Source organism: Leucoraja erinacea, chromosome 11 (assembly GCF_028641065.1).
Source record: "Leucoraja erinacea ecotype New England chromosome 11, Leri_hhj_1, whole genome shotgun sequence".
NCBI lineage: Eukaryota > Metazoa > Chordata > Chondrichthyes > Rajiformes > Rajidae > Leucoraja > Leucoraja erinaceus.
This window is the reverse complement of record NC_073387.1, coordinates 14,643,139-14,931,496: the sequence shown is the minus strand read 5'-3', so window position 1 is coordinate 14,931,496 and position 288,358 is coordinate 14,643,139. Positions and strand designations below refer to the sequence as shown.

General features: G+C 42.9%; 1 protein-coding gene across 1 annotated transcript; it reads left to right on the top strand.

The window, feature by feature from the left end:
* The first annotated feature begins 112,261 nt into the window (after positions 1 to 112,261).
* On the top strand, positions 112,262 to 259,722 carry rad50 (RAD50 homolog, double strand break repair protein). The gene is made up of 26 exons (XM_055642696.1): positions 112,262 to 112,412; positions 128,625 to 128,796; positions 129,698 to 129,781; positions 130,852 to 131,003; positions 131,508 to 131,693; positions 135,827 to 136,031; positions 152,785 to 152,913; positions 159,178 to 159,343; positions 164,718 to 164,911; positions 166,137 to 166,343; positions 171,829 to 172,011; positions 174,747 to 174,904; positions 189,940 to 190,115; positions 205,751 to 205,988; positions 212,411 to 212,600; positions 219,745 to 219,871; positions 221,948 to 222,141; positions 222,932 to 223,042; positions 225,970 to 226,062; positions 227,385 to 227,498; positions 238,487 to 238,614; positions 240,190 to 240,414; positions 249,259 to 249,344; positions 252,219 to 252,361; positions 255,258 to 255,391; positions 258,981 to 259,722. The coding sequence occupies exons 2-26, from the start codon at positions 128,668 to 128,670 to the stop codon at positions 259,162 to 259,164; spliced, it is 3,936 nt and encodes a 1,311-aa protein (XP_055498671.1). The 5' UTR covers positions 112,262 to 112,412; positions 128,625 to 128,667; the 3' UTR covers positions 259,165 to 259,722.
* The last annotated feature ends 28,636 nt before the right edge of the window (positions 259,723 to 288,358 follow it).

The following is a 288,358-nucleotide window of genomic DNA, read 5'->3' as shown; positions in this document are numbered from 1 at the left end:
GCCCAGGACTTTATAAGAATTAAATTGTTTAAAGAATTAAATTAGTGCAAGCAAACAAATAACGTATTGAAAAACAAGAAACAAATTTTTAATGTGCAACACGTCAACAGAATACTGTTTAATTAGTGCAAATAAACAAATGGCGTATTGAAAAAGAACAAGAAATAAAACATTAATGTGCAACCCAAGTGAACAGAATAGTGAATGTTGGTTAGGGAGCACCATTCTTTATGGCCAATTTGCACTGGGCCATCCTCAATCAAATAGTCGGAGAGATTCAGGCTCAAGTTGGCACTTGTGTCGTGACTCTCCAATCGCGTCAGGAATTCTGTTGCTCCGAGTGTATCCATGCCGGATGCTGCATGATGTGACGTTGAGCTGGCTGCCCTGACGTTGGGCGGGCCTGCCATCCATGGGTGTGCCATTGGCCAGGATCTCATCATTGCCTGTGGGTAAAACACAAAAACGTATCAATATGTATGGGAGCCAAACAAATCATAAAATAAATCACAACCTTTCACAAGCTGTGTGTCACAGACAATCTTGTGTCAGACTAAAGACTCAGAAAGGTTTCACAGTGTAGCTGTAGAGCATGCTGTGGTGCCATCATCCCCATATGTTGGTGTGGCATCAACGGCATGGGCCTCATCGGACTCTGCAACACCAAGGAATTCGTAGTGAGTAATTCATAAAAAGCATTAAAGTCAAACGTTTTATAAATCCAATAAACTTTGATTAAAAGATTTTACTGGCTGAATAAATCTGTGCACCCTTGCCAAGACAAAGGCCTCCGAGGAATAGCTGGGCCAATGCGATTCAGGGATCTGCAATACCTCTTCCCTCAAGAACGTTGTGTAGGCGTAAAGGTTTCTTTCGTGCACCGTCCTTGGGTGCGACTAGACGGGTTGGTAGGATCATTGGCTTTGGTAAAACTTGTAAATTATCCCTAGTGTGTAGGATAGTGCTAGTGCATGGGTTTGTAGTTTGTTCGGCATGGGCTTGGTGGGCCGCTGGGCCTGTTTCCGCACTGTATCTCTAAAGTCTATAGTAAAAGTCTGAGATATCAAAACCCCTGAACATTGAGCTGGCAGTCCTGTCCCTCTCGCAACCAACTCTACAAACTAGTCACAATGCCATAGTTACAAGCAATGATCCAGGGTCTATCTTCATCAACTTTACCCATAATACTACCAATGTTGAACTAAACACACTTCATTCAGCCTTTCAGTTTCATTGTGTTCCCCAGCCTGTCTTCCTTTGAGTCTTATTGATCCTAACCTCCAACTTCCCCTCACTCCTTCCATTTACAGACATTCTTCTCTAATTCCCACCCACCTGCCATTCTGGTTTAAGCCCTCCTGCGTACCACTAGTGAACCTGCCTGCAAAGATACAAGGAGTCATTGCTCCAGAGACCATATCCCAATGGTTGACAAAATCTGAAACACTGCCCCTAGCACCAACCTCTCAGCCATATATTCATCCATCCTATTCTCGTACACTCCTATTGCTACCCTCACTAGCACATGACTCTGAGAGTAATCTGGAGATTACTATCCTTGAGGTCCTGATTTTTAACCTGTTGCCGAACTCCCTATATTCTCTCTGGAGGACATCATTCCTTTTAATACCTATGTCATTTTTGGTAAAGGTTTCCGTGACTTCTGGCTGCTCCCACTCCTCCTTGATAATGTTCTGCCATCACTCGAAGACCCTAACCCTGGCACCAGGGGGGCAACACACCATGCTGGTGTCCCAGTTGCAGCCACAGAATATCCTCTCAGCCCCACTAATCAACATATCTCCCATCACTATCGCTCAGCAAGCCTTCACACTTCCCCGCTGTGCCTCGGAGCCAGGCCTGGACCCATAGACCTGGAAACTGCCGTTGCTCTCCCCTGAATGGTAATTTCTCCCAACACCATCCAAACAACAAGAATACCAAGGAGCTCATTGTAGACTTCAGGAAGTCCAGAGGCGGCACGCACACCCCCATCCACATTAACGGGACGGAGGTGGAACGTGTTTCTAGCTTCAGGTTCCTGGGAGTCAACATCTCCGATGACCTCTCTTGGATCCACAATACCTCTACTCTGATCAAAAAGGCTCATCAGCGTCTCTTCTTCCTGAGGAGACTGAAGAAGGTCCATCTGTCTCCTCAGATCCTGGTGAACTTCTACCGCTGCACCATCGAGAGCATCCTTACCAACTGCATCACTGTATGGTATGGCAACTGCTCTGTCTCCGACCGGAAGGCATTGCAGAGGGTGGTGAAAATTGCCCAACGCATCACCGGTTCCTCGCTCCCCTCCATTGAGTCTGTCCAAAGCAAGCGCTGTCTGCGGAGGGCGCTCAGCATCGCAAAGGACTACTCTCACCCCAACCATGGACTGTTTACCCTCCTACCATCCGGGAGGTGCTACAGGTCTCTCCATTGCCGAACCAGCAGGTCGAGGAACAGCTTCTTTCCGACGGCTGTCACTCTACTCAACGTACCTCGGTGACTGCCAATCACCACCCCCCCCCCCCCCCCCCCCCCCGGACACTTATTATTATTTATTCAAATCGTTTGCTATATCGCTCTTCCAGGGAGATGCTAAATGCATTTCGTTGTCTCTGTACTGTACACTGACAATGACAATTAAAATTGAATCTGAACCTGAATCTGAATCTGAATCTGAATCAAAAGCTTTCGGGTAAGTGATTAGTGTGGAAGCAAACAGCAAACAGTAAATACACTTTAAAGATGTGCTCTTATATAAAGAATCAATCTGCCAAATGTCCAAACACACTTTACGTAAAAAAGATACAAAGTGCTGGAGTAACTCCACGGGTCAGGCAGCATCCCTGGAGAATGTGGATTGGGGATTTCTCAGGTCAGAACCTTTCTTCAGACTGAACGTTGCCTATCCATGTCCACTGAGGTAATATTGGTAAAGATCAACAATGAGAAATGTACAATTGCTCCAACGGGATGGGGCAGCACGGTGGTGCAACGGTAGACTTGTTATCTTACAGTGCCAGAGACCTAGGTTCGATCCTGACTACAGGGTGCAGTCTGTATGAAGTTTTTACTTTCTCCCTGTAACGTGTGGGTTTTTCCAGGTGATTTAGTTTCCTCCCACACTCCAAAGACATACTGGTTTGTAGGTGAATTGGCTTGGTAACATTGAAAATTGTCTCCAGTGTGTAGGATAGTTCTAGTGTACGGGGTGATCATTGATTGGCATGGACTGGTGGGATGAAGAAACCTGTTTCTGCACTATATCTCTAAAATCCAGTTGAAAGACAATTTATGTATTTTTTATTTGTAAATCAGCACTTGCAGTTCCTAAACTTTCTCAGAAACGGACTATTATTACTTATTGGGCAACTTCTTTTGTTTCATGAATGGACAAAATATCAGGTGTCCCTCTGGCCCTGTCTAGCAATCCTCTGTGTCTCACCACCCTTTCTTCTTGGCTAGTCAATGCAACCCAGGTTTAATGGAAGACCAACCAGATTCAGATCTCCAGTGAGTGGGCACCTCTGGGTCAGTTTACATCAAATGTGTGGCATTTAAAATGTACTTTCCATGTCCATCCAGGTCCTCCATGCTTCCAGAGAGGATAGGGAAATCCTGCTGACTGCACCCATTGTAGTGGAGCAAAGAACCACTCACACCATCTCAGATTCAGCAGAAGCATATTTATTTCTATAGCTGTGGGAAAGCTAGGGACCAGTTCACCTTAATATGGGTGAAGCATACACTATCTTTCACGGTATGAAGCAAGGCGTTCACATAAACATATTAAGATAAGGCACAAGATCCTCATCCAATGTATAGACTTATAGTTATCAGCAATGGGTCAAACACGTACAGTTTGCAATTAGTCATTTCTTTGCTTAACCCCACATGATAAGGAATTGCAAATCTTATTTGTTCCCACAGTCAAGTCTTATCTGTTAGGTAGGCTTCTGCTTTAAATAGGCCATAGGCTTCTCTGGCGTCATCCTTCGAAGCTTTCTGGAGCTATCTCTGGTTAATTCTTAACATATGGGCGAATACAAAGGCAATATGAGAACTCTCCTAACAAGATGTGCTGCTATCATTCAAGGTCACATTTTGTTATCTAGTTGCCCCTCTCCTTGCCCTATACCAGGAAGGCTGCTGCATTGTTCTGCCCAAGGCTACAAGAAATTGCAGAAAGTTGTGGCTGTATCCCAGTCTATCGCACAAACATGCCTCAAAGACCATTTTCACCCAGACATTCCCTCTTCTCCCTTCTCCCATCCAACAGAAGATATAAAAGCTTGACAGTAAGTACCACCAAGATTAGGATTTTTTCTTCCCTATTTATAACATACTACTGAATAGTCCTCCCACAAGCAAGGGCGTAGTCCCGATCTCCCAACATACCACATTATGAACTTGCACTTTTTTTTTCCAATTGCACTTTCTCTGTAACTGTAGTGCTATTAAGCTGTAACATTATATCCTGCACTCTAGTATTTCCCTCTTTGCACTCCCTGTTGTACTTGTGTATGGCTTGATCATATTACCATACAACCATAGAACAATTACAACACGGAAACAGGCCATCTCGACCCTTCTAGACCATGCCGAACACGTATTCTCCCCTAGTCCCATATACCTGCGCTCAGACCATAACCCTCCATTCCTTTCCCGTCCATATAACTATCCAATTTATTTTTAAATGATAAAAACGAACCTGCCTCCACCACCTTCACTGGAAGCTCATTCCACACAGCCACCACTCTCTGAGTAAAGAAGTTCCCCCTCATGTTACCCCTAAGCTTCTGTCCCTTAATTCTCAAGTCACGTCCCCTTCTTTGAATCTTCCGTACTCTCAGTGGGAAAAGCTTATCCACGTCAACTCTGTCTATCCCTCTCATCATTTTAAAGACCTCTATCAAGTCCCCCCTTAACCTTCTGCGCTCCAAAGAATAAAGCCCTAACTTGTTCAACCTTTCTCTGTAACTTAGTTGTTGATCGTACTCATGTATAGTACAATTTGACTAGATAGCATGCAAACAAAATGTTTTGCTGTGTCATGGTCCATGTGACAATTATAAACTAATACTAATACCAATGTCATTGAATTGTTACTGAACATTAATTCCAGTAACTGCAAGCATGTGTGCTCTACTACAACTGTTGTGTTTCTTTAAAAAAATCTTGCTATTGCAAATCTCTTTACAAAATTGTGCCAATACAAAAAGGGGTGTTAAAGATTTGAGAGTTTCAGACCTGCTATAACTAAGTTAACTGTCCTTCTTCTTCTTCTTACGTATGGCGTGCACAGCCTAAGGTTGTAAGACAACTTGTTCTGTTTGATCTTCTGTTTGTGCACGCCAGATTGATTGCATTCGTTGAAACAGGGTGGACCACGTGAAGGTTGCAATCTCACACCCCAGTTAACTTTCCTGAACAATTTTGAATGATAAAGATTTTTTTTAATAGACACAAGTTTATTTTATTGCAAGCTAAAATACTTAAGGCTCACTGCCACATTGTTTGGAGTGGAATCATTGCACAAGTGTCAATAGAAGTAGACACAAGGAACTGCAGATGCAGGTTTACAAAATAAAAGACACAATATGCTGGAGAAACTCAGCAGGTCAGGCAACATCTCTGGAGCACATGGATAAGTGATGTTTCAGATGAGGACCCTTCGTCAGACTGTGGCGGGGAGAAAACTGGAAAAGAGAAGGGGCGGGTCATGCCCCTATTATTCCTCCATAAACAAACTCCCCCTCCCCCCCCATCCCCCATTTCCCTTTTCTCTCTTCCCACCCCTCTCTTCCATGTGCCCTACCTGGATTCAAGTTCATTTCTCCCCTTGACCTCCCCCTACCAACCCCTCCCCGATATTCCTTCCTCTAGCTTCACAATTCTCTCCTCTTCAAACCACCTCACACCTTTTGTCCTTTAATCTCTTGCCTTTATCCAACTATCTGCCTGTCAAAGTAAACAGTGATCACTTGTGTCTACCAATCTTTCATCAAGCTTTGGAAGAAGGGTCTTGACCCAAAATGTCACCAATTCCTTGTCTTTAGAGATGCTGTCTGTCACGCTGAGTTACTCCAGCATTTTGTGCCTATCTTCGATTAGCCCCAACCTTCTGCTCTTCCAGCTTTCTCCCCCCCACCCCACCCTCTACCACAATCAGTCTGAAAAAAGCGCCCAACCAGAAATGTCACCCATCCATGTTCATTGTTGATGCTGCCTGACTTACTGAGTTACTCCAGCACTTTGCATCTTTTTTCTGTCGATACAAGTGACAGCTTGGCAATTTCACTTACCCCTCCCCATGGTGAACCATTGAGTGATGTCTTAAGAAACAATGGTGTTTGATTACTGTGGTGACCAAGATAGCTTTTTCCAAGAATGCTTGTCAATTTCCAAAGTAAACATTAAGTGCTTCTCTAGTTCCCTATCAAAATTGCATTATACGAATGGATCGACTGGGCTTATATTCACTGAAATTTAGGATGAGAGGGGAATCTTATGGACACACAAAAAATTCTTACGGGATTGGACAAACTAGATGCAGAAAAAATGTTCCCGATGTTGGGGGAGTCCAGAACCAGGGTTCACAGTTTAAAAATAAGGAGTAGGCCATTTAGGACAGTGCAGGCCTTAGGACATGCGGGGCCCAATTGGGAACAATTTTGGCGGGCCCCAGGTTCCCAGCCAAGGTCTGTAGAATCATTGAAATATAAATAAAGTCTAATATAGACTTTATATCTCTATGGTAGAATGGAAAGTAATCAAAATGTGCACTTAAAAAGTGCCTGCGAGTTAATGGACCAAACAGATCTAAACTAGATCTATATTACTAAAAGTCTGTTCTTGACCGGTTTTGGCCATCTGTGCTGCAATTTCCGAGAGAATGCCGCCACCCACGGCCGTCATTTTTGGCCACCTTGCTCAGAGCCACCCTCCGCCGCATGTGTGCCGAGGATATTTCCAGTCGATTACAAATGACAGAGATATTAATGTTTTTACAAACTTCCCCATTCTCTCTGCTGCCCCCCGCTGGCGGCAGGGTGGAGGGACTATAAAACCAGGAAGTGGTGTGCTACACAGTCTCTTCAAGATGGAGGAAGGCAGAGGGTCACGTTTCTCTGAGCTGTGAATAATACTGAACACATGTCAACTCAAATGTAAGTGCCCTTAGTGGTTCTAAAATGCTTGCAGAATGTGTATATTGGTTCTAAAGCTTGCAAAAAGTATCTCTATTGGTTCTAAAGCTTGCAAAAAAAAAGTCTATTGTTCTAAAATGGTTCATACTAGCTCTCCAGAAAGCACTACTTACTGCAAATGGTGGCGGTTGCTTTGGCTTGAAGTTGAAAGGCACTACTTAATGCAAATGGTGGCTTGGTTACTTTGGCTTGAAGTTGAAAGGCCCCACTTACTGCAAATGGTGGCTTGAAGTTGAAAGGCACTATTACTGCAAATGGTGGCATGAAGTTGCACTACTTACAGCAAATGGTGGATTGGTTGCTTTGGCTTGAAGTTGAAAGGCACTATTACTGCAAATGGTAGCTTGGGAGCTTTGACGAAGTTGAAAGGCACTACTTCCTGCAAATGATGGCTTGGGTGTGACGAAGTTGAAAGGCACTACTTACTGCAAATAGGGGGCACGGGTGCATTGGCTTGAAGTTGAAAGGCACTACTTACTGCAAATGGTGGCATGAAGTTGACAGGCACTACTTACTGCAAATGGTGGCTTGGGTACTTTGGCTTGCAGTTGAAAGGCAGTACTTACTGCAAATGGTGGCATGAAGTTGAAAGGCACTACTTACTGCAAATGGTGGCTTGGGAGCTTTGAAGTTGAAAGGCACTACTTACTGCAAATGATGGCTTGGGTGTGGCTTGGGTGTGGCTTGGGTGTGGCTTGGGTGTGGCCTGGGTGTGGCCTGGGTGTGGCTTGAAGTTGAAAGACACCACTTACTGCAAATGGTGGCATGAGGTTGAAAGGCACTACTTACTGCAAGTGGTGGCTTGGGATCTTTGGTTTGAAGTTGAAAGGCACTGCTTACTGCAAATGGTGGCTTGGGAGCTTTGACAAATTTGAAAGGCACCCCTTACTGCTGACACATTAAAAGGGGAAATTTTAAGAGTACAGAATCTTTATGTTCCTGTTCGGTTGAAAGGAAACAGTAAAAATTGGAAAGAGCCCTGGTTTTCAAGGAAAATTGGACATCTTGTTCGGAGAAAGAGGGAGATCTACAATAATTATTGGCAGCATGAAGTAAATGAGGTGCTTGTGGAGTATAAGGAATGTAAAAATAATCTTAAGAAAGAAATTAGAAAAGCTAAAAGAAGATATGAGGTTGCTTTGGCAAGTAAGGTGAAAGTAAATCCAAAGGGTTTCTACAGCTATATTAATAGCAAAAGGATAACGAGGGATAAAATTGGTCCATTGGAGAGACAGAGTGGGCAGCTATCTGCAGAGCCAAAAGAGATGGGGGAGATATTGAACAATTTATTTTCTTCGGTATTCACCAAGGAGAAGGATATTGAATTATGTGAGGTAAGAGAAACGAGTAGCGAAGCTATGGATACTATAAGTTTCAAAGTAAAAGAAGTACTGACACTTTTGAAAAATATTAAAGTGGATAAGTCTCCAGGTCCTGACAGGATATTCCCTAGGACATTGAGGGAAGTTAGTGTAGAAATAGCCGGGGCTATGACAGAAATATTTCAAATGTCATTAGAAAAGGGAATAGTCCCCGAGGATTGGCGTACTGCGCATGTTGTTCCATTGTTTAAAAAGGGTTCTAAGAGTAATCCTAGCAATTATAGACCTGTTAGTTTGACTTCAGTGGCGGGCAAATTAATGGAAAAGATACTTAGAGATAATATATATAAGCATCTGGATAAACAGGGTCTGATTAGGAACAGTCAACATGGATTTGTGCCTGGAAGATGTTAGACTAATCTTCTTGAATTTTTTGAAGAGGTTACTAGGGAAATTCACGAGGGTAAAGCAGTGGATGTTGTCTATATGGACTTTAGTAAGGCCTTTGACAAGGTTCCTCATGGAAGGTTGGTTAAGAAGGTTAAACAGTTGGGTATAAATGCAGGAATAGCAAGATGGATTCAACAGTGGCTGAATGGGAGAAGCCAGAGGGTAATGGTGGATGGCTGTTTGTCGGGTTGGAGGCAGGTGACTAGTGCGGTGCCTCAGGGATCTGTGTTGGGTCCTTTGTTGTTTGTCATGTACATCAATGATCTGGATGAAGGGGTGGTAAATTGGATTAGTAAGTATGCAGATGATACCAAGATAGGGGGTGTTGTGGATAATGAAGAGGATTTCCAAAGTCTACAGAGTGATTTAGGTCATTTGGAAAAATGGGCTGAAAGATGGCAGATGGAGTTTAATGCTGATAAATGTGAGGTGCTACACCTTGGCAGGACAAATCAAAATAGGACGTACATGGTAAATGGTAGGGAATTGAAGAATACAGTTCAACAGAGGGATCTGGGAATAACCGTGCATAGTTCCTTGAAGGTGGAATCTCATATAGATAGGGTGTAAAGAAAGCTTTTGGTATGCTAGCCTTTATAAATCAGAGCATTGAGTATAGAAGCTGGGATGTAATGTTGAAATTGTACAAGGCATTGGTGAGACCAAATCTGGAGTATGGTGTACAATTTTGGTCGCCCAATTATAGGTAGGATGTCAACAAAATAGAGAGAGTACAGAGGAGATTTACTAGAATGTTGCCTGGGTTTCAACAACTAAGTTACAGAGAAAGGTTGAATAAGTTAGGGCTTTATTCTCTGGAGCGCAGAAAGTTCAGGGGGGACTTGATAGAGGTCTTTAAAATGATGAGAGGGATAGACCGAGTTGATGTGGACAAGCTTTTCCCTTTGAGAATAGGGAAGATTCAAACAAGAGGACATGACTTCAGAATTAAGGGACAGAAGTTTAGTGGTAACATGAGGGGGAACTTCTTTACTCAGAGAGTGGTAGCGGTGTGGAATGAGCTTCCAGTGGAAGTGGTGGCGGCAGGTTCGTTGGTATCATTTAAAAATAAATTGGATAGGCACATGGATGAGAAGAGAATGGAGGGTTATGGTATGAGTGCAGGCAGGTGGGACTAAGGGGAAAAAAGTTGTTCGGCACGGACTTGTAGGGCCGAGATGGCCTGTTTCCGTGCTGTAATTGTTATATGGTTATATGGTTATATGGTGGCTTGGGATCTTTGGTTTGAAGTTGAAAGGCACTGCTTACTGCAAAAGGTGGCTTGGGAACTTTGACTTGAAGTTGAAAGGCACCTCTTACTGCTGATGGTGGCTTGGGTGTGGCTTGGGTGTGGTTTGAAGTTGAAAGCCACTACTTACTGCAAATGGTGGCTTGGATGCAATGGCATGAAGTTGAAAGGCACTACTTATTGCAAATGGCAGCTTGGGTGCTTTGGCTTGAAGTTAAAAGGCACTATTGTAAATGCACTTACTTCCTGTTTGCACTGTATATTGATTTTAGATAAAACGTTACCACTTACGGCTGTGATTTTTGGCCATCTTACTCAGTCCCCCTCCGCTGAGCAGGTGCAGAGAATTCTTCCCATCAATGAAAAATAAAAGTGTTATTAGTTTTTTTTTAAATGTTGAGAATCTCTCTCCTGTCAATCACTCCATGAAAGCCACACCTTTTCCGGTGTGGGGGGGGTGGAGGGGTTATAAAACCCGGAAATGTGGTTGTGGCTCAGACTCTGCAAGATGGAGGAGGGAGAGGCCACGACTCGCTGTCTTTAGTGGCTTTGCACCCTTCTTCAAATAGTATGAAACTGCACTTGAATTCGGTGGCCTTGCACCCTGCTAGAAGTGGTCAGAAACTGCACTTGAATTTGGTGGCCTTATACCCTGCTTGAAATAGAATTTCAAGGATTAGCCGTGAGTCAACTACCAGCCCACCAGCCGTGAGTGAGTGAGTTGCCAGCACAAAAGGCTTGATTGACTGAGACACCAGCCCAAGAATCCATTTGGCGAACAATTTGAATACTAGCCCTCTGGAAACTAGTCCCTTCAGCCCACAACAGCCATACTAGTGCTCCAGAAAGCCCCCCCCCCCCCCCCCCAACTGGCCACCAATATTAGAATTGGTGGAGAGGTGGAATATTCTTTAGAATTATGCACTTATCGATGCTTCATTATCCCAATTGGTGGACCAATATAATTCTAATGGAACCATGGGCAGCACGGTGATGCAGTTGGTAGAATTGCACCTTCACAATGCCAAAGACCTGGGTTGGATTTGCACATTTATCCCGTGACCATGTGGGTTTCCTCTGTTTTCCACCCACATCCCAATTACGTGGGTTGTAGTTTATTTGACTGCTGTATTTTGCCCCGCAGTGTGCAGGGAGTAGATGAGAAAGTGGGATAACATAGAACTAGTGTGAATGGGTGATCGCAGGTTGGCGTTGACACAGCAGGCTGGTTTCTTTTGCTGTATCTCTAAACTAAGAGTAGAGTTAGGAAACCATAGGACTGTATTGTTTGAAGAATTTTATTTAGCAGTTATGATCAAGCTTTAATTCATCAACAGAACAATTGTTAACAAGCTCTGAACCTCAACACATTCAACTGTGGTAAGAAATGGCTTATTTTTCTATTACAATAAATAGAAAAAAAATTCAGAACAGTGTAAAATAATAAATATGATATCAATATAGATATCAAAATTGATGTTATAATCATTAATTTGTGTATATTCTTGGATTGCTTTGCATTCCCAATAAAAGCATTTCTTACTTTTCATCTGAAGTGTTCAAATAAATTCTGATCAACACACTCGCAATGTATTTGACAACATATTCAGCACTATTTACCATTAATTCACTTTCATCAAATTCTGCCAATTTCTTTCTGAAATATTTTAATCCATGTTAAGCATTCCTAACAAAAAAACTGGGATTTAAAATTATGTTTTGATATTGGAAAATCTTACACTTTTAAATCTTGTCAAGCTCAATCTTGTCTTATTTTCAAATTTTTTTAAATGTAATATATTTAATTTTTTTAATTTTTTTTCAAAATTTAAATCAATATTCAATGTACTTCGGAGAAATAAATTACCATGTCCGTATTAACCAGGACAGGTCTGGCATCAACACCAACACTTGATGCACTTTGACAGTGAATTGTGTTGATTTCCTTAGTTTCCAGCGATTTATTGAACAGAACTTTCAGTTGAAAAGAGTAATGTTGGATCAAATATAATTAGTAGAATTCCAATTTGAAGCTACAACTGAATAAGAATTTATATATAAAACGACACAAAGTGCTGGAGTAACTCAGCGGATCAGGCAACCTCTCTGGAGAACATGGATACAAAATGTTTCAGGTCAGGCCACTTTCTAAGAAGTGTCCCAATCCGAAACATCATCTATCCATGTTCTCCAGAGATGCTACCCGACCCACTGAGTTACTCCAGCACATTGTATCTTTTTATGTAAACCAGCATCTTCAGTTTGGGAATTTACATGCGTTCAAAGCTACCAGATTCTGCCCCAATGTATACAATGTTGGCAGATTGCATCTGCTCACTTCTGACAGTGAATTCTAAACTGTCATCAATGTTACTGAATTCCTAAAGCTATTATTTGACAAGTAACTTTAATATAAGCAAAAATAGAAAATAGTATGTTCATCATAAATCATATACAATGCATGTTAACAGTTCGCTAAAGCAAATGCCCTTCAGATTTTTCTACATTTTTTTTTAATTTGCTGCGATCAGGTAAAATATTACATTAGTTTTAATCTGCCCGGAGTTTGGTGATGTGGTCAGGCTAGCTCAATCAGCGAATCCTTGTAGTTTCTGCTTTTTCTCTGAATCCCCAGGGACTGGTGTATTTCTCCAGTGGCATGGAAGAGCCATTTGCGAAGCGATGAATCGTTTAAAATGATTCATAAAATAAGTTACATCCGAAAGTTTTGTTTCAATGTTTAAACATTTAGTGCCCTGAAAACATAAAATCATAATGTACTTTAGCAAACTAGGAACTTTCCTAATTGTTGTGCCGATTAATATTTTTCCTGCATTAGTAGTGCTTAACTCTTATGGGCAACTCATCCAGCATCCACACACGTGCACTTCCTACTGAAATGTTGACAGGAATGAAGTCTGGGAGATTTTCCACCATAGGGATAAATCACAACCATAGACCTGGTTGCCTGCGAACCTCATCTGAGATATCTCATCTGACATTTTTAACTACTGGGTCAATGAAAATTCCACATGCATGTTAACCAGAAATTCTTCCTTGTATTGTATTGTATTTATCCCATGCTCGTGAGCACAAAGAATGACATATTTATAAAGTAGCTTTCGCCAGATGTGCTACGCAATCTGTGGCCAATTCATTTGTGATGGGGCATGAATTAGCCAATTGATTCAAACCGAGATCCCACAAGCAACAACATTAAAAAACATACCTTATATGATTCTTTCAGTTTGTCAAGGTCATCGATTAGCAGATTCACAGGTTGATTCACAGTTTGGTTAGCTAGAGTCTTCAAGCCATCGGAATACAAACTGATTTGGTGATGTTTACATGTTTTCTTCAAAAATTAAACAGAAAGTATTTTTAATTACATTATAAATTAGACCATGTATTGCAATATGAATTTAGGAATAAATTGCTGTACTTTTTTAAATTTGGCAATGATATATCCTGCAATTCATTTTCATGCCGTTTATTTCCATTATCTTGCTCTCTTTATGGTACGGTAGCATTTGAAAAAATAAAAGTTTGGGTTGCAAATTGGTTGTGGTTTGCAACCCTACATTGCACAGGCAGTGAATGAATTAATCTGGATAAATTGGATATGTAGGAAGGAACTGCGGATGCCGGTTTAAACCAAAGATAGACACAAAAAGCTGAGTAAAGGGACTGTCCCACTTGGGCAACCTAATCTGCGAGTTAAGAAGAGTGTCTTCAACCTGCAAGCTCAAGGGCACTCGCCTGGAAAGCCTTGAGCTGGATCGACTGTCCACGTTGAAACCTCGAGCTGGATTAACTGACCGCACAGCCACACAAACACATCGCAAAGGCAGGGGCCAGGGAAAGCGGGGGTGCGCTGTCTGAAATTCACTCCCACAATGAAGAGGAAGGTAAAACAGCTGCACAGTGATGGTAAGTCCTTTAGCGAGCACTGAGGGGGGGGGGGGGGGGGGGGGGGGGGGGGGAGGGCAGAGAGGGGGAGAGAGAAGGAGGGAGAAGCAAGGGGGGGAGAAGGGGGGGGGAGAGAAGGGGGTAGAAGGGGGGAGAAGGAGTGGAGACACTTTTAGGAAGTATAATAAAGTTTAGCGGGCATTTTACCTACCGGTCGGTTTTCTTTGGTCCTAAAAACTCCAATGAACCAATCAAAATGTCCGGTTGGCGAAGGAGATTGCCTACGGCTGCCCTCGACTGCCTGCAACTAAATAGCAACCCCACTACACTGCACTAGAAGTTAAAAATAACCATGCCGACCAAATCTTACTTGCGGAAACATTTTCAATATGCTGAAAATATTTCCGCGACCTAGCTGAGGCCACGAGTATTCGGGAACTTCCCTCGAGCATGAACGAGAGTTCCAGCGACCTCATAGGACCTCCTAGGACCATGTGTTGACCATGCTGCGAGTTTGAAGGTAGAAGACATTCTTCTAAACTCGCAGGTTAGCTCACTCAAGTGGGACAGACCCTTTAGTCAGCGGGTCAGGCAGAAACTCTGGAGAAAAGGAACAGGTGACAATTCGGGTTGACACCCTTCAGACTGAGAGGGTGAGGCAGCATCATTGGAGAGAAGGAATGGGCGACATTTCAGGTTGAGAACCTTCTTCAGCTGGATTGGGAACTGGGGGGGTTATTGAAATTGGAGAGCCTGGATAAGACGGGAGATGGGTAATAGGTTAGAGAATCATTATGTTATACAAACGTGACCAAAAGCCAGGAGAACCAAACTCACAAGCAGGATGCAAAGGCAAAGGACTGATAATGCCTACCACTTACATAAATTGACAAATGTAACTAATGAAATATCTACCGCAAGAACATCTTGAAATAAAGATCTTTACCATAACATTTAAAATTGATATAACATTATTTCACAATAACTTGGAAAATATCATTTCAGAAATTGCATTGGAGACTTCTGAAAATATTTAAAACTACATTTTGGTTTTAGTAGGATAATATAGAGAAGAAGAGTGAAAATACATACCGTGATATATTCTGGAGTTGTTAGTTTTCCCAAATACTATAAAGAAATGAATGAGAATTAGTAAATTGACGATGAATTGCAAATTCTACTCATTCATAGCACGGCAGCATTGTGTACAGCTTTCATATGTTCTATACAGGTGTGTTTACTCACTTACTACAACACGCATATTATAAATATATGCATGCATGCACAATGTAAATAATGTAAACATAATATGACATATTAATTGAATTGATAAAAAGATCCTGCATGGAAACTGGCTTTTTGGTGCATGTCCCCACCAACCATTGCTCTCCCATTCACACTAATTCTATGTTATCCCAATGTTGCCCCCACTCCCTACACAAGAGCAATTTATAGAGGCCAATTAACTTACAAAACATCCATAAGACTTTGTACCAAAATTATATAAATGTTATATATGCATATATAGTCATGATAGTAGTGATGCAAAATAACAGCCACATAAAACATTATACTTTATACATCTGTATAAAGTGCATTAAATTTAACTTACAGTTACATCATCCAGTTTAGGAATTTGGTCATGAATTTCCTTCAGTAACATTGAAGGACATGCTTCAAGTACCGTCATGTAGCAGCTGAACAAGATCAGGTAAATTATCAGCATTTTGCTTTCACTTTCTGGAGAACCTTCTATTGCTGTTTCTTGACCTGCTCTGTGTCTTTCTCAACCATTCCAATTTCTTTATATACACTCCCCTGCAAATAAACTAAATGGCCCCGATGATAAAATAATGGGAAATACCAAATTATGATCTAATTAATGAAGTAACAGAAATTATTTTACCACAAATTTCCATTAGTTCTAAAAACACAAATTGGAAGAATGTGTAAAATCTGCAATCAAGATACTACGAATAATTACCAGTATTCAATCTCCAGATACTATCTGCATTTAATCATTTTCTTGGTACGATCATCGCTGAGGTTTTATTCTCACTTATTTTCCCAGTATGCATTAGACTGTTTTTCTAAAAATGCAAATTTGTTGTATTTCTTTCCTTGAGATACCGTCATAATGAAATTGTTAACTTACGGAATTGTTGCAAGCCTGCAAGAGGGTATTTAACACACTGAATGCAAGAATGTATTTCCAAAGAGGAAGAAAGATTCCAAGGGGAGTAAGGGGCGACTGTGACTGACAAGGGACGTCAGGGACAGTGTTAAAATAAAATAGAAGAAGTAAAACGTAACAATGAGCAGGAAGCAAGAGGATTGGGTAATGTTTAAGGAGCAACAAAAGATGAATAAAAAGGCCATACGGGGAGAAAAGATGAGGTACAAAGGTAAGCTAGCCAAGAATAAAAGGAGCATAGTAAAGCTTGTTTAGGTATGTGAAGAGTAAAAAAAATAATTAAGACCAAAGTTGGTCCCTTGAAGACTGAAAAAGGTGAATTTATTATGAGGAACAAGAAAATGGCAGATGAGTTGAACAGGTACTTTGAATCATCTTCACTAAGGAGGGCACAAACAAGCTATCATATATATTAGTGGCCAGAGGATCTGGGTTGACAGAGGAACTGAAGGAAATCCACATTAGGCAGGAAATGGTGCTTGGTAGACTGATGAGACTGAAAGCTGATAAATTCCCAGGGCCTGATGCTGGAGTCAATCATAAAAGATGAAATAGCAGCACATTTGGGTAGCAGTAACAGGATTGGTAATTGTAATTTGTAATTGTGATTTTATTTATTTAGGGGACTTCAAAGTGACATCGGCAAATTTGCAAATGACACAAAGCTGGGTTGCAATGTGAACTGTGAGGAGGATGCTATGAGAATGCAGGGTGACTTGGACAGGTTTGGTGAGCGGGCAGATGCAGTTTAATGTGGATACATGTGAGGTTATCCACTTTGGTAGCAAAAACAGGAAGGCAGATTATTATCTAAATGGTGTCAAGTTGGGAAAAGGGGAAGTGCAACGGCATCAAGAGGTTCTTGTTCATCAGTCAATTAAAGTAAGCATGCAGGTACAGCAGGCAGTGAAGAAAGTGAATGGCATGTTGGCCTTCATAACAAGAGGAGTTGAGTGTAGGAGCAAAGAGGTCCTCCTGCAGTTGTATAGGGACCTAGTGAGACCACACCTGGAGTATTGCGTGCAGTTTTGGTCCCCTAATTTGAGGAAGGACATTCTTGCTATTGAGGGAGTGCAGCGTAGGTTTACAAGGTTAATTCCCAGGATGGCGGGACTGTCATATGCTTAGAGAATGGAGCGGCTGGGCTTATATACTCTGGAGTTTAGAAGGATGAGAGGGGATCTTATTGATACATATAAGATTACTAGACTAAGTGGGACCGTTTGGGTCCCATGTTCACATGGGAGGGCTAGCCCCCAACGTAATATTCCACCTCTCCACCAATACCAATATTGGTGGCCAGTGGGGGTGGGGGTGGTTTTTGGAGCGCTGGAATGTTGTGGGCTGAAGGGACCAAAGGGCTAGTATGGACATTGTGGGACAAATGGATTCTTCGGGTGACAGCTCAATCCATCGTGCTGGCAGCTCATTCATGGCTGTTGGGCTGGCAGTTGACTCATGGCTATTCCTTGAAATTCCATTTCAAGCAGGGTGCAAGGCCATCAAATTCAAGTGCAGTTTCTTACCACATCAAGCAGGGTGCAAAGTCACCAAATTCGAGTTCAGTTTCATACCACTTCAAGCAGGATGCAAGGCCACCAAATTCAGGTGCAGTTTCTAACCATTTGCAGTGTTTTTACTTCAACCCAAACCTCCACCACCCATTTGCAGTGCTTTTAGTTCAAACCAACCACATTAAGGGCACTCAAGGTCAGGTCACTCACAGTTTAGTAAACACGTTTACTGTTATTCATAGCTCAGACTGAGAGACGTTGTCCTCTCACTTCCCCCATCTTGCTGAGACTGACTGAGGCACAATACTTCCGGGTTTTAAATATTCCCTCCCCCCTCCCATCAGCAGGGGCAGCAGGAAGAATCTCAATATTTTTTAAATAACTCTTATATTTTTAATCGATGGGAAAAATCCTCTTGTCCTGCGCAGTGGAGGGGGACTCTGAGTAAGATGGACAAAAATCACAGCCGTAAATGGTAAAGTTATTTCTAAAATCATGAAACAGAAAAACAGGAAGTGGTCAAGATCAAACTATTGTAATATAGATTGAGGGTTTGGACACGATAGAGGCAGGAAACATGGTCCCGATGTTGGGGGAGTCCAGAATCAGGGGCCACATTTTAAGAATAAGGGGTAGGCCATTTAGAACGTAGACGAGGAAACACTTCTTCACACAGAGAGTTATGAGTCTGGAATTCTCTGCCTCGGAGGGAAGTGGAGGCCAGTTTTCTGGATACTTTCAAGAGAGAGCTCGATAGGGCTCTTAAAGATGGCGGAGTCAGGGGATATGGGAACAAGGCAGGAATGGGGTACTGATTAGGAATGATCAGCCATGATCACAATGAATGGCAGTGCTGGCTCAAAGGGCCGAATGTCCTACTCCTGCACCTATTGTCTATTGTCTATTGAATGGAAATAATGGGATCGTCCTACCATGAATACGCAAGTCTTTTTGGCTTATGGTTTGCCAAAGTCCATTATTTACATTCCTGAACTCTTTTTGAAGTTGTCGGTTCAATATACCTCATGCTTGAATGCTGCTTTTCTAACATATTAAGTTAGTCTTTCATCACAGAAGATGGGATGTAAGTTAATCGCCTTGTTTCAAATTCATTTTTTTTAGTTTAGTTTAGATAACAGTGCAGGAACAGGCCCTTCAGCTCACCGAGTCTGCGCCAACGAACGATCCCCGCACACTAACACTATCCTACACACATTAAGGACAATTTACAATTTTACCAAGCCAATTAGTCTACAAACCTGTACGTCTTTGGAGTATGGAGGAAACTGGAGCACCCGAAAAAAAAACCCATGCAGGTCACTGGGAGAAAGTACAAACTCCATACAGACAGCACCCGGAGCACGAAGGATCGAACCCAGGTCTCTGGTACAGTAAGGCAGCAACTCTACCACGGCGCCACTGTGCCGTCCTTCGTCAGTTTCCTCTATGAGAATATACCGCATATACCGCATAGTGCAATATGTGAGTAACTTTAAAAATTAGCACATAGGTTATATTAATGCATGCCATATATTGAATAGGCATAGCACATGTTAGACTAACAAGGTTTAATATGGTTTCACGGTCAAACTAGAAATCAATCAGGAACAGAGTATTAATATAACCACTTAATGCCACTTGGAACAGGTGAGGTAAATTCTCAAATACTTCACAAAGTAATGATGGAAAGATATTGTCATTTCCGATTAACTGGACTCTGACAACTTCCATTGATTTTCCATACACAATGTATTTACTTGTGCACAAGGAGAGCAGTAGAATCCCAGTTACTGTAATATTCCAAAATTCCACTCAGAGAGGTCAACCTTTTATACGGATTTTGACCCATGAAATTGTGTGCCCTTTCTAATACCTTATCATCAATAACAATACGTTCTCAAAACATTAATATACAAATGCAATAACATGAATACAAGTAAACCTACATGCTATTTAATCCATTATTTTCAATAATTTTCAATATCAATAGTGTGCATCAAGGAATACCCATCCCAAATCAATGGGATATATATGTCAATGAATACCTATCAGGAACATTGATGTGCATCTGTGAATGCCTAGAGTTTGTTGCACAGCTATCCTAACCTTTGTCATGTTGCAGCTTCCACAATATCAAGGTAGAAACATTGGTTGCAGTTTGAAGGTTCAAATTGTTTTAGAAATCTGTTTTGTGGAATGAGAAATTAACGTTATTATAATCAACGTTAAACTACTGGATATAGGAACCCCCCCCCCCCCCCCACCCCTCCCCCTCTCCTCAACACTTCCTCAACACCGGTGTCCTGCAATGATGCATTCTCAGTCCCTACAATACTCCCTATACACTTAAAACTCTACTTCCATCTACATGTTGTCAGATGACACCACTGTGGTGGACTGAATCACAAACAATAATGAGAGAGAGCACAGAAAGGAGATAGATAACTTAATTGCATGGTGTCAGGACATTAACCTCTCTCTCAATGTCAGCAAGATGAATGAGCTAGTTATTGACTTCAGGAAGCATGGTGGAGTACATGCCTCAAACAATATCAATGGTGCAGAGTGGAAATGGCTGAGAATTTCATATACCTTGGTTTGCTGTTAATATTACAAATGATCTGTCATGGACCAACCATGTTATTACAACAACTAATGCTTCTACCTTCTGAGGCGACTGAGAATATTTGTCATGTCTGCATATGCACATAGAACGCATACTGTTGAGTTCCATCATGTAAGGAATAGCTCTGCAGAAGACAGCAAGAAATTGCAGAAATTTGTAGATGTAGCCCAGTTCATCACATCGAGTAGACTTCCCACCTTTGGCTCCATCTACACTTCACATTGCCATGGAAAAGCAGCCAACATAATCAAAGACGTTCCACCCCAGTTATTCCCTCTTCTCCCTGCTACCCTCCAGCAGAAGATACAGAAGCTTGAAGGCAGGACCACCAGAATCAGGAACAGCTTCTTCTGCTCAGTTATCAGGCTTCTGAACTGTCCTTCCATAACCATATAACCATATAACAACTACAGCACGGAAACAGGCCATCTCGGCCTTCTAGTACGTGCCGAACACTTATTCTCCCCTAGTCCCATTTACCTGCACTCAGACCATAAACCTCCATTCCTTTCCCGTCCATATACCTATCCAATTTATTTTTAAATTTATTGCCTCCACCAATTCCACTGGAAGCTCATTCCACACAGCCACCACTCTCTGAGTAAAGAGGTTCCCCCTCATGTTACACCTAAACTTCTGTCCCTTAATTCTCAAATCATGTCCTCTTGTTTGAATCTTCCCTACTCTCAATGGGAAAACCTTATCCACATCAACTCTGCCTATCCCTCTCATCATTTTAAAGACCGCTATCAAGTCCCCCCCTTAACCTTCTGTGCTCCAAAGAATAAAGACCTAACTTGTTCAACCTTTCTCTGTAACTTAGTTGCTGAAACCCAGGCAACATTCTAGTAAATCTCCTCTGTACTCTCTCTATTTTGTTGACATCCTTCCTATAATTAGGCGACCAAAATTGTACACCAAACTCCAGAATTGGCCTCACCAATGCCTTGTACAATTTTAACATTCCAACTTCTGTACTCAATGCTCTGATTTATAAAGGCCAGCACACCAAAAGCTTTCTTTACCACCCTATCTACATGAGATTCCACCTTCAGGGAACTGTGCACAGTTATTCCTAGATCCCTCTGTTCAACTGCATTCCTCAACTCACTACCATTTACCATGTACGTCCTATTTTGATTTGTCCTGCCAAGATGTAGCACCTCACAGTTATCAGCATTAAACTCCATCTGCCATTTTTCAGCCCACGCTTCGAAATGGCATAAAACTCTCTGTAGACTTTGAAAATCTACTTCATTATCCACCACCTATCTTAGTATCATCTGCATACTTACTAATCCAATTTACCACACCATCATCCAGATCATTGATGTTCATGACAAACAACAGTGGACCCAACACAGATTCCTGTGACACCCCCTAGCCACCGGCCTCCAACCTGACAAACAGCCATCCACCATTACTCTCTGGCATCTCCCATTCAGCCACTGTTGAATCCATCTTGCTACTCCTGCATTAATACCCAACAATTGAACCTTTTTAAACAACCTTCCATGAGGAACCTTGTCAAAGGCCTTACTAAAGGCCATATAGACAACATCCACTGTTTTACCCTCATCAATTTCCCAAGTAACCTCTTAACAAAATCAAGAAGATTAGTCAAACATGACCTTCAAGGCACAAATCCATGTTGACTGTTCCTAATCAGACCCTGTTTATCCAGATGCTTATATATATTATATCTAAGTATCCTTTCCATTAATTTGCCCACCACTGACATCAAACTTACAGGTCTAAAATTGCTAGGTTTACTCTTAGAGCCGTTTTTAAACAATGGAACAACATGCGCAGTACGCCAATCTGTCGGCACTATTCCCGTTTCTAATGACAATTGAAATAATTCTGTCATAGCCCCGGCTATTTATACACCAACTGCCCTCAATGTCCTAGGGAATATCCTGTCAGGACCTGGAGACGTATCCACTTTTATATTTTTCAAATGTGTCAGTACTTCCTCTTCTTTGAATCTCATAGTTTCCATAGCTACTCTAGTTGTTTCCCTTACCTCACATAATTCAATATCCTTCTCCTTGGTGAATACCGAAGAAAATAAATTGTTCAATATCTCCCCCGTCTCTTTTGGCTCTGCAGATAGCTGTCCACTCTGACTCTCTAATGGACCAATTTTATCCCTCGTTATCCTTTTGCTATTAATATAGCTGTAGAAACCCTTTGGATTTACTTTCACCTTACTTGCCAAAGCAACCTCATATCTTCTTTTAGCTTTTCTAATTTATTTCTTAAGATTCTTTTTACATTCTTTATACTCCTCAAGCACCTCATTTACTCCATGCTGCCTATAATTATTGTAGATCTCTCTTTTTCCGAACCAAGTGTCCAATTTCCCTTGAAAACCCGTGGCTCTTTCCAATTTTAACTATTCCCTTTCAACCGAACAGGGACATAAAGATTCTGTACTCTTAAAATGTCATCTTTAAATGTCTTCCATTTCTCCTCCACATCCTTCCCATAAAATAAAATGTCCCAATTCACTCCTTTTAAATCCTTTCGCATCTCTTCAAAGTTAGCCTTTCTCCAATCAAAAATCTCAACCCTAGGTCCAGTTCTGACCCTCCCCAAAATTATATTGAAACTAATGGTATTGTGATCACTGGACCCGAAGTGTTCCCCAACACATACCTCCGCCACCTGACCTGTCTCATTTCCTAACAGGAGGTTCAGCCCTGCCCCTTCTCCAGTAGGTACCTCTATGTATTGCTGCAAAAAACTATCCTGCACACATTTTACAAACTCCAAACCATCCAGCCCATTTACAGATGTGTTTCCCAGTCTATGTGTGGAAAATTGAAATCTCCCACAATCACTACCTTGTGCTTACTACTAATATCTGCGATCTCCTTACATATTTGCTCTTCCAATTCTCGCTCCTCATTAGGCGGTCTATAATACCTATAATAATATAAATGTTGCTACACCTTTCCCAATTCTCAGTTCCACCCAAATAGCCTCCGTAGATGAGCCCTCTAATCTATCCTGCCAAAGCACTGCTGTAATATCTTCCCTGAAAAACAATGTAACACCTCCACCTCTTGCCCCTCCAATTCTATCACACCTGAAGTAACGAAATCCTGGAATATTTAGTTTCCAATCACAGCCCTCCTGCAATCATGTTTCACTGATCGCCACAACATCATACTTCCAGGTGTCAATCCAGGCTCTAAGCTCATCCACCTTTCTTATAATGCTCCTAGTATTAAAATATACACATTTAAGAAACCCACCCCCTCGTATTCTCTGTGTATTATCTTTTTCTTCTTTCTCCCCTACATTTTGTGTCCGAGTGCTACCCTTCTCTGCCACCTGCCTCACACACTGACTACTAGCTTTCCCCATTTGAGTCCCTCCCCCCAACCGTTCTAGTTTAAAGTCTCCGCAGTAGCCTTTGCAAATCTCCCCGCCAGGATATTGGTCCCCCTCGGGTTCAAGTGCAACTCATCCTTTTTGTACAGGTCGCACCTTCCACAAAAGAGGTCCACATAAGCTAGGGTACTGTGCGATTCACTTGTATCCCATTGTGGACATTGAACTTCATCACTAGAACTGATGTGCTACAATGCGCCACAATACTGAGAACTGTATTCCTACACTCCAGCCTCCTCTATTGTGCTTGACTTTGACTTGATTGTATTGGTGCATATAATTATATAATCTAAAGGTAGATAATCTGTTTGGATAGCATACAAAATAAAGCTTTTCACTACACCTCTGTACATATGACAGGAATAAACCTAAACCTAAAGCTAAACATTCTTTCTGTAGGAAGAAACAGCAGATACTGGTTTCAACTGAAGGTAGACAAAAAAAAGCTGGAGCAACTCAGCGGATCAGGCAGCATCTCTGAAGAAAAGGAATAGGTAACGTTTTGTGTTTAGAAACATTCTTTGAATTTTGTTGAACATATTAAATTTTAATTATTCATTTAAATTTATGTTGCAGTTCTAAACAACATATTTAAAAATTAATAGTTTAAACTTTTAGATTTAGCAACCCGCAAAGCTGGGGCAGGACTTTGCCAATGTCAAAGCTTTCATTGTGATTTCAATGGCAATGTTATCCTCTCTTCTGCTGCTATAAACCAGCATTATAAGACATTTATAAGACAGACTATAAGACTAGACACCAGGGCACCGACTACCTGCAAAATTCTATCCTTGCATCCGAAACATGTCGTACAGCTGCACAGACACCACAGAAAGAAATCCTGGGTGAGTGTTCAGTCCATTAATGGCTGGCCCAAACTGCTCAGGATAGAGATTATGATAGAAGGTAGAACATTGACCACTACAGCACAGGAACGGGCATTTAGCCCACAGTGTTTGCACTGAACATAATAGACTGCTGCATTAGGACTGAGAGTGTCGAGGAAGCTACAATAAAGAAGCGAGAGGAAGGGGTGAGGAAGGCTTTGGCCGGTGATGGGTGGAACCAGGTGCGGACTGGTTAACCGGAAGATGGAGTCAGATGGGGGAGGAGGTATGGAATTGGGAGAGAGCAACTAGCAAGACAGATAGAGAGAAAACATAAGCAGATGGAACCAGGTGGTGGTGAGGGGTGGAGGTGGAGACGGGACCTGAAAGATAATAAGGGAAGAAGCTGCAGATAATGGAATCTAAGGAAGGTGATAAGTGGAACCAGATGAGGAAGGAATGATGGGCCGCGGAACTTAGTTGGGAAAGGCAATAGGAGACAGAGTAAGTAAAGTGTATGGATGATAGGCAGGTGGAAGCAAGTGGGGAGGGGAACATAAGTGTGTGATGGTTTAATAAAAGTGGGTTGAGGGGTAGGTGTGTAAGGGATGAAATTATAAAATGTAATGTTTTTACTATTGGCTTTGTAGAACACTCAGGTGGAATAAGAAGTGCTGCTCCTAAAGTTTATATCTGGCCTCACCCTGACAGTAGAGAAGGGCAAGGACAGATAGGTCCGTGTGGGAATGGGAAGCAGTTGAAGTACCTAGAAATTGGGGGCTCAAGGTGGCGAGTGCAAAGGTGTGCCACAAAATGGTCATTTGGTCTCTCGCTGATGTAGTGGAGACCACATCATGAGCAATGAATTCAGTTGGCATGGTTGGAGGAGATGCATGGATGTCACGTCTGCCTGACCACAGAGAGAAAAAGGAAAATAAAAGGGAGAGAAATAATACAGTAGTTTAGGTTATAGAAACAGCTTGGAAACAGGCCCACCAAATCCACAACGATCATTGATGTTCTGTTGATAATTTAAAGTTTGATCATAACTCCAAAATAGAATTATTCATACAATACAATGCTATGGTTTCCTAGCTCTATGCTTAGTTTAGAGATAGAACATGTAAACTGGCCCACTGTGTCGACGCCAACCATCGATCACCCATTCACACTAGTTCTATGTTATCCCACTTTCTCATCCACTCCCTACACAATAGGGGCAATTTTATAGAAGCCAATTAACTTAAAAACCTCCACATTTTGGGATGTGGGAGGAAACCGGAACACCTGGAGGAATCCCATGCGGTCACAGGGAGGACGTGCAAACTCCATAAACACAGACAGCACCCGAGGTCACGATCAAACTTGGATCTCTGATGCTATGAGGCAGTAGGTCTACCAGTTGCGCCACTGAGCCACCTTACATAGAGTAGCTAAAATCTTCAGTAAGATTGTTATTTCTTGAGTCGCTGTGTCAATTTCTTGAGTCAATTGCTTGCTGCAGAACAAGCAATTGAGCAAATGTTGAGAAATAATAGGGGAGGCACTGTGGCGCAACAATAGAGTTCGATCCGGGTTCGACCCTGACTACGGGCACTGTCTGTACGGAGCTTAAATGTTCTCCATGTGATCTCCTGTGTTATTTCCGGGTGTTTAGTTTAGAGATACAGCGCGGAAACACGTCCGTGCCGACCAGCGATCCTCGCACATTAACACCATCCTACACCCACTAGGGACAATTTTTACATTTACCAAGCCAATTAACGTGCAAAACTGTAAGTCTTTGGAATGTGGGAGGAAACTGAAGATCTCAGAGAAAACCCACGCAAGTCACGGGGAGAATGTACAAACTCCATACAGACAGCACCCGCAGTCGGGATCGAACCTCGGGATCGAACCCGGGTTTCCGGCGCTGCATCCGCTGTGAGGCAGCAACTCTACTGCTGCGCCACCATGACCGCCAGTGCTCCATTTCCTCCCACACTCCAAAGACATACAGGTTTGTAGGTTATTTGACATTGATAAATATCCTTAATGTATAGCATAGTGCTAGTGATCACCGGTCAGCATGGATCCGCTGGGCCGAAGGTCCTGTTTCCATGCTGTATTTCTAAAGTCTAAAGTAAAGTAAATTACTGTGAATTTAAAGGTGCGTTTAATAGTTTTCAGCTATATATATTAAAATAGCTTAGCACCATCTGAATTGGCTTGGAAATGCCATGTTAATTGCAAATCACCAGAATTCACTGAATGATTTGAGACACATAGCTTCTCAGAAAAACTCGCTATTGTTCATCCTAAAATACTCGTGAATTTCAGGTTGCATGCACTTTAAAAATGCACAGAAATGTATCTAGGTGCATGGAATCGATTTCTGTCTGATGATGCAGATTTAACCATTTTTACCATGCCGTAAGGTCACCCAAAACATGTAACCCACTCATCCCCTGCCACAGTAAAGAGATGGCATTTTGTGTTTTGCAGAATGGTGCAATTATACAGGAGTGGTTCAGAGAAAATCATGAAGTGAATTTGTAGATAAAAGATTTCAGAGTAAGTTTTTGAAAATATGATTTTAGATTAAAAGTTTCCAGAGGAGAGTTGCAACCACAACCTGGTTGTGGCACACCAAGTGGTTGCGATGCATGGTAGGGGAGGGTGGAGACAAGGAGGGCTGCAGTGACACAACACTCAGGAGTTGGGACAGACCAGGAGGGTCTGTGGTTGTGAACAAGACTCCAGGGTGGTGAGCTGCCATCTTGGCGACAGGATCAAAGAGATCTCAGAGCAGTTGTGGAAGGGGAATCAAGATTCAAGAGTGTTTTATTGCCGTATGTTCCAAACTGATCAATGAAATACTTACAACAGCAGGACAGAATATGTAAACAATACAATAAACAAATTAAATTAAATATATATATTATATATTTATATTTTTGGGATGTGGGATATATTATGAAAAAAACATATATATACACACACACAATTATATATATATACTGTGTGTGTATATATATCTCTCTCACACACACACACACACACACACACACACACACACACACACACACACACACACACACACACACACACACACACACACACACACACACACACACACACACACACACACACACACACACACACACGTATATAAATATATATATACTAGACCAAGTGCAGACCCATTGGGTCTGTTTCCCCCAACGTCTGGTTGCGGGGGAGGGGGAGGGGTGGGCCGCATGCGGCATCCTACATAACATAACTACCCCCCCCCGCACAAGCGCTAACTACCCCCCTTGATATTATATTAATATTATTAATTTGCTCCTTTTACCCCAGAGCCGCCCTACCCACTGACGCAGGCGCTTCTAGAGAAGGGAGGGAGGGGGGGGGGGGTAGAGAGTGAGGGCAGAGCGAGAATGGGGAGAGACAGAGAAAGGGGCAGAGACAGGAGGGCACGAGACAGAGGGAGAGGGGGTGGAAAGGAGGAGGAGAGGGAGGGTGGGTGAGGGGGGAGGTGGAGAAGGAGGGGAACAAGAGGTGGGAGGAGAGAGAGCGGGGAAAGGGCAGCTGAGAGGGGGGGAAGGGACGGGGGTGGGAAGGGAGGGGAAGGTGGAGGGAAGGGGGTAGGGGAGGGGAGAGGTAAAGAAGTAGGGAAGGGTGGAGGGGAGGGTGTGGAAGGGGGAAGTGTGTTTAGGGGAGGCAGGATGGGGGAGGGCAGGGGGTTGGGGAGAGGAAAGGGGGAGAGAGAGGGAGGGGGAGAAAAGAGAGGGAGGGGAGGAAGAGAGAGGGGAGAGCGAGAAAGGAGAGAGAGAAAGGAGAGAGAGAGAGAGAGAGAGAGAGGGAGAGAGTGAGGGGGGGGCAGAGAGAGGGGAGAGAGAGAGAGATGTGGGGAGACAGAGAGATGGGGAGAGATAGAGAGAGCGAAATGCAACAGTGCGTCACACGTTCAGAATGTTCCGGAAATGAAGCGTGCGCGACACATCAACCAAAGCTGGCAGCAGCTCTATGGAATTGAGGGGAGATGCCTGTGCCCCCCCCCCCCCCCCAATATTTCAAAAATAAACTGGCTTCTCACCCATAGAAGCAGCCCCAGCCCCTGGTGAACGTTCCATCGTGTGATGTCACAATGCCCAATGTTCACACATGTTCCAATCGGAACTGAAGAGGGAGTTAGATGTGGCCCTTGTGGCTAAAGGGATCAGGGGATATGGAGAGAAGGCAGGTACAGGATACTGAGTTGGATGATCAGCCATGATCATATTGAATGGTGGTGCAGGCTCAAAGGGCCGAATGGCCTACTCCTGCACTTAATTTCTATGTTTCTATGTTTCTCTCTCCTCACCCCTTTCCCTCTCCTCAGCCCTCTCCCTCTCCCACCCATCCCTCTTTCCCCTACCCCCCTTCCCTCTTTACCCCAACCCCTTCCCTCCCTCCCCCCGCCCCCTTCCCCTACCCCTCTGTCCCTCTTCCACCACTCCCCTTACCCCTCCCTCCCCACTCTTCCACTTCTCTCTCCCCTTACCCCACCCCTCTCCCTCCCCCACCCCTCTCTCTCTTTCCTCTCTCCCCCACCCCTTCCTCTTACCCCTCTGTTCCTCTTCCACCACTCCCCCGTCCCTCTTCCACCACTCCCGCTACCCCTCTACCCCTCCCACCCCTCTCTCCCCACTATTCCACTTCTCTCCCCCTTCTCTCCTCCCCCTCCCTCTCCTCACCCCTCTCCCTCACCCACCCCTCTCTCCCCCACCCCCTTCCCTCTCTCCCCCGCCCCCTTCCCCTATCCCTCTGTCCCCCGCCCCCTCCCCCTCCCCCATATCCCTCTGTGCTGTCTTCCATCATTCCCTCTACCCCTCTCCTCCTCCTCCCCTCCTTCCTCTTCCACTTCCCCCCCCCCCTCCCCCAGCCCCCACCCCTCCCTCTCCCCCCCCCCCTCACCCTCCCTCCACCCCCCCCTCTCCCCCCCCCTCTCCCCCCCCCCCCTCTCCCCCCTCCCTCCATCCTCCCCTCCCTCCCCATCCCCCCCTCCCCCACATCTCTCTCCCCATCCCCCTCTCTCACCCCATACCCCGCTCTCCTTTCCCTCCCAAATCTGTCCCGTTTCCTCCTCCTCCCCTCCCCTCCCTCCCCTCTTCTCACCTCCCCTCCCCCCACCTGTGTGTTTCGGGGGTGGTTAATGTGAGTGTGATGCCGCAGCCCCCCCCCCCCCGCAAACGCCATTAGGGAAACAGACCCAACGGGTCTGCACTTGGTCTAGTATCTCTCTCTCTCTCTCTCTCTCTCAGGCTGTGAGGCTGCTACACAGTCACTCCACCTGATTCTGCTGCTTTTTTAATGCTGACAATTTAATAACAACTCTGGCAGTGGCCACTTAAATCAGCTGCCCTGGAAAATTTATGACTTTTTTACTTGTATTTTAATGTTGCTGTTTTTTTTACCTGCAATTTTTAACTATTCGGATATCCAACAACATAGATACAGAAAGGAATTAAGCCGTGCTGAGTGAATTGATTAAAGATGTCATGTATGGAGAGTTGAGATCAACATAATCCCGTGCTGTGTATAAAGGACATGGGAGTACAAAAGTGGAAAAATTAGGAATGCAAAAAGAAGACATAAAATATATTTGGCAGGTAGCAGAGGAAGGAAAATATGGGTTGCCTATAGATCCTCAAAATGTGATCTCTCAATAGCTCAGAGCAGAAATGTCAGGTGTCCAATTAAAGAAAAATGCAACTGGCACACACTCTCCATCTCGCCTCTTTCCTAGTTCTCTGACCATCTAACTGTTCCCCTGATCAAATGTTATCTATGTATGCGACGTTGTTATCTTCTTCTAGCTAGAAATGGTGTGGAAGTTTGCAACCTTCACGTGGTCCGCCCTGTTTCGACTAATGCAATCAACTCATCATGCACAAACGGAAGATCAAATAGAACAAGTTGTCCAACAACTTTAGGCTGTGCACGCCACACGAAAGAAGAAGAAGAAGCTAACAATGATCTATGTGTCTCCCTCTCCCCTGACTCTCAGTTTGAAGAAGGGTCTTGACCCGAAACGTCACCCACTCTTTCTATCCAGAGATTCTACCAGTCCCGCAGAGTTACTCCAGCATTTTGTGTCTATCTTTGGTTAAGATTGTTTAATTCTTGATATGCATGGGCAGCATGCTATCATAATGAAATATGATTCTCATTGTCTCAGTTGTATGAACACTCCCAGTATAGATTGGAAGTAGAAGATAAAAGATCTCAAGTAGGAGCAGCTGCAAGGCTAACATAGAGGTGAAGCTGCAAGGCTAACATAGAGGTGTTCCTTTGAATAAAATTCACGCGGCGTCATTAATACTTGTTTAAAACACAATTTTACATTTACTGAGGATTGTAGATCGATGACACATTGAGAATTTCTTTAAACTCACCATCATGAGTGAGGACCCCGGACCGCGAGAAGGGGCATCTTCCTGGTGTGCAGGTTAGTCATTCACCTACCAACCCACGTTGTGTCTCTCTGTGTTTTTGCTCTCTCCCTCCCTCTCTCTCTCGCGCTCTCTCTCCCGCTCCCCATCTTGTCTCTCTCTAGCTCTCCCACTCCCTTTCTCTCCCAACCTGTTGCCTCGGCATTCCCAGAATCATTGACGTTTAGCGGTAGACAAAAATGCTGGAGAAACCCAGTTGAAGTTGAAGGTGGCTCAGCGGGAGAGGGATGCGTTTCTGGTTGAGACCCTTCTTCAGACAATCACAAGTACTCTCACCGACGATAGTTCAGTTCAGTCTGAAGAAGGGTCTTTTCTCCAGAGTCGCTGCACTGCCTGTCCTGCTGAGTTGCTCCAGCTTTATGTCTATCTTCAATTTCAGAGAAATCCAATTTTTCACAGGGGGCTTACAACGTCTCTGAACCCCTCTGGGACCCTCTGAACACATCAGAACACCTCTAACCCCCCTCTAAACCCCCCTATTCCCCTTCTGAACACTTCTGAACACATCTGAAGCCTCTAAACATCTCTAAACCGTTTAAACCCTTCTAAACTAGGAGGCTACAAGGTGACTTGGATAGGCTGGGTGAGAGGGCAAATGCATGGCAGATGCAGTATAATGTGGATAAATGTGAGGTTATCCACTTTGGTGGCAAAAACTGGAAAGTAGACTATTATCTGAATGGTGGCCGATTAGGAAAAGGGGAGATGCAACGAGACCTGGGTGCCATGGTACACCAGTCATTGAAAGTAGGCATGCTGTTGCAGCAGGCAGTGAAGAAAGCGAGTGGTATGTTAGCATTCATAGCAAAAGGATTTTAGTATAGGAACAGGGAGATTCTACTGCAGTTGTACAGCGTCATGGTGAGACCACACCTGGAGTATTGCTTACAGTTTTGGTCTCCTAATCTGAGGAATGACATTTTTGCCATAGAGGGAGTACAGAGAAGGTTCACCAGACTGATTCCTGGGATGTCAGAACTTTCATATGAAGAAAGACTGGATAGACTCGGCTTGCACTCGGCTTGCACTATGCTAGAATTTAGAAGATTAAGGGGGGATCTTATAGAAACTTACAAAATTCTTAAGGGGTTGGACAGGCTAGATGCAGGAAGATTGTTCCCGATGTTGGGGATGTCCAGAACAAAGGGTCACAGTTTAAGGATAAAGGGGAAATCTTTTAGGACTGAGATGATAAAAAAAAGTTTTTACACAGAGAGTGGTGAATCTCTGCAATTCTCTGCCACAGAATGTGGTTGAGGCCAGTTCATTGGCTATATTTAAGAGGGAGTTAGATGTGGCCCTTGTAGCTAAAGGGATCAGGGGGTATGGAGAGAAGGCAGGTACAGGATACTGAGTTGGATGATCAGCCATGATCATATTGAATGGCGGTGCAGGCTCGAAGGGCCGAATGGCCTACTCCTGCATCTATTTTCTATGTTTCTATGACTGCGTCCAACTGCTGTCTGGTTCGTTGATCGGTTTGCTAGATATGAACTGTTTTGGGAGAAAAAAATGCTCACGGCAGACCAAACGTGTTAAACAGAAATTGGTCAGATATTGAGCTTTACACAGTGAGAAATCATGTGAAATAATCACTGAATTTAATTTTAAATGAATGTACCTGCATGTTATACTGTTTAGTTTGGAGATACAACCAGATAGTCTACTGAGTTCGCACCGACCAGCGATTTTTGTTTTCCTATCTGACAATTTTATTTGGCGGCCAATCAATCGCTGTCTCTAAGGGGGTTGCATCCAATCACCAACCAGTTTGCCTTAAAATTCCCGTCCAATCAACAAATAGGTCTCCTCCCGTCCAATCAGCCGCTGTCTCCAAGGGCATTGTGTCCAATCACATAATGCAGTTTAATGGTAATTAGCTGCTACGGTAAATGTTGGAAGCCAGCGGAGCTAATGACAGTCAAACGGGAACAGAAGACATTCAGACAGTGTATAATCCATAGCACCCAGTGTACAATTTCATAATATATACTAAATAACTGGGCTGACACACCTTGGCTGGGAATCTGGGGTTCACCAAAATTGTTCCCAATTGAGCCCCGCACCTCCTAAGGCCGGCCCTGGCTGTCAGTGTGGAGTTTACATGTTTTCCCTGTGACCACATGGGTTTCCTCCAGGTGCTCCGGTTTCCTCCCCCATCCCAAAGACATGCAGGTTTGTAGGTTAATTGGATGCTGTAAAATTGCCCCTCGTGTGTAGGGAGTGAGGTAACAGAGAACTAGTGTGAACGGGAGATCGAGGATCAGTGTGGACTTGGTAGGCCGAAGGACCTGACTCCCGCTGTATCTCTAAACTAACCTAAAACTAAACTAGTCTCAATCTTGAAGGCAGGATGAAGGCATGTTTCATATCAAGTAAATTGCTCACAGCTTTGGGTAATGAACTAGCACAAAGAAGAAGTTGAAGAACATCATGAAAGATTATCCACAATGTCAAGGGTTTTGAAAGAATTCATCAGCAACTCCTCTCAGCCTCTGTCCGTGACCAAATAAACTATGCATGAGGATACACATAAACTTTATGGTTTCATTCATTCTTTTAGGGTGGCACGGTGGCACAGCTGTTGCCTTACAGTGCTTGCAGCGTCGGACTCCCGGGTTCGATCCCAACTACGGGTGCTGCCTGTACAGAGTTTCCCCGTGACCTCATGGGTTTTCTCCAAGATCTTCAGTTTCCTCTCACACTCCAAAGACGTACAGGTTCCTAAGTTAATTGGCTCAGTATAAATGTGAATTGTCCCTAATGTCTGTAAACTGTCCCGAGTGTGTGCAGGATAGTATTAATGTGCGGGGATCGCTGGTCGGTGCAGACCTGGTGGGCCGAAGGGCCTGTTTCCATGCTGTATCTCAAAACTAAACTAAACTAAAAAGTACCATGATCTAGTAAGTGCATATTTCAGATGAACAGAAGCAATTCCTATGGAATTTTTACTGCACAAAGCTTTCAAGAGTTATCTTTAGAAGTAATTTCACCTGTGCTCAATTATCCATATTAATAGAACATGTAATATCGAACAGCACAGCTCCACAGGAACATGACCATCGGCCCACATTGTCTATGCCGAATATGATGCCAAGATCAACACATCTGCCTCCATATCCCTCCATTCCCTGCATATCTATGTGCCGATCCAAAAGTCTCTTAGATGCCACTATCGGATCTGGCTTCACCAGCACATCTTGCAGCGTATTCCAAGCACACATCTGTACCTGTGTGGGAAAACTTGCCCCGCACCTCTCCTTTAAATTTTGCCCCTCTCGTCTTAAAGGTATGCCCACTAATATTCCTCAGCAGGAATGGAACCAATCAGAAATGCAATGCTTGTCCTTCTCATCCAGACGGATCGGTCAATCAGACTGAAAAGAGGCGCATTTGAGGCAGAAGTTGGTTGCAAGGAACTGTAGATGCAGGTTTACAAAAATTGACAAATTGCTGGAGTAACTCAGCGGGTCAGACAGCATCTGTCCGGACCCGGTACATCACATATCCTGACCCACTGAGTTACTCCGTCACTGTGTCTTTTTTTGACACCAAAGTTATTAATTTCTTCTGTCATGACACGAAGACACAGCATACAACTACGTACCAGAGGAGTTGCTGAAGGGCAGAGGTGGCACAAGGGTGGAATATGTGTTCCACACAAGTAAAGCAGAAGGGACATTGTTCCAGAGTTTGTGATTACCACCTCAATTATCCTGCACTGACATGATACATTGCAAGGATACATGCCCCGATGGCATCCCTGGCCGGGTGCTTAGGGCATGTGCTGGACAACTATCCCCAGTCCTCGCCGACATTTTCAATCTCTCATTGGCCCAGGGTGTTGTCCCCACTTGCTTCAAGACATCAACCATCGTGCCAGTGCCCAAACAGTCAGCTACAGGGAGTCTCAACGATTTCCGCCCAGTGGCACTCACCCCTGTCATTGCAAAGTGCTTTGAGCGGCTGATCTTGGCTCACCTCAAAGCCTGCCTCCCCCCCACACTGGACCCCCATCAGTTTACCTACCGGACCAACAGGTCTACAGAGGACGCCATATCGGCGGCCCTACACTCTGCCCTGACCCACCTGGACTACAACAACTCCTACATCAGGCTGCTGTTCATTGACTTCAGCTCTGCCTTGAACACCGTCATCCCCGCCAGCTTGATCACCAAACTCAGCGGACTTGGCATCTCCACCTCCCTCTGCAACTGGACACTGGACTTCCTCACTAACAGACCACAGTCTGTTAGGGTCAATAACCTCACCTCCTCCACTATAACACTGAACACCGGAGTGCCACAGGGCTGTGTGCTCAGCCCTCTCCTCTACTCCCTCTTCACCCACGACTGCATCCCAAAGTACGGATCCAACGCCATTATTAAGTTTGCTGACGATACCACGGTAGTAGGACTGATCAGCGACAATGATGAGTCAGCCTACAGGGAGGAGATCCAGCACCTGACAGCCTGGTGTGCCAACAATAACCTCGTCCTCAACTCCAAGAAGACGAAGGAGATTATTGTTGACTTCAGGCAGACCAGAGGAGGCAGTCATACCCCCATCCATATAAACGGGACTGAGGTGGAGCGCGTCTCCAGCTATAAATTCCTCGGAGTACATATCTCGGAGGATTTGTCCTGGTCCCTCAACACCTCCAAGCTGATCAAAAAGGCACAGCAGCGCCTTTACTTCCTGAGGAGGCTCAAGAAAGCCCACCTGTCCCCCCGGATCCTGACCAACTTTTACCGCTGTACCATAGAGAGTATCCTGACCACCTGCTTCACGGTATGGTACAGCAGCTGCACTGCTGCGGACAGGAAGGCACTACAACGGGTGGTGAAAACTGCGCAGCACATCATCGGTGCCCCGCTCCCTGCCATGGATGCCCTCCACCGAAAACGGTGTCTGAGACGGGCTGGGAAGATCATCAAAGACCCCTCACACCCCAACCATGGACTGTTTGCCCTCCTCCCATCAGGGAGGCGGTACAGGAGCCTCAGGTCACGTACTAGTAGGATGAGGAAAAGCTTCTACAACAATACAATCACATTGCTGAACTTGGAGTCCCGCCGATAGATTTCTCCGGTCCCTCCGTCCCCATTGTTTAATTATTCTGTATTTTTTGATTATTCTGTATCTTCTCTCTTTCTATTTTTTTTTTAAATTTCTTTATGTACAACTACTACGGACTGACGCAAAACTGCATTTTGTTGTACTCATACTTGTATTTGTGCGATGACATTAAAGTTGAATTGAATTGAAAAAGGGGAAGCTAGTTATTGAGATCCTCACCTCTCATTGCATATGGCATAGTAAAAGATAACATCCTTCACGATGAGATGCTACCATCTACTGGTGACGATTTGCACAAGACACACAAACAAAATGCAAATAAAACTAAAGTTTCCAAGATTCTCTCTTGTTCTCCCCACCTCCCCACCCTTGTCCAGTCCCTTTCAGATCTACATCCAAGACACGTCACACACTCTCCAACACTTAAACAACTTTCCATTCCAAGACCCCATTCCCTCATCTTTACCATTCCCTTATCATCTGCATTGCCCACTAGGAAGGTCTTAGGGCCCTCAGGTTCTTCCCAGTACAGAGACCCAATCAGTTTCCCTCAACTAACACTCTCCTCTGCCTAGCAGACCTTATCCTCGCCCTTAACAAGGAGTGAACTCCTCGCACATTCTTCAGTACGTAGACTTATCCTTCTACATTGCCTGAGTGAGGCCGCATGCAAACCAGAGGAACAACAGCTCATCCACCACACCCACTCCACTGTATTTCCATTACTCCCATCATCCGCCACCCTGTCACCCTGTTCCTTTCTTGCCCGTCATTCACTCATCCACCACCTCCAGTCACTCATTTTCATCTTTTCCCCATTCTTTCCCCTTCCCAAAGTCTCCTTCTGCCCTTGGCTTTACATTTCACTCCTCATTTTCTGTCCTAAACTGACACTTTTATGGCTTCAACTCTAGCCTTTGCTACTTGCTCCACACATCTGCTAAGCAAACGCCCTTCACATGTATCCACCTACCTTGCTATGCTTTGCCCTGTTCCCACCTCTTTTTTCAAACCTTTTCCCTCCTACTGCAATTAATCTGAATAAGCGTCCCATCCTGACCCATTCCCCCCACAGACCCTGCCTGACTCTCTGAGTTCCTCCAGCACTTTGTGCTTTGTTCAAGAAAATAACCCAGATAGGTTCAATTTATGAATCATAAATTCAATTTATGTATCATAATGAATAATTTATGATGGAGTGATAATGATTCATTGACCAGGATAGTCCACCCTGTACCTCCAGCTGCTGACTTAATAGTCACTTAATTACTTTTAAAAAATTTCCTCCCATGTATTTCCTACCACAATATATTAATATGGTAGGAAATACATGATGACCTCACAAATATAGGACTTTGTGTAGATTTTTGTTCTCACACTAAATATTTAATTATATTTGGAAACACTCCATATAGTGCACAGAGAATTTTGGATAAAGTGAAGAATTGTTCTGATAGGGATGTGTCATTAATTTATTGAAAAGGCTCAGATCCTTATGGGGCACTGTCCACTGTCCACACTAAATAGAGAGGACAGTTAGAACCGATTTGATGGTGGAAATATCAAAGACTGGAGGGCATAGGTTTAAGGTGGGGAAAAGTATAAAGGAAATGTGTGGGGCAAATATTTTTCACACAGAGGTTGTTGGATGCCTGGAACATGCTGCCAGGGTGGTGGCGGAGGCAGATACAATAGTGGTGTTTTAGAGGCAATAGGAAAGGCACATGGATATGCACGGAAAGGAGGGATACAAATCATGTGTATCTGGACTTCCAGAAGGCTTTCGACAAGGTCCCACATAAGAAATTAGTATACAAACTTAAAGCACAAGGCATTGGGGGTTCAGTATTGATGTGGATAGAGAACTGGCTGGCAAACAGGAAGCAAAGAGTAGGAGTAAACGGGTCCTTTTCACAATGGCAGGCAGTGACTAGTGGGGTACCCCAAGGCTCAGTACTGGGACCCCAGCTATTTACAATATATATTAATGATCTGGATGAGGGAATTGAAGGCAATATCTCCAAGTTTGCGGATGACACTAAGCTGGGGGCAGTGTTAGCTGTGAGGAGGATGCTAGGAGACTGCAGGGTGACTTGGATAGGCTGGGTGAGTGGGCAAATGTTTGGCAGATGCAGTATAATGTGGATAAATGTGAGGTTATCCATTTTGGTGGCAAAAACAGGAAAGCAGACTATTATCTAAATGGTGGCCGAATGGGAAAGGGGGAGATGCAGCGAGACCTGGGTGTCATGGTACACCAGTCATTGAAGGTAGGCATGCAGGTGCAGCAGGCAGTAAAGAAAGCGAATGGTATGTTAGCTTTCATTGCAAAAGGATTTGAGTATAGGAGCAGAGAGGTTCTACTGCAGTTGTACAGGGTCTTGGTGAGACCACACCTGGAGTATTGCGTACAGTTTTGGTCTCCAAATCTGAGGAAGGACATTATTGCCATAGAGGGAGTGCAGAGACGGTTCACCAGACTGATTCCTGGGATGTCAGGACTGTCTTATGAAGAAAGACTGGATAGACTTGGTTTATACTCTCTAGAATTTAGAAGATTGAGAGGGGATCTTATAGAAACTTACAAAATTCTTAAGGGGTTGGACAGGCTAGATGCAGGAAGATTGTTCCCGATGTTAGGGAAGTCCAGGACAAGGGGTCACAGCTTAAGGATAAAGGGGAAATCCTTTAAAACCGAGATGAGAAGAACTTTTTTCACGCAGAGAGTGGTGAACCTCTGGAACTCTCTGCCACAGAGGGTAGTTGAGGCCAGTTCATTGGCTATATTTAAGAGGGAGTTAGATGTGGCCCTTGTGGCTAAGGGGATCAGGGGGTATGGGGAGAGAAGGCAGGTACGGGATACTGAGTTGGATGATCAGCCATGATCATATTGAATGGCGGTGCAGGCTCGAAGGGCCGAATGGCCTACTCCTGCACCTAATTTCTATGTTTCTATGTACAGGCAAATGAGCTGCTCCTGATTGAGCAAAAGACTAAGCGGAAGCTCAGAGGGGACTGTGCCTTTGCTGTGTCGGCTCCGAGATTGTGGAATGAATTGCCTCTGCACGTTAAACAGGCCCCTTCTCTTGCTGTTTTTAAGTCGCTCCTGAAGACATATCTATTCTCCATGGCCTTTGTAGACCAGTGAGGTGTTGAATTGTTTATTTACTTTATTTGCTTGGTTTTGCTGCGTGGTTCGTATTCGTGTTTTATGTATTTTAATTTATTGTTTTGGATTTTCGTATGTAGTTTTTGCGCCTCGTGTTAGTTGTATGTTCTGTTGTTCTGCCTGTTTTATGATGTCTTGCTTGTTTTCTTTTTTCTGTACAGCACTTTGGTCAGCTTTGGGTGTTTTTTAAGGTGCTTAACAAATAAAGTTATGTTATGTTATTATTATTATATGAATTTGCCATGGCATCATGTTCAGCACAGACAAGTGGGCAGAAGGGCCTGTTCCTGTGTTTAACTGTTCTATGTTCTATGTAATTATGTTTTAGGAGGTGAATTTTGTCATCTCCCAATTAGTGGTTAATTACTTTCATTACAACTGTTTAAATTGAAGTTAATTTATAATCTACCTTCTAGTGGTGAATCATTATAATTACCACTGAATGGTAATGTCTGGATAAGACCCAATGCCACTTAGCGGCAGGTATAGGATCAGAAGAATAGTTCAGATGAAAGTATTGCTAAGGAGATGGTTAAAAACAGACTTTAGATTTCTGAATCATTGGGACTATTTCTGAAGGAGACAGGACGTGTACAAGCTGGAAAAAATGTGCAATGAATTGGACGGGTTCAAACTTTTGCCGAGATGTATTTTGGTGCCTTTGGGGTGGGCTTATATAATTTATCTGGGGAATGTGGTGCATAGTTTGATTACAGAAGGAGATAAGGGATAAGCTAATGTAGAATAACATCCATCCTATAGGTGGGTGAGCAAGACTGCACACAATACTCAAAGATCAGCAGATTGAAATTGCCCCCTTTGGCCGAAGCTCTGGAACTCCGGCCGGGCAGGGCTGACAGATCCGTTCCCATAGTCAACATCTGAGGCTGACTTTGCGGGCTGGTATCTCGACTCCTTTGCTACCTAGGCAGATTGTTCCGGTACCATTGGACTCCGCTCGGAGGCCGTGACCTCTGCTGGTCTGGTGAAACGGATATTCCAGAAAAGCTCTGAAACAAAGCTTGCCAGAAATTCAGAGGTTGACCTGTATCTTGCCTACATCCCCAGACTCCAAGCACAATTTCCCTCCTTCATCCTTGAGCAGTCTCCCTGTTACCCTCTTGTTTTTAATATAGGTAAAAAAGGATGGAGTTCTTTATATTCCTCAAAGACCCTGTGTGATTCCAACCTCTTGAACCTTGTATGCACTTCCTTTTTCTTTTTGATTAGATTTACAACTTCTCTGGTTATCCAAGGTCCCTTTACTTTGCCATCTTTATCCTCCTCCTCACTGCAACATGGCGGTACTTTTTTTGATATTTCTCTGACCATATTCATGTTCTCAGCAAACTTGACACTACTCAAAGTCAGAACAGCAATGTATAATGTATACTTAAGCATAAAACGGTGTGATCCTATTGAATAGCAGTCATGTGGTGCATCCGCTTCTCAAACGAGTTAGCAGCTTCATTAGCATTTAAGCTGCTAGCTAAAGGGCCTGTCCCACTTACGTGTCCTTGGCACGCAAATTACGCCACCTCGTGGTCGCGTTGAGCAGCGACGTCCTGCGAAGGTCGGGCGCGATTACATGCGTACGCACAGCCTTCTGCAGCGCGTGACGTCATTTGAAGATGGACACAAAGCTGGAGTAACTCAGCGGGACCGGCAGCATCTCTGGAGAGAAGCAATGGGTGATGTTTCGTGTCAAGGCTCTTCCTCAGTCTGAAAAGAAGGGTCTTGACCCGAAATGTCACCCAGTGCTTCTCTCCAGAGATGCTGCCGGTCCTGCTGAGTTACTCCTGCATTGTGTGTCTATCTTCAATTTTCTTGGCCCCGCTCTGGGTGTATAAGTGGGGGCGGATCCGGACCACAAGGGCAGTGAGCTCCAGGCCAAGTTTGGCGATCGTTTGCCTGCTTCTGCTGCTCTTGAAGGTGAGACGTTGCGTCGCGCCAGGATCTTGGGCCTGTCCCACTTTGGCCGTCAGTTACGTGACAGGCCGTTGGCGCACAAAGATTTTGTTCACTACAAAAATTTCGGAGCCCTGCACAACTACATACCCCTCCACGCTTCTAAGTGGGACCGGCCCCGCGCGGCCATACAATGCCCGTGCGCCTCAACGCGACCACGAGGTCCTGTAATTTGCGTGCCAAGGAGACGTAAGTGGGACAGGCCTTTAATGGTTTACAGCAATCTTTAAAATCTTGATATGTAAATGGTCAGTATGTTGTTAGATATTATTTCTCCATCTTTGCAGATATAAGTATGTCCATTTCTGTCTGAAGAAAGGTCTCGACCCAAAACGTCACCCATTCGTTCTGTCCAGAGATGCTGCTTGTCCCGCTGTCCTTTACCACCTCAGGCAATTGAGGAAATTCAGAGTGTTTCCAAGGATCCTCCAGTGCTTCTACTCAGCGGCTGTGGAAAGCATCTTGTCCGGAAATATTACAATCTGGTTTGGGAATTGCTCTGCCCAGGACAAGAAGGCTCTGCAGAGAGTAGTGCGTTCGACTGAACGCATTATGGGAACTTCACTCGCCCCCCTGCAGGAACTATACATCAGGAGGTGCAACTCCAGAGCCAATAAAATCATGGGTGAGCCCTTCCACCCCTGCAACGGACTGTTCTAGCTGCTACGGTCAGGCAAACGCCTCCGTTGCCATGCTGTGAGAACGGAGAGGTTGAGAAGAAGCTTCTTCCCAGAGGCCATTAGGACTGTAAACTCCTATCTCACCAGGGACTAACTTTTACTGTACCACTCTACTGCTTATTTTTTTAATTGCTGTTTTATTTCCCTTTTTCCTTCTGCCCACAATATTTAATATGAAAAAGAATATGTGATTCTGTTACATTCTGTTGGTAGTTTGTTTGGTTGTTTGTTTGTTTGTCTTTTTGCACAAAGTCCGCGAGCATTGCCACTTTTCATTTCACTGCACATCTCGTATGTGTATGTGACGAATAAACTTGGCTTGACTTGACTTGACTTGATTTGACTTGACTTGAGTGACTCCAGCATTTTGTGTCTACTGTCCATTTCTGTGTTTGCTGAAGACATTGTACAGAATTCACAGACATCACAGCCAGTAATACACATTGCTGGTGTATTAGAGATGGCATCTGATTAGAGCATATAGTTCTAATGACCATACCCAAAAGATGCAAGAGAATTATTTCAGGAGAAACATCAAGGTCATAAGGATCTAAAAAAATCTATGCATAACTAAAACTCTGATCTTGTTATCTTCCGGTTTGGCGGTCAATCTATTTGCGCAAAATGGGTTCGCGATAACGCTATGATTTTTCGCCAGTTCACCCACCGTTCTCCTGTGCTGCAAGTGCACCAAGTTTTGTTCCGATCCGTTCAATGTCGTGAAAGTTAACGAGGTTTAAAAATCTTAAAACTGCGCATGCACAGATCGATCTCTTATCCTGACTTCCAACGCCACGCAGATTAATCTCTTCCCCTGTCACTCCCCGGAACGGTCCGCCCCTTCCTGCGCCATCGTGGCTTTACTGGAGCTGAGGAAAGCTGGCAGTGATGGAAATGGGTTTTAGGAACTAGGGGTACTCTAAGGTCTACGAGGCTGAAGTTGGGAAGGAAGTGAGGAGGGATTTTTTATGTGCGGTCATACCCATGTAAGAGTTTAAGAATGGATAACTTGTTTATTGTGTATTTATAATATAGTTTATTGTGTATTATATGTCATAGCTGCTTTCTTGCATCTCTCTCTCTCGCGGTGTTAAAACACAATTACATTACGCAAGAAGGGAGAGGAGCGGCAACCTCAAGATTCTGGGAAAGAAGAGTGGGGGAGGAGAGGGGTTAGAGGGAGAGGAGGGGAGTAAGGAGGGGGCTAAGCAGTTATGGATGGATGGAGGGTGACAGAGGGTAGGGGAAAGGAGAGGGGGAGAGAGGTGAGGGTGGGAGTTGGGGAGGGAGTTGGGGAGGGATGAGCTGATTTTCGACTTCAGGAGGACACATAATGGGAAATACACCCCAATCTCCATCAGTGTGGACAGAGTGTCCAGCTTTAAGTTTCTGGGCACTCACATCTCAGAGGACCTCACATGGTCCACCAACACCGCTGCACTGGTCAAGAAGGCACAGCAACGACTGTTCTTCCTGAGAACATTGAAAAAGACTGGTCTTCCCCAACAGCTGCTGACGACCTTCTACCGCTGCACCACAGAGAGCATATTAATGTATGGCATCTCTGTGTGGTATCTCAGCTGCACGGAGGCGGAGAGGAGAGCTCTTCAGCGCGTCGTCCACGGAGCGCAGAAGATTATTGGGACACAGTTACCAGCCTTGGAGGGCATCTACCACACACGGTGCCTCAGGAAGGCCGTCAGCATTCATAAAGACTCCTCACACCCTTGTAATGGACTGTTCGAACTCCTACCTTCCGGCAGACGTTGAAAGGCCTTCTACGCCCGCACCTCCAGACTCAGAAACAGCTTCATTCTCAGGGCTATTGCTGCTCTGAACCGGCCCTGCTGACTGCCCCCCCACCCCCATGAACTGTCTCCCTCAGATGGTCACGTCACACAGACACATTTGCACTTTAGACTGTTTTGACTGTTTTACTGTTTTACTGTTCTTTTTATAAACCATGTTCTCGGGGTATCTAAATCTAATCTAAATTTTATTAATTGTTTAAGTTATGACATCGGATGGAAGCTGCATACCAAATCTCGTTGCACTTATGTGCAATGACAATAAAAGATATTATTATTATTATTATTATTATTATTGTGTCTATCATTTTCACAAAGCAATGCTCTGTGGTTTTTTTTTCTTCCTGTTCGACTTGTATTTAATTGCAGAACTCATCTTCAAGAGAATCATAATGTTTGCAGAACGATACGGATTCACTACTGAGAATCTGTCCTCACACTATCTGAGATTACACAATTTCCTCGAGAAATGTCTAAATAGTATATTGTACCTTTATTAGGTGCCGCGAGAGAAAGGAAAGCCCAAAGCGATTTTATCAGCATTCTGAGCTACATGTCTCAGTGACTGACATAAAATGAAATCCAGACTAGAAAGCTAGGTGGCAGAAAGTATCAAATATACCTATCGAGAAAGAATATTTGCTAAAGACCAAGCAAAAGATGACAGACTGATGCATACGTGCTAAGAACCCTACGGGGTGGGAGATTGCAACCTTCACGTGGTCCACCCTGTTTTGACTAATGCAATCAACGCAACGTGCACAATCAAATAGATGTAGGTGTACAACTTTAGGCTGTGCACACCATACGCAAGAAGAAGAAAGAACCCTTTATCAATCTTGTTAAACCTTTACTAGACGATAGACACAAAATCCTGGAGTAACTCAGCAGGACAGGCAGCATCTCTGGAGAGAAGTAATGGGTGACGTTTTGGGGCAAGACCCTTCTTCAGCATCCATGTTCGGTGTAAACCAGCATCTGCAGTTCCTTCCTGCATATGTGTTAACAGTTATACCATTAGCTGCATTGTTCAGATAGCTGGCCGTTTAGGCACAGTATCCAGTTATGAAAATCAGGAACCTCAATAAAATTATCAACTAAGTTGACACAAGATCCTTGAGATCCAAATGATCTGTGGATTAAATGGAACAGATCCTGCATCATAAATTACTTTAGTTCAGTTTAGTTTAGAGATGCATCATGGACACAGGCCCTTTGGCTCACTGAGTCCAAGCCGACCAGTGATCACCCGTGCACTAGTTCTATCCTGCACACTAGGGACAATTTACACAATCCAATTAACCTACAAACCTGCACATCTTTGGGATGTGGGAGGAAATCCGGAGAAAATCCATGCTGTCACAGGGAGAACGTGCTTATTCCGTACAGATGGCACCCATAGTTAGGATTAAACCCCTGGTGCTGTAAGGCAGCAACCACTGTGCCACCCTATTAAATATTGATCAGCTCCAAACAAAAAGGGTCCTGTGAAGCATAGCTATCAATGTTTTTTTTAAGTATTTTAAGTTTAGGTTTATTATTATCATGTGTAATGAGGTGTAGTGAAAAGCATTGTTTTGCATGCTAATCAATCAAATCGGATAATCTGTATAACTAAAAGTCTGATCTTGACCACTTCCTGGTGTTCTTTATATTGATTTTAGGAAAAACGCTGCCACTTACGGCGGTGATCTTTGGCCATCTTACTCAGAGTCCCCCTCCGCTGCGCAGGAGAAGAGGATTTTTCCCATCAATGAAAAATAAAAGAGTTTTTTGTGATTAAAAAATGTTGAGATTCTCTCTCCTGAACGCCACGCCCCTTCTGGAGGGACTATAAAACCCTGAAGCGTTGAGTGCCTCAGTCAGTCTCTGTAAGATGGGGGAAGTGAGAGGGTCACTTCGCTCAGTCTGAGCTATGAATAACACTGACCACATGTCGACTAAACTGTGAGTGTGGTTTTACTGACCTTGAGTGCCCTTAATGTGGTTTGAAAATGAAAATGTGGTTGGTTTGAAGCGAAGCACAGCAAATGGCTGTTGGTGGTGGTTGGTTTAGTGAAGCACAGCAACTGGCTGTTGGTGGTGGTTGGTTGGAAGCGAAGCACTGCAAATGGCTGTTGGTGGTGGTTGGTTTGAAGTGAAGCAATGCAAATGGCTGTTGGTGGCAGTTACTTGACAACTTCCTGTTTGCACTGTATATTAATTTTAGATAAAACGCTACCACTGTGATTTATGGCCATCTTATTCAGTCTCCCTCTGCTCATCATGTGCAGAGGATTCTTCCCATCAATGAAATATAAAAGTGTTATTAGTGTTTAAAAAATGTTGAGAATCTCTCTCCTGTCAATCGCGCCATGAAGGCCATGCCCCTTCCGGTGGGAAGGGGGAGGGATTATAAAACCCGGTAGTGTGTGTGTGTGGCTCAGTCCTTGCAAGATGGGGGAGGAAGTGGTCACGACTCTGTCTGAGCTGTGAATCCACTGAACACACTGAATGTGTACTAAACTATGAGTGTGTTGTTTTGTGATGTTTTGTGTGGTTTTATGGTGGTTTCACCCTGCTTGAAATGATATGAAACTGCATTTGAATGTGGTGGACTTGCATGAAATGATATGAAACTGCATTTGAATTAGGTGGCCTTGCACCCTGCATGAAATGGTATGAAACTGCATTTGAATTTGGTGGCCTTGCACCCTGCTTGAAGGGGTATGAAACTGCACTTGAATTCGGTGGCCTTGCACCCTGCTTGAAATGGTAGGAAACTGTTGAATTTGGTGGCCTTGCACCCTGCTTGAAATGGAATTTCAATGAATAGCTGTGAGTCAACTGCCAGCCCACCAGCTGTGAGTGAGTTGCCAGCACATCAGGCTTGAGTGACTGAGCTGCCACCCCAAGAATCCACAATGTCCACAATGACCCTCTGGAAACCAGTCCCTTCATCCCACAACACCCATACTAGCGCTCCAGAAAGCCCCCCCCCCCCCCCCCCCCCCACCCCCCCCACTGGCCACTAATATTGGAATTTTGGAATTGGTGGAGAGGTAGAATATTGCGTTGGGGGACCAGCCCTCCCGTGTGAACATGGGACCCAACGGGTCCCATTTTGTCTTGTACTATATTTAAGTACAATCAAGATAAACTAACATTATAATAGTTAGAGTGAGGTGAAAAATACACAGTGCAGAATCCAGTTCTCACATTTGTACATCTATTATAGTCAGAAACATTTATATATATTGAAATAGATTGATACCATTTTTAGAAAATGTATTTTAATTAAATTAAATTAAATTAAATTAAAAGTTCATTAAGGCATTAACATTTAGCAGCTAATCTATAACACAGAAATGAAAGCATGTTTGTTTCAGTGCCAATATCCTCAGGCTGTTTCTGGCATTGGCAATTGTGATGGGACTTAATGCCACAGATAAAAACAAACTTGCACAGGGAAGCTTTCTTACAGGATGCAAAAGATGAAATTGAGTGGAAAGGAAACTATTCTGAAGGATCACTTAATATCACGGTTCCTATCCAATCACTTCTGCTGTATCTGTGGTTACACATGAGTTATGCGGTGCAAGAGGATCAAGATGTTTTGACACCAGTTGCATCAGGATGGAAGCCAATGGCCAATCCCATGTCAAAAATAAGCCATCATTTAAATTCAGTGCAAATGTTTTGTCAATAAAAATACACCATTTGGTTTATTTATTAAATGTAAAATTTAATACAAAAACATAATCATTGTTACAATTCAAAGAAAAAATATATTTCTGCAATTTGGTTTGACATAAATATTTGGTGTAAATATTAATTATATTAATAAATGAACAAATGTATTATTATGCTTTACAGTTACAAAAATACAATTTATATTGCAGAGTTCCAAGATATGTAATTTTCTCTCATCTTTGAAACACTTTTACTGTTTTACTGTTCTTTTTATAAACCATGTTCTCGGGGTATCTAAATCTAATCTAAATTTTATTAATTGTTTAAGTTATGACATCGGATGGAAGCTGCATACCAAATCTCGTTGCACTTATGTGCAATGACAATAAAAGATATTATTATTATTATTATTATTATTATTATTATTATTATTATTATTATTATTGTGTCTATCATTTTCACAAAGCAATGCTCTGTGGTTTTTTTTCTTCCTGTTCGACTTGTATTTAATTGCAGAACTCATCTTCAAGAGAATCATAATGTTTGCAGAACGATACGGATTCACTACTGAGAATCTGTCCTCACACTATCTGAGATTACACAATTTCCTCGAGAAATGTCTAAATAGTATATTGTACCTTTATTAGGTGCCGCGAGAGAAAGGAAAGCCCAAAGCGATTTTATCAGCATTCTGAGCTACATGTCTCAGTGACTGACATAAAATGAAATCCAGACTAGAAAGCTAGGTGGCAGAAAGTATCAAATATACCTATCGAGAAAGAATATTTGCTAAAGACCAAGCAAAAGATGACAGACTGATGCATACGTGCTAAGAACCCTACGGGGTGGGAGATTGCAACCTTCACGTGGTCCACCCTGTTTTGACTAATGCAATCAACGCAACGTGCACAATCAAATAGATGTAGGTGTACAACTTTAGGCTGTGCACACCATACGCAAGAAGAAGAAAGAACCCTTTATCAATCTTGTTAAACCTTTACTAGACGATAGACACAAAATCCTGGAGTAACTCAGCAGGACAGGCAGCATCTCTGGAGAGAAGTAATGGGTGACGTTTTGGGGCAAGACCCTTCTTCAGCATCCATGTTCGGTGTAAACCAGCATCTGCAGTTCCTTCCTGCATATGTGTTAACAGTTATACCATTAGCTGCATTGTTCAGATAGCTGGCCGTTTAGGCACAGTATCCAGTTATGAAAATCAGGAACCTCAATAAAATTATCAACAAAGTTGACACAAGATCCTTGAGATCCAAATGATCTGTGGATTAAATGGAACAGATCCTGCATCATAAATTACTTTAGTTCAGTTTAGTTTAGAGATGCATCATGGACACAGGCCCTTTGGCTCACTGAGTCCAAGCCGACCAGTGATCACCCGTACACTAGTTCTATCCTGCACACTAGGGACAATTTACACAATCCAATTAACCTACAAACCTGCACATCTTTGGGATGTGGGAGGAAATCCGGAGAAAATCCATGCTGTCACAGGGAGAACGTGCTTATTCCGTACAGATGGCACCCATAGTTAGGATTAAACCCCTGGTGCTGTAAGGCAGCAACCACTGTGCCACCCTATTAAATATTGATCAGCTCCAAACAAAAAGGGTCCTGTGAAGCATAGCTATTATGGCCAATCCCATGTCAAAAATAAGCCATCATTTAAATTCAGTGCAAATATTTTGACAATAAAAATACACCATTTGGTTTATTTATTAAATGTAAAATTTAATACAAAAACATAATCATTGTTACAATTCAAAGAAAAAATATATTTCTGCAATTTGGTTTGACATAAATATTTGGTGTAAATATTAATTATATTAATAAATGAACAAATGTATTATTATGCTTTACAGTTACAAAAATACAATTTATATTGCAGAGTTCCAAGATATGTAATTTTCTCTCATCTTTGAAACACTCTGGCTGCATGAAAAGTTTAATTATTGCCATTTTCATGAGAAAATAACAGAAATGATAAACATTGTGATCTGCATCATGATTGAAGCAATCGCTATTTTCTTAACATCTGTTTATTCTGTCTAAAAAAATTCTGAATGACTTCAGAAAGGCACTGCTTGTTATTTCGATCTCCAGCCACCTGCAATTTTTCTCCTGTGGTACAATTGAAAAGAAAAGTTAGCAAAGTCATATAAGCTTATGTATGTGTGAGTGCAACCACACAGGAAGGTCATGACCTTGCTCACAAATATAATAGATCACCATTTTAACACTTTAAACTTAAACTGAGGCGTACATACTGTCAGGGATAGTATTTACTGCTAAGATAAACACAAAGTGCTGTAGCAAATTAGCAGGTCAGGCAACATCTCTGGAGAAAAGGAATAGGTGACCTTTCGGGTTGGAACCCTTCTTCATAGTCTGAAGAAGGGTCTGAAAAAGGGTCCTGACCCAAAACGTCACCTGTTCCTTTTCTCACCCGCTGAGATGCTCTAGCAATTTGTCCCTATCTTCAGAATATACCAGCACTTGCAGTTCCTCCCAAAACGCATAATATCTACTGTCCTAGACAGCACCCAATGTGTTGGAGAACTTGCCTAAAGTTAAACAATTCAACGTTCATACTACTGTGTTGAAAGTTACCCAAGCAAAATATGAGATTCTGTCTCTCCAATCAGGGGCGGAAAACCCGGGGGGGCCAGAGGGGACACGTTCCCCCCCCCATGTTTTGAGAGGGTGGGGGACATCCCCCCCAAGTTTTTGTGATCCCGATTTTAAAATCTCCGCTTTTAGCGCTGGATTGAGCCCCCGAAGCCTCGTGTGTGTGTGTGCGAGTGTGCACATGCGTGCGTGGCCGCCAAAAAATTGTGTCCCCCATCCTCTCCATGTTTTGATAGCGAGTTCTGCTCTTATCTCTAATTAGCTTGTGGCCTCACTGGCAACGGAGGAGGCCCAGGACAGAAAGGTCACTGTAGGAATGGGAGGGTAGTTAACATTTCTGCCAACCATGAGATCGGGAAGGTATTGGTGGACAAAGCGAACCGGCAATGGAATTTATCCTGATTCACTAATGTCTACTACCAGAAAATAATTCACTTTTCTTGCATATGATATTCATTCTGTTAAAATAAAATTAATTTTGAATGACCATTAAAAATAAAAAAATATTACCGGACAATTGGATATGATATTCTTCAATCTCCTCATGTTGCTAATGGAGAGCTCAATAAAAGCGGAAGAAGTTACTAAGTTTCCTAATTTTTCCAGTTCTCTGATAAAGACAGAGGTTGCTTTCCTTGGGCATCGTGCCACCTAAACCAAGAATTAAGCAAAAATCAAGCAATTTACAGTAAATCCTCATAAATGCAACATCATAACGACAATCAAAAGCTACCTGTAAAGAGAATGTAATGAGTAACATTCTGCAGTAAAACATGAAGTGCAGGAGTAACTCAGCGGGTCACGCAGCATCTGTGGAAGGAATGGATAGGCTTGCTCCATACACCCACCACCCTTCATGTGAACCCCTCAGGTTCCTACTAAATATTTCCCCCCTCACCTTAAACTTATGTCCTCTTGTTCTCGATTCCCCTACTCTAGGCAAGAGACTCTATGCGTCTACCCGATTTAATCCTCCCACGATTTTGATAAGATCACCCATCATTCTTCTATGCTCCAAGGAATAGAATCCTAGCCTGCTCAACCTCTCCCTATAGTTCAGTTCCTCAAGTCCTGGCAACATCTTTGAAAATCTTCTTTGTACCCTTCCCAGCTGGACATCAAATTCAGGTATGAGGTTTTCATGAGGTATTCAACAATCTGGGAGGTATTCAAAAATGTATTTAGAAACAAATATAATATAATCACAACACTGTTCCACTTCAGATTCAGATTCAATTTTCACACTAAAGCAGGGAGGTACTAACACACCTGCCACGCCTACAGAGCCATTCCTATATAATGTTTGGCCAACATACTCAGCGAAGTAGAACATGAAACCAAGATGGCAGATTTTAAAATCCTGGATCTTGCGCAGGCTAAATTTAAAAAAGTAGCTGGAATGCAAACCAATGTAGCCTTGCAGATGTGATGATCAGTTTCACACCAAATGTATTATTAATGACAAATATATCATTCCAAATTAGTAATGAAGACATTTTCTGACAAAGTAATTAAGCAAATGTGACTTACCATTGAATTACTTGGTGTGTAGATCCATGTCGGGAGAACCTTAAGTAAATGAGATTCATTATTGTGACAGCCAAATAGAAATGCAACAGAACTATAACATATATCAAAGAATATACAGATGCATACAGCAGAGAAAAAGGCCCATCGGCCCAACTAGTCCATATGATTAAAATCTCATCCAAACTAGTCACCCATGTCTGCCCCGGCCCATATCGCCCCAAACAATTCCTCTCCACCATCCACCAACACTTCAGTCACATGCCGTGCCCAATTCCCGAAGAGCAGGTCAAACTTTGCCCTCTTCCTGTAGAGTCCTCAGCAAGTTGCTTGTGAAAACCTCCCCGTGCACATTTGACCAATTCCACCCCAGCTAACCCTTGGCACAATGGCAGACACAATCTATATTGGGAATGTTAAAATGTAATTTGTGCCAATGAGCACAACAACATCTGGTTGCTCACCTTTCCCCTTGAGAGTGTTCTGCAATTACTCCAAGACATCCAGGATCTTGGCATCAGGGATGCAGCACACTATCCTGGAATTATACTTATGGCCACAGAATCTCCTTTCAGTTCGCCTTACTAATGAGTCTCCCAACACAAAATGCTGGAGTGACTTAGCTGGACAACTGTCTCCCAACACAATTGCTTTGACTGACTTCATCATTTCCCATTGAACCTCAGAGTTAGGCCAGGTGCTTAACCACCAGACTGCTGCTTCTGTTATCTGGATGGTCATCTCCCCTAATAGCATCCACCAGGTTTCTTCTTGATCTTGATTGAGCCAAATAAAAAAAATATTCTCCCAAAATTCAGATTTTACGAGGAAAGTGTTTCAGTTCTCTCACACAGCTAGTTTTTGTTCAGTAGTTCTGTTTGATGGAATGTTAAAGCCAAAGAATCACATGAGGGGAACTGTGTATGTAAACACATGCCTCACCTCACTTTCTCTGGAGTGGTTTCCAATTACAATGCAGGAAAAGCAAAGCAAAAGAGGAAGAGGTAAGTTAACAGTCACCCTCCCCATTAAATGGTGCGGATTCATCCTCCCTATTTTATACCCCACTCCCTCCCTCTTCAATATTAATAAAGCAGTGAAAAGAAAGTTTCACAAATTTATGGTCAACTACTTCAAAATCCCCAGGAGATTTCTACTGTGGCTGTCAAATCCAATGAATCAAAGAATGTTTCATGGTTCATGTTTACGCTTACATATGCATAAGATATCTGTCCAGAAGACAGTTATAAACATCATATTTCATTTTACTTTTTTCACCATTATTCTTAATATATAAAATATGCAGTTAGAAGTCATCAAGTAGTCTTTTCCAAATGTCTACCTGTGCCGTCGTGATTTACTTATCAAAATGTCATTTTATTCCTCTTAACTAAGTTTAAATCTTTAAATCTTTTCCCTGGAGTTTTATTAATGTTCAATTGTGGCGTGCATTAGGGTTGGGGTTCGAGTTTGTACGTTCTACCCGTGACCACTTGGGTTTTCTCCAAGATCTTCGGTTTCCTCCCACACTCCAAAGACGTACAGGTTTGTAGGTAAAATGGCTAAGTAGAAGTGTAAATTGTCCCTAATGCGTATAGGGTAGTGTTAATATGCACTGCATCTCCAGACTAAAATAAAACTAAACTAAATCGTGTATGACTGGTAGGTTGCATATTGTAGGTACTCCACGCTGAGGATTTATAATACTACTGCAAAGGATGAATAATATCATTGAGATTGTGGCACAGAAGAATTCTTGTGTTGTTGGTGTATAATTATATTATTGAAATTCTTTACCTAACTAAATTATGCTGTATATGTGACCAATTTTATACCCACACGTCACTTCCCAACTTTGTGGATTTTACTTTATCAACATGAACTTTCATTTTTTTCTCTTTCATATGTTTATTTAGCTTCTCCTGAAATATATTCATACAAGCCACTGTAGGAGACAAAATATCATATTCTAACCATGCTCCATGTTGCAAAGTCTTTCTTGAAAAGCCTATTCGATTTATATGTGGTTATCATTTATGGTCCATCTTTTTGATCTTCCATAGAAAAAGCTTTCCTATGCCTATCTATAGCGGCCATTGGGCTTATATTGTGTGTCGTTAATTATGGCCTTTAAATTTTTGACTGCCTGTAATTATGTGGGTGGGATTTATTACGTAGTGTTTGGTGCTGGATTTCTTGCGCAGAGGCTTAGTTTTAGTTTAGGTTTTGGAGCGACATGATAGAAGGAACATGCTTTGACCATGTAGAGTTTTGCCGAGACACGAGGATTTTTCTCACGTTTAAAAGCGATATGCTGGAGTTTGGCAAAGATTAAAGTGTACGAAAGAAGAAAGTCGGATGTGTATCTTACTTTTGTCCAACAATAAAGAAACTATTAATCAAAAGACTGTGTTATGAAGATTTATCTACGAGAAGCTCTGAAGGTCTCACAGAGAGCTCACATGCGTATTACGACATTCTCCTAAAGCCATGTAGTCTCTTAAGTGGCTAGAGGGAGTAATCTCTTGAATGATATAAAAAATTCCACTATACTATCTATTCAAACTCCTTGATAGATTCATGTGGTCAGAGAGAGAGAGTGCAAACTTCACACAAACCGCACATGAGATCAGGATTGAACCGGAGGCTGCAGTTCCCCACTGTGTCACAGGAAATGCTCTCTACATCAGTTAGAATTGTAATAAATCATTCTTCCCTGCCTCCAATCCACATTTTTGCTCGGTATTATGAGCACTGCTTAATTTTTCACCTCTTCCAGAGGTGATTTAAACCAAAAGATATTTCCCTGCCTCATCTCGACCTGAAACGCCACCCAATCCTTCTCTCTAGAGTCGCTGCCTCTTCCACTGACTTACTCCAGATTTTTTTGTCTACTACAAAAATTCTTCAGTAAAAAATTGCCTTGTGGTGTCTTGAGATATAGGTATTTTACAGTATATATGTCCTTTCTTCTTTTTACAAATTTGCATGCTTTTTTCATTTGATTTTTTGATTTATCTAATCTATTACTTTTATTGATATATGCATCTGTACTCAGTTCCATTTAAACAATTATGTTCCGCAATTTATGTAGATGGCTTGTTATAGTCATAGAGATGTAGTGAATGGAAAATGGCCCTTCTGCCCACCATGGTCATGCTGACCTTTTTGTCTATTTACATTAATTCCATTTTACCACATAGTTCTGCATCTTTCTATGTCTTGACCATTGAAGTGCCCATCGAAATGTCTTCAGATTAGGTCATTTTATCTAATTCCAGTACTTCCTCTAGCAGTGAGTTCCAGGTATCAACCACAATAACAAAAACATAGAACATCGAACAGTACAGCACAAGAACTGACCCTTCAGCCCACTATGTCTGTGCCGAATTTGATGTCAAGACTATCTCTTATCTACATCCACATAATCCATATCCCACCATTCCCTGCATTTCCATATCTATCCAAAAGCTTTTTAAATGCTACTGTCATATCTGATTCAACCACCAACCGTGGCAATGCATTCCAGTCCCACACCAACCTCTGTGTAAAATAGTTGCCCGGCACATCTCCTTTAAACTCTGCCCCTCCCACCTTAAATCTATGCCCTCTAGTTCCATCTTTTCAAAAATCATTTCTTCCATAAAATTCCTTCCTCTCACCTTAACCTTGCCCGTTTGATTTTAGTAACCCTACCATGGGAAAAAGATTCTGGCCATCTATCTTATTTCTTACAATTCTATATTCTGCTATCGTACATCTTCAGCCTCCTTGCTCAGGGTAAACAAAGCCTGATTATCCAATCGCTCCTCAAAAGTAAAATCAATATCAAGATTAAACCAAAAACTACTTATTGACTTCAGGAATGAGACAGTCTCCATGTCCCAGTCAGCATCAATGGGGCCTTAGTACAAATGGTCCATTTTCCAGGCAAAACTTCACTAACAATTTGTCCTGAAGCAAGCACTTTGAAGCTACAACCAAGGCAATGCCAAAACCAATGCCTCTCGTTCCTCAGAAGATTGAGAACGTTCAACATGAGTTCAAGACTCTTCCAACTACCATAGATACACTGTAGAAATAATTCAATTGGGATGCATTGCTGCTTAGTTTGATAACAGCACAGTCCAAGACTAAGAAATTTCACACAGAATTGCGGATGTAGCCTGGTTTGTTACACACGCCAACCCCCACCAACCGCTCCCCACCCCCTCCCCCTCCATCAACTCCATCTACACTTCACATTGTCTTGGGAAAGCAGCCAGTATAATTCAGGACCATTTTCATCCTATCATCACTTTGCCCTTTGCAGATACAAAAGAATGAACGTACATACTATTATATTCATGCACAGTGTGTTACCCACTGTTAGCAGACTGCTGAATGGTCCTCCCTTAAACTAGATTGTAGTCCCGATCTCCCAATCTACCTCATTGCACCCTTACACAATTTTTTAACTGCACTTTTTCTGTAGCAGTAATGCTATAATGCTGTGACACCATACTCTGCAGTCTGGCATGTTGCTTGTTGCACTAGCTGTTGCACTTGTGTATGACTTAATTGTACTCATATAACATGATTTAACGGGCAAGTACTCAAACATTGGTGTATCTCAGTACACATGCCAATAATAATCTGAATCAAATACTAAGTCACAAAGTGTTGAAGTAACTCAGTGGAACCGGAAACGCCCCCTATCCATGTTCTCCAGAGATGCTGCCTGACCCGTTGATTTACTCCAGCATGTTGTGTCCTTTTTTGTAAACCAGCCTCTTCAATTCCTGTGTCATGAATACTGAGTCCCTCAATCTTGGCACATCCTAGTAATTCCCATTTATTGACGGCATTGTTTATACTGTAGTACTGGTTGGCATATTATAGGAAGAATGTGGTTCTGATGGAAAGATTAAAGTTAATCTTTCCATCAGAACCACATTCTCCCTATAAAATGCCAACCGGTACTACTATATACACAATGCTGTCTATAAATGCTGAAGAACCAGTGTTTTGTGCAGTTACCACATAATGTCCCACCCTTAATATTCAGTATCCTGACTTTATATTCTATGCCCTGACCTACAGGCCTTTTGCCCTCTAGTCCCCCCCCCCCCCCCCCCCCCCATCCCCATCTATCCACTTTGCCTTTTTAAGGGAACTATGGGCTGGCACTCCACGATTCCTCTGTTCATCAACAAATTTGAATGCCCTGCCATTCACTTGATATATCCTACGACTGGATGACTACCCATAACATATCACCTAACATTTGAGAGGATAAATCCATCTGCCATCGCTCCGTCCCACTCTCTGTCGTTCCTATATCTGTCCTATATCCTGCTGTAGGCTTAGACCAAGTTTTTTTGCTATATACAATGCTACCAACTTCTGAGTCGAGTTATCCACAAACCTGGTCGTCATGCCTCCTACATTCACATCCAAGTCGTTGATATGTATCACAAACAACAAGGAACCCAGCACAATCTAACCAAGTTTCACTGTCCTCATGATTACTTTTACTGTTTGCATGCTTCATTGTCACCTTCCCCTCCACCATCAATAAAGTATTCTACATTTCCTTGATAATCGCCTGCTTTGATTCACACCTTACGTTCTCTTTGTACCCTACCATATCTCCAGTTTCCCTCTCCACTGACTCTCAGTCTGAAGAAGGGTCTCGACCCAAAACGTCACCCATTCCTTCTCTCCAGAGATGCTGCCTGTCCCGCTGAGTTACTCTGGCATTTTGTGTCTACCAATCCCTATAGTGCAGCAGAGGTCACAAGCTTCCAATGGGAATGGCATCCTTGTCCCTGTGACCACATGGGTTTCCTCCGGGTGCTTCAGTATACTTCCACATCCAAAAGACCTGCGGGTTTGTAGGTTAATTGGGCCTCTGTAAATTGCCTCTAATGTGTAGGTAGTGGATGAGAAAGCGGGATAACATAGAACTAGTGTGAATGGGTTACTGGAGATTGACGTGGACTCGATGGTCCAAAGAGCCTGTTTCCACGCTTTATTTCAAAACTGACCTAAACTGATCATCCACCACCCATTTATGCTACACCTGCAATAATCCCATTTTATTCACCCACATCTTATCAGTTTCCCCCAGATTCTACCACTCACCCATGCACTATGGGCAATTTACAGTGACTAATTAACCTACCAATCCACAATGGGAAACGGAGCACCCAAGGGAAACAAGTGATAACAGGAGAACGTACAAACTCCATCTAGACAGCACCCGAGGTCAGGATCGAACCCGGATCTCTGGCACTGTGAGACAACGTCTCCATCAGCTACACCACTGTCTCCATCCCCCATGCCATGGTGGATCGTTCAAGCTTATTTTGAATCTGATTAATAACAAAATCACATATTTGAAAACAAGTGTAGAATTTGTCGTTTCATCTGTAATAAATGTACGATCAAAAAGAAACATCCACCCCATCCCAGGTTTCTGTATATAAGTTTTGTACATAACCACGGCCACACATATATAAATGGTTGTTTGGCATTTTGAACAACTTATGAACCCTTCCACATTACAGTCAATCACATCGAACTTTGTATGTCCACAATGTATCAAATCTAGATGACTGTCTGTCTATATTTTAACAACAACCCTGAGGCAAGCTTTAACTTAATCCCTCACCTGAAGAATTTGAGTAGAATTCCCATCGATGTGACTCTGAATCTCTGCGCTAAGGATGTAACCAAGAGATTGCCTGCTAATGCAGCTTAGTAAGAGACAAAGGCAAAGTCTAAGCATTTTGATCTTCAAATTCGAGCCGCCTTTCTCACTGCACCAAGTAGTTGCTTGAATAAGTATGTGACCTTGTTGGTTTTTCTGTCCTCTTTATATATTTTCTAGAAATGAGAAATTAGATATGAGCAAATGGAGCTGCAGATTAGGAAATGTACCGTAAACCCTCATAGCCCATCACACTTGATTCACCTGTAAGATAATAACTTCACACCTACTAGCATTGTTCAGAACAATATGTCAAAGAGGAAAATCAGAATCTTTATTTTCATATAACACATATTACATAATTGCTTTGTATGCTGATGGGTATCACATTGACCGTGCTAATGTGTCTCTTGAATCAGCCTTTAAATGTATAGAATACATTTTCTATCTAGTGAACAACAAAGCTGGTAATATGAGTCTGAGGAGGGATCTTACTGCCTGTTTGTTTCCCTCCACAGATGCTCCCTGACCTGTTGAATTCCTCCATCACTTTATCTTTTGGTCAGAAGGTCATAAGTGATAGGAGCAGAATTAGGCTATTAGGTCAATCAAGTCTACTCCACTATCCAATCATGGCTAATCTATCTCTCTCTCCTAACCCCATTCTCCTGCCTTCCCCCCATAAGCCCTGAAACCCGTACTAATCAAGAATCTATCCATCTCTGCCTTAAAAATATCTATTGATGGCCTCCACAGCCTCCTGTGGCAAATAATTCCACAGATTCACCACCCTCGGACTAAAGAAATTCCTCCCCATCTCCTTCCTAAAGGAACTCTTTTAATTCTGAGGCCATGACCTCTGGGGCTAGACTCACCCTCTGGGAACATCCTCTCCACATCCACTCTATCCAAGCCTTTCACTATTTGGTAACTTTCAATGAGGTCCCCCCCTCATGACTCTAAACTCCAGCGAGTGCAGGCCCAGTGCCGCCAAATGCCGCAAGATTCCATCACTTGTGTCTCCATTTTACTATTCGACAACATCAACCCTGTTGTGGGAACTTAAACCTAAACATCTTATTCAGTGTTACAAATTACACAGCAGCTGATAGTGGTCCATGAGATAATGTGTGTTGTTCTACGTTGGATGTGTAAGCTGACAATTTTAGCCTGGATTTTCCTAAGGAATTTCCGCAGTTACTCTGGCAATAAGCCCATCGTACATTAAAAAATTCCAGAGTTTCACCATTCCCCTATGTCAATGTAGCATAACCTCTGTATTTATGTATTGCACTCCCCTCATAATAAACAATAGCATCCTGTTGACTTCAAGAGTCAAGAGAGAGTCAAAGAGTATTTCACTGTCATTTGTACCGCCAACGGAACAATAAATTTTGACTTGCAGCAGCTTTAAGGGCCTGTCCCACTGTATGAGTTTACCCAAGAACTCTCCCGAGTTTAAAAAAAAAATCAAATTCATGGTAAGTACGTAGAATGTACGTAGCGGGTACATCGGTGCTCGGGAAGTCTCTTAGCGGCTCGCAACGCTAACAGCAGGTACTCGGGAAATGCAGTAAGCTCGTGAAGTTTTTTCAACTGTGTGAAAAATGTCCACGAGAGCCCCAAGTACCTACGAGCGGCTATTACCGTAATTCTCCGAGTTCGAATCAGGGGAAACTCGGGAGAACTCTTGAATTAACTTGTACAGTGGGACAGGCCCTGAACAGGCATGTAAACACAATGCACACAGATAAATATAGCAATTTAATAAATCAATGAAGTAATTACCAATATACCAGAGCAAAAAAGACCAAAGTGCAATCAAAGTGCACTAAGTAAGTAACTAAGTAAGTTTATTGGCCAAGTATTCACATACAAGGAATTTGCCTTGGTGCTCCGCCCACATGTAACAACATGACATACAGTGACAGTTACGAATGACTCAGAAAACACTAAACATTAATAATAATAAAACATTAATGATAAAACACCATTGATCAAGCATGTGAGCCAACAAAATACCAGATCAAAGGGAAGCTACAGATTTTTGGCTGTTGAGTAGAGCAACTACTCGTGGATAAAAACTGTTTTTATGTCTGGCTGGGGCAGCTTTGACAATCTGGAGTCGCCTTCCAGAGGGAAGTGATTCAAAGAGTTTGTGGCCAGGGTGAGGGGGGGCAGAGATGATCTTGCCTGCTCGCTTTCTGGCCCTTGCAGTGTACAGTTCAACAATGGAGGGAAGGTTGCAGCCAATAACCTTCTCTGATGATTGGACGATTCGCTGCAGCCTCCAGGTGTCGTGCTTGGTGGCTGAGCCAAACCAGACCATGATGGAGAAGGTGAGAACAGGCTCTATGATGGCGGTGTAGAATTGGACCATCATTGTCTGTGGCAGATTGTGCTTCCTCAGCTGCCGTAGGAAGTACATCCTCTGTTGTGCCTTTTTGACTGTGGAGTTGATGGTAGCCCCCCACTTAAGGTCCTTGGAGATGATGGTTCCCAGGAACTTAAAAGACTCCACAGATGTGCCTGTGGTATGGTTGATGGTGAGTGGGGTGAGGGGAGGGGGGCTCTCCTAAAGTCTACAATCAATTCCACTGTCTTAAGAGCACTGAGCTCTAAGTTGTTGCTATGGCACCAGGACGCCAACTGTGACACTTCCTGTCTGTAGGCAGATTCCTCCCCATCCTGGATCAGTACAATCAGGGTTGTGTCGTCTGTAAACTTGAGAAGCTTGACAGAGTGTCTGTGGAGGTGCAGTCGTTGGTGTAGAGAGAGTAGAGGAGAAGAGGGAGTACACAGCCTTGCAGTGCTCCTATGCTGAACATTTGCGGGTCCAAAGTGCAATGAAGTCCAAAGTGCGAGAAAAGACACAGTCCATAGATAGAAGTAAATTGTTGCTGAGAATAGTGTTGTGCAGTGTTGTTGAGAAAAAGTTATTCTTGAACCTAGTGGTCACAGTTTTCAGACTCGTATATCTTCTTATGATGGTAGGTGTGAATTGAGACCAGGATAGTATAGGTCTTTGATGATATTAACTGTCTTTTTGAGACAGCATCTTGTATCGATGGGCAGGGCAGTCCCTTTGATGGTGCACTTTATATTGTTACTACTTACCAGCTGGACCTACACCAAGGACCAAGTCACCCAGCTCACTCACATCCAATGGCTCTGTGATTGATCATCATTTAGATAATATGCTTTTTAAAATCTTTCCTTACCAAAATGTGAAGGAATCACTTTTACTTGCTTTGTTCTCCATTTATCAAATCATGGCACTAACTTAATCTATCTGTCCTTTTATAGACCCAAATGTTTTTTTTCCCATGGTAGGAGTCTAAAACTAGGAACCATAGGTTAAAGGCGAGAAGGGAGAGATTTAAAAGGGGCTTGAGGAGAAACATTTCCACACAGAGGGTAGTGGGTAGAAGGATCATGCTGTTAGAGGATATGATGGAGGCAGTTCCACTTACAACATTGACAAGGCACATTCACAGGTACATGGAAAGGAAAGATTTATAGGAATATGGGCCAGATACAGGCAAGTGTGACAAGCTCAGTTAAGCAACTTGGTGAGTATGGCCACAGGGTCTGTTTCTGTGTTGTATTGTTCTATGACTGACTATGTCCATCTCACAATTTACTTTCCTGCCTTTGTACCTTGCAAATTAAGCAACAATCCATTTGACTTCTACATCCAATTCTTGTATAGAAATTATAAAAAGTTGAGAGCACCAATCTATTTGCCACCCAACTCATTATTACCTTACCGACCAAAAACAATCATTTATACCTATCTTCTGCTTCCTTGTAGCAGGCCAATCCTCAATCCATGCCAAATTCCTCATATGTTGCAATGCATACTTGGCTAATAAAGTATGTTTATGATAATGATTATGATTATGATTTTGCTTTCTACACGGAGTTTAATTTTCTTTTTTAACCTTTTCTGCAGCGCTTTATAAACCAGCTTTTGGCATTCTATTGTAAAGCATTGGCCAGTTCACTTTTATCCACAGCTTCATAGGACCACATGATAAGGCAGAAAGAAGCAGGAACTGCAGGAACTGCAGGGATCTGTAAACTGCACGTTGTAAAAAGGTCTCAGGATGTCAGAGCATAGTGAAAAGAAAAAAACGAAGTCAACACTATAGATAGATGACCTAAGAAAAGATTTGACTAATTCTGATACAAAGAATGTGAGTTACCTGAAACGGGTGAATTTGATATTGAGTCCAAAGGATGGAGCATGCCAAGATAGAAAATTAGGAATAAGACCATAGGACCATAAGACACGGGAGCAGAATTAGGCCATTCAGCCCATCGAGTCTATTCATTCTGCCATTCAATCATGACTGATCTATTTTTCCCTCTTAACCCCATTTTATAATTTAGCAAAGACCACATTAACTGTCTCTATTGCAACAGTGAGAAGACATTTAGAGAGTAGAATGGGACAACCAGAGAGCTCCAGGTTTGAGAGCAATAAAGCTGCAGAAGTGCCAGAGACCGGTTTATTCTGTACCTTGGGTGCTTTTTGTGTGGAGCTTGCGCAATCTCCCTGTGACCGCATGGGTCTCCCCAGAGTGCTCCAGTTTCCTGCCACATCCCAAAGTTTAGTTTATTACATTTTGTAAATTAAATTGCCCCTAAAATATTAGTGAAGAATCTGGGGGAATGTGATCAGTATTAGGAACTATTTTTAAAAGATGAATTAATGCAGCTTTATTATAAACTAGACTAAGTGGGACCCATTGGGTCCCAGCATCACACAGGAGGGCTGGTCATCCAACGCAATAGTCCACCTCTGCACCAATTCTAATATTGGTGGCCAGTTGGGGGGGGAGGGCTTTCTGGAGCGCTAGTATGGGTGTTGTGGGCTGAAGGGACTGGTTTCCAGAGGGCTAGTATGCAAATTGTGCGCCAAATGGATTCTTGGGCTGGCGTCTCAGACAATCAAGCCTGTTGTGCTGGCAACTCACTCACTCACGGCTGGTGGGCTGGTAGTTGACTCACGGCTAATCCTTGAAATTCTATTTCAAGCAGGGTATAAGGCCACCAAATTCAAGTGCAGTTTCTTACCACTTCTAGCAGGGTGCAAGGCCCACCAAATTCAAGTGCAGTTTCATACCATTTGAAGTAGGGTGCAAAGCCACTAAAGACAGCGAGTCGTGACCTCCCCCTCCTCCATCTTGCAAAGACTGAGCCACACCCACATTTCCGGGTTTTATAACCCCTCCCACCCCCCCCACTGGAAAAGGTGTGGCTTACATGGAGTGATTGACAGGAGAGAGATTCTCAACATTTTTTAAAATACTAATAACACTTTTACTTTTCATTGATGGGAAGAATTCTCTGCACCTGCTCAGCGGAGGGGGACTGAGTCAGATGGCCAAAAATCACAGCGGCAAGTGGTAGTGTTTTATCTAAAATCAATATACAGTGCAAACAGGAAGTAAGTGCATTTACAGTAGTGCCTTTTAACTTCAAGCCAAAGCACCCAAGCCACCATTTGCAGTAAGTAGTGCCTTTTTCAACTTCAAGCCAATGCACCCAAGCCACCATTTGCAGTAAGTAGTGGCTTTCAACTTCAAACCAAAGCTCCCAAGCCACACCCAAGCCACCATTAGCAGTAAGAGGTGCCTTTCAACTTCAAGTCAAAGCTCCCAAGCCACCATTTGCAGTAAGTAGTGCCTTTCAACTTCAAGCTAAAGCAACCAAGCCACCATTTGCAGTAATAATGCCTTTCAACTTCAATCCAAAGCTCCCAAGCCACCATTTGCAGTAAGTAGTGCCTTTTAACTTCATGCCACCATTTTGCAGTGCCTTTCAACTTAATGCCAAAGCACCCAAGCTACAATTTGCAGTAAGTAGTGCCTTTCAACAAAGCCAAAGCACCCAAGCCACAATTTGCAATAAGTAGTGCCTTTCAACTTCAAGCCAATGCACCCACGCCTCCAATTACAGTACGTAGTGCCTTTCACCTAGCAGCCAAATCACCCAAGTCACCATTTGCAGTAAGTAGTGCCTTTCAACTTCAAGCCAAAGTTCCCAAGCCTCCATTTGCAGTAAGTAGTGCCTTTCAACTTCAAGTCAAAGCTCCCAAGCCACCATTTGCAGTAATTAGTGCCTTTCAACTTCATGCCACCATTTGCAGTAAGTGGTGTCTTTCAACTTCAAGCCACACCCAAGCCACCATTTGCAGTAAGTAGTGCCTTTCAACTTCAAGCCAAAGCAACCAAGCCACCATTTGCAGTAAGTAGTGCCTTTCAACTTCATGCCACCATTTGCAGTAAGTGGTGTCTTTCAACTTCAAGCCACACCCAAGCCACACCCAAGCCACCATTTGCAGTAAGTAGTGTCTTTCAACTTCAAGCCAAAGCAACCAAGCCACTTCATGCCACCATTTGCAGTAAGTAGTGCCTTTCAACTTCAAGCCAAAGCAACTAAGCCACCATTTGCGGTAATAGTGCCTTTCAACTTCATGCCACCATTTGCAGTAATTAGTGCCTTTCAATTTAAAGACACACCCAAGCCAAGCCAACCAGGGGGAGGCAGGGGGTGTGGGGCGCTTTCTGGAGCGCTAGTATGAACCATTTTAGAACCAATTTTAGACATTTTTTGCAAATTTTAGAACCAATAGAGACACTTTTTGCCAGCTTTAGAACCAATAGACATTTTTTTTGCAAGCTTTAGAACCAATAGACATTTTTTTTTGCAAGCTTTAGAACCAATAGACGTTTTTTTGCAAGCTTTAGAACCAATAGACATTTTTTTGCAAGCTTTAGAACTAATAGATACATTCTGCAAGCATTTTAGAACCACTAAGGGCACTTCCATTTGAGTTTCCATGTGTTCAGTGTTATTCACAGCTCTGAAAAACGTGACCCTCTGCCTTCCTCCATCTTGAAGAGACTGTGTGGCACACCACTTCCTGGTTTTATAGTCCATCCCCCCTGCCGCCAGCGGGGGCAGCAGAGAGAATGGGGAATTTTGTAAAAACATTAATATCTCTGTTATTTTTAGACGACGGGAAAAATCCTCGGCACACATGCGGCGTAGGGGGGCCCTGAGCAAGGTGACCAAAAATGGCGGCCGTAGGTGGTGGCGTTCTCTCGGAAATCGCAGCACAGATGGCCAACACCGGTCAAGAACAGACTTTTAGTAATATAGATGGTTGGTTCTTGATTTATAGAGTTAATGGGATCAAGGGCCTCAAGAGCTCTCTGTGCCTCCAAGGCACTGGGCAAACATTTGTCAATAATTTTAGGAATTTCTGGAGGAAATGAATATGTTCAGGAGCAGAATTAGGTCATTCGGCCCACCAAGTCTACTATGCGACTCATTCATAGCTAATCTATCTTTCCCTCTCAACCCAATTTTCCTTCCTTCTCCCCATAACCCTTGACACACTTACTAATCAAGAATTCTCCACCTTAAAAATACCCAACAACTTGGCATCCCTAGTTCTCTGTGGCAATGAATTCCACAAATTCAGTGTACCTCAGCACATGTGACAATAAACTAAACTAAACTATGATTTACCACCCTCTGATTAAAGAAATCCCTCCTCATCTCCTTTCTAAAGGACCGCCCTTTTATTCTGAAGTGGGGCCCTCTGGTCCTAGACTCTCCCACTAGTGGAAACACCCTCTGCACATCCACTCTATCCAGGCCTTTCACTATTCAGTATGTTTCAATGAGGTCTCCCCTCAGAAGACTGGGCTCAACATCAGAAAAGTGCACTAGTAAGGTCTGTCTTTCTTGGCTCTGCCTGAACACCAGGAGAGACAAGTCCAGAGACAATAGTATGAATGCCTGGCTGAATGGATTTTTTAGCAATGAAGAGAAAGCAAACCACAAAGTATATGTAGTTCAACTATCTAAGGAAGTCAGGAGATTTTGTATAAACTAGATTAAATGTGTTCATCCTCTAGCAGATCTCAAAGATAGCAGGGCAGGATTTTGTTCTTAGTGAAATGAATTGTCATTTCCAAAGGGATGATGGAGAAGGAAAGGTCAACAGTGCCACGCATAAAACCACACCACTGTCCCTTTAGGTAGAGTGTGATCCAAAAGAAATAGAACACGACATAAAGCCACAGAGATTCATCAGCCTCAGTGTCCCACAGTGTGAATGATCATAAATGTATGAACTTCCATAGACAACAATGGTAGAAACCTGAATAGCAGGGTAAAGAAAATAAGTTCAGTATCAGCAACAACTTAAGTAAGGTAATAATTGAGTTCTGCTCATGCTCAGATAGGGAAATAAAAAGGAAATTGACTAACTGTATAGGTATGGGAATCATCTCTATTAATACTGTTACAATGGTAGCAACATTCATGAAGGATTGTAAGGATAGGAGTAAATTGCTACACATAGCAGAGTTTGATCTTCAAACAAATCTTTTTCAATGAAACCTCCATGAGTAAAACAAACGTGTAGAAGTGCCAAACACTTTAAATCCCCTTCCGATTCCCATACTGACCTTTCCGGCCTGGGCCTCTTCTACTGTCAAAATGTGGCCAAACGCAAATTAGAGGAACAGCACCTCACATTTCGCTTGGGCAGCTTACAACCCAGCGGTATGATTATTGATCTCTCTACTTTCAAGTAACCCTTGTGTCCCCTGTGTCTCTGTCACCCCTCCACCCTAGTTGTTGTACTAGTGTCACTGTCATACTTCCATTTTCACTGCTTGCATCATTCGTTATCACCTTCTCCACAACCAACAATTGACCATTGTGGGCTCCACCTTTCCTTAGACATTGTTGCTGGCTTTAATTTGTCCTTTTGCATAACTTTCATTAATTTGTTCTTTGTACCATTTCATATCTCTTGTTTCCCTCTCCCCTGGCCCTCAGTCTGAAGAAGGGTCTCGCCCCGAAACATCACTTATTCCTTTTCTCCAGAGATGCTGCCTGACCCGCTGAGTTACCCCAGCTCTTTGTGTCTATCTACAGTATAAACCAGCATCTGCAGTTCCTTCCTACACATGTAGAATGCAACAACAACCCAAAAGCAACCTGCTCCAAATATTCCACGTGCTGATAAGTGGATCGGTAGTAATCCCAGCTTTTAACCATATAACCATATAACCATATAACAATTACAGCACGGAAACAGGCCATCTCGGCCCTACAAGTCCGTGACAAACAACTTTTTTTCCCCTTAGTCCCACCTGCCTGCACTCATACCATAACCCTCCATTCCCTTCTCATCCATATGCCTATCCAATTTATTTATAAATGATACCAATGAACCTGCCTCCACCACTTCCACTGGAAGCTCATTCCACACCACTACCACTCTCTGAGTAAAGAAGTTCCCCTCATATTACCCCTAAACTTCTGTCCCTTAATTCTGAAGTCATGTCCTCTTGTTTGAATATTCCCTATTCTCAAAGGGAAAAGCTTGTCCACATCAACTCTGCCTATCCCTCTCATCATTTTAAAGACCTCTATCAAGTCCCCCCTTACCCTTCTGCGCTCCAGAGAATAAAGTCCTAACTTATTCAACCTTTTTTAACTTTTGTTAATCATTTAACTTTTGTTAACCATTATGCCATATCACAAAGTGCATCAGGAGTTGGTGTTTGTAGCAGTGAGCTTAACCAAGATGAGAGTGTTGTAAACCTGTGAGAAAATGGTTCTACAAGTGAACAAAACTGAAAATGGTTAACAGATTCTAAAAACATTCTTTGCAGAATCAGACCTTGATTTGTTGTACCATATGGATCCAGTAGAGGGCTACAAAGTCTATGATAACAACGTTCAATCTAATGTTAAAAATGGTTTAAGTTGCGGTTTATTATTGTCACGTGAAAAGCCTTTGTTTGTGTGATAATACTATTCATGAACACAATCAAATCAAACGCAAGTATAAAAGAGCAAAGAGAAAGATACTAGAATGAAGAATATAGTTCTCAGCACTGTAGCATAACAGTTCCAAATAAAAAAATCCAATGTCTGCAAGGAGGTAGGTTGGAGAGTTGGGACTGTACCTTAGCTTATGGAAGATCTGTTAAGGAGTTTGATAACAGATGGGAAGAAACTTTCCTTGAGTCTGGCGGTTCACACTGAAGTTTCTGTAAACTCCGTCTGAGCAAGGAGATGATGGAATAATTGGGGTGGGAAAAGTCCTTGATTATCATTACTTTCCTGGCACAGCATGAAGTGTAGATGGAATCAATGGTTGTGCGATTGGGAAATAGTGGATTGTGATATTAGAAGTCCACAGAGACCAAACAAATTATGGCACAAATTCCATAACCCAAGAATTTCTCTCATTTGCTGGCATGGCTCAGCTACTTTATATCAATTAGTGCAGCCCTGAAAACAGGTGCTGCTGCCTGCGGGTTCTCCATAATACCCGGGCTGTCAATAGCTAGATTCCATCCAGGGAAGCACCCAGTGGAACCTGGATGATTGCAGAAGTACTTATTTTCTGTTGTTTGTATGGAAGCTTATTATTCCTTTTATGTAAAGCATTTTGGTGTTGACTTAAACAGTGCAATATAAGTAAAACTTACTTACTTACTTCCTTTCTTCTGCTTGTCCCTGGGAAGGTTCCCCCCCCTCGTCTTTTGTACTCTGATTCAGAGTAGTTTCTTCCATATGTACTTCCCGCTCCAATGGGGAAGACGTTGGGCTGCCCCATGTGCGAGGCTCCCGGCACCGGCACTGCTGTAGGCCGGGCTGATACTGCTCCCTCCTTCGGAGCAGATCATTGTTGGAGCAACTTCTCCATAAGTTGCTCCATGTGGGAGATGTCGTCCTCAGACGCTCTCCGTTGAGGGAGGGTATACCTCTTCCCCGGACTCATCTGAGTCAACGGGTTTGTTAGACTTGCGGGTGGTATTACGTCCCGCAGGACAACCATGGAGCTCCTGCTCCCGCACAAAGTCTCCTGCCGATTCTGCTGTCGGCGCTAATGTCGGGAACAAGACCGTCGCCCGCTACTTGAAATGCTGCGGTCTTCGGCAGCCGACACCCCCGCGGGCCGTCTCCTCGATATCTGGGCTCTGAAACTACAAAAAAGCTTCAAGCCCGAAAGAACGCAGGTAAGTGATTCAACTTTCCTTACCTGCCCATCCCAACGGCTGGGGGGACACAGTGCCTGCCAGTCCGTCGTGCGTGTTGCGTTCAGACGTAATGACGCGCACGCAGACGGACGGCCCTTCTTCACGTAGTCATTCACGTGACTCCGAAGTAAAACAAATGATTTGGAAACTGGGAAATTAAAGGACAACCAAATTATGACAATCCATTTCCAGGTACATTCAATTATAAAGGAGACTTGGAATGACTCCACTGAGGCTACATTAAATGTTTTATGTAAAATGTATTAGTTAGTGGAACAGGTTCAGGAAAATCTTCAGAGCATTACTGAGGAGAAGCTTCCATTATGATTGTAGAAACAAAGATCTATAGATGCTAGTTTATACCAAAGGTAGACACAAAGTGCTGGAGTTACTTAGTGGGTCCGGCAGCATCTCTGGAGTAAAAGGATGGGTGACGTTTCGGGTCAGGACCATACTTCAGATTGAAAGTAGGCATTGAGCAGCTGGAGGCAAGAAAAGACCAATCAGGGCCATCTACAAATGATCTCAGGCAGGGCATTGCCTGGTACCTCCACATTTGGCTGGGGAAGGTGTGATCTCAAGAGAAACAATGTGGAGAACTGTGGAGCTGGTAAAAATGACTAGGGAGGAGGAAGGGGGCAAGGAGGGATGGGCAGGGGAGGGAGTATGAGATAAATTTAATAAATTGAGAAGAGTTTATACTGCTATGTTGTAAGCTGTTCAAACAAAATATGAGGTGCGCCTCCTCCAATTTGCATGTGGCTTCACTTTGGCAATGGAGGAGGCCCAGGACATAAAAATCAGTATGGGAAGGGGAAGGGGTGTTGAAATGGTTGGCAACCGGGAGATCCCATAGGCCCTGGCAGACTGTGCATAAGTGTTCAGCAAATATGTTTTGCCTTGCCGATGTACAGGAGCCCACATAGGGAATACCGGAAGCAGCAGTTGAGGTTAGAGGAGATACATGTGAAAGGACCTGAAAGGACTTGGATGGATGGAGTCAGGGGAGGAGATGTAAGGACAGGTGTTGCACCTCCAATGGTTGCAGGGAAAAGTAACTGGAGAGGTGGTGGTTTGGATGGGAAGGAGTTGCGGAGGAAGCGGTTCCTGTGGAAGGCAGAAAAGGGTTGAGATGATGTGTTTAGTGATGGGGTCCCTTAGAAAGTAATGGAAGTGTTGGAGGATAATGTGTTGGATGCGGAGGCTGGTGAGGTGTCAGGTTATTATTGACTGAATGGTAATCTGAAAGTAATGGATAGGAAAAAAGAAGGAAAAAGATGAAATATAAAAACAATGAAAAACAACATTCTCATTTAACAAACAGCATTTCTTTCAGAAATGTATTGAGCCATCAAAGTATAGTATCTGAGTTTCTTGAAAGGGATTTGAATCCATTTAACTTTAGAGGAATTGGGTCAAATTGGACTTTGTTAAAGTGGTAGAATAAGTTGAGAGATCAGCTAGTAAAATACGTGAGATTGTGGGCCACATAAATAGAAGCAGCAGTCTAAAAGGAAGGAGATTCTATCAAACTATTACAAAATATTGTTTGGACTACAAGTGGCCATTGTGTCCCCATATGGTCACCAGGGGTTCACGGGAGGTATTGATATCCTAGAGAGGGTTCATAATAAGATGGGTCACAGGTAACATGTGGAAAAACATTTTACTAGGGCTATGGTTAGGGTCTGGAATGCATTGTCTAGGACTGTAATGGAAGCAGATTCAAACATTCAAAAGTAAGCTGCATAGATATAGCGATGGAAAGAATATGCAGGGCTGTGATTTTGAGGTTAAATACCATCCTTCTACACCGTGTCTCCCTTTGATACTGTTTCCAACGATGAGAGATTTCAACTACAAGGTTGTACTGGAGAAGCTTGGAACAAAGTAGATATTTTAAAAAATATTCAAAGAGAAAAAAAGATATTTGACAAATAAAAAGAAAGAATGCTGTAGACATTCAGAAAATCCAACAACAAGTGCCACAGATGGAATTCATTGCCACACATGGTTATGTTTCAAGCAGAGATTGATGGATTCTTGATTCGTAAGGGTGCCAGGGATTATGGGGAGTAGACAGGAGAATGGGGTTGAGAGGGAAAAATAGATCAGCCATGGTTGAATCGCAGAGGAGATTTGATGGGACAAATGGCCTTATTCTGCTCCTAGAACATGAACTCATGAACTTTACAGCAAGTGTGGAAAGAGAAACAGCGTTAAATTTTCAGTTCTGAAACTTTTCATCAGAACAGAGAGAAAGAGAGAAAATAAGTTTTTAATGGCAAAGAAGACGAGGAAATATTAGTAGAGCAAACAGAATACTTCTGATTGGGTGATACCAACTGGCTCCCATACAAATATAGGATTCACAACCCAGTACTGTCACCTCTTCCTTTTCCAACATCTAGGGAGCCAGACACTTACACTTTTTCCATTCTGGTGGACTGCATTCAATGTTCTCAATTATGGATTCCTCCAGATTCTGGAAAACAATGGCCACGCCCTCATTCTGACCATGGTCTTGACCTTCTGCGCTGTGAGAAGGCCTGATGCAAGCTTCATGTACAACAACTCATCTTCCATGCAGGAAGATTGCAGCCTACATTGGAGATGGGAGGGCAAGCATTTATACACATGGACTGGATATAAACTGGATCTCATGGATTGTAAAGAAAGACAACAAATGCATTTGTGCTTTAAAAAAAAAAGCAACGCAGCATGAGGGAAAATAATTGGAGGGCTGTGATGAAAGAAATGAACAATGTATAGAGTCATTATGGAACGGGAAGAAACCATTCAGCCCATTGAGTCTATGCTGCTCTCAGATTCACAACCTTGTCAGTTCCATTTTGCAGATTTATCTTGTTTAAGTCACAGTCCTTTTAAAATCATTGATTATTTTAACATCCACCACCCTTTTTAAGATCTCCATCATTTGCTGCATCAAAAACCCTCTTCCTCATATCTTCACAGCAATTCTTGCCCCAAATCTGGGATTTTTGGTCCTAAATCTTGTCTAATGGGAACAGTTTTGTTTTGTCTGCCTTTTCTTACGACTTTCATCATCTAGTTTACTTTAGACATTAGGCTTTAGAGATACAGCGTGGAAACAGGCCCTTTGTCCCACTGAGTCCGCGCCGACCAGTAATCGCCCCATCCACTAACACTATCCTACACACTAAGTACAATTTACATTGTTACTGAAGCCAATTAACCTACAAACTTGCATGTCCATTGAGTGCGGGAGGAAACGCAGCAGCTTTACTGCTATGCCATTGTGCTGCCCACAACATACTGAGTCCATGCTGACCAATGATCACCCGTACACTAGTTCTATCTTAGACACTGCGGACAATTTACAGAAGCTACTTAACCGACAAACTTGCTCGCCTTTGGAATGTGGGTGAAAACTGGAGCACCCGGAGAAAATCCACACGATCACATGGAGAACGTACAAACTCAATACAGACAGCACCCATGGTCAGGATCGAACCCGGGTCTCAGGGACTGGAAGGCAGCAACTCTACCGCTGTGCAACTGTACCATGGTACAGTTTACCTTCAATGACTCTCCTCTCAGCCTCCCTTGTGCCAAGAAGAGTTGCCTCACTCTCACCAACCTAACCCCAGGAAAAACTTCTCACCACTAGACCATTTCTGGTCAGTGAGGATCCACTAGATCCTAGTGGATCTCCTCCAGGTCTATATCTATATCTCTCATTTCCCTTATCAATAACCACCCGAAAGGTCACCCATTCCTTCTTTCCAGAGATGCTGCCTGTCCTGCTATTCGTGTCTATCCCAGTTTAAACCAACATCTTCAGTTGCTTCCTACACAATTATACCCTTATCCTTCTTAAAGTGTGGTGGTTGGAACTGGATGAAATATTCCATTTATTGCTCAACAAAAAAAAATACATATACAGGTTCAGCATGACTCACATACCTTTGTATTCAATGCCTCTCATTAGGTCCAATATTAAGGCTGTATTAAGTCCAATATCTCATATATTTGCTAATTATTATCTGATTCTACTTCTACTTACAAATAACTTCTACTTACAAATAACTTCCCTTCTACTTACAAATAACTTTGCACACCCCTATCCCCACACACTCTAGAGTAGCAGCAATAGGTCTATATTGACTCTTCCCACCCCTTCCGTGAACATTTATGATATTTCAATTTGTGTATGAGGTTTCACCTGCCACTCATCAGCCCATTCTGCTAGTCTGGCTTGTTGCAGTCAATTGGTATTGTCTTTCCCGTTTGTCACCCATCTGAGCCTGGCATACAGGGCAAATTTTGCGGATTTACACTGCATCCCAACAAAATGTCACCTTTTCACTTTCTTCAGAGATGCTGCCTGACCCACTTGGTTACTCAAGCGTTTTGTCTCCATCTTCAGTAGTATGCAGTAATGCCTTTACTCGTTAGAAAGACTGTCATCTCACAATTAATGTAAAATCTCTTTCGCTAATGCTGCTTTCATCCAGAGAAGATATTACTTCACATTGAGAGCTACATGGTGCACCAAAGGTGTACGGAACTGGAATGCAACATAATCACCTGAGAATTTCCCACTCAATCGGAAAGATGTGGTTGACGCTTCAGAGGATAGGAAAGTCTACCATCATCGACTGAATGTTTGGGAGAAGTTAGAATGACAAAGCCTGAAAACAGCTTGTGGCAATAGGATTATCATCCATTCCACCCATTCATGCTGGTTGGAAATAGCTGCCTAAGGAAGGTAAAGGGTTAATTTACAAATGGCAGCAGTGAACAAGCCCATTCCCACGCAAAGGAAGAGGAGAAGATATTACATAAAAGGCAACTTTCCTGTTAGAGGCCGAAGGTTTGAAACATACAGAATAGTGAAAGGCTTCAATGGAGTGAATGTGGAGAGGATGTTTCCAATAGTGGGAGAGTCTAGAATTAGAGGTCATAGCCACAGAATTAGAGTTTAGAGATACAGCACGGAAACAGGTCCTTCAGCCCACCGAGCCCGCGCCGGCCAGCGCTCCCTGCATATTAAAAACACTATCCTCCACACACTAGGGACAATTTACCTACATACCTGTACATCTTTGGAGCTTGGGAGGAAACTGAGGATCTCGGCGAAAGCCCACGCTGTTCACAGGGAGAACCTACAAACTCCATACAGACAGCACCCATAGTCAGGATCAAACCCGGGTCTCCGGCGCTGCAGGCGTTGTAAGACATCAACTCTACCGCTGCGCCACCAGGCTGCCCTAAGTAAAGGATGTTCTTTTTGGAAGGAGGTGAGGAGAATGTTATTTAGTCAGAAGGTGGTGAATCTGTGGAATTCTATGCCACAGAAGACCGTGGAGGCCGTTAGTGGATATTTTTAAGTCAGAGATAGTTAGATTCTTGATTAGTACCAGTCAGAGGTTATGGGGAAAAAGGCAGGAGAATGGGGTTAGGAGGGAGAGATAGATCAGCCATGATTGAATGGCGGAGTAGACTTGATGGGCCAAATGACCTAATTCTACTCCTATTCCTTATTACCTTATGACTTTAAGATAGCTGATGTGTGTTGATAAGAAAGTAAATCAAAGATCTTTGATTTCTTCTCTCCTGAGATGCTGCCTGCCCCGTTGAGTTATTCCAGCATTTTGTGTTTACCTTCAGAGATATTTGATTTCTGTTTTAGAGAGGATGTCATGAGAATGGAAATGTAGGTGACAATCAGGATTTGAAACAATTTGCTTTGAGAAATTGAAAAACAATGGTGTGATGGAAGATCATTGCCCTGCTAACTCAGCTTTTAAATAGTTACTTTGTGGTAGTTGAATTATGAAATAAATTGAAAAAAAAACCAAATGAGAATCATTTATTTGGAAAATGAGTTTATTAAAATGCTTTGTTTTAAAATATTATAAATACCTTAAATATATCAAAATATATCAAAATGATATGTATGTTTTAATTTTGTATACATTCATACAAAATGTATTTTAATTTATTTCACACTTTTAATTTATGCTGCATATAAAAGGTAAATAGATAAATACCATTTACTGTTAAGATTTAGATTTCCAATATGCAATGTGCATAATTAAATAAGAACAATTAAATATTTTTAAATACATCATGTCATAATATAATATTGTTGCTTTACACATATATTGTATGGAAATAATCCAAACATAATTTTTGAAATTTAGCATTTCTACACACCATTTAAATTGTAAACTGAATATAAAATCTTGTCACAAACGTAACGAGGAACATTGTCTACAGCGTGGAAGTAGGAAAAGTAAATTAGAAGATGCTGACTCATTAACACCAAACTTAACTATTAAAAGCCCAAGAAATGGGTTTCACTATTTTGCAGTCAAGGGGAGAGTGAGTTGGCCTGAAGGTCTGCAATGTAAGTTGACTTTTAACAGTGGACGGCATAAACTACAGGGCTTGCATTAGGTATTTATAAGGAAAAATAGTATTGGTATTGGTATTTTTATTGGTGTATTATAAGGAAGCAGAAACAGAGAGGAAAATCATCTATTTTGGTGCAGGTGAGTGAAATGCTAGTCAGAACCATTACAATGGAGTCATGTGCTGAAAACAGGTAAGGGCAATACTACATGCTCTTACAAATTATCCTGTTAGAAATGGCAGAAGAAACATCCCAGGGATGAGTAGGTCAACTATCAGAGATTTGGAATGTTTTCTTACAAGAAAAGTATAAAAGTAAAATAAATTGTGGTTATCTTTGCTGTACTCATTGGGTATTGAAGTTTTAAAAACCACATGTAAACACATATTTTTCATGAAGGTAAAGCATCTGCACTTGCAGGCTGTGTGGATCATTTATAAAGCATGAGGAATTCCACTGTCCTGGGCTATATTTCTGATGTAGTACCCAATATTTAACACGTCTATCTAATAAATGAAAAATTACCCCTTTTGTCATGACTTTTTAAGTACGTTAGTTATATGGATTAATAAGCCTTTGTATATTATTAGATAATGGTAATAATGACTCACTTCACAATATCCAGCACTCCTTCATTGCATTAAGTTCAGAACTAAGTTCCCACCAACCTCAAATACTGTGGGCTATGTTCAAAGGACAAAGAGTTAATTGGTAAATCCTCACCAAATGCACCAATGCGACTGCATCTTCTGGTGAATCAGCACTTTCAAGAGGGAACAAAAGAATAAATTGAGAAAAGCAAAAGAAAATATTCGTAATTTGTGATGTTTCTGACACTTTCCCTTTCTGAACAGTCAATGAGCTTCCAATGAAAATTATGCCTGATGAGAAGATCCGTTGCTAAATCCATCATCGTGAATCTATTTTAGCATATTTTTTGCTTCAATACATTCAAAAAATCTATGAAATCCATTAAGAATGCGTGCATCTTTCGTTCCCTTGGGTATTTCTTTTTGCAGTCCTTATGAGACTAAGGGAAAAAAAAAGAATACATTTCATTCAAACCCAAAGACCCATGATTTTTAACATACATTAATATTAATCAATTGTTCTTTTGGTGGATTTCAAAGGAAAAGAAAACTTACCCAGCATTTGTGGACATGTTTTGACAAATTGGCAAGATTGATACGGGCCACCTCAAGATTCGTTTTAAAGTTAGTGGTGCAATTTTCACTCTAAATAAAGGACAGAGAGGAATAACTTTAAAAACATGCAAGCGTCTGAGGAAGGGTTTCGTTCCGAAACGTTGCCTATTTCCTTTGCTCCATAGATGCTGCCTCATCCGCTGAGTTTCTCCAGCATTTTTGTCTATCTTCGATTTTCCAGCATCTGCAGTTCCTTCTTAAACATTTTATGCACCTCATATTTTGCTTGGGTAGTTTGCACTCCAGCGGTATGAACATTGACTTCTCTAATTTCAGATAGTCCTTGTTTTCTCCTTCCTTCCCCTCCCCCTTCCCAGCACTCCCACAAGCCTACTGTCTCTGTCTCTTCCTTTCCCCCCCCCCCCCCCCCCCCCCCCCCCCCCCCCCCCCCCCCCCCCCCCCCCCCCCCCCCCCCCCCCCCCCCCCCCCCCCCCCCCCCCCCCCCCCCCCCCCCCCCCCCCCCCCCCCCCCCCCCCCCCCACCCCCCCCCCCCCCCCCCCCCCCCCCCCCCCCCCCCCCCCACCCTCGACATCAGTCTGAAGAAGGGTTTTGACCCGAAATGTCACCTATTCTTTCTCTCCATTGATGCTGCCTCACCCGCTGAGTTCTTCCAGCATTTTATGGCTTATTTGTTACTATAGCAGCAGCAATTTTATTGATGTCATTCACGTTTAACTTCATCTTGCCCATTAAGTTGAAATTAAGGAAGGAAATCAACATAGAAACATAGAGCTGTACAGCATGAAAGCAGTCCTTTCAGCCTACCTTGTCCATGCCAACTAATTTGGCATATTGAGCTAGTCTCTTTTGCCTGCATTTGGTCCATAGTTCTCTAAACACTTCCTATCCATGTATCTATCCAATTGTATATAAGTCACACAAAGTCAAAAAGTCTGCATCTGCAGCTTCTTCTGGTAGCTCATTCCAGATATGGACTACATTCTGAGTGAAAAAGTTGCCCCTGAATTTCCCTCACATTTTAAGCCCATGCCCTTTAGTTTTAGAATCCTCTGCCTTGGAAAAAATACTATGAGCGTTCAATGTATCCATGTCCCTCAAAGGTTAATAAATTCGTAAGGTCTAGGAACAGAATTTGGCCATCAGCCCATTAAGTCCACTTCGCCGTTCAATCATGGTCAATCTATCTTTCTTTCTCAACCCTATAATCCTGCCTTCGCTCCATAATCCCGAACACCCTTCCTTTTCGAGAATCTGTCAATCTCCGCCTTAAATATATCCATTGATGGCCTCCACAGCCAGCAATGGCAATGAATTCGACCACGCTCCTCATCTCTTTTCTAAAGGTATATCCTTTTATTTTGAAGCTATAGCCTCAGGTCCTAATCTCTCCCATTAATAGAAACATCCTCTCCACATCCACTCTATCCAGGCCTTTCACTATTCGGTAAGTTTCAATCATCCTTATAAACTCCAACGCGTAAAAGCCCAATGCCTTCAAATACTCATCATATGTTAGCCCAATCATTCCTGTGATCATTCTAGTAAACCTCCCCGGACCCTCTCCAATGCCAGCACATCCTTCCTCAGATACGTGGCCCAAAACTGCTCATAGTACTCAAAATGCGGTCTGACCACTGCCTTTTAAAGCCACAGCATTACATCCCTGTTTTTTTTTATTCTAGACCTCTTGAAATAAATGCAAGCTCTGCATTCGCCATCCATACCACTGATTCGATTTGCAAATTAACTTTTTCGGAATCCTGCACCAGCACTCCCAAGTCCCTTTGCACCACCAATTTCTGATTTATCTTATGATCTTTTACACCTCAATAACTTCATCTCTCAGCCTCCTACATTCCAAAGAAAAAAAGCCCAGCCTATCCAACCTCTCTCTATAACTCAAGGCTGCAAGCCCAGGCACCAGTTTTGTTTTCTCAGCAAATCTGCCATCAATGAACGGTGAACCAGCTACCACACTTGCAATGAAGGTGCCACTTCCTTTGCTTCACAATTTTCCTAAAGTAGAAATCAATAAAACTCACCTATATTACTGCCCTGCTGATCAGTCTTTTCCCATTACTATGTACATTATGGCTGGTAACGATGAGTAAATTATCTCCTGTTCTGCATGGGAGAAAACTTATTCGTTGCTACCTTTGCCGTATATAATATCACAACAGGTGACAACTTGCATATAGACAGTGTTTGAAAATAGCCAGAGGAATGTTTTCATGCCCAATCATCTACACCTGTAGACCAACATCCCATATATCCAACTGCATCTTTACTGATCCCCGTTTTTCTCTTCATCCATTCTGTAAGATTATTCTGGGACTTATTACTCTTTACAATTACACAGCCTAACTGAACATAGGACCTTGCCTCCAAATGCTGCATTAACTTTGAGCTATATCATCTTGAAGACGATAAAATAATCTGCTAAATAATCATCCATTTTTCTTATCAGGTGTAATAGCTCTGGTGGCGAAAGAGCTATGGCATGCCTGTTGCTAACTATGCACAGATCAAAAGCAAAATAAACTGTAACTTCGGGATACAAAAAGCAAATTAAGAATGCTGGAAGTAATGAGCATTCAATTAGTTTCCAAGGGGAAAAAAATTAGTTGGTCCTACAGAAAGAAGAAATAAAAGTAAACATGCAACTCAGTAGAAGCAAAAAGGAGAGGGTAATAAAACACAAATACTTGAAGCATCAAGAGGAAGTTCTGCAGAAAGTCTGGTAAAGAAACAGGGGCCTCTTAGATAATGTTAAAGATAATTTTTCTCAGTCACCATTATAGAGTTTCAAGGAAATAATTATTGATTGATGAGTCTGGAGGTGAAATCTGACGTTAAAATGATAATCATCTACAGATAAAATCACCAAGAGAAAACCATGCTTTCAACATAGACTATGTTGTTTGTACTAACACTGTGTTTCGATAAACTCTGCAACACAAAGATAACCTCCCTTACCATTAAGTTTTCTTATACCAAGAAGTTTTAAATCAGGTGGAGAGCAAACTGACTGGTTGCATCCCACCAGGTTAAAAAACAAAGGAAAATGCAGAAAGTGGTGGACATCACCTGGTACATCACTGATACTGACCTCACCATCTACAGAACGCATTGCAAGAAGGCAGCTCATGTCATCAAAGACACACATAGAAACATAGAAACATAAAAATTAGGTGCAGGAGTAGGCCATTCGGCCCTTCGAGCCTGCACCGCCATTCAATATGATCATGGCTGATCATCCAACTCAGTATCCCGTACCTGCCTTCTCTCCATACCCCCTGATCCCCTTAGCCACAAGGGCCACATCTAACTCCCTCTTAAATATAGCCAATGAACTGGCCTCAACTACCCTCTGTGGCAGAGAGTTCCAGAGATTCACCACTCTCTGTGTGAAAAAAGTTCTTCTCATCTCGGTTTTAAAAGATTTCCCCCTTATCCTTAAGCTGTGACCCCTTGTCCTGGACTTCCCTAACATCGGGAACAATCTTCCTGCATCTAGCCTGTCCAACCCCTTAAGAATTTTGTAAGTTTCTATAAGATCCCCTCTCAATCTTCTAAATTCTAGAGAGTATAAACCAAGTCTATCCAGTCTTTCCTCATAAGACAGTCATACACACCACCCTGACTACGGATTCTGACGGTGCAGATTCCATTCAGGGATAGCCATTGCTTGTGATGGATGTCAAAACCCGATGGTTTCATTGTGGGGTCTGTGATGAACGGAGAGATCATCACAGGCTCCACAGTGAACCCATTGGGTTTTGACCTCCATCGCAAGCAATGGCTAACCCTGACAAGAATCTGCACCCTCCATGCAAGAACAACCCATCACCTGCATGTGGGGGATGACAGACAGCCCTGCTTGTGACTGTGGACATCCAGACCAGACCATCCCACACATCGTGAATGGCTGCTCACTGAGGCTTTTCCCTGGTGGCATCAAAGCCATCCACCCAGTAACTGATGCTGTCCTGGCCTGGATGTCTACCCTTGATCTACAACCTTAGGCTGTGCACACCATATGCAAGAAGAAGAACCCTGCCTACACTCTCTTCTCGCTGCTACCATTGATAAGAAGGCACAGGAGCCTGAGATCTGTTGCCTCCAGGTTCAAGAACAGCTAATTCCCAATTGAACTGTCACTTGGCCATTTCTTAGAGTTAGAAAATATGATTAATTGGAAAACTTACCTCCATGCAGTAATTATTCACGCTGTTTAGTGATTTGGTATATATCTCAAGATTAAAAAAAACACATTTGACCTAAAATTTGAAAGGAAATTTTATATTTAGCAATGTGATTTTACATGGAATATCTTAAAAACCACGACAAACCAGCAGATTTTCAATGTCTGTGCAATAATGCCTTATTTATCTGTTACGATTAAATTAATAAAGTCAAAAAATGGAGTACTAAACAGATTTGCAGTGTGCAATTATCAACTTTCAAATCATTTTTGATTTTACTTTCCTAATGTTATCTTTAAGAGCCACTGCAGAGATCTCCATAACCCATAAATTTCCCAGCATAAACTTAACAGTTAGCCTTCATGGTCAGGTGCTTTCCTGGGGAGGGAACGAAGCTGTTCCTGTCAGTTGGGCCTTCAAGACTGTCAGTATGAAATTTTATCGAGCCTGCACCGCCATTTACTATCAAAATTTCCCACCTGCCTTCCCCCACCCCCTGATCCCCTTATCACACCATTAACATTTGCAATGTGTCCTAGCCTGTCATGGATCATGAGAAAGTGCTTTCTCATCTCGGGGAGAGAATCCTGAAGCTGTGACCCACTGTCAGTAACTGGGGGCATCTAGCCTGTCCAACAATCTCATGTAACCTCAATTGTGTTCACTAACTCTCCGCATTCGCATCCACTGTAGCTACCTGCCTTCAAGTTGCATCACCTTTCTCTGTAGATCTGTAGATCATCTAGGAGTCTGTAGGACTCACACGAGTTCTAATTCTGCTCAAGTTGACTGCTGTGCAGGCCGTCAGATTCAAGCTCGGAAAGGGCGGCAGTCTACAAATTATTCAGCCTCACCGCCTTTACAGTTTCCAGAACTGCATAAACAAATACATGTCCAATAGCAGTTACCTTCGGCAAACGTATTCGCTAATGACGTCAAGCCAAAGCTTCAGTAACATGTGGAACCTTAATATGTTCCGTGATACACATTAATATCTAAAGGAACTGAATAAGTCTCCACAAAAATCAGTTTTCATAGGACACTCATTACATCCTACCTGAATAAGTCTCGACACCTATTCCTTTTTTCCAGAGATGTTGCCTCACCCGCTGAGTTACTCCAACATTTTGTGTCTACATTCTATCCTCCAAAAGTTTCTGCAGTAAGTTGCAGTTTTTAAATTGCCAAGTATCCATTTCATTGCCCTGGCTAACCAAAGGTCCCAGCAACCTTACTAGTTCTTCATCTTGCAATGCGTGAGTCTACATGAAATTGTAACCAGTATTCAAATGAGAATACTCAGACAGGATGTAGTTGAAGTGTGAATAATTTTAAAAAATGCATTTGGTTTGTTAACCTGTTATGATATATCATTCTGATTAGCCTACTTTTCAGGTGAGGATTTGTCTGTGTGTTAGTGTTTGTGATTTTGTCTTTTTTTCGTGTAATATTTTGTAGTCGATTTACTGCTTTTGAGATTAGTTCTAGCCTCACGCAATATCACAGTATCACGCTGTGTGACACTTGATCTAATGTCTTGGTTTAGTTAAGTTTAGAGAGTCTACAAAACTGCTCGCCTTTGGAATGTGAAAGGAAAGCAGAGCACCTGAAAAAAACCTATGTGGTCACAGGGAGAACGTACAAACTCCATACAGACAGTATCCGTATTCAAAATCGAACGCGGATCTCTGGATCTGTAAGGCAGCAACTCTACCGTGTCCTGTGACTGGGACTTTTGCATGTTAGAGTTTATAGGCTTGTCTCTAGAGTTGCATTTTTCTGTCCATTTCTGACTAAAGTGTGAAAATGTATATTTATAGTCAACCACAGCTCAAAAATAATACTGTCTCTAAGCAGCTTGTGCCACTGAACTGCAAGTGTCAATAATAATGAAAGTTGTGAAATGTGTCGATTTTTCAAGGTAAACTAAAAAAACTCACACAATTGTCACTTTGCTTCCCACTTTCCCACTGGATTGTATTTACCTTGAATATAGATTTCTGCCATGTAAATTCAGTTACTGTAAACAATACAAAATAACACAAGAAAATCAATACTCACATTTGTTGAATAGTGTACTTTAAAGAATTCGTCTCCCTCCTTTGGTAAGAGAAAAGTAGGATTAGTTTTATTTATGCACATCATTTCTACAGGCATTTTAACCATATACGTATATAGGTATTTTTATGTTACGATGAAATAGGCTAAAGAATCTTACCGGATGTGATTGTTGTTTCATAGCCTTCAAAGCATTAATAATTTCATCTATTTGATTGTTAGCAAAAGTACCGAGTACACAACTGAGGAAAATCAGGCACAATCGCATCATTTTTCCTTCCTCTTTACGTTCTTATATCAACTGTTTATTACAGATGAAGAATGGACTGATTATAATTTGCCCTGACATGATGGGCCTTTTATATTCTTCAAAGTCTCACAGGAAGTCAACCAATCAGGTGGAAAGTCAGATGTAAGGCGAAAGGGGGAAAAATGACACCTCCAGAGTTTAAAGTGGAATCCACCTCAAAATTCAGACCTGAGTCACGACGCAATGATGACAGGATAGGCAAACATCATTACATAATGGCGTTTGCTCCTTTCAGCGTTTACGAATTGGAAATCATGTAAACCTGATACATGTCAGTGTGCCGTAATCTATCAGAATCAGTATCTGATAGAGGAAAAAAAAACTTGCTACACTTAAGAAAACCAAGTTGAGCATTGCGACTTATTTAAAGACCACATTTCTCACTTTGTCATTTGCAGCAATGACACAAGCGTAATTCCCTATTCCACGTAGTTTTCGGTGACTATTCGGAAATTATTCCAGTGAGGAAAACCAAAAAAAAAAATGCAAAGTTGCTTTTTCTGTCTCTCATGCAATCAATGGATAAAAGTTTGACAATAATGGATAATAATGGACAATAACTTTGACAATTTTGAATAATAATTTGGCATTAGAATCATCAAATGTAGCGGCATTTGATTTGTGCAATGCTTATCTTCACAAAAAATAGATGATCTGGTTTGTAGATACTTTCTGAGTGCAAACCAGTGATCTTTGCTGCTTTGTGGTGGACTCTGGTCTTAGTGGGCATTCTAACAAATGCGAGAGGATGCCAAATGAACAAACCTTTCTTTGATTTCTGTCTAAGACCTAGGAATGTAGAATTGGAAGGGTGGAACATGTTTGAATTCAAAGAAAGGATGAATATTGGAATGGACTAGCTGCTATAGGGTGGTATAAGTTGGAAGAGAAAAATGCCAGCATTTGGGAGTGGGGGGGGTCTTTGAATACAGAAATTCAATTTGATGCTAAATTCATTTCCCCTGTTTGTTAGTATTTCATGTTTCTCTATTCCCTGCAGCCACAGGTAGCATGTAATCCCGTGCTACCTGCTCCATGGTTGGATAGTCGGCGACTAAACCGTCTCGCCCACCTGGTTTGTCAGATGAGGAGGGGGCTGTGGACAGGAGCAAAATCAAGACCTGTCCAAGGGCAGATGAGCTCCTAGCGAGCCAACGGCCATCCACACTTCAGTAAAATTTGTGATCACCGTCGTACATAGCATTGTAAGGCACCGTGCCCGTTGATGTTTTCAACTATGATGACGATGATGATATTGCCTGCATGTGCATTTGTATATTAAAATGCCTCAATTTGGAAATTCACTCCTTGTTTTCAATACAAAACCTGAAAATGCTGGACACAATACCATTGTATTCAACTCCCTTGCCACAGTGTACAGTACAGCCCTCTGCCACTTAGGGTCATAGACTCATGCAGCAAGGAAACAGCCTTTCAGCCTAACTCGTCCATGCCAACCAAGATGCCCCATGGTGTGTCCCTTTGTTATCACTTCTTCCCCAGCCAACAATAGGCCATTATGGGTCCCACCCTGCCTTGGTCGCCTTTTGCTAGCCCCGATTTGTTCTGGCCTTTTCCTACCTCCAGTCTCCACCACCCCCTCTCTCCCTCTATAACTCCTTAAAATTTCTTGGCCTTTTGATAATTTCCATAGTAAATCTCTCCATCATTGGTTTGATTTCCATTATCTGACACGACCCCAAGTTCTGGATTACTCCCTCCAAACCTCATTACTTCTTTATCTCCTTTTCTCCTTTAAATCACGTTGGAACCCATCTCTCTAACAGAGTGTTTGTTTATTTGTCCTAATATGTGGCTTGTTTTGCTCTTTGTTTGGAAACACTCCTCTGAAGCACCTTAGAATGATTTGCTTCCTTAAAAGCACAATATACATGGAAATCGCTTTTGCTGCTATAGAAAAAGATTGAGCATCTCCCCAATTCTCCTTTATTTTGACATTTTCCCGTTAATCCTTACCGTGCCATTGAAAACTGAGGAACAAGATGGTCCATGGAATTTTGTGGTACCTATCAGTCCACTGTTTCGATCAAATCAAATCCATGCACAAATGTCATATCCGTTAGTAAGGTGAGGTACAGAGACAATGAAAATCTTGCTTGCAGCAGCATCTCAGTCATATAGACACAGACAAACCACTATAACTTATATTACACATAACTTCTACAAGACAAGCTAGGACCCTATTCCTTGGAGCACAGGAGGATGAGAGGTGATCTTCTGCAGGTGTACAAAATCATGCGAGGAATAGATTGAATAATCACACATAGTCTCTTGCCCAGAGTAGAGGATCGAAAGCCAGAAGAATGCAAAGGTTTACAAGGATATTGCCAGGACTTGAGGGTCTGTGCGATAGGGAGAGGTTGAGCGAACTGGGACTCTGTTCCCTGGAGTGCAGGGGGGTAAGGGAAGTGTATAAAATCGTGAGAGGAATAGATTGGGTGGATGCACAGTCTCTTGCCCAGATTGGGCTGAATACATGGATTGCTATATTTACAGGAGCTTCGGAGATTATTTGCAAACTGGATTGAACCTTCATCTGATCAAAATCTTCATAGTTGCTGTGAAGCCATGGTATCAAAGAGAATTATTTTTCAAACTATTACAACCTAATAGAAAAAAGACAAACTTCATGAAACTTGAAGTTTAAATGAATTTAAATGTACCTTTAGAAATTGAACTCATGAAGTTTACTGTTGGCTTGACCTTTCAAACAAAATAATATTCCTTCAAACTGAGTGGTGCAAATCGCTCATTCTTTTACTGTCTGGTTTTACTACTGAGTCACAAAAGATTAAATCATCTTAAACCACAATTGCTTTAAACCCTTACGTATTTAGGATTTATTCCAGTTGTTAACATATTTTGTGGATAACAATTTTGATTTATTGGATATTCTTTCCATATACATAATAATTCAAACATTTTGTTTTGTTTTATGTTTTCATTATTGTGAATGGCAATGCAAAATGCAATGCATTCATTGAAGCTTTTGCTTAAGGTTGTTTATGTGATCTAAAATATCTCCTGTGTAAACTGAAGGTCGCGTTACACTGAATCTGCTGGTGCATTCCAGGAGAGATCCTAACATTCAATATGGATATGAATATGGACAAATTCTGACAGATTCAGCTTTTGAAATAAAGCACATTGGTTTATTCGGTAAGTTGGTTGCTCATTATCAACAGTGGCTTCCGGCTTGGTTTCATTCTTGATAAAGGTAAATTGGTTTATCAATCACATTTTGGTCTCTTTCAATATAGAATCAGATCAGCCTGGCATTCCCTTCATTGAATCTTTATGGGAAGTCTCCTGGCATCTCCAAGTGGCATGAAAAAACCCCAAAGAATGTTTAAAAACAAAGCTAACCCAATCAAACAACCAGGAAACCACCCGAAATTCAGATCCCCTCTCCAGAGCTGCACGTCTTTCATTAATATTGACTGAGTTGCCAGATATCAGACATGTGAGAGGTAACTTACGAGGGACAAAAATCAAATCTATCCTTTTCCGTTAATTTGTGAAATGATGGTTACAAAAACCAATCAAAAAGTACTCCAACTGGGGAGGATGCGTAATCATTTGGCACCGCCAAGTGAGGGAGGAAATTCTGCAACGGTTTTGTAATCTATTCCTCCATGATGTACGGCAGTCAAGGTGAGAGCTGGTTTCGTGCCCCTCGATGTTATCTTGTCACTGAATCTGTTATATTTCACGAGCGTGACAGCAGTGAATTTTAACTTCCGTGAAATAACCTGGAATTTATTTTTGAAGTTGGCAAGAGGAACCATGACAATGGAAATAACAGATCAGCAGGAAAAAAGTATTTCATTCTCTCATGTCATTAATGCGAGGAAATCTACTTACTTACATAGTCTGGCCTGTCTGTAATTCTTCAACCACAGCTATGTGGTTGACACTTAGCCATCCTCTGATATGCTCTGACAAGCCAACAGTTGATTCACAGGCAGAGGATAAAACAGAAATGATCACTTGATATCAACCTTGATACATAATTCAGTCATGGAAAAGTCAACCCTAATTGATCTTTCCAAAATCTCCTCATAAATATTTGCGACAACTTGGAAGAGCTGTCCCTCAAATTAGCCAAGTGCACTAGCCACGTAAGGTTTCATACACATGATAATACTGTAGATAGTATGCACCAGCTCCAGATGTCACAGTGTGCCACTTTATTCCATCACAGTTCCTGGACGTCTTCTATCCCACTTTTAAACCCAAACCCATCAGAGGGCATGGTACAGTGTTATATAGAGAGGAGCGCAAAGCCTTAGAATCCTCAATATTAACTCCAGACTCCTTATGGAGTCTGAAGTTTACCTTCTCCCTTTATTTTAGTAGATACGAGCGTTGTGTATCATTGCTTTGAAAAATGTTTAGCTCTAACTTTAGATTATGCCATGACTCATAAACTTGCTTTCCAAGAAAATATTTTACGTACTCTGTAATTTCCTTAATTTCTTGCAAACTTCAATGAAATCATCATTTAACCATAAACATTCCAGATGTTCCAACCATGGTTGATATAATTTCACCTCACACTTATCACACCGTCTCTTCAACATGATTAAATCAGATTAATCTTTCATGACCTACCTTTTACATAACCATTATGTTTACTATTGTCATGTGTACCGAGGTACAGTGAGAAGCTTTGTTTTGCATGCTATCCTAATTATCGAGATGCATCACTTCATGGTTTAGGAACAGCTCCACCCAATACTGCAAAAATCACAGAGAATTGTAGATGCAGCACACAAACCATGTGCGAAATGCAAATTGGAGGAACAGCATCTCACATTTCACTTGGGCAGCTTACGACCCAGTGGTATGAATATGGATTTCTCTAACTTCAAATAACCCCTGCATTCCCTCTCTCTCCATCCCTCCCCCACCCAAGTCACACCAGCTTTTCGTTTTCACCCAACAAACATCTAACTATGGACTGTTTCCTTTATCACCATTACTTTTTTGCATATTTTTCATTCATTGTTCTATATCTCTACAAAGTCATCTATATCTCTCGTTTCCCTTTCACTCTGCAGAGGGGTCTTGACTCGAAACGTCACCCATTCTTTCTCTCCAGAGATGCTGCCTGTCCCGCTGAGTTACTCCAGCTTTTTGTGTCTGTCTCTCTTCCATTTACTCCATTTACACATGCTGCTGCGGCAAGGCTACCAGCTTAATCAAGGACAAGTCATACATCAGCCATTCTTTCTTTTCCCTTCTCCCATTGGGCAAAAGATATAAACGTGTGAAAATGCACACCTTTAGATTCAGGGACTGTTTCATCCCAGCTGTTCTCAGGCAACTGAACCATCCAACCAACAACTAGAAAACTAGTTGAGCTACTATCTACCTCATTGGAGACCGTCGGACTAATTTTGATCGGACCTTACTGAACTTTATCTTTCACTATTCGTGGATGTGGATGTGGATGACTCAATTGTAGTCATATATTGCGTTTCTGCTGACTGGTTGGCACGCAACAAAGGTTTTTCACTGTACCTCAGTACTTGTGACATTAAACTAAACTCAAAGTCAAACAGATAAGATATTATACATAAATACAATTTCAAATATAATTGATAGACCAAAAGGAAAGGTACAGAGTGCAAAATATAGATCTCAACATTGTAGCGCATCAGTTCCAGAGACAAAGACCAATGTCCACAATGATGTAGAGGTGAATTGGACAGTACCCTAGCTTATGGAACTGGTAAGAAACCTGATTACAAAGGGGAAGAAGCTGTTTCTGAGTCTGGTGGTGCATGCCTCCATGTCTCTGTACCTTCTGTAGGATAGGAGCTGGGTGAAGAAGGAATGAGCGAGGTGGAACTAGTCTTTGATTATATTGGTTTATTTTCTGAGACATCGTGAAGAGTAGATGTGGCAATGGTGGGAAATCTAGTCTAGCTCCGGTGCTACCCATCAGTGCGCTCTCTATGGTGCAAATGTAGAGGTTTGTTAGAGTCACTGGAAACATGTTAAATTTATTCATTCTCCTCAGGAAGTAGAGGTAACTGTGTGGTCTCTTGACTGTCACATCAATGTGCATGGTCTATGACAGATCATTGATAAGATTAATGCCAAAGAACTTGAAGCTCTCAACCATTTCCACTTCAGCGCCATTGATGTTGATTGGGGCATGTAGTACTCCATCATGCTTCCTGCAAATTGCTAGATGGGCTCGGTGTGTCAAGCAGCATCTGTGGAGGCAAATGACAGGAGTAGAGGGGAGATAAGTGCTAGAAAAGGAGAGGTGAAAGGGGTGAGGCACTGAGACAAAAAGCCGGCCATTGGTACATGTATCCAGGTAAAGCAGGCTGCCAATGGTATATGTATCCAGGTAAAGAAAGTTGATTAACAGCTAAATCTGGTGGAGAAGGGTGGAGATTGTCACAAATGTTGGAGGTGATAAGTGCAGATGGTGAAATCTAATAAAAAAGGAAAGTGATGAGTTAAATGTAGAACTAGATGGTGGATAGAGGGGTCAGGGAGTGGGGGAGAATGGTGGGAGTGGAATAGTGGACTCTGAGGAGGGAAGGATTGGTGATGAGCAGACGATAGAGGTGGATGAGGGGAAGGGAATTAGATGATGAGGGGAGGGTGGAGTGGAAACAAAGTACATGAGAAGATATGGATAAATCGATCAGAAGGAGAGAAGAGAGGTGTGTGTTATCTGAATTTGGAGAAGTGGGTGACACAGTGGCATAGCGATAGAGCTACTGCCTCACAGCACCAGAGACCTGGGTTTGATGCTGATTACAGGTGCATGCCTGTACGGAGTTTGTATGTTCTTCCCGTGACCCCCGTGAGTTTTCGCTGAGATCTTCGGTTTTCTCCCACACTACAAAAAGACATACAGATTTGTAGGTTAATTGGCTTTGTATAAACGTAAATTGTACCTAGTGTGTGTAGGATAGTGTTAGTATGTGGGGATCGCTGGTCAGTGAGGACTAGGTGGTCTGAAGGGCCTGTTTCCGTGCTGTATCTCTCAACCAAACTAAACTAAACTAAACTAAACTAAACTAAACTAACATTGAATTTTGAAACAGGCTCCCCAAATGGAATATGAGGTGTTGTTCCTCCAGTCTGCATGTGGTCTCTCGGCAGGTCAGTGTGGATGTGGGAAGAGGAATTGAAGTCGATTGCAACTGGATCCCCCAGTTGCCCCTGGTGGACAGAGCACAAGTGTTCAGTGAAGTGTGCACCTCGTCTACACGACTGATGTAGAGGACACCACATGAAGAGCACCAAATGCAATAGATAAGGTTAGAGGAAAGGTCTCGCTGTCGCTTTCCCCCCACAGATGCTGCCTGATACGCTTTTCCGCCAGCAGGTTGGTTTTTGCTTCACAAATCCATATTGGCTCCCGTACTAAGTTCTGAACTGCTCGTCAGCTCCTGACAGCAGTAGTTGAAATACAATATGGCACTAACAAACTTTCCCTGTACAAAGGAGTTGTTCCCAGCATTAAAGGTTTGGGTAGAGATGGAAATTGTATTGATCTCAACTTTGGCACTAGTTGGCAGTAGATGCATTGTTGCACTTTCTCGTGATTCCGTCTGTGTGCTGCGTCCAGGACAGATCATCAAAGATTATCAAAGATGTGCATACACACGATCTTGAAGCTGTACATCATTTCCATGGCCAGCCCCTTGATGAAAACAGATGCATGGTCCCTTGGCAATTGCCCTTGCTGCTTACAACTCCACAATTGGCTAGAATTGGTCTTGCTGTACATTGAGAGCAAAAATTGGTGTTCTGGCTCTAAAACTAACGATACATACAAGGTAAAATATTAAAAGATTATCCATCTCACGAAAATGCTGTATTCTGACACTTTGTAACACAGTCCCTGTTATTCCTACCAATGATGGTGGGTGGTGTCATCCAAATTTACTGACACTTTGTAACCTGTTATTCCTCCAATGATGGTGGTAGTGTCAACAAATTTACTGGGTCTAATGTTGGGTCAGATGGAAATGGACGGGTTTTGCAAAATTTATCCCTATGCCTATTTTCCTGCATTTTATGATATATGATATGATATTTCCTGCATATTATGAGATTAGATTTTACACCATGGAAACAGGCCTACCCATTCACACTAATTCTATGTTGTCCTACTCTCTCATCCACTCCCTGCACACTGAGGGCAAATTACAGAGGCTAATTAACCTGCAAACTCGCACGTCTTTGGGCAGCAGGAGGAAACCAGAATACCCTGAGGAGAAGCCAAGCTCCTGTACAGGGAGTACAAACTCCACACAGACAGCATCCACGGTCACAATCAAACCCAGGTCTCTGATGCTGTGAGGAAGCAGCTGTACTAGCTGTGTCAACATGCCGCCCATACCTAGAATAAATATCATGCAGTCTGAATATGGATTCCATCCCAAAATATCACCTATTTTGTTTCTTCGGAGATGTTGCCTGACCCGCTGACTTACTCCAAAATTTTGTGTCTCTTTTAAGTATGAACCAGCATCTGCAGTTCCTTCCTGCCCATTTTGCCCTGCCTTGAATATTTGATTTATCTTGCTGTTTTAGCAGGAGAGCCTCCCCATACATAGTATTCAAAGTATTGCTTATGATGTGTTGCTAGAGTGAAAAGATGCTGCAGAATTCATTTTGCCCCTCACCCAATAATCAAATTACAAGTTGATTTTCTATGTCATTCGAGAACATAATGGCTCCTCAATCATCTAATGGTAATAATGAAAATGCATCAAAGGATTGTTTTTGAAACTTTGTTTATTGTTTATTGTGCAGAGCATTCTGGAAATTCTGGTATCAATTTCAAGGAAGACATTTTCCACAGGTCAAAGCTTATATCACTTTTCCACTTTGTACAATGATGATGAGCATAAGCCACTCGTGATGAGGAGAGGTTGGTCACAAGTTCAGCATGTTTAACGACTACAAGCTAATGAAACTATGCCTTTTGTAAGGTGCAAAGTAATCTTGCAGTGCACTTGCTGTTACGTTGCTGATGCTAATTTGCAGCCGTCATGTTCTAAATCAAGTTGAGTTTGTTGCCATATGCACAAATAAGCTGAGGTACAGGTACAACGAAAAACATGCTCACATCATCTTCATAGGCACATAGACAGACAGCACACAGAGCATAAATTCTAAATAATTTATACAAAACAGTGAAGACAAAGATTGTGTGAAATAAGAGATGAATGCAAAAACACATTATTAATCTTATTTATTTATTGTTTATGTTATTATTATCTCTCATTTAAAGGAAGGAAAGCAAAGAAAACTTGCATTCTTAGTGCATCTTTCACACATCGAGGCATCCTTAAGCTAATGAGGAAATTGATTCTAATCCATCTGCAACATTAAGGCAGCATCCTATCCATCTGATCAGCTGATCTTAAACGATCATGAAGGACTATTTCAAAGTTTAATGGAGGATGTCCCCCCATTGTCCTGGAGGCATAACTTATTCTTCAACTAACCAACTGATGGACTTCTTACATGCAACAAGATCATGCAATGTTTAAATGGGCTGAAAATCCAGATATCAAAATCTCAGGTGCTCATTTGTTACAAACAGTAGCTCCAATGTCTCTTCGAGCATTCTGAGGTTGAGGAAGATCTTTAAATACAAGTCTTTTCTTCTTTGTTAAAAAATTACCATTATACAAAATTGATGCTTGATTATTAACTTGCAATGTTCATTTTGCTCAATGTGAAACTTGAATATAATTTATTATGGATTTTATCGGCAACAGATAAGTAAAAAGGAAAAGAACTGAACAAAATACAAATTACTATCTCAACCACCCAGTAACCCTGCTTCTTTCCCCTCCTTCATACACACATCTTCCATCCTCGATTCCCTCGTTTCCCTTTTATCCCCCCCACCACCTCTCCCCCTCTTTCCTCTTCCCCCTGTCCCTTTTCTCCTATATCTCACCCTCAGGATTATTTCATTTCCATTCTCTCATTTGCTGACACCATTTGTCTCTTTTTCTCCTCTAGTTTTGACACTTATTCCACCCACCCGCCAGGGAGAACCCCGTCACGTGTATTCACTACCATTTGCCAGGCTTCGTCCCACTCCCAACTCTTTTCCAGCTTTTTCTCCGCTGCTACCATCCATCTGAAGGGCCCTCACCCAAAATGTTGTTTCCTCCACACAGTTCCTCCAGCACTTTGTGTTTATGCTCAATATACAAATCTACATCTCTAACTTCCCTTGCTCTGTGATCCAAGCATTGGTACTTAATTATAACAACCTTCTAAATTATGATATGTAAGCTATTACTCTAATGGAAGAATGGTAAGGATCAGATTTGGATGAAAAGAAGCATTTCTAATCATTGAAAATACATTGTTTAAGAAGGAACTGCAGATGCTGGAGAATCGAAGGTACACAAAAAAGTTGGAGAAAAAGTCTGAAGAAGGGTTTCGGCCCGAAACGTTGCCTATTTCCTTCGCTCCATAGATGCTGCTGCACCCGCTGAGTTTCTCCAGCTTTTTTGTGTACCATTGAAAATACATTGTTTGATTATACCACACATTGTTTTGTCATAGTTAAAGTTACAGTATATAGGCATGTTTTATGATTAAGCTTGAGAATGTATATCAACAAGCTGTCTCAAAGCACATATTAAAAATTGTCCTTTCCATTTTGCTACCTGTATACGATTAATCTCAAAATAATATAAAAATAAAGAGCTGCAGATGCTTGTTAATACACAAAAGAACACAAAGTGTTGGAGTAACTCAGGAGGTCAGGCAGCATCACTGGAGAACATGGATAGGTGATGTTTCACTTGAGACCCTTATTCAAACTTTATTAACCTATAATGCCCCCTTTGCAGTGTTTATTGCAGTAATGCTACGCAGTAATACAACTGAAGAAAAGAGCTTTGGAGCAGAAAATGTCACAACTATTTTGTACCCATCAGCAATTTGGTGATAACAAGATAACTTTCTTAACTGTCTGCAACTGCGCCAATTTTGTTCTTGTTTGCAGACTTACTATCCAACCCATCTACATTTACGTCCAAGTTCGGAGTCCCTGCAGAACTCCATTGGTCACAGATCTCCAGCCAGAGTAACACCTTTCCCCACAATTCTTTGTCTTCTATGAGTAAATCAGTTCTAAATCCAAATGACTAGGACACCGTGGATCCCATGCATCTTAATCTTCTGGATCAGCCTACCATAGCATGGGGGGGGGGGCTGTCGGGAACAAAGGGGAACCTGTTGTGGGGGGTCTGTTGGGAACAAAAAGAGACCATTGGGAACTAAATGAATTTTGTGCAACTTTATCGGCACCTGATATATGGCGACTCTTTGCATACTTGTGTTTGCAACTCAAAGAATCTCAAAAGTTGACTTGATTAACTTTAACTAAGCATTTCCTCTACATTAAGGACAGATCATAAGTCAGTAATATTAAGATAATCAATGTGATTTACTAAGGGGCAGCAAGGATATTAATATGAACAATCATTTAAAACTATAAAATCAAGTCGGGGTGCCAAGTAAAACATCATTGTAGATAGTTTGTCATGACTTACGCATGAAAACTCTGATGATCTATGTACACATCTGATATGCACATTAAAAGCAACTGATGAGATCTGTGTAGTCATCATAGAGTATCTGAAATCACAGACCAGACCAAAAAAAGATGGGACATACAAAGGTCAGGCAGCAATTTCCGCGGACAAGGAAAAGAAACAAATCTATAGTCATTGCAATGAGTTATTATGTGAGCTATGCAACAAATAGGGTCACAGAGTGATAATCTGTATCAACCTAAAATAAAAGATGTTGGCTAAATTTCATACTGGATTTACAAAAAGAGTTAATGAGAATCAAATGCAATAACCTTTGTTAATTGGCTCAGTTTGGCCAGTGTCCTTGAATCAATGATGAGTAAAGATGGCATTTGCAACTGTTGGAGGAACAATCCAACAATAGCCACTTTGCAGTCAGGAGTAAAGATTATAGAGCAGTGCAAGATGCGCCACTCTGCGAAAAAAGCGTAGTATGACATGGGTATGACACAACGCCATTTTATTGAGCAGCAATTTACAATAATATTAATAAAATTTACAATAATATTAACTAAATATGTGTTGATCGATTATATATAACACACTTTTCCCTACAACACTGATTACACCAAAGATGATAGAGCGGATCAATCTTTGGAACGGATTACACCAAAGATACTAGAGGAGCATTGCCCGCTGCCTCCCTCGGGAGCGCCGACCGCGGGCAGACGCTTGAGGCTCTCCCGCCAGCCGCCTTCATCTGGTATCGGGGGACCGAGAATCAGTCCTGGATCAACTCAGGAGTGGAGTAAACATCTTCATCCCCCAAAGATACTAGAGGAGCCTCTAGTATATTTCCTTTTCCCTGCGATCTGATGTAAGAGCAGATTGTATAACTGTGGAGTCCGTCCCCGCTATCGAAGATGTTGCGTTTGGCATAAACAAATGGCGGCCGTGACGTTCCGTCACGTACTACACGTCAGCCCATTGGATTTCGGAGGAGTTGTCTATCTTGCTCTGCTCCATAATATTTGGTCATGAGCTTGATCAATTAAAAGATTTTTAAGGAAACCTTGTGTTTAGTTTATGTATACAGCGTGGAAAGAGGTCCTTCAACTCACTGAGTCCACTCCGACCATCAATCATTAGTTAACACTTGTTCTATATTACCGCACTCTCATATGTTCATAAGGTCACAAGGTATAGGAGTAGAATTAGGCCATTTCAGCCCATCAAGTCTACTCCTCCATTCAATCATGGCTGATGGAAACATAGAAACATAGAAATTAGGTGCAGGAGTAGGCCATTCGGCCCTTCGAGCCTGCACCGCAATTCAATATGATCATGGCTGATCATCCAACTCAGTATCCCGTACCTGCCTTCTCTCCATACCTCCTGATCCCCTTAGCCACAAGGGCCACATCTAACTCCCTCTTAAATATAGCCAATGAACTGGCCTCAACTACCCTCTGTGGCAGAGAGTTCCAGAGATTCACCACTCTCTGCGTGAAAAAAGTTCTTCTCATCTCGGTTTTAAAGGATTTCCCCTTTATCCTTAAGCTGTGACCCCTTGTCCTGGACTTCCCTAACATCGGGAACAATCTTCCTGCATCTAGCCTGTCCAACCCCTTAAGAATTTTGTAAGTTTCTATAAGTAGAAACTATCTCACCCTCTATCTCACCCTCCTAACCCCATTCTCCTGCCTTCTCCTCAAAATCTCTGACATCTATACTAATCAATAATCTATCTCTGCCTTAAAAATATCCACTGACTTGGCCTCCATAGCCTTCTGTGGCAAAGAATTTCACAGATTCACCATCCTCAGACTAAAGAAATTTGTCCTCATCTCTTTCCTAAACAAATGTCATTTAATTCTGAGGCTATGACCTCTGGTTCTAGACTCTACAACTAATGGAAACATCCTCCCCACATCCACTCTATCAAAGCCTTGCACTATTCTGTATGTTTCATTCTTGTAAACTCCAGCAGTACAGGCCCAGTGCTGACAAACACTTATCAAAGGGTAACCTACTCATTCCTGGGATCATTCTTGTAAACCTCCTCTGGACCGTCTCCAGAGCCAAAACATCCTTCCTCAGATATGGTGCCCAAAATTGCACACAATATTCCAAATGCGGACTTATCAGTGCCTTATAGAGCCTCAACATTACATACCTGTTTATATATACACAAGCCCTCTTGAAATAAATGCTAGCATTGAGTTTGCTTTCTTTACTACCGATTCGACTTGCAGATTAACATTTTGGGTTGTTGAGGCGTGAGTCGATGGCTGTAGGTTCAGGGGGGGGAGATTGGAGTGAGACAGGGGAGCGGAGAAGTTGATGCGGTTGATGTCCCACCGGCAGTTTTGAATAAAAAGGTCTAAAGCCGGAAGGCCATGAGGGGTTCCATGAGGAGACGGTCCATTGGAGACGGGAAAAGGGATCATCAATGGGGGGTGAGGACCCATTCCCATGGAAGAACGGTGTGAGGCGGAGGCAACGGTACAAGAGCTCCAAGTCGTGGTAGGTGCGCAAGTCATTGAGGTGGGGACGGGGGACAAAGGTAAGGCCTCTGCTGAGGACAGACCATTCAGTGTTGGAGAGGGGGAGGTCAGGGGGATGGGAGGTTACCAGGGTTAGGGGGACTGGCACTAGGACCCAGCGCAGTCAAACCCAGGGGAGTGGGAATCTGCAGCGTGGAAACTTCAGGCCTGGTGCTGAGTCCAGGCTGCAGGTAAGACTATGGCTGCGGGCTGCTGGAGGGCAGTGGAGTGGCGAGGGTCGGTGGAATCGATGGAAGGAGTCTGCGGGTAGTGGAGTCCGGGTCAACGGGCGATGCGTGGGAGGTCCCAGTGGGCGGATGGTCGGTGGGGCGACATGGTTCATCCAGCCCGGTGAGGCGATGAGGTAAGTAGGACGCAGTGCAGTGGCCATGTTCGGTGAGCCCCGGTCCGGTGGCGTGTTCGGTAGGTCCAGTGCCGCAGCAATGTTGGATGGGCCCGGTGCGGCGGCAAATTCGGATGGACCTAGTGTGGCAGTGAGGTTAGGCGGTCCTAGGGGGCGACGAGGTTCGGCAGTCACGTTATGGTGGCGATAGTCAGAGGAATCAGTGAGGGGGAGATATTCAGAGTTACCGGTGAGGAAGTGAGGCTGGGCTTAGTATTTTCTAATATAATCTCAATTGGATTTCTACATTCTGAAACAAATGGTACATGTTTGTTGGTTGATCACTAGGAGCACCCCTTATAGGTTTAAGGTGAGTGGGGAGAGATTTAATAGGAACCTCTTTACACAAAGGGTGGTGGATATATGGAACAAGCCTCTGGAGAAGGTAGTTTAGTTTAGTTTAGTTTAGTTTAGTTTAGTTTAGTTTAGTTTAGTTTAGTTTAGTTTAGTTTGGTTTAGTTTAGTTTAGTTTAGTTTATTGTCATGTCTACTGAGGTGCAGTGAAAAGCTTTTTTGGTGCATGCTAACCAGTCAGTGAAAAGACTATACATGATTATAATTGAGGCATCCACAGTGTGCAGATACATGGTGAATGTAAACGTTTAGTGCAAGATAAATTTGAGTACAATTAACAACAGTCCACAGGTTTTCAATGAGGTAGATAGTAGCTCAGGACATCTCTCTCATTGTTGGTAGCATGGTTCAGTTCAGGATAGTAATTGAGGCAGGTACTACTACAACATTTAAGAAACATTTAGACAGGTACACAGATAGGTTTAAAGAAATATGGGCTAAATGCAGGCAGGTAGGACTAGTGTAGATGGGGCATGTTGGTCGAAATGGGCAAGTTGGGGCGAAGGACCTGTTTCCACACTATAACTCTATGAGCAGAAATATCCAATTAGAATGTCAACCATCTATGATCACATGCTTCAGGAGTTAAATCGCAATAGCCGTTGGCTACAAATCCCAACAATTCCCAGTTCATCGTTTCACTATGCAAAAACTATACAAAAATCAAAGAAAAGTGAAGCTTTCACGTTTATCTGTTTTAATCTAATCCGTCACTGGTAATGTGGAAAACAAATGAAAGAGAAAGCTTATTTTAGTTCCACATTCAAATTTCTCTTTCATGCATGTTGCTTCTGTAGAAAGAGTGAAACTGCAATAGTTCAACTTCTTCAGGACTTTGTTCAGTGGCAGATTTTCCAGATTACTGAATCTTACTCTTATTAATAGATATAGTTTTAATTCACCTTTTTCTTTATATGATACAAACTTATATAACATATTTTCTACTGAACCTAGAGGGTTTAATAGGAAGCAAAGAACAGAGCCCCTGACAGTTTAATAAGTGTGGGAATGGGGTCCTAGTGTGTTTATAAGGAACATGGGAATGGGGCCGTTAGAGGAAAAGGGGAAAAGTTTAAAAGAGCTGTGCGGAGCAATTTTTCTTATGCAGAGGCCAGGGGGTGCCTGGAATACACTGCCAGTTGTGGTGGTAGAGGCGGATACGTTAGTGGCATTTAGGTTATAGAAGGAATGAAGGGATATGGATCTTTTGCAGGTAGATTGGATTTGTCTATCTGGCGTTATGTTCAGCACAGATATTGTGGGCCATAGGGCCTGTTTCGGTGCTATATGTTCAATTTCCTCAAAATGATATAAATGAAAATTATAAACTGAAATTGATGATTGTTGTAAAGCCAGGGTGTTATGGTTTAGGGAAATATTACAAGTAGTTAGAATGTTTAATCATGGTTTAATAGCTGAACAGCGTCAAATAGCTGTGGCACAATCATCGTGGGCTGAAGGGCCTATCCCTGTGCTATACTTATCTATATTCTATGTTCTAAAGAGGGTTTGGGAAAGGGGTCCTGGTACGTTTATAGGGATCATGGGAATGCGACCTAGTTACTCTAAAAGAGTGTATGGAAATACATCCTCTGTGTATTTAAAAGGAGGATAGAAAAACTGAAATGGAGGACCATCATACTTTTATTTCAAGAGAAACTGCAAGTATAAGAGAAGAACTGAAAAACTTTAAAGAAGAAATGAACTTTAAAGAAGAACTGAAAAATTGTATAGAAGAAATCTTAAATTTTAAAGAAGAAATCACTGCTTCTGTTTGTGAAGAAATGTCTACCTGGAAGGAAGAAATGTCTGAAAAATGTAATCAACAAATCGAAGAGGTAAATGCATCTGATGGAATTCAACTTTAACTCTAGGTTGGATCCCATTATCGATACAGTAAATCAACATACTGCAGCTATAACTGAGTTAGAATCAATTACCGATGCAAGTTCTGAAACTACAAAAAGAATTCTCTCCGAGACTAAGCGTTTAACAGACTTATTAAATAAAGTGACTGAAAAATGTATTGACTAGGAGGGACGTCAGAAACGCCAGAATTTAAGAATTGTTGGTGTTAACCAGGGAAAAGAGGGAAATAATGACCTCCGTGACTTTGCTGCAGACTTATTAAAAAAAGTTTTAAATTTAGATCAAAAGCCTCTACTAGGTTGGGCACACAGAGCACTGAGACTTCGCCCGAGTGCGAGCGCCCCCTCAAGACGACTGGTGCAATATGTTTTGGATGACATTATGAAAAAAATCGCTGGCAACAGGATGTTAATATGAAAATTGGGGGTGAAGGAATTACATTTTGTAGTTGGAACGTTAAGGGTATTAATGAACCAATCAAGAGAGGTAAAGTATTAGCACATTTAAAATCACTCAAAGCTGATATAATGTTTCTTCAAGAAACTCACCTTAAAAACGAAGCGAACATAGATTGAAAGCAAAATGGATTGCCAAAACGTATCACTCCTCATTCTCTCATAAGTCTAGAGGGGTTGCAATTCTAATCCATAAGGGTATACCTTTTAAACATATATCAACTATTGCGGATATCGATCGTAGATATATTATAATTATTCCATTTACTTATAATTCAGAATATCATAATATTATAATTTCAGATCATGCACCTTTAACATTCATGATTAAACTAAGTGGAATGACCGAGAAGCAGACATAATGGAGACTTAACCATCAAATTTTAAATAATAAAGCATGTCACGAATATCTTATTACACAGATTAATATGTTTTTCGAGTCAAATGACCGCCCTGAAACATCTGCCTCCCTTCTCTGGGAAACATTCAAAGCATTTGTACAAGGAGCGTTAATCTCCTCACAAGCCTTTCATAATAAAAAGAATCGTGCTAAACAACAGGTATTGGAAATGGATATAAGGCAATTAGATATAGAGAATGCGGCCGCCCCCTCTATGATAAAACATAATAAAATCGCTGCACTTAAATATGTTAAATCAAATATATTCAGATCAAATCATAAAACTTTATCAACATACTAAACAATTACAATTTGAATTTGGTGATAAACCACAAAAACTATTCGCTCATCAACTCCGAAAACTTGATGTGGAAAAAACAATTTATAAAATTAGATCAGATTTGGGAGAAATACTAACATTGCCAAAGGATATCAAAGACAGATTTTTACAATATTATCAAACACTTTATTCAACCAAAACGACAGAGTATTCTGCAAGAATGGAATCATTTTTACAGAAATGTAATCTTACAGGTTTAGATCTGAAAGAGAGGGAATTATTAGGTGCTGAAATATCAGTAAAATATATTGAAGAGTCCATTAGATCTTTTAAAAACGGAAAGGCCGCAGGCCCCGATGGCTTAAACTCTGAATTCTATAAAAAATGTAATGACCTGATTTCTCCACGTCTACAGACATTATATAATTACGCTTTTACTGAACAGAAACTGCCAGAAACTTTAAACAAATCAACAATAACACATACCAAAAATGGATGAGGACCTTGTGGATCCAGGTTCACATAGAGCAATTGCTCTTTTAAACACTGATCAGAAAATATTAATTAAAATTTTAGCCAATAGATTAAGTTTAGTGATTCATAAATTAATACATCCCAATCAAACATGCTTTATCCCAAAACATTATTCATTTTATAATCTGAGAAGCTTATTTAACTCATACGTTTGTAAATTGTATAAAAATTAAAAATTTCTGGACGGATATTTTTAAAATTATTTCTGAAGTTGTTAATATCCAATTGGATCCTGATCCAAAACTAATAATATTAGGAATATCAGAACAAAGCCTAAAACTTACAACAAGCCAAAGAAATGTCCTTGATTATAGTATAATAATTGGGAAAAATTAATATTAAAATTTAGGAAAAACCCAACATCCACAACATTAAAATGTGGATTATGGAGATGTCTGAGACCCTACACTTGGAAAAAATTAGACTTGTCTTAATTAACAAACCAGAATTATTTGCTAGAATATGGTCTCCATTTATTGATTTTCTGAAAGGGTAAATTGGTCCAGCATGGAAACTTGACTGAAACTTGAATCCAGGATTGGATGAATAGTTACACTTTATAATCTACGGACCTATCTCCAAAATTATGTTATTGGTAATTTATCTTATTTTCTCTTCTCTTCCTCTCCCCCTTCCTTTCTATCTATAAAAAAAATAAACAAATAGAAGCTGTGTAATTGATAAACGAGGACCTCAGCTATTTTGATTACGATATGTATATGTTTCTAATAAAAATATTATGAAACAAATTTTAAAATGATAGAAATGGAGTCCTAATAAATATAAAAGAAGCATGGGAACAAGCCTCAGTAAGTTTGAAAGTGTGGGATTGCAGTTCCAGTGATATTCTGAAATGTATATTTTGAAAGCAAGTTATTGAAGGTTATTGACATTTTATGGTAGAAACAAGGAACTGCAGATGCTGGTAAATACACAAAAGGACACAAAGTACTGGAGTAACTCATTAAGTTAGGCTGCATTTCTGGAGAACATCAATGGGTGACGTTTCGGATCAAGAGCTTTCTTCAGACCTTCTTCAGAAAACTTTTACTATTTTCTTATCTCTCCTACTTAATCTCATGTTATCAAATGTACATATAAAAATAGAGACATAAGGGACTGCAGGAACCCTGGAATCTTGCATAAAACTCCAAGTGCTGGAATAACCAAATTTCTTTTGAACCTCAATGAGGTTCAAATGACAACAAATAAATTGTATTGTATTGTATTGTATTGTATTGTATTGTATTGTATTGTATTGTATTGTAACTCAGAGGTCAGTCAGCATCTATAGAAGGAATGGATTAGTGACATTTCAGTTTGGGTGGAAAAGAGATGGGGATTGGACAAAGTCTAGCAAGCAATAGATGGATACAGGTGTGGGGAGTTAATTGCAAGATGGATGGACAAAGACTAGACACAAAAGAATGTCAGATAATATATAAAAATAGTTTGTCGGATCCCTAAATCTTGAGTGCAATAATTCTTTTTGTAAATTAATTTTATGACAACTGCTTTTTCCACTCCCTCCACAAATCTGATCCTCACACACATAACATAGTCCGTATGCTGCTCCCCGAAACAACTACAAAGTACATTTCCTTTCCAGCTTGCCTTAAATATATTTAAATCATTCAAAGTGCTATCATGTCAGTATTTAATTACTCCAGGATATGATTTACAATTAAGCTTGATAACAGAAAATACAAGGAATTAGTAGATGAGAGAGCATGATTGTTCTCCCAAGAGTCAAAGACCTTACAACAAATTTGACAGATCAGTTTAATACTTCAAAATGTTTTCAGATTCAACGGTTCTTTATTGAATCAAGTAAAATTGTTTTCAGGGAATCAGAGCTTAATAATCCAAGGCCATTGATTTAAGGGATTAGATAAAAGAACACTGAAAAAATAAAAATCTGAGAATACATGAAAGGAAACATATCTATGCATTGAATGGTCAGAATTTGGAATGTACTGCCTGAAAGGGTGATGGAGTTTGATCCAATTTGAGATTTCAAAAGTACCATAAATAAATAATCAAAGGAGAAGAATAACCTCATGGGTATTGGGAACGGAATGGATAAGTGGTTCTAAGTAAGTAGCTCTTCAAATGAACTAATACAGATGGACTCAACAGGTCGAAGGTCTCCTTCAGTGTGGTACTTGCCCATAATTCTTCATACCATCAACAAACGGTGATTCCCTCACATTGTTTGCTTCCCAAAAACATTAATATGACACTGCCTTCCTCCTCTTTTGAGTAATGACAATTAATGCTTCCATACGATACGAAATAACTTTATTTATCCTAGGAGGGAAATTGATCTGCCAATAACATAAAAACACTAAATACACAAAACACAAAAAATACATGAAATTAAAGTGAGGAGTCGAAATGCTTGGGAGATATGCAGATTGGGAGGGGGGGGGGGAACAAAAGCGGAGGGAGTTGTACAGTTTGATAGCCACAGGGAAAAAGGATTTCTCGCATTGGTGGAACCAGTCTGTTGCTGAAGGTACTCCATGTGGTATTATCCATGTGTGTATTGTGCTTACAGTTCCTGTTATTTTGCTACAAGTAAGAACTTCATTGTTCCATTGTTGGTACATATGATAATTAAACATGTGTAGGAAGGAACTGTTGATATTGGTTTAAACTGAAGGCAGACACAAAAAGCTGGAGTAACTCAGCGGTCAGACAGCATCTGGGGAGAAAAGGAATAGGTGACCCGAAACGTCTCCTTTTCCTTTTCCCGAAAGATGCTGTGTGACCCGTTGAGTTACTCCAGCATTTTGTGCCTATTGACAATTAACCATTCTTGACCCTCTTGATTCTGTTGACATTTGACAGAAGACCATGGTTGTGATAGTTCTTTGACAGAGCTAACCAAACATTCTTATCTCTGGCTTTTCTTTGTAAGCCAACAAGAGAAATTCGTAACTTTAGCTACTTTCCCTTCAAGAGCTGATATGAATTTGGTTTCCCATATTTCTTTGGTAAAGCAATTTTCATATTAAAAACTATCAATCTGGGAAATTTACTCAAATGAAGGATTTCTTGTGTCTGATTTGCTGATAAAAAATGTCATTTATCTTGAATTTCTTTATCAGAACCCTTCTTAATCTAGAATACCCTTTTCAGTTCTCCTGTTTAGATTTTTAATTTCTATTTGCCAGTCATGCCAATAAGGGTGGCATGGTGGTGCTGTGGAGTTGCTGCCTTACAGCACCAGAGACCCGGGTTCAATCCTGAATATGGGTGCTTTCTGAATAGAGTTTGTACGTCTCCCCCTGATCGCATGAATTTTCTCTGGGTGCTCCCGTATCCTCCCATATTCCAAAGGCATACAGATTTGCTGGTTAGTTGGCTTTGGTAAAAATTGTAAATTGCCTCTAGTGTGTGTAGGATAGTGTTTGTGTGCGGTGATCACTGGTCTGTGCAGACTTGGTGGGCTGAAGGGCTTGTTTCTGCGTTGCATCTTTAAATTAAACTAAACAAAACTAAACTGAACTAAACTGAGTTTACGAAATGTGTAGGAAGGAACTGCAGGTTCTGGTTTAAACCGAAGATAGACACAAAACACTGGAGTAGCTTAGCAGGACAGGTGGCATCTCTGGAAGAATGAAAGGGTGACATTTCAGGTCGAGACCGTTCTTCAGAGTTTAGAAGTATTTGCTGACATTTAATTTTCACACATTTTTCATTATTTTCCGGTGATGACAATTAAATTGAAAAGGTGTATGTGACTAAAGATTAGAAAGAATCATGAGAAAAATATAGCTAGACATAAAGTTAGTCATAAGTGTGATTATCACAGACTTTTGTCTGTATGTTATGAGGTGGCAAAGGAATTAGGAAAAAATAATGGAAATTCATAGATGGTTCAGTTTCGCTATACAAACACAATAAACCCAATAAAACAATTCAGAACAATAAAACTTGCAAGAGAACAATTTCCAAAATTATTCTTACTATAAGAAAATCCTTCAATTTTTATGGTACATTTTGAATTGTGAAATGATCGGAACGATTCTTCAACAAAAGCTTGTACTCCAACCAAATATAATCCAGGACAAGGTAAGGCAAAAACGCGTTTAATCCCCGCCCCCCCTCAAACGCGCCGAAATCGCGCACACGGCCAGTGGCAGAATTGCAGTGCCGCTGAAGGTAAGTATTGTAACATACCTACTTAATCAAAATTAGTTCTTGCTATGGATTTTCATCCCATGATCCTCTGTACTTCAATGATCCTAAGGGTTCTGTCTGCCTGTATACTTTCTACTGACATTTGATCACACTGTACCTCTAAACTAAACTAAACTAAACTGAGTACCTTTCCTACTTACTGCACTTATTCTTGTGCCTTCTGCTACCAAGATGCTCAGTTCCAGAATTCCTTCCTTAAAAATTTCCAATTTTCCATACACGTTCTTTTAAACTTCTCCCTAAACCCTTTATTATTGATCAGGCTTTTAGTCAACTGCTCTTTATTCTCTTTATGCAACATTTTTTGGGGTGAAATTACATATATCAAGCACCTTCTATTATATTGTTGGGAAAATAACTAACAGCATTAATGACGTTCAGGTCCCTTCATACCAAGTAATTATTATCCTCCAAATGATCATGTGGCAGCTCACTAACTGCATAATCTATAGCTCTGTCAGTAAGCAAGCAACTAACATGTGGTTCCTAACCACCATTCTAAAAATACAACAGGGACATTAGACAATGCAGGCCACAACAACACATAATTACAGTCATGAGGTCATAAGGTACAGAAGCAGAATTAGGCCATTCGGCCAGTCAAATCTACTCTGCCATTCAATCATGGCTGATCTATCCCTCCCTCCAAACCCCATTCTCCTGCCTTTTCTCCATAACCTCTGACACCAGTACTAATCAACAATCTATCTATCTCTGCGTTAAAAATAATCACTGACTTGGCCTCCACAGTCTTCGGTGGCAAAGAATTCCACAGATTCACCACCCTCTGACAAGATAAATTTCTCCTCATGAGAACACTTGCGTTCTATGCACCAAAGCCTGCCGGAGTTCCTGGTTGCTAACCATTTCAACTCGCCTTCCCATTCCCATACCAATCTTTCTGTCTTTGGCCTGCTCCATTGACAAAATAGGCCACATGCAACATTGGGGAACAGCATCTCATATTCCATTGAATTCTCCAATTTCAGGTAATATCCCTCTCCCATCTTCCCTGTCCGAAATAGGAGGTGTGCCAGGCATGGTGTTTGCATGGCATGCTTCTCCTTCAGTCACACCAGCATAATCAAGGACATGTCTCATCACGACATTCACTCTCTTCTCCCGTCAGGCAAGAGATAAAGAAGTGTGAAAATGCATACCTCCAGATTCAGGGACATTTTCTTCCCAGCTGTTATCAAGCCTTTGAACATTCCTATCAACAACTAGAGATCAGTCCTGACCTACCATCTAACTCATTGGAGACCCTCTGACTATCTTTAATCAGACTTTACTGGACTTTACTTTATCTTGCACTAAACGTTATTCCCTCAATCCTGTATCAGTACACTGTGGACAGCTCAAATGCAATCATGTATAGTCTTTTCACTGACTGGATAGCATGCAACAAAAAAGCCTTTCACTGTATCTCGTTAACCATGCCAATAAACTAAACTAACAAACTAATTTCCTGGTTAGCACTTCCTGTGATGGAGCTTGGCATAGAGCATCTGGTTTCGGGCTTGCCTGCATAGTCAACCAAGCCGAACAAACAATTTGTTAAAGGAAATTAGGAGCATGAGCAGAATCTGTGGGGGGAAAAGGAATTGTCGATGTTTTGGGTTGAAGGCTGCGTCAGGACCTGATCAGAGTCCCAATGCAGGGTTTCGAACTGCAACTTGGACATTTCTTTTCACCCACAACAAATGGCTTCTCAACCCATTGAGATCCTTCAGCAGATTGCTGGTTGCTCCAGATTCCAGCATCTGCAATCAATTGTATCTCCAAGCCCAATGAGTGGAAGTATAAGCTATCAGGAGACCAGCGGCTAATAACATTCATTTAATAATCAGTATTCTCTCAGCTGGCTATGACCTCTGTGAGATGAATATTTCAATCACTAGAGCTAAAATTAATGTTGCCTGTAATATTAATTTAAACAATATAATATGACCGGGGCATTAGTCTAATTGACATAAACTATGATTAGAACAACTATTTATCTCCAGGGTTTTCTGGAATTGCTTAAGTATTAAGTTCTTAAATATGTAGCTGCTAAGTACGTTTTGTGATACAATCTCTTGTTGTTTATGTACATTGTACATGCAAAATGAACTCCAACAAAGTTACCTGGATTCAAATCTCATATTCATTTTACCCAGAAGGCAAACATCTCAGATGTAAGAGTAACTAGTATAAACCAAAACTGCTCAACTGGTATCTGATAGGAGTGAGACACATGGATCGGAATCAAAATAAAAGTGACTCCAACCCAGCGATTTACGAACCAACATTTGAAGGGAGGATGGTCGACATCTTCGAGTTCCCAGGCATCCATATCACCGGCAACCTAGGAAGACAAAGAGTGCTGGAGTAGCTCAGCGGGTCAGGCAGCATTTCCGGAGAACCTGGATAAGCGACATTTCGGGTCTGGTACTCTTCTACAGACTACAAACCTAACCTGATCCCTTCACACAGGTGCAGTGATCAAGCAAGCACATCAACCTATTTACTTTATTTGGCGTCTGAGAAGATTGGGCATGTTCATGAGAATCTTCTCAAACGTCTATAGAATGCACTATAGAAAATATTCTGTCAAGATGCACCTCAGCCTAGTATGGCAACTGCTCTGTTCTTGACTGCCTGAACCTGCAAAAAGTGGTGAAGGCAGCCCATTCCATCACAAGCTTGATTTCCTTCTAGTCAGTACATCTTCATGGTGCGTTACATCAAGAAGGCTTGAAGTATCATCAAGGGCTGTCATGATGGACATTCCCTTTTCTCTATTTTACCTTCTGGAGAAGAAGTTGGAATGCTCAAATAGAACAGCTTTAAGAAATGACTTAAGAACAGCTTCTACTTCACTGCTGTCCGACTGCTGAACCAATCATCTCTTTCATCCTCCATCCTTGGAGGCACTGCCACGTACTCTTAACAATCTCATTCAGTTATCCTGCTATTGCACTTTAACGTACTTTTGCATTACTTTGATATTGCACTGTGATCTTGCACCATTCTGCTATTTTGTATCTTTTTCTTTATTGTGTAGGAAGGAACTGCAGATGCTGGGTTAAACCGAAGGTAGACACAAAGTGCTAGAGTAACTCAGCGGGACTGGCAGCATCTCTGGAGAGAAGGAATGGGTAACGTTTCGGGTCGAGACCATTCTTCAGAAACATCGTTCTCTTTATTGTTGCGTTTATCATTACTGTATTCTCTGTGAGCTCCATTGAAACATGGAATTTCATTGCATCCTTGTGTATATGACAATAAACCAAGCTAAATCTGAGTGAATAGCACCCAAATCCCTCTGATCCAATACCTATTTTGGAACAATATATTTTACTTTTTATGGTCGCTCCTCATGCTTCCCACCAAAATACATCAGCCGACAATTCTCCGCATTTAACATCATCTGCTATGTATTTTGCTTGGCTATATCCTGATCCAATATATCAATAATACCAATATTATTATCTTCACAATATAATGTGACCTGAACACAATCATAAGGATAACTTCCCTCACAATTTTGCAAAAAGTTTGGAAATTAAAGATCACATTGCCTAATCCAAGGAAATATTTCTTTGTTGCCTTTGATTTGAAAATGACGTTTTAATTTATATCAGATTTCTTGGTTGTGCTTTCCTGTTGGCCGTTGATTTCCTATATGTATGGTATTTTTTATCTTCACCACTATTAAACGACGACATGACTATTTGATTCACTTATATAATGTGGGCATGTTTGGCAAGGATGGCATATTTTATTCATCTCCAGACCCTTGAGATGATGGAGATGAGTTAATTTGTCGGGTGATTATATGTAATCTACACTGCTAAGCTTAGTCACATGTCATGTAAAGTGATAAAATCTTTCCCTAAAAGTTATGAAAATAATCTTCTTCACAACTGCTATATAACTGACAATACAGCAGCTTCATGTTCATCACTATAATACTAGCTTTAAGTTTCAAATGTATTCACTTTAATTTAAATTCTCCACTTGCCTCGCTGGGATGCGAATTCATGTCACTGGGACAAAAAGCTAAGATTGTCGATGTTAAAAAGTGGTAGAGTGGTATTAGAATGAAGCTTCAAGATTGTTGTGACTGGTGAACTAAGTCACCCAGAGACCCAGAAAAGTTGTAGAAGTTGTAGAACATAGAACATAGATTCTTAAGGGGTTGGACAGGCTAGATGCAGGAAGATTGTTCCCGATGTTAGGGAAGTCCAGGACAAGGGGTCACAGCTTAAGGATAAGGGGGAAATCGTTTAAAACCGAGATGAGAAGAACTTTTTTCACACAGAGAGTGGTGAATCTCTGGAACTCTCTGCCACAGAGGGTAGATGAAGCCAGTTCATTGGCTATATTTAAGAGGGAGTTAGATGTGGCCCTTGTGGCTATGGGGATCAGGGGGTATGGAGAGAAGGCAGGTACGGGATACTGAGTTGGATGATCAGCCATGATCATATTGAATGGCGGTGCAGGCTCGAAGGGCCGAATGGCCTACTCCTGCACCTAATTTCTATGTTTCTATGTTTCTAAAGCTATACTGGTCTTTGACATTTCCGCCCTGGGAGAAACATTTTGACTGTCTACCCTTATTAATGCATCTCAGGATTTTAGATAATTGGGTCATGTCTCCTCAGCCTCCGATACGCCAGAGAAAGCAATACAAATTTGTCCAACCTCTGCTTCTAGGCAGAATTCTGGTAAACCTCTTCTATACCATCTCCAATGGCACCACACCCTTCCTGTAATGGGCTGACCAGAACTGCACATTATACTCTAACTGTGGCTTAACCAAAGTCATATAAAGTACTGGATTCTTATGCCTAATGCCCTAATTGATGAAAGTAAGTATACCATGTTTTCTTGACCACTCAATTTGTGTTGCCACTTTCAGGAAGATATGGACCTGGACCCCAAGATCCATCTGTCATTAATCTACTCAAGTCTTAGAGAGACTCAGTGGGTTAGACAGCATCTCAGGAGAAATGGAATTGGTGACTTTTTGGGTCGAGAACCGAGTACATAGTCTGAAGAAGGTTCTCGACCCGAAAAGTCACCAATTCCATTGGTGCCTTCCATTGGAGCCTTCTTCAGACTACATAGTCTGAAGAAGGCTCTCAACGCGAAAGATCATCTATTTCACTTCTTTTGAGAAAATTATATGTATACATATGCATATATTATATATATATATATATATATATATATATATATATATATATATGTACAAGCTGTACCCGAAACATCACCTATCCATGTTTTCCAGAGATGCTGCCTGATCTGCTGAGTTACACCAGCATTTTGTATATTTTCCCTCATATATACACACATATATATATTGCATGTGTATATATGTGTATATAATAATATTTAAATATATTAAATATTAAATATTAAATAATGTAGCTAATACCAGACTAAAAACCTATTTTGAACTTCTTCACGCCATGATTAGATGATAAAATAAATGCCCTCAAAGTAAACTCGCCTGAGAACTGGAACAATCTCGGGCAACTTGAATTTGAAGGCATTTCTTAATGCATAATAGTTTTATGAGTTTAGTTTATTGTCACATGTACAATGAAAAGCTTTTATTGCGTGCTAACCAGTCAGCAGAAAGACAATCGAGCCAGTGTATAGATTAGATACATGATAAGGGAATAACGTTTAGTGCACGGTACAGCCAGACAGGTCCGATCAAGGATAGTCCGAGAGTCATCAACGAGGTAGATTGTATTTCAGCACTGAGCTCTGGTTGTGGAAGGATGATTCATTGGTCTGATAACAGCTGGGAAGAAACTGTCAGTGATGGTCATTTATATCCAAACCTGCATTTATATAAGATTTCTAAACCGATTAATTAACAAAAAATTATTGAAACAATAAAAGCTACTGAGCCACAGTGAAGTGTATGGGACAACGGCTGCAGCAACCTTGACGAGAAAAGACAAAGCTGGCGGGTCCCTGGATTACACTTTGATTGACAGATTGGAGGTCCCGCCCTCTTTCCCGGGTCTGTGGAGCCGACAGCGCATGCGCGGGGAGGACATGTGTATCAGTTGGGCGCCAGCGTTCCATCCCAGGAAGTGCTGATGTTTCAGGGCTGACGTTTGCGTCTCATTACCTGTGTAAGTTGGAGCCTTTCCTTTCCCCACCTCCTAATATATTTCACACAACGTATCGCCACTCCGTTTTATTATCCACCCTACCCCAGGTTCTGATTATATTCCTTTAACCGCTACCATTCCGCTTTTAGCAGGGAATGCACCATTTATACCCAGGGCCTCATGTTTCTCCAGTTGTCAAAATGTTTTGTTATTTTCACTTGTAATTGTACGAAATGACCGAAATTCGCCAAGAACCACCACCCCACCTCACCCCCTCCCTCCTTCACAATAAAACAAACCGTCTGTATTTGTGCCTCGGGCATGCAATGACTTCCTGCATGCATTTAAGGACATTTTCTAAGTTTGAAATTGACTAGAACTTGTTGGTAGTTGATCAGACCACAGCCTGGTTGTTTTAAAGAGAAGCTCCCATGTATTCGGTGTTGGAAGGGCCGGTTTTAAGGGTAACAACCAAAGATCTTATAGCAAATATAGGATCTTTGGTAACAACGGTTCTGCAGGGACTCACATTTTGGGCTCCGTAGAGCAGTACGCGCGAAAAGTTTGTGCAGTCACGTGGTTATAAATATCAAAGGAAGTGAGGGAGGAACTGAATATAAATTCTATCTGTGGTGTGGGGGAGGACCACCAAGCAAAAATAAAATGCCCAAAGGGGGATGTCCCCTCTATCTGTCTGTCTGTAAACTAGCGTGTTGGAAAAACTAGCTGCAATGGAAGAGGATGTGTTGGCTGTAATGTACCCACGTTTATTGGAATCTGTGGATCATAATCATAGTAATCATATGTTTTAAAATTAATCTTTTAATCAATTAATTAATATTAATTTATTGCTTATTAACCTGAAGAAGGGCCACAACCCGTAACGTCGCCAATTCCTTCTCACCTGCTGAGTTTCTTAGACTTAGACTCCTTTATTGTCATTCAGACCTTTCGGCATTTTGTGTCTACCTTCAATTTCACCAGCATCTACAGGGCTCTCGATTAACTTTTTTTCCCTGTTGCCAGCCGGGCAACCTTAGCAGCTTTTTAGGTTGCCAAATGACAGTGTAGGTGGTCATTTAAGACGGCTTGCATGACGCGTGCGATAATGTGCTCGGACGAAGTGCGTAGTTACCAGTCGGAATTATACTCAATGAAGCATTCGCATATTATTTCTGCTTCAAATAAAGTCACAAACTAAACATATTCACCAATCAAGACATGATATATCCCACAATGACATGCAGCAACATTATAATACTGTATCTCAACTCTTTTTACACATTGCAATTAATGCAATTTCTATTAGTTCTTTCCACTTCCAAACAAAAATGTGGTTGGATTATTCACCGTATGATCAACCTGTGTCAATAAATCCTGGACCATGGTAACATATATGCGTACGTATAGTTGTGAATGTTGCTCATGAAATAACTACAGAACTGATACTCCAGATTAAGAGCATTGATTTGCCGTTAAAATTAATTCTGAAATGCGGCGGTTTCACAGCAGTGGGGTCATGACCCATGACCTGTGCTGTTGCTACGCTACTCTAAATGGAGTACACGCGTTGAACTGCAGGTAAGCACTTACCATTGTTTCCAGCGTAGCGGGCCCGTTAAAACCCGCCGAAATTGTCAATTTTTGCGCTATAAATAATTATGGAAATCAGGATAAGCGTGTGAGACATTTAGCCTACTTCAGAATTCCATAAGTGAGGAGAAATGACGGTAGATAGAAGTGAGAGATGAAGGGACAACAACAGACAGAGTGCTTAGCGAACATTGGCCGTTTGCTCACTGCATTTCATCAACTAAGGCATTATTTGTGTTTTTTCTTGATTCCATTGGCATCTAAAAAGTTTTAGAAGTGATAAATCTGGCTGTAAATTTTTTTAATCGCCCATGGTTCTCAAGTGGGTTTTTACATACAAAATGAAAACGCACCTGAAGAAAATTTTACAGCCAGATTTATCACTTCTGAGACTTTTAAGATATCAAAGGAATCAAGAAAAAACACAAATAATGCCTTAGTTGAAGAAATGCAGTGAGCAAACGCGATAATTCCCAATATTTTCAATTCCGATATGTGCGCCAAGCACTTCAGCTGCTGTTCTCCCTTCAGCTCTCGCTTCTCTTTACCTTCATTTCGCTTCACTTTTGGAATTCTAAAGTTGGGTACATGTCTCTCACAGTTACCCCGACCCACAACTTTTTTCAGCGCAAAAATTCAACATTTTGGCGGTTTTTAACAGGTAGGAAAGTACGCGTTTCTTGCATTAATAACATATACCGGAAGTTACGGATGTCCTCCAGATGGATTGAGCGGTTCCGTGCGTCAAGCCCTATGTCCCAGTGACCTTACGTGCAACCCCCCTATAACGTGTCAACGGCAGCAGTGACAATCAAACACTGCGGTTTTAATGTTTCACGTGTTCACAATTTATGGATTAAAACAAATAATAACATTGGTGAATTAAAACACAATTGATTGCATTCCGTTATAAAACACAGTCAATGTTCGCATAGTCAATGAGCGAACCCGTTCCAGGACAATATGGTCAGGAACGGGTGTGTGTGTGTGTGTGAATCAGTGCGGGGTGGATACATGGCGGGGCGGGGAGGTGGAGGGCGGGGGTTAGAAGGCAGTCGGTGCAGAATGGATGGATTGAGGCAGGTGAATTAGTATGTGTTGGTTTGAGTAGGTAAAATTGTGAGGGGAGAGCACGGGGGATGTCAGTGGTGTTGAATGGGGGGGTTCAGTACGGGATGGATGGGGTAGACAAAAGTGCTGGAGAAACTCAGCGGGTGAGGCGGCATCTATGTAGCAATGTTACAAAATTTTGAGATTTAAAAAATCAAGTTGCAATTTATCCCATCAGATAAAGCATAACAATAAGTTTAATTTGACACCTAATTCACTTTCATATCTCAAGTAATAAAAAAGTTATGGCCATTTTCGTACTCGGAAATTAGCATCTTGTTCCCTATTGATTTTCTATGGACATAACAAAAAAGCTGTGATCGAGGACAGTCAAAACCCCATAACCTTCTTAAAAATTAAGAGAACTGAATGAAATTTTCAGTTATCATAGATTGAACCATTCTGAAACAAATATAAAATAATCTTACTTGGAGGACCTGAAATTAAAGCATATAATTAGTTAGTTACCCAATTGTAGCTAATTTCAAACTTCAATTACTAGACCTAAACATCTATCAATTTTTTAATAAATGATTAACATTTTTAAATAGCCTAAGTGTCCAAATAATATTCACAAATAATTCACAATAAAACATGATTTTTAAATCTCATTTACATCAATTTATAGGCCAAATGGAAGGAATTTAGTGTTCAATTGCTGTAAATTAAAGTCAATTTAAATCGGCTTTCTAGTGGGTTCCTGTGAACGCGCTGGTTTAGAACGTTCACATTGCGCTGGATTTGTGCCCTCAAATGCCCAGAAAAATACTGCGGGATATAAAGAGCCCAAAATGAACTATTCGCTATAGAAAACTTTATATACAGGGTTCTTAAGAAGCCCCTTTTAATGTAAAAATAAGGTACATACCTTTAATTGTTTGCTTTATAAAACCCTGGGGCTGCGAGAGGTTGCGGGTTGAGAGAGTGATTTTTAAACTACTATAACTATTATACAAGGCCATAAAAAACTAATAATACCTTTTGCGACGGGGTCTTCCAGCGATTTTCCGTTAATGATTTACTAGGCTGAACATTTTCGATTGCAACAGCCTAGTAAAAATCGCGTTTTAAACCCGCCCCCTCTAAACAGCGCCAGAATTGCGCACACGGGGTGGGGCAGATACTCAGACACGATTCAGGTAGGTTTTGTAACATACCTAATCTATGGAGCGAAGGAAATAGGCAACGTTTCGGGTCGAGACCCTTCTTCAGACTGTTCCCCCCATTCTTCTTGAATGGGAGGATCAGTACAGGTTGGATGGGGGGGAGGGAGATCAGCGCAGGATGAATGGGGGGGGGGGGGGGGTCAGTACAGTGTGGATCGGAGGGTCTGCAGGATGAATGGGAGATCACTACAGTATGAATGAGGGGAAGGTGCAGGGTAAATGGAGGGTGGGTCAGTACGGGATGAATGCGTGGATTAGTACGGGATGGATGGGGGAGCACAGGGGATGTCAGACTGCAAACCCACTAACAGTGCTTTAAAAACACCCTCCCGCATGCCGAGGCCCCTCCCTCCCTCCTCCCTGCCTCGGCGGGCGGGGGGGGGTATGTTTTTAAAGCGCCGTTAGCGGGTTTGCAAGCAGTGGCCGCTATCAGGGCGGGCGGGGTGCGAGAGAAGGAGGGAACGGAGCCACTGTCGCGGCCGCTGCTGCCGCTGTTCAGGGCCCGTCATTAGCTCCTACCCTTCCTCACCCCGTACCTAGTATCTTTCCCACACAATACAGCCGTCACCGCCGATACAAAACGTCGCGTTCCGTTTCTCCAGAGATGCTGCCTGACCCGCGGAGTTACTCCAGTTTTTTGTGTCTATCTTCGGTACAAACCAGTATCTGATTGCCAAGCCGGGCAAAATGACTCGGTGTTTAGGTTGCCCGGCGGCGCTTTGAGTGGTCAATGGCACCCGGGCAACCACTAATTTCGAGCCCTGATTCTGCAGATCTTTCTTAATAATCATAATCATACTGTATTAGCCAAGTATGTTTTGCAACATATGAGGAATTTGATTTGCCATACAGTCATACCAAGAAAAAGCAACAAAACACACAAAATATATTTTAACATGAACATACACCACAGTGAGGCCTCCACATTCCTCACTATGATGGAAGACGAAAATAAAGTTCAATCTCTTCCTTTCTTTATTCTCCCGCTGTCGGAGTCCTCGAGCCTACCGTTGACGGGGTGATCTTGGCTCCCTTAGCCGGCGGTTGGGGCGATCAGGCTCATGCATTGGGGTACCCCCGCGCCGGGTGATCTGACCCCGGGTCGAGCCTGGTCGAAACTTTCTGCATCATTTGGAGCTTCCCGACATCGGTCTTTACCCAAAACTGCGAGCTCCTCGATGGTGATATCCACAGGCCGCTGTTGATCCCAGACAAGGGATTGCAGGCTCCGATGGGGGGGCTCAAAGTCAGTCCCGAGCAAGGGCCGCCAGCTCCATGATGTTAGGCCACAGAGCGGCCGGAGATACGATCCGAAAAAACAATCGCATCTCCGAAAAGGTAAGAGATTGCAAAAAAGTTTCCCCTGACCACCCCTGACATAAACAAACCAGAGAACATTAACACAATCTTTTAAAATACACAAAAAATAAAAAATAAAAAACGAAAAGGCAGACAGACTGTTGTCGAGACTGCCGTCGCTGACGGCGCCACCCGGTGGATGTTTCCCCTAGTGGAGTTCACAGAATTTCATGGTTGCCCATTTCAGATGAGGAATAGGAATTTCTTCTCTTTTGAATTCTCTCCTCCAAGGAGTTGTGCGATGAATTCATTCATCGCACAACTCCGGGGCACTGGGAACGCCGACTGCAACTTCGCTGAGCTGCGGCTGCAGAGCGTCCAGCCGCGGGCGGGCGGCACTGGATTTCAACACCGCGGGGCCTGGTGTCCGAGTTCGCCAGTGTCAGAGGTCCGGCCAGCGCGGCCTGAGAACTTTGGACATTGCAGTCTTCAGGGAGGAAGCGGCCGCTTCAGTCCAGGCCGCTGAAGAATGTTCACCCGACGCCGATGATCCAGCTTCGCGGCAGATGGCCTGAGAACATCGAGTTGGCTGAGGAGGCCACATATAGACCCCGACCTCGGGTGGACTATGAGGGGGAGAACTGGATATTTTTAGTGCCTTCCCTCACAGTGAATTCTGCTGTGGGGGGACGTTTCATGTTGATTTCTATAGTGTACTGTTCTGTGTCTTTTTTCCCTTTTTTGTTTTGTATGGATTTATTGACATTTGATCTGTTCAATTAATTTAATTAATCTCTGTAAAGCACTTTGGTTCAAATACTGGTTTTGTTGAAAAGTGCTATATAAATAAAGATTATTATTATTATTATTATTATTATAATGCATTGCAAGCAAAGGAAAAAATTAAAGCGGGTGAATGCCGTAAATTTGAAATAAAACATTAAATGCTCAGCTCTCAGCAGGTCAGGTAATATCTGGAATATTCATCTTGTTGGGTCGATTGGCCTAATTCTGCTCCAAGAGTCATTGGTATGGCCTAGAGAATGGAATGCGCGGAGGCGGCGGAGAGTGTCTGAGGTGTCTTGAACATAGGTGGGAAGGGATTTAACCAAGGGGGATACGATGGAGTCAAGGTATGTGGAGATGAGTTCGGTGGGGCACGAACAGGCAGAGACAATGGGTCTACCGGGACAGTCAGGTTTGTGGATTTTGGGGAGAAGGTAAAAACGGGCAGTGCGGGGGCTGGGGAACGATGAGGTTGGAGGCTCGGTCGGGCAGGGCGTGGGAGTTGATGAAGTCGGTGATGGTGCTAGAGATGGTGTCCTGGTGCTCGTCAGTGGGGTCATGGTCCAGGGGTAAGTAGGAGGAGGTGTCCGAGAGTTTGCGCGTGGTCTCAGCTTTGTAGAGATCGAGGCGCCTGACTACCACGGCACCTCCCTTGTCGGCTGGTTTGATAACCCAATCTGGGTTGTTGCGGAGTGATTCGATGGCAGTGCGTTCAGGGGGGGGAGATTGTAGTGAGACAGGGGAGTGGAGAAGTTGAGGCGGTTGACGTCGCAATGGCAGTTTTGGATAAAGAGTTCCAAAGCCGGGAGGATATATATCATGTCTTGATTGGTGAATATGTCTAGTTTGTGACTTTATTTGAAGCAGAAATAATATGTGAATGCTTCATTGAGCATAATTCTGACTGGTGACTATGCACTTCGTCCGAGCACATTATCGCATGCGTCATGCAAGCCATCTTAAATGAACACCTAAACTGTAATTTGGCAACCTAAAAAGCTGCCACGGTTGCCCGGCTGGCACCAGGGAAAAAAAGTTAAGTGGGAACCCTGTTAGCCCAAAGTATTTGACATCCACTAAGTACTTCTTTGCCGCACTGTCCTTGAAATAACTTTAGACCCACACGGTACCTTTAAAGGTACCAAAATGGGAAATAAGTAAGGGATGGTATTAATCTTGCTAAGAAAACTCACATTTTTTGTATAAAAATTAAAAATTACTGGATGGATATTTTTTAAATAATCTCTGTAGTTGTTAATATCCAACTGGATCCCGATCCTAAATTAATAATATTGGGCATATCAGACCAATATCTAAAACTTACAAGAAACCAAAGAAATTTCCTTGATTACAGTATAATAATTGGGGGAAAAATTAATATTAACATTTTTGAAAAACCCAGCAACCCCCACAATCAAGATGTGGATTATGGAGATGTCGGAGACTTTACATTTGGAAAAAAATAGATTTGTCTTAATTGACAAACCAGAAATATTTACTAGAATATGGTCTCCATTTATAGATTATTTGAAGGATTGGACCGGCGCGGAGGCCGGACTGAAACCTGAATCCAGGATTGGATGAATAGTTATGTTCTCTGACCTACGGACCTATCTCCTAAGTTGTATTATTGATAGTTTATTCTACTTTTCTAATTTCTTTCTTTCCTTCTTTTTCCTATCTATAAATAAATAAATTATTAGAGGCAATGTTAATATGTAACCGATAAAGGAGGATCCCAGCTACTTTGGTAACTGGGTCCCTGGAATCCTGGATATTTAATATGTAACCGTTAAACAAAGTTTATATTGGTTTGTACTATGATATGCAGATGCCTCTAATAAAAAAAATATTTATAAAAAAAAAAACCTCACATTTTGGCAAGGAATATATTTAAAAATGGTAGAAGCATTAAATGAAACTCTTAGGTCTGTTTAAATGCAGTTTGGTAAGACAGGAAATTATTGCATGAATAGTACTCATTTACAACGTCAGCAGGAGTTTATGTTTCTAGGGGACAAACCAAGTTTAACTGCTGGAGACGCTATTGTACATTTTAATGAACATTTTACATGTGGTGACAAGGGTCTTGTGGCTACTGTTGTGGGGAGAAGGTAGGAGAATGGGGTTGGGAGGGAGAGATAGATCAGCCATGATTGAATGGTGGAGTAGACTTGATGGGCCGAATAGCCTAATTCTGCTCCTTGAAACCATGAAACTACCCTTCCCATTCCCTTTCCCTCTTGAGCCTACTCCATTGCCAGAATCTCCGCCTTAAAAATATCCAATGAATTTGACTCCACGACTGTCTTTGACAATGAAATCCACAGATTCACCACCCTGCAAGTAAAGAAATTTCTCCTCATCTCCTTTCTAAAGGTACGTCCTTTTATTCTGAGGCTACGGTCTCTTAGACTGTCCCCTCAAGTGGAAACAACCTCTCCACATTCACTATATCCAGGCGTTTCACTATTCTGTACTTTTCAATGAGGGGTCCCCTCACCCTTCTAAAGTTCAGTACAGGCCCAGTACCTTCAAACGCTCGTCATATGTTAACCCAATCATTTCTGGGATCATTCTCGTAAACCCTCATTATCAATGTGCTGCTCAGAAGAATAACAACAGAATTCTGCATTCCCCCACAAAACATTCAGATCTGCAACCAACTCAGGGTGGGAAAGTGTAAACTAGTTGCCACATTGCCTGGTCAGCAGCAGAAATGTAATGGCCTTCAAAATTGCTTGAGTTCACTTAGTTTTATTTCTTAGCAAGGAAATGGCTCTGGCGAACGCAAGGGAACCTTTGAGCTCGATTATAATTCCTCCAGCATCGGGAACCCTTGGGTTTACCCCTGGTGCAACAAAACGGCATCCTACATGTGGATATGTGGATAAATGTGAGGTTATCCATTTTGGTGGCAAAAACAGGAAAGCAGACTATTATCTAAATGGTGGCCGATTGGGAAAGGGGGAGATGCAGCGAGACCTGGGTGTCATGGTACACCAGTCATTGAAGGTAGGCATGCAGGTGCAGCAGGCAGTAAAGAAAGCGAATGGTATGTTAGCTTTCATTGCAAAAGGATTTGAGTATAGGAGCAGAGAGGTTCTACTGCAGTTGTACAGGGTCTTGGTGAGACCACACCTGGAGTATTGCGTACAGTTTTGGTCTCCAAATCTGAGGAAGGACATTATTGCCATAGAGGGAGTGCAGAGACGGTTCGCCAGACTGATTCCTGGGATGTCAGGACTGTCTTATGAAGAAAGACTGGATAGACTTGGTTTATACTCTCTAGAATTTAGAAGATTGAGAGGGAATCTTATAGAAACTTACAAAATTCTTAAGGGGTTGGACAGGCTAGATGCAGGAAGATTGTTCCCGATGTTAGTGAAGTCCAGGACAAGGGGTCACAGCTTAAAGATAAAGGGGAAATCCTTTAAAACCGAGATGAGAAGAACTTTTTTTTCACACAGAGAGTGGTGAATCTCTGGAACTCTCTGCCACAGAGGGTAGTTGAGGCCAGTTCATTGGCTATATTTAAGAGGGAGTTAGATGTGGCCCTTGTGGCTAAGGGGATCAGGGGGTATGGAGAGAAGGCAGGTACGGGATACTGAGTTGGATGATCAGCCATGATCATATTGAATGGCGGTGCAGGCTCGAAGGGCCGAATGGCCTACTCCTGCACCTAATTTCTATGTTTCTATGTGATAACCTCAGCACAATGTGTTGCAATGACTTATTTCACAGCCGTGCACGGGGCATTTTCACGTTTTGCCCCGGCGACACACTTTCCCCAACTAACTCAGTCACAGAGAGCAGCATTTTAACTATTGTGAGATCTGAAAATTTCCCCTCCTCAAACACAACAGCTCAATTCTTCAGTGTAAACTCACTGCATAGCTTGAAACGGAATTCCAAGAATTAAGTTATTTATTTAGTAACTGAGTTAGTTGGTGGAGGGAGAAGAGGACATTAAACTTCATTGCATATCAAAATGTTAAGAATTTAAGTGTAAAGAGAATGTGGAAATTGAGGATAGGTTTAGAAACTTCAATACAAGATGGATAGTAGGAACTTAAAACTGACATAGTAGCACCTTCCAAATGCCGAAGCATTGTCACTCAGTATCATTCAGATGCAATCTGTTGTTATACATATTTAACTGCTATACAAGGGTAAAAAGCCTATGACATCCCAGACATCAAATGATATTTAGAATTGAATACAGAAAAAGGGAAACAACTGGCAGTATGGAAAGCTGAAGACAGGGAAGGACGTCAAGTGTGTAAAAAGTGTTGAGAGATGCTCAGAAGGGCAGAGAGGGGCACAAAATGTCACTGGCAGACAAGATCAAAATAAATTCCAAGATGTTATAGAGGCATAATAAGGACAAACAAATAACCAGGGAATTAGTAGGACTAGTCAGAGACCATGGAGGTAATCTAACTATGTAGCCAGAAGGTAGAAACAAGGAACTGCAGAGGCTCGTTGAGGAAAATAAAAGATACAAAGTGCTGGATTAACTCAGCGGGTCAGACCGCATCGCTGGAGAACAAGGATAGGTGATGTTTCAGGTTGGGACCCTTTAGACGTCTATACCAGTGGGTGGTGAGTATTGGAATGCACTGCTGGAGAGAGTGATGGAAGAAAGCTAGAAGGTATAGGAAAGGTCTAAAGTGAATACTTTTCATTGGTATTCTCAAAGAAACGGACTTTGTGGTTGAAGAATTCAGGGGGAGGTTGAGAAGATGAAATTCATAAGATCATAAGTGAAAGGAGTAGAATTAGGCCATTTGGCCCATTGTATAGCAAGTTCCCATAAATATATAGACGAGACATTCTTGATGGTGGATAGATTCCCCAGAGCCAGGCGCGGTTTATCCTATGGTGCTATGTAAGATTGCTGGGGCTCTGACTGATATGTTTACATCTGCACCGGTCATAAGTGTAGTATCAGAAGACAGGAGTATGGCTAATCTGCCCCCCCCCCCCCCCCCCCCCCCCCCCAATTTTCAAGAAGGGCTCCAGTGAAATGTCTTGAAATTACAGACCCAATAACCTAGCATTGGTCGTAGACTTGGAAACAACTCTGAGGGCCAGGATTAATGATCACTTGGAAAGGCACATGAGATGGCGCTATGGGTTTGTCGAGCGCAGATCTTGCCGGACCCATCTAATGGCATTTAAATGGATAATAAAGTGTACTGATGAGGGCAGTGTAATCGATGTGAGTGGTTTACATAGACTTGGACAAGGTCTGACGGAACACTGATCCAAGATGTTAGGGCCCATGAGATTCGAGGCAAATTGGCTAATTGGATTGAGAATTGCCTTGACAATAGTACAGACAAGTTAATGATAGAGGGTTGTTTTTGCGATTGAATGCGTTCCACAGGGATCAATGCTAGAATGCTATTGTATGCACAATTTGGACATGGATGTACAGTACCCTCCATAATGTTTGGGACCCATCATTTTAGTATAGTATACAAACTATACAGATTACAAACAGATTAGTATACAAACTTAAAGCACAAGGCATTGGGGGTTCAGTATTGATGTGGATAGAGAACTGGCTGGACAGGAAGCAAAGAGTAGGAGTAAACGGGTCCTTTTCACAATGGCAGGCAGTGACTAGTGGGGGTACCGCAAGGCTCAGTGCTGGGACCCCAGCTATTTACAATATATATTAATGATCTGGATGAGGGAATTGAAGGCAATATCTCCAAGTTTGCGGATGACACTAAGCTGGGGGGCAGTGTTAGTTGCGAGGAGGATGCTAGGAGACTGCAAGGTGACTTGGATAGGCTGGGTGAGTGGGCAAATGTTTGGCAGATGCAGTATAATGTGGATAAATGTGAGGTTATCCATTTTGGTGGCAAAAACAGGAAAGCAGACTATTATCTAAATGGTGGCCGATTGGGAAAGGGGGAGATGCAGAGAGACCTGGGTGTCATGGTACACCAGTCATTGAAGGTAAGCATGCAGGTGCAGCAGGCAGTAAAAAAAAGCGAATGGTATGTTAGCTTTCATTGCAAAAGGATTTGAGTATAGGAGCAGGGGGGTTCTACTGCAGTTGTACAGGGTCTTGGTGAGACCACACCTGGAGTATTGTGTACAGTTTTGGTCTCCAAATCTGAGGAAGGACATTATTGCCATAGAGGGAGTGCAGAGACGATTCACCAGACTGATTCCTGGGATGTCAGGACTGTCTTATGAAGAAAGACTGGATAGACTTGGTTTATACTCTCTAGAATTTAGTAGATTGAGAGGGGATCTTATAGAAACTTACAAAATTCTTAAGGGGTTGGACAGGCTAGATGCAGGAAGATTGTTCCCGATGTTAGGGAAGTCCAGGACAAGGGGTCACAGCTTAAGGATAATGTGAGGTTCAAATGACAAATAAAGGTATTGTATTGTATTGTATTGTATAAGGGGGGAATCCTTTAAAACCGAGATGAGAAGAACTTTTTTCACACAGAGAGTGGTGAATCTCTGGAACTCTCTGCCACAGAGGGTAGTTGAGGCCAGTTCATTGGCTATATTTAAGAGGGAGTTAGATGTGGCCCTTGTGGCTAAGGGGATCAGGGGGTATGGAGAGAAGGCAGGTACGGGATACTGAGTTGGATGATCAGCCATGATCATATTGAATGGCGGTGCAGGCTCGAAGGGCCGAATGGCCTACTCCTGCACCTAATTTCTATGTTTCTATTCATTTATTTGCCTCTGTCACTCCACAATTTGAGACTTGTAATAGAAAAAAAATCATATGTGATTAAAAGGCACATTGTCATATTTTATTGAAGGGTATTGTTATTCATTTTGGTTTGATGGCACGATCAGCAAGATCACAGATGACACTAAGATTGGTGAAGCTGTGAACAGGGTGAGGCTAGTCTTAGGCCACAGTTGCATCTACATGCTGGTGAAATTGAGAAATGGCAGATAGTGTTTAATCCTGATGAATGTGAGGTGACTCATTTTGGGAGTACTGATGAGGCCAGAACATATACCATGAATGGCAGGGTCCAAGGGAGCGGTTAGGAACAGAGGGGCCCTGGTGCACAACATGGGAAGCAGGTCGTCGGTCCAAGCTGTCCACACAAGTTTGAATATCTTTGAAGTGGATAGTGTGGGTAGATAATGTGGTTAAGAGGGCATGTGGAAGACTGACCTATATTAGTTAGGGCTGTGAATACAAGAGCAACAAGATTCTACTCCAACTTTATAAAGCATTGGTCTGATCTCAGCTCGAGGTCTGCGTGCAGTTCTTGAACAGCACGCTGCAGAAAAGATGTGATAGCTCTAGAGAGAGTGCAGTGGAAATTCATGGGGCATTGCCTTGAATGGAACCTTAATTATGAGATGTTCTCATGATCTTTTGAATCACCTTTGCATTAAAGACTAAAGGCAAGTGCTGGAAACCAGCCCTCTGTACGGTATGGACGCGATGGGCCAAATGTCCTGGTGCCATGCTGCATGACTCTATAAATGAATCGTTGCATTTGAAAAAGGTGCAACTGGGAATCTTCAGAACACTGAAAATAAGCAAAAAAGAACGAGGCCTAAAAAGGCCACTGTTCCCAGCATTCCTGTTAAGATATTAATCCAAAAGCAATTCATACGCACAGGTAGTTCATATTTACAATAAAATTAGCATTTTCTGTCATGAAAATGAACCGAATAAAGATTTGTAATAAATTCTTGAAAAAATAAAATTGGAAATAGAGGCTTTAAATACCAAATTTTTCAGATGAGAAAACTACAAAGTATAGTTATTAACAGGATTAGTGTTAGTATTCGAGATACAGAGCGGAAACAGGCCCTCGGCCCACCGACTGCACCGGCCAGCGATCCCTCCACATTAACACTGTCCTACACACACTAGGGCCAAATGTACATTCATACCAAGCCAATTAACCTACAAACCTGTACGTCTTTGGAGTGTGGGAGAAAACCAAAAAGCCACGCAGGTCATGGGGGGAACGTACAAATATTGCTGACGATCTAGCCCGTGACTCCATTCAGCAAAATCATACAATACACAGGCTTGGGATGACAAATAATGGTCACGATCCCACTTGACAAGTTTCAGATAATAACCAACTCAAACAACGAAAAGTCTTCAACTCTCCCTGACATGTAACTGTCAAAGTCCCCATCAGCGTTAATCAGGGGTGTGTGTGTGTCAAAGTAACTAAATTGGGATTATCTATTCTCAATTTTAGATTAAAATTTCCAGGATTTTAATGGCAAATGCTGTTTTGGACTACTGATTGTGTGGGGGGGGGGGGGGGGGGGGGGCTGATGGGCCACATGGCCTAATTCTGCTCTGATGCTTTATGAACTTATGGTAGAATAAAATAGCAATCATCGTAAACATAAACAATCTTGGCATTTTAGAATGTGAAGAAGTTAACAGAAAATGTTTTCATAGTGAAGGAGAGTTTGGATTATTATGCAGTACAGCTGACGAGGAGGTGATTTAGTTTGAGCATAAAGAAAGATCCTGACTCAAAATGTTGCCTGCTCATTCCCTCCAGAGATGCTGCCTGACCTGAGTTCATCCAGCGTTTTATTTTTTACTCAGGCTATTTAGTCCATATGCCCGGCTCATCTTATTGAAAGAGCTGTCCAATCTATCCTACTACTATTTCCTAAGAAATGCATATTTGTTCGCTTGAGCTATTTAATTCCATTTTGAACATTATTGTTGAATCTGTTTCCAAGTCATGGATGCTGAGCAATGTGATCCTTGTTTTGTCAGCGACCTTAAGCTTGTGTCTTTGAATTGTTGACTCTTCTGACACTGGAAGGAGTTATTACTTTACTGTTTGAACAACTCTGTCAAATCTCTCATGACTTTTAAAGGGCTGATAAAATATTTATTTCAATTTTTTTAGAGACTTTTGGAGACAGAGTGTGGAAACAGGCCACCTTTGGACCACCGAGTCTGTGCCACTGACAGTCTGAAGAAGGATATCGACCCAAAATGTCACCAATTACTTCCCACAAGAGAAACTGCCTGTCCCGCTGAGTTACTCCAGTATTTTGTGTCTATCTTCGGTGTAAACCAGCATTTGCAGTTCCTTCCTACAACCTCTTAATCCTTCTGTTCATACAATTAGAAATAAGGGGTAATAGACTTTGCTGTGGCTTCAGTATTGACGTTCAGGCAGTGCCGACTTAGAGCACTGGAGAATGCTTTATTTGCAAAACTCACCAAGTTTGTTGAAAGGGCCCATTAACCCTGCATCGCCATTGTCCTCTCCCAGACCAATATGCCTAGTGTTCTGGCCTAGTTGTATTGAATTGTGTTGCATACCAGACTGATTCCTGGGATGTCAGGACTGTCTTGTGAAGAAAGACTGGATAGACTTGGTTTATACTCTCTAGAATTTAGGATATTGAGAGGGGATCTTATAGAAACTTACAAAATTCTTAGGGGGTTGGACAGGCTAGATGCAGGAAGATTGTTCCTGATGTTGGGGAAGTCCAGGACAAGGGGTCACAGCTTAAGGATAAGGGGGAAATCCTTTAAAACCGAGATGAGAAGAACTTTTTTCACACAGAGAATGGTGAATCTCTGGAACTCTCTGCCACAGAGGGCAGTTGAGGCCAGTTCATTGGCTATATTTAAGAGGGAGTTGGATGCGGCCCTTGTGGCTAAGGGGATCAGGGGGTATGGAGAGAAGGCAGGTACGGGATACTGAGTTATATGATCAGCCATGATCATATTGAATGGCGGTGCAGGCTCGAAGGGCCGAATGGCCTACTCCTGCACCTAATTTCTATGTTTCTATGTAATCAGCTACATGGGACATATCTCACCATTAATATACCCAACACTTGACTCCTGAAGTACATACTTCATTGTGAACTCTGCCATGAAAAATGAGTATCAGGCAGTCAGAGGAAAAGATTCAATGAAGTATTCAAAGTCCATGAATAAGTGCAGCATCCCAGGTGATTCTTATGGAGAAGGAAGTTTCAGGATGATATTGAGGACTTGAGGCCATGCATAGGGAGCAGAACGAGATCCTGTGTAGACTGTGAAAGAAGTGGACTGTGAAAGACTGTACTCTACCACCCTGCCTGCCCTGTCAGCCAGCACGTACCCATCTGCACAGGAAACTACAGTTCACACATTGTCCTCATTAGACACCTCAGAAGTCTGAAGAATGCGTGCTTTGACATAACACCATTTGATGGTAAAAAATGAACGTGGGCTGAGAATTGAGATTTCAAAACATAGTTAACTGAAAATTATTTCTCCTTCTAGGTTTATTAGATTGAAAGCAATTAAAGATTGAAGAACTGCGAAGATGTCCAAAATTGAGAAAATGAGCATTCTGGGTGTGAGGAGTTTTGGGATAGATGACAAGAATAAACAAATTATCACCTTCAACACTCCGTTGACCGTTCTGGTGGGACCGAATGGTGCAGGTAAAACGGTGAGTTCTGTATTTGGAATCCTAGCAATTTAAACTACTCAAAATAACTGACAGCGACCAGATAAACCAACCAAAGAGGGAGATCGGGGTACGTGCTATCTTAACGTTTAAGAAACATTTGGACAGGTACATGGATATTACAGGTTCCAAAGGTTCATCGGATAATTGACCCTGTAAATTGCCCCTAGTGTGTACATGAGGGTTAAATCACATGGGAGGAAGAGAGCTGATGGGAATATGGGAAAGATAGTGGCAGAATGGTAGGGCAGAGGAATCTAAGAGTTATAGGTACATAGTTCTCTGAAAGTGGTGTCACTAGTAGATAAGGTGGTCAAGAAGATTTTTCCTTCATTGACCTTTTTCGAGCCCTGCCATTCACTGTGAAGGTCCTGCCCTGGTTTGACTTTCCAATATGCAACATCTCACACTTATCTGTATTGAACTCCATTAGCCATTCGCTGGCAGACTAGCCCAGCTGATCAAGATCTTACTGTGATGTTTGATAACCATCTTCGATAACCCTCTACGATACCAACTGCTTTTGTGTCATCTGCAAACTTGCTAGTAATGTATTTTATATTCTCATCTAAATCATTGATAAAAACCACAAAAAGCAATGGGCCCAGCACCAATCCCCTGAGACGCACCACCAGTCACAGGCCTCCAGCCCGAGAAACAACTTTGCACCACCACCTTCTGCTGCTTTCCATGAAGCCTTTCCTGTTTCCATTGGCGAGCTTTTCGTGGATCCCATGCAATCTAACCTTCAAGAGGATAAGCCTACGATTGGAACATTAACTAATTTATTAAGTGTTCTTGGAGTTTTTGAACCATTTTCATGATATAGAATTTAATGTGATAATCAATTTTATTTTATTTATATTCAATCTTTGTGTTGCAGACTATAATTGAGTGCTTAAAGTACATTTGTACAGGTGACTTTCCTCCTGGAACCAAAGGACAAACATTTGTGCATGATCCAAAGGTAGGGCAGATTTATCAAGTTGCACATTATATTTGTGACCAAAATGGTTGTTTCAAATTGTCCAGTGGCAATTTCAAACGGTCTTATTCTGACGCATGCTGTTGTGTGCTTACAAGATTTTTTTTTGCATGTCTTGCGTTTAAGATTATCTCATGGAATCAGAGAATGATACTGCATGGAAAAAGGTCCGTCGGACCAACTCATCCATGTCAACTTAGTTGGTTAATGGAGCTAGTCCCATGTATAGGTGAAGAACGAAAGATTAGTGGAAACAAATGTCCATTTCAGTGGGTCAGGCAGCATCTCTGGAGAAAAGGAATAGGTGACGTTTCGAGTTGAGATCTTCTGGGTCTGAAGAAGGGGAACTGGGGCACCCAGAAGAAACCCCCATGGTCACAGAGAATATGCAAACTTCACACAGACAGTACCCGAGATCAGGATCAAACCCAGGTCTTTGGCACTGAGAGATGATGGCTCTATCAGCTGTGCAACTGTGCTCCCCTAATTCATTTATCTTCATCCTTTTACAACCGGCCTAAATAAAATGACAAATTTTGCACTTGAACTTTTACATGAAATCGTAATATTACTGTTTTTGAATTAATTGCTGCACAAATTTAAACTTGAAATTTATTTGTGAATGCAGATCTTTTGTTTTCTATATAGTTGATTTTGGGTTGATAGAAGATCTAAATATTGTATGGCTAATAGAACTATATATGATTTATAACGGCAGCTTATTTTTACATGTTAGCCACATTATTTTCTGCAAAAGATAGACATACAGTGCTGGAGTAACTCAACGGGTTATGTATCTGCCTGCAGTCCTTGTTTTTACATTGTTTTCTATGATAGGTTATGGTTGTTATGAATTCAAGAACAGTAGCAAAGTTTCCATCGCAAGGGAGAAATGCTCGAAACCTTCAGCCCACCAGTGTTATTCTTTGCAATGATGCAAATGGGAGATGAAAACGTGTGTTTTAAACAAGTGTGAGATTAATCACCAACTTGCATTGTTAAGATTTGCAATAAATGAGGTCAGGAAATAAGCATGTTTGTTTTCGATAAAGGTTGCCAATGAAACTGACGTGCGGGCCCAAATCCGTCTCCAGTTTCGAGATGTGAATGGCGGAATGGTGGCTGTGCAGAGGTCAATGCTTTGCACTCAGAAGGGAAAAAAGACTGAATTCAAAACCTTGGAAGGGGTGATTACACGAATGAAGTGAGTCCAACTCAGCAAGGAAAGTATTCTGTGTGAGAGATGTTGCTCGTGAATTATTTGATACCTGAAAGAATGTGACGGGGTTATGAACCAGAGACCGGGCTCATTGGAAGAAAAGAGATACTTGCATTTAGGAGGCATTTCTTTCATCATCTTGCAATCTCCAAAGCTTCTAATTGTCTGCGCAGTCCACTTGAAAAGCGTTAAATATTGAAACATTGAAAATGTGTGCAAGTTCTTTCAGGCAGCATTGTGATAATGCCGAGGTAATAATTTTCCATAATTTTGCGTAAATATGGAGTTGTGAGTTTAGCGTATTGTCACATGTACTGAGATACAGTGAAAAGCTTCTATCGCATGCATGATCCTGAATGCTGGATAGTGAAAGAAATGTGGAATTAAGTTCCGTTCTTTTTGGGGAGGAGGGGGTTGAGAGAAAATTGTGCTCAACAAAGGAAGACGATTGACAAAAGTCATTAAAAACATTTGCGTTTCTTTTTCAAGGCACGGCGAGAAGGTCAGTTTGAGTTCAAAATGTGCAGAGATGGATCGTGAGATGATCAGTGCCCTGGGTGTTTCGAAAGCCGTGTTAAATAACGTCATATTCTGTCATCAAGAGGATTCAAATTGGCCTCTGAGTGAAGGGAAAGCTCTGAAGCAGAAATTTGATGAGATTTTCTCAGCAACGAGGTGAGATATCTTTCCATTTCTCAGAATGCGACACTTATTTCCATGATCCGAGCCATACATACCAAATATATTAATGCTGTGAAATGTCTAGAATGCAGGACAATACGGGCATTGTGGCGTGTATAGGGTTACTTCACGTTATTTGCATCTCTAGCATGAGAAAAATTCCCAATGAAACATCATAATTTGACATCAGAGTTAATGAAGGACAAGGCCATGGAGAGATTTAAAAATGTTTGATAACTTGGAGTCAATGTAGGTGAGTAGGAGCAGCATTCATGGTTACCTGGGATTTGGTGATAGATTTTTGGATGATATCAAGGTAACAAAAGGTGAACAACCAGAAATGTTTTGAGAAGTCAGGTCAATGACAAGAGTTTGCAGAGCTGCTATCTCACATCTCCAGTGACCCAGGATCAATCCTGATCTCAGCTGATCTGTGCATTGACTTTGCACTTCTCCTTGTGACTACCTGAATTTCTTCCAGTGCTCTTGTTTCCTCCCATGTCTCAAAGACGTGCAGGTCGGTGGGTTGATTGGGCACCATAAATTGCCCCTAGTGTTTAGATATGTGCAAGAAGGGCAGAGAGGTGGGAATGTGAGGAGAATATAATGAAATTAGTCCAAATGGATGCCTAATGGTCAGTGTGGTTCCCTGCTGTCTGACTATGAAGTTAACTTCCTACTCTATGTTTACACTGTTAGCCGTCATTAACACTGAATTATTAACAATAGACAATAGGTGCAGGAGTAGGCCATTCGGCCCTTTGAGCCAGCAGCACCACTCAATGTGATCATGGCTGATCATCCCCAATCTGTACCCTGTTCCTGCCTTCTCCCCATATCCCCTGACCGCTATATTTAAGAGCCCTATCTAGCTCTCTCTTGAAAGCATCCAGAGAACCTGCCTCTACTGCCCGCTGAGGCAGAGAATTCCACAGACTCACCACTCTCAGTGAGAAAAAGTGTTTCCTCATCTACATTCTAAATGGCTTACTCCTTATTCTTAAACTGTGGCCCCTGGTTCTGGACTCCCCCAACATCGGGAACATGTTTCCTGTCTTTAGCGTGTCCAAGCTCTTAACAATCTTATATGTCTCAATGAGATATCCTCTCATCCTTCTAAACTTCAGTGTGCAAGCCCAGCTGCTCCATTCTCTCAGCATATGACAGTCCCGCCATCCCGGGAATTAACCTAGTAAATCTACGCTGCACTCCCTCAATAGCAAGAACAGAGGTGTGTGTGTGTGCATGCGTACGTGCGTCCATCTTAGCACTGCTTCAAACCATTCACCCAAAGGAATTCCAAATTCCAGCAACAGATAGGATTGAACACTTGTGAAACAATGTACCATCATATGTACAACCTCTGAAGTTGCAGACGGTGAACATACACAGCGGGAGTAAAGAGCAAGCTTCAGACTACTTGTGTGCAGAGAGCCTCTGAGGAAGGTCTTTCTTCAACTGGGCCAAGGTAGATGGGCATGTGATTCCTGAACAAGGCCGTTTTGGCCCTGCTTTGAAGGGAGAGTTAATTTCTGTCAGCTGTCTCAGCCACTGCCACTATAAATGGCTGCTCTTCCTCCCAATGGCAAAGGGATGAGTAGAGAAACTCTTTACCTGGAAATGCATTGTAATGCACAGCAGGCCACCAATACAATTCTTTCCTCCCTCGGGACTCTGCTTCAATATTCTGCTCTGCACCATGCTCCAAGTCTTGAAAATTAACTTGCTAAAAGGCTTGACATTTGTGCACTCGCTATTGCAAAGTTGATAGGTAATTAGTGGGTGGAGGGGATCTAGATCGATGAGTGTTGTAGGTCAGAAGAAGACTGTAGGTTGTAGATGAGATTGAGTCTCGGGACCGGGGCAAAGGAGAAATGGATGGGAGTTAATGAGGCTGACAGATAGATGAGGAAATTGTGGTCCAGAGTGGGGCGTGATTATGACCTGATTTGCAATCCCAGCAATGAGCTTTGTGACTTAATTGTCTGTCTCCTGTAGATATCCTTTGAGCAACAGGTGCTCTGGTTTCCTCCCTAACCCCAAAGATGTGCAGGCTTGTAGGTTAACTGGCCTCTGTAAATTTGGCCACAATATGTAGGGAGTGGGTGCAAAAATGGGATAACAGAACGAGTGTGAATGGGTGGATCGATGGTCGGCGTAAACTCGTGCCGAAGGGCCTGTTTCCAAGCTGCATTTCTAAAAAAACTTTAAAGAAAACTCTCTAAAAAATATCAAAGCTGATCTTAAAAGAAGCAAAGTTTGACCTGTAAGAATGGCTTGCATTGTCCACAGGTCCTGTATGTGGAGATGAGAAGAATTATAGAAACATCAAGGATTTGGAAGTGACTCCGTTAGTACAAGAAACACATCCAGGAACTCCCAAGAAAAATCATGAATCCAGTTGACTGCAATAATTCCACCATGTCCTGTTTAACCTTTTTTACTATAAATTACACATCATTCCATTGAAATCCCATTACACTCAATTTGCTTCTTGTGGCTGACCATCTCATTCATACAACATGGTCTCTCTCCAGATAGATAGAAACTGCTTCTTAGACGGATATACGAAAAAATTACAGCATCCCTGCTGAATGCTAGACCCCTGACCAGTCAAAGTGGAGAAGGAACATTTGAGATATTGAGAGAACATCCAAACATTGTGAACCCCAAGAAACCAATACAAATGACAGTCGACGTGCACATCTCCCGAGCTATCCATTCCAGCAAGCATCTCCTGCCCTGCTTGTGGCAGAGTCTGAATCCCATGTCATTCACCTCAGTACCGGGGTGGAAGATTGCAACCTTCACGTGGTCCACCCTGTTTTGACTAATGCAATCCACCCGGCGTGCACAGTCAAATAAGATTAAATAGAACAAGTTGTCCTCCAACTTTAGGCTGTGCACGCCATACGCAAGAAGAAGAAGACCTCAGTACCCACAGAAGCAGATAGGGAGTGAGTCTCATTCAATCTTGAGGAAGTGCCATAGAAGATGGCGCAGTGATAGAGGCGCTACCTTACAGTGCCAGACACCTGGGCTCGAACCTGACCTAAGGGTGCTGTTTGTCTGGAGTTTGTACGTTCTCCCCGTAACCGCATGGGTTTTCTCCAGCTACTGCAGATTCCTTCCACACTCCAAACCTGTACAGGTTTGTAGGTTAATTGGCTTTGGTTAACTTGTCACTAATGCGTAGGATAGTGCTGGTGTACAGGGTGATCACTGGTCGGCGCGACTCGGTGAGCCGAAGGGCTTGTTTCTGTGCTGTATCTCTAAAATTTAAAGGCGCCTGTATAGCAACAAACATTGCACAAGATTGTACAATCCATGAGCTATGACTACCGCTCGTCCATCGAGAGCCTGCTGACATACTGCATTACAGCATGGTATGGCAGCTGCACCATGGCAGACAGGGAGAGGCTTCAGAGGGTAACCAGGACAGCGCAGAGGATCATTGGTGCCCTCTCCCCTCCCTGATGGACATCTACCCCTCCCGCTGCCTTAGCAGGGCAAAGAAGATCACCAAAGACAGCTCCCCTCCTGCGTTTGGACTGTTCGACCGGCTGCCCTCTGGAAGGCGCTATAGGTGCATCAAATCCAGGACAAACAGACTCAGGAATAGCTGCTTCCCGAGAATTATATCTACCATAAATTCAAATCCACACATGCACTGACTACACCGCCCAACACGGACTTCCATCTGTATATATGTATATATGTATGTAGCGCCGTAGAATTTGTGCACCTATTCCCCCCCCCCCCCATCTCCCTTCTGTTTTGTTTTTCTGTTTCTTGTTTTTTGTGTAAAATTGTATGTATGCACTGAGTACGAGCAGCTTTCAGTTTCACTGTACATGTATAGTGACAATAAATGGATATCTATATCTTAATCTAATAGCACACCCTGCTATGCAAATGCAATCATGTAAAAGCAAAAGGACATATTGCCATAGAATCTACTATGGAGCTTGTGAGAATTGTTCTATGACTTAATATATTGAGACCTTATAGCACTTAAATAACAAAATGGAATTTTCATTCACTGAAGAGAATCTTATGGATAGTCCATTGACCTCTGTTAACCCGATTGGTGTGATGAAGAATGTAAATTTGCTGTTTCACTCCAGGTACATTAAGGCTCTAGATTCACTTCGTCAGGTCCGCCTGAAGCAGTCGCAGAATGTCCGAGAGTACCAGGTGGAGCTCAAGTACCTGAAGCAAAACAAGGAAAAGGCCCAAGAAATCCAGCAGCAGCTGACTGAGAAAGAGACACAGCTGGCTGTTTCAAAGGAAAATGTCCAATCGATTGAAAACAAGATTGCTCCCATAGAGGTAACACATTTGCCTTCTCTTCACAGTGTTCATCAGTGTTAGACTCTCTTTTGAAATGCTTATATTCCCTGTATAATGGAAGGGTAGCGACAATTTAAAAAATGTTTTGTAAGGAATTGACTGGGAGTCTATCTCAATAAGAATGATTGTAATGTCACCTAACTCAATTTTGCCAAGATCGTCTGTATTTCCTCAGCCACCAATGCTCATCAATAGGGTATATCGGTAAAGTTTGATTAAAGATAGTCCAAGGGTCTTCAATGAGGTCGATAGTAGCTCAGAACTGCTCTCCAATCGATGGTTCAGTTGCCTGATTAGAGCTGGAAAGAAACTAACTCAGAATCTGATGGTATGTGTTTTGACAGTTCTTTACCTCTTGCCCGATGGGAAAGGGGAGAAGAGGGAGTGACCGGGGTGAGGCTCGTCCTTGATTATGCTGGTAGCCTTGCCGAGGCAGCATGAAGTGTCAGTTGGAAGGGAGTCAGTGGAAGGGAGGTTGGTTTGTGAGATAGCCTGGGCTGCGTCCACAATTCTCAGCAATTTCTTGCGGTCTTGAATGGAGCTGTTCCTGTACCATGTTGTGAGGCATCCCAATAAAATGCTTTCTGCAGGATGCATCTGTAAAAGAATACTTTGCCAAGTGTTCAACAAGAAAAATGCACCGATTCATTAGCTGAGAAAGGATCGTAGACAGTAATGAGATTGAGGCTATTATGGGATCTGCGATTCTCACCTGTATGTCACTGCGACTATGTTCTGGACTAATGTAGACCTTGGAATTGTGATGGAAGAGTCTAACGCAAGATCTGATTCTGTGAACGAGATCGTACCACCTTGCCGACAAGGCTAACCCACTAAATGTCTGTGTGGCGAGCTTGCAAGTTCAACTGTTCAACAAATGGCTTTCTTGTCTATAAATCGAATACCTAAGTTGATCACAGCTGGCCTGCAGCTTTTTTCTTTTGCGGCATCAGTGCAGCAGTTGTGGTTGGCCCGTGCGGAGTCAACTGCATTGTGGCCCAACTAGGTAAAGATGGCAGACATGCCTGAATCAGGTGGGTTTATGTGATGATCTGGTGGTTTTGTGGTTATCGGCGCTGGTGTCTTTTTTTACATTTGTAATTGGAATTTAAACTTTGTAATTTTCACAATGAGATTTGATCTTTGTTGTCTAGTGTGATAGTCCAGGGTTAGTAATCCAGTAATTTAACCCCTTTGCCCACATCTGACCCGGTAAAGTAATTGAATTGAGGATCTGAGAGGACATTCAGGGGAGTACACTGGAAGACATAGAAACATAGAAACATAGAAATTAGGTGCAGGAGTAGGCCATTCGGCCCTTCGAGCCTGCACCGCCATTCAATATGATCATGGCTGATCATCCAACTCAGTATCCCGTACCTGCCTTCTCTCCATACCCTCTGATCCCCTTAGCCACAAGGGCCACATCTAACTCCCTCTTAAATATAGCCAATGAACTGGCCTCGACTACACTCTGTGGCAGAGAGTTCCAGAGATTCACCACTCTCTGTGTGAAAAAAGTTCCTCTCATCTCAGTTTTAAAGGATTTCCCCCTTATCCTCAAGCTGTGACCCCTTGTCCTGGACCTCCCCAACATCGAGAGCAATCTTCCTGCATCTAGCCTGTCCAACCGCCCAAGAATTTTGTAAGTTTCTATAAGATCCCCTCTCAATCTCCTAAATTCTAGAGAGTATAAACCAAGTCTATCCAGTCTTTCTTCATAAGACAGTCCTGAGATCCACTGCCTGCCATTGTGAAAAGGACCCGTTTACTCCCACTCTTTGCTTCCTGTTTGCCAGCCAGTTCTCTATCCACATAAATACTGAACCCCCAATGCCGTGTGCTTTAAGTTTGCATACTAATCTCTTATGTGGGACCTTGTCGAAAGCCTTCTGGAAGTCCAGATACACCACATCCACTGGTTCTCCCCTATCCACGCTACTAGTTACATCCTCGAAAAATTCTATAAGATTCGTCAGACATAATTTACCTTTCGTAAATCCATGCTGACTTTGTCCAATGATTTCACCACTTTCCAAATGTGCTGCTATCCCATCTTTAATAACTGACTCTAGCAGTTTCCCCACTACCGATGTTAGACTAACTGGTCTGTAATTCACCGTTTTCTCTCTCCCTCCCTTCTTAAAAAGTGGGGTTACGTTTGCTATCCGCCAATCCTCAGGAACTACCCCAGAATCTAAAGAGTTTTGAAAGATTATTACTAATGCATCCACTATTTCTGGAGCTACTTCCTTAAGTACTCTGGGATGCAGCCTATCTGGCCCTGGGGATTTATCGGCCTTTAATCCATTCAATTTACCCAACACCACTTCCCGGCTAACCTGGATTTCACTCAATTCCTCCAACTCCTTTGACCCGCGGTCCCCTGCTATTTCCGGCAAATTATTTATGTCTTCCTTAGTGAAGACGGAACCAAAGTAGTTATTCAATTGGCCCGCCATATCCTTGTTCCCCATGATCAACTCACCTGTTTCTGATTGCAAGGGACCTACATTTGTTTTAACTAATCTCTTTTCACATATCTATAAAAACTTTTGCAGTCAGTTTTTATGTTCCCTGCCAGTTTTCTTTCATAATCTATTTTTCCTTTCCTAATTAAGCCCTTTGTCCTCCTCTGCTGATCTCTGAATTTCTCCCAGTCCTCCGGTATGCTGCTTTTTCTGGCTAATTTGTACGCATCATCCTTCGCTTTGATACTATCCCTGATTTCCCTTGTTATCCACGGATGTACTACCTTCCCTGATTTATTATTTTGCCAAACTGGGATGAACAATTTTTGTAGTTCATTCATGCAGTCTTTAAATGTCTTCCATTGCATATCCACTGTCAACCCTTTTAGAATTAATTGCCAGTCAATCTTGGCCAATTCACGTCTCATACCCTCAAAGTTACCTTTCTTTAAGTTCAGAACCATTGTTTCTGAATTAACAATGTCACTCTCCATCTTAATGAAGAACTGAACCATATTATGGTCACTCTTGCCCAAGGGGGCACGTACAACAAGACTGCTAACTAACCCTTCCTCATTACTCAATACCCAGTCTAAAATAGCCTGCTCTCTCGTTGGTTCCTCTACATGTTGATTTAGATAACTATAATAATAATAATAATAATTTTATTTATAGAGCACTTTAAAAACAAACATAGCTGCAACAAAGTGCTGTACATCACTAATCATTGACAAAAAAGTTAATACACACCAAAAATAACAATCAAAAGAAATAGTAGGAAAAGACATGCAAAATAAAGAAACATCAAAAACACCACAAACAGAAGCAAAGCCTCAGGCATGGTCAAAAGCCAGGGAGTACAAATGTGTTTTAACACTGGATTTGAAGATGGACAGTGAGGGGGCCTGTCTGATGTGCAACGGCAGGGTGTTCCAGAGTGCCGGAGCAGCAACAGAGAAGGCTCTATCCCCTCTGAGCCTCCGACTAGACCTCGGTACCTCCAGGAGCAGCTGACCAGCTAATCTGAGGGACTGGGCAGGAGCGTATGGGTGGAGCAGCTCAGAGAGGTAAGGCGGGGCGAGCCCATTCAAAGATTTAAAAACAAATAACTATCCCGCATACATTCCAAGAAATCCTCTTCCTCAGCACCCCAGCCAATTTGATTCACCCAATCTTGCTTCTGGTGTTCTTGCTTCTAGCTGCCACCACATTTTAAAGGTATTTCATGGGTTGCAGGGAGCTTTGGGACAGAACATACCAAAAGGAACATGGAAGTTGCCTTGTGAAATCAGGAAGTTGTCTTGTTTCCTTTAGGTTTAGATAAGGAAGGTGTTGTGTGACTAAACTCTGCTGATTGATTTCACTTTCTGCTGAACACTATCAGCTATAAACTTGGGGGTAAAGTGAACTAACCTAAAATTCATTCACCCAAATGGTAGGAGTTTGCAAATTCACATTGTCAGTCTTGTAAGATAATTTCCGCCAAAATTTAACTACGCTGGCAGCATGGTGGCCCGCAGTAGAGTTGCTGTGTCACAGCGCTTGCAGCGCCTGACACTCGGATTTGATCCTGACTATGGGTGCTGTCTGCACGGAGTTTGTACATTCTCCCCGTGATCGCATGGGTTTTCTCTGAGATCTTCAGTTTCCTCCCACACTCCAAAGACGTACAGGTTTGTAGTTTAATTGGCTTGGTATAATTGTAAATTGTCCTTTGTGTATTTTGGATAGGGTAAGTGTGTGGGGATCTCTGGGCCGAAAGGCCCATTTCCCCGCTGTATCTCTAAAGTAAACTAAACTATTGATCAGGAAAAGCTGCCTAAGTATAGTTAGTTTTATAAAATTATCTGATCTGTTTAGCACTATGTAACCTGAAGTTAGTCTGTACTATAAATATTATTTTCCTACCCATGCATGATATATGATAATAATAATAATAATAATATCTTTATTGTCATTGAACAAGAACAACGAGATTAAGATTGTGACCTCCGTATCGATGCTATAAAATAAATAAATAAGGTAAAAGTACAAATAGGTCCATGTACACTGAGGTTACATATTACAGCAGCTGTTACTGTGTTGAGATAAGTCAGTTGTGCTGGTTGATTATGGGGGCAAAGACATTATGAGGGGCACTTAGCAGACTGATTCAGTGCAGTTGTAGCTCGAGGGAAAAAGCTATTTCTCAGTCTGGGGGTGCGGGCGTAACAGGCCTTATAATGTCTGCCAGATGGAAGAAGTTCAAACAGACAGTGGCACGGATGTGTGGAGTCCTTGGAGATGCTGATGGCTTTTCTGAGGCACCATGCGTTGTAGATGTCCTCCAGGACTGGGAGCTGTATCCCAATGATCTTCTGTGCTCTAGAGACCACTCGCTGGAGATCTCTCATATCCGCTGCTGTACAACTAAGATACCACACAGAGATGCAGAATGTTAGGTTGTTCTCTGTGGTGCAGCGGTAGAAAGTCACCAACATCTGTTGGGGCAGACCAGCTTTTTTCAGCGTCCTCAGGAAAAACAGCTGTGCTTTCTTGACCAGTGCAGTGGTGTTACTGGCCCACGTGAGGTCCTCTGAAATGTGTGTGCCCAGAAAACTGAATCTGGACACTCTCTCCACTCTGCCCCCATTGATGGAGACTGCAGCGTACTCATCATCCTGTGACCTAAAGTTGATAATCAGCTCCTTGGTCTTATCTATGTTTAGGGACAGGTTGCAATCCTAGGAATGTATAGTTTTGGCATTGTAAACCAGCATCTGCAGTTCCTTGTGTCCACATATAAATGATAAACTGGGTTCAGGTGTGTTTAAAATAGTACCCAGTGATTAAACTGAAGACACATAAAGTCAAGCAGCCCTATAGTCATGCAGTCATATACAGATGAAATCTGGAATTGCCAGTGGCACTACCAGGGCAGCACAGTGGCGCAGCCGATAGGCAGAGACCCGACCGATCCTGAACTATGATGTTATCTGTCTGGAGTTTGCACATTCTCCCTATGACTGCGTGGGTTTCCTCCAGGTGTTTCCATTTGCTCTTACATCTCAAACATTTGTGGACATGTAGGATAATTAGCCTCTGCAACTAGTACAGAGTGGATGCAAGAGCATAGAACCAGTGTGATCCCTGATCAATGGACTCAACTGGCCAAAGGGCCTGTTTTTATGTTGTATTTCTGAACAAAACTACACATCTACCCATTTTCATCAGTTGATTAGCCTGTCAGGAATGATGCTGACAGTTTGCAGTGTTGTTGTAGAGGTGAAGTCAGGTGGCCTCCATTGTAATGTAACTTTAGGACAAACAAGACCATACCCAAGGTATTTGTGTGCGACTTTGCTTCTGTTGGGAAGGTAAGCCACTCTGGAGATTGTTGCATTTCAAACATATCACACAAGCTACAGAAGCACCTGTAGGAGTAGGAGGAGCCATCTTGGGGAACTGCTGCTAACCAGCAGCCGTCTGTTCAATTGTTTTTTTTTGGGAGTTTTTGTAAGTCCTGTGCTTCGTCTGTTGGAGAATGGACTTTTTAATGTGGGGGGTAGGGGGTAGGGGGTAATTATACTTCTAGGTCCCTACCTGGTTGGTGAGGCAACTTTTTTTCCGGGCTGCCCCGTCGACCCGTCCTCGTGGCCTACCAGCGGGCGTGGAGCGCCGTTTCCTGGCGGGGACCGCCCAGCATCTCTGCTTCCTTGGCGGCACAGCGCTGGAGCGCTATCGCGGAGCGGGCGATGCCTTGTCTGGGTCGCCGCGCTGGACCGACGCGCTGGAGCTCCGGTGAGCTGTGACCGCCGAGATCAACACCTCCGGGCTGCGGGTCAGCGGAGCGGGCGGCGCTGACTCTAACCTCGGGAGCCTGGGAGCTCCAACCCGGCGCCGCCTTGTCGGCTTCGGAAGCCGCGGTCCCCAGCTAGGAAGCGGCCGTTCCAGGTGGCTCAGCCGCTGTGAGGACTCTCCCGACACCGGGGCAACACCACCCGGCCAGAACGGCCAGGAACATCGGGCCTCCGTAGAGGCAATTGCGGTGGCCTCAATAGGCCTGACTTTGGGTGAACTGGGGATGGGGACTGGACATTGTGCCTTCCCCCACAGTGGTATCCATTGTGGGGGGATGATTTTTTTTGTGTGTAAGTTAATATGTGAGTCTGTGTCCAAGATGGCTGTCGGGAGGGAGAGTGGACGCTGGCGCGCTTTAGCTACCGCTGCTCTCTCTTCGCATTGTGTTTTTTGATTTTTTGTCTTTGGAGCGATTTCTGTCTTTAATTTGTGTACTGGTGATGTCCTTATTATTTATTTTACTCCGACTATATATTTTTTCTCTTATGTTAATTTCTGTAAGGTGTCCTTGAGACTTTGAAACGCGCCCGAAAATAGATGTTATTATTATTATGTCAAACCACAAATGTGACAGCGGCTTTATATCTACCTTACCTTGTCCTCTGGAGCTGACTTGTTGTAGAATTACCTATTTTGAAAAAAACTATTGGGGCAACTTTAAAGATAGCCCATATGAATGCCTCTCAGTATGTTGCAAAATATGCCCATGCTTACATATAAATGAAAATTGCTACTTCACAATGATTTGATCATTTGACTTTATGTGTGCCCATCGCAATTTCACACCTTTTGAAAAGATTAAAATCAAAATTAACTGAAAAATGCTAAAGGCCCACAAAATAATAATCTATTGGACTATTTTATGCCAGAAGTTTGCAAACTAAATGCAGCAAGTTTGATGTCTATTTGGATTTGAGGGATTATATTTAGTTAATATTAATTGATCTTTGTTCTCTTAAGATATTGCTATGTGGCTGTGCATTTATCTTCGAAGTGCTGCTACCTTAAAGTATTTTCCAAATGTGGTCAAGTTTCCCATGGCGATGTATCCCAGCCCATTCAAATTTCTTATTCCCGAGTCATTTACTGGTAGATGATGCGATTTATTAGATTTTAAGGAACGTTTAGAAAGGTACATTTTGAAAGTAAGCATGCAGGTACAGCAGGCATGAAGAAAGCAAATGGCATGCTGGACTTCATAGCGAGAGGATTTGAGTACAGGAGCAAGGAGGTCCTACTGCAATTATAGAGGGCCCTGGTGAGACCGCACCTGTGAGTGTGTGCAGTTTTGCTCTCCCAATTTGAGGAATTACATCCTTGCTATTGAGGGAGTGCAGCATAGGTTCACCAGGTTAATTCCCGGGATGATGGGACTGACATGATGAAAGAATACGTCGACAGGGCTTGTATTCACTGGAATTTAGAAGGATGAGAGGGATTCTTATTGAAACATACAACATTTTTAAGGAATTAGACAGGCTAGATGCAGGAAAAATGTTCCCGCTGTTGGGGGAGTCCAGAACCTGGGGTCACAGTTTAAGAATAAGGGGCAGACCATTTAGGACTGAGATGAGGAAAACCTTTTTCACCCAAAGAGTTGTGAATCTGTAATTCTCTGCCACAGAAGGCAGTGGAGGCCGATTCACTGGATGTTTTCAAGAGTTAGATTTAGCTCTAAGGGCTAACGGAATCAAGGGATATGGTGAAAAAGCAGGAACGGGGTACTGATTTTGGATGATCAGCCATGATCATATTGAATGGCGGTGTGGGTTCATAGGGCTGAATGGCCTATTCCTGCACCATTCCTATTCCTATTTTCTATTTTTACACGGATAGGATAGGTTTAGAGGGGATAAGGGCCAAATGCAGGCAAGTAGGACTAGTGTAGACAGGGCTTGTTGGTTGGTGTGGGCAAGTTGGGATGTAGGGCCTGTTTCCATGCTGTATGACCTTAAGTATCATAACTTTAGTCATTGGGCACTGGTGTAAACACACCTGAAATTTAAGGCCAGTTTATCATTTATATGTAGACATAAGGAACTATGGTTGTTGGTTTACAAAAAAAGACTGGAGTAACCCGCTGGAGTAACTCAGCGGGTCAGGCATCATCTCTGGAGAACATGGAGATGTGATGTTTTTGGTCAGGACCCTTCAGACTGATCGTAGTAAAGGGGAGAAAAATTGAGAGAGGGGTAGACATTGGACAAAGCCTGGCATGTGATAGGTGGATAGACACAAAATGCTGGAGTAACTCAGCGGGCCAGGCAGCATTTCTGGAGTGAAGGAATGGGCGATGTTTCGGGTCGAGACCCTTCTTCAGACTGATGTCAGGGGAGTGGGCGCATTGGTGATCATTTCCTAATGTTCTATTTATTCAGGATCAGTTCCTATGGTTTGGAGGGTAGCTAATGTTATCCCACTTTTCAAGAAAGGAGCTAGGGAGAAAACAGGAAATTATAGACCAGTTAGCCTGACATCCGTGGTGTGGAAGACGCTGGAGTCAATTATTAAAGAAGTAATAACAGCGCATTTAGATAGCAGTAAAAGGATTGGTCCAAGTCAGCATGGATTTATGGGGAAATCCTGCTTGACTAATCTTCTGGATTATTTGAGGATGTGACAAGTAAAATGGATGAAGGCTATATTGCCTTCTAAATTGCCCCTGGTGTGAAGGATGCGAGACTGGGATAACTTAAAACTAGTGTAGGGTGATTGTTGGTCCGAGTGTAATTGGTGGGCCGAAGGACCCATTTCCACTCTGTATCACTGAACTAAACTAAATTATGAATGGTGGTTAATTATACGTAGCCTTTTAGGTTGAGTGTTGGTGTTGAGTTGACTGAGTAGCTGGAATGGCAGGAGCTTTCCTTTCCAAGTATTAAGAGAAAGGGCAGTTGATAGCTCAACTACTCAAGATACATTAGAAATGTGTGTGATGCTTTCAATTGTGCAAATATTGAGCACCCATGATTGTCCTGCCTTTTAAGAATTACACTCCAGATTGATGGACACATCTTCTCTCATCTTATGTCAACCTTGCAGATACTTCTCCAACTTGTGATAACAAGTAGATTCTCGCCCTGACTGGTACATAACAAGGATTAAGTCAAGGACTCTTTACATGGACCTTTACATTGCTGTGGAGTGTAATACATAGCGTACATGCCTTTCTATAATAGCATTGTGGCTGCTATGTATGGAAATGACCTATGTTTACGTGCCCTGTATTTTTTTTTCCTTTTACATTTGTTAAAATATTTTCAAAAGGAAAGTTGTATAAAAAAGAAATGGAAAGATATGCCAAATAGGTTAGTTGAAGCAGAATTGTGTGAACCCATGCCTAAATAGACTGCTAGACAAGATGGCCTATTTTTCTGCATTCAGTTTCTCTTTACTTGCTAGACTTTTGAGCTTGAAACTATCTACCAGAATTTTGTTTTTGCAATCTATCATTTTTGTGTGTCAGTATTGTTTTCACATCAAAATCTGTGATTTTTTTCTTTATAAAAGTTGGTTAGAGATTTTGTAACACATTTTACACTGGCGTTAGTAATGATTCAAACTAAACAAGTGCACTTCCCCTATCTCAGAATGTGGGACTTTTCAATTACAAATGCAGAAATGGGCAGAGAAATGTATGATGGAATTTAATCTGAGCAAGTGTGAGATGTTGCACTTTGGGAGGATGAATGTGAGGGGAAAGCTTAATGGCAAGACCATTGATTGATCTTGGGGTCCAAGTCTATAGCTCTGTAAAGTGGCAACACAAGTAGATAGAATGGTAAAGGTGGTGTTCACTATGTTTACCTTCATTTGTCAGGTTAATGGGATTAAGTTAGGAAGCCATGGTGCAGCTTTAAAGGACTCTGGTTAGAATGCGTTTGGAGTATTGTGTGTAGTTTTAGTCACCCCATTACAAGACAATGTGGATTATTTAAAGAGGATGCAGAAAAGGTTTATTGAAATGCTTCCCTGACAAGATGCTATTACTTATAACGAGAGGTCAGACAAACTTCAATTGTGCCACAACTTTTACACGTAACATCACACCTGAAAATTACTGTTTGACATTTTTGTTATTTTTTCACTTCAAACACCTCTTAATTTGTGGATTTCTGTTCCTTTTGGCATGTGTTATTTTGCATGCATTGAGAACATCATTAGAATATTGATATGAGCACAATAACGAGGGCGTCACTGTGGCGCAGCGGTATAGTTGCTGCCTTACAGCGCCAGAGACCCGGGTTCAACCCTGATTACAAGTGCTATATGTACAGAGTTTGTACGTTCTCCCTCTGACCTGCGTTGTTTTTCTTTAGGGTGCTACGGTTTCCTCTCACGGACCAAAGATGTACAGGCTTTGGTAAAATTGTAAATTGTCCCTAATGTATGTAGGATAGTGTTACTGTGTAGGGGTCGGTGCAGACTCGGTGGGCCGAAGGGCCTGTTTCCGCGCTGTATTTCTAAATTTAAAAAAATGAAGGGACAAGGATCAGGTGACGTCAGAGGAGATTAGTATAACTGTCAATCATGTTTAACATGGACTGTTCCATGAATATCTAAAGTACTGGAAATACTTGGGATATCAAATACGACCTTTGCAAGAAAAATAACCATTACAGAACCATGGTGGAACAGTTTAAGGCAACCAAGTTCACTGTAGCCTCCCTGTGACATTTGAAAGCATGATTATGAACCAAAGGCTTACCTTGACAATCCAATATATACATGGTCATCATTAATGTTGGTGGGATTCCCTTCCAAATTTATGAAATCAATTGATTTCATATTCACAAATAAGCATTGTATGATTTGGAGTTATTGGTGTGGGTTATCATTGGCCTCGTTCCAATGTCACTATGTCTTCATACCCTGACAATAGGTGAGTATAGTTATTGTAGAGCAAGGGTTCCCATCCTAGGGTAAATTTCCCCCCAGGGATTAAAAATCCCCTACCCAGGGGGTAAATTTGATAATTCTGGATTTGTACATATTTATTCTCATTGACTCACTGTGTTTGGTTAGAAACATAGAAACATAGAAATTAGGTACAGGAGTAGGCCATTCGGCCCTTCGAGCCTGCACCGCCATTCAATATGATCATGGCTGATCATCCAACTCAGTATCCCGTACCTGCCTTCTCTCCATACCCCATGATCCCCTTAGCCACAAGGGCCACATCTAACTCCCTCTTAAATATAGCCAATGAACTGGCCTCAACCACCCTCTGTGGCAGAGAGTTCCAGAGATTCACCACTCTCTGTATGAAAAAAGTTCTTCTCATCTCGGTTTTAAAGGATTTCCCCCTTGGTCCATCTTGGACCAAGATGGCGTCGCGTGCACAACGCGAGACTCTGCGTCTCCGTAGTTTTTGTAAGTTAGTTTTTCTACTGTTAATAATTACCTTAGTTTTCGCCCGGAGCACTGGAGCGAAGACTGTGTACGGCCGTCAGGAGCTACTTGAGCTCGGCCGTCTCTGCATAACGCGCACCAGAAGCGACTTTCAACTGCCGCCGGAGATCACCAGGACACCGTGGTCTAGCGGGTCCGCGCCCCCGACAGGAAGTGTCCGGAGGCTGCGCAGGGACCGCAAACAAAGGCGTGGGAAGCGGGGAGGCCATCGAGCTAGGCTGCAATCAAATCCTCACCAGCCAGCTCTGCCCAGCATTTTCCTCGCGAATGTCCGGTCCTTGGTGAGTAAAATAGACGAACTAAGGCTGCGGATCACCACACACAGAAGGATCGCCGACTGCAACGCCATGGTATTCACTGAGACATGGCTAAAGGACAACGCCATTGAGCTGGAGGGACGCACTGTCTTCAGGGCCGACAGATCAGTGGAGGACTCCGGTAAGACCAAGTGCGGCGGACTATGCATTTATGTGAATAACACATGGTGCACGGACGTTGTTAAGATTGGTAGTCACTGCTCTGCTGACCTGGAATACCTGATGTTAAAGTGCAGGCCCTTCTATTTGCCCAGGGAATTCACATCAACTGTTATCACTGCAGTCTATGTTCCCCCGGACGCTAATGCCAGGCTAGCAATGGAAGAGCTGCAAGCTGCTATCAGCAAACATCTATCTGCTCACCCAGAGGGGGCATTTATTGTTGCGGGTGATTTCAACCACTCCGACCTTAAAACTGTACTCCCCAGGTTCCATCAGCATGTTTTCTGCCCAACCAGAGGAAACAATGTTCTGGACTTAGTTTACACTAATATCACTGAAGCCTACAAAGCCCTCCCCCTCCCCCACCTTGGACAGTCTGACCACCTCTCCCTGTTCCTGCTCCCCAAATACACACCTCTGATCAGACGTGTGAAACCTACCATGAGGACAGTGAAGGTTTGGCCTGAGGGGGCTGTCTCTGACTTACAGGAGCAGTTTCAGCAGACAGACTGGAGTCTCTTTGCTACTCAGTCCACCTCCAATTCACAAGTGGACATCAACTCGTACACCTCAACAGTTCTGGACTATATAAAATTCTGTACCGATAATGTCACTACCCACAAGGAGATAAAGACTTTCCCTAACCAGAAGCCGTGGATGAGCAGGGAGGTCAGACTCCTACTGAAGGCTCGCGATGCCGCTTTCAGATCTGGCGACGCTGAGGGATACAGCTCATCCAGGGCCAATCTGAAAATGGGAATTAGGACTGCTAAACTAAATCATAAACGACGGATTGAGGAGCATTTCCACAACAACTCTGACCCCAGGCGCACGTGGCAAGGAATCAAATCCCTTGCCGATAATCAGAAAGTTAACACCCCTCCCCCAGACAACGACACCCTGCCTGATGAGCTAAACCACTTCTATGCTTGCTTTGACCGAGACAACAATAACCCCAGCCATTAAAGTTGTTCCACCCCCGAATGAACAACCTCTCAGCCTCTCCACCTCTGCTGTACAAGATGCACTGAGCAAGGTGAATGAGCGCAAAGCTGCCGGCCCCGATGGCATCCCTGGCCGGGTGCTTAGGGCATGTGCTGGACAACTATCCCCAGTCCTCGCCGACATTTTCAATCTCTCACTGGCCCAGGGTGTTGTCCCCACTTGCCTCAAGACATCAACCATCGTGCCAGTGTCCAAACAGTCAGCTACAGGGAGTCTCAACGATTTCCGCCCAGTGGCACTCACCCCTGTCATTGCAAAGTGCTTTGAGCGGCTGATCTTGGCTCACCTCAAAGCCTGCCTCCCCCCCACACTGGACCCCCATCAGTTTGCCTACCGGACCAACAGGTCTACAGAGGACGCCATATCGGCGGCCCTACAATCTGCCCTGACCCACCTGGACTACAACAACTCCTACATCAGGCTGCTGTTCATTGATTTCAGCTCTGCCTTTAACACCGTCATCCCAGCCAGCTTGATCACCAAACTCAGTGGACTTGGCATCTCCACCTCCCCCTGCAACTGGACATTGGACTTCCTCACTAACAGACCACAGTCTGTTAGGGTCAATAACCTCACCTCCTCCACTATAACACTGAACACCGGAGTGCCACAGGGCTGTGTGCTCAGCCCTCTCCTCTACTCCCTCTTCACCCACGACTGCATCCCAAAGTACGGATCCAACGCCATTATTAAGTTTGCTGACGATACCACGGTAGTAGGACTGATCAGTGACAACGATGAGTCAGCCTACAGGGATGAGATCCAGCACCTGACCACCTGGTGTGCCAACAATAACCTCGTCCTCAACTCCAAAAAGACGAAGGAGATTATTGTCGACTTCAGGCAGACCAGAGGAGGCAGTCATACCGCCATCCATATCAACGGGACTGAGGTGGAGCGCGTCTCCAGCTATAAATTCCTCGGAGTGCATATCTCGGAGGACTTGTCCTGGTCCCTCAACACCTCCAAGCTGATCAAAAAGGCACAGCAGCGCCTTTACTTCCTTAGGAGGCTCAAGAAAGCCCACCTGTCCCCCCAGATCCTGACCAACTTTTACCGCTGTACCATAGAGAGTATCCTGACCACCTGCTTCACGGTATGGTACAGCAGCTGCACTGCTGCGGACAGGAAAGCACTACAACGGGTGGTGAAAACCGCGCAGCACATCATCGGTGCCCCGCTCCCTGCCATGGATGCCCTCCACCGAAAACGGTGTCTGAGACGGGCTGGGAAGATCATCAAAGACCCCTCACACCCCAACCATGGACTGTTTGCCCTCCTCCCATCAGGGAGGCGTTACATGAGCCTCAGGTCACGTACCAGCAGGATGAGGAAAAGCTTCTATAACAACACAATCACACTGCTGAACTCGACGATGAGTCCCGACGATAGATTTCTCTGGTCCCTCCGTCCCCCTTTGTTTAATCATTCCGTATTTCCTGATTATTCTGTATCTTCTCTCTTTCTATTTTTTTCTTGTTTTTTCTCTTTATGTACAACTACTACGGACTGACGCAAAACTGCATTTCGTTGTACTGATACTTGTATTTGTGCGATGACATTAAAGTTGAATTGAATTGAATTGAATTGAATTGAATCCTTAAGCTGTGACCGCTTGTCCTGGACTTCCCTAACATCGGGAACAATCTTCCTGCATCTAGCCTGTCCAACCCCTTAAGAATTTTGTAAGTTTTTATAAGATCCCCTCTCAATCTCCTAAATTCTAGAGAGTATAAACCAAGTCTATCCAGTCTTTCTTCATAAGACAGTCCTGACATCCCAGGAATCAGTCTGGTGAACCGTCTCTGCACTCCCTCTATGGCAATAATGTCCTTCCTCAGATTTGGAGACCAAAACTGTACGCAATACTCCAGGTGTGGTCTCACCAAGACCCTGTACAACTGCAGTAGAACCTCCCTGCTCCTATACTCAAATCCTTTTGCAATGAAAGCTAACATACCATTCGCTTTCTTTACTGCCTGCTGCACCTGCATGCCTACCTTCAATGACTGGTGTACTATGACACCCAGGTCTCGCTGCATCTCCCCCTTTCCCAATCGGCCACCATTTAGATAATAGTCTGCTTTCCCGTTTTTGCCACCAAAATGGATAACCTCACATTTATCCACATTATACTGCATCTGCCAAACATTTGCCCACTCACCCAGCCTATCCAAGTCACCCTGCAGTCTCCTAGCATCCTCCTCACAGCTAACACTGCCCCCCAGCTTAGTGTCATCCGCAAACTTGGAGATATTGCCTTCAATTCCCTCATCCAGATCATTAATATATATTGTAAATAGCTGGGGTCCCAGCACTGAGCCTTGCGGTACCCCACTAGTCACTGTCTGCCATTGTGAAAAGGACCCGTTTTCCTACTCTTTGCTTCCTACTCTATCCTTACTGAACCCCCTTACCCTTTAAGTTTGCTCTTGTGGGGCCGAAAGCCTTCTCTAGTCCAGATCAATCCACTGGAACCCCCAATACCTTACATGCTTTAAGTTTGTATACTAATCTTTCGTTATGTGGGACTTTGTTCGAAAGCCTTGCTGAAGTCCAGATACACCACATCCCTCTTAAAAAGTGGGGTTATGTTTCCATTCCATACATTGTCGTCCCCCTATCCACGCTACTAGTTACATCCTCAAAAAATTCTATAAGATTCGTCAGACATAATTTACCTTTCGTAAATCCATGCTGACTTTGTTCAATGATTTCACCACTTTCCAAATGTGCTGCTATCCCATCTTTAATAACTGACTCTAGCAGTTTCCCCACTACCGATGTTAGACTAACTGGTCTGTAATTCCCCATTTTCTCTCTCCCTCCCTTCTTAAAAAGTGGGGTTATGTTTGCTACCCGCCAATCTTCAGGAACTACTCCAGAATCTAAAGAGTTTTGAAAGATTATTACTAATGCATCCACTATTTCTGGAGCTACTTCCTTAAGTACTCTGGGATGCAGCCTATCTGGCCCTGGGGATTTATCGGCCTTTAATCCATTCAATTTACCCAACACCACTTCCCGACTGACCTGGATTTCATTCAATTCCTCCAACTCCTTTGACCCGCGGTCCCCTGCTATTTCCGGCAAATTATTTATGTCTTCCTTAGCGAAGACGGAACCAAAGTAGTTATTCAATTGGTCCGCCATATCCTTGTTCCCCATGATCAACTCACCTGTTTCTGACTGCAAGGGACTACATTTGTTTTAACTAATCTTTCTTTTCACATATCTGGTATACCGGTAATCTGTTCATTATTAGTTGTTCATAAATAAGTGAAAATAACAGTGTTATGTGCTACTAAAGTTGCCAGGGGTAAACGGGATAAAAAAGATTGGGAACCCCTGTTGTAGAGTATATCAGTTGTAGAATCATGGGTATTAATAGCACAATCACTGCGTGCCCTTGGTTCCTTGACATGATATTTGTGGGCTTGGAGAATAAAATGTATTTAAAACAAAAGCTAGCTGTGGTCAGATGTTTGGTTGCTCGGTTATCAATCTCATTGTTTGGTTTTACAGGATCGTTTGTCAGAAATTGACAAGAACCTGGGTAAAGTGATGAAGCTGGACATGGACATCAAATCTCTTGAAAGCAGGAAACAGCAAATGGAGGAGGACAATCGGGATCTGGAAGAGAAAATGGAGCAGGTTTGTTTTTTCTGTCATCAGACGTGTCAATACCCAATTTAGACAAATCGAAACAGAAAATAGGTGCAGGGGTAGGCCATTCGGCCCTTCGAGCCAGCACTGCCATTCAATATGATCATGGCTGATCATCCAGAATCTGTACCCTGTTCTTGCTTTCTCCCCATATCACTTGATTCCGTTAGCCCTAAGAGCTATATCTAACTCTCTTCTTCATAAAAGCAATGGATGTATATGTAAATTTAAATATACAATTCAATAACTTCCTAGGTTGCTTTCTCTTAAACGTAGTAATTATGCTCAGGCTTTGCAGATTAAAATTAAATACTATTTTAGGCCCTTGATTTAAGTTCCTATTGCTTTCGGATTTTATGATGGTACAAAATTATAGATGTGAGAAGATAATTTATAATTAAGTATTATCACATTTTTAAAAAATGGAAAGGAAATATTCAGTTGTCAATAAATAGCTGCTTGAATTTATCATAATCACTTGGTAGTTTGTAAAAACAGATAAATACAATTACAAGCCGTGAGGTATCTGATCCTGTCTTAAAGCTTTCTCTTTTCCCAGTAGTTATAGTTATTCAGCACAGAAACAACCCCTTCTGCACAGATTGTCCATGCTGACCAAGATGCCCCATCTATGCTAGTTCCACCTGCCTGCCTGCCTTTGGTCCATATCCATCTAAACCTTTCCTGTTCTGAACCTTTACTATCCAACGCACATGTCTAAATGCCTTTTCAATGTAATTATACTACCTGCGTTAACTACCTCCTCTGGCAGCTCGTTCCCACCACCCTCTGTGTAGAACCAGTCCCTCTCAGCTTCCTATTAAATCTTTTCTCGCTCACCTTAAAACTGTCCTCTGATTCTTGTTACCCTTACCCTGGGTAAAGGACTGCATTCATCCTATCTATTCTCCTCATGATTTTATATACTAATGAATACATTAATGAATATTAATCATTAACAATACTATTGTGAACCTGTGAATATGAGGAGAAATAAACATTTAGTAAGGTTCACCAATAAAAATCACATTCTTCCAAACCTAATGTTTGACCATAGTTTGCAGGTGCTGAAAGCCATTAAGTTGTGTAATGTTAGGATGTAAAGTTAATTATTCATCTGCAGAAGATACCAGTCGAGCCAAATCTCTGCGGTATATGATGTCCATGAACATAACTCTTTGGCTGCAGTGTTAGAATGCTAAAAACAGGAAGTTAAATGTAATGGGGCAGTAGTGAATTTAATGGTACCTGTTGTTTTGGCCATGGGTTTTATAGAATCAGTGGGCCGCAAATGTAGAAAAAACATCAATATCTTAATCTCTTGCAAGCTCAGAAGACTTTTACGGCTGAGGTCATGCAACTGTGCCCTGATCAGCCGATACGCCGGGCATGTCTGTATAATCCGGTACTCCACTGGAATGTTCATGTACCCATCGGCTTCAAAGGGTTGCACTTAAATTGCAAGTGAAGAACTTTTAGATTAGTACGGCATGGTGGCGCACCCATAGACGGTTGCAGCCTTACACGGTTGCTGCCTTACAGCGCCGGAGACCTGGTTTCGATCCCGACTAGGGGTGCTGTCTGTTCAGAGTTTGTACGTTCTCCCCGTGACCTGCGTGGGTTTTCTCTGAGATCTTCCGTTTCCTCCCACACTACAAAGACATACAGGTTTGTAGGTTAATTGGCTTGGTATAATTGTAAATTGCCCCTCGTGTGTGTTGGATAGTGTTGATGTGTAGGGCCTGTTTCAGCACTGTAACAGTAAACTAAAAACTAAAAATTGTAGAGTTATAGTCATATAGCACAGTAACTTGAGGGCCCGAGTTGTAGGCAGATGTGAGCAAGCTACAACTCCATTCCTTGGACGCGTGAGGATGAGCTGTGATCTCATAGAGGTGTATAAAATTATGAGAGGAATAGATCAAGTAAACGCACAGTGTACGGGGATCAAGAACCAGAGGACAGATTTCAGGTGACTGGAAAGATTTAATGGGAAGCTGAGAGGTAACTTGTTTACACAAAGGGTGGTGCGTGGATAGAACAAGTTGCCGGAGGAAGTAGTTGAAGCAGGTACTATCGTAATATTTAAGAAACATTTCGTCAGGTACATGAATAGGGCAGGTTTATAGGGATATGGGCCAAAGGCAGGCAGGTGGGACAAGTGTAGATGGGGCATGTTGGTTAGCGTGTGTCTCTGTTTATGCTGTATGTCTCTGAGAAAGTTGGATAACATAGAACTAGTGTGAATGGGTGATAGAAGGTCGCTGTGGGCCAAAGGGCCTGATTGCGTGCTGTATCTCTAAACTAAACAAATTTCCAGTTATATCAGCATTATTTTTTACAGCGGTGTATGCAGTGTGTGTATGTTCCGTTCTTTGCAGTGCTTGCACTTTGTTTCCTCAAAGAGGTGCTGTTACATGACAAAATTCACTTAATTTGATCCATATCTCTGCTGTGAATGTGTAATATTAATCAACTGTCATTAATCCGCAACCTGGTGCAAAAAGAAGGCGAGTTGTTATTCATTTAGATAGAAGCAATTGGCACTTTTAAAAGAACTGTCTTGCCGAGATCTCTCTTTGTGGTTGAAATTAGAAAAGATGCTTTAAATTACATAAAACCAGATTGCTATCATTGATCAAAGGATTAAGTGGGCTTACTTCTGTCATGCAATGGTGGCTTTGAATGATTCGATTAAGAGCTAGTTTGTTTTATTTTAACGATTTGCATATCCGATTTTGTTTCTTGGATAATGGGGTACGCGGTGGTGAGGGCACCTGGTATGGATCCAGGTACTTTCTTGCTTTGAGTACCTTTGACTCCGTCCCCCCCCCCCCCCCCCACCCACCCACCCTGTGCCATTATGATGAGAACAAGCTGAATGAGAGAAACTAGCCACGTACTTGCTCATTCTCGTTATTGCACTAAATTTGGGCGTTTAGCACAAGTGCAATTTGTGAGAAGCTAGGTCAACCAACCGAAGGAAGAAATTAATAAACGTTCTACTTGCAGCGTAGGATGAAAAGGGCAGAAAGAGAAGGGGAATTCATCATTACCAGCAGAGTTGAGGTTACATCCAGATGAGCGGTGATCTTATAGAGTGGCCCAAACGGGGTCAAGAGGTTCAGTTAATAGAATCATATAGAGAGTTATTCTGCACTGAAACGTCCATGCTGAGAAGATGTCCGCCTGCGTTTAAAAGGAGTGCTGCTAGAGGAATTTGACAGGTCAGGCAGTTTTCGTGGTGGGAAATGGACATTCAATAGTTATGCAGTGGTAGAGCTGCTACCTTACAGTGCCAGAGACCTGGGTTTGATCCTGACTACAGGTGCTGTCAATGTAGAGTTTATATGTTCACCCTGTGACCCGTGGGTTTTGTCCGAGTGCTCCGGTTTACTACCATCTTCCAAAGACTTGTAGGTTTGTAGTTAATTGACTCCTGAATGGACCTCCTGTATGCTGAGGATGTATTAATGGTCTTCCAATCTACCTTGTTACGTCCCTTGAACTTTTTTATCTGATCTTTCTATAGCTTTAACACTGTATTCTATACTCTTGTGCACAACCTGTTGAACGCATGTGATATGATTTGCCTGGATAGTATATAAGAAAACCAATGCCAATGCAATGTATATGACTGCAAAGCCAATTAAAAAATTGTACGCTTTGCATATAGTTACATTCCCCCAACACACTTTCCTCCCGCCCCAAGCTATTTATAGTTCCTCATTGTCGGGATATCTGATATTTATCTGCTGTAGAGCTATAGAGAGAGGTTGAGTAAACTGGGTCTCTATTCCATGGAGCGCAGGAGAATGAGGAGAGATCTTATAGAGGTATACAAAATCATGAGAAGAATAGATCGGGTAAAGAAACAATTAGACAGGTACATGGATAGGACATATTTGGAGCGATATGGACCAAGCGCAGGCAAGTGGGACGAGTGTAGCTGGGACATTGTTGGCCGGTGTGGGCGAGTTGGGCCAAAGGGCCTGTTTCCACACTGTATCGCTCTATGACTATATATCTGAAGGTACTTCAATGAAATATTGAAGAAATATTAACTAGTACAACTGAAGTTACCCATTTTTGCTCATTATGTCCACATCCATTCTTTGAAATATTTTCCAATCCAGCCCATTACCTTGCTGTTTAGTTTAAAGGTACAGCATAAAAACAGGCCCTTCGGCCCACTGAATCCACACTGACACTCAATCATTCCTTCACACGAGTTCTGTGTTATCCCACTTTTGCAACCATTCCCGACACATAAGGGCTACTTTACAGATGCCAATTCACCTACAAACCGCACGGCTTTGAGATGTGGGAGGAAACCGGAGCACCCGGAGAAAGCCCACGCGTTCATAGGGAGAGTGTGAAAACTCCACATGGACAGCACCCGAGGTCAGAATCGAACCTGGGTCTCTGACGCTGAGACTGCAGCTCTATCAGCTGTGCCACTTTGCTTTTTCTATTTTAATTCTCAGACTATTGAAACTTCGGTATTCTCCAAAGTAAAAGAAAGCTGACATCACGTACGCCCAAAACAACCTGCAACCATTTCCAACCTTTTCTGAAGAAGGGTCTCGACCCGAAACGTCGCCAATTCCTTCTCTCCATAGATGCTGCCTCACCCGCTGAGTTTCTCCAGCATTTTGTGTCTAACTTCAATTTTACCAACATCTTTCTTAAACCTTTTCCAAGCTTCTGGTTTCCTGTTCTAATGCTGCATTGTGACACAAATGCAAGGTTATTTGAGGAGACCCAAAGAACAACAGATGTTGGTATCTTGAGCAAATCTCAAATTGCAGGAGAAACTTGGTGAAACGGCACACAGCACATCTGTGGTGGAAATGGACAGATGACATTTTGGGTCAGAGCCCTTTTCCAGACTGATAATAGTACGGGGGGAGAACGTTGAAAACGAGAGGTGAGGTTGCACAAAACCTGTCAAGTGTTAGGTCAGGGGGGTTGGGATGGCGGAGTTTGACTGACAAATGGGTGGAGTAAGTGATAAAGGCTATGGATGAATAGGAGATAAAGATTGTCAGATAAGGCCAGAAGAGGAGTGAAATGCAAAGCCAGAGGGGGATATCAGTGGAAGGGAAAATGGGGGATAAAAGGGAAATGAGAGTCAGGGATGGGAGATGAATGAATGAGGGGAAAAAAGCTGGGAAGTTGGGAGATTGCCTTGGGGCGCTTTGTGTCAAATGTAGAATAAATACATGTTTTTGTATAATGTGTAGTTGGTGATGAATGCAAGAACTTGCTGCAAAACAGGTTAATTCGGCCCTGCTCAATCCACCAACAGTTTTTAGCATTCTGGAATTATGTTTTCTACTGATCCTTTTCCTCACTCACAATTTCTTCAGTCTGAGGAAGGGTCCCAACCCAAAAGTCACCTATCCATGTTCTCCAGAGATGCTGCCTGACCTGCTGAGTTACTCCAGCACTTTGTGTTTTCTTTTGAAAATCAGCATTTGCAATTTCTTGTTTCTACGTCCCTCTTTTAATATGGTGCTTTGTAGACTATAAACAATCAAGGTGAACCAATTTATTTTTCCAGGTTGGCTTGTTTTAATGTCGTGCTTAATGAATCATAATTTCATAAAGTTAGAATAATAAGAATTCATTGTCATAATGTTACAGCGTGCAAAAATATTACCTGGATTTACAGAAGATATGCTTTCCTGATAATATTTCTCAAAGAGTGTGTTCTTCAGTGTTCAAATTAAACTTTTAAGTCATCAATACTGATTATTTAGACTGATAGAGTTTACAGCACAGAAACATGCTCCTTGTCCCACCTTGTCCATGTCGATCATGATGGCATTCTGGGCTCGTCCAATTTGCCTGCATTTGGCCTATAGTCCTCTAAACCCTTCCTTTCTGTTTTGTAGTTTAGTTTATAGATACAGTGCGGAAACAGACCCTTTGGGCCATTGAGTCTGCGCTGACCAACAATCCCCACACACATACACTATCCTATACACACCATGGACAATTTACAATTATATCAAGCCAATTAACCTCCAAACTGGTACGTCTTTGGAGTGTGGGAGGAAACATGAGAAAACCCACCAAGGTTATAGGGAGAACATACAAACTCCGTACAGATAAGCACCCGTGGTCAAGATCAAACCGGGATCTCTGGCACTGTAGGACAGCAACTCTCCCTCTGGATATCAAATTTATTTCGAAGCTGTGCTGGCCTTCTAAGAATTATTCATGACTAGTTTGGTCTGCTTTAAGGTCTTCCAAGGGACGGATGATCAACTTCGGGACAAGTATAACAATCACCAGAGAGTCGTGAATGAGAAAGAGAGGCTGCTAAGTGATCGCCAACATGAGGTTGAACGTGTGAATCAACGTTACCAGAAACTCAACAGGCAGAAGTCAGAAATGCTAATTGTGCAAGGTACAAATTACAATGGAATTTCTGAATGTACCTCTTCATTGCCTGCACAATGACCCGGTTCTAGAATCTAGACATGAAACTCGTTTTGCTGTGCAAATAAGCTGTACATTTGTTTCCATTATTTTTAGAGAATTTTCTTTTAGTTAATTTTTTTTGTACATTCTTATTTCTCCCTGCATGTAACTTTGGGAGGAAGAAGAGCCATGAAATGAATTTACAGGAGTCGCTGCCTCAAAAAGGCAGCCAGCATCATCAGAGACCCACACCACACTGGCCACACACTCATTTCTCTCCTACCATCAGGAGGAAGATATATGAGCCTGAAAACTGTAATGTCCAGGTTCAGGGACTGCTTCTTTCCTACAGCCATCTGGCTGATAAACACTACAACCTCCAAATAAGCTCTAAACTGCATAGACTTGGGGGCATTGGTTTTGTACTATTGTTTGTTTGTTGTGCACACACACGCAAAAAGACAAAACATATATATATATATATATATATAATTGTGCGTGTGCATATGTATATGTATGTATGGGCGTGTATATGTGTATGTATGTGTATATGTATATGTACGTATGTGTGTGTATATATGCATATGTATATGTATGCATGTGTGTGTATATGTATGCATGCACGTGTGTATATGTATGTATGGGTGTGTATATGTGTATGTGTGTATATGTATATGTATATGTGTGTGTATATATGTGCATATGTATATGTATGCATGTGTGTGTATATGTATGCATGCACGTGTATATCTACGTGTGTATTTATAATGTGTGACACACACTGAACTCTTTGTGTCTATTTTATTTTTTACATAGCACTATGTTTACATATTCTATTGTGCTGCTGCAAATAAGAATTTTATTCTGTTTGGGACATATGACCATAAAACAGTCTTGACTCTTGAATTGGGTCTTGGCTCAACTGAGAAATCTATAAGAGAATTTGATGAAAAAGAATGAAAAACATGGAATTGAAGAAAATCATTGGACATAGATTGTTAATTGATAAGAGATAAACCGATTAGATAGTGACAAATGATGTTCTGCACATTTTCATGGGCGACTCACACCCGCAGTACTTGAGGCACACGCCTTCCCCACCGCAGGCCGATCGGTTGAGTAGTTAAAGAAGTGGCAGATAGAATACAGCATAGCAAAGTTTATGGTCATGCACTTTGGTAGTAGAAATAAAGGCATGGACTGTTTTCTAAATGAGCAAAGGGTTCAGAAATCCGAGGTGCCAATGGACCTGGTGCAGGAATCCGGAAAGTGATTTTACAAGTTCAGTTGGGAGTAAGGAAGGCAAATGCAATGCTCGCATTCATTTTGAGAGGACTAGTATATAAAAGCAACGATACAATGCTGAGCCCCACCATTCACTGTGTAGATCTTGCCCATGTTAGACTTTCCAAAATACAACACCTCACATTTCTATGTATTCAATTCTATCCTCAGCCAATCATGCCTCAGCCCAACTGCCCAGCCGATCAAGCTCCTGCTGCAATTTTTCACAAACATCTTCACTAACTGCAGTTCCAGCTACTTTTGTATCATCTGCAAACTTGTTAATCTTGCCATGTAAGTTTTTCATCTAAATCATTAAAATAGATGACAAACAATAATGGGCCCTGCACCAAACCCCGAAGCACACCACTTGACACAGACCTCTAGTCCAAGAAGCTACTTTCCACCATCACCCTCTGCTTCCTTTCTTGAAGCTAATTTTTATCCAACCAACTATCTCTCCTTGGATCCCAATGGGATCTAACCTTCCAGATCAGCCTACCATGTGGAACCTTGTTGAATGCTTTGTTGAAATCCATAGATACAACATCTACAGCTCTGCCCTCATCAACCTTTTTGGTCACATCTTCAAAAAAACTCAAATCAGATACGTGAGACACGACTTTGAACGTACAAAACCATGCTGATTATCTCAAAGCAGCCCTTGTCCATCTAAATACATGCATATCCTATCCCTCCAAATACTCTCCATAAACTTTCCAACTATAGATGTTAGTAAAGATGATTATGCTTATAGAGATGATGAGTGATTTAATAAACGTAGTTAAATGATGGGATTTTGTTAGTTTATTGTTGTGATATTTTGGAAACAAGAATGACGTGAATATGGTCCAATTGAATTAAAATTACAACAGGGCTCTAAGTTTTTCAATTCTCTAATTATACTAACCAAAAAAAACTCCTATCTTTCCCACGCCTCTCCTGAATGTGAACCCATTTTGTCCACTACCTCGCTCCTCCTTGGCCTCTTCCCCTTCTCTCGTCCCCTTCCATTTATATGCCTTCCTCTGGCTCACATTCACTTCTCTCCTTATCTTGCAGCCTTTTTTCTTCTCATTTCTGGCCTTTGTCCGTCCATCTACCGATGAAAACCCTCCTCGCCCGTGTCCATCCATCACTTGCCTGCCGTTGTGCTGCCCCCACCTCACTTTTCCAGCTTTCTCGCCTCTGCTACGATCAGTCTGAAGAAGGGTCCCAACCCAAAACATCACTTTTCCATGACCCCCAGAGATACTGCCTGACCCGCTGACTTACTTTATCACTTGTCCTTTTTTGGGAAACCAGCATCTGCAGTTCCCCGTGTTTGTATGTTATGTAATATTTGGTGAGTGGACTTGCTGGTCTTATGATGTGCTGTGGTTTAAAAAAGATGTACTGTTTAAAAAAAGACTGGATAGTGAATGTGATTTAATGGTGAGAAGCCCATGTGATATTGTGGCTTTGCACAAGTTCAGATTGGATCGTGTGGTGAAAGGTCGAGGAATGCTGGAGATGAGACTGATGGATGGCCAGCACACATGTCATGGCTTCTTTGGATGTGAATAGTTCTATTTCACCAAATGTTAGCCATTGGGAATCTCAAGCTATTTCATTTACTGATATATGTTCTGCAAAACTTTGAAATGATAGATAGACAGATAGATAAACATCTACAGCATGGAGACAGTCCTCTCAGCCCACTGATAGCATGCCGACCATTGATTACACACTTAGAAACATAGAAATTAGGTGCAGGAGTAGGCTATTCGGCCCTTCGAGCCTGCACCGCCATTCAATATGATCATGGCTGATCATCCAACTCAGTATCCCGTACCTGCCTTCTCTCCATACCCCCTGATCCCCTTAGCCACAAGGGCCACATCTAACTCCCTCTTAAATATAGCCAATGAACTGGCCTCAACTACCCTCTGTGGCAGAGAGTTCCAGAGATTCACCACTCTGTGTGAAAAAAGTTCTTCTCATCTCGGTTTTAAAGGATTTCCCCCTTATCCTTAAACTGTGACCCCTTGTCCTGGACTTCCCCAACATCGGGAACAATCTTCCTGCATCTAGCCTGTCCAACCCCTTAAGAATTTTGTAAGTTTCTATAAGATCCCCTCTCAATCTTCTGAATTCTAGAGAGTATAAACCAAGTCTATCCAGTCTTTCTTCATAAGACAGTCCTGACATCCCAGGAATCAGCCTGTGAACCGTCTCTGCACTCCCTCTATGGCAATAATGTCCTTCCTCAGATTTGGAGACCAAAACTGTACGCAATACTCCAGGTGTGGTCTCACCAAGACCCTGTACAACTGCAGTAGAACCTCTCTGCTCCTATACTCAAATCCTTTTGCAATGAAAGCTAACATACCATTCACTTGCATTAGTTCCATGTAACCTGGGCATCGACCCCTCCCTCTGCAACTGGATACTGGACTTTCTAACCAACAGACCCCAGTCTGTGAGGTTAGACAAGCACACCTCTTCAACCCTCACCCTGAACACCGGCGTTCCTCAGGGCTGTGTGCTGAGCCCCCTCCTCTACTCCCTCTTCACCTATGACTGCACACCTGTACATGGTACTAACACCATCATCAAGTATGCAGATGATACAACGGTGATTGGCCTCATCAGCAACAACGATGAGCTGGCCTACAGGGAGGAGGTCCAGCACTTAGCAGCATGGTGCGCTGACAACAACCTGGCCCTTAACTCCAAGAAGACCAAGGAGCTCATTGTAGACTTCAGGAAGTCCAGAGGCGGCACGCAAACCCCCATCCACATTAACGGGACGGAGGTGGAACGTGTTTCTAGCTTCAGGTTCCTGGGAGTCAACATCTCCGATGACCTCTCTTGGACCCACAATACCTCTACTCTGATCAAGAAGGCTCATCAGCGTCTCTTCTTCCTGAGGAGACTGAAAGAAGGTCATCATCTGTCTCCTCAGATCCTGGTGAACTTCTACCGCTGCACCATCGAGAGCATCCTTACCAACTGCATCACAGTATGGTATGGCAACTTGCTCTGTCTCCGACCGGAAGGCATTGCAGAGGGTGGTGAAAATTGCCCAACCCTGCCATCACCGGTTCCACGCTACCCCTCCATTGAGTCTGTCCAAAGCAACTCGCTGTCTGCGGAGGGCGCTCAGCATCGCCAAGGACTGCTCTCACCCCAACCATGGACTGTTTACCCTCCTACCATCCGGGAGGCGCTACAGGTCTCTCCGTTGCCGAACCAGCAGGTCGAGGAACAGCTTCTTTCCGGCCGCTGTCACTCTACTAAACAACGTACCTCGGTGACTGCCAATCCCCCCCCCCCCCCCCCCCCCCCCCCCCCGACACTTAGTATTATTTTTTTGAATTCAAATCATATGCTATGTCGCTCTTCAAGGGAGATACTAAATGCATTTCGTTGTCTCTGTACTGTACACTGACAATGACAATTAAAATTGAATCTGAATCTGAATCTGAATCTGAATGTTATTCTACCTCCTCTTCTGCTCCCTATCTACAAGAGGCAGATGGGCATTTCTAATTTTATCCAATTTTATTTTAGGCCAGTAAGCTTCCTCATGTTTTTATTCACTTTTTTTTTTTGACAACCACCATTGTCTCAAGAAAACCAAATGCATGGATTCTTCCATGTTTAGTCCAGACACTTAAAAGTTATCAAACTGGTAATTTGCTTGTTTTTCTCCCCCAAATTCGGTGTTTTCCCACTCCCTGCACACTAGACGCAAGTTATCGAGGCCAATTAGCTTACATACTTGCATGCCCTTGGGATTTGGGAGGACACCAGAGCACCCGGTGGAAACTTGCACCATCACAGAGAGAATTTGCAAACGCCACACAGATGGCACCGGAGGATAGGATTGATCCTGGGTCCCTGCCGCTCCGTGGCAGCAGTTCTAGCAGCTGCGTCATTGTGCTGCCCTCGAGTTGAGTGCTTGTTTGCATTCTGAATCAATATCAAAGACTGGCAAGAGGACAGTGTCATTTTATTAATGCCATTTGTAGCTGGTTTTCATCAGTTAATGATTTCTCCTCCCTACACCACCCCGCCATCCCGTTTTCTAGGACGACTTCAGGTCGAAGCAGACCGTCAGCAGGAAAACATCAGGAGACGAGACTCTCTGGTCCACTCCCTGGCCAGGCATCTGGAGTTGGATGGCTATGAGCGAGCACCTTTCAGTGATCGCCAGTTTGATAGTTTCCGTCGGCAGCTGAATGTGAGGTTGGAACAAGAGAAGGAAGCAGCCAATCAATTACTGGTGAGGCCTCGTTTTTTGGATCCAATCGTACAGTTACCTCGTGCTCCACTTTAAGTCTATTCCCTTGTCCGCCCATTGTTTTCAAACTAGCTTGGAAGAAAACTCGGGCCATCCTCATTATCATTTGTGTTCACCTCTGCAAGGCAGGGACAAGTCCAAGATAATTTCACTATGCAAAGCACAAAATGCTAGTGGAACTCAGGGGGTCAGGCAACATCCGCGGAGGAGATGGACAGGCAGTGTTTCGGGTCAGGTTCCTTCTTCGGATTAATTGCAGAAGTGAGGAGAAAGGTGGAAAAGAGAGGAGGAGTTAGTGACAAAGGCTAGAGATGAAAAGGAGACAAAGGGTCAGACAAGGAGTGAAGAGGAGTGAAATATAAAGTCAGAGAGGGATACAGGCGGTAGATGACGGGGGATGAAAGGGGAATGAGAGACTGAGATGGGAGATGAGTGTACAGAGGAAGGGGAAGGATCAGGGTGCCTGTCGGGGTGGTGGAGATGGGAGCACAATGTGATGGGGGATGGTCACCGGCAAGAGGGAGCTTTTAGAGAATTCAATGTTTATACCGCTGGGCTGATAGCCTAAGTGGAATATAAGGTGCTTTCCCCCAGAGAAGTGGATAGCTTAATTCTGGCAATGGAGGAGGCCAAGGACAAAAGGTTGTGAAGAGAAGGTTTAAGCTATGAATATGTATCTCCAATATTCCATCATTGTGGCCATTGCAAACAATTGGTCTGTAATTTGTTCTTGTCAAGTGTTGCATCTCTTAGCCTTTTGTCGATATGACTAGCACAAATGATCTGGCTATTCTTACACTGCATTGTGAGGGAGAACATTTGTTGGGTGAAAATTTGATTTCTGTGCTTCAACCATGTCAATGTCCCAGACGTATTCAGCTTTACAATCATTTGGGATGTTCTGTGGTAAATTAACTCTAATGACTGTAATCTGTTATTGCGCTGAACAATATAATATGTTTAACTTGGGAATGAATGAAAGCATTTATATATGCTTTAATTCATTCCCAAATATGAGCTTTATTGTCTAGCTCGATAACAGATTACACAATAAACATATATAAATGCTTAATAAACTGTTAACTGGAGTCACGATCAGGCTCCTTTTTGAATTTGCCCAACTCCTTGCTCCTAAAATGTCCGAAGTGTTCTGATGATCGATGTAACCTGTTGCCTTCATTCAGCGATCAATAATTGCTATCAACAGAGAGAATACACTGATAAAGAAGCAGCAAAACAAAGGCAGGTCGACGATCTTAGAGATAAGAAGACAGGATTAGAGCAAAAAATCGAACTGAAGACGGACATTCAGAGCAAGAGGCAAGCTGAGCTGACGAATATTAAAGTGGGTCTGCAGCAACTGGAGGGGTCTTCAGACAGACTGCAGGAACTCGAGCAAGAGTTGAACAAAGCGGTAAGGCAGCAGTGGGATTCCCCAAATGAATTACTCTTTGATCATTATCTCACTAGCGTGTATATACAGACTCTCCCCAACTTACAGAAGGGTTACGTCCCGCGGACCCGTGCGTAAGTCAGATGTTACTTAAGTCGGAAATGGAAGTGGCTCTGCACTCGCATAAATGTATTTGGCGCAGAGACACACGGGTGCATCCACGAGAGCAGCTGGCTGGTTTGCGGAAACGGCTGCATGCGATGTTATGCACTGCTACTGAGACGTGCAACTCATAAGTAAAGCAGTGGGCTTAAATAATTACTTTATTTATAGTTATTTACAATATATATTAACGATTTAGACGAAGGAATTAAATGTAACATCTCCCAGTTTGCAGATGGCATAACGGTGGGTGGCAATGTGAGCTGCGAGGAGAATGCTGTAAGGCTACAGGGTGACTTGGATAGGTTGGGTGAGTGGGCAGATGCATGGCAGATGCAGTGTAATGTGGATAAATGTGAGCTTATCCACATCAATCAATCAATCAATCAGTTTTATTCGTCACACATATAAGCGCAGTGAAATGAATTTGCCAGCAGCAGTGCAATCAAAACCTTGTCACATTGGTGGCAAGAACAAGAAGAACATTGTCACATTGGTGGCAAGAACAATGTTCTTGTCACATTGGTGGCAAGAACAAGAAGGCAGACTTTTGTCTGAATGGTGTCAGATTAGGAAAAGGGGAGGTGCAACGAGACATGGGTGTCCTCGTACATCAGTCACTGAAAGTAAGCATGCAGTGAATAAAGCAAATGGCATTTTGGCCTTCATAGCGAGAGTATTTGAGTATAGGAGCAAGGAGGTCCTATTACAGTTGTACGGGGCCCTGGTGAGACCACACCTGGAGTATTGTGTACAGTTTTGGTCTCCTAATTTGAGGGAGAACATTCTTGCTATTGAGGGAGTGTTCTCTAGTATTTAATATTTCCATCCTGGGAGTAAGGTTCTGTCCACCCTATCAATGCCTGAATTTAATATATAGGAAAGAACTGCAGATGTGTAAGCAAGAACTGCAGATGCTGGTTTAAATCGAAGGTAGACACAAAATGCTGTAGTAACTCAGCGGGATAGGCAGCATCTCTGGAGAGAAGGAACGGTTAACGTTTCGGATCGAGACCCTTCTTCAGACTGGTGTCAGGAGTGGGCGGGACAGAGATAGAATGCACTTGGAGACAGTAAGACAGGTGGGAGAACTGAGAAGGGGGAGGGGATGGAGAGAGAGGAAAAGTAAAGGCTATTTGAAGTTAGAGAAAATGTTCATACCATTGGGGTGTAAACTAACCAAGCGAAATATGAGGTGCTGTTCCTCTAATTTGCTCTGGGCCTCACTCTGACAATGGAGGAGGCCCAGGACAGAAAGGTCAGATTGGGAATAGGAGGGGGAGTTAAAGTACTGATCAGATAGGTTAAGGCGGACTGAGCAGAGGTGTTCAATGAAGCGATCGCTGAGCCTGCGCTTGGTCTCACAGATGTACAGAAGTTGTACTGAATTTAATAAGTACTTGCTGTTCTCATTTTGGAATCAGCAATATTTTGAATATGGACACCTTGCCTGGAGGTTGTTGCCGTGTGTTTCTCCACAGTAAACTAGTTAACGCTGGTCGGCAGGATAATACAGAAAGCCATCTTCAAAAGGGCACACAGTGCTGGAGTAACTCAGCAAGTTAGGCAGCGTCTCTGGAGCATATCGATAGGTGACCTTTCAGGTTGATACCCTTCTTCAGACTGAAGAATGGTCTCGACCCGAAACGTCACCTGTCCATAATCTCTGGAATCTCTGCTTGACCTGAGTTACTCCAGCACTTTGTATCCTTTTGTGTATTAACCTGCATCTGCAGTTCTTTGTATTAACCAGCATCAGCATCTACTGTTTGAGCCATCTTCAACTCCAACTGAGAATGGATTTGTGAGACATAAAGCTTGCATGATTCATGTGCCTTGGATGAACAGGTTAATTTAGTAAGTGACTTCAAAAGGAATGTTGCACACCATTTGATATCACTGTTTATCTAGTAGACTGCATGTATGCACATAATGCAGACTGATTTTTTTTTTAATGTGTTTGGCCTATTAGACTAAAGTTTTTTGCTTGATGGACTGAAGTGTGTGTAATACAAAATAAATTATTAATCCTGAAATGCAAAGCAGTAGGAAACTAAATTTGTGCTCTCGAGGTTTTGAGAGCGATTATTTGTTTTTTCCTTTGTTTGTTACATGGCATTGCAACAGTTGTTGAGTCTTTTGATTGAGTTTTAGTTGGTCATATCTTCCTTTGAGACAGAAACCTATTTTATGAAGGCTTTGCCCAGCACTTTGGGAGATGTTTTATCATTGCAGAATCTATGTTTGAGATCAGAGGCTCAGTAGACCACAAGGGATTGGTGTATTTTTTGCAGTTCAAAATAGCTCAGATCAATCTCATGAACTTCACACCTTTGCAACTTTTGCGTGACTAGTAAATGGCACAGAACCTCGGAGCTTTCCACACATGCCTTTGGCAAGATTTATGATTTGATTCAAGAACTTTGTAGTCATACAGCATGAAACGGGTCCTTTTGCCAAACTCATCTATTCCTACCTAAAAGACCCATCTTAGATCATCCCATTTGCCTACATTTGATCCATATCCCTCTAAACCTTTCCTATCCACGTACATCGATCAATCAATCAATCAATTAAAACTTTATTGTCATTTACAAATACATCGTTATATATGCAATTATAAACAAAATTCCGTTGCATTTGGCTCCCCGTGCAACACAAAATTAAACAGAAGGATAAAATGGATAAAAAGACATGTAAATATCCTTTAAATGTTACAATACCTGTCGCAACTGACACTTCATGCAGCCTGTTCCATATACCACCACCCCCTGCGTGGAAAATGTTGTCCCTCATGTTCCAATTAACCCCTCACCTTAAATGTATGCCTGTTTTTTGATTCCTTTACCCTGTGTAACAGACTCAGCATTCACCCTATCTATTCCCCTCATGATTTTATATATCTCAGCCTCCTGTGCTCCAAGAAATAAAGTTCTGGCCTACCCAACCTCTCCCTATAGCTCAGCCCCTCAAGCCCATGCAACATTTGTGTAAATCCAGTCTAATGACATTCTTCCTATAGCAGAATCACTGGAACTGTACAGAGTATTCCAAATGTACAACTGTAAAATGATGTCTTGCATAACATCTCAACTTCTATATTCAATACCCTGACTGATGAAGGCCAGAGTACCAAAAACCCATCACTTATGACCCCATGAAAAACCTCATTTACCATCCTAACCACCTGTGATGCCACATTCAGGGAACAATGATAATTATACACGGAACAATCTTAATTATGATTATGTTTCTTTTTTTGCATTATTCAAGGTGGATGAATCCATTACCTTTACATGGTTCAATTTCTGAGATTATGAAGCATATTGGAAATTTAATTTAATAAAATGATTTGGGTGGCAGTGCATCTTGGCCACACTCATTTGTTCAAAAGAAAACCACTTATTTTCCCATCGTGAAAATTTCCAATTTTGACAATGTCCTTGCAAATGTTCACAATCTTCTCTGTAAAATATGTCTTCTCGTAACCTTTTTTTCCCAATGAACATGTATTCAAGAGAATGGATATAATTATGGAGGGACGAATACAGAGAGGCAGCACCAACAAATATAAGATTCAATGGACCAATGATAACACATGTTAAAAGTAAAAATTGCGGGGAAAATTAAACTCAGCTGGTTAGGCATTATGTTTGTCGAGTGAAATTAACTTAATATTTCATTGCAGATGTCCTCATTCTTTAGGGAATGGGGGTTCCCCTCTTCCATTATATATGAGGCATTCACTAGGGTCTCGTAGATATCCCACAGCTCCGCTCTTGCTCCCCCTCCCCCTATTCGTAACAAGGACAGTCCCCCTTATCCTCACCTTCCACCCCATCAGCCGTCGCATACAACATAGAAACATAGAAATTAGGTGCAGGAGTAGGCCATTCGGCCCTTCGAGCCTGCACCGCCATTCAATATGATCATGGCTGATCATCCAACTCAGTATCCCGTACCTGCCTTCTCTCCATACCCTCTGATCCCCTTCGCCACAAGGGCCACATCTAACTCCCTCTTAAATATAGCCTATGAACTGGCCTCTACCCTCTCAACTACCCTCTGTGGCAGAGAGTTCCAACCAGAGAAACATATAATCCTCCAATATTTTCGCCACCTCCAACAGGATCCCACATCTTCCCATCTCCACCCCTTTCTGCTTTCCGCAGAGACCGTTACCTCCGCAACTCCAGGGTAAACTCGTCCCTTCCACCCCATCCCCAGGTACTTTACCCCACAACTGCAGGAGATGCAACACCTGTCCCTTTACCTCCCCCCTTGACTCCATCCAAGGACCCTGACAGCCTTTTCAAGTGAGGCAGAGGTTCACTTGCACCTCCTCCTACCTCATCTACTGTGTCCGCTGTTCCAGGTGTCAACTCCTGTATATCGGCAAGACCAAGCGCAGGCTCGGCGATCGTTTCGTTGAACACGTCCGCTTAGTCCGTCTTAAACACATGATCTCCTGATGGCTCAGCACCTTAATTCCCCCTCCCATTCCCAATCTGCCCGTTCCATCCTGGACCTCCTCCATTGTCAGAGTGAGGCCCAGCACAAATTGGAGGAACAGCACCTCATATTTCGCTTGGGTAGCTTATACCCCAGCAGTATGAACATTGACTTCTCTAATTTCGAATAGCCATTGCTTTCCCTCTCTCTCCATCCCCTTCTCTCCCCATCCACTCCCCTCCTCTCCCCATCCCCTACATTCTATCTCTGTCTCGCCCACTACCTTGACATCAGTCTGGAGTATGGCCTCAATCCAAAACGTCACCCATTCCTTCACTCCAGAAATGCTGCCTGTCCCGCTGAGTTATTCCAGCATTTTGTGTCTATCTATGAATTAATATTTCAATTTAGATATTTGATAAAGGTTTATTATGTCATTTTACGATTATCACATAATGTGATACCGAGATACAACGAACAGTTCAGTTTTGTGCCATCTCCGAATAAATCGTACCATTAAAAACTTGCAATCAAACTATACAGGTTACAACTACAGTGAAAGTGTAGATAAAAGACAAAGTTTGAGAACCGCAGCAAGGTAAATAGGGCGATTAGAAAATGTATCCTTAAATTAAGAGCTTTTTTCTGAGCTTTTCTCAGAAGCGGGCAAAGTTATTCTTGAGTCTTTGGCTTCTCCCTTTCCCAACCTGACGGAGACCTTTGCTTTTGTTTTAGTTTAGTTTGGAATTACAGCAATTTACGTTTGGAATTTTGTATATTAATTAAGTGTTGAAAATTCTGATGTTCTTTTGATTCACGGTATGTTTTCTCTCCCTCAATTAACTATCTCCCCTCGGAGACTTCTCACGTGTTGAACTTGTTGGTATTGTAGGAGCGGGATCTGGACCATGCTGTGGCCAGCAGCAACGTGGCAGGCCTGAATACTGAAGTGGCAGATCTACGGAAAGAGAAGGAAAATCTGGACAGGTCCTTGCGGAAACTGGATCAAGAAATGGAGACAATAAACACACACACCACAACTAGGACTCAGCTAGAAATGCTGCAAAAAGACAAGGTGAACACCTGGGCGGATGTGTGTCATCTGTCAGTCTCACTGATATAGTTCGTGGTCAGAAATGTTAGTGATGGTGGGGATGGGGGGGGCGGCACAGTTGTGCTGCGGTGGAGTTGTGGCCTTGCAGCGGCAGACTCCCGGGTTCAATCCTGACCTCTGACGCTGTCTTTACTGAGTTTGTATGTTCTCCTTGTGACGGTGTGGATTTTCTCCGGTTTTCTTCCACACTCCAAAGACGCACAGTTTTGTAGGTTAATTTGGCCGGAAAAAATTGGAAATTGTCCCTAAGATAGTGTTGGTGCACAGGGATCGCTGGCCGGCAGGCGAAAGGGCCTGGTTCCGTGTTGTCCCTCTAAAGTTTAAAATCTAGATACGGTGAGTTTCATGGAACAAAAACATCTCTTGCAGCTCATCACGTCAATGTAAAGCCTTGAGCTTCCATTTACACTGACCCTACACTAATCCCATTTTTGTTCTCCCATCATTCCCATCAACACCTCTCAGATTCTATAGCTGCCCACATTTGGACAGATACATGGATTGAGAAGTTTGAGAGGGATATGGGCCAAACGCGGGCAGGTGGGACTGGTGTACATGGGGCATCTTTGTCGGCATGGGTCACTCTCCTCAAAACAATCCACAACAGCTTGTTCTGTTATTAACATTATGGTAGTGTCTGATGCCTCCAGAAAGAAAAACTGGCTTGTTTAGCATTTTCCTAAATAATTAATAAATATTTGATGTTTGTTTTCCAATTTATGATGACATCAGAAAACCAGCTTAGATGCTGTCATTATTAGTTAGCAATTCTTTACCTTTTACTTTGGTGATACTGCATAGAATCGGGCCCTTCGGCCCACTGAGGCTACGCTGACCATCGATATGCATTCACACACGAGTTCTATGTTGTCCCACTTTTTCCTCCACCCTCTACACGTTAGAGTCAATTTACAGAAACCTATTAACCTGCAAACCCATGGGGGAAAACCGGTGAAAACCCATGTGGGCACAGGGAGAAAACCCATGCTATCACAGGGAGAATGTGCAAACTCCACACAGATGGCACCTGAGGTCGGTATCGAACCCAGGTCTTTGGCACTATGAGGCAGCAGCTGAGCCACTGCTGAATTGCCATGATCTATATATGTCTGTACTCCACTTCTACTAAGCTGCAATATGCCCTCTGCTGCATGCCAAGCAACAGTATTAAGGCAGGGTTACTGAGCCCAGTAACATCCTCAGATTTACCTGTTAACCATGTGATGCACATGTTCCCAGTGAATTAGTATGCCTGATGGTTCAAGCAAAGGTACTAAAAACTGTCTGGGGAGGGCGAGGGTGCAATGCTCAGCCAGTGGACTGGCTGCCCAGTTTTTCTTCTTCCTTAGCAGACACAAAGTGAATTGTTAAAACATCAGACAAAATTTACTAAGTTCTAAACCAGAGGAACTGGAGCATTGTCAAATTAATTTCTAGTTAGTTAGGGTGGCACTGTAGCGCAGTGCCAGAGACCCAGGTTCGATCCTGACGACAGGTGCTATCTCTACAGAGTTTGTACGTTCTTCCCATGACCTGTGTGAGTTTTCCCCGAGTGCTCCGCTTTCCTCCTACAGGTTTATAGTTATTTGGCTTGGTAAAATTGTAAATTGCCCCTAGTTTGTGTAGGAGAGTGTTAGTGTGCAAGGATCTCTGGTCAGCACGGACTCAGTGGGCCAAAGGGCCTGTTTCCGCCCTTTATATCTAAAAATAAAAACTAGTAACATAATTACTAAATCCAATGATTCGCTCATTACCATTATCTTATCCAACCTTTCTTCAGGAAACATCAGTCCATGGTAGACCGTCAGTCCATTTAAAAATACACAAAGTGATGATACAACTCAGCGGGTTAAAAATTAGTTCTGGAGGACATGGATTGGTGATGTATTAGATTGGGACCCTAATTCAGACTGGAGAAGAAGTTTGAAGAAAGGTCTAAATCCAAAAAGTCACCTATTCATGACCTTCGGAGATGCAGCCTGAACCATTGAGATACTCCAGCACTTTGAGTTTTTTGTTGGTAACCCGCATCTGCATTTCCTTGTGTCAATCCATGATTTTACTGGGCTGTATGCAAAGTACCCCACTACACTAGGCCCTCTTGCCTGCATTTGGTCCACATCCGTCTAAACTTCTCCTCTCCATGTACATGTCCAAATGTCTTATATATTGTTAGACTTAAGGGCCTGTCCCACGAGCATGCGACCAAACTGGAAGCGGGGGCCGCGCGGAGGTCGTGTGAGTGACGTGAAATTCGAGCGAAGTTCGCACGCGGTGTGTCAAGACGCGGTGTCAAGACGTTGCGTACTGTGTCGAGATGCTGTGCACGCCCGACGAGGCGGTGCGTACGGCGTCGAGGCGGCTGTGGGCCGGCAGGCCGTTGCCGCGCGGAATTTTTGAACACGGTCAGTTTTTCGGAGCCCCGGCGATCAAAGTGGGACCAGCCCCGCGAGGCCGTACGGCTCAAGCGACTACGTTAGAGCCATTGAATTGCATGCTCGTGGGATAGGCCCTTAACTGCTTCAAATACTTCTGCTGGCAGCTCATTCCATTCTACCCAGTGTGGAAAAAGTTGTCCCTCAGATTCCTCTTAAAACTTACCCCTCTCACTTTAAACCTATGTCCTCTGATTACCCCTACACTGGGTAAAAGACTGCATTCGCTTAATTCTTGTGGATTTTTTCATTCTTTGCTAGGCTGACAAGGAGGAACAGATCAGGAAGATAAAGTCAAGACACAATGAGGAACTGACAACACTGTTGGGCTATTTCCCCAACAAGAAGCAGCTGGACGACTGGCTCCATGCAAAGGATCACGAGGTCAACAAAACTCGGGAAAAGTTATTTAAGTTGAAGTAAGTACGAGAGTTACTGTTTTGGGAAAACATTGCTGAGGTGTGAGTTAGTATTGTTAAAATACATGGCACCGCGTGCAAAGGAAGAAACTGCAATGCTGGTTTACAACAAAAAAAACACAAAGTGCTGGAGTAACTCAACGGGATGGACAGCATCTCTGGAGAACATGGTATGTGCCATTTCCGATCGGGAACCTTCTTCACATATTGTGGTGGGGTGGGGGCAGAGAGGTGGAAAGGAAAAGGAGTTGGACAAAGCCTGGTGAGTTGGAGATAGATACAGGTGAGGGGGGTTCTTGATAGGCGGATGGTTAAACAAAGGCCAGAGATGAAAAGACAAAAGATGTGAGATAAGGATAGAAGTGTGAATTGGGAAGCCAGAGGAAGGTAAAAGGGTGGAAGGGGATGGGTGAAATGGGTGCGTGCGCAAGTGGGGTTCAGGGAAGAGAAGGGTATGGGGGGAAAAGGGTGGAAGGGAGGCTAGTCACCTAAAATTGGAGACTTCAATGATCATATCATTGGGTTGTTGGCTACAACCCAATGAGTGTTTGTTCCTCCAGTTTGCATGTAGCCTCACTCTTGCAATGGAGTAGGCCCAGGACAGAAAGCTCAGTATGGGAATGGGAAGGGAGTTCACATTGTTAGCAGCCAGGATATCCAGTAGGCCTTGGCCGACCATTTGCAAATGTTTGGCGAAATGGTTGCCGGGCATGCAAGATTTTTACGATCAAGTACATTTAGCAAACCATAAATTTGCATTCTGTGCCTTGGCATCTAATGAGCCACTTGTTGAACTCGTTCTCTGCAGGCCAAACCTTATGTCCTGATGTCTGAAAGTTTTAAAAGTTTAGTGGCACGTGTTTTAGTTATGTGAGGATGCAAGGAACTGCAGACACTGGAATCATGAATAAATCACAAAATACTTGTAGCTCAGTGTGTCTAGAAGCATCGCAGGGGGACATGGATAGCCGTCGTTTTGGGTTGTGACTCTTCTTCAGACTGAAGAAGGGACCCAACTGGAAATTGTCACCCATCCATATGCTCCAGTGATGCTGCCTGACCCGCTGAGTTACTGTGGGGCTATGTGTTTTAGCATAGTTCTATTGATGTGGCACCACTATACGGTAGGTCTGCTATGATAAATATAATAATATGATAAATCATAACAGCATGAATGTATTAATGTTCTTTGTAACAAGTACGACCGATAAAACCGAATGCAACTGGCAAGATTGTGGTTCAAAGATTTCACCTTGTTTCATGATATCAGATTGTTTCAGGAGAAAAATCTCTAGTCTCCTGTGGATAAGAGGAGGACTAGTATTCTCAGTAGCAAAGTCCAAGACTTGTTGCTGAAAAAGAGTGAGAATAATCATCACTGAACATTTTTCCCCCATTTTTAATCAATATTTTTACCCTTCCATTTAGATAGTTGATTTTTTTCCATGTGTGCTAATTAGGACTTGAGACAACAGAGATGCACCTTGGAAACAAGCCATTCGACCCACCGAGCCGGTGCCGACCAGCGATCACCCAGTGCACTAGCTCTATCCTACACACCAGGGGCAATTTTACAATTTTATTTTTATCAAAGCCAAATTAACCTCCAAACTTTGGGGAGTGAGAGGAAACCGGAGCACCAGGAGAAAACTCACGCAGTCATAGGGAGAATGTACAAACGCCATACAGACAATAGGTGCAGGAGTAGGCCATTCGGCCCTTTGAGCCAGCACCACTATTCAATGTGATCATGGCTGATCATCCACAATCAGTACCCCCATTCCTGCCTTCTCCCCATATCCCCCGACTCCACTATCTTTAAGAGCGCTATCTAACTCTCTTGAAAGCATCCAGAGAACCGGACCCCCCCCCACCACCTTCAGAAGTAGAGAATTGCACAGACTCGCAACTCTCTGTGGGAAAAGATGTTTCCTCGTCTCCGTTCTAAATGGCTTACCTCTTATTCTTAAACTGTGGCCCCTGGTTCTGGATTCCCCCAACATCAGGAACATGTTTCCTGCCTCCAGTGTGTCCAAACCCTTAAGGGCCTGTCCCACGAGCATGCGACCTGCATGCGGCAAGCGTGACCTAAAGGGCCGGTCCCACCTGCATGCGGCAAGCGCGACCAAACCAGAAGCGGGTGTTTTGCGGAGGTCGAGTGAGTGCACGGCGTCGAGGCGGCTGCGGGCCGGCAGGCTGTTGCCGCACAGAAATTTTAGACAGGTCAGTTTTTCGGTGCCCCGTGCGATGTCGGGACCAGCTCCTCAGAACTCCATACGGCTCCGGCGATTGAAATGAGACCGACCCCGCGAGGCCGTACAGCTCAAGCGACCACGTTAGGTCGCGCTTGCCGCATGGAGTCGCATGCTCGTGGGACAGACCCTTAAATAATCTTAAATGTTTCAATAAGATCTCCTCTCATCCTTCTAAATTCCAGAGTATACAAGCCCATTCTATCAACATATGACAGTCCCGCCGTCCCGGGAATTAACCTGGTGAACCTACGCCACACTCCTTCAACAGCAGACATAGTTGGGATCGAACCTGGGTCTCTAGTGCTATAAGGCAGCAATTCTACCTCTGCGCCACTGCATCCCCTAAGTCTCATTCCTCTAAAGAGCCTGTCCCACTTGGCCATCATTTACGTGACAGGCTGGTTGTGACTGACGCGCGACGTCATTTGAATACCCAGTTTATGATATTTACCCAGTTTATGATGTTTATGGTGATTTTCTAAAATGTTCCAGTTTCTTGACTAGTGCGAGCAATTGGAACACTGCAGATGTAATGCCCCTATTCAAAAAAAGAGGTGAATAAAAAGTAGCAAGCTGCAGACCAAATTAATCTGTAGGAAGGAACTAAATTGAAGATAGACACAATGGATGATGTTTCGGGACGAGATTCTTCTTCAGTCTGAAGAAGGGTTTCGTCCCGAAACGTCACCCATTGCTTCTCTCCAGAGACGCTGCCAGTCCCGCTGAGTTACTCCAGCATTTTGTATCGCTTATCTGGTTTGCTCTTCCATTTCTACCAACTGCACCCCTTCTCATATCATTCCTTCATCCAGCTGTAGGAGATACATTTTTCTTTTTAACCTCTTCCTTACCCACAATCCAGGGACCCAACCAGTCATTGTAAGTGAAGCATCAATTCACTTTTGCACTTTCCGGTTTAGTATATTTTGGTGTCCTCCAAGAAACTCTGCACATTTTTAAATTGCGCGCGCTTATATCCATGACGCGTAAAAGGTGGGCGGCGCTTGCTCATCACGCACTACACGTACGAGGTCAGGACGTCAGTGTGTGACCGCAATACGTCCGCATGCGTATGGGATGCGTCACGCCGGAGGCGTGCAAAGATTTTGTGCGCTGCAAAATCCTGGAGCGCCGCACGATACCGCGCACATCTCCATACCCCGCCGCCTTTCTCCATGCAACCGTCCCGCGCCGCCCACGTGCTACCCGTGCGTCTCAACACGACGACGAGGTTGCATACATGGCGCGCAATTGACGGCCAGGTGGGACAGGCCCTTAAACCTTCAAGGAAAAGGTGGCGTTGGTTATCTTTAAGATCATTAAGTTGGATGTCCCCAGGGCTGATGGGATCTATCCCAGGTTAATATGAGAAGCAAGAGAGGAGATTGCTGGAGCCTTTGTTTCCTCTCTATAGGCGAGCTCTCAGTGGACTGAAGATTAGTGAATCTGGTGCCTTTGTTTAAGAAGAGACATAGGGACAATTAAGGAAATTATAGACTGGTGAGCCTCATAATGGAAGCTACCGGTGAGGATTCTTAGAGATAGGATTTAATGGGGTACTGTAAAAGGCTAATTAGGGATCGTCAGTGTGGCTTTGTCTTACAAACTGTATTGATTTTGATTGATCCTAACGATTAGAGTGTTAAAGAAGGCATATATGGTATACTTGCCTTCATTGATCGGCGCATTGAGTGTGAGTCAGGATATAATGATGCAGCTTTATAGGACTTGGGCCACATTTCCAATAATGCATAGGAGGTACTGCAGGTGCCGGTTTAAACCGAAGGTAGACACAAAATGCTGGAGTAACTCAGCGGGACAAGCAGCATCTCTGGATAGGGAATGGCTGACATTTTGGGTCGAGACCCTGCTTCAGACTGATGTCAGGGGAGTGGGAGATGCATAGATTAGGAAGTATGAGGTGTGGAAAATAGGACAAAGTGAATGGAGATCAAGGAAAATGTAGAATAGATCATTATTAGCTGGGCGAAGGTAACCACAAAGCAAACAAAGATAAAATGTAGTCGAAGACAGTAAAACTGGTCGGAGAACTGGGAAGTGGGAGGGATGTTTACTTGAAGTTAGAGAAACCAATGTTCATACCGCTGGGATGTAAGCTGCCCAAGCAAAATATGAGGTGCTGTTCCTCAAATTTACGCTGGGCCCCACTCTGACAATGGAGGAGCCCCAGGACAGAAAGGTCTGTGTGGGAATGTGAGGGGGAGATATATAGTGTTCAGCAGCTGGGAGATTTGGTTTAGGCGGACTGTTCAGCGAAACGATCGTCGAGCCTGCACTTGGTCTCGCAGATATATAGGAGTTCACACCTGGAACAGCGGATACAGTAGATGAGGTTGGAGGAGGTGCTAGTGAACCTCTGCCTCATCTGAAAAGACTGTCAGGGGTCCTTGGATGGAGTCGAGGGGGAGGTACAGGGCAGGCAAATGCCATGAGTAAGTCGGCTCATGCACAGTCGGCTTTAAAAAAAATCTTAAACCGCACATGCGCAGATTGTTCTCCTCTCTGTAAGCTGTCAGTCGACTTTTATAAAGTCTTCAAAAGCCAAATCTCTTAATAAAGTACCGTATTTCCCGGCAATGAAAACGCACCCCCATTTTGAGTTGCTAAATTTTGAAAGAAGACTGGTGGGACATAGAATTTCTCAGGCTCAAAAAAATAAAAATAAAGAAAGCAATTTGCCCTAAGCTTTCAAGTCTCCTTCATTCTGAATTACTAAATGGATGGGGGGGGTGGAGGGTGACGGCAGGTGGAGAGATGGTGGGAAAAACGGGGGCACACCGGAACAAGTTGAATCAGTTGTGATCTTATTGAATGACAATACTTGTTCAAGGGACCAATTGGGGGGAGACTTCCTTTCACAGCATGTGGGGAGTCTGGCCAGGGGTAAAGTTGCGGGGAGGGCAGGAGCATTGAGAAGGAGGGGGTCGGGGATCATGCCAGTAACTCATTCACCACTACCGCGGCGCTCCGGGCGGGGAGCCACCGCATTGTGGCCGAGGAGGGAAGCAGCTTGGGTGGCTGCGAGCGTCCACGGGACCGGACAGAAGAACTGGACGCCACCTCAGCGCCTTCTGCCGGCCTGCTCACATCTGGTAGTGCTCTCCGTCCGAACATATCTCACCTGCTGCTCGCCAGCTTCGCTCTTGTCAGCCGCTTCCCGCAAATCCTTAAATTCTGACAGCCAAGTAACCTCAATTGGTCCCTTGATCCCGCTGTCGGAATTTAAGGATTTGCGGGAAGCGGCTGACATGAGTGAGGCCGGCGAGCGGCAGGAGAGAGGTTTTCAGACGGAGAGCACTGCCAGAGGTGAGCAGGGGGCCGGCAGAAGGAGCTGAGGTGGCGGCCGGTTCCGCTGTTCGGTTCCGGCGGCTGCTCGCAGCCACCCGAGCTACTTCTCCCCCCGGCCACAATGCGGTGGCTCAGCGCCCGGAGCGTCGCAGCAAGTGAGTTGCTGGCACGATCCCCGACCCCCTTCTCAATGCTCCTGCCCTCCCCGCAACTTTACCCCGGGCCAGACTCCCCACACGCTGTGAAAGGAACTCTCTCTCCTCAGTGGCGCTGTCCTTTTACAGCCACTTCCCATCAGCTGCCAACAATGAGGGAGGGATAGACTTGGCTATCCCTCTGTGCAACAATATCGTTCTTGATGTTGCTGTACTGAGGGATAGCCAAGTCTATCTTTCTTGGCTAACAACCTTCCAACTTCATCTTCCAAGACACATGTAAATTTTCGTGCCTTATTTTTGGGTAAAAAAATAGCATCTTCATTGCCGGGAAATACGGTATTTAGAAACATATAGCACCAAGAAATTTACTTACCACATCATTTGTCCACAAACTCCATTCTTCTCTCTTTCTTTCTGAAGATACTCTTAAGATAATGGCAATCCATGTTTGAAAACCCCCCCAAGAAACTTGCGCAGTACTGCAAAGGCAGAATTTCAGCTGCCTCAATACCCTGGAAATTGACAGCTTGAAGCAGCGTCGGCGGCAGGTCAGCTGCACAGACCTTCGCGTGTTACGTGTACTGCAGATGAAAGGCACGGAGAATTATGCCTACCTAAGGCATAAGAGATCGATCTCTTAGGTAGGCATAATTCTCCGTGCCTTTACTATTTATATTTAATAATTACCATTTTATAATTTTAGTCAGGGAAGGCAGTGCTTGCCTTGCCTACCCTGATGGCATGTGCCTGGTATAGGGACAGGTGTTGCATCTCCTGTGGTTGCAGGGGAAAGTATCAGGGGAGAGGGTGGTTTGGGTGGGAAGCACGGGTTGACCAGGGAGTTGCGGAGGGAACGGTCTCTGCGGAAAGCAGAAAGGGATGGAGATGGAAAGATGTGGCTAGTGGTGGGATCCCGTTGGAGGTGGCAAAAATGTTGGAGGATTATGTGCTGTATGCGACGGCTGATGGGGTGGAAGGTGAAATTGGAGAATTCACTGTTCATACCACTGGTTTGTAAGCTACCCAAGCGAAATATAAGGTGCTATTCCTCCAATTTGCCTGTGGCCCCTCTCTGGGAATGGAGTAGGCCCACAACAGAAAAGTCAATGTGGGAATGGGAAGGGAAGTTAAAGTGATTAGCAACATGAAGATCTAATAGACCTTCGCAGGTCGAGTGTAAGTGTTAAGCGAAACGGTCGCTGAGCCTACGCTTTGCTTCTTTGCAGGCTACTGTACATTGATAGGACAAAGCATTGATACGGCGACCATTTTGCTGAACACTTATGCTCAGTCCAACAAACTTGAGACCGAGGGGTGATCTTATAGAGGTGTATAAAATAATGAAGGACATACAGTTTTTATGATTGGCCAGGTATAGGAAATCATTTTGTTGAGTTATCCTCTGGACTTCTTTTCTCAGACGCCAAGTTGAGAGGAGGTGAAGATACAAAACTCTGGAATAATATGAATACTTCTGGTGGAGAGCAGACTCAAAGCTCGTTGTTAAACATTTGAGGGATATTACAGATTTAGCTATCATGTACTTTTTTTCATGCACCTTTTTAGAAAGGTTCAATGAGTAGTAATTCCCTTTTTTTTGCCAAAATAAAGCAGTCTCTGTGAAATTACCAATTTACACTTACGTTTAGATAGCCTGGGGACTTTTTTTTGCCATTTTTAATCACAGTTTTGTGGTAATAGGGTTGATTCCTCTTCTTCCACCCTTAAAAGATTTTCTATAAAAGATCTTGGGAACCATCTGAGTCTTATCAGGTGAGAAATGGAAAGGAGTGCTGAACCTATGAGGGGTGCCAACCACAAAATGGCAGCTGAGTTTGCAAATGTACAGCTTGCAAAGATTGAGAGAAGATTGCTAGTTTGTGTGCTTTACCATCAAGAAGTTACCGGAATCGGCCAAAAGGGTGGAAACATCGATGACTGTCAACCCAATGATGTAGCTTTTTTCTGCTGGCTCACAACTGCAGTCAGTGTAACACTTTATGGTTTATTTCCTTACACAACTCATCCTATATTTTTTCCAACGTGGACTGGTTCATTTCCATGGGATTTAATGATTTACAAATGCAGGAAAGAAAAAGGGTGTCGCGTAAAGGCGTGAATATCAAATGTTGTTGGGATTCTTTCACACATTGATGATTCACAATGCTTTTTTTTAATTTATTGCTTTTTTTTGGATCTGGGCCACCCTTTGTTAACTATTATCAAACATTAACTGCCGTATTTTCAACAGCAGATAATTCCTATTTGGCTGTAGAATATAAATTGTTGTGCCTCGCTGAAATGTCAAGAGAGTGGCAGGAAAGCACTTTGGTTAACTCTCCATAGACCTCGGCATCCCAGTGTCAGATTCAGACTAACCCAGAAGCCTCTAGTGTCTTGGGCATCTGACGTGCACATACTATCAGTTTCTTGTTTCCTCTGTCTTCATTTATGTCTTCATTATGGGGAACAAGGAAATGGCAGGTGATTTGAGCAGGTACTTTGGATCCGTCTTCACAAAGGAGAACACAAACAATGTTCCTGATATAGTAGTGGCCAGAGGATCTGAGGTGATGGAGGAACTGAAGGAAATCCACATTAGGCAAGAAATGGTGTTGGGTAGACTGATGGGACTGAAGGCTGATAAATCCCCAGGGCCTGATGGTCTTCATCCCAGGGTACTGAAGTGGCTCTAGAAATCGTGGATGCATTGGTGATAATTTTCCAATATTCTATAGACTCAGGATCAGTTCCTGTAGATTGGAGGGCAACTAATGTTATTGCACTTTTGAAGAAAGGCGGGAGAGAGAAAACAGGGAATTGTAGACCAGTTAGCCTGACATCGGTAGTGGGGGAAGATGCTGGAGTCAATTATAAAAGATGAAATAGCCGCACATTTGGATAGCAGTAACAGGATCGGTCCAAGTCAGCATGGATTTACGAAGGGGAAATTATGCTTGACTAATCTGGAATTTTTTGAAGATGTAACAAGGAAAATGGACAAGGGAGAGCCAGTGGATGTAGTGTACCTGGACTTTCAGAAACCATTTGATAAGATCCCACATAGGAGATTAGTGGGCAACATTAGGCACATGGTATTGGGGGTGGAGTGCTGACATGGATCGAGAAGTGGTTGGCAGACAGAAACAAAGAGTAGGGATTAACGGGTCCCTTTCAGAATGGCAGGCAGTGACTAGTGGGGTACCGCAAGACTCGGTGCTGGGATTGCAGCTATTTACAATATACATCAATGATTTGGATGAAGGGATTCAAAGTAACATTAACAAACTTGCAGATGACACAAAGCTGGGTGGCAGTGTGAACTGTGAGGAAGATGCTATGAGAATGCAGGGAGACTTGGACAGGTTGAGGGAGTGGGCAGATGCATGGCAGATTAAGTTTAATGCGGATAAATGTGAGGTAATTCCACTCTGTTTAGCAAAAACAGGAAGGTAGATTACTATCTAAATGGCATCAAGTTGGGAAAAGGGGAAGTACAACGGGACCTGGGGGTCCTTGTACATCAGTCTATGAAAGTAAGCATGTAGGTACAGCAGGCAGTGAAGAAAGCGAATGGCATGTTGACCTTTATAACAAGAGGATTCGAGTATAGGAGCAAAGAGGTCCTTCTGCAGTTGTACAGAGCCCTAGTGAGACCACACCTGCAGTATTGTGTGCAGTTTTTGTCCCCTAATTTGAGGAAGGACATTCTTGCTGTTGGAGTGCAGCGTAGGTTTATAAGGTTAATTCCCGGGGTGGGGGGGTTGTCATATGCTGAGAGAATGGAGCAGCTGGGCTTGTACACTGGAGTTTAGAAGAATGAGAGGGTATCTCATTAAAACATAAGATTGTTAAGGGCTTGGACATACTAGAGGCAGGAAACATGTTCCCGATGTTGGGGGAGTCCAGAACCAGGGGCCACAGTTTAAGAATAGGGAGTAGGCCATTTAGAACGGAGACGAGGAAACACTTTTTCTCACAGAGACTGCTGAGTGTGTGGAATTCTCAGCTTCAGAGGGTGGTGGAGGCAGGATCTCTGGATGCTTTCAAGAGAGAGCTAGATAGGGCTCTTAAAAATAGCGGAGTGAAGGTATATGGAGAGAAGGCAGGAATGGGGTACTGATTGGGGATGATCAGCCATGATCACATTGAATGGTGGTACTGGCTCGAAGGGCCAAATGACCTACTCCTGCACCTATTGTCTATTAAACCACAATGGTGGAGGGAAAATAGACAGTCAGTTTTAGGTCAGGGTCCTCCAATCTAGGCTGGATGAGAAGAGAGGAGATGATGGGAGGTGGGTTGCGGAGTAGGGTGGAACCGAGCAAGCATTAGATGCCAGGAGAGGAGGCATTGATTGGTTGATGCAGTCAAGTGGGGATAGCGATCAGTGGGAAAGTGATGGAGGTTGGGAAATATTTGGCTGAGGCAAGAAATGGCTGCAGATGATGGAATCTGATAGGAAAGGAAGGTTAAGCTGATGGGACCAGTGGGGAGGGGAATGACTGAGACGGAGGAGTGTTTGAGTGTTGGACAGATGGAATGGAGTAAATTAAGTTGGGTGATAGGCAGCTGAGAATGTGCGTTTTGAAAGAACGGGTGTGTGTCAGAGGACGTCTTTACATTTGGGATCTGTTCTACTTTTTCAGTCCAGATGAAGCGACCTGACCTCTGAGTAGTAGATTGTTGCTTCATTTTCCAGCATCTTCTCTTGTGCCTTTTCAAAAATTGGCCTAGTGTGTCGAAGACTTAAACATGCAGGATGTTGGCTGCACAACAGGGAGAAGCCGTGTGAAGTCAGCCCTGACTATTAGAAGGACATGGCCAGACACTGCAGCCTTGTATCTTAATGCCTCCTTGTGTACAAAATCAAAGGAGGCCAGCTGGGGGCAACACTGAGCAGCCAACGAACTCATGGACCAGTGGCTCCACCTTCTGGCACTTTGTGTTCTCATCATTAAAATAGATCCATTTAAGGCAAATTTAGGTGCTGCCTCAAAAAGGATGCCCACACCACTGGCCAAACTCTCATTTTCTTCTTGCGCAGGGAAGGCAGAGCATAAAAGCCATGCTACCTGACTTGCTGAATTACTCCAGCACTTTGTGTCTGTCTCAGCTATAACATTTCCCAATAACAAGCAGGCTCTTGAACACTACCTAAAACGCACTTCAGTAACTATGAACTTCTGTGGACTATGTCTTTGGCTGCACTATAGGTTTATTTTTTGCATTATTACAATTACCTAGCATTATGGTTATTAATTGACTGAATTATATCTGCATATTGCGATTCTGAGCATGCTTTGCTGCTGCAAGTAAGAAATTCACTGTTCCATTGTTGGCACACTTGAGCATTAAACACTCTTGATCCTTGATTAAGGCGTCAAAAGGTTAGATTGTTTATATGGAATTAATACTGCCTTCATTATCAATGGAGAACGTATTTATGATGTATGTTTGCTACAAGGGTTCAAAATGTGATTATTTACTGGTGCTCAGTAGCCAATAATGTTCACCCACTATTGTAACTATGATGCATCATTTTTTGACCATGCAGTACTGGCTCAATCCATAGAAACATAAAAAATAGGTGCAGGAGGAGGCCATTCGGCCCTTCGAGCCAACACCGCCATTCATTGTGATCGTGGCTGATTGGCCCCAATCAATAACCCGTGCCTGCCCTCTCCCCATATCCCTTGATTCCACTATCAATCAATCAATCAACCTTTATTGTCATCTTGCAAGCAACAGTTGTACAGTGCAAAATGAAAAGACGTTTCCCAGTGAATAGCGGAGCATCGCACATGAAATTTAAAACATTTCACACATAATAACACTAAAAAAAAACAATCCAGTCCCTGATGGAACAGTATAAATAGTTAAAAGCAGGTAAAAACACAATGTTAAAATACAATAAACCAATCATAAAAAATGTCCGGGGCCGCTGATTTGAGTGGCCAGTGCCAGTTATTAAAGTGTCCGTGCCAGCCGCAGAATCAAATGACTGCGAGTACAGAGTGACTGTTTAGCAGCCTCACAGCCTGTGGTAGGAAGCTGTTTAGCAGTCTTGTAGTCTGGGCTTTGATGCTTCGATATCTCTTGCCTGATGGCAGGAGATCCAGGTGTATGTGGAGGGGGTGCAGTTTGTCCTTAGCAATTCTCTGAGCTTTTTTCAGACAGCGGCTCTGGAACAGTTCTTGTACCGAGGGTAGGGAGATGCCAATGATCCTCTCTGCTCCCCTCACTACCCTCTGCAGAGCCTTCCTGTCCGAGCAGTTGCAGGTGCAGTACCACGTATTTATGCAGTACGTGAGTACAGACTCCACCGTGCCCATTCTGTAGAAAGTCCTGAGGCTGTTGGTGGGGAGTGAGGCCTGTTTTAGTTTCCTCGGGAAGTGCAGTCGCTGATGGGCCCGTTTGACGGTCCCAGTGGTGTTCCTGGACCAGGTGAGGCTGTCCGTAATTTGCACACTGAGGAACTTTATGCTCTCCACTCTCTCCACTGCAGTGCCACTGATGTTAAGCGGTGTATGCTTTGGCTGCGCCCTCCTGAAGTCGACAACCATCTCCTTAGTTTTGTCGACATTCAATTCTAGATTATTTTTGCCGCACCAGTCCACCAGTTGTTCTACTTCCTCCCTGTACATTGATTCGTCATCTCCACTGATGAGTCCCACCACTGTAGTGTCATCCGCAAATTTTATGATCTTATTGTCCCTGAATCTGGCAGCACAGTCATGTGTGAGCAGTGTGAACAACAGCGGGCTGAGCACACAGCCTTGAGGGGAGCCGGTGCTCAGCGTGATCGAGCCTGAAGTGTTCTTGCCAACACGGACTGACTGTGGTCTCTCTGTCAGAAAGTCCAAGATCCAGTGACACAGGGTGGTGTTGAGGCCCAGCAGGGTTAGTTTCTCCACAAGTCTCTGTGGGATGATGGTGTTAAACGCTGAGCTGAAGTCAATGTACAGGATTCTGGCGTTTGTATTTTAGTTTTCCAGATGCGCGAGTACTGTGTGCAGTGTGGTAGAGATGGCATCCTCTGTAGAACGGTTGGGGCGATAAGCAAACTGGAGGGGGTCTAACGATGAGGGGAGGCTGGCAGTAATGTGGGGTTTCACCAGGCGTTCAAAACACTTCATTATTATTGGGGTCAGGGCGACAGCGGGGTAGTCATTTAGGCAGGCAACCACTGGTTTCTTCGCTATGGGGATTATCGTGGAAGTTTTGAGGCATGTGGGGACAATGGCTTGACTAAGGGAGATGTTAAAGATGTCTGTTAGCACATCTGCTAACTCCTCAGCACCTTGAGCACACGTCCTGGGATGTTGTCGGGTCCGACTGCTTTCCACGGGTTGACCTTAGACAGGATTCTCCGTGTGTCCATTGAGTCTATGGTCAGGACTGGCTGGTCGGTTTGTAAGCAGGGGCTGGCTCTCCCCTTGGGTGTGGTGTTTGCTGCATCAAAACGTGCAAAGAAATTGTTCAGTTCATCTGGGAGAGAAGTGTCCGTGTCGGTTACCTGCTGCCTTGCCTTGTACCCCGCCAGTGTTTGGATTCCCTTCCACATCCTCCTGGTGTCTCCTGTGTCACAGAGGTGTCCCTGGATTTTCCCCGCAAAGGCAGTTTCGCTGCCCTGATTCCTTTTTCCAGTGCAGTCCTGGTAGATCGAAGAGCGGCTGTGTTACCGGCTCTGTAGGCTGCATCACGAGCCCTCAGCAGCGAGCGCACCTCTGCTGTCATCCATGGCTTTTCGTTTCCACGTGCAGTGAAGGTTTTCATGATGATGACATCCTCGGTGCACTTGGCAATGTAGCTGGTTACAGTCTCTGCGTACTCCTCGATGTTGATGAGGTCATCATAGGATGCTGCTGTCCTGAACACATCCCAGTCAGTGTGCAGGAAGCAATCCTGCAGTGCTGAGGCTGCTCCCTCTGGCCAGACCCTGGTGTGTTTTCTCTCCGCTCTGACTTGTTTTTGCAGAGGTCTGTAGGCTGGTGTTAAAAACACTGAAATGTGGTCCGAGTGGCCCAGGTGAGGGCGTGGGGCTGCCTTGTAAGCCTCTGGGGTGTTGGTGTAAACCAAGTCCAAGATGTTCTCTCCCCTGGTCTCAAAATCCACATATTGCTTGAATTTTGGGAGCACAAAGGCTGGTGTGATTAAAATCCCCGGCCACCACAATGAAGCTATCAGGATATTTGGTCTGGAACTCACTGATGGCGTCATGCAGAGCTCCCAGTGCTTCGTTGGCCTTAGAATTTACATTTGCACTTGGAGCAACATATACAGCCACAACAAAAACAACGGAGAATTCCCTCGGCAGATAGAAGGGCCGACATTTCACGATGAGGAATTCTATCAGCGGAGAGCAGTGTTTCCCGCCTATCGTAGCGTTCACACACCAGTCCTTGTTTATATACAAGCACAGGCCTCCACCTCGGCTCTTACCTGAGCTAGCTGCCTCTCTGTCGGCATGGAACGATGTCATTCCCTCCAGCTGTATTGCCGTGTCCGGGATATTGCCGTGGAGCCATGATTCCGTGAAAACAAACACACAGCAGTCTCTTATATCCCTATATGTTGTCCTGAGAAGACGCAGTTCGTCAAGTTTGTTGTCCAGGGAGCGGACATTAGAGAGGAGAAGCGAGGGCACTGCAGGTCGGGTGGGGTTAGCTGTTAGCCTAGCGCGAATGCCTGCTCTTTTCCCCCGTCTCCAACTCGTGTAAGAGCCTGCTCTTTTACCCCGTTTCTGCCTCCTCTCACACCGCTTGCGTCTCCTCCTCCTCCTCTCTCTCCTCTCTCGCCTCCTCTCTCCGATCGTATTCATATCTGCGGCCGATATGTTTGGCTTCGCAGCCGGTAGTAGTAGTCCATAGCGGCGTATTTGGTCTAAATCGCACCAAAACGTGCCCGTACCACTACCGTGGTTTGCCCCGATGTTTAGGAGCATGTTCCTGCAGTACATATATCTTGGACAGACTGGACAAAACACACAACACTCACTTTGTAATGCTCCGACTATCTCCCGAGGGGCCGCTGCGACTGTGCGAGCCGCCATCTTGGATCCTCTCAATAACCCCCCAGAGCTCTAGCCATGATTTTACATGGCACGGTGGTGCAGCGGTAGACTTGCTGCCTTACGCGCCAGAGACCTGGGTTCAATCCTGACTATGGGTGCTGTCTGTATGGAGTTCTCTCCGTGATCTGCTTGGGATGCTTCTAGTCTGTTGGTGTTGGTGTCAGGTACACATTGAGCACATGGGTTTATTCCCATTGGATGTTTATATTAATTATCCCTTTTCTCTGAAACTTTCAGTAAAGAATTGGCTTCAGCAGACCAAAACAAGAATCACATTACTACTGACCTGCGAACAAAAGATCAACAGCTCACTACCTACGAAGACAAGCTCTTTGATGTGTGTGGAGAGCAGGACTTTGAAAGCAACTTGTATAAACTTCAGGATGATATTGAAAAGACATCGAAGCAAAGAGGTAGGTTCATTACAATGTCACAGTTACTGTGTTTGTGGCATCTTACGATCTTGGTGTCAGTATCTGGAATATCATCATGGATGAGGGTGTAATTCAGTTATCACTGGTGAGAACTTGCATTTTGTTGGAGCGTCTCCATTTAGTTTCAATTTAGTTTAGAAATACAACATGGAAAATGGCCTATTGGTCCACGCCGAACATCGATATCCCGTACACAATTTTGATGTCATCCCACTTTCGCATCCTACGCACTAGGGGCAATTTACGGAAGATAAATGAATCTACAAACCTGCACGTCTTTGCATTACATTTTTCACCATCATTCAGATAATAATCTGCCTTCTTGTTCTTGCCACCAAAGTGAATAACCTCACATTTTTCTATGTTATACTGTATCTGCCCTGCCCATCTGCCCATTACCTCACCTATCCAAGTGCCCCTGCATTCTCATAGCGTTTTCCCTACAGTTCACACTGCCACCCAGCTTTGTGTCATCTGCAAATCTGCTAATGTTACTTGTAATCCCTTCATCGAAATAGGCACAGGGACTTTTACTCCCTCCTTTTGACATGCATAATCAAATTTACAAGGAGCATGGTAACATGGCAATACTCCATAATTATGATTCTCCTTCCTTGCTATCGCCATCACATTGCAGTGCACCTCCTTCACATAGGTGATAGATTACATCGGCATACTCTGTTTTTCGCAGACCTAGAGGCTATCAATGTCCCAAGATAGGTGAACAACAACGGTATGTCCATCGTGATTTATCCTAGAAAGGGATTTCTTAAAAGAATGAAGAGGTTAGCGTTTTATGTCTTAGACACCATACTGACAATGTTACAGTGGCGAAAGTGAACCCATGCGTCCCTCCCCTCCACCTTAGCTGCGGTAGGGGTTGTTAGGAGGACCTGGTAAGGTCCTTCCCATGGAATGTCCAGTCTCTTCCTCATCCAATTCTTGATCATTACATAAGTACCAGGTTCAATTTTAGACAGAGTGGTTAGAGTGTCCATCTCTCAATGCCCTGGTTAACGATAAAATTTAGTTAATCATTTCCATTGTCATGTGATGAAAGTGAAGAGTCTTTGCACTATTCTGGTTCCGTGGGGTTCTGAGTGGACGGCCATATGCAATCTCTGTTTAAGAAGGAACAGCAGATGCTGGAAAATTGAAGGTAGACAAAATTGCTGGAGAAACTCAGCAGGTGCGGCAGCATCTATGGAGCGAAGGAAATAGGCAACATTTCGGGCCGAAACCCTTCTTTAGACTCTGCTGAATATACAATCTCTGCTGGACTCAACCGAGCCTTCCCTGCTGAGGTGGTACACATCTGGAATAGTGCCACAGGGAGTAGTTTAAGTCAATTGCTCCCTGTTTCAATCTGTAATTTGGCAAGTTTATTTTTCAATGTTTGATTGGCTCGTTCAACGAGTCTAGCAGCCTATGGCCGATAAGCACAATGTAATTACTGTTGGATGCCCATCTGAACACAGAATTCTTTGCTCAGCTTTCCCACAAAATGAGGGCCATTATCCGAACTCAGCCCAGTTGGGATTCCATACCTGGATATAATTTCTTTCATAAGTACTTTAACAACCGTAGAAGCTTTGTTGTCCACGGTAGGATAAACTTCAATCCATGTACTAAAGACATCTACAATCTATATTACTAAAAGTCTGATCTTGACCACTTCCTGTTGTTCTGTATATTGATTTTAGAAAAAACGCTGCCACTTACGGCTGTGATTTTTGGCCATCTTACTCGGTCCCCCTCCGCTGCGCAGGACAGTATTTTTCCCATCGATGAAAAATAAAAGTGTTATTAGTGTTTAAAAAATGTTGAGATTCTCTTTCCAGAAGGCCAAGCCCCTTCCGGAGGGACTAGAAAACCCAGAAGTGTTGAGTGCCTCAGTCAGTCTCTGCAAGATGGAGGAGCAAGAGGGTCACATCTCTCAGTCTGAGTTGTGAATAACACTGAACACATGTCTATTTAACTGATGTGGTTTTACTGACCTGTCTGCCCTTTGGAAATGCTAAAGCTGTGTTGCCTTTAGTTTGGAAATGCTAAAGCTGTGTTGCCTTTGGTTTGGAAATGCTAAAGTTGTGCCTATTTAAAGTTACCTTGCCTAATTAAAGTTGCCTTGCCTAATTAAAGTTGCCTTGCCTACTTAAAGTTGCTTTGCCTACTTAAAGTTGCCTTGCCTAATTAAAGTTGCCTTGCCTAATTAAAGTTGCTTTGCCTAATTAAAGTTGCCTTGCGTTCTATATAGTTAAAAGTCTAATCTTGGCCACTTCTTGTTTGCGCTTTATACTGATTTTGTTTTTAAACGCTACCACATACGGCTGTGATTTTTGGCCATCTTACTCGGAGCCCCCCTCCGCTGAAAAATAAAAGAGTTATTAGTGTTTAAAAAATGTTGAGATTCTCTCTCCTGTCAATCATGCCATGACGGCCATGCCCCTTCTGGTGGGAGGGGGAGGGACTATAAAACCCAGAAGTGTGGGCGTAGCTCAGTCTCTGCAAGATGGAGGAGGGAGAGGTCACGACTCACTGTCTTTAGTGGCCTTGCACCCTGCTTGAAATGGTATGAAACTGCACTTGAATTTGGTGGCCTTGCACCCTGCTTGAAGTGGTAAAAAAACTGCACTTGAATTTGTTGGCCTTGCACCCTGCTTGAAACGGAATTTCATGAAATAGCCGTGGGTCAACTGCCAGCCCACCAGCCGTGAGTGAGTGAGCTGCCAGCACAACAGACTTGAGTGACTGAGCCGCCAGCCCAAGTATCCATTTGCCCCACAATTTTCCATACTAGCCCTCTGGGAGTCCTTCCCTAAGATGCAGGCACTTATCAGGGCAAACGGTTCCGCTTGTTGGGTAGACAAAGGCCGCCACCTCCACATTATTGCCATCCTGATCTATAATTGTGTATCCTGAAAGTCTTTCACCAAGAGATCCAATTGATGCACTCCCATCTACATACAGAGTTAAGTCGGGGTTTGTCATGGGAATATCTGGCAAATCTTCCCGAAGATTACCTCTATCTTCTATAATCACAAATGGGCAGTCCTGCCCTGACTCAGCTTGTTCCTCCGGTGGTTTGGTGAGAAAGGATGCCGGATTGATGGTGATACAACACTTAAATTGCAAGCTTGCCTGCTGCTTCAGCGGGTACTGTCATATAGAGGGCAGTGTTACATTTTCTGGGGAGCTACTTGGATGGGGTTAATCTGGACGCATTCTACCTGAGTAGAGTGGGTCCAGATACTCTGTTACTTCACTCCCCAGATGATGGCGTAGCTGCGTAGTAACCGTCCTTGGTGACTGATAAAATTGAACAGTACAATTATTGGACAGTTCTTGTTCCTGGCTCATGTTTGGATTCGCCAGACCAATCACTTGCTTAACCGTAGCTCCTAAATCCTTTGCATGAGATGGGATGTTCACTTTCTTTGTTATATGTGGGGCAACCTCATAGTCCCACTTCCACAATTCCGAAGGCACCTCAGCAGACTCTGCTGTACCTGTTGTCCGGTTACTAATGCCAAAAAGTACACATCCCATCTAGTTTCTTCACGGGATTAAAAAAAATGTTTCTAGCTCTTTATTCCCCCCATAGGCTAAGGTGATATGGAGTAGGGGCTCATCTTCCAGTGTTGGGGACCACCATTGGGGCATTACTGACAAGTAACACTGTCTCTTTATTGTCCATGGGGGTCACAGTTATTTCCAGTATTTCCACATGCAATCTTTAAATGAAATATACATAACAAATCTCGGCCTAGCAGATTACAGTCTAGGCCTGGGGTGATCACAAACTGATGCTGCACCGTCTCAACATCTCATGTTACTTCGACTGGCGTAGAGATGGGGTATTGATAGAAACATAGAAAATAAGGTGCAGGAATAGGCCATTCGGCCCTTCGAGCCCGCACCGCCATTCAATATGATCATGGCTGATCATCCAACTCAGTATCCTGTACCTGCCTTCTCTCCATACCCCCTGATCCCTTTAGCCACAAGGGCCACATCCAACTCCCTCTTAAATATAGCCAATGAACTGGCCTCAACTACTTTCTGTGGCAGAGAATTCCACAGACTCACCATTCTGTGTGAAACATTTTTTTCTCATCTCGGTCCTAAAAGGTCCGTCCTTGGAATCCAGATAATCTCCGAATCTTGGCGGATTTGGGGAGGTTGTTAGTGGACTGAATGGATGCCCCTGTATCCACTATGAAGGTACACTGATTTCCTGCAACTTGTAATACCAGAACAGGTTCCTTGTCAGTGTAACACCCGTTCAACACTAAGTTGGCTAGTCAGCAGTGAGAAAATTGATCAGCCTGGGAGAAGTTTGTGTACTTCCCTTGTCCTTGATCTTCTTGCCAACCTCCCCTTTGTTCTTGCTGATAACCCCCTCCCGCTTGTCTCCGCCAAAGGCACTCTTTACTGGATGTCATTAAAGTATAATTTAACTACACAGGCCATTTGGCTAATTGTCAGTCCAGTCTATGTTAGTTTTCTTTCTCTCAGCGACAGTAGCTGGGAGACAAAGTACTAGGATAGCACAGTACTGTGGTGAATTCTGACCGTCTCGATGCCTATCATCCCCCGACTGACTGATATATATCTCTGAAAATCTTCTGCCCCCTCTCTTTTCCGGCGTCTATTATCCAGGACTTTGTAATGTCAATCGTTTTTTTTTACCAAATGGTAGTAAGGATTGCGTCCTCCCGGGTCAGATTCTGGGCATGTTGATCATGGGTTGGGGACCCCAAGGTAGCTAGGAATCATGTGTGTTCTACTGGGGTTCGAACTTGTTGCACCAGGGACCACAATTCTCTGGAATCAGCATTATAGACCCGTATAGTGGTTCTGAGGGAGTTTGCAAATGAGGCAGGTGATTTGTTTTTATTTGGTAGCGGCTTCCAAGGGAGGTGAATGTCTGTATTGACAACAGCTGGAACTGCTGGTCAAAAGCAACTGGGGAAAGTGGACACGGGTCGTACTGTAAGATCAATTACCGTAGGGTTGGGGCTGTTGGAATGGTGACGGTTGACAGAGCACGTGAGCACTAGTACAGATTCCACTCTCCCACTCATCCAAATCAAACCTCGTAGTCTCTCTATATCAAACCAAAGCAACCATGAGATCACGCAAGCTGCTAATCAAATCCTCTTTAAGTCTAAGAAAGTGGATCACATCACTTCAGTTTTGAGTTCTTTACACTAATAATAATAATAAATTTTATTTATGAGCGCCTTTCAAGAGTCTCAAGGGCACCTTACAAAATTTAGCAAATAGAGTAAAAACATGTAAGCGGAATGAAATAAATAGTAAAGACATCACCAGTACACAAATTAAAGACAGAATTCAATCCAAAGACAAAAATCAAAAACACAATATGAAGAGAGAGCAGCGGCAGCTAAAGCACACCAGCATACACTCTCCCTTACCGGCAGCCATCTTGGACACAGAATAAAATAATCATTTGCACACAAAGAAAACATCCCCCCACAATGGTTACCAACGGTTAACACTGGCTTTCAGTCTGTCAAATAATTGATTTCAACATATGACTGTTGGTTTATAAAGCACTGAATGGTCTAGGGTCAACAATACATTTCTGATCTTCTGCTGCATTATGAACCATCCAGACCTCTGAGGTTGTCTGGGACAGGTGCTTTCTGTCATCAGTCAGATGACAATCAGTCTTGTACTTCCGGTGGCGCTGGTGCCAGCAGCCTCCACCTACAGCCCGGTATCTTTTTGTTTTTTTGTTTATTTAGTTATGTTAAAAAGTGTATTTTTTTGTGTTTTTTTGTGTTTTTATGTGGGGGAAGAGGGCACGGTGTGGGGGATACCATCCTTCAGCCGCTTCCTGGTGAGGACGCGACTATTATTCGAGTCGCGTCCTCCCCCCCCCCCCCCACAGCGGCCTACCTACCTGGATTGGCGCGGCCTCTCCTGCCGGGATCGACCGGAGCTCCAGCAGCGGCGGGACAGCGCTGGAACATCGCGGGGCTGGCGATGCCTTACCGGGGGTCGCCGTCTGGAGCCGGAGTGCTGGACCTGCTGCACCAACATCAAGGAGCTGCGGTTTGCAGAGCTCCCAACGCGGGCGGCGCTGATGGACAGCGCGGGGTCCTGTGACTCTGCCCAGCTCGGCCTGTGGACTCAGGAGCTGCAGACTCCGGCTGCGGGAGGCGGCTGATCAGGAGGTCCGGGCCGCTGAGGAGGAGGATGCTCACCGTCGGGGCTCGGCGTCAGCGTTCCACCAGCCCGGCGTGAGGGCCTGAACATCGGGCCACCCGGGGCGGCGACTGCAGGTGCTCGGAAGGCCCCGACTACGGATGGACACGGAGGGGAGGCTGGCTGGACTATGGTGCCGTCCTCACCTGGGTGCCATTTATGTTATGTTGTGTTGTGGACTTTTTGTGTTTGTGCTTTTGTTAAATTTTTAATTCAATTTCAATTTTATTTTTTTAATATGTTTTATTATTTATTTATTATTTATTTTTATTATTTTTCTTGTGATTTTTTTTTTTTTTTTTTTAACGATACTGCTGTACGGGAAATTCATTTCGTTGTCTCAAAGTGAGGCAACGACAATAAAATTTGAATACAAGAATACAACAAGAACTAAAAATGGAGAAACACTGGTTATTTTTTCACCACATATATGAAACAAACTTCCATAAAAATGCAGGTCCACTCAAATTAACAACGCAGAATACCAATGGCATTAAGTAATGTCCCAAGAAGCATCAACCAAGTCCTAATATGTTGTTACTGTACCAATTCATTCCGTCCCCTTATTCGTTCTAATTACCCTCTTATCTGCTCAACTAGAGAAAGCCTGTCTGAGAGAAATACAAAGCCACACAATCTTATCAAGTATCTCAGCAAGCAATGCAATAGCAATTAGCTCTTTCATGCCTTGTGATTCATTTTGGCCAAAAATTCCACACAAAACAATTAGATTCCCATAACACAAAATTTACACGTCAAATTAAATTTCACAATCAAATAAATTCCACAATACCCCTCTACAAAACCCAGAGTTTTAAAACAACAGAAGTTAACAAAGCAAGAACAACAGAAGAATCTGAGTCTACCGCTTTAAGTGAAAGCACTCGACTTTAGAAGAATGCTTATCAGCAAAGGAGCGTTGTTATCAGAACCCTCCTCACTTCTTCAATTTTAAAGCAAAATCACACAAACTTAAACAAATGCATAAGTAAACTGAAGCAAGACTATAAGCAAACTTAAGCTTCACACACCCCTACCCCCTCCCTGCTCCCCACCTCTCCCCTGCCCCTCATCTCACCCTCCTCTCAGCACTCCCTCTCAGCACTCCCTCTCTCACCCCCTCTCCCCACCCTCTCTCTCCACCCTCTCTCCCCCCTCTCTCTCTCTCTCTCTCCCCCCCCCCCTCTCTCTCCCCCCCTCTCTCCTCGCCCCCCCCCCCCCCCTCTCTCTCTCTCCCCCCTCCTCCCCTCCATTAGCGTGAGTGCGGGAGGGGGGGGGTAGTTAGTGTGTGATGCTGCATGCCGCCTCCCCCCCCCCCCCCCCAGAACCGCACGTTGGGGGAACAGACCCAACGGGTCTGCACTTCGTCTAGTATATATATATATATATATATATATATATGGTTGATACAGCGGGAGGTAACTTAGAAAGAGTGGTGATTCTCGACCAATAACTACAGTATTACATGGTTATACAGGTGGGGACAATCTTTCCACCTCATTACAATCATACACAGCATAATACATCTTAGCTAATTACAATAGCATTAAACATCGCATGTTTTCCAGGAAAAAATATATCAAAGGAAAGTGAAACTTGTTTTTTTTTAATTATTAGAATTAAGTACAATAAAATGGTACCATAGATACCTAGTATATATTGACATGTTACAATTCATGTACAGCTTCTTATTATTTTTATTTTAACAATAAAAAGGAGACAGAAAAAGATTAGGAAAGAAATAGAGAAGTGTGTGGTATCAGAAAGTGAGAAAAGGAAGATGAGAAAAGAAAGGAAATGAAGAGAAAAGAAGGAGAGGTAGAAGGCAGAAGAATAAAGGAGAGATAGCTATTTGTTATTCTTGACCAACATTCACCCAGTCCTGAAACGGATCGTTTCTACGTTTGTGTTGCACCATATGCTTCTAAGAAGTCGACAAATGGAGACCAAATCCTTACGAATTGGTCTACTTTTTCTGTTAAGAGGAATTACATTTCTTCAAGATGTAGGGTTTCCAACATGTTTGAAATCCGCATTTTAAGCATTGGTATCGATGTATTTTTCCAAAATGTCAGTATGTTTAATTTGCCGTTATTAATCCATAATTAAGGAATGATTTTTGAAACATATTCAATTCATTCTCGTCTTCCAGTAACCCAAATATAATCAATTCAGTGTTAGGATCAAGTTTTATCTTAAGTAATTTTGTGAAAATTTCAAAGATTTTGCTCCAAAATTTGTGTAATTTGATACAAGAAACAAAAGAGTGTGTTATTGTGGCATTCTGAGATGAACATTTATCACAAATGGGAGAAGTATTTGGGTAGAATTTGTGCAATCTAGTTTTCGAATAATATAATCTGTAGTATATATATATATCAAGTGTCGGTGGTAATTCTATATTTAAGATACTATTGCAGAAATATGATATTAATTTCCTTGATTCAGCCTTATTGTTCATTGCTTCTTCCAATGAGTCTAGTTAAAGTTTGGTATCCTTGTATATATTTTTTCAGGAAGTCACGGATCTGAAGATATTTAATGTATTGGTTATTTTTCAGCTTGTAATTTGATTGTAATTGTTGGAATGATAGCAAGTTTCCCATTTCGTACATATCACCGATCCGTTTAATTCCCAGTTTTTCCCGTTGGTTATATGTTTTATCAGTGAAAGATGGTTTAAAAGCTAGATTATTAACTAATGGCGTTAAAAGTGAAAGATTTCTTAATTTTAAAGTTAATTTTATTTGTTTCCAAATTCGTATTGTATTATGGATGATTGAGTTCTTCTTGTATATTGTGTTATTCATTTTTATCGGGGAGAAGAGGATCGCTCCTATATAAAAAGGAGAATAGTCTTCTTTCTCCATTCTTATCCATTCTGACTGTTGGGTAGAACTGTCCAACCAATAGATTATTTTTTTTATATGCACTGCCCAGTAGTAGTACAAAACGTTCGGGAGTGAAAGTCCCCCAGCATCTTTGGGTTTACACAAGTGTTTTCTTTGGATTCTGTGTGATTTATAGTCCCATATGAAATTTGTAATATTAGAGTCTAGCTTTTTAAAGAAGTTTTTTGGTATGTATAATGGTATTGATTGGAATAGGTATAATATTTGTGGTAAAAAAAAAAATCATTTTTATAGCGTTTATTCTGCCTATTAAGGACAACGGCAATGTTTTCCAGAATTGAATCTGTGCGTTCAATTTAGTTAATAACGGCATGAAATTAGCATTAAATAATGATTTATATTTTCTAGTAATTTGGATACCCAAGTATTTAAATTTTTCTGTTGCGATTTTAAAGGGAAATTTTAATAAATGTGTCGATTCTTGAGGTATTAACGTCATAATTTCACTTTTATTCCAGTTTATTCTATAACCTGAAAAAGATCCAAATTCCTCTATTAAGTTTAATAAATTTGGTAAACTAGTTTGCGATTTTGTGAGGTATAAAAGTATATCGTCTGCCTAAAGTGAAATTTTATTATTTGAATCTTTGGTTTTGTATCCCCCAATATTCAGATGAGTTCTTATACTTTCTGCTAAGGGCTCTATCACAAGGGAAAATAGCAGGGGTGATAGTGCACATTCCTGTCTATTGCCCCTTGATAGTTGGAATTTTGAAGATAACATATTATTGGTTAGTATTCTTGCCGTCGGCTTGTCATATAATAATTCTACCCATAGAATGAAATTACAATACAATACAATACAATACAATACAATACAATTTATTTGATGTCATTTGAACCCAGAGGTTCAAACGAAATTTGGTTTCTGCAGTCATACAAACAAGAAGAAGAACCAAGACACAACACAATTTACACAAACATCCATCATAGTGAATCTCCTCCTCACTGTGATGGAAGGCAAAGTCTTATCTCTCCCCTGCACTCCTCGTTCTACTCCCGATGTCAGAGTCAAAGTCCCGCGGCAATTATACAGCCGCGCCGGGTGATGCAAGGCCCCGCTCCAGGTTATCCTCAACCCCGCAACTCGGGCGGGAGAAGTCGCCGTTCCGGAAGCCCCGAAAAGCGGTCTCCCAGCAGGGACCCGCGGGCTACCGGTGTCACCGTCCACTGGGCCGGCGGCTGGAGCCCCCGAATCTCCTGGGTCGGGCCGCAGCAGCGCGTCACCACCGCTCCTCCCGCTCCGAACACGGCCAGCTCCACGATGGTGGGTAAGTCCACAGCTCCGCGATTGGAGCCCCAGGTCGTTCCGGTTGGAGGTCGCTCCACGGTGCTCGGCCCCAACGACAACGGAGACCCAACAGAGAAAAGGTCGGGTTCTCCGTGCAGGGGAAAGATTTTAAAAAGTTTCCCCACCCCCACACACATACCCAGTTTAAAAAATAAATAAAAACTACATACAAACGAGACAAAAAAATTTAAAAAACGACAGACGGACTGCAGAGGCCGCTGCGACGTGAATCGCGCCGCCCACCCAAATTCTCTCCCATATTAAATTTTTCCAGTACTTTATACAAAATAGTACCATTCTACTTGATCAAATGCTTTCTCTGCGTCCAGAGAAACAATTGATACATCTTCTTCTATTTTATGTGAATACATTATATTAAACGAGCGTCTCAGATTGTTAAATGAGTACCTTTTAGGGTATGAACCCCGTTTGATCTGGGTTTATTAATTTACTAATATATTTACACAATCTTCTCGCTAGGGTCTTTGCTAGAATTTTCTGATCTGTATTTAAAAGTGCTATAGCTCTATATGAACCTGGTTCTTCTAGGTCTTTTATCTTTTTTAGGTATAAGTGTAATAGTTGCTTTGGCTAGTGTTTCTGGTAGTATTTTTTCTTTAAAGGCATGGATATATAGTTTTTGTAAATGTGGGGTGATTATCTCATGGAATCTATATATATATAAAACTCAAATCCGTCCGCCTGCAGTACGGATCCCTTCCTCCCTTTTGATTCGTTGACGGCTGCTCCTTCCTATCAGCTTCCAACACACATCGAAACAAAGTTGCAAGACAGGAGCACTGAACTTTTCACTGCTGCAGCAGGCAGGGGAGGTGTCAATGGATTTTTTTTTTCAAGAGGCAGGGCAGTGCTGGAATCTTACTTTTGAGAACGGCTTCAGTTCCATTGGAGGAGACGGGTGCATGGTGGAATATTGGGTTGGGGGATCACACCATTGGGGGAGCAGACCCAACGGGTCTGCACTTGGTCTAGTCTCTTATAAAATTCATTGTTAAAGCCGTCTGGTCCAGGCGTCTTGCCATTTTTCAGCGAATTTATTGTTTCCTCTATTTCTTCAAGTTAATCTGAGCTCCTAGTTCCTCCTGTTCCGAGGGGTCAAGTTTTGGAAGATTACATTTATCTAAGAAGTTTGTAATTTTAATGTCATCTGATGTGGTTTTAGATGTGAACAAATGTTGATAAAATTGGGCAAATCTTTTGTTAATATCTTTAGGTAATGTTAATAATTTACCTTTCTCTGATTTAATTTTAATAATTGTGTTTTCCTTTTCTCGTTTTTTCAATTGACGAGCCAAAGGTTTATGTGGTTTCTCACCGAATTCAAAGTTTGCCTGTTTTGTAATTTGGAATAGTCTTACCACTCTTGCCAATAAAATTCTGTTTAATTTAAATTTCAATAATGTTATCTTATTATAATAATAATAATAATAATAATAATTTTATTTATAGAGCACTTTAAAAACAAACATAGCTGCAACAAAGTGCTGTACATCACTATTCATTGACAAAAAAGTTAATACACACCAATAATAACAAACAAAAGAAATAGTAGGAAAAGACCCGTAAAATAAAGAAACATCAAAAACACCACAAACAGAAGCAAAGCCTCTGGCATGGTCAAAAGCCAGGGAGTACAAATGCGTTTTAACACTGGATTTGAAGATGGACAGTGAGGGGGCCTCTCTGATGTGCAACGGCAGGGTGTTCCAGAGTGCCGGAGCAGCAACAGAGAAGGCTCTATCCCCTCTGAGCCTCCGACTAGACCTCGTTTATGTTTATCTATATTTGGGTCTTTGGCATTGTCTAACTCTAATTGTCTAATTTCTTGTTCTAACTTCAATTGTTCTGATTTTTTATTTTATTTAGGAAGGTTTTATATTAAATTATAACACCTCTAATAAATGCTTTAAAAGTTTCCCATAATAAAGAGGGTGAAATACCTGGCGTATCGTTAATCTAAAAAAAAAAATCTAATTTGGTGTTTTAAGTATGTGTCACCTTGTGGGTTAATTAGAATTTGGGGGTTAAACCTCCAGAAGGATTTTTTACCCGGCATGCCTTCAACTTTTAATATAAAAGTTAGTGGGGAATGGTCGGAAATAATGCTGTTATGGTATTTACGATTAATTGTATATGGAATTAATTTTGTGTCTACTAAGAAACAGTCAATTTGTGAGTGAGTTTTATGTACCGCTGAATAAAATGAATATTCCCTTCCAGTTGGGTTAGCAATTCTCCATACATCTGTTATATTAGTGTTTTTTATATATGTGTTTAAAAGTCCGCTAGTCTTGGATCTTATATTACATCTCCTTTGTTTTATAGATTTATCTAAATATGGATTTAAAACACAATTAAAACCCTCCCCCCTATTATTACATTTTGATAGTTAAACTCTGATTTTATATCCAAAATTTTATTAAAGAATTGAGGGTTATCAAAATTAGGAGCATAAATATTTATCATAGTAAGTTGGGTGGAGTAAATTTCTCCTGAAACTATAACATACCTTCCCTCTTTATCTGATATAGTATTCTTTAATTTGAATGGTATCAGATTCAGATTCAGATTAAATTTTAATTGTCATTGTCAGTGTACAGTACAGAGACAACAAAATGCTTTTCGGATGATAATAGCCGTTCCTCTAGATTTAGAAGTAAATGAAGAGTAGAATGTTTGACCTATCCAATTTGCCTTCAATCTTATCTGTGTTTGGTGTTTCATATGTGTTTCCTGTAGAAAAACTATGTCAGTGTTGAGTGATTTTAATTGGGCAAATATTTTGCCCCTTTAAATTGGTTCATTAGCACCCGTTATGTCCCAACTACAGAATGTAATTAGTCCATTCTTTTCATGTCTGTCGTCTTGCATTTTGAATCAATTTGATATCTTTAAGTCGTATGGTGCAAGCAAATACCTCAGAACTTTGGGCATTAGGTGGTCATCCCGAACATTTGCGTTTATTTGGCATCTCCTTTCTAAAGCGCACCTTAAAAAAAGATAAGAGAGTGTGGTGTGATAAAAATAAAAAAGTAACAACTGTAGTTAATCTACATTCAGCTCCGCCCCCATGACCAAGTGTCCTAAAAGGCCGACTGGCTGTTTAATATTTGTGAAATTTATCCAACCAGAGCAAGAAAGGAGAAAGAGAAAGACATTTAGTTCTAAATATCTTAGTTCTATATATATATATATATGCCTTTCCAAATAATCTAAGCAATAAGTATATACTAAGATTTACCATATATAAATTATATGCCCATGTATATGCTCAGCGTTATTACATTTAAAACCCAGTCTTATATCTTAGACAAAAGCAGGTTCTGAGGAGTTAAACATAGTATCACGTATATGACTCTCATCCCACTCGATCACCCACGGTTATGTTAGTATTATTATTAACATTTTAATTAATTACTATATATTTGTATACATCATTATTTTTACATCATTATAATCTTTAAACTTAATTAAAGTTTATTAATTAAGGTTAATTAAAGTTAGTTAGCATCGTGAACTGAGCTTCCTGTGGGTTAGTCATTGTTAGAATTACATTAGATGTAAATTAGTATTGTTGAGTTAGTTAAGTTAATAGATTAATTACTAATAAATATGATAATGTAAGGCTTTCTTAAATCAAAAGATTTTTATATTTTCCAGTCCGTTAATATTTATTCGATGTTCCCAGACCGATTTTGTATCTGTAATCTTCAGCTTCGTTTTGTTTATCTTTGAGTCCTGCGTTCAAGGTGAAAGCTGTACTGTGTGCTCGAAAACACATTCCAGGGAGATAACATGTCTGGCCAGTATCTGTAAAGGGATTCCGCCATCTTAATTAATGCAATTTATTTTGTTAAAAAGTGTAATCTTCGCCGGTGTTCCATTCTAGATTTAACTTTGCTCCTTTATGATGTCTTTTGCATACTTAAATGCCTGTCTGGGTCCGTAAACGCACGTTCAGCAGAGTTATAGGTGATCCTCATTTTTGCAGGATACATTATTCCATATCGTACACTGGGGAGACCTTTCAGAATATGTCTTGTCTTTGAGAACAATTCCCCTTTTTTTGACAATTTCAGGGGGGTAATCACAATAAAATCTGAGATCTGTCAGATCCGATCCATAGGGAATCTTTTTCATTATGTCTTCCAATGCAGAGATGTCAAGAAATTTCACTATTATCTGTCTTGGGGGGGGGGAGGTGGATAACGTCTATTCTCGGGTTTTCCGGCAGTTTCAACACTCGTTTGAGTAGGAGGGTAACGAATTCCCATGTTTAAACTCCGGTCTCTCGTCCCTCCTTCACTCCAACAATTCTCAAATTCTGCCTTCTCGATCTCGCTTCCAAATCCAGACATTTACCAGTCATTTTTGCCAGCTGCCCCCCTACAGATTCCTGTGTTTCTCTCAGATTCTGTATCTCCTCAGCCATTTCATGCATTGGGATCTCCATTTCTTCCATCATCGCATCATACTTATTAGTAGTCACAAGCATAGCATCACTTATTATTACAGTCTTTTTCCACCCGGCTGATTTCTGCAGTTAACTTTTTGTCAACATCTTTCACTTGCCTCTTTAAAGAAGTAAGTTGCTCCTTTAATTCTCCACAGGCTACATCAATTTTTCTGGAGAGTACTGTTCCCGTCCGTAATCAGTTTGGAGATATCCTTAGTATTCCTTTTGCTTCATCTCTCTCTCCCTCTCCTTTGAAGCCATTTCAGGTGCGACTTCTTCTTCCGAGCTTTCTGTTGTTGATAGTAGCTCTTGCAGAGTTTTGCCGGTTTCTTTCAAATGGAGACTGGTAGCTGGTTTTGTAGGTCTCTGTGGAGGCTTCTTTCTGCTCATTTAAAACTCCCGTTAAACTCCATTATTTCGCGGTGATTTCTGATGACGTCATTTACGCGACGCCAAGCAGCTCCGGTGAGTTTTTTGAAATAGTGCCTGTCTTCTAAAACGGCTTTTTCGCAATTTTAACGGGAGCAGAGCTCAATGCTGCGCCCTTACAGTTCCATGGCGCCACCGGAAGTCTGGGAAGTGAAACTTCTAACTTCAATCAGCTTTGATCCTCAGAAACAGAATATTTAACCCTTTAATCCTAGAGAATCCCCAGTTCTGCATATTCTCAGTCTCATTGCGGCTTCCCCCTGTGTTGTAGCCATGCTTTCCGGAGCGACGGCCGTGTACAGTCAGTTCATTAGCCAGCTGACTGAGGACAACGAGCCCTGCTGCCCAGTGTGCCAGCGTGATTTTCCCTCTGAGGCTGATTTGAAGGACATTATCGACGACCTGCAGTCCAAACTTCGCCTTATTCCTGACAAATTGAAGTCGACCGAACTGGATCTGAAGAAGAAAGAAAGTCGGCGAGATGACATGATGGGACTTAAACCAATCAGGTACAAAATGGGGCTTCCTACTCTTTCTCTCATTGCCTGGAGATTAATTTTCCATTAGGTTTGATTTCAATTTCTTGTTTCAATTACCTTCTTTAAAACATTTTAACCTCCCCTTTCCCCACCCCTCCAGCACCGTACCCTTCCCCCTGTCTTACTCCTTCTTCCCACCCCAACCCATCTCCCTTCCCCACCATTCCATCTCCCTCTCAAATCCCCACTTGTCCTGTCTCTCTGCCTACTGCCACCCCCCGCCCCTTCTCCCGCTCTCTTTCCCCTCACCCCATGGTCCCGTATCCCTCCTCCACCCCGTCCCGTCTTCCTTCCCTTTCTCCCTGTTCTGTTCTCCTTTCTCCCGTCCTGACTCTCTCCATCTAACCCCCCCCCCCCACTGCCCCTCCTCCCTCCCCCCACAACAGTGTCTCTTCTCCCCCCCCCCCCCCCCCACGTCTCTCCACGCCTCCTCACAGCTGGCACTGCCACTACTATCTCCTGTGCCATTTATAACCATATAACAATTACAGCACGGAAACAGGCCATCTCGACCCTCCTAGTCCGTGCCGAACACGTATTCTCCCCTAGTCCCATATACCTGCGCTCAGACCATAACCCTCCATTCCTTTCCCGTCCATATAACTATCCAATTTATTTTTAAATGATAAAAACAAACCTGCCTCCACCACCTTCACTGGAAGCTCATTCCACACAGCCACCACTCTCTTAGTAAAGAAGTTCCCCCTCATGTTACCCCTAAACTTCTGTCCCTTAATTCTCAAGTCATGTCCTCTTGTTTGAATCTTCCCTACTCTCAATGGGAAAAGCTTGTCCACGTCAACTCTGTCTATCCCTCTCATCATTTTAAAGATCTCTATCAAGTCCCCCCTTAACCTTCTGCGCTCCAAAGAATAAAGCCCTAACTTGTTCAACCTTTCTCAGTAACTTAGTTGCTGAAACCCAGGCAACATTCTAGTAAATCTCCTCTGTACTCTCTCTATTTTGTTGACATCCTTCCTATAATTAGGCGACCAAAATTGTACACCATACTCCAGAATTGGCCTCACCAATGCCTTGTACAATTTTAACATTACTTTTTTTTTTTTTGTGTTTATTTTATTAGAAGTTAATACAGCACAAAACAGTACAGTGGAACCTAATTTTAGGTGCCAACTATGTAATACCGTAATCCATTCTATGTACAACCTCTAGTTTTATGTTATAAGAAGGAAGTAAGCAGGACAAGAAAAAGAAAACAATAGAAAGGGGAAAAAGTGGAAAAATAGATGGTAGAGAGTAGAAAAACGTGAAGTGTGTATATAAAAAAAAAATTAAAAAAGGAAGAGAGAAAGTGGAAGGTAGAAATAGAAGAGAAGGCCCCTTAAAAGAGAATTTTTCAAATCTGTATTCGGAGATGTAGATCTATCCGCGTCATGAACTGAAATCAGCAATCCTTACGGTACCGCTGCATCCAAAAATCATGATTCCAAAAAGTCGATGAAAGGAGACCAACTCCTTAAGAATTGGTCATATTTATCTATTAGACGGAGTCTCATTTCTTCAAGGCGTGCTATGTCCATCATATTCCTAATCCACATTTTAACAGTTGGTGTGGTTGTATTTTTCCAAAATTTAAGTATCAATTTCTTTCCAATTATTAACCCATAATTAAAAAAAACATTTTGATCTTTATTTAAATTGGTATCTTCTCCTATTATTCCAAATATAATCCACTCCGTTTTGGGTTCTATTCTTGACTTGAAAAGCTTTGTAAATATATCAAATATATCACTCCAAAATTTATTCAACTTTGTACATCCTACAAATGAATGTGTTATATTAGCGTTTTGAAACAAACATTTATCGCATCTGGGAGAGACGTTTGGATAAAATTTATTCAACCTCGTTTTTGAATAATATAGTCTATGTAATAATTTGAATTGAATTAAATTATGTCTTGCATTAATAGAACAGTTATGTGTATTCATCAAATACTTTTCCCATCTATCCTTCGAGATCTTTATCATTAACTCATGTTCCCAATCTTCCCTTAATGCTTCTGTTGAGGGTGATTCTCTATTTAATATATTATTATAAAAGTATGATATTAATTTTTGTGAATCAGCCTTAATATTCATTGCTTCTTCTAAAGGATCTAAAAATATAGTTTGAAATCTATGTGTATATTTCTTCATAAGGTCACATACCTGTATATATTTAAAATATTGATTATCCTTCAATTTAAATTTTAATTTTAATTGTTGAAATGATAACAGTTTGCCCACTTCATACATATCCCCTACTTTCCTAATCCCCAGTCTATCCCATTGTTGATATGTGTTGTCGATGAGAGAAGGTTTGAATGCGGGGTTGTTCAATAGTGGGGTTAGTACTGATAAATTATTTAAAGGATAATAATTTCAAGGATACTTTTATTTGTTTCCAAATTCTTATTATATTGTGAATAATTGGGTTCTTCTTATATATTATACTATTCAATTTTATCGGTGAGAGCAGGATCGTTCCTATATCGTGCGGATAGCACTCCTCTTTCTCCATTCTTATCCACTCCAACTGCTGAGTGGAACTATCCAGCCAGTACATTATGTTCTTAATATGCACTGCCCAGTAGTAATATATAAAGTTAGGTAATGATAAACCCCCAACTTCTTTAGATTTGCACAAATGCTTTCGTTGAATTCTATGTGTTCTGTAGTCCCATATAAAATTAGTGATAGTGGAATCTAATTTTTTGAAAAAATATTTTGGAATATATATTGGGATCGCTTGAAACAAATATATTAATTGTGGTATGAAAGTCATTTTTATAGCGTTAATTCTACCTATCAATGAGAGCGGAAGCGTTTTCCAAAATTTAATCGTATCTTTCAGTTTATTTAATAGTGGTATAAAATTGGCACTATTGAGATTCCACTTTCAGGAAACTGTGCACAGTTATTCCCAGATCCCACTGTTCACCTGCATTCTTCAATTTCTTACCATTTACCATGTACGTCCTATTTTGATTTGTCCTGCCAAGATGTAGCACCTCACACTTATCAGCATTAAACTCCATCTGCCATCTTTCAGCCCACTCTTCCAACTGGCCAAAATCTCTCTGTAGACATTGAAAATCTACTTCATTATCCACAACCCCACCTATCTTAGTATCATCTGCATACTTACTAATCCAATTTACCACATCATCATCCAGATCATTGATGTACATGACAAACAACAGTGGACCCAACACAGATCCCTGTGGCAGCACCACTAGTCACTGGCTTCCAACCTGACAAACAACCATCCACCATTACTCTCTGGCATCTCCCATTCAGCCACTGTTGAATCCATCTTGCTACTCCACCATTAATACCCAACCATTGAACCTTCTTAACCAACCTTCCGTGAGGAACCTTGTCAAAGGCCTTACTGAAGTCCATATATACAACATCCACTGCTTTACCCTCATCAATTTCCCAAGGAACCTCTTCAAAACATTCAAGAAGATTAGTCAAACATGACCTTCCAGGCACAAATCCATGTTGATTGTTCCTAATCAGACCCTGTTTATCCAGATGCTTATATATATTATCTCTAAGTATCCTTTCCATTAATTTGCCCACCACTGACGTCAAACTAACAGGTCTATAATTGCTATGTTTACTCTTAGACCCCTTTTTAAACAATGGAACAACATGTGCAGTATGCCAATCCTCCGGTACTATTCCCGTTTCTAATGACATTTGAAATAATTCTGTCATAGCCCCTGCTATTTCTACACTAACTTCCCTCAATGTCCTAGGGAATATCCTGTCCGGACCTGGAGACTTATCCACTTTCATATTTCTCAAAAGTGTCAGTACTTCCTCTTCTTTGAATCTCATAGTTTCCATAGCTACTCTACTTGTTTCCCTTACCTCACATAATTCATTATCCTTCTCCTTGGTGAATACCGGAGAAAATAAATTGTTCAATATCTTCCCCATCTCTTTTGGCTCTGCAGATAGCTGTCCACTCTGACTCTCTAATGGACCAATTTTATCCCTCGTTATCCTTTTGCTATTAATATATCTGTAGAAACCCTTTGGATTTACTTTCACCTTACTTGCCAAAGCAACCTCATATCTTCTTTTAGCTTTTCTAATTTCTTTCTTAAGATTCTTTTTACATTCTTTATACTCAAGCACCTCATTTACTCCATGTTGCCTATAATTATTGTAGATCTCTCTCTTTTTCCGAACCGTGTCCAATTTCCCTTGAATACCATGGCTCTTTCCAATTTTTACTATTTCCTTTCAACCGAACAGGGACATAAAGATTCTGTACTCTTAAAATTTCATCTTTAAATGTCCTCCATTTCTCTTCCACATATTTCCCATAAAACAAAATGTCCCAATTTACTCCTTTTAAATCCTTTCGCATCTCCTCAAAGTTAGCCTTTCTCCAATCAAAAATCTCAACCGTAGGTCCAGTTCTGACCCTCTCCATAATTAAAGTCTGTTATTGCCTTCTCCGTGTCCAGCATTCCCATTCATTTCACCTTTTTTCCCAGCAAACCTAAAGCACCTGAAACTGCTTTCTAATTTTACTTCTGAGTTAAATGACTTAAGGGGCTGTCCCACTGCGGCGACCTAATCTGCGAGTTTAGACGACTTTGCCCTCGACTCAAACTCACAGCATGGTCGACACATGGTCCTATGAGGTCATTGGAACTCTCCTTCGTGCTCGAGGAAAGTTCCCGAATACTCGCGGACTCAGCTAGGTCACGGAACATTTTTCAGCATGTTGAAAATTTTTCTGCGAGTAAAATTTGGTCGGCATGGTTCTTTTTAACTCGTAGTGCAGTGGAGTGGGGTCGCTATTTAGCTACAGGCAGTTGTAGGCAATCTCCTTTGCTGACCGGGCATTTTGATTGGTTCATTGGAGTTTTCATGACCAAGGAAAACTGACCGGTAGGTAAAATGCCCACTAAACTATATTGTACTTCTTAAAAGTGTCTCCACTCCTTCTCCCCTTCTCCCTCCCTTTCTCCCCTCTCTCCCTTCTCTCCCCTCTCTCCCCTCTCTCCCCTCTCACCTTCCCCCTCCTTCTCTGCCCCCCTCTCTCTCTAAAGAACTTACCGTTACTGTGCAGCCGTCCTTCTCATCGCGAGTGTGATGAGAAATTTCAGACAGCACTCCCTCGCTTTCCCTGGCCCCCACCTTTGCAGTGTTTGTGTGCGTGTGTGTGTGTGTGTGTGCGGTCAGTCGATTCAGCTCACGGTTTCAATGCGGACGGTCAGTCCAGCTCGAGGTTTTCCAGGCGAGTGCCCTCGAGCTTGAAGGTCATAGACACTCTTCTTAACTCATGGATTAGGTCACCGCAGTGGGACAGCCCTTTAAATTTAAAGATCCTGTTCCTTCACAGTCGTAGAGCATAGAAACTGGCCCTTCAGCCCGCCTTGTTCATGCTGTCTGAGTTGGTATCATGGGCGAGTCCCATTTGTCTATATCTATCCTTCTAAACCCATCTTATCCTTATATCTGTCCAAATGTGCTTTGTCTTAATTGTATCTACTTCCTTCATCCACCAGAATTGACCAATAAAAACATTTGGACATATAGTGTATAGCAAAGTATATGTTGGGACATGAACAACCTTTCATACTGAACCGCCTGAGGACAGGATTGTTATTAACCTGATCAGGAAGGTAGACTTGGTCTTAAAGATTCCAGAGCTCAAGGTCAGAGGTGCTTTTTTTGCATCAGCTGCCTTTTGTGATTTTAACCATGTTATTTTGACATCTCTGCACATCAAGGGAGTTTCTCAATGTGCACATTCTTTCCTCATAATTACATTTGTTAAGTCGCAATTTAGTCCCATTCGAGAAAGAAGGTACATCATTCTAACGAAATATGTCCTAAATACAAGCGATTTTTTTCAGAAGTAAAATTTGCATCAGTGAGTTCTGTCCTATGGCAATCAAGTCTGTTAAACTTAAATGGAAGCTTTAGACTTCAGAGATACAGCGTGGAAAAAGGCCATTCGGCCCGGCGAGCTTGTGTGACCAGCGACCACCCAATACACCAACACTATCCTACATACCAGGAACAATTTTACTGAAGTCAATTAACCTACAAACCTGAACGTCTTTGGTGTGTGGGAGGAAACCGGTGCACCCAGAAAAAACCCATCCGGTCACAGGGAGAAGGTACAAACTCCGTACAGACAGCACCCGTAGTCAGGATCGACCCTGGATCCCTAGTGAATGTAAGGCAACAACTCTACTGCTGCTCCACTGTGCCACCCAGATGAAATCTCAACCTCCCACAAAATACATCATACCTTTATTTAAGGTTAAACAACTGTTCCTGCGCAGTTAGCCTGTCTACATTTTATGCTGGTGAGTTTCTTTTTCATTCTTATGAACCTTTTAATTTAATCTGTAGAGAAACTGTGGTTGAACTTAAAGAAAAGGATTTGCCTGAATTGCGAAATAAACTGCAGAGCATCAATCGTGATATTCAACGCCTGAAAAGCGATATGGATGATGTGGAGACGCAGCTCGCTTCCTTCATGTCACAGGAACGCTCGGCAAAGTCATGTCTACCGGACATATCACACATGGAGCGATACCAGGTAACAACGGGCAGGCTGTGTTAAAAGAAAAGTGGAATGTAGACATGAGGAACTGCCGATGTTGGAATCTTGCTTAGTTTAGTTTAAAGGTACAGCATGGAAACGGGCCCTTTGGCCACGGAATCCGCACCAACCAGCGATTCCTACACACAAACACTATCCTACACACACTAGGGACAATTTACAATTTTACCAAAGCCAATTAACCTACAAACCTGTACGTCTTTGGATAGTGGGAGGAAACAGGAGCACCCGGAGAAAATCCACGGTCATGGAAAGAACGTACAAACTCCATAGAGACAGAGTCCGTAGTCAAGATTGAACCCAGGTCTCTGGCGCTGTACGGCAGCAACTTTTTCGCTGCACCACCATGCCACCCCTGTTGCGTAGAACACAAAGAGCTGGAGTGACTGCAGAAGAAACAGCATCTCTGTAGGGCTTGGTCAGGTGGCGAATGGTTCACCTCCTTTACCCATGTCCTCCATAGATGCTGCTTGACCTGCTGAGTTACTCCAGCACTTTGTGTTCTATTTCAAAATGATGAACATGCTGGAAGTGAGCAGCAGATCAGGCAGCATATGCGGAGATGGAAGCAAAATATGTTTCAAGTCAGGTTCATCTCCTCAGTCCCTTTCTGACACGCCACCTCTAGTTGTTGCACTTATTTCTAAGTGTAGTCCACAAGCTGATTTGATTTGTTTCTGGGCTATCATAATGAAAACATTTATCTCTTGGTGACAAGCACTAACTGAAAAAGCATTGTTTTCCAAGTACATTTGCAATAATTTGCACAATCATCTCATATTCCAGTGCTCTTTCTTCTAGTCCAATTCTCAAACCGATGTTGCCCATCAAGTATTTTCCCCCGAAGATAGACACAAAATGCTGGAGTAACTCAGCAGGACAGGCAGCATCTCTGGAGAGAAGGAAGGGGTAACTTTTTGGGTCCCGACCCTTCTCCTAACTGATCAGTTTGCAGTCTGAAGAAGGGTCGCGACCCAAAACGTCACCCATTCCTTCTCTCCAGAGATGCTGCCTGTCCGCTGAGTTACTCCAGCATTTTGTGTCTATCTTCGATCTAAATCAGCATCTGCAGTTCCTTCCCACACATTAACTATTTTCCACCCCTTGGGGTCAATCGCATGTTATTGCTTCCCTAATCCTCCTGTTCTGAAATTCATACCACACAAGAATTTTTGTGATCTCACCATATCCCATGCCTGTGCCATTCTCCAGGCTTATGTTGTTGAGGACCTCTACCTTCCTTCAACACTACATCCATTTTTATTCCAATGTTCTGTAAACTCATTGGGAGCTGTGAAGCCAACATCTATGGGGCTCGGCGCTTTCACTTAACTTTTTTCCCTGTTGCCAGCCGGGCAACCTTGGCAGCTTTTTAGGTTGCCAAATAACTGTTTAGGTGGTCATTTAAGATGTCTTGCATGACGCGTGCAATAATGTGCTCGGACGAAGTGCGTAGTTACCAGTCGGAATTACGATCAATGAAGTACTCACATATTATTTCTGCTTCAAATAAAGTCACAAACTAAACATATTCACCAATCAAGACAGGATATATACCACAATGACATGCAGCAAAATTACAATACAGTATCTCATCTCTTTTTACACGTTGCAATGAATGCAATTTCTATTATTTCTTTTCACTTCCAAACAGCCTCCTCCATGGCCAGAATGAGGCCCACCACAAATTGGAGGAGCAGCACCTCATATTTCGCTTGGGTAGTTTACACCCCAGCGGTATGAACATTGGCTTCTCCAATTTCAGGTAGTCCTTGCTTTCTCCCTCCTTCCCCTCCCATTCCCAGCTCTCCCACAGCCTACTGTCTCCATCTCTTCCTTTCTTTTTCGTGACCCCCCCCCCTCCGGACATCAGTGTGAAGAAGGGTCTCGATCCGAAACGTCGCCCATTCCTTCGCTCTATAGATGCTGCCTCACCCGCTGATTTTCTCCAGCTTTGTCTACCAACGGGATCCCACCATTGGCCACATCTTCCTATCTCCTCCCCTGTCGGCTTTCCGCAGAGACCGCTCCCTCCGTAACTCCCTGGTAAATTTGTCCCTTCCCACCCAAACCAACCCCTCTCCTGGCACTTTCCTTTACAACTGCAGGAAATGCTACACTTGTCGCTTTACCTCCCCCCTTGACTCCATTCAAGGACCCAAGCAGTCATTCCAGGTGCGGCAGAGGTTCACCTGCACCTCCTCCAACCTCATCTAATGCATCCGCTGCTATACATCGGTGAGACCAAGCGTAGGCTTGGCGATCGCTTCACCCAACCTGATCTCCCGGTGGCTCAGCACTTCAACTCCCCCTCCCATTCCGAATCCGACCTTTCTGTCCTGGGCTACCTCCATGGCCAGAGTGAGGCCCACCGTAAATTGGGGAAGCAGCACCTCATATTTCGCTTGGGCAGTTGACACCCCAGCAGTATGAACATTGACTTCTCCAATTTCAGGTAGTCCCTGCTTTCTCCTCCGCTTCCCAGTGCTCCCTCAGCCCACTGTCTCTGCCTCTTCCTTTCTTCTTCCCGCCCCACCCTCACATCAGTCTGAAGAAGGGTCTTGACCCGATAGGTCACCTATTTCCTTCGCTCTATAGATGCTGCCTCACTCGCTGAGTTTCTCCAACATTTTTGTCTACCCGTTCACACAAGTTCTGTTTTCCCACTTTCCTCACCCACTCTCTACACTTTAGGTGCAATTTTACAGAGACAAGTTAAACTACAAAGTTAAAGTGTATTTGGGATGTGGGAGGAAACCCACACGCTTGCAGGGAGAATGTGCAAATTCAACACGGACAGTGCCCGAGGACAGGATCGAACACATATCTCTGGCATGTGAGGCAGCAAGTCCACCAGCTGTGCCACTATATTTTATTTTCCAACACACAAAAAATTATATATTGATAACTATCCATTTTCAGTCTTAAATCTCTTAAGTCATGCTATGTCCCCCTATACATCTACTGTATGTTTTAATTCAGCTCAAGACTATGGGGCAGTACATTGGCCATAAAGTTGCTGCCTAAAATTGCCAGAGACCCGGAATTGATCCTGAATATGGGTGCTGTCTGTATGGAGTTTGCTCCTTTTCCCTTTGATCGTATGGGTTTTGTCCGGGTGCTCTTGTTTCCTTCCACAAAGGTGTGCAGGGACCTTTTTCAGGCACTTTATATATATATACATATATATATATTTATATTGTTATATATATTCGTATATAAATATACACTGTTTTGTTTTCTTGTTTATAACATTGTTTACAGAGTACTATGTTTACATAGGTTACACAGAAAAGCTGGAGAAACTCAGCGGGTGCAGCAGCATCTATGGAGCGAAGGAAATAGGCAACGTTTCGGGCCGAAACCCTTCTTCAGACTGATCGGGGGTGGGGACAAGAAAGGGAAAAGGAGGAGTAGCCAGAAGGCTGGAGGGTGGGAGGAGACAGCAGGGGAGCTGAGGAAGGGGAGGAGACAGCAAGGACTAACAGAATTGGGAGAATTCGATGTTCATGCCCCGGGGGTGTAGACTCCCCAAACGGAATATGAGGTGCTGTTCCTCCAATTTCCGGTGCTGCTCGCTGTGGCCATGGAGGAGACCCAGGACAGAGAGGTCGGAGGCGGAGTGGGAGGGGGAGTTGAAGTGCTGAGCCACCGGGAGGTCAGCTTGGTTATTGCGGACCGAGCGGAGGTGTTCGGCGAAACGATCGCCCAACCTCCGCTTGGTCTCACCGATATAGATCTGCTGGCATCTAGAGCAGCGGACGCAATAGATGAGGTTGGAAGAGATGCAGGTAAACCTCTGTCGCACCTGGAACGACTGCTTGGGTCCTTGAACGGAGTCGAGGGGGGAGGTAAAGGGACAAGTGTTGCATCTCCTGCGGCCGCAAGGGAAAGTGCCCGGGGAGGGGGTGGACCGAGAGGGAAGGGAAGAATTGACAAGGGAAATATTCCTCATATTCCGTTTGGGGAGTCTACACCCCCCGGGGCATGAACATCGAATTCTCCCAATTCTGTTAGTCCTTGCTGTCTCCTCCCCTTCCTCAGCTCCCCTGCTGTCTCCTCTCACCCTCCAGCCTTCTGGCTACTCCTCCTTTTCCCTTTCTTGTCCCCACCCCCGATCAGTCTGAAGAAGGGTTTCGGCCCGAAACGTTGCCTATTTCCTTCGCTCCATAGATGCTGCTGCACCCGCTGAGTTTCTCCAGCTTTTCTGTGTAACCTTCGATTCTCCAGCATCTGCAGTTCCCTCTTAAACACTATGTTTACATATACTGTTATGCTGCTGCAAGTAAGGATTTCATTGTTCTAACTGGGACGTGAGAGAATAAAACACTCTTGACTTACGTCGCTAATGTGTGCGATAGAACTAGTGTACGGGTGATTGGTGGTTGGCGTGGACTCGCTGGGCCAAAGGGCCTGTTTCCACACTGTATCTTTAAATTAAACTAAAAACACTAAAACCAGAGGAAATCTAAAGAAGGGTCTCTACCCGAAACATCACCCAATTTCTTCTATCCAGTTATGCTGGCTGCTCCATGGAGTTCCCCTGCACAATTAAAGCATGGAATAGTCTTCACCCTACCATAGTTACCCAACCAGATGCAACTAAATTTAAGGTAGCTCTTATTTCCCAACAACCCTTTTTTGCATAAGTCCAAGTCAAGAGTCAAGAGAGTTTTATTGTCATGTGTCCCAGATAGGACAATGAAATTCTTGCTTGCTGCAGCACAACAGAATATGTAAACATAATACAGAACATGAGATAAAAGTTCAGTGTGTCTATATAGCATAGACAATATATATACACAATAAATAAACAGATAAAGAGCAATAGGCTGTTATTTTTCAGAGTTTGGAGTCTGGTGGTGGTGGGTCCACTCCTGTTTAAATTTCATTTGGAATATTTTTGAAGGACCGGGAAACCAAGAAGCAAGAGTTACTCCAGGGAGTTACTCCAGCTCCAGGGAGTGATTCTGCGTTGGTTTTCAGCGGCCTGGCGAGGCCAGATCTCCCACAATGCAAAGGGAGGGGGAAAGTGTCCGACGCCCACCAGTTGCAGGGCGGCACATGCGCACAACCACGGCCGATGATGTGCGCAGGTGCAGGAGGAATGATGTGCAGGCCGCGGTAGAGTGCATGTGTAAGGCAGCCGGCCATGCAGGCAAATGAACAGCGAGCGGAGACACGGATACGGATGGCGGGCGGAGACGGAGAATTACAGAGAGAGAGATAGAGAGGGGGCCCGCTGAGAGTTGAACGATAGGTGTCCCGGTTGCTTGCTGAGCCGGACAAAATGGCATGGCATTTAGGTTGCCCGGTGGCACTTTAGGTCGCCATTGGCACCCGGGCAACCGCTAATTTCGAGCCCTGACTGGATAGCACGCAACCAAAACTTTTCACTGAGCCTCGTTACACGCGACGATATACTAAACTAAACTATGACAAGTGCAGCACAGGGACAGGCCCATCAGCCCATGATGTCCGTGCCCAACATGATTTCCTATCCAGGTTTAGTTTAGTTCAGTTTATTGTCACGTGTACCGAGTACTTTTGTTCTGTCATAATAAGATATTAGAATTTGCATCCAAAATCTTTATGCCCCTCTCATTCATGTTAGGTCTAATGTCATTATTAGCGTCATACATACAGAAACCTCTGGCCCTCATGTGTATGCTAAGGTCATTTACTTGCACTTGGTCCTTGCCTTCTATGTCTTGGCAGTTCAAGTGCTTGTCCAGACTGAAACATTGTGAGAGCAATGGCCTCCACCCAATCAGGCAGTCTCTTCCAGATACCACTTTTCAGAAGGAGAGTAGTTTTGGCCGCAGAGTAAATTAATAAATTAACTTTCCTGAAAAATGGAGGTTTCCTTGAAAATGAAGGCTATCTGTAAAGCTTTAAAATGTCGAACTGTGAAAAGAAACATAATTCATCTTAGCACTTTCCTAATCGTACATATTCACCCCTCCCTACTTCTGAGAGAAGATCTTCTGAATAATTTGCTTTGCCTTGCGCTTACTAAGTATGGCCATGTGAGGGAGCCAAATCCTCATATAAGATTAACCTGGTGCGACCTTTTGTTTAATTATGGTATGCTAAAAAAAACTGTTCCAACTTAATCATTTGATGACTTCGGTTCTTACGATTATAACCCGTAGAATTTTTCAAAAAAGTTTATTTGAAGTTTGCACTGAGATTAATTTTCCTTATGTAATTTAAGGTGTAACATGAGTGTTTTGATGTAATCCTGCATTGAATTGTTAACATTATTAGCTGTTTAACCTTAAGGTGGAGTAAAGCAGGGGACATTAAAGCAGAGGATGCCTGATTGAAATTCACGCTGTTTTTGTTGTTAGTTCCATGTTAAGGAGCAACATTTGGAATACTAAGCAAAATGCAAAATGCTGGAGGAACTCAGTGGGTCAGGCAGCGTCTGTGGAGGGGATGGACAGAAGACATTTTGAGTCATGACCCTTCTTCAGAATCCAGAGACTGAAGAAGGGTCCCCACCCGATACATGTCTATCCATTCCCTCCAAAAACAATGCCTGACCTGCAGAGTTCCCCCAGCGTTTTGTGTTTTCAAGATTCCAACACCTGCAGTTCCTTGCGTCTCCATCTGGAAACTAAAATGGGTAACTGGCTTTTTATTTTTTATAAACTAGCGATTGTTTTCATTTTTGTAAACGTGGATGGGAATACCCTTTCTCAAAATGGCTTGGTTGATGTGTACCAAACAGCATATTATGATCGAGAACCTTGCATTTAATGAGAAAATAAGGAACTACAGGTGCTGGTTTCCAAAAATGACATCGTGCTGGTGTAATTCAGTGGGTCGGGCAGCATCTCTCTAGAGAACATGGATAAATGATGTATCCATGTTCTCCAAAAATGCTGCCTGATCTACTGAGTTACTCCACCACTATCTTTACTTTTCAATGGTATTTTTCAACAGTAAATTGTATGTATTTGAAAGGGAAAAGATGTATAGGCCGTGTGAGAGAAGCAGGAGAGAGAATAAATGAAAGATTTATTGAAAGCATTTAGACTTGAATTAGGGTCTCCTCCTGTAACATCCCATCACAAATGTTTCTGACTGACGAACATGCTTTCTGTTCCATTAGACAGACCTGCGAGATGTTGAACGCAAAATTGCCCAGCAGGTTGCCAAGCTCCAAGGGGTAAACATGAACCGAACAATGCAGCAGGTCAATCTGGAGAAGCAAGAAATGTCGCTCCAAGCAGATACGGGTAAGGAGGAGAAAAGAGAATTTTGGATGCACAAGTACTTTGGATCCCCTGCATCAATCATATATCAAGCTGCAAATGCTGGTTTACACCAAAGATGGGCACAAAATGCTGGAGTAGCTCAACGGCACAGGCAGCATCTCTGGATAGAAGGTTTCAGGTCGAGACCTTTCTCTCCAGGGATGCTGCCTGTCTCACTGTGTTACTCCCGCATATTGCGTCCTATCTTCGATTTAAACCAGCATCTGCTGTTCTTTCCGACACATCCTGACACACTGAATTACTCCAGCCCTTTGCATCTAGAGATAACAGTATGGTTTTGTTTTTATTAGTATTAGATATTGGAAGCCAATTAATAAACATTCTGGTTCTGGAAATTAATCTGCTTGCTGCCTCACAATGGAGAGTTAGTTACTCAATCAGTAACGTTGATCTTTGATATTAATGATCTGCCTAACTCACGTTTCAGATCTTGGAGCCCATCACTTAGTTTATACTTGATCTCAACCTCCCATCGTCACACATGCTATCTTACTCTGTCCGCATAACTCATTTCCTCCTCCCTGCTTCCCCGTGAAATACCTTTTGTAGATGCGAACCTGCAGACGAAATAGGTGAGAGGGGAAAGATTTGAAGGGGACCGAAGGAGCAAACTTTCCACACAGTGGGTGGTAGATATTTTAGTTTAGTTTAGAGATACAGTGCGAAAACAGGCCCTTTGGCCCACCGAGTCCGCACCGATCAGCGATCCCCGCACATTAACACTACCTTACACATACTAGGGATGATTTTACATATCCACCAATCCTGGCACAATTATAATATTTGAAAGGTATTTGGACAGATTCATGTATTGGAAAAAAAATAGAGGGATATGGACCAAATGCAGGCAGATGGAGCTAGTTGGTTCGGGTGAACGAGTTGGGTTGAAGTGCCTTGTTCTCATGCTGTGTAACTCAGGCTCTATAAAGGGGGCAAGGAGTCTATTGTATTTGCAGCTTCCAAAAGGGGATCTCAGAAAGGCTACGACCAAAATGAGAACATTATTGAACCTTAGGATGTTGAGAACAAATTCAGTTAAGTTCTAAAAGGAACATTCACCATCCATTGTGTAGGAAAGAACTGCAGATGCTGGTTTAGATCGTAGGTAGACACTAAATGCTGGAGTAACTCAGCAGGACAGGCAGCATCTCTGGAGAGAAGGGTTTCTGAAGAAGGGTCTCGACCTGAAATGTCACCCATTCCCTCTCTGCAGAGACGCTGCTTGTCCCGCTGGGTTACTCCCGCATTTTATTCTATTCACCATCCATTGGCGAATAGAACAGGCTGGATCTCTAAACTAAACTCTTTGCTCAGCTACTTCTCTTCCATCTTCAAAGTTGCTCCATTAATCTTTTCTCTCAGACCAAATCCTTTGCCCGCTTAACAATAGGTCCTTATGTGTGATGGGGCCCATTTCTGTTTGCCTTTGCTCTGGTTTTACAGCAAGAAGATGCCATGAAAATACACCAGAACTGCTCAATTGATAACATTAAAGCTGCTAAAAGATGGAACAGTCAAATAAGCAGATAGAAAGAACTGCAGAAGCTGGAAACCAAGACGCTGGGCGAAACAAAGAATGGGTGTTACTCAGGGGATCAGGCAGCATCTGTAGAAAATCGACAGGCAGTGTTTCGGGTCAAGACCTTTCTTCAGACTGATTGCAATGTCGGGGAGAAAGCTGGAAAAGAAAGGTGGGGGCGGGACAAAGCCTGGCAAGTGATAGGTGGATAGAGATGGGGGGTTTGATTGGCAGATGGGTGGAATAAGTGACAAAAGCTAGAAGATATCAGATGAGGAGAGAAGAGAAGGACTAAAATGTAAAGTCAGAGGGAGCGATATAGGTGGAAGGATACAGGGGGAGAGGAAAGAGGGGTTATAAAGGAAATGAGGGATTCGGGGATGGGAGATGAGTGTATGAAAGAGGGGAAAAGGAGCAGAGTGACATTAATTCCATCACTAAACTATGGCCAGAATACGGCTCGATGCGTTCCCAGAACGTTGAGAAACGATCACAGGCATGTACTTTTTCTATTGCAGTTTCCAATAAAATGGAACTGAAGAGGAAAATGATTCAAGATCAGCAGGAACAGATCCAGTTACTGAAGAGCATCGTCAATGAGATCCGAGCTGAGAAACTCCAAATCGCCAGCAATATGCAGCGACGCCAACAGTTGGAAGAGCAGATTGTGGAATATTCCACTGAGATTCAGTCCCTACAAAGAGATTTGCAAGTATGACGTTATCAGTCCTGTTATTCTCTCTGGCTTTGCTATAGGTACTCTTGCTATCTAACATGGGCGGCATGGCACCATGGCACAGCAGTAGAATTGCAGCTTTACAGCGCCAGAAACCCCAGTTCGATCCTGACTACGGGTGCTGCCTGTATGGAGTTTGTATGTTCTCCCCGTGATCTGCGTGGGTTTTATGCGGGAGCTTCGGTTTCCTCCCACACTCCAAAGATGTACAGGTTTGTAGGTTGATTGGCTTGGTAAAATTGTCCCTGATGCGTGTAGGATAATGTTAATCTCTACAGTCTGGGACTGTATTTCTTGGAGCATAAGAGGGTGAGAGGTGATCTTATAGAGGTGTATAAAATCATGAGGGGGATAGATAAGTAGATACTCAAGAGTCTTTGACACAGAGTATGGGAATTAAGAAAAGCAGTGATCCTCATTAAATTAACGAGTCCAAAATAAAACTAGTGGCATTACACAAGGGCCCAGTGGTGGAGTAAGTCAGCGGGTCAGGCAGTATCTCTGGAGAACATGTACAGGTGACGTTTTGGGTTGGGAGACTTCTTCAGACTCAGAAGGTGTAAATGCACTGTGTCTTATTTTGTAATCCAGCATTTGCAGTTCCTTGTGTATTGTTACTAGTTTTATTTGGACTCGTACGTTTAATGAGTTACTGCAGAACTGTGTTGTTTTTAATAGTGACATTACACTTCTGGTACAGAATTTTCAACTCCTACGTATGTATTAAATACAAACACCATTGATGCAAGTTTATTCTTTTTTACAGGAATTTAGGGAACAGTTATCGCCAATAGCTGCAACTCTGGGTAAACTACGACAAGAAAAACAGGAGTTGATGGAGAAAAAAAATAACATCTACAAGGAGATGCAGGATAAGGTCAGGAGCAATGTGATTTGCTTGACTTCCAATCAGTGAAGGCACTGTCCCACTTACATGTCCTTGACATGCAAATTACGCGACCTCGTTGAGGCGCACGGTCCCACTGAGAAGCGTGGAGGGGTATGGAGTTATGCGCGGTATCGCGCGGTGCTCTGGGATTTTGTACCGAACGAAATCTTCGCTCGCAACCGGCCTGTCGCCTAACTGACGGCCAAAGTGGGACAGGCCCAAGACCTTGGCGCGACGCAATGTCTCACCTTCAACAGCAGCAGAAGCAGGCAAACTATCATCGAGCTTGGCTTGGGGCTCACGGCCGTTGCGGATCCGGTCCGCCTCCACTCCTACTCACAGAGCGGGGCCAAGAAAATTGAAGATGGACACAAAATGCTGGAGTAACTCAGCAGGACCAGCAGCATCTCTGGAGAGAAGGAATGGATGACGGTTTGGGTCAAGACCCTTCTTTCAGACTGAAGAAGGGTCTCGACCCGAAACACCACCCATTGCTTCTCTCCAGAGATGCTGCCGGTCCCGCTGAGTTACTCCAGCATTTTGTGTCCATCTTCAAATGACGTTACGCGCTCCAGACGGCTGTGCGGACGCACCTTAGCGGGACCGTCGCGCCTCAACGCGACGACGAGGTCGCGTAATTAGTATGCCAAGGACACGTAAGTGGGACAGGGGCTTAAGGTTTGATTGTTTAGTCCCATGTTATTGTTTCACATGTGTTTGGATCTGCATGTGTCTCATTCTGTAGCAGATACAGTGCTGAAACACATCATTTGTTCCAACCAGTTCATGCTCCATTTAACCCTTGACCCTTTTGCTATGTCATACCCTGCAATCAGAGTTCTCGTTGGTTAAGTATGTATGAATTCATATTCATAATTGCCATTTAATTTGAGCAGATTGAACAAATCTTTCCAATTCTAAGTCTACCTGTCATTTACCAATTTTTCTGCAATTCGTGTCTCTGGAAACTTGATAATAAAATTGTATAACTTTATGATTTTTTGTTAATTCTAAGACTCCACCTTCAATTTGGTTGCAAGTTGGGTTCAGTTTTGATCTTTTATCTTTGAATTTACTAGTTTTGGAGAAACCCAGCTAGCTCATCAGCTAAAGCACAGTCCTGACCTCCCATCTACCTCACTGGAGATCTTTTATCGGACTTTAATAGTATATCTTTGCACTAAATGTTGTCCCCTTTTTTCCTTTATCCTTGTACTGTGGACAGCTTGATTGTATTCACGTACATTCTTCTCTGACTGGATAGCACGCAAACAAAGACTTTTCACTGTACCTCAGTACATGTGACAATAATAAACTAAGCTAAACTAAAAGATCATGGCAGCGCAGGTTTCAATTAAGGTTGAAAATGATGAGAGGGAAGAAAGGATGAAATGGAAAGTCAAACGAGTTTTAAAATGCAATTTACAGTATTGAGATTTTGAAAAAAAAAGTACATGGACTTTGACGCAAAGATAACAAAGAGCAAGTTGAGTGGCACACAGAGGGGGAAATAGCATGCAATCATTAATTAAATCAGTTATGAAAAAGAGTGGATAGGCAATAAAGAAGCCCCATTTGGAGTATTGCATGCAGTTCTGGCCACCCCATTATACAAGGGATATGGGGGCTTCTGAGAGAGTGCAAAAGAACTTTACAAAGATGCTGCCTGGATTAAAGGGTGTTAGCTACAAGGAAAGGTTACACAAACTTGGGTTGTTATCTCTAGAATACTAGAGACTCGATAGAAGGATGTAAAACTGACAGGCATTGATAGGGTAAATAGTGAAAACTTTTATCCCAGGGTGGAAATGTCTAAGACGAGAGAACAAAGCTTTAAAGTGAGAGGGGTAAAGTTTAAAGGCGATATGAGCAGCAAAATCAGCGCCTCTACTTCCTGAGAAGATTACTGAGAGTCGGTATGTCAAGGAGGACTCTCTCTAACTTCTACAAGTGCACATTAGAGAGCATGCTGACCGGTTGCATCGTGGCTTGGTTCGGCAACTTGAGCACCCAGGAGCAGAAAAGACTACAAAATGTAGTAAACACTGCCCAGTCCATCATCGGCTCTGACCTCCCTACCATCGAGGGGATCTATCGCAGTCGCTGCCTCAAAAAGGCTAGCAGCATCATCAAGGACTCACACCATCCTGGCCGCACTTTCATCTCCCCGCTGCCTTCAGGTAGAAGGTACAGGAGCCTGAAGATTGGAACGTCCAGGTTCAGGAATAGCAGCTTCCCCACAGCCATCAGGCTAATAAACTCAACTCAAACAAAACTCTGAGCATTAATAGCCCATTATCTGTTTATTTACACTTTATCTGTTTATTTATTCATGTGTGTATATATTTATATAATGGTATATGGACACACAGATCTGTCCTGTATTCATGCCTACTATATTCTGTTGTGCTGAAGCAAAGCAAGAATTTCATTGTCCTATCTGGGACACATGACAATAAACTCTCGAATCTTGGAAGTTTTTTTTACACAGTGGCTGGTGTGTGCCTGGAACATACTGCCAAGAGTGGAGGTGGAGACAGTTATAATCATGGCGTTCAAGAGGTTTTTGGATAGGCATATGGATATGCAGTGAATGGAGGGATATGGATCAAGTATAGGCAAATAAGATTAGTTTATGTGGCATTAAGTTCGGCAAAGACATTTTGGGCCAAAGGGCATGTTTCTGTGCTGTACTTTTCTATGTTCTATATTTCAATGGATGCCTGAAGAGTAAGAAGTTCGATTCAGAAAAGGGACATGACGTCCCTAACAGGTTATCAGCTCTGGACAGTATGTGTCCAGGAATGCATGAGTTCGAAGGAGGTCCACTTCGGAAAATAGAATGAAAGGTTTTATGTAAAGAAGAAGCAACATTTATCAAGATGTGTTCTTCATTTATTATTTATTATTTCCAGATAACTGAAGTCAAAGACAAAGCGAAAAATATTAATGCTTATGCAAGAGAAATTGAAAAATACATCGAGGAAAGAAAAGATGAACATAAAGAGGTAATCATACTTTTTATTGCCGGTTACAGAGTCATACAGTGTGGAAACAATCCCTTTGGCCCAACTTGCTCACACCGACCAACATGCCCTGTCTACACTAGTCCCACCTGCCTGTGTTTGGCCCATATCCTATCCATGCACTTGTCCAAATGTGTTTTATTTACTTATTTTTATTAATTAGAAGCAAGTGTACAAAAATATAACCAGCGGCATATGACATAATACAGTTATTGTAAAGCTTCAATTTTGACTTTTAGCTATAGTTAATAGAAATAAAGAGCGAAAACGCAAGCGAGAAAAAAAGTGTAATGTGCAAGGATAGAACCCCTAGACTACCAAAGTGGTGTAGCCAAAGAGTGAGTAAGTAAAAGAAATAGAGAAGGAATAGAGAAATAAAAAGACAAAACAGAAAGAAAAAAAAGGTGATGATATACCTGCCTCGCATCCCTCCCCACCCATCACCCAACCCGTAATTAGATTTAACTCCAAAATTGTGTTGTTCCATACTATCCTTGTAATAAATCAATGAATGGTGTCCATGTCTTCGAAAAACGCTCTGGTTTTTATGCTAAGGTTTATGCTAAGTCTAATATTTTCAAGATGTAGCGTCTCAGACATGTTTGTAGTCCACATTTTAAGAGGAGGGCCTGATGTGTGTTTCCAAAATTTGAGTATTAGTTTTTTCGCCGTGAGGTCATCGCAGTTTTTATTGCCGGTTACAGAGTCATACAGTGTGGAAACAATCCTTTTAGCCCAGCTTGCTCACACCGACCAACATGCCCTGTCTACACAAGTCCCATCTGCCTGTGTTTGGCCCATATTCTTTCAAACATATCCTATCCATTCACCTGTCCAAATGCTTTTTAAACGCGTGATTAGTACCTGCCTCAACTACCTCCCCTGGCAGCTCGTTCCATACACCCACTGTCCTTTGTGTAAAATAAAGTTACCCTTCAGGTTCCTATTAAATCCCCCCCCCCCCCCCCCCCCCTTACCTTTCAGAAGACTTTTGATGAAGGAACTTCAATTTAAAATTTGTGGTGAAATGGTTGTTGGGGTATTGAGGAATCTCTCTTCACCTGGAGATCTCTGGGAGACGGCAGCAGTACAAGAACTCTCAGCATGTTTAAAATTTGTCTGGATAAACACTGGAGGTGCCCAGCACAAAGAGGAGTAAAGCACGTATAGAACTAGGTAATAGGACAAGGCTAGTTGAATTAAGTCAACCGGCATGCATTCCGGATCCTGGATGGTGACTTCTGTGCATAATATTCTTCGATGCGACTTGTTGTAATGGCTGTGTGTTTCATTTACTTTCAAAGCGAAAAGAGTCTGAGCTTCAAGATACCACCACTCAACTAAATGAAGCTGAGAAACAGCGGGAGAAGATGCACAAAGAAATGGAGGGGATGCGAAAGGACATCGATACTCAAAAAGTAAGGGAAGAGTTTTAGCTCCATGAATTAATGCATATTGAAGTAGATTCCGTGATTTTGCTGACTGGGTCTCTTAACATGGTCGGAGGCCAAACCGCAGAAATGGGCAGGTTAATTTTGTTAAGTGTCATTGTGAATGTAGTGATCTGAGGTTCAACTTGGCAAAGAGTGTTTGATTCTAAAGATAAACTATGCACAGGGTTTTGAGGAGGGAAAGGTTGAAACAGAAGGTGCTTAGAAATAGGTGGAATCTTGATATTGAACAGGATAGAGTTTGATGCCCATTTTCAAATGAGGCCCGAAATGGTGAACTAATGTATCCAAGTTAACCAGGAAGAAGGTTCGAGTGATTAAGGAGATAAAAAATATTATCCAAAATTGTATAGAACCAATTACACAATGGCATACAAGATGTGTATTTACTCGAATATTACTTACTCACGAATTACATGGAACATCGAACCCTGTGGCACGGTGGCGCAGCGGTAGAGTTACTGCCTAACCGTGCCAGAGGCCCAGGTTCGATCCTGATCACGGGTGCTGTCTGTATAGAGTTTTTACATTCCCCCTGTGTCCACGTGCACTTTCTCCAGGTGCTGTAATTTCCTTCCAAATTCATGCAAGTGTGCAGGTTAAATGGCTTCTGCAAATTGTCCCTAGTGTGTAGGTTAGTGCTGATGTACAGGTGATCGCTAGTCGGCGCAGACTCTGTGGGCCAAAGTGCCTGTTTCCACGCTGGCATCTCTAAATTCACCAGAACAGTACATCACAGGAATAAATAGACCGTTTGGCTCACAATGTTTGTGCCAAACACAATGCCAAGTTGAACTGATCTCATCTGCCTGGATGTGATCCGTGGCCCAAGATTCCCTGCACTTTCATGTGCCTATGTAAACACCAACATCTTATCTGCTTCCACCACCACCCCTAGCGGCGCATTCCAGGCCCCCACTACATTCTGTAAAACATATCCCCATTAAACTTTCCCCCTCTCACCTTATTGCTATGCCCTTTGGTGTCAGACTTTCCACCCTGGAAACAAAGGTTCTGACTGTCTACCCTGTCTGTGCATGTCATCATTTTGTATTCATCCATCAAGTCTCCCCTTAGCCACTGACGTTTCAGAGAAAACAATCTGTCTATCCAACCTCTCCCTGTAGCCGGAACCATCTAAACCAGACCATTCTGGTAAACGATCTCTGCACCCTCTCCAAAGCCTCCACATCTTTCCTGTCATGGGGCTACCAGAACTGCACGCAATACTCCAAATGCGACCTAACGAAAGTCCTATAGAGCTGTATCATGACAGCCTGACTCTTATAATCAATGTCCCTTGCAATCAAGGCAAGCGTTGCCACCTCCAGTGAGCTGTGAACTTGGACTCCAAGATCCCTCTGCACATCAATGCCATAAGGATCCTGCCATTAACTGGATACTTTATCCATACATTCAACATCTCAAAGGGCATCACCTCACACTTCCTTGGGTTAACCCTCCACAATAGTGTGGATGTGGCCTTGACTATGTTTAGTTTTCATCTTATCTATGTAATCTATCAACCATTAATTTCCTGTTTTCTTCACGGATGTAATTAATTACATGTGAAATCAAGGTGCTTCATGTATGGACCTGTGAGATTTTACCAGCCTTTTTGATGCCTCCTTCTCCTACCCAGGTTCTGAACTAGCCCATTGCCTCAACCAGGCCACTAATTTTGAGTATTGCATACTTTAAAAGGGAAAAGGAGTTGTATTTGAAAAGAGCTGCCTCGCTTCACGCAATGGAGAATAGTTAGATTGGAATAGTTGAGCTAACAAGCAATGTATAAATAAATATTGGAGATGGGTTAGGAAAATAAATACTCAGGTTAGGTCTTTGGTTATCTTCAGATCATTCACAGGAAGTCTTACTCAGCCTGAGAGTTCTAAGCTGACAACAAATTCCAGCAGTGGCATATAAAATAACTAGAAGATGATGGATGGAACTATTATAACGACGAAAGATATTGGTTTTAAAAAACGATTAACTTGCAATTTTATAATGTCGACAATGCTCCAAATTGCTAAGCATATAACGAATATTGCGCTTAAGATGCCATTTTGAATGAAGACTAAATTATACGTGGCATATATAACCATATAACAATTACAGCACGGAAACAGGCAATCTCGACCCTTCTAGTCCGTGCCGAACACGTATTCCCCCCTAGTCCCATATACCTGCACTCAGACCATAACCCTCCATTCCTTTCCTGTCCATCAACAGCATATTTTGGGACTTTTTCTATTCCAAGCCCATTGCTCATTGTAGTAAGACAATAAGGCTTTTTTTTTCTAAACTGCTATTTAGATAAAAGATATGTGGTGCATTTTCCATATCAACCCTACTCCAGACATACCTGCTTCTGATAATTAAGGTGGAATATATTACTTTGTACCTGCGACATTCCTCCCTCTGATTTCACAATCTGCAACTCTTCAAACCTGCCTCGCACCTTATCTCGGCGCTTAATTCCAATAGTGTGCCTATCAACCTCCCCTCGCCTATGTTGATCTATTGCCTTCCACTCTTTGTCCTGCCTCTCCCCTTTTCCTGCTTTCTTCTCCCCCACCCCACCCCATTATAATCTGACTGACAAAGTGTCTCAAACTGATACATTACATATCCATGTTCTCCAGACAGGCTGCTTGACCTGCTAAGTTTCTCCAGCACTCTGTGTCCTTTTGTGTATTAACCAGCATCTTCAGTTCTTTGTTTCTGCAGTTACTTGTATGACTTGGATTCCGTTGGTTATTAATCACATTGCGGTAACCCACTGACATTAACAAATATAATACGTTGCATAACTGCAAGAACTTTTATTAGGAAAGGCATTTGTTTAAGTTGATTAAAATCTGAATCTTAAAATATGATTAAAATCATTGCTGATTTTTTAATAAAATGAACCTAAAATCCAAATTCCATCTATCTAACTTAAAAGTGCCAAAATACGTAAGTACAGGGGAGAACTCATTCATATGGTGAGAGACTTTTGATTGTGGCGCTCACTAATTCAAAGAATAGTTCATACAACCGGCATATATGCAATAAAGGAAGAAAGAAATAGAGAATCTCTTCATGGGGTTAAATAATATCTTGCAGTTAAATAACTGGCCAATTTGATTTGGAATTAAGTTTAAACACCATTACAGCAACTGGGAATTTGAGCTGATGTGATTAAATAATGCAATACAAAGTTATTACCAGTAATGCTACCAGGTTGTACCCAACTGCATTTCAGTTATCCTGAATTGTTCTAATATAGGTAACTCCTAAACAAAATGACTTGGGGCATTTAGAGATGAAGAGGAAATGTTGGCCTGTCCAACAATTATGTGAACCCTGGGGTGGCGCAGGGGTAGAGTTGCTGCCTTACAGCGGCAGAGACCTGGGTTCAATCCTGACTATGGGTGCTGTGTGTACGTTCGCCTTGTGTACAGGTTCTCTGTACAGGTTTGTAGGTTAATTGGCTTCAGTAAAATTGTCCCTAGTGTGAAGGATATTGCCAGTGTACAAGGTGACCGCTGGTCGGCATGCAATGGGCCTGTTTGTGCACTCTAAAGCCTAAGGCGCTGTGAACAAGTATGCAAAATAAGTTATGATCACCAAGATCTAAAGACATAAAAGTGGATTAAAACGATTGATGTAACTCACAATTTAAGAAAGAACTGCAGATACTGGAAAAATCGAAGGTAGACAAAAATGCTGGAGAAACTCAGCGGGTGAGGCAGCATCAATGGAGCGAAGGAATTGGTGATGTTTCGGGTCGAGACCCTTCTTCAGTGTGATGGGGTGGGGGGGGGAGGCGGGAAGCAGAAAGGAAGAGGCGGAGACAGTGGGCTGTGGGAGAGCTGGGAAGGAGAGGGGAAGGAGGGAGAAAGCCAGAGCTATCTGAAATTGTAGAAGTCAATGTTCATACCGCTGGGGTGTAAACAACCCAAGCGAAATATGAGGTGCTGCTCCTCTAATTTGCAGTGGGACACACTCTGGCCATGGAGGAGGTCCAGGACAGAAAGGTCGGATAAGGAATGGGAGGGGGAGTTGAAGTGCTGAGCCACCGGGAGATCAGGTTTGTGAATGTGGCCATGGTGGGATCCTGTTGGAGGTGGCGAAAATGTCAGAGGATTATCTGTTTTATGTGGCAGCTGTTAGGGTGGAAGGTGAAGACAAGGGGGGCTCTGTCCTTGTTACTAGTGGGGGGATGGGGAGTGAGCGCTGAGCTACGGGATATAGAAGAAACCTTGGTGAGAGCCGTATCTATGGTTGAAGAGGGGAACTCCCGTTCCCTAAAGGATGAGGACCTCTCCGATGTCCTGATTTGGAACACCTCATCCTGGGTACAGATGCAACGCAGACAGAGGAATTGGGAGGGGATAGAGTCCTTACAGGAAGCAGGGCTGGAAGAAGTGTAGTCCAGATAACCCACGGGAGTCAGTGGGTTTGTCGTAGATATCGGTTAGTAGTCTGTTACCTGTGATGGAGATTGTGAGGTCTAGAAACGGTAGGGAGATATCGGAAATGGTCCAGGTGAATTTAAGTGCCGGATGGAAGTTAGTGGTGAAATGGATGAAGTCAGTGAGTTCTGCATGGGTGCAGGTGGCAGGACCAATGCAGTCGTCAATGTAGCGGAGGTAGAGTTCGGGGATAGGGCCACGGTACGCCTTGAACAAGGATTGTTTGACGTACCCTACAAAGAGGCAGGCGTAGCTGGGGCCCATGCGCGTGCCCATAGCTACGCCTTGGATTTGGAGGAAATGGGAGGAGTCAAAGGAAAAGTTGTTGAGGGTAAGGACCAGCTATGCGAAGGAGAGTATCAGTAGACGGGGATTGGTTGGTTCTGCAGTCGGGAAATGTAACCCACATTTCATTTGTGGAAGATTTTTGTTCAAACTTGGTCAACAGAAATGTCATATTAATTTTTAAAGATATATAAAGTGCAGTTGTGGTTCAGCAGGTCAGGCATCCTCTCTGCAGAACATGGATAGGTGATGTTTTAGATCGAGACCCTTTTTCCGACACAGTTTGGGAGCAGTAAGTGGGGATCTACAGGACACCTGTCAGAGAGAGAAGAAGAACTTCTTTAAAGTAGAAATGTTTTGAGATTTCACAGTGGACCAGTTAAATGGAGAAACAAGGAATTGCAGATGCTGGTTTACAAAAAGATAAACAAAGTGCTGGAGTAACTCAGCGGGTCGGTTAGCAGCTCTGGAGAACATGGATAGGTGACGTTTTGGGTCTTTTTCATTGCACCTGTATCCATTGTCTGTTCCTCATAGCCCTTGAAGTTAAGAACCAAGCACATTGATGGGTCTGGGATCGGACAGGGCAGACTGTGTAAGAATGGCAGATTAATTTTCCCGAAGGGCAATAGTGAATCAGGGTTTTAATATCAATCTAGTTGTTCGTGGTTACTGCTACTGAGAGCAACTTTAAATTCCAGGCTGTATAATAAATGAGCAGGGTCTATCGTACAATGCACAGCAGTAATTGGCACTGGAGCTGGGTTTGCAGGCAGGCTGATCGCTAAGCTGTGGCTTCCTTTGTCATACGACGCATCATTTGGAAGTGCTTCCGATGGACCAGCTCATTTTGTATTTTAATTCCTCACCATGTGTTGTAGACTTCCAACAATGCATCAGCCCGTTGTTTGGAACTTCTGGTCTGGCTCACTCTGTAATTGGGAATGTGAGCCGAGAGTCCAGAGTGCAAGTGGGCATTGCAGCCAGAATCCAGGATTCGGACTGTGTCTGCGTGTCTGCACGGAGTAGAAATGCAAACCCCATACAGACAGCTGCTGTGATCAAGATCAAAACCTAGGTCCCTGGTGCTACAAGGCAGCATCTCTACCACTGCGGCATCGTGGATGTTAATTGGCTTTGGTAAAAATTGTAAATTGTCCCTAGTGTGTACGGGGTGGTTGCTGGTCAGTGCTAACTCGGTGTAGCTGAAGGGTCTGTTTCCAGCTGTATCTCTAAAGTCTAAATGCATTCAACAGTCATATAAAACAATAAACAAGGAGTATCAACATCACCTGAGGCAGTGTGAAGATGGTCTGACGAGGGAGTATGGAACAACGGGCCTGAGTAGTTACAGGTTTGAGCTTAGTTTATTGTCACGTGTACCGAGGTACAGTGAAAAGCTTTTGTTGCATGCAAACCAGTCAGCAGACAATACATGACTACTATCGATTCATCCACAGTGTACAGAAACATGATAAAAGGAATAACGTGAATAAGGTTGAGTGCATGGTAAAGCCAGTAAAGTCCGATCAAAGATTCACCAAGGGTCTCCAATGAGGTAGATAGTAGTTCAGGCCTGTTCTCTGGTTGCACTAGGATGGTTCAGTTGCCTGATAACTGTTGAGAAGAAACTGTCCCTGAATCTCTAGGTGTGCATCTTCACACTTCCATAACTTTTGCCCGATGGGAGAGAGAAGAAGAGGGAGTGGCCGGGGTGCGACCCGTCTTTGATTAAGCTGGTGGCCTTGCCGAGACAGCATACGGTGTGAATGGAGTCAATGGAAGGGAAGTTGGTTTGTTTGATGGTCTGGGCTGTGTCCACAATTCATTGCAAATCCTTGCGGTCTTGGATTGAGCTGTTTCCTCTTTGTGAAACTTGGCTGCATAATACCTATTGGTCTTTAAGGTCACTTGGTCAGTCATCAAGACTAATTGTCCTCAAGGGTGAATTACAAGGTCTATCCCACCTGAGGTCAAAATGACAAATGGTGGCCGTTTTGCATAGAGCAGTTCATTTTCGAGGAACTAAGATCTATGAACGAATTTATTCCAGGTAATTCTTGCATTTTTCAGTGTATTTTGTCATAGTTTAGAAAGCATTTTTGCAATTACAAAATAATAGAAATTGTAATCTTCTACTGAGCTTCATTTACAGTAAGCAGATTGATGGAACTTCTGAAAACGCATCCGTGCGGCTACAGATAGTAGATCTCACTAATAAATGGTTTGTTATGACACAGTCCTATTTAACTTGGTTTAGTAGCCTCACAGGCTTTTATCAACATACGGCGAAACGTTGATAGGTTAATGAGATAGTTGATGTTGGGTTGGAAACAAGATAGTGTGCTGTCCTGCAAAGAGATTATGATCGTTGTCTAGAGTAGGCAGATGTTGGAGGGTTGTTATTATTGAAAAATATTGGTTTATTTGAAAACAAAATGAAATATGTGGGATTTATTTAAAAATGACGAAAGTGGATTAATTTAACAGATCAGGCCGCAGCACTGGAGAATATGGACAGGCGACGTTTCGGGTTGGGACCCTTCTCCAGTTGTGGGTATTCATTGTTTGAAGGGAGAAAAATAATGTTATTGCTTTTCTCAAAATAATCAAGGATTGTTTTTCTCTTCTGCATGCTGCAACGAGCTGCAATTCAGATTGAAGGTAAAACTGCCCACACTAGCCCAGTGAAATATTGAACTTCAAACCCACTTCCTCTGCTTCTGCTTCTGGTCCCACCAGCGATAACTCCAATCTCACATCAGCTGTATGTTTGGGCACAACAGCAAATTAGTGCAAAGTGAAGCACGTTATCTGATGGACTTTGAAACCCCTCCTGCACGCACGCGCGCACACACACACGCGCGCACGCATACACACACAGAAATGGATCCATTTTGTCTCTCTCTTTTAGTTCATATAACCATATAACAATTACAGCACGGAAACATGCCATCTCGGCCCTACACGTCCGTGCCGAACAATTATTTTCCCCTAGTCCCATCTACCTGCACTCAGACCATAACCCTCCATTACTTTCCAATCCATATACCTATCCAATTTAATTTTAACTGATAAAATCGAACCTGCCTCCACCACTTCCACTGGAAGCTCATTCCACACAGCTACCACTCTCTGAGTAAAGAAGTTCCCCCTCATGTTACCCCTAAATTTCTGTCCCTTAATTCTGAAGTCATGTCCTCTTGTTTGAATCTTCCCTACTCTCAATGGGAAAAGCTTGTCCACATCAACTCTGTCTATCCCTCTCATCATTTTAAAGACCTCTATCAAGTCCCCTCTTAACCTTCTGCGTTCCAGAGAATAAAGACCTAACTTATTCAACCTTTCTCTGTAACTTAGTTGCTGAAACCCAGGCAACATTCTAGTAAATCACCTCTGTACTCTCTCTATTTTGTTGACAACCTTCCTATAATTGGGCGACCAAAATTGTACACCATACTCCAGAATTGGTCTCACCAATGCCTTGTACAATTTTAACATTACATCCCAACTTCTATATTCAATGCTCTGATTTATAAAGGCTAGCATACCAAAAGCTTTCTTTACCACCCTATCTACATGAGATTCCACCTTCAGGGAACTATGCACAGTTATTCCTAGATACCTCTGTTCAACTGCATTCCTCAATTCGCTATCATTTACCATGTACATGCTATTTTGATTTGTCCTGCCAAGATGTAGCACCTCACACTTATCAGCATTAAACTCCATCTGCCATCTTTCAGCCCATTCTTCCAAATGGCCTAAATCTCTCTGTAGACTTTGGAAATCTACTTCATTATCCACAACACCACCTATCTTAGTATCATCTGCATACTTACTAATCCAATTTACCACACCTTCATCCAGATCATTGATGTACATGACAAACAACAGTGGACCCAACACAGATCCCTGAGGCAACCCACTAGTCACCTGCCTCCATCCCGACAAACAGCCATCCACCATTACTCTCTGGCATCTCCCATTCAGCCACTGTTGAATCCATCTTGCATATAGTACCAGGGCTTGACTGAGTAGATGCTAAGGTGATGTTTCACCTCATAGGATAGAGGGTGGGGTGTGGGTGGTGGCAGTGGATGGGGAAAACGAGGAATGTGTTTCAGAATGAGGAGTCACCCATTGAAAGTGGCGATGAGACCTCTTCTCTGATGGTTACAAATTGGGTCTTCAGAGCATTGTGGATGGCAAGAGTGAACAGACAGGTTGCTTTTGGACTGTAGGGGAGTCAGTGATGGGGAATGGGCAGGAAGTGTTCGGTTGAGACCAAGCCTAGTCCAGCTATAATCTTACTACATGGGGACAAACATTGGAAGCTGCCAAAGCTGGTGCCTCACAGTTCTAGTAATCCAGGATAATTCCTGACTTCTGGTGATGTCTGCGTGGAGTTTGCATGTTATCTCTGTGATTACATGGGTTTCCTCCCTGCAACAAAGACATGGGTTAATAGATTAAGTGGCCATTGAGAATTGCCCCTGATGTCTAGATGAATGTAGCTGTATGTATGAATATCTGTAGAAATGGTCTCTACCCGGAACGTCACATGTTTGTTTTCTCTAGAGATGCTGTCTAACTCGCTGAGTTACTCCAGGTTTTTGTGTCTATCTTCTGAATGTTAGACTTTGCAGGGTAGTACTGTCGATGCGAATGTCAGTAGAATCAAATGCAGTTGGGTAAGATTAATGTAAAATTAGGTGCTTGACATAGGATAGACTTGGCAGACCCAAAGGCCCTGTATTCAGGCTGTATCTCTCTATGATAATGATAAAGGCAAAGGGGCTGTAAGAAAGATAGACACAAAATGCTGGAGTAACTCAGTGGGTCAGGCAGCATCACTGGATAGGTGACGTTTCGGGTTGGGACACTACAGTCTGGAGAAGGGTCCCGACCCAAAACATCATCTATCCATTTTCTCCAGAAATGTGTAAGAAGGAACTGGAGATGCTGGTTTATACCGCTAGTTTATCCAGAAATGCTGCCTAACCAACCCAATTCCCAAAATAGGCATTGTGTGTCTATTGCTGGTATAAAGCAGCATCTGTAGTTCCTTTCCAGGGGTTGTATGGTCCTGGTTCTTAGGGCAGTATATAAATGACCAATCAATGCAAGACATTTGGAGTGTACTGAGTGATATTTTAGCTGACGTGTGGGTGGGCTTGGCTCTGTCCTTGCACAATAAATTCAGATTATATTGGGAGTTGCTCTGCATCAAGTGAGTCTCCTGCCTTGTTGCTCACCTGGTTTTGAAGGCTCCAGCATTCCCACCACACCAACTTATCTAACTGAGTATGGTTATGTGATCCTTGTGATCAGTACGGAGCCCATCCTTGTGGAGGATCTCAGACAGTTTGTCTATCAAATATGATCAGGGATCTGAACATTGAATGTTTTTGTGTGGCAGTAAGGGTGGCAGAGTGGCGCAGCTGGTAGTCACTGATGCTGCTGCCTCACCAAGCCAGTGACTTGGGTTCGATCCTGACCTCTGGTGCCATATGTGTGGAGCTTGCATGTTCTCCTTGTGACCACAAGGATCTCTTCCCACATCACAAAGAAGTGTGGGTTTGTATGTTAGTTGCCCTTTTTTTTTGTTGATCAGAGTGTGCAGGGAGGGGAGGATAAATTGGGATAACATAGAACTGGTGTGAATTGGCCTCTGTAAATTGGCTTTAGTGTGTAGGGAGTGGATGAGAGAGTGGGGTAATAAAGAACTAGTGTTTATGATACGATAAAAATGTATTCATCCCCGGAGGGAAATTGGTTTGCTGACAGTCACAACACACAACAAGGTACACGGAAGCTTGAAATTAAAAGTGAAATCCAGCACGTTGTATCGTTTCAACTTAAAATTAGGTGCTGATGCCGCTGGTCTGCACCAGTGACCCCTTCATCACCGGGCTCATGTTGTAGCCCCCGACAGGACATGCTTTCTTCAGGCCACTGCCATGACAAGGCGTGATCAGTTACCGTGGGGCTCCCTCCCCTCTCACCCGCTGCCGTTTTCAAGGTGGAGTATGTCGGCAACTCTGGGGTAGGAGGAGGAAGAGGCAACAGTGGGGGGAGGGAATGAAGAGGCCGAGCATTTTAAACTGATGAGATTTGCTTCAGTCTTTGTTATGTTCACAAATGAATGCTGTCCAAATTATACATGGATATCATTTTCTTTTTTCACCCCCCCTCTCCCCCCCACAGCTTGAAGAGCGGTGGCTGCAAGATAATTTGACATTACGTAAGAGGATGGAAGAATTGGAAATTGTAGAGACCAAGAGGAAGGAACATCTGAAAGAAATGGGAAAGATGGGAGTGATTCAGCTCCGGAGGTATGAGAAAACCAAACCATGTCGTAGATGTTTTCCCCAATAATAAACGGAACCTATCTTTTAGTACCAGGAATAATCAGAACTGTATTTTGAACATCGAGATTTTATGTTGCTGCCTTAATTCTGAGAAGGAGCTTCCCACACAGACCCAGAGGAATAAAAACCTGATATCACTATCTGTCACTATCTGTTCTGGTCATTGTATGAATCCAGACATCAACAGTGTTCTCCTTCCCAGGAAGTGCCTTGGTATTAATGTTGGTTCTTTATTGTCGCGTGTACCGACTTGTAGGGAAAACATTTGTTTTGTGTGCTCTCCAGGTAAATCATCCATGTGTGATTGCAATCAAACCACAACTGAGTACAACGGGTAGTGCAAAAAGAGAAATAAAATATTGTTACAGCTACAAAGAAAGTCTAGAGGTTTTATTTTTTTTTTTAAAGTGCAAGGGTCACAGGGAGGTGGATTGGTAGATCAGATATATCTCCTTGGCTTATGAAAGGTCCATTCAAAAGCCTGATAACTGCAGGAGGAAAAGCTGTTGTTGAGGAACAGCACTTCATCACCCAGTGAGTTGAGGAAGACATGCATTCGCCAGTTTAGTGGATTCTAATATGGCAGAGGAAGGCAATTCAGAATCGACAGACAATAGCACAGAGGAGGTAGGGATTGCTTGATGTGCTGGGTGGATGGCTGGTTGATGATGTTTTACACTCTTGACATTGTTTGCATGTGGCCCTGGGGTTCTTCTGTCAGAGCATCGATGTGCTCAATGCCTTTTTAGACTTCTCCATGTTGAAAAGTTATGGACAGGGATTATTAAACAACATTTGCAATTTGCTATTTCTAAGGTGGCATTGTTTAATTGCAACGCTATGAATGCAGTCATACCATTATTTTGATATGGCAAAACAAAATCAAACATATAATCTGTTTCCATTTATGTGGCCTTTCCTTTAGCATACAAACTTATTTCACAATTTAGGACTATTTTACTATTATATATTCACTATTATATCATGTATTCACTATTTAAGGCACAATCTGCCTTTTTCAATATTTCCCGACATCTAATCAACTATGTTTTATCTAACAGGACCATTAGGACTTGTTTCTACAAGTTTCAATTAATAGGGATGTCTGAAATTTCTCTTTTCACACTAAGGCAATTGAAAGAACAACTCTTTTCGATTTAGGTTTGGGAACATGTTTCATTAATCGAGCTTGAATTGCCTAATATATACCTCTACTTGAGAATGGAAAATAATGAACACAATCATTGAAATAAATCGTATTTGTATATTTTTATGATGATAGTCAATATAGAAACCAGGCATTTACAGGGGAAATATACATACTCCCTGCATGTATATTCAACAGAGGCTGTACCAGAGGACAGTCTTGAACCTAGATTGATTGAGCTATGAGGCAGTGGCTGTACTAACTATGCCACCCATAACCAAAATACATTACTTTAAAAGCTCAAGATGTATGAAGTTTGTGGATATTTTGTGTGCTCATTTTATCAAATGATCTTGCATGTTGAAATCAATTTTTTTTTTTATGGATGTCAGTGAGCGCCAAAAGCTGGAAGAACAACTTGACAATTTCAAAAAGAATCGCAATCAGGCCCAAGGGAGGCAGAAAGGGTTTGAAGAGGATATTCTTCGCTGCAGAAAGGAGTTGAGAGAAGCCCAGTATAGAGATGCTGAGGAAAAGTACAGAGAAAAGATGATCATCATACGGACAACGGAATTAGCTAACAAGGACCTCGATATTTACTACAAGGCACTGGACCAGTAAGTGCAAGATCCTATTCTTGGCATGTGTAGAAGGCTGTAGGAGTCGACAATGGCTGGGAACTTGGTGTTTGTGTGCAAATTTCCTGCCTACTGCACTGCAATTGCTGACCAAGTGACCTTGGTTCCACAGAGGTGGTGGACAGAATCCACACTGTGATCATAGTAAACACCAAAAAGCCTCAGAGTAAAGCACCAAAAAAACACCAGAATGCCTCATAGATTCCTCCCTGATTCTCTAGAAATAGAGATTGGCTTTGTTGCATCGTCCCTTTTTACAGTTTTACACCATTTTCTCAGATTACTGGTCTATCAACCACAATCTACAGTGGTTTTATCTGATTGCCTTGTAATGGGCATTCCATTTCCTTCTCCCTTGAGTCAAGTCCTTGACATTGCTTCTCTCTGTGCCCTGTGTGTCTATCTGATTTTCCTCCCTTCTCATCAATCATTCTTATCGCACTTTGTGCATTTTGGCACATCCACCCCAAGGGTGCCTGGAATTCCCCCTATCTGCCCCTTGTCTCTTATCTGCTTCTTATTTCAGTACAGGTTTACTCTCCTCGTGACATTTTCTCCAGTGTCAACACTCCTCCAGTTTTTTTTGTTAATCTTGCTGCAAGACGACTGCCCAGATTGTGTTCAGTGTAAAGTCGGCATTCACAGTAAACCCTTGTTAGAATGGACCATGGTGGGGGAATGGTGTCTGTTATTGCCGATTGTCCCTTATAAACACCTAAGGGTTTGTCCCCCATTGACTTCGTTGCCCGGGCGTTGGGTCAAGATCCTGGAGCCCCGTCACTGAAAGCCCAGTGGGACCTCACTCACCACATGGAGATCAGTGGCCCAAGTAGGCCGCCCGGTACCACCTAGTCCAGCACAGCTGGGGAACAGCAATAACCACTGATTCTGCTGCTGAACCCCGCATTCAGGGAGCAAAACAGGAGGCCAGGGTATTGGTGTGGCAGGGTGAGGAAATCCCGTCCTGCTGTAACAGAGATTCCCACAACCAACTGCCCGCCCGGATTTCAGGGTAAAAGGAAATTGACCTTAAATGTTAACTCTGTTTCTCTTTCCAAAGATACGAACCTGCTGAGTGTATAAAGTTATTAACAACTAAAAATGCACTTTTGTTACTGCAAGTTAAACTTATTAAAGGCCATTTGTTATATTATTTAATGTAACAAACATTTATTGTTTCTCAATGTCAATGTCATTGCCTTGTTAATATCAATGCCTTGTTAATGCCAATGCCTTGTCAATGCCAATGTCTTGTCAATGCCAATGTCTTGTCAATGCCAATGTCTTGTCAATGCCAATGTCTTGTCAATGTCAATGCCTTGTCAATGTCAATGCCCTCCCGCAGTGTAACCAGCAGCCTGTGTTTTAATGAGACAGTCTATCATAACCAAAATCCATTATAAAAAGGTTTGTAATAACAACAGTTTATTGTACTATAAATGTTTCCCCGCTCCAGAAATGAAGATTATAAACCGAGTTATTGCTTCACAAAATTACCTTTAATCAGAACTGGTGAAAGTTTGAGCTATTTATTTCTGCTATTAGATGCACATTGTGGCCTTCACTACTTCAAGCAGCTCACTACTCTCAATGAGAACTGTAAAAACACAGCTCTCTTCAGATATCTTTGTTATTAATTCCTACATAACATGTTTTTAGTTTTTTTGATATTTTTAGTTTAGGAATACAGCTTGGAAGCAGGCCCTTCGGCCCACAATGTTCACACCGCCCGTTGATCACACATTCACACCAGTTCCATGATTTCCCACTTTCCCTAAACACTCGCGTAAATGACGGCCAAGTGGGACAGGCCCTTTACTCTAGTAATTTGTTTGGTCAAGCTTCTAGCATCTGCAGTTCTTTGTGTCTCCATTATTTAGAATCAGACTGACGTGTTTTGTTGAATCCATGTTTACTGATTTATGAATTTGAGTTTTGATACTGTTCTGCTCAAGGGAAAATGTGGAATGCCTTGTCAATTTCAATAGCCTCCGCAGTGTAACTGGCAGCCAGTGTTCTTTAATGAGACTGTCTGCAATAACTGAAATTCGTTATAACGAGGGTTTGCTCTAATTGAGTCAAACCCATGTCCTGTTCAACTGTCGAATTGTTTATTTTTTCACGTTGATTTTTTAGAAGAAAATGGGTGTAGGTTTCAGCCATTTGAAACCCTCAATCGAGTCCGTCAGGGTGGATGATGTGTATCTCACTCGCCATCCTTAGTTCCGTTTACCTTAACACTCTTGTCTAACTAAAATCTACCAATGCAGCTTTGCAGTTTTCAATTCCACACCCCCCCCCCTCCCCCCCAACCATCTAATCAGCTCTTTCTGCAAAAATGTTATGCAATTTATGCAATAATTTTAGTTTTAATAAAATCATAGATTTGATAACTGAGGGCATCCAAGCTGTCAGTTTTAAAGTTACATTTCCTTGTTCTGGATTCTCCAACCAGAATCAAAGGAAAGGAAATAGCTGTGCTCTACAGGGGTTGGTGTTGAGTCTGCATCTTTCCACGTTGTAGGTTAATGCCCTTTGATAAGTGGCATTTGATTACGTGAGGCTGCTAAAGAAGATGAGAGCCCATAGTATCAGAGGGAAGGTACTAGCATGGATAGCTGGTTGGCTGGATGGCAGAAGGCAAGGAGTGGCAATAAAGGGGGCCTTTTCAGGTTGGCTGCTGGTGACCAGCGGTGTTCCCCAGGGGTCGGTGCTTAGGTCCGCTACTCTTCACGGTGTATATCAATGATTTGATGAGGGAATTGAAGGCTTTGAGGCCAAGTTTGCAGATGATATGATAAAAAGTGGAGGGGCGGGTAATGTTGAGGAAGCAGGGAATCTGCTGAAGGACTTGGACAGTTTAGGAGAGTGGGCTGAGAAGTGGCAAATTGAATACAGCCTAGCAAAGCATAAGTTCATGCCCTTTGGTAGAAGAATTAAAGCTGTAAACTACTTTCTAAATGGAGAAAAGATTCTGAAATTGAAGGTGCAAAGGGACCTGGGAGAGCTGATGCAGGATTCCTCAGAGGTTAATTTGCAGGTTGAATAGGTAGTAAGGGAGGCGAATAGAATTCATTTTGAGGGGACGAGGATATAAAAGCAAGGATGTAATGGGAATGGAGGGATATGGATCATGTAGAGGGAGAGGAGATCAGTTTAAGTTGGAATCGTGTTCGGCCAAAGAGTCTATTTCTATGCTGCACAGTTCAATGATAATGAGATGAATGATTTTGCAATGCTGGCCCTTTGGGAATTGCAGAGCTATTAAAATATAGTTCACTTAACTGCTCTCTGAAATGCCCAAGCCAGTCTGAAAGGATAGTTTAGCAGAATAGTTGTACCCGATATTGAACAAGAATGGAATTCAATTAAATTCAAAATTGAGTCATTAAACCTCTGTAGCCTTGGATATTCCTGCTTAACAGTCCTTGCATAGACATGTACCCATCTAAAAGCCTGCTAAGCACCACTATCATATCTGCTCCCACCACCGCTCCTGCCGTTGTTTTCCAAACACCCACCACTCTGCCCTGCACATCGTCTTTATATTTTTACCCTCTGACCTCAAAATATGTTTTCTGTAATATAAAACAAACTTAATAATTTGATTAATAAGATCTTTCAAGTTGAGTTTATTGTCAAATGCACAAGTACGGTGAACTGCGGGGACTGTGATAATATTACAGCAGCTACAAAGGCACATAGACAACACAAAAATATAAATTATACATAAATGTGTCTGCTGTCCATAAGTCAAAGCACAGTGTGTTCAGCTTCTCTTTGATCTGGCTGGTGGGGAGTGCTGGCTTAGTGATGCAGCAATTAGTGTTGCTGCTCCACAGCTCCAGCAGTCTGGGTTCAATCCTGACCTCCGGTGGTATCCTTGTGGTGTTTGCAGTTCTCCCAGCTTCTTCGAGTTCTACTCACGTCCCAAGGGCATGCACCGTGGTAGGTTGATTAGCAACCGTCAGTTACTTTATTATAGGTGGAAGTCAGGAGACTCTGGGAGCAGTTGAAGGGCACATGATTGGGAAAGGGTTACAAGGAAATGTAGAGGCTCGGAATTGATGGACCAAACGTACATTAACAGCTTTAGTTCAGGCATCCTTGAGAATCTGTTTTTGTCTTGTATTTCTTGCAACATAAAATAATGTTATTGGGCCCTCATTGGGTCCTCTCCTCATGCATGCAGTCCCATGCCTTCAGATCTGGAGCCAAGCTCCCAGGCCTTTCATTACACCTCCAATTTACTTCAGGTCCCTTTCCATCAGCAGTGCAACAGGAGATTCTATAAATCGTTACATTGTCAGTCTGTTTCAATCATCCCGTGTCCCAGCTGCTCTGGTTTAATGCTAATCCCAGCATTATGTAGGCAGTAACATATCAGCCAAATTCGGACTCCATTTGATTCAATCCTCCTGGATTCTCACTCAGAATTCTGATCCCTTTATCACAGGATAATTATATATTTTAAGATGCTGTCATGTTCAAATCAACCCAACATTCCTTAACAATGAGTCTGGAAAGGGTCCCGACCCAAAATGTCAGCAATCCATGTTTTCCAGAGATGCTACCTGCCCCACTGAGTTATTGCAGCACCTTGTGTATTTTTTAAAATTCTACAGCCATTGGCTTCTTTATACTTTGTAGCCCATGTTTTCTTTGTAGAAACAAAGTGCTGCATATGCTGGTTAATACACAAAAGGGCACAAAGTGCTGGAGTAACTCAGCAAGTCAAACAGCATCCTCTGGAGAATATGGTCGGGACCCTTCACACTTCTAAAGAAGGGTCACGACCTGAAACGTCACCCTATCCATGTTCTCCAGAGTAGCTTCCGGACCTGCTGAGTTACTCCAGCACTTTGTGTCCTTCCATATTTTCTTTGTTGTTTTTAATTTATGACTAGGTTAGTTTATGTGATGTTTGACAAAAAATATCACAGCTGCAGTACGGCTTAAAGGACAGCATGACTTCTAAATTGCATTGTCAGAGATTCTTAGTGCAATGCAGTTTGGAAAAGTTATATGACTCATTTCTGTCAGCTCTCGAAAAAATACTGAACCTTGGTTTAGAAAAAACATTGATTGCATCTAATTTTTAAATCAGATAATTATTGTGTCAAAGATGCTTGGTTGTTATGATCGGTAATTTGACTCATCTTGCTACTTCTAGAGAGCTGAGCAGTGGATGCAGGAAGTTTAATGCCTTTTTTTGGTAATGTTTGATGCATTCATAAGTTGCGATTATCTACATTTTTGGTTTGCTTATCTGAAAAAGGATATACTTGCTATAGCGGGCGGGGAGTTCAGAGAAAATTCAGCGTGCTGGTTTCCTGGGAAGTAGGTCTCACATCAAAAGAGATCAAATAGGCTGGGCCTTTATTCTTTTTCACCCAGAGAGTTGTGAATTTATGGAATTCCCTGCCACAGAGGGCAGTGGAGGCCAAATCACTGGATGAGTTTAAGAGAGAGTTAGATAGAGCTCTAGGGGCTAGTGGAGTCAAGGGATATGGGGATAAAGCAGGCATGGGTTATTGATAGGGGATGATCAGCCATGATCACAATGAATCTGCTCGAAGGGCCCAATGGCCTCCTCCTGCACCTATTTTCTATGTTTCTATGTTATACAGCAAGTTTTGAGAATTGAAAATGGAGAACATCTTTTACTTCAGACATACTATTAGTTTGGACATATACCATGGAAACGGGTCCATCGAGTCCATGCCGACCAGGATCTCACTGTACACTAGCACTATCCTACACCCTAAGGGCAATTTATAATATTACCAAAGCCAATTAACTTACAAACCTGTACGTCTTTGGAGTGTGTGAGGAATCTGGAGGACTGGAGAAAACCCACACGGTCACAGGGACAAACTCCAAGCGGACAGCACCCGTAGTCAGGATCGAATCCGGGTCTCTGGCGCTGTAACTGCCACTGTGCGGCTCTCAGGAGTATACTTCAGGAGTAAAGAAAGTGTAGGGAGGGCTCTTAAAAAATATATTACCAGGAAAAGAATCTTAGTTAGACAGCGCAAAAGCAGGCAGGCTTTTTGTCCCAACTTATCCATGTTAACCAAGTTGTCTTTGTGCCTGATGAAGGGTCGTGACCTAAAACATTACCCGTTCCTTCTCTCCAGAGATGCTGCCTGTCCTGCTGAGTGACTCCAGCATTTTGTCTATCTTCGGTGTAAACCAGCATCAGCACTTCCTTCCTACGCATTCTATGTGAGCTAGTTTGGTTTATCTGCATTTGGCCCCTCTTCCTCTAAAATTTTCCTATCCATGGACCTGTTAGATGTCTTCGGACATTATATTTGTAACCACATCTGGCAGCTTGTTCCATATGCCCACCACCCTCTGTGGGAAAAAGTTTCCCGCGGGTGCTTGTAAATTTTTCCCCCTTGACCAATAGTTTTAGACTCCCCTACCCTGGGAGAAAAATAGTAACTATTTACCTTATTTATGCCCCTCATGATTTTATATACTTTAGCCTTCCGCGCTCCAGAGGAGAAATGTTTCTAGCTTTGCCACATAATTTCCAGCTTAATGACATCTATCCTACGGCTGGAACACCAGAACTGCACACAATACACTAGCAATTTGTATTGTTGTAACATTACATCCCAACTCCTGTACTTAGTGCCGTAAACCTGTGAAGGCAAACATGCCAAATGCCATCTTCACAATGTTTGTCTCCATATTTGGAATCTATGTATTAGTGTCTCTGTTTGTAGTGTACATGGACTGAATAATGCCTTTGACAAGATTGCACGTGGTACATTGGTCCCAAAAGGTACAATTCCATGGAATCTAAGAGGTTAAGTTTGGAGAAACAGCATGAAAATGAGCCCTTCCGCCCACCGGGTCCATGTTGACCATCGGTCACCTGTATGCACCAATTCTTTATTATCCCACTGTCTCATCCAGTCCCTGCACACCAAAGTCCAATTCCCACTAGTTTAATGTTATCCCACTGTCATCCCCTCCCTACACAGTAGGGCATTTTTTTAAATGAAAAACCTGCACTTCTTTATGCAATGTGGTCACAAGGATAAGATGCAAGATCCATACATACAGCACCTGAAGTCAGGATCGGTCCCGGGACTCTGACATTGTGAAGCAGCAGTTCTAATAGGCAAATAAGATTTAAAATGGGCTTGGTAATAAGAGGCGGAGGATTGTTTTTGTGACTCGATGTCTTTGACTAGTGATGTATTGCAGGGATCAGAGCTGGGATACTGACTGCTTGCAATCTATCTATCTATCTATTATTATATAAAACTCTGTGGCTGCCGCCTGCCGTCCGTCCATCCGGCTGCTGACTGCCTTTCTTCCTTTTGATTCGTTTCCATCGTGTGATGTCACAATGCCCAATACACTCCTTCCTATCAGTTTCCAACACACTTCAAAACAAAGTTGCAAGACAGGAACACTCAGGGGAGGTGCAATTGGAATTTTTTTTTAATCCACTGCTGAGGGAGGCAGGGGAGTGCTGGAATCTTACATTTGGGGACGGCTTCAGTTCCGTTGGAGGAGACGGGTGTATGGTGAAATATTGGGTTGGGGGATCACACCATTGGTGGAGCAGACCCAACGGGTCTGCACTTGGTCTAGTTATTATATAAAACTCTTGTGGCTGCCGCCTGCCGTCCGGCTGCCTTTCTGCCTTTTGATTTGTTCCATCGTGTGATGTCACAATGCCCAATGCTCGCAGATGGCCAATCACAATGCACAATGCTCGCAGATGTCCAATCGGAATGGATCCTTTTACATGTACGGCTGCCGGCTGCATTTCTTCCTTTGATTCCTTGCCACGCCGGATCGAGACGCACAATCGCCGAGATCTTTTCCATTTCGGTAGAGATTTAACTTTCCTTTCTAAGAATCCGCTCCTCATTACATTTCATCGTGTTTAAGTACACGTTTTTAATCAAATCCTTCCCCCCCCACTCACTCATTTTGTCGCCTCCTGCTGGCCAGCGACCATAACGGCTACTGGCGCCCGCATCTCGCCTCAAAGACACCATTTAAAACCAGCCGCACTGCTCATTCCTGAGCCGCTTGAGTTGGAGGACCACGTCTCCCGTGGGGGCTACGGGTAGGGAACGGCTGCGTTGGGGGAGCAGACCCAACGAGTCTACCCTTGGTCTAGTAAACATTAAAGGCTTTGATATGTTAATTGAAAGTATAGAAGAAGGTTGCACGTTCTGAAATGCTGACTTGTGACACTGAAACTAGGAAGGGTTTAGTTTATTGTCACGTGTACCGAGGTACAGTGAAAAGCTTTTGTTGCGTGCTAACCAGTCAATGGAAAGACAATACATGATTACAATCGAGTCATCCACCGTTTACAGAACAGAGTGGAGCGATTGTAATGCGTGATTGCAGATCCACTTCTGTGAGTAGCACACAAAAAGTTGCCTTGGTTTGTCTCCATTTTGGAGCGTTAAGGGCCTGTCCCACTTGGGCGTCATTTGCGCGTCATTTACGCAACATCATTTGCGGGTTACGACACACGCATCGTGATGTGCATGTTATGCGCGCATGGTGCATGCTGACGTAGGCAGTCGTGCACGGCCCCCCAGTATTTTGGGATTCACAAAATCTTTGCTCGCCACCTGCGTGACGCACAAACAACGCCCAAGTGGGACAGGCCCTTTAGGCTCTCCTGCGCCTTTGTTAGGGATTTAGTGTGAACCAGGCAAAATGCACTGTCAATGTACAAAATTACATGCAAATATACAGACCTGTTATCTTAATGACATTTCGGACTGATCAGTTACGAAAACAAGATTAATATTCCCTCTCCTTTATGTTTAGAGCCATTATGAGATTCCACAGCATGAAGATGCAAGAAATTAACAAAATCATCCAAGACCTGTGGCGGAGCACCTACAGAGGCCAAGGTATGGTGCATGACATTTAGTTTAGTTTACCTTAGTTTAAAGATACAGGGTGGAAACAGGCCCTTCGGCCCACCGAGTCTGTGCCAACACTATCCGACACACACTAGGGACAATTTACACATACACCAAGCCAATTTACACATACACCAAACCTACATACCTGTACGTCTTTGGAGTGTGGGAGGAAACCGAAGATCTCGGAGAAAACCCAAGGGGAGAATGTACAAACTCCATACAGACAGCACCCATGGTTGGGATCGAACCCAGGCCTCCAGCGCTGCATTCGCTGTAAGGCAGCAACTCTACTGCTGCGCCACCGTACCGCCCGGGTTCCATGGAGTGTATTCTTTTTTGGCATTGAAGTCGACATTTTTCAGAGGAAAGAAAAGCATGCAATTTTGGGGATTAAGTTGTGAGGGAAACAAATCTAAACCAAAAAACTACTAGTGCCAGAATCCTGAAATAAAATGTGTGCTAGAAAGCCTTTAGCAGATCAGGTAGTGTCAATGGGAAGACAAACGGAATTAAAGTTTGAGATGTATGCCTTTTCATCAGTATATGTCCTTTACTTTAAACTTTAGAGATACAGCGTGGAAACAGGCCCTTTGGCTCACCAAGTCCGCTCCGACCAGCGATAACCCCTTACACTAACATTATCCAAATACTAGGGACAATTTGCAATTTTTACCTAAGCTAATTGACGTACAAACCTGTACATCTTTGGAGTGTGGGAGGAAACCAGAGCGGTAACAGGGAGAACGTACAAACTCCATACAGACAGCACCTGTAGTCAAGATCGAACCCGGGTCTCTGTCGCTGTGAGGCAGCAACTCTACCGCTGCACTTGCACCCTGTAACTGTAAATCCCAATTGGGGGCAAAGATTTGTATCGTTCCTTATTAAATTAGAACTTATTAAATTTGTTCCAACATCTATTCCAATTATACGTTCAAGCCCTTTCAGGGGCCTTCCTACTTTCATTTTACATTTGTTTTTATATTTGATGTCTTTAATTTGGAAACATGACTTAGCTTTTCTGTAGAGAACATAATTTAATTGTTAATAATTTTAAATGCATCAATCATGCCTCCATTTTAACATTCAAATCTTATCTCATATTTTGCTCCCTTTTTATTTTTTGAATTAAAACATTATTATTTGTCTAATCTTCCTACCAATGTGCCTAACTTAAATCCTATGTCATACTTTAATTGCTTCCTTCTCGCCCACAAATATAATATGGCTGTATCACTTTTATGTACCTCTTAGCTCACTTTCCCATGTAGCTTTCTATGATGAGCAGATTTAGATGAAAAGGCAAAGTAAGCATCCAAGATATGTAAACAATTATGAATATCTGGGTGCTCATTACTGATCCATGTTATACCCCATTCACCCCGCTGACCAACCTGGAAAATATGTATTTGTCCTAGTTGTCTATTCCTGTGCTTTAAATAATCCTCTTTCTTTACTTATTTTGTTTAGTTTAGGGATACAGCGCGGAAACAGGCCCTTCCGTATAGACCAGTACAGACAGCACCAGTACTGAGGATTAAACCCGGGTCACTGGTGCTGTAGGGCAGCAACCTCTACCGTTGCACCACCATCCTGCCCCAATATGTTACCTCTGCTGTCTAATTTTGCAACCCTCTTAATTGCCAAGGCAAATTGCACTGTTGGATTTATTTATTACCCTAAAACTAGAACATCGAGGTCCTCTCATGCTTTGACACCATTAAAGTAACAGTGAAGGAGAAAGAGAGAAAGAAAGAAAGCAGTGAATAAGATGGACAGCAAGGGTCGTCAAGAGGAACTCAGGGATATGGTTGATGGTGAGTCAACTTGGAGGAACTTAATCAGCTGGGTCATCAAGGGTCAGTTTCACTGACTGATCATGAGAAAAGCTCACATAGATATCTCATTCTGAAATCAATTCTGGTTTCAACTGGTTTGCATGTAGTTCCAGTTCAAATGTTGGTAATGCATTTAACTGCCAACAATTGATCTCCAATTAATCTTCAAAAGCAATGTGTGGTTCAGTTGATAGTTCTCTTGTTGAGTAGGAAGGAACTGCAGATGCAGGTTTATACCCAAGATAGACACAAAATGTCAGAGTAACTCAGTGGGTCTGACAGCATCTCTGGAGAAAACAAATAGGTGACGGGTTCCGACCCGAAACATCACCTATTCCTTTTCTCCAGAGATGCTTACTGACCCACTGAGTTACTCCAGCATTTTGTCTATCATCGATAGTACTCATGTTCCTGTGTATACTAGCACTGTAGTAGAATGCAGTGCTGAGGGAGTGCTACACTGCCAGAGGCACAGTCATAGAGTCATAGAGCACAGAATCAGTCTCTTTGGCCCATCCCCTCCACGTCAACCAAGACACCCCATCTAAGCTAGTCCCATTTGCCCACATTGGCTCATGTCCATCTAATTTGTTCCTCACATTGTATCTGTCCAATATCTTTCCAATGTTGTTATTGCTCCTGCCTCAACTACTTCCTCTGGTGGTCTGTAGAAGGCTCCCAGCCCAAAACATCTCCCATCCTTTTTCTCCAGACATACTGCCTGGCCCGCGAGTTATTCCAACACTTTGTGTCTATCTTCTACGTGCTTCCCCTGGCAGCTCTTTCCGCATATCTGGAACCTCTGTGTGCAAATAGTTGTCCATTAGATTCCTATTAAATCTTTCCCCTCTCACCTAAGACCTATGACCTCTACTGCTTGATTCCTTGCCCAGCCTTGTCAATCGCTTCGATGACACCTTCAATTGTGGAATTGTCCTACCCCTTCATGTGGATGTAAAAGTTCTTGAGACACTGTTATGGTGACACCCCTGTGTCTTGGCTTTGTGTTTTTTTTCAATAGATATCGAATACATTGAGATCCGTTCTGACGCGGATGAAAACGTATCTGCCGGTGACAAAAGGAGAAATTACAATTACCGTGTGGTAATGGTGAAGGGAGATACAGCACTGGACATGAGAGGAAGATACAGTGCCGGACAGAAGGTATGGAATAGATCCCGTTGGATTCTGTGCATCATCATGTTTCAGGTTGTGTGTGTGGTCAACGACAGTGAGAAAAGGGTTAAAATCCTATATTTCACTTACCTGAGGCATTTAGCAAAACTTCACCTGGTAAATCTAATTAATCATATTTACCTCAAGTTAGGCAGCCAGTTTCAGTTTCTTTCTCTATAGGAGGGAACTGCAGTGGCTGGTTTACACCAATGATAGACGCAAAATATTGGAGTAACTCAGCGGTTCAGGCAGCATCTCTAGAGTAAGGGAATAGGTGACATTTTGGGTCGAGATCCTCCTTCAGACCGAGAGCAAGGGGAGAAGGAAACTAGAGGAAATAGCACCAGAGACCCGGTTTGATCCTGACTCTGGGTGCAGTCAGTACGGAGTCTATACATTCTCCCTGTGGCCGTGTGGGTTTTCTCCTGGTGCTCCGGTCTCCCAGGAAAATGGACAAGGGAGAGCCAGTGGATGTAGTGTACTTGGACTTTCAGAAAGTATTTGATAAGGTCCCACATAGATTAGTGGGCAAAATTAGGGCACATGGTATTGCGGGTAGAGTGCTGACATGGATAGAAAAATTGGTTGGCAGACAGAAAACAAAGAGTAGGGATTAACGGGTCCCTTTCAGAATGGCAGGCAGTGACTAGTGGGATACCGCAAGGCTTGGGACTGCAGCTATTTACAATATATATCAATGATTTAGATGAAGGGATTCAAAGTAACATTAGCAAATTTGCCGATGACACAAAGCTGGGTGGCAATGTGAACTGTGAACAGGATGCTATGAGAATGCAGGGTGACTTGGACAGGTTGGGTGAGTGGGCAGATGCATGGCAGATGCAGTTTAATGTGGATAAATGTGAGTTCATCAGTCAAAGAAAGTAAGCATGCAGGTGCAGCAGGCAGTGAAGAAAGTGAATGGCATGTTGGCCTTCATAATAAGAGGAGTTGAGTATAGGAGCAAAGAGGTCCTTCTGCAGTTGTACAGGGCCCTAGTGAGACCACACCTGGAGTATTGTGCAATTTTGGTCCCCTAATCTGAGGAAGGACCTTCTTGCTATTGATGGAGTGCAGAGTATGTTCACAAGGTTAATTCCCGGGATGGGGGGACTGTCATATGCTCATAGAATGGAGCGGCTGGGCTTGTATACTCTGGAATTCCGAAGGATGATAGGGGATCTTATTGAAACCTATGAGATTATTGAGAGTTTGGATACGCTAGAGGCAGGAAACATGTTCCTGATGTTTGGGGAGTCAAGAACTACGGGCAACAGTTTAAGAATAAGGGGTAAGGAATTTAAAACTGAGATGAGGAAACACTTTTTCACACAGAGAATTGTGAGTCTGTGGAATTCTCTGCCTGGAGGCCGGCTCTCTGGATACTTTCAAGAGAGCTAGATAGGGCTCTTAAAGATAGCGGAGTCAGGGGATAGGGGGAGAAGGCAGGAACTGGGTACTGATTGTGGATGATCAGCCATGATCACATTCAATGGCGCTGCTGGCTCGAAGGGCCGAATGGCCTACTCCTGCACCTATTGTCTATTGTCCTCCCACACTCCAAAGAGGCAAAATTGTAGGATCATTGGCTTCTGTAAATTGCATTTATTGCGTGGGATAGAACTAATGATTGTTGGTCAGCGCGGACTTGGTAGACCGACAGTCCTGTCCCCATGCTGCATCTCTAGTTTCCTTCTTGTAATTAAGATGAATCAGGGCAGCATGGCTAATAGAGCTCCTGTCCCACAGCTCCAGTGACCTGGGTTCAGTCCTGATCTCTGGTTCTGCACTTTTTTCCTATGGCTCCATGGGTCTACCACCACCCACCAACCCCCGCTCCCCAAGCTATCTGGTCGATGCCACAGTTTCCTCCCACGTCTAAAAAACGTGCAGGTGGTGCGGTTAATTGACTATTATGCGTTGCCTATAATGTGTAAGTAAATGGTGGAATCTGGATGGGAGTTGAGGAATGGGGCAAGAACTTAAAAAATGGGTTAGGATGGAATGGATGCTTGATGGTTGTTGTGGACTGAAGGGCCAGTTTCCATAATGTACATCACTATGACTTTCTTCTTAATCCCTTTATGGCATCTTTTCAAGAGAGTGTTTTATTGTCATATGTCCCAGATAGAGCAATGAAATTCTTACCGGCACCAGCACAACAGAATATGTAAACATTGTAAACAATATAAACGAAAAATAAAAAAATAGTTCAGTGTGTGTATACACATACCTACATATGTGTGTGTATATTATATATATCATAAACCTATTAAAAGTCTGATCTTGTGTGTGTGTTTGTGTATAATCACATCTTCACGAAAAAACGACATGCTAATGGTAAAATTTTTACAAATTGCCTTATCTGCAAAATTCATGCTTTATTTCTCGTTATTAATGAAAATGTTCAAAAATCTGAAGACTGGAAAAAAAAGGCTGTCTTCTTCTTGACCCCCCCCCCCCCCCCCCCCCCCCCCCCCCCCCCCCCCCTACTCGGGCCCCGCCTGGAGCCAGGAGCCGCCAGCTGGGAGCGAGGGATTTTTGCGTTTGGGAGCCAGCCCTCCCCTGTGGCGACACGTCCCCCCGGCACTCAAACTCTACCCCCCTCCCTCTCTACCCCCCTCCCGCTCCCTCTCAGCCCCCCACGCCTCTCGTGGGAACTACGGGGTCTGCACTTGGTCTAGTATATATATATATATATATATATATATATATAAAAGTACACACAAACATCTTTTTGTAGTGGTGGTCAGAACAATGATCAGTGCTCATCCAGTGGCCCAGTGTTTACATGGTATTAACGTGACCACCTCTCACTTCGCATTCTGCAACTCGGCCTGCATAGGGAGATTTCTCTTTGACTCGCTGTGTCATTCTGTTTCAGGTTCTTGCCTCGCTCATTATCCGCTTGGCATTGGCAGAGACCTTTTGCCTGAACTGTGGAATTCTTGCGCTGGACGAGCCAACCACAAACTTAGACCGGGAAAACATTGAATCTCTGGCCCATGCTCTGGTGGAGTAAGTATCTTGAACAGCCCTAGATTGAGAAAATTTTTGATCTATCGGAGCATGAGTAATTCTGCTTCATCCTCAATTAAGTTATGTTTTATTTTCCCATCCACACATAAATTCATTACTGCTCCCTACTTCTGCTGGCCTGATGAGTAAATACACTAGACTGTTAGAGTTGCCGCCGCTTGGCCAACACCACAGTAAAGTATCAGCCTCAATGATTGCATCAGCCCTGATGTGGAGCGTGAACTCATAGGTTTCACACTTATGTTGCAGAGTAAAGAGTTTCAGATATGAATCCACTATTTCATCGTCCCTTTCTTGGAAGAGAAGGGTATACCAGAGGAACTGAGAATTGCAGTACGTGTCTTCCAAAAGAGAGACTAATCTAACAGTGCCTACCCAGTGAAACGTTGCTCCCCGAATCGCAGTGCAGATTACCTCTATCATGCCATTCAATAGGGTGGCACAGCTGGTAGAGCCAGTGCTTCACAGCGTCAGAGACCCGGTTCAATCCTGATCTTGAATGTGGTGACTATGTGGAGTTTGCATGTCTCCCTGTGACCACATAGGTTTCCTCTGGGTACTCCATTTTCCTCCCCATCCCAAAGATGTGCAGGTTTGTAGGTAATTTGCCCCTGGTGCGTAAAGAGGGGTTGAGAAAGTGGGATAACATAGAAAAAGTGGTCAACGGTCGATAGAGATTTGGTGGACCTAAGGGCCTGTTTGCATGTTTGTTTCTCGAAACTAAACTAAATAGACAATACCTTCTCACAACAACTCAACGATAAATGGTCTTTTTCAAAGATACTGAAGGCTTTGACTCCAGTGAAGAGAAACAGCAGAACATTTTCCTCAAATTTAGCTGTCACAGAAATTCAACACCATTTGATGTTTGCCTCATGAAGGTATGCAAGCCCCAACTCTAATCCTGTCTTCAACATTGACCATCTCAGAAGGCTAATGTCAAACAAGGCTGTGGTATTGCCTGGTCTTGTTGCTATGTTGCATTGCACCTTCGGGAGTGAGCTAATCCTAGTGGAAAACTGTTCAACCCACGCCAAATACTCACCAGAAGCAAGGTCGCCCAGAACCTCTCGTAGTGCTATAGTAAGCAGCCGCAATTGGTTTGCAAATGTTCAGAACCTGAGCCCCAACGTGTTATAGATTTGTTCACTGGAACATATCTTCTTCTTTCGTGTGGCGTGCACAGCCTTAAGTTGTAGGACAACTTGGTCTATTTGATCTTCTGTTTGTGCATGTCGAGTTGATTGCATTAGTCGAAACAGGGCAGACCAGGGAAGGTTGCAATCTTCCACCCCACTGGAACATATGGGAGAATGTTTCTCCAGCTCAATGTCGGGCAGGCAGAAGTCCCGTACCAACCTGGGCCACTTGCATCACACTGTCCTATAAAGGTTCACAGGAGACCTTGGAAAGTGTAGATCACACATGAGCAAACCATTTGTCAAAGGCAAGCATCGATAATGAAGTTCGCCAGCAGCACCTTTAGTCAATTGAGCAAAACCTCAGGATCTATTGGGCAGCTATGGTCAATTCCCTTCATGGGCTTCTAAGACCTAGACTGAACTCAGAAGACACCACAGGGCACTTGAAAGATACAACCAGCACTGTATCCACAAAGCCTTTTAAATTGAAGATAGACACAAAATGCTGAAGTTACTTAGCAGGACAGGCAGCACCCTTAGTCAGGATCAAACCCAGGTCTCTGGCTCTGTAAGATAGTAACTCTATCACTGTGACGCCATTAAACATCCTTTATTATTCTCTGGAGAGCAGGAATAGGAGGCGTTTCAGGTTGAGACCCTTCTACAGAAGCAAGGTCACCCAAAACCTTCAGAAGAAGGGCCTCGACCCGAAACGTCACCTATTCCTTCTGTCCAGAGATGTTGCCTGTCCTGCAGAGTTACTCCAGCAGTTTGTGTCTATCTTTGGTGTAAACCAGCATCTGCAGTTCCTTCCTACACAAACCTTTCATATTCACAGGGAGGTTGACTGAACAAATATCACTAGCTTGTAATAGGCAATTGTCCCAACATCTCAATCGGCTCTGTTGGATAGGCCATATTCTTGGCAGGTCTGACTCCAGATTTCCCAAACTATTCCAAGCTGTGCCTTGGGAGGAGATTGCCAGGAAAGCAGAAAGGTTTGAAGGAACCATGAAAACCTTCAGCCCATGATTATTGTGAATCTTCACATCAGTAGCTCAAAGATGTCCTGTGCAAATGGCGGAAGGAACACCAGATCCAGGCGCACCTGCCGACCCTCCTCCTGACCTTATCTATGGAAAAGTCTGTGCTTCCCATGTTGGCTACATCCATGAAATTGGATTGGACATAGATCATCTCTGTGAGACAGCCGACAAAAAAAATGGATAGTTTCACCAACCAAGCTAGACATTAAAAATTTGATTGAAGATTGTTGTTTATTTAAGATGCAGATTCGATTCCCACTGGTTCCAATATGCTGCGATCGATTTTATTTTGAACTAGATACCATTGCTTACATTAATAGCCATTCCTACTCCCAGTGGCCACTCCCCCTGCTCCCCTCTCCCATCAGGCAAAAGGTGTAGAAGTGTGAAAGCGCACACCTCCAGATTCAGGGACAGTTTCTTGCCTGCTGTTAGGGCAGACTTTGCTGATCGGACCTTGCACTAAATGTTATTCCCTTATCATGTACTGTAAATGGATCGATTGTAATCATATCTTGCCTTTCTGTTGACTGGTTAGTACGCAACAGAAGCTTTTCACTGTACCTCAGTACACGTGACAATAAACTAAACTAAACTAATAATGTTGAAAGAAGAAGTACATCTTTATAATCTGTCAGACTTAGCTTTAGAAGCAGAAAGTTTGTGCTTGAATACTATGGGGAATTGGAGGTGTTCAAATATCGGTGCAATAAGCTGCCTCTCTCTACTTTGTTCCAGTTAGAATGAAGTAAAGTCAGAAGTCATTGCAGGAATGTGAACATCTGCAGCTAATACTCAGTCTGAAGAAGAGTCTCATCCTGAAACGTCACCCATTCCTTCTCTCCAGAGATGCTGCCTGTCCCGCTGAGGTACTCCAGCATTTTGTGTCTACATCTTCAACCTACTTTGACTCTAGTTCTCAACACAAATTACACACCTTCTGCAACAACCCATTGATGTGCTGTAATTCCATAGCCTGCCACCAGGGTGCAGAAATGACACAAAGCCCAAAAGGTTCAAATGCAAGAAAGGATACAAAGTGCTGGAGTAACTCAGTGTGTCCGGCAGCATCCCTGAAGAACATGGAAAGGTGACATTTCGGGTTGGCACCCTACTTCACTACGCTTCAAAATGCAAGTTTATATTTAAGACAAGGCCATCACATTTTGCTCACTGGTGTCTGAAGTGAACTTTGAATGCCAAGATCTTTTGCCATGCATTTTGAGAGTTTTATGACCTAGCCAAGCTCTGCTTTGTTAAAACCTACAGCGGCAATGGTAGTTGGGGTAGACGACAAGTGTGTTAATTGACAAACCCTTCTATTTAGTTTTACCAAACAAAACAGGCTTCATTAACTGAGCTCTGCTGCTGTTTTTCCAGGATAATAAAGAGCCGCTCAAATCAAAGCAACTTTCAGCTTCTGGTGATCACACACGATGAAGATTTTGTGGAGCTCATGAGTCGTTCCCAGTATGTCGAACACTTCTACCGAGTCCGGAAGAACATGGACCAATGTTCAGAAATCATTAGATGCGACGTCAGCTCTCTGAACACCCATGTCTAGTGAAAATGTTTGTCATGTATATCAGTTTTCTTATCTCAGTAACATTTCGGACTGAGCTATAACTAGAAATATTTTACAAATTGGTCGCCATTCCTTCTGCATGGCAAGAAGATTTGTTTTGTACTTTGTTTTGCTGATGATATAAATCTGAATCTCCTGCTTTGTGGGATATCAGTATTTAAGCTGTGGCAAAAATTAAAACAACTTGTTTCTTCTTCAACAATCTCCACTCACATTTGTGCAACTTTGAAGTTAGTCTAGATTGTGAATTTCATTGGAATTCAGGAAAGTAAAATTGACAGGAAAGTAATAAGGCAAACTGATCTCATCTGTCTGTACATGATCCATATGCCTCTATTCCTTGCACTTTCATGTGCCTATCTAAAAGCCTCTTGGAACAGTACAGCACAGAAACAGGCCCTTCGACCCACCACATTTGTGCCAAATGTAAAAAACCAAGTAAAATAATAGTCTTCAATGTCTTATTCCTAGAAAGTTAAGCTGTGCATGGACTGCCCAGATTGGCAGTTCCTCAAAATAAATATTAATTTTTAATAAGTGTGGATCTTGTACGTTTAATTGCATCATGCACCCCGTTTGAATTATTGCAGAATTGAAGTCTAACTTTTGGCCATTTCATCCCCTAAGGCGGGGTATAGCCTTAATTATTAAGTTCAATTAATGTGCAAGAAACTAGAAACTGATGGACTTTGAGCAAACTCGGTAACACAATAAGATCTGAGATTGGCTGTCGATATGTTGAAAGTTTACTTGCACAAAGATTCAAGGACAAAACTTCCAAAGTAATCTTTAGATCAATTGACCATAACTGACAACTGTACATTGGTACTTGTGACAATAATATAGACCTTAAGACATAGGAGCAGAATTAGGCCATTTGGCCCATTGTGTCTGCTCCATCATTTGTCCATAGTTAAACTATTGTTCTCTCTCATTCCCTTTCTCTTGCCTTCTCCCCACAACCTTTGACACCATTACTAATCTAGAACCTCCACTTCTACCTCCACAAACACTCATGGCATAGCATTCCAGGTAACTACCACTCTATGTGTGAAAATACGACTTGCTCCACACATCTTTCAATTTTGCTCCTCTCACCTTAAACCACACCTTCTAGTCTTTGGAATGAAGGGTCAAACTATCTGCCCTATATATGTCCCTCGCAATTATTTAGTACTTCAATCTGTTCTCAGACCCTCAACACTTGGCAGAAGCCAACATAGTCACAGCAGGGACATCCAAACACCGTTTTGACAGCACTTGAGGTCATGCTCAGTCCTTGAGCTATGAGATATTAGTCACAACTGCTGTGCCAACCTTCCACTAACCAGTGCTTTAAATGGTTCGAGGATTTAAAATCAGTATTTTCAGAGCACTCTGATAGAAAGCTGCCTTCTGTCCTAAAGGCTTAAACACCCAAAGCAACCGCTGATGTTGTCATTGGAGAAATGTGACTAAAATCAGTTTGAAATGTTTCTGTATGATGCTTTGCTTGTGCAGTCTCTGTTACTGTTTCCTTGTGCTGCGGTGGCAGATTCACTGCACAGCTTCCACTTTCAACTTTACGAACTTTGAGAAGGAAGGAACATACGAAGTGGAACGGTGCTTTACTGTGTTACCATAGTGGCCATCTACTGAGGAATCATGGCATCTCTTAGTGAAGTCTGAAATATTGGAAACTCTGCAGGTCAGGCAGCATCTGTGGGAAGAGAAGCAGGGTTGACGTTTTAAGTTGAATAACCACCTTCAGAATTTAATGAAGCAGGTGTACATTTTGTCTAATAAAATCCGAACCTGAGCCCAGGAGCCCATCTGTCAACCCGAATGTGGTGGCGATTTGCTTCAATGGGTCCTCATTATAGGCAGATGGATGGACAAAGGCTAGAGATGAAAAAAATGTGTGAGACAAAAGGATTGAAGAATTGTGAAGTCAGAGAAAGGAATGTAGGGGGAGAGGAGAAATAGGCGTGATCCCAGTGGGGAGGAGGGGACTGGTGTTAGAGGTCATCAAAAGTCTGAGAGTTACAATGTAATTCTTCCCAGAAAGTGAAGAAATTTGGTTACTGCGCCTTCTCTCTGTAATTTTAAGCCAAATCAAGTGAAAAATAAAGATGCTGGAACCCCATTGTACTTGAGTACATTTTACAGCAGGGAATAAGGTTATTTCACACAACATACCTTCATTAAGGCATTCCAACGATTTTGTTCATGTTTCTACATTTTTGTCTACCTTAGATTTCCCAGCATCTGCAGTTCCTTCTTACCTATTTTGTTCAAGATTCAAGAGAGTTTATTGTCATGTGTCGCTGATAGGACAATGAAAGTCTTGCTTTGCTTCAGCACAACAGAACATAGTAGACATTGACTACAAAACAGATCAGTGTGTCCATATACCATTATATAAATATATACACACATGAATAAATGAACTGATTAAATGCAAATAACAGATAATGGGCTATTAATGTTCAGTATTTTGTCCGAGCCAAGTTTAATAGCCTGATGGCTGTGGGGAAGTAGCTATTCCTGAACCTGGTTGTTGTAGTCTTCAGGTTCCTGTAATTTCTACCTGAAGGTAGCAGGGAGATGAGTGTGTGGCCAGGATGGTGTGGGTCCTTGATGATACTGCCAGCCTTTTTGAGGCAGCGACTGCGATAGATCCCCTCGATGGATGGGAGGTCAGTGCCAATGATGGACTGGGTAGTGTTTACTACTTTTTGTAGTCATTTCCTCTCCAGGGCGCTCAAGTTGCCGAACCAAGCCATGATGCAACCGGTCAGCATGCTCTCTACTGTGCACCTATCGAAGTTAGAGAGAGTCCTCCTTGACAAACCGACTCTCCGTAATCTTCTCAGGAAGTAGAGGCGCTGATGTGCTTTCTTAATAATTGCATCAGTGTTCTCTGACCAGGAAAGATCTTCAGAGATGTGTACGCCCAGGAATTTGAATCTCTTGACCCTTTCAACCATCGACCCATTGATATAAACAGGACTGTGGGTCCCCATCCTACTCCTTCCAAAGTCCTCAATCAGTTCCTTGGTTTTGCTTGGGTTGAGGGCCAGGTTATTGTGCTGGCACCATATGGACAGTTGCTCGATCTCTCTTCTATACTCATTCCCATCAGTGATACGTCCCACAACAGTGGTGTAGTCAGCAAACTTGATGGAGTATGCACTATGACCGGCTACGCAGTCATGAGTATAGAGGGAGTACAGCAGGGGGCTGAGCACGCAGCCTTGAGGTGCTCCCGTGCTGATTGTTATCGAGTCTGACACATTTCCACCAATACGAGCAGACTGGTCTGTGAATGAGGAAGTCGAGGATCCAATTGCAGAGGGATGCGCAGAGACCCAGTTCTGCGAGTTTGATGATTGCATTAAATGCCGAGCTGTAATCAATGAATAACAGCCTGACATATGAGTTTTTGGTGTCTAAGTGGTCCAGAGCAGAGTGGAGGCCCAGCGAGATCACATCCACCCTTGATCTGTTGTGGCGGTAAGCAAACTGCAGTGGGTCCAGGTTTTTGTCAAGGTAGTAGTGGATTTGCGCCATGATCAACCTCTCAAAGCACTTCATCACCACAGGCGTTAGTGCCACTGGTCGATAGTCATTGAGGCACGTCACCTTACTCTTCTTGGGCACTGGTATAATTGATGCAGGTGGGAACCTCAGACCTCAGAAGTGAGAGATTGAAAACGTCCATAAAAACTCCAGCCAGTTGTTCCGCACAGGTTTTTAGAACAGGTCCTGGCGCTTTTCGAGGGTTCACCCCTCTGAAGGATTTCCTGACGTCGGCCTCTGTGACTGAGACTGAAATACCATCACAGCGAATGGCGGCTCGGGAAGGCACATTGGTGTTCTCCCTATCAAAGTTTGGAGCAGATTCCTTTTGGCCTTTTTGATGGCCTTAGCAAGATCGTATCTGGACTTCTTGTAGACCACTGTATCATCAGACATGAATGCCCGGTGTCTGGTCTTCAGAAGAGTGCGGATCTCAAAGTTCATCCAAGGTTTCTGATTGGGAAACACTCGGAAGGTTTTTGTAGGGATGCAGTCCTCCACACATTTCTTAATGAAGTCTGTAACGACTGTGGCATATTCGTTCAAGTCCGTTGCTGAGTCCTTGAACATTGCCCAGTCTACAGACTCCAAACAGTCCTGTAGTTGTTCCTCTCCCCCCGACCAGCTCTGTACTGTCCTCACCTCTGGGGGTGCGCTCTTTAATTGCTGCCAAGCAAAGGCAAGAAGAAGCAGCTACGAAGTATGTTCAGATTTACCGAAGTGAGGGCGAGAGATAGAGCGGTAGGCATTGTTGATGGTGGTGTAGCAGTGGTCGAGGGTGTTTGGTCCTCTGGTGCAGCAGAGACATGTTGGTGGAAGTTAGGGAGCGATTTCTTTAGGTTTCTGTTTCATTTCTTCATGTTTCTGTTCTTCCTGAGAACCCTCTTTTCTCTTTTGAAATATTTTCCACATTTTAAAAATGATTAAATAATCTATCGCCCTAACTTTCTTGGAAGCTGTTACATTCTAATGATATTTTATAACCAATTCTAAGCCTTCCCGCCATTGTTTGAGTGATGATAAGTATATGCTCTCCACATAAGTGCCTCATTAGGGAATTACATTCTCAGTATGTGTTATCAACCCCATTCTAAATAAGGATATGCGATATGCTCATTCTTCAGGGAACGGGGGTTCCCCTCCCATCATAGATGAGGCTCTCACTCGTGTCTCCTCCATACCCTGCAGCTTCACCCTTGCTCCCCCTCCCCCTAGTCGCAACAGAGACAGAGTTCCCCTAGTCCTTACCTTCCACCCCATCAGCCGTCGCATACAACACATAATCCTCCAAAATTTCCGCCACCTCCAACGTGATCCCACCACTAGCCACATTTTCCCATCTCCACCCCATTCCGCCTTCAGCCAAGCCCGTTCCCTCCACAACTCCCTGGTCAACTCATCCCTTCCCACCCAAACCATTCCCTCCATAGGTACCTTCCCCTGCAACCGCAGAAGATGCAACACCTATTGTTATACCTCCTCCCTCGACTCTGTCCAGGGACCCCGACAGTCCTTTCAGGTTAGGCAGAGGTTCATTTGCACGTCCTCCAACCTCATCCACTGTATCCGTTGTTCAAGATGTGGACTTATACATCGGCGAGAACAAAGGAGACTGGGCGATCGTTTCGTGGGACACCTTCGCTCAGCCCATGCAAACCAACCTGATCTCCAGGTTGCTGGACACTTTAATTCTCCTTCCCATTCCTGCACAGACCTTTCTGTCCTCGGTCTCCTCCATTGTCAGAGTGAGGCTAAACACAAATTGGAGGAACAGCATCTCATATTTTGCTTGGGCAGCCCAGTGGTATGAATATTGATTTATCTCATTTCCGATAACCCTCTCTCTCCACCACCAACTGGAATTCTGCACAATAATTATCTTACCAATGCTTTCCAGAGGTTATTTCATGCTGTGTTTGTGAACAAACATACATTTTTTAATAAAATACCATTTCAGGGTGGTTTACTAGAATGATGCCTGGATTAGAGGGCATACTGTAGGCTACAAGGAGAGGTTGGACAGACCGGGATAGACTCAAAGTGTTGGAGCAGCTCAGCGGATCAGGCAGCATCTCTGGAGAAAAGGAACAAGTGACATTTCGGGTAGTAACCCTTCTTCAAACCTGGACAGACTTGTGTTGTTTTCTCTAGAGGGTCAGAGGTTGTGGGGAGACCTGATAGAAGTATATAAAATCATGAGATATAGATAGGGTAGACTGCCAAAACCCTGAATGAAAATAATTAGTAATTGTCGCCCTCAAATATTAGAGGGCATAGCTTTAAGGTGAGGGGGGCAAGGATTTTACAGAGGGTGGTGGGTGCCCGGGCGCGCTGCCAGGGGTGATGGTGGAGACAGATACGATAGTGGCATTTAAGATTTTTTTTGATCGGCACGTGGATTTGCAGGGAGTGGAGGGATATGGATCATTTGCTAGCGGAAGAGATTAGTTGAACTTTGCATCATGTTCAGCATGGACATTGTGGGCTGAAGGGCCTGTTATTATACTTTACAATGGGAACAGACACTGGAAGATTTTACACTATTTGAGAGAAAACTCAGAGTGTGGAGGTTCCCTGATAGATTTTGTTTAGTAATCACTTCTTCTTTTGTATGGCGTGCACAGCCTAAAGTTGTTGGACAACTTGTTCTATATGATCTTCCGTTTGTGCACGTCGAGTTGATTGCATTAGTCGAAACAGGGCGGACCACGTGAAGGTTGCAATCTTCCACCCCTAGTAATCACTGTAAATGTTTAAAGAAAATGGTCAGGGCTTGATGAGCAAAATACAAAGAGGTATTTTCCCTGGATAATGAGCAGAGCGCCAGAAAATAAATGTTTTGGACAAGAGGTAACTCAATTAGGACTAAAGAGAAATGTCAACTCAAAAGGTGTGTAACATGCAAGTAGAGAATGGGTTACAGAGAAATAAAAGGGGGTGGAATTAGAATGTGATTCATGGATCATAAAGCAGTGCATGTCTTTAGCTTCAAGGGTCTCGACGTGAAACGTTACCCATTACTTCTCCCCAGAGATGCTGCCTGTCCTGCTGAGTTACTCCAACATTTTGTGTCTATCTTTGGTTTAAACCTGCATCTGCAGTTCCTTCTCCCACATAAAGGAGTGCAGTACAGTTTTGGAACTTTCATTAAGGAAAGATATATCATTGGAGAAAGTTCATGGAACGTTCACTGGGATGATCCCCAGGTATGCAGGGGTTTATCTGATGATAAAAAAGATGAGCTGGCTTGAGCAACAAAACCATCTGCTGGGGGATCTCAATAGGTCAAACAGCATCGGTGGGTGGAAAAGAATAGTTGATGTTTGGGGTCTAAGTCCTGCATCCGAACAGGTTGGGTCTGTACTCACGAAGGTGTGGAAAAATGTGACATGACTTCATTAAAAAATATAAGATTCTGATGGAGCTGGATGGGATAAATGATGGAATTATGTTTTCTCTCAGTGGGGGGCTAAATGTATGGTCTCAGTGACAGAGACATCCATTCAATGAGGACAAATTAATTCTCTCAAATCCTAGGTCCTCCCTTCTATCTTGATAATACCTCCCACCTCTTGAAATATCTGAGAAATTACCTCCAATTCTGGTATCTTGATAAAATGTTATCACTCAATCATTGGCAGGCATGTCTTTAGCTGCAAGGATCCATAACTTTGAAATTCTTTCCCTGGAATTATATTCAAAGCTGAGGGATTTTTAATCAGAGGTAAGACAGGAAAGTGAACTTGAGGAATTTTGGATCAGGCAAAATCATTGAATGGTGAATAGATTTGGGCCGAATGACTTGCTTCCTATCTCTTGAGCTCATCAAGACAGGTGGAAGATTCCTGTTGGCCAACACCAGAGGGCACTCTTACCAACATATAATTAAAGTATAGGTTGACAATTTTGGTTACAACTTAATTAAATAGTGTCTTCAAGGCAGCAAAAATTCCAATGTATTTCACAAGAATATTATCAACAAAATCTCAAACGTACATATAGGGGTATTCGGGCGGGTGATCAAATAATTATTCAAAGATATGGATTTTACAACATTTTAAAACATGTGAAAAATCAGTGGTTTAGGGAAGAAATGTCAAGGTTTAGATTTTGGAAGCTAAAGACATGCCTGCCAATGGTAATGATAACATTTTACAAAGAAACCAGAATAGGAAGAGATTTCTTAGATAATTCAAGAGGTGGGAGATATTATCAACATAGAGGGGAGGCCCTAGGACTTGAAAGTAAATACAGTAAAACAGCAATAATTTAACATCTAATTGTTTGGAACTACTGGCCATTTGGCATAATTAGTCCAGAGTGTAAGAAAGTAGTCACAAAGTTCTGGAGTAAGTCAACAGGTCAAGCAGCATCACTGGAGAACATGGACAGGCAGCTATTCTCATATAGCTTTCTTCTCCCCCACTACAATCAGTCTTAAGAATTGAATTGAATTGAATTGAATTTCCTTTATTGTCATTCAGACCTTTCATTCTGAACGAAATGTTGTGCCTGCAGTCATACATACATTAATACAATAATAGACAACAGAACAGACAGTAAACACAAATTAACATCCACCACAGTGAGTCCACCAAGCATCTCCTCACTGTGATGGAGGCAAAAATCTTAGGGCTGCAGTCTCTTCCCTCCTCTTCTCCCTCTGCGCTGAGGCGATACCCCACCGGGCGATGGTAAATCAGTCCCGCAGCTCACCGAGCTCCGCGAACGGGCCGGTTCAAACACCACGGTGGTCGAAGCTGCCGCCCTCCAGTCCAGTGGACGCAGCTGTTGATGGAAGTGCACTGGCCCGCGGCCGAACCCCGGACTCAGGCCGCCGCTGCCAGAACGCCGTCTCAGCCACCGGAGCACCGTTCCAGCCCCGAGCCGGATCGCCCTCACGTGAGCGTCTCAGCCCCACGCCAGGCCGCCTTCATGGGAGCGCCGTTCCACCCTCGAGCTGGGCTGCCCCCACAGGAGCGCTGTTTCCCTTGAGCTGGGCTGCCCTCACGGGAGCGCCGTTTCCCTCAGGCTGGGCTACCCCGACGGGAGCGCCGTTACCCTCGGGCTGGGCCGCCCACACGGGAGCGTCTCAGCCCCTCGCCAGGCCGCCCTCACGGGAGCGAGCCCAGTCTTGCGCAAAAAAAAATCACCTATGCTTGTTCTCCAGAGATGCTGCCTGACCTGCTGAGTTACTCCAGCACTTTGTGTCCTTTTATGCATTAACAAGCTTCCGCAGTTCCTTGTTTCTACATGGATCAGTGATGTTACTGGTCGTGGTCCATCAGATTGCACTGGGTCATGTGTCCATACTGTGGGCTGGGCAAGTAGCTGGAGCCAGGGTTGAGAAAATGTAGAGTTGTGGACAGAGCCAGGGTCCAGATTTGTATATTTCCTGTGTCTTTCACTGGGTTCACTGAAATAATTATCATAATATTGTGTAATACGTTAAAGAAATTACAGTGTAGAAACAAGGAACTGTAGATGTTGGTTTACAAAAGATGATGCAAAGTACTGGAGTAACACACTGGGTTAGGCAACATCTCTGGAGAACATTTCAAACTGAAGAAATCATTCAGTCCCCATTTCCTCGGCTTTACCATGGACGTCCAGTCCCTTTACACTTCTATCTTCCACCGGGATGGTTTCAAGGCCTTCCTTGAGACCCAATCAATATCCCTCTATTAACACTCTCCCCTGCCTGGAAAAACTTGTCCTCACCCTCAACAACTGCTCCATTGACTCCTCTCACTAGAGTCTGAAGAAGGGTCCCGACCAGAAACGTCACATAAGTTCATAAGTTCATTTATTGTCACATACACCAATTGATGTAGTGAAATTCACTGGCCTGGTCAGTCATACAAGTAAAAGCAACAGACTCAAAAAACACATTTTAACATAAACATCCATCACAGTGACTCCTACACATTCCTCGCTGTGATGGAAGGCAAAAATAAAGTTCCAAGTCCTGTCCTTGTTGTTCTTCCTTGGTCGGGGGCCTCGAGCCCCCCGTTGACGGGATGATCTTGACTCCCATAGCCAACGGCGTTCGGGCCCTCTGCATCGAGGCGTTCAGCTCCCGCATCGGAGGGGTTGTCAGCTCCTCCACGCCGGGCGATCAAACCTCGCGTCGGGCTGGACGAACCTTCTGCAGCTTTGGAGATCCCAACTAGCCTCTCCCGAGATTGTGAGCCCTTGATGGTAAGTCCGCAGGCCGTGGTGGGAGCGATCCCAGGCAAGGGATCCGCTCCAATGGTAAGTCCCGCGGTGGGGCTCACGACAGTCCGAGGCGGCTTCCAGCTCCAGCGATGGTAGGCCGCAGAGCCCGGAGAATGTGATCTGAAACTTGATCACCTCTCCAGGAAGGTAAGAACCTGAAAAAAAAGGCTTCTTGGTGCCACACTCAGTGAAAAGCTGCCCTGATGTCATCTCATGTTGTAAAAGTATGTCTTTTGTGTCTCAGTATCTTCCTTTTTCATCCCCTGTTATGCTGAGAATAGTTGGCAATTTAAACCATCAGCAAACAGATTTTACTTATGAAACACCTTACTGAGTCTTGCATCCTTACAGTTGCTTCTGCCAATAGGCTTCTCCTGTAATTATCTGTTCAACAAGACTATTGCAAAGTGTACCATCTGTGTGTGAAGTTTGCACATTCTCCCTGTGGTCGCGTGTGATTCCTCCAGATGCTCTGGTTTCTTCCCGTGTCGCGGAGTCATACAGTTTGGCGCCTGTGGGCTGCCCCTGGTGTGTAGGGAGTGGACGGGAGGGTGGGGTGGCGTGGAGCAGGTGTGGGTGGGTGGTCAGTAGTCGTTGTGGACTCACTGTTTCCGTGCTGTTTCTCTAAACTAAACTAATCAAAGCCAGAAGCAAGTGGTCATAGGGAACAATTCTTAAAGGGAACATTATTATCCATCAATTATTAGGATGGCACAGTGGCACAGCTGGTAGAGCTGCGGCTTTACAGGGCCAGAGACCTGGGTTCGATCCTGACCTCGGGTGCTGTAAATGTGGATTTTGCATGTTCTCCCTACGACCATGTGAGTTTCCTCCGGGTGCTCCGGATTCCTCCCACATCCCAATGATGTGCGGGTTTGTGGGTTAATTGGGCTCTGTATATTGGCCCTATTGTGCAGGGAGTGGATGAGAAAGTGGAATAACATAGAACTAGGTGCTATCATAAAGAAAGCCCATCAGCGTCTCTATTTCCTAAGAAGATTGAGAAGATTTGGTATGTAATCGAGTACTCTCTGGAACATCTACGGGTATACGGTAGAGAGCATATTGACAGGTCGCATCATATATAACCATATAACCATATAACAATTACAGCACGGAAACAGGCCATCTCGACCCTTCTAGTCCGTGCCGAACACGTATTCTCCCCTAGTCCCATATACCTGCGCTCAGACCATAACCCTCCATTACTTTCTCGTCCATATAACTATCCAATTTATTTTTAAATGATAAAAACGAACCTGCCTCCACCTCCTTCACTGGAAGCTCATTCCACACAGCCACCACTCTCTGAGTAAAGAAGTTCCCCCTCATGTTACCCCTAAACTTCTGTCCCTTAATTCTCAAGTCATGTCCTCTTGTTTGCATCTTCCCTCCTCTCAGTGGGAAAAGCTTATCCACATCAACGTCTATCCCTCTCATCATTTTAAAGACCTCTATCAAGTCCCCCCTTAACCTTCTGCACTCCAAAGAATAAAGCCCTAACATGTTCAACCTTTCTCTGTAACTTAGTTGCTGAAACCCAGGCAACATTCTAGGAAATCTCCTCTGTACTCTCTCTATTTTGTTGACATCCTTCCTATAATTAGGCGACCAAAATTGTACCCCATACTCCAGAACTGGCCTCACCAATGCCTTGTACAATTTTAACATTACATCCCAACTTCTATACTCAATGCTCTGATTTATAAAGGCCAGCACACCAAAAGCTTTCTTTACCACCCTATCTACATGAGATTCCACTTTCAGGGAACTGTGCACAGTTATTCCCAGATCCCTCTGTTCACCTGCATTCTTCAATTCCCTACCATTTACCATGTACGTCATGGTCTGGTTTGGCAACTCGAACACAGTGGAATGAAGAAGACTGCATGAAGTGATGAACACTGCCCAATCCATCACAGGTTCTGACCTCCCCACCATCGAAGGGATCTACAAGAGTCACTGCCTCAAAAAGGCAGCCGGCATCATCAGAAACCCACACCACCCTGGCTACACCTCATTCCATTCCTGCCACTGGGAAGAAGGTCATGGAGCCATAACCTGAAAATAATGGAAAGTAATGTCCAGGTTCAGGAGCAGCTTCTTGCCTACAACCATTAGGCTATTAAACACTAGGCTATACAACCCCCAAATAGGCTCCAAACTATGTAGGAATATATAGTGAAATTTCTTTGATATTTATTACAGGTTTGACAGAGTTTTATGTTGTACTGCTGCAAGTAAGAATTTCAGTGTTCCATTTCGTGACATATGATAAAAAAACGCTCTTGACTCTCTCCCTCTTTTGAACTAATGTGAACAGGTGTTCGATAGCCAGCTTGGACTCGGTGGGATCAAGGGGTCTGTTTCCATGCTGTATCTCTCTTTAAACAAAAAAACATATTTCTTGCATTCTTCCTTTAATAATTAAAGAAAAAAGCAGTAAAAGAAATATCCAAGTAGCTACCCAGTTTGATGTATTCAAGAGAGAGTTAGATATAGCTCTTAGGGCTAGCGGAATCAAGGGATACGGGGGAAAAACAGGAACAGGAACCGCCACACGATGACCGCCTCGCCAACGGTCTGTCTTCGTCTTTTCCTTTTGTGTTTTTAGTTTATTGTAAAATGTATGTTTTAGTTTATTTTTAGTTTTGTATTATGTGGGAAGTAGTACGGGGAGGGAGTGGGGAACTTTTCTTGTCTCTTTCCTCGACAGAGATATAACTTTTTCTATGTCGTATCTCTGTCTGCACTGCGACCTAACATCGTGGAGCCTCTTGTTTGGGACTTCTAGAGCTCCAAAACCGTGGAGCCTGCATACTTTAACATCTCAGAGCGGGTGATCCCTTTGCCATGGATCGTCCTTTGGTGCTCCAACCTGCAGCAGCTGTGGACTTTAACATCGTGAAACTCGCTGTCCCTGGCTAGGAACTGATTTCGGGAACTCCAAGCCGCAGGAGTTCGACCGCCCCAATACGGGAGCGTAGACCGCCCTGACGTGGGAGCTCGATCGCCGGCTGCGGATCATTCGACTCCCCCGACCGTGGGAGGAAAGGAGGAAAGAAGATAAGACTTTATTACCATCCATCACAGTGGGGAATGTGGAGGAGCCGCTGTGGTGGATGTTTATTTCAATTTTTATGTAGTTGCGTGTCTTATTGTATTTTTGTTATGGCAAACCAAATTCCTCGTATGTTGCAAAACACACTTGGCTAATAAATTACGATTGTGATTATGATTATTATGATTCTGGATGATCAGCCATTATCATATTGAATGGTGGTGCTGGCTCGAAGGGCCAAATGGCCTACTCCTGCACCTACTGCATGGCCGTCTGAAGGGGGGGTCCAGAGTAAAAAAAAATCAGGAAAAAAATGTGTTTTTTAAGTGGAGCCGAAATTCTGGTAATAGGGGAGGGATGAATTGAAATAGGGGAGGGATGAATTGAAAAAAAAATATTTGGGACCTTCTGCGCCTGAACAGTGGAGGGAAGCTGGTGACCCAGGATGCAGAATCAATGCAAAATGACGGCGTCTCTCCGCGCGTGCGCAGTGGGCGGGATCGTATCACCACCATATTCAATGCATCGCCTCGACGCTCCGGGCCTAGTTTGGGTGAGTGGGACCATGAAATATTGCGTTGCATTGCGGGGAGGGGGAATCTGTTTGTTTTATATCGGGGGTGTTAAACTACCCGCGAAGGGTCCAATCCGACCCGCGGGATGGTTTCTCGGAAAAAAAAGGAGTTCCCGTTTCTCTGGGCCCGGGGGGGGGCTGTGTACCAGTGTACGTATTCACTGGATGTACATTACGTATTCACATAATGTACCAGTGACATCCACTTGCTCTGGCCACTGAGTGTAAATTCCCAACACTCATTTTGAAGCAAGGCGACGGGACGGGGGTGGGGAGATGGCGATATTGTTCCCAAAATCAAGTTCTCGATCACCTCAGGCTCGAGTCCGCAGTGCTCGAAGAAACTGTCCAAGTCCGAGCAGGCTCGGGAGAAGCGGCAGCTGAGGCTAGAGTGCAAGCGCCATAATCCGTCTTCACCAACCTGCCACTTGAACGGCTCCTTGGGGCGACCTGCTGCTGCTGCTTCTCATGGCGCTGCTGGCGTGGTTAGTTGTGCACCCTGGGATGCTGCTGGTGTGGCGACTAGTGCTTCCTGGGGTGCTGCTGGAGTGGTTACTTGTGCACCCTGGGGTGTTGCAGGCGAGGCTGCTGTTACTCCCTGGGGTGCTGCTGGAGTGGTTACTTGTGCACCCTTGGGTGCTGCTGGAGTGGTTACTTGTGCACCCTTGGGTGCTGCAGCCTCTGTACCCTCTGCTAATTCTCCCCCTTCCGACGTTGCTGCTCCCATTGCCGGCTCCTGCTGCTTGTCGCCCCGACCGCTAGACCACCGGTCCAGGCTGCCACTGCCCTTGAAAACGCGGGCGCTGCTGGTGGCTGCCGCTCCTCGCACAAACTCGCACTTCTGCCAGTACATGGCAAGAGAGTCGGGCCTGAGCTGCCTCGTGGAGCTGGAGCGATGCACAATGTCAGAAAGGGAGCCCCAGCTGCCCACTCTGCTGGGGGCTGCCGGAGGCCAGGTAAGTCTTCATGCTGCTGCCATTGGGCTCCACTTTGCACCCCCTCGTTGTCTGGCTCTCCACGGCGCTCTGCCGACCCCACCAGTCCCCCTCCATTTGACTGCGGAGGTAGCCAGGATCCTTGGTCATGAGCCTGAGTGGCAGAGAGATTCTCGCCTCAAACGGCTTGCTTGCAGTGGTCGCGATCTCGCTCGGCATCTTACTTTGATCAAGCCAACGAGGACAAACAAGTTTTCACATCCGCAAAGAAGCAAAAACCAGGACTTCCATGAGCAATGACAGGCTGTTTGTAATTGCCTTAATCTATATTTACTATGATATTGCCCATAACTTTAAACCTTAAAATTCTACCTACCATGCTACTTACCTTTATATCACATTTATCAGGACCACCTGAATGATGATGCAGCATCATGCCAGCATGTTTGATTGTTTGGTAAACTATATGGTGAATTGTGAAATTTATGTTATGCTAATATATATTTTTATGTTATGGAATCAAAATCAAGAATTATAAATTCACATTTCAAAAATGGTTTCACAATTCAGTAGTGCTAATATTTGAGAATACACGAGGTTGCATGCAAAATACTGATTTTCAAAAATCCAGTTTCTGTCTAGTCCGTTCTATTGCATTTATGTGAGAAATACCGATTTCCCCAACAAAATACTAATTTTCAGCCATCAAAATACAGAAATGCTCAGTGAAACGTGGCAGCTCTGCAATTATTCACAATCACATTATGTTTGAGAATTCAAAATGTGATTTGTGATCTTGTTTATGAGTCATCATGGAACTAGAATTTGTTATAATAGTATGACAGTAAGATAGGTCAGTTTGAAAGCGACCGTAGTAATGTAAATGCACCATTTAGTTTGACTTCAATTTTCATGATGGAAATTGAAGTCGAACTAAATATTGGATTCACATCACCATTACATGTTGAAGTTGATGTGATGTGAAATTGTTAGGTCAGGAGGACCATTAAAGGTACAATACACACACTAATGCAGTCGAACAGTAACAGGCAATCAAATCAACACACAAAACATTATCTAAAAAAGTTGTTTTCTTTACTGCAAAAAACTTATAGTATTTTATTTGCAGTTTTTGCATGCTCCTTTATAACATTTTACATAACATTTTACAACAGTACAACTTGATTATTAAAACAAGGACAACAATTCTTGATTTGAAAAAAAAATGTATACAACAATGATCCCAATCATCCCATTCCAACCACTCATTACTCTTGACTCAACCAAAATTATTTCTGAAATATTGGTCATAAATTTGGTGCAAAAATGCTCCAAAATAAGGCTCAGAATGCACCAGAGAGCATCTAAAACTCCAGAGCTTTCGGGGCCCTGGAACCTGGATGCAAGGGGTTTTCGTATGGGCCTGTACTTTCTATGTTTCTACGTGCTCTACGTAGGCAGTATATCCTGGAGATATTTATGTAAATCAACCACCCTTCTCACTCTACAGGGCTTGTGGTGCATACTATAGTATCTCTGCATCTGCTTCAAGTATGTTCCACATCCTTCCTGAGTCAGATGTCATATGTCCACATGACATCTGATCTGGGCTGTATATTGTGCCAGGTCATCACTGTCTCCTGCCATATCTGGTCTTGCCCTGATGCTGCCAACAAAATTGTCTACTGTGAAGTATAATAGAATAGAATAGAATGCCTTTTATTGTCATTTAAACAGCTTGGTTTGAACAAAATTGCATTTTCTACAGTCTTACATTACAAAAAAAACCAAGACCCACACTTAACACAGTTTACACAAACATCCATCACAGTGAATCTCCAACACCTCCTCACTGTGATGGAAGGCAAAAGTCTTATCTCTTCCCTTTGTTCTTCTCCCGCGGTCCAGCAGTCCAACTGCATAGTTGAGGCAACTGGGGCTCACAATGTTAAAGCCCCTGGCAGGCGATGGTAAATCCCATGGCCGTTTAAGCCACGTCGGGCGATGTTAGACCCCTCTCCGAGTCCTTTAAACCCCGTGATTCCAGTGGGAGAAGTTGCTGTTGCCAGAGAGTGGATGCAAAAGTTTAAGATTTTTACGATTAATAATACAATTATAACTGAGCAGGTTCAATCAAAGCCATTTTGATATTGGTGGAGAAAAATCAAAGGCTGTTGGGATGTTCCAACCATTCCAAGTAATGCAGATAGGTTTAGAAGCATAATGGCAGAGGAAAACATGATTGGAATCAACGCCACTTTGGTACCTCAATAGGATCAAAAACCTCACTGAATCCATTCAGAAAGGTGGATTTCGTCAACTATGAATGGGTCACAGTGAAATAGGGAGAGATGGAAAAGAAATTAAATTGAATTAAATGATATCTAAAATTTTGAGAGCCATAGATTGGATAGACAGTCAGAACCATTTCCCCAGGATGGAAAAATCAAAGACTAGAGGTAATAGTTTTAAGGGATGAGGAGAAAAGTTTAAAGGAGATGTGCAGGGCAAGTTGTTTTACACAGACAGCGAGCGGTGAGTACCTGGAACACGCTGCTTGGGTAGGTGGTTGAGGCAGATTCAATAGCAGCATTTAAAGGACTTTTGGATAGGCACATGGATAGGCTGGGAATGGAGGGATATTATATATCTGCAGGCATCATGTTCAACAGAGACATTGTGGGCTGAAAGCCCTGTTCTTGTGCTGAACAGGTCTATGTTCGAAGCAGTGGAATTCATGGGATTGCTCCCCTGAAGCCAGTATGGCAACTGTGGGCTGACTGCTCTCCTTCTGTCTCACTATTTATCTGAGTATTTACAGCCTTAAAGCACACAATGGATTAAGAAAATCGCCATCTTGAAAACTGGTGAAAGCCTTAATGTAGATTTGCTTCAGACAGTGAACATGTTGTTGAAAGCCTGGTTCATTTTTGTCTGAAGTTAATGGTGGTAATTTCAATGGATATTCACCATGTGACAGTGGACAGTCAGAACCTTTTTCCCCAGGGCATACTTGCCATAGAGGGAACACAATAATGATTCACCAGACTGGTTGCTTAGATTACTGATTTGTGGTATCAGCAGAAGTTGGGTAGACTAGGCCTGTGCTCTCTAGAATTCAGAGGAATGTGAAGTGATCTAATTGAAACTTATAGGACTGAACAGGCATTATGTAAGGAAAATGTTTCTCCTGTTGGAAGAGTCAATGGCTTGGGATCACAGTCTTAGAATAATGGCCAGACTATTTACAATTGAGGTGAGGGGTAATATTAGACCCAAACAAATGCAGATGCTGAAACCTTGTGCAAAAAATGCAAAGTGCTGCAGTAACTCAGCGCATCTCTGGAGATCATAGTTTAGGTGACGTTTTGGGTCTGGGTCCTTCTTCTGTAATGTTATTTCTCGGAAGGTAGTGAATCTTTGACATTTTTACCCTGGTTGACCGTGGAAGCTTAGTTGTTGAGTTTGTTAAAAACCGAGACTGAAGAAAGAATTCTGTATCTGTATCTTGATGTATAATCACCATCACTGGTTGTCGCATACGTTAGGGGGTCAGGTGCAAAGTCGCAATTAAATATTAAAGTGGCCCTTAGAAGTCAGCGTCTTAATATCGATTGTTTCCAATTTGGTCTTGAAGGTCTTGACATTGGGTGCAGTGCAAATGTCATGGTGGAGATGATTCCATTCGCAAATTGTCTTTGGGTACAGTGAATACAGTACCTATAACAGTCTTTATTTGTTTGGATGATGTTGTATTTGAAAACCCCTGATTGCCTGATCTTTGGTTTACTGGATGAATTTGGAGATTGAAGATGACTCTTGGTGTTGCTTGGAATTAACCTGTACGTTTCTTTATAGATGTTCGTCAGGTGTATTTTGGTCCTACGGTCTTGAAGAGTTTCCCACTCTAGACCAGCAAGGATTTTAGTGATACTAGACTCCCTGCTGTAATCAGTCAAATCAAATTAAATTTATTTATAAAGCACATTTAAAAACAACCCACGTTAACCAAAGTGCTGTACAGACATTTGTTGTCACATACACCAATTGGTGCAGTGAAATTTAAGTTACCATGCAGCACACTAATAAGATAAACACACTATAGAATTTAACATTAAACATAAAAACATCCCCCCACAGCGAAATCAACGATTCCCAACTGTGAGGGAAGGCAACAAAGTTCAGTCCTCTTCCTCATGTTCACCCGTGACCAGGGCCTATTGAGGCCTCCGCAGTTGCCGTAACGGCGGCCCGATGTATCAGGCCTTCTTGCAGGGTGATGGAACTGTAGTCGGTAGAAAACTCTCAGTGGCTTGGAGTTACGAAGCGCCCATTTCCTACTGGAGACCGCGGGTCCCGAAGTCCACAGGCCGACGTTGGCTGAGCTCCAACACGGCGATCCTCGGCGAAAAGATCTCAGGGGCCCTGCGATATTAAAAGTCAGCGTCGCCCGCGGCTGGAAGCTCTGCAGACCACAGCTCCACGATGTTAATGTCGACGGTCTCAGCACTCTGGAGCACCACACGTTGACCCCAGTAAGGCATCGCCCGCTCTGCGATGCTACTTCAGTGCTGCGCCACTGCTGAAGCTGAAGCTCTGGCCGGTCTCCGGCAGGAAAGGCCGTGCCAATCCAGGTGGTAGGCCGCGAGGAGGGGGCAAAGATGTGGCTTGGAGGAAAGACGCATCCTCGATCAGGTAGTGACTGAGAAAAACAGTTTCCCCCTTACTCCCCATCCCCCACATAAAAAGACTAAAAGACCTCCAAAACAAAACTTTTTGACAGATTAAAATGTTTTTAAAAGGATGAAAGTACAAACAGCTGCAAGCGAGGGTGCCACACTCAACGGCACCACCAACGGTAAACCTTGCAGCTCTATTTTGAATTATTTCTAACTTGTCCCTATCTGTTTTGTGTTGTCGATCCCAGATCATGGAGCAATACTTATATTTGGGTCTTATCAAAGTCTTGTAGGCTACAGACTGGTTCTGTGGTTGCAATAATAAATATTTCTCTTCAGCAATCCCAGCCTTGGTGGTTGTTTGGTTAATGTGAGTAGATCATTTCAAATCACTGCTAAGTTCCACTTCCAGGTAGGGATGATGTTTCACCTCTTCCAGGGTGGAGTGCCCCATCTTGTACTTCATGGTAACCAGATTCCTCCTATGGGTAACTCTCATACTGAAGCACTTAGAAGAATTGAAATACATCTGCCAATCTCTTTCCCATTTGACTAAAGCATCAAGGTCTTGGTGGAGTCTCTCCGAATCCTCCATGGATTGTATTCGATTATAAAGAATACAATCATCCGCAAAGAGTCTAACCTTTGAGTGAACCTTCGAAGGTAGATCATTGATATGTGCCAAAAATACTAGGGGTCCCAGGACTGTACCATGGGGAACCCTAGATGAAACTTTGGCTCTGTTGGAAGAAACACCCGCCAACACAATCTGTTGGTGGTGGTTCGTAAGGAAAGACACAATCCACTTCAATGCGTTGTATCTAATTCCCATGTGGCGAAGTTTCATCAAACGATGTTGGTGGGGCATGGAATCGGACGCCTTACTGAAGTCCATGATAATCAGGTCCGCCTGGCCTTTATCATCCAAAATCTTTGCAAGGTTCGTCAACAAGAGCAGATAATTGAGTGTCACAGGAACGTCCCTTGCGGAAACCATGTTGCACGTCGACTAAGATGTGATATTGGTCAAAATGATTCATGATATGTTCCAAAATCTTACCATGAATTGATGTCAACAAAACTTCTATCGGCTTTCTTGTAAAGCGGAGTTACGTTAGCATCACGCCATGCATCCGGTAAACATCCAGAATTAATTGATTACTGAAAAATCTTAGTTAACACTGGAGTAATTGTGGAGGCACATTCTTTCAGTATCTTCGCAGGAATGGCTGTGCTGATATAAAAAATTAGCTTTGATCTTCATGATTGACAGAGTAGGCTTCAAGGTACAAATGTTCTAATTTTTTATTCTACTTCGTGTGTTCTGTGGTTACACGGACAGGATAATCCCACATTATTTTCTTATTATAATAATGTCAATTTATATTACGCCAATAATATAGTAAAAACAAGGTGGTTCACAGGAGAATCCTAAACATGTTTGGACATTGAATCCGATAAGGAAATATGGGATACTTGGCCAAAGGTTTCTTCATGGAAACGTGTGTTTTACAGACTTAGAGTAATTACTAAGGGAATTCTTCGTTTAGAATTCCCTCCTTAAACTAAGGAATAGTTCAGTGAGGGAATTGTAGAACTGAAGGCCTTTCAAATATATTTTGGGGAAACTAGGAATCTAGAATTTGAGGAACGGATAGGAAGATAGACACAAAATCCTAGTGTAACTCAGCAGGACAGGCAGCATCTCTGGAGAGAAGGAATGGGTGACATTTTGGATTGAGACCCTTCTTCAGACTGCTTCCTACACAAGGATAGTAAGATAACAGGAGGCTATGGAGATGAGAGTAGTTTGTGGCTGCAAAATCTATATTGTGCATCACCTGGAACCATTGAAGGTCACTGAACACAGGGGTTATAAGTAAAAGGAACTTGTCTGCAATCGGTACAAGACAGCAGAACAGTAGATGATCTTAAGTTCATGGATTTAAGTTGATTAAACAGTTTTATCCTCTCATAGTTAATTATGTTTAGTTATGGAGTTCAGTTGTATGCAATGTATTCCTATTCAGTTTGTGGCCTCCTTAACCTGAGACCATTCACAATCTTACTCAGAGCTGAGGAAGAAAATGAATAGCACGTACAGCAGGCAGTGCCTAAAGCAAATAGCATGTTGGCGCTCATAACAAGAGGAGTTGAGTATAGGAGCAAAGAGGTCCTTCTGCAGTTGTATAGGGCCATAGTGAGACCACACCTGGAGTATTGTGTGCAGTTTTGGTCTCCTAATTTGAGAAAGGACATTCTTGCTATTGAGGGAGTGCAGCGTAGGTTTACAAGGTTAATTCCCGGGATGGCAGGACTGTCATATGCTGAGAGAAAGGAGTGGCTGGGCTTGTATACTCTGGAGTTTAGAAGGATGAGAGGATATCTTATTGAAATATATAAGATTTTTAAGGGTTTGGACACGCTAGAGGCAGGAAACATGTACCTGATGTTGGAGGAGTCCAGAACCAGGGGCCACAGTTTAAGAATAAGGGGTAAGACATTTAGAACGATGAGTAAACACTTCTTCACACAAAGAGTTGTGAGTGTGGAATTCTCTGCCTCAGAGGACGGTGGAGGCCATTTCTCTGGATACTGTCAAGAGAGAGTTAGATAGAGCTCTTGAAGATAGCGGAGTCAAGGGATATGGGGAGAAGGCAGGAACGGGTTCTGATTAGGGATGATCAGCCATGATTACATCGAATGACGGTGCTGGCTCGAAGGGCCGAATGGCCTACTCCTGCACCTATTTTCTATTGTGTATTGTCTATAATACTTCCCTCTTGAGAGATTTGTTATCTTGAAGCTCCTTGTGCCACAGTGAGCTCAAGAAAATCTAGCTTTTAAATCCAACTATTCTCTGCATTCTCTGTTCTACTGTAAACAAACTAGCTGCTGTGAATCCTATATTTCAATAGTCAGTACACTTCTAGAACACTTCTGGATGTAAAGTGCAGTAAGCCATCAGAAAGGGTACATGGATATGGAAGCTACCAAAAGAAACAACTCTGAAAATTCTATCCATAATGTACCAAATTAAAGTGGAAAGGCCATGGCTAACTGGGAAGGGGAGGAACCTTGCGGACATCTCTATCAAGAGCAACAGGCTGCCTAGCTCCTTTCAGAACCATATAGTCTGGTCTTGGATGCTGGAACAAAGTACGAGTGAGTGTATCTGCCTTCTTCTCACTTTCCAACATTTAATTCGGATGATGTCAATCGAATGGAACATGTGGCATTACAAATGGCAACTGGCATTATAATCTTTGCAATCGGTGACAGAAGGCAAATTCCTCCCACTATTATTCTAAGATGTACAGATAATCTGTCGAACCCAGTTGCATACTGTATCTGACCGGTTTCTCTTTTAAATGCTGAATCTATGAAGAAAAGAGTTATGGGGTCACATAGATCCTAACGATAGTTCCTATGGGGAGGCATGAGAGACCTGGGTGCGGACCTTGTATCTGTATTGTGCTGTCTATACACACGGGTTTTTTTCAGAGTGCTTCGGTTTTATCTCACATTCCAAAAATGTTAATTAGCTTCTGAAAATTGTCCCCAGTGAGCAGGATAGAATTAGCGCGTAGGTGATCGCTGGTCGGCACGGACTCAGTGGGCTGATGGGCCTGTTCCCACGCTGTATCTCTAAAACTAAAGCTAAAACTAACTTATGTGACCATTATTAAATGACATCTGTGTCTGACAAGAACTTATTCTGTTTTGAATATATTCAGAACAGATAGAAGTAGATTTTTGTATATTAAAGAAGCAAGGAATTTGGAATTGATCAAAGAAACAGATAGAAAGTCAACCACAATATTATTGACTACAAACAAGCATGTGGGGCCAAATGGCCCATTCAAGCTCCGATTGTAGGTTTTATATTCTTACTCATTATGTCCAAGGGGAGCATCTAACCTGCTCATCAGCTTGCATGACTCAAAAAAATAATGGACAATGAAGGATTACTCTATACAGACAGAACGCATACTGCTACTTGATATGGAATTGTATACAGATATCCCCCAAAAAGGCATCAGTAAAGCAGTCAATAATAATGATCATCCAATAATGTTACCTGGTCACTGTTACTTAGTCAAGATTTATTTACCAATTGAAGGACCTAGCAGCTAGCTATTCCAAGCATCTGAGTTGCTAATTCAGGGACATTCTGCCTTGCTCCTGAACTCTCATCACACGGATGGCCTGATTCAGAACGCAATAAGGGCAAGATGATGCACACACACTCACCTGTCTAGATATTTGTTCCCTGTCCATATGATCTAAATCCAAATAGTTGTAAAATGTTTAGAAGCAGTCTGGTGGGCAACAGGAAGTGGTTCCAACATGTGACAAATTGCATAATTGCTTGAGATTATTACCCTGGGAATTGCTCTAATTTTCCTCAGTGTTGATATATATAGCAACCAGCCCTGGTAGTCATAGAGCCAAAAGGTTCAGACGGCATGGATACAGGCTTTTCAGTCCACTGAGAAATAAATGAAACAGCAGATACTGAAAACCCGAAATAAAAGCGGAAAATGATGGAAAAACCCAGCAGGTTGGCCAGCGTCTGTGGAAAGAGAAACAGTAACGGTTCCAGGTTAAAGACCTTTCATCAGAATCTTCCTCTGAACCTTTGACCAACTGAATCCATGGCAACACTAATCATACACCAATCCCATCTTAATCTCCCCACTTCATGTCACTTGCCCCACATAATTAAGGATACAATTTTTCAAACAAAGTAAGTCAGATTTTAATACTTCATTTCAGAACCCATCTTTAAGTGATGTGAGAATTACGTTTTATTGAAGGTTTCGTCACCCCTCTGTCTTCATCTTAGAAAAGTCAAGAGTATTTAAATACCATAGGTATGAACAATGAAACAACAAAATTCTTACGTGCAGTATCACAACAGGCCTGTAAGCACAAGACACCATAGATAAAATATAATAAACAAAATTCAATAAAATAATAAATTAACTAGTGCAAAAAAAGCCAAAGTTCCTCATGCAACCAAAGAAAGTGCATAGAAATTCATAGTTGAGGTTATTGTTGTGTAGCGTTCATGAGCCTGATAGTTGCTGTGAAGAAGCTGTTCTTGAGCATGGTGGTCACTGTTTTCAGGCTCCCATTCCATCTTTCTGATGGCAGGAGTGAAATGAGAGTGTGGCCAGGGTGGTGTGGGTCTCTGGAGATACTGGCTGCCTTTTTGAGGCAGTGCCTCCTATAGATCCCTTTGATGGTGGGGAGATCAGTACCTGTGATGGATGGAGCAGGCAGTGTCCACCTCTATAATTTCCTTTGTTCCTGGGCATTCGAGTTGATTCCAAGGTGGTACAAAATAGTAACTTCTATCAATATGGCGCTTTTAAAATAGATAAACATCCCAAACCATTTTACAGGAGTTTTAGCACCACCCTCATTCATTTTCCTTCCTTTGCAAAGCAATATAAAATATATTTTCTCTAAAGAGCTTTTAAGCATTTGATTCGAGTCACATTACAAGATTAATATTTCTTCAGAACGGAGTGAAGTGAGCTAGTGTTGGAGAAGTTCAGGCAGGAAATTCTAAAGTTCAGGATTAAGCAATTAAATGTACCAATTCCAATAAAAGATATATTAAACTGAAGATTAGCCGGAACTGCACATATATAGGTGTCTCAAATAATTGTGAGTCAAGAAAAGCCTGCAGAAAACAGAAAGCATCAGAGCCTGTAGAAAGATTGAAAAACATGAGGTGTCAACTAAAACATAGTCAATTTAAATTAGTATGCACAGGAGTGTTCGGTGAATGGGAATTGGTTTGAGTTAAGATGCAAGGATAAAGTTTAACTTGATAATGATCAAGAGGAAGAGGTAAAGTTAAGTTTCCAACTTCTTATCCTTGGCATTCAGGATGATATCGAATGCAACTTCAGAGATACTATCAGCTCCACTGGTTGAAGGCACATGTAAAGAAATCATATGCGGGAAGGACCTAACATAAAAAGATACGAATCTGTTTATGCGACAATTAAATCTAAAATTTCATGGAATTGACAGTTTTTCACAGAACTACAAACATCGAACATTACCTACATCCTAAATCATTAATAACGTTTCTGAAAATTGATCTATTTTAAATATGCAGTTTCTTAGAACTTATCCTACCCTAGCCTTAGCACTCGATTGGTTTTGGAAACCAACATAATTAAGAGAAGACCAAATGAACATCAGACGTTTAGGTGAATTCTTTGTTTCAAACTGTCCTATTACACCTCTCTTCAAGCAGAGTCATCCACTGGTCACCTTTTCTTGGAAAGTTAAGCAAATTTGCATGTTGCATTTACATGTTAAATTTTATAGGAAACATTTCAGGAAACGAAACCGAGAATATTTTGTGACTTTTCCCTCTGGTGAATTTGCCATGTAAGTACAAACAGTTGGTGCCAAATTTCACATTCTGTTAATTGTGTTGGTTCATACAATGAGTTGCTTGAATATATTCAAATAATGATCACTAAAATTTCAACAAATATTGATGTGCATATACGATCTTTGAAATATTTTTTTAGCCTGGAATAGGCCTTAACACCAGAAATAAAATTAACAGATTTGTGTAAATCCGTGCCATTCCCGGGGGTTTTTGTCAGCCTCCCTACTTGCTTCCACTACCTGCAACCTCCGGCAACCACCTGCAACCTCTGGGAACCGCACGGAAACCTTGGGTGGGGCGCAAAGTCTCCAGAGGTTTCCGTTCAGGTTTCCTAAGTGGGACAGGGGCATTACCAGAGCAACTCAGTAATTTAGTTTAGTTTAGTTTAGTTTAGTTTAGAGATACAGCATGGAAACAGGCCCTTTAGCCCACAGAATTCACGCCTACCAACAATCCCCATACACTAGGACTATCCTACATGCTACGGACAATTTACAATGTTTCTAACCAAAACCAATTAACCTACAAACCTGCATGTTTTTGGAGTGTGGGAGGACACCCTTAACAGTGTTGACGGGCAGAAGGATCTTGGGGTCCAAGTTCATAACTCTGTGAAAGTGGCAACACAAGTGGATAAAGCGGTAACAAAGCAACATGGAATGTTTGCTTTCATAGGTTGAGGAATTGAGCACAGGTAATTATGATGCAGCTTTATAGGACTTAGGAGCATTGCACACAGTTGTGGTTGCCACGTTCTTCATTACAGGAAGGATATGAAGGTTTTGGAAAGGGTGAAGAGGAGGTTTACCAGAATAATGCCTGGATTAGGGGATATAAGCTAGAGGGAAAGGTTGGGCAGACTTGAATAGTTTTTTCTGGTGTTTGCAAGGAGACTTATATCAAATTATGAGAGGCATAGATAGGATAGATAGTCAGAACCTTGTTTTCCCAGCACAGTAATAAACAAATACTAAAGGACATAGCTTTAAGGTGAGTGGGACAATGTTCAAAGGAGATGTGCAGGGCAAGTTTTTTTACACAGAGGCTGGTGAGTGCATGAAACATGCTGCGGGGCTGGTGGTTGAGGCAGATACAATATGAGAATTTAAGAGAATTTTGGATAGGCAGATAGCTATGCAGGGAATAGAGGGATATGGACTATGGGAGGCCAGATAAGAATTAGTCTTGGCATCATGTTCAGCATAGACATTGTGGGTCGAAGGGCCTGATCTTGTGCTGTACTGTTCTATGCTCTTTGTGTTGAATGCCTTACAACGTATACACGTACACAACATCTGCCGCTTACCCTCAAGGATCACCTTCATCACCTGCCCAAAAAACTCGATCAAGTTAGGAAAACTCGATCAAGTTAGCACTTTGCGTTTTGCTCGAAATGCGGCAATAAATCCTTCCTGGTGTGGTCACACTTTCCTTCTAAAATTCTTGCAATTGTGGGCCAATCCTCCCATAGCTTCACCCCTCCAAAAAAACTAAAGCTTGGTCCAATCCAACAACTTCAAAGATAAGCCTCTCTGGGGGCGACATCCTGTACAATTAATCCCTAGGCCTCATCCTTAAATGAAAGTATGCAGTGAAGAATATATCAAAATGTGGAGAATGCAGCATGAAGATTATATATGACCAAGAAAAGTCTACACTGCTTTGCAAGTGTTGCCATTGCTTATTGAGGTCACTTTGATACAACATAATGCAGCTTTGCAACATTTGGTTGACAGCGATAGAAGGATGTTACATGGCTGATCAGCACTGAAGATAATTTGTTATCTTGAAGTCTATGACATTTACAGATGAATATTTATGGCCACAGCATTTCCTCTTATCATGTTGCACTTATTAGGACATACTATATATATGGACCTAATTGCTTTATCGGTTGAGGTCTAATAAATATCATGATCAATAATAAATTCAAAGAATAATTGTAATTATTTCTCTGTAGGTATGCAGCGAAGAAATACTTTGGCCAATTTAACCAGGAAGGACAGATTTTTAATTCTACTCTGGTTCCCACTAAATATATTGTGTGCTGTGGTTCCTGGATTATTATACAATCCCCTTACCAAATATTCGCTTCCCTTTCCTCCTGAATTAAAACATTCAGTAACCTCCAGGTGGCGCAACGGTCGAGTTGCTGCCTTACAACACCAGAGACATGTGTTCAATCCTGACTACGGGTGCCATCTGTACATACCTTGTACAATCTTCCCCTGACCTGCGTAGGTTTCCCCTGGGATCTTTGGTTTCCTCCCACACTCCAAAGACGAACAGGTTTGTAGGTTAATTGGTTTGGCATTATTGTAAACTGTCCCTAGTGTGTGTCGGATAGTGTTAATCAGCGTGGATCGCTGGTCGGCATGAACTCGGTGGGCTGTAGGGCCTGTTTCCGCGCTGTATCTCTAAACTAAACTAAACCAAACTAAACTAAAAGAATATGGATTCCCAGATAAAACAAATCTGGATTAAATACCTGAAAATGATCAGTATGGATTTAACAATAGCTAGAAGAACATTCTTTCCATCACTTCCTGACAGTCTTGTAGTTCTGAGCAGGAGGTTCTTATAAAGTAGAGGAAATTTCCCATTGGGCGATGAAAGGCAACAAAAATATTGCAGGTGCTTGAAGTCTGAAATAAAAACAGAAAATGCTGGAACAACTCATCTGATCCATCTGTCTACTCAACATACCAGGCAGCATCTGTGGAGTGAGACATTGAGTTATTGTTTCACCCATTAACATTTCATCGGGTGGAGTTAGGAATCTAACATGGTTTGAGGTGCAAACAGCAGGGGGTGAGGGGGATAGGGGGAGGTTGAGATAACAAAGAGTTACCAGACTGTAGATAGACACAAAAGTGCTTGTCAGGCAGCATTGCTAAAAAACGACAGGTGACGTTTTGGGTCGGGACCCTTCGTTACAACAAACTGTGCCACTCTGCCAGTGACACATCAGCGCAGCTGGGTGGAGCTACTGCTTCACAGTACCAGGGACCCAGAATAGAATAGTTTCTTTATTGTCATTGTAACATGAACCATGTACAACGAAATTTAAAAATGTCAGCCAGTCAGTGCACCATTCAAACATTTCTAAAAGCTAACGATACATACAAGGTAAAATATTAAAAGATAAACAACTAAATAAATATCACGAAAATAGCACGCATAAACACCCAACCCTCCATCCTTCTGTCGATTTCACAGTGTACCACAGTCCCTTAGTATGTATCGCCCCTGCGTTCCTTGGCGGCTACATTTAGTGCTTTTATAGCAGTGGGGTAAAAACTGTTTTTTAGTCTGTTCGTCCATGTCCTTGTAGATCTGTACCGTCTGCCTGACGGCAACAGTTCAAACAGGGAGTGTCCGGGGTGGGAAATGTCCTTTATGATACTCTGGGATTTTTTGGTGCAGCGGGAACTGTGTAAGTCCTCCAAGGTAAGGAGAGGGCAGCCGACAATCCTCTGGGCGTTTGACCCAGGCTTGCAATTTTCTGTCTATTAATGTTTCAATTGTTTTTTCTCTCTCTCCTCACTTATCCCGTTCGACTTACATCTTGTGGTTTTCATTTCTCATGTAAATTGATAGAAAGATTAAGCATGGAAACAGGCCCCTCCACCCACTGAGTCCACCTGTACCATCGATCATCATTCTCTTTTATTGCAGTGACCTCGCATTAAAGTTCCAGCTTGTTCTCACTGGGCGATT

Bases quoted from the DNA above. Each gene is read 5' to 3' on its own strand.
- rad50 (XM_055642696.1), top strand. From the start codon at position 128,668: ATGTCCAAAATTGAGAAAATGAGCATTCTGGGTGTGAGGAGTTTTGGG. The intron at 136,032-152,784 runs GTAACACATTTG...TTGGTTTTACAG, and splicing joins ACAAGATTGCTCCCATAGAG to GATCGTTTGTCAGAAATTGA. The intron at 190,116-205,750 runs GTAGGTTCATTA...CCTGTGTTGTAG, and splicing joins AAAGACATCGAAGCAAAGAG to CCATGCTTTCCGGAGCGACG.